This window comes from Oenanthe melanoleuca, chromosome 14, assembly GCF_029582105.1.
Source record: "Oenanthe melanoleuca isolate GR-GAL-2019-014 chromosome 14, OMel1.0, whole genome shotgun sequence".
NCBI lineage: Eukaryota > Metazoa > Chordata > Aves > Passeriformes > Muscicapidae > Oenanthe > Oenanthe melanoleuca.
This window is the reverse complement of record NC_079348.1, coordinates 1,049,843-1,291,479: the sequence shown is the minus strand read 5'-3', so window position 1 is coordinate 1,291,479 and position 241,637 is coordinate 1,049,843. Positions and strand designations below refer to the sequence as shown.

At 43.9% G+C, this 241,637-nt stretch overlaps 1 protein-coding gene across 4 annotated transcripts; it reads right to left on the bottom strand.

Moving 5' to 3' along the window:
* Positions 1-77,945: 77,945 nt before the first annotated feature.
* XYLT1 (xylosyltransferase 1) lies at positions 77,946-237,745 on the bottom strand. Of its 4 annotated transcripts, none has more exons than XM_056503405.1 (12): positions 237,327-237,730; positions 201,429-201,467; positions 164,899-165,424; positions 139,063-139,235; positions 138,229-138,431; positions 120,546-120,626; positions 108,315-108,531; positions 104,437-104,613; positions 102,309-102,565; positions 98,529-98,724; positions 93,825-94,158; positions 77,946-85,709 (listed from the first exon to the last, which is right to left on the bottom strand). In XM_056503405.1, exons 1-12 carry the CDS (start codon positions 237,546-237,548, stop codon positions 85,387-85,389), a joined length of 2,748 nt encoding a protein of 915 aa, XP_056359380.1. In that variant the 5' UTR covers positions 237,549-237,730; the 3' UTR covers positions 77,946-85,386. The 4 variants fall into 4 exon arrangements, with proteins under 4 accessions (XP_056359380.1, XP_056359379.1, XP_056359381.1 ...); XM_056503404.1 differs by having other exon boundaries at positions 102,309-102,568; positions 237,327-237,729; XM_056503406.1 differs by lacking the exon at positions 201,429-201,467 and having other exon boundaries at positions 102,309-102,568; positions 237,327-237,745.
* Between the last annotated feature and the right edge of the window lie 3,892 nt (positions 237,746-241,637).

Here is a 241,637-nt window from a genome sequence, read left to right as displayed (position 1 = left end):
TCTGTCTGTGTCTGTGTGCCTGTGTCTGTGTCTGTGTCTGTGTCTGTGCAGCTCTCCTGCTCACAGGGCTTTGCACAGCACCTCACCTGCTGGCTCAGAGAGCATTGCAGGGTCAGGGATTGCACAGACCCAGTCCCACGGGGGGTCCTTGTCCTGAGCCACCCATCCTTGCCCTTCCTTGGAAGCAGTGAGGAATCTCAGGTAAGCCAGGAAGGGCTCAGGTGCCCTGCAGGGGCTGCACCCACCAGCAGAGATGGGGAGAAGGATCCTTCCCTCACCAGGAAGTTTCCTCTTCCCAAGGGACTTGAAGCAGAAAGAAATGTTTGATGAATGCTGGAGCTCCTCCATCTCCCCAAACCTCTCTGTGGTGAGTGTTAAGGTGTTTTTTTCTCCATCCTGTGGTTTTTTTTCAGAGGTGGATGTGTCTGGTATGATCATGGGGGTGGAAGGAATATCAGCTCAGCATCCTGAGTGGAAGCAGAAGCAGAGTTCACCCAGCTCATCCCAAAGCTTGGAAGGGCTGAGGGGAAATCTTGGTCTTGGAGAGCTGCTGGATGGATTCACTGGAGCTGTTTGATGTTGGCCTGGCTCTTCTGTGCCCTGGGGAAACTCAGGGGCCACCAGCCAGACCAGTCTGCTCTTGCTTGGCATTTTGCAGAAAGGAGGGGAGATGAAGGGACAGGACCTGTGAATTTTACCCATTTTGTTTTGGAAGAAAAGAGAGCACAAACAATTAGGGCATGTGCTGAGTTTGTTGATCTTCAGAAGGCTGGGGTGGGTGTGCCAGAGCACTGGTGTTCAGCAATTAGCAATAAAGGCAGACAAATTAACCACATGTCTGCTGTGACTGGTAATGCACCTTGTTGTACTTAACCTTCATGATTCATGAGCCACTTTCATTCTGGGGACTGAAGAGAAAGGGAAGAACATCTTACAACCTAATGTCACCATGTGAAAAATGATCAGGCTTCAGTAGTCACTAATGAAAAAACTTATATGCATAAATAAAATTATATAGATATTTCTCCCATTATTGGCAAATTAAGTATAATCATTTATCATACATATATCTGCATACATACATATCTATGTACATTTTTTTTTGGTAATAATGGAGTTCTGTTTCTGAGAATTCATTTGCTTTTGGGATCTCAGCTCATATATGCTGAAACCAGTGGAAAAATCCTTATCAGTGTCAATGGCTGTTGCATTTGGACTGGTGGTATAAACACCACTACAGGAGCTATAGGCTTTAGAACTTTTTTTTTTTTTTTTTTTTTTTTTTTTTTTTTGGTGTGTTCTTTTTTTTTGTTGGTTGTTCTTTTTCCCCCCGTGCATTTCTGAAGAAATTAGACTTATTTAGGAACAGCAGCCTTTAGTATCCAAAGGAATGTGATGGGACACAGACTGTTGGAATTAAACCTGTTCTGATGCCACATCTCCTACAAGGGTTTTTGAATTGACAGAGAGCCTTCATGATTAATTGTCACAGGGACAGGTACAGAGCTGGGTCTTTATAAAAAAATATCCTGGCCACAGGGGAGGAAGAGCAGGAAAAGCAAAGGATACCTCTGCTGCTCTCTGTTAGAGAAGAAAGAGCCACTGCATCAGAGTGCAAATACTCTGAGATCACTTTTTCTTTTTCCCTGCACCAGAGTTCTGTCACAAAGCTTGTTCTTGGTGGAGTGAGGTTTAGCAATAAGTTCCTCTCATTATAGGTAAACAGATATATTTTGGACAGTTTTCCATTGAGCAGCATATAAATCTAGGCTTAAATGTAATGAACTGGCACCAAAAAAGTGTACTGAAATATTGATTTTTGTGAATTAATAAGACATTGTGTTCAGGTTTTTATGGATTAATACTTAGCTACAAGCTGTTCAGCATTGGGGTAGAGAATATCCTAGTGGTAAAATGCAATTTTGTTTTGGAGATGGAAATGCTTCAAGATGAAACAATTGGATTGGTGGACAGATTGTATTAAAGGGCAGCAAGGGAGAGACACAAAGTGCCTTTATTGCTTATTCTTTCAATGCAAGTAATAAGTATTGATGACCTGAAAGAAATCCTATGAAAGGGTTTTTCAAAAATAGAGTTTGGAGGGCTGTTAGTTTTCTCTGTGCCTAAAAGTGTCATCGTAGAAAAACCAATTAAAATAAGGTATTTTGGCAGGAAAACAATCTTTTTAGCATAAAAAGAAAGAATTTAAATTGTGTTCCTGTTTATGAAAATGTATAACTTAGCTTGGAATCAAAAGCTTATTTAACACTCCTAGCAAAATGAAATCTGCTTTCCTTCTGCTCTCCCTGTTTCCACTGGGAGCTCCAAAATTTTCCAATAAGAACTTTCTCAAATGTGAACTTCCTCAAGGGAGTTTTCTTTCAAATCCATCTAATAACCCAGGTCAGGGAGCACTTCAGATGTTCCAGAGTGAGCTGAGAAGAGCTCAGGGTATTGGAGGATGAGCAGAGTGGATTGAGCTGCAGACTGGCAGCAGTGGGCTCAGCACAGTGGAGAGGCTGGGGGCAGGAGCAGGAACAAATCCAGAATTTGTGACCAGCCTGGGGCTGAGGGGCAGGAACAAATCCAGAATCTGTGATCACCCTGGGGCTGAGGAACAGGAACAGGAACAAATCCAGTGTCTGTGACCACCCTGGGGTTCAGGGGCAGGAACAAATCCAGAATCTGTGATCACCCTGGGGTTCAGGGGCAGGAACAGGAACAAATCCAGAATCTGTGATCACCCTGGGGTTCAGGGGCAGGAACAGGAACAAATCCAGAATCTGTGATCATCCTGGGACTGAGTAACAGGAACAGGAACAAATCCAGAATCTGTGACCAGCCTGGGGCTGAGGAACAGGAACAAATCCAGAATCTGTGATCACCCTGGGACTGAGGAACAGGAACAGGAGCACATCCAGTGTCTGTGACCATCCTGGGACTGAGGAACAGGAACAGGAGCACATCCAGTGTCTGTGACCCCCTGTGCTCTGGTTACCTTTGAGCTGCCAGGCTCTGGACCAGAGCCAGGGCACTGGTGCCACTGGCATTAGTGGGAACAGTATTTGGAGTTGTACCCCTCCAGAAGGATCTACACACCTACACCTCTGGGAGAAAGCAGCAGAGCTGATGAGTTTTGCCATTCTGTGCTTGTCTGAAATTACTCAGCTCTGCTAGTGCCTGTTCAGATCTCAAATCTAATGCTGGGGTTTCACAGGAGTTAACCCTCAATTGTTCAGCTGAGAGCAACATCAAGGCCATAATCTCTGCCACAGAGCAATCACAAACAAATAGCCATGGCCTCAAGAAACATGTTCCATCAGTTGTTGCTCTCCTGCCATGAAAGGACCTGTAAGGAAGAGTTCCTGTAGGGAGCAGGTTGCACTTGAAATGTAAATGGAGTTCAATATTTTCAGAGTTGTTGGGACAGTCTTTGGTGCTGCCTGATAAACAGACAGCACATGGAGCCTTGGCCCCTGGCTGGCTGGGCATTAATAAAGCATTTTAAATAAAGCATCAGTCAGCATTTCAACCTGCAGGCAGTGGGTGATCTGTCTGTGAGTGAGTGCTTCAGGAAAAATGGAAAACCTTGAGTGTCCTTTGGCTGCAGCAGTCTCTGCTGGATCTCAAGGCAGGAGTGTGAGCATCCCTGCTGGATCTCAAGGACAGGAGTGTGAGCATCCCCTGGATCCCAAGGGCAGGAGTGTGAGCATCCCCTGGATCTCAAGGCAGGAGTGTGAGCATCCCTGGATCTCAAGGGCAGGAGTGTGAGCATCCCCTGGATCTCAAGGCAGGAGTGTGAGCATCCCCTGGATCTCAAGGACAGGAGTGTGAGCATCTCCTGGATCCCAAGGGCAGGAGTGTGAGCATCCCCTGGATCTCAAGGCAGGAGTGTGAGCATCCCTGCTGGATCTCAAGGACAGGAGTGTGAGCATCCCCTGGATCTCAAAGCAGGAGTGTGAGCATCCCCTGGATCTCAAGGACAGGAGTGTGAGCATCTCCTGGATCCCAAGGGCAGGAGTGTGAGCATCCCCTGGATCTCAAGGCAGGAGTGTGAGCATCCCTGCTGGATCTCAAGGACAGGAGTGTGAGCATCCCCTGGATCTCAAGGCAGGAGTGTGAGCATCCCCTGGATCTCAAGGACAGGAGTGTGAGCATCCCCTGGATCTCAAGGCAGGAGTGTGAGCATCCCCTGGATCTCAAGGCAGGAGTGTGAGCATCCCTGCTGGATCTCAAGGACAGGAGTGTGAGCATCCCCTGGATCTCAAGGCAGGAGTGTGAGCATCCCCTGGATCTCAAGGACAGGAGTGTGAGCATCCCCTGGATCTCAAGGACAGGAGTGTGAGCATCCCCTGGATCTCAAGGCAGGAGTGTGAGCATCCCCTGGATCCCAAGGACAGGAGTGTGAGCATCCCCTGGATCTCAAGGGCAGGAGTGTGAGCATCCCCTGGATCCCAAGGACAGGAGTGTGAGCATCCCCTGGATCCCAAGGGCAGGAGTGTGAGCATCCCCTGGATCCCAAGGACAGGAGTGTGAGCATCCCCTGGATCCCAAGGGCAGGAGTGTGAGCATCCCCTGGATCCCAAGGCAGGAGTGTGAGCATCCCCTGGATCTCAAGGGCAGGAGTGTGAGCATCCCCTGGATCCCAAGGACAGGAGTGTGAGCATCCCCTGGATCTCAAGGGCAGGAGTGTGAGCATCCCTGCTCTAAACCCCACCCCACTGTGCACTGCTGTGCCAGCAGGGCTGAGGAGCACAGCTGGGCACAGCCCAGCAGGCAGAGCTCTGGGCAGGGCTTGGGGAGCAGCCACAGCTTTGCCTCTGAGAGCTCCTTGATCAGAACAGAAATATTTAATCAGGTCTGTCTCCTGTAACTGTCATGTAGAGAAAACAAGGCTGCAAATTGGATTTGTGTGATCAATGGCCAAGAAAAACCACTTTATCCACCTCAGCAGAGCTGGCAGCACTGGGCTCTGGTGGCAGCAAGGTGCCCACACTGTGGCAGGACACACTCTCCTGTCTGGGACACAGGCTGCTCTGCAACCAGACACTGATCTTTTTAAATTTTAACTGTAATCTTGCCTTCTTGTATGTCAGCAGGAAATCAGCTGCTGAGTTTAGGAAGAGTGTGATTTTGATTTTTCTTACAGCAAAATCAAAGAAAGAATTTGCACTGATTTCTGAAAACAAACCAGACCTGATTGGTCAGATTGCACAGCAGTGTTTGGGTACATAAAGGTATGGCTTGGAATTTACTCCTGTGCAGGAGTGAATCAGGAATGTGCACACAGTTTTTTGGAGTTCAGGGCTCCAGTGCAGAGCACAGTTCAGGGGTCTGACTCGAATGGAGAGGGGCTCAGAGCCTGAGCAAATCCTCAGCAGGCAGCTCTGGCACCACAAAGCCACTTTAAATAAATCTTCCAGACCTGACCCTTCACAGTTTCCAATGTTTGCAAAGTGTGAGCATCACAGCAGGTCCTACTGAACCTAATGGCACCTAAATTTAGTAAATAAATAAATATCATACAGCAGAGATGATGGAGCCATGTCTGAACTTGGTGTCAGAACTGGCATGGTGACCTGGCAGAGCCTTTGAAAGGTTTTCAGTAAGCTTGATGAATAACAAAACCATTCTAATTTTTTTTTTCTCTTTGTATATTACAAATGGACTTGTAAAAGAGGGACTGCCAGTTGCAGTCTGTGTGTCTCCCCAGGGGTGTGGAAGAGGTTGAGGGGATGAAGAATGCAGCTGTGGAATCCCCCAGAGCATGAGGAGCTGCAGGATCTATTGGGAGAGGGGCAGAACTGAATCCAGGTATAAGAGGGAAATAGGCCATGGATACCAAATGACAGGTGCAGCAGTGTCAACCTCTGTGAAAATTAAAAAAAAATACATAAAACACCTAAACCCCAGAGATTGGGATCTGCAGTGACAACTCCTTACTTCAGGAAATGAAGCTTTTCTGAACAATACCATCTTCTGTCATGCCTAATCAAACTAATTAAAGAACACTACCACACTTTATAAATGCAATTTATCTCTTGCCTGAGGTGAATTATATTTATGCTCCAGTTACTCAAACATCACTGCTCTGTGTTTGAAGGAATGATGTTATTCAGTGATGTTTGTGTTCCACAATATCAGGCAGTAATTGAACAAGTGCCTGGGAAATTGGGTATTTCCTGCTCCAGAAAAGCTTCTTTGGGGGATGTGTTGTGCACAGGTGTGTTGGTGAGCAGGCTGGACTGCAGCCTGTCCTTATTTGAATGGCAACTGGAGACCTACACAAGCCAAACCAGCCAAAATTCATCTCTGAGCATTAAGCATGTCAATGGCCTGTTTAACTGAATGCACATCTTCCCATCATTTAATGAATTGGGGTTGGGAGGCCAAATTTATTCCAGCTGAAGGAGGAAGGAAGGAAGTTAGTTAATTCTAGAGATTAAAAACATCAAAGAAAATATCAATAGTAAAAAAAAAAAAAAAGTATTTATTTTAAAATATATTAATGGCTTCCACATTGCAGGGCTCTTAGGCACAGTACCCACCCTCCTTTTGTACCAGCTGGAAGAAGCAATTTAACATAATTTATGGAGTAGGACAGCGTGAGACAATGGAAAGCATTGCCCAAAAGTGACTGAGGGCTTTTCCTGCTGATTGCTTGCAATTTGCTGCTGTCTGCTTGATTAAAGCAGCAGATTTGAGAGCTGGGCTGGGCTGGGCTGGGCTGGGCTGGGCTGTTAGGTAAAATGGCATTTGGGGAACATTACCATGGAATTTTAATTTTTTGGTTTATGTATTTACTGTTTTCCTAAGTGGGTTCTTAAAAAAAATATCTGACAGCTAGATTCTGCCTTGTAAAAAGGCCCAAATGAATTTTAGTGAGATTTTTGTGTAAATCTTCTCTACCTGCTCTCAAGTAGATTTTGGCAGTTTAAAAAGTCTTTTAAGAACAAGGAAAAATGAGCTTTTACTCTTTGTGAGTAGATGAACTGCAAATTTCCTTGGCTAGTGGTTAAAACTGTCTTGGATTTTCCTGAAGAGAACAGTGACTCACATCCATTGATAAAGCAGAGCTTGGCTGTGTGCTAATAACAGGGGCAGTGGGCTGGATCAGATTGGAGAACAGAGGGCAGGACTGACTCCCAGCATTTTGTGTTCATGGCTCCAAAACCAAAGTGCAGATTGGAGATTTGTCCCAGGTCAGAGTCTCCTTGGCACTGGTGCATATCAAGTGCATAAAAGAGCTGGATGGCAAAAAAAAAAAAAAAAATCCTGGTGCTTTAAAGGCAAGTCCTGGAACATGCTCCCCAGAGTGACAGCTCAAAATTTAGGGTGGAAACAAAAAAAATCCCCAAAGCCACGATAGAGATGACAGGATGATGTCTAAGGTGCAAGCTGGGAGAGCCTGTAGTAAAAGAATAGAACTTATTTTGAAATGGAAAGACATGACTGGAAAGGTAACTGAATAGCATGTTGAACATGCTGACCTTTCTTCCTGATGGCTGAAACAAGAAAAATCACAGTACAGAGCTGATCATTAGTGTAACTGTGATTTTAGTGCTATGTAGGATAATTTCTTTCAGCAGTGGATAAATGAAAGAAATATGCCAAAGATAGAGGATCTATTAACAAGTAAGTCAGCTGGGGCAAGCAGAAATTCATGTAAAGTGCCACGAGCATGGTGAGATCCAGAAATGCATAAAGACTGTAGAAAATGGTAAAATATATGGCACAGAAAAAAGCTGCTGTAGGAACACAAAGCTTTGCAATCAAGCAGCAGCAATTAACTGAAACTGGAAGAGATGTTTTCCAGATATAAACCTGGCTTTATATTTCTCACTGAGCAAACAATGGCCGGTGACTTTTGGTGGCATCACCTTGGACAAAAAAATTGGCAAGGTAGATTTTCATTAAAAGGAAAACCTGAGCATCTCATATTTCTGTCCTGAAATCAGTGACCTGTGCCTCAAGAGGGTGAGACACTGGAGTTGAGAAGAGACTTAGTCTTGCTGCCTGCCTCAAGAAAAATGAGAGAAAGCAGGATTGCAGCTGAAAGGGAATTGGGTTTGGATGCTCCTCAGCAGGGCACAGGAATTAAACCCCCTCTCCTCCCTCCTGCAGGAAGGGTCTCCCTTGGGCAGGTGAACTGCAGCAGAATTTAACTGGTGCAAGAGAACTGAATGAGAGAGTTGGTAACCCTGCCAGATTTATTGCTTTATTCATTATTTCTGCAGGCAGCAGCTGCAGAGCAGATTTAGGGACTGGCTGCAGTCAGTAACTGGCTGGCATGGCCCAATAAAGGCAGAAACCTCCCTTTGAAATAAAAGATATAAATCCCCTTCCTCCAAATTATTATAATTTGGAAATTAAGGGGCTCTCAGGCAAAGATATGGGAGTTAGGAATAACAGTTCTTTACTGGGAAAATTAAAATAGAAATGCAGTATTACACTTTGCTGTGTCCCCCACATGGCTGCTCACAGGGGCACACCAGCAAAGCTGCACCCAGACAAGAGAGGGGAGCTCTATTTTTTAAATAATTTATTTATTTTTTAATGAGGCAGAGAATGCATTTTGTTCCAGTGGGTGTGATGTGTTTCATACATCTGTCTTGGCCAAAAGAGAGCTTTAATAATAGATGTGAGGAGGAAGCACTGAAGGTTGTGCTGGTTGTATTAAACTGTTCCTGAATTTCCAGTGATGATGCAGCTCTTGGCAACACTCAGGTGTGCAAATTGCTCTTCACTCCCTCTCCTAAATGTTACACAGAGGGTGGTTTAGTGCTGAAGATGGAACCTGTTTTATAAACCTAAGTCTGGGTTTAAGGATGGAGCAGAGCACAGAGCCTTCAAAGCAACACCCAGACCCAGGTGCTGAATGTGGTTTTTGCCTTCCTGCAAATTTTCCACGTTCCTTTATTAATAACAAATCTCCTAAAATCTGTTTAAGATCATTACTTGCAGCAAATAAAAAGACTTCACACAAAGAGGAAACAGATGGTCCTGAATGCTGGAGATCTGTTTGAAATGTATTTTCACCCACTGTCTGGAACTTGTCTTGAGTTTAAAGGAATCCAAGATTAATTTCAGGCTCTGCAACACTAACACTGTGTAACCAGAGGGTTCCTGCTGGCACATCATCCAGTTTGCATGGCCAGTGCTGCCAGCTGAAACAGTGGTGCTTAAAAAAATAAAATAAAATAAAATAAAATAAAATAAAATAAAATAAAATAAAATAAAATAAAATAAAATAAAATAAAATAAAATAAAAATAAAATAAAATAAAAATCACACAGCTGCTGTCGTGTAGGACATTGTGCTCTTAGATGGGCATGGCTCTTGTCAGGTTGATATGATCACCCAAAATTAATGGGGGAGGAGGAAAACCTGAAGGCAGAGCTGAGGCTGTGGGTGCTCCATTTCTTGGAATAAAAATAAAAATAAAAAACAACAACAACAACAATAATAATAATAATAATAAAAATAATGATAATAATGATGATGATAATAAAAATAAAAATAAAAATAATAAACAGCAATAACAACAACAATAATAATAATAACGATAATGATAATAATGATGATGATGATGATGATAATAATAATAATAATAATAATGAAGAAGAAGAAGAAGAAGAAGAAGAAGAAGAAGAAGAAGAAGAAGAAGAAGAAGAAGAAGAAGAAGAAGAAGAAGAAGAGTTATCACCAAATTGGTCAGGACAGAGTTCATGGCTTTGACTTTTCTCTGGCACACTGAGGTTGCTGAGCAGCTGCAGGTGAGGTGTGAGTGATGCTCTTCCCTCTGCAGCCAGGTGCTCAAGGCTTCTCCCAGGCCTTGGATCTCTGATGCTTTTCTGCCTTTGCAGCAGGACAACAACAAATGGTGAGTAAAGTGCATCTGAAATGAAGCTCTAAATGCAAAATTTCAAGAATTATGGACTGTAGAATGAATTTATATTTGAATAACATCAGTGAATACCAGTCTGCTAGTCAAGCATTTATAAATAAAAAAAAAAAGTTGTCAAGTAAAGGGAGTTATTTTAGAAATTAATGACTTGTGGGATTTTTATGTAATGTATTTCTGTTGGAATCTTGTTTTGTTGAAATCTTATTTTCTTGAAATCTTATTTTTACCTCAAATCTAGGACTTGGGTTTTCTCACTTCTACCCCTCATCTTTTCACAGGAAGATTGGAAAAGCTGTATAAAGTGAGGGTTTATGGAGGAGGCATTCTCAGCTTCTTTCTAATAAAATTATGGAGAAAGAAAAGGTCAAGCAAGGTTTCACTTATCAGATTTTCTATCAGTTTTTCTCCTTTACCTTAACTGAAAAAAAATAATGAAAAATGAAAAGTATTTTTAAAAGCAATCAAAATGAAAACTTCTGTTCCCCAGAAAATAATAATTCAGATTTTTTTTTGAAGAATGGTGAATGACAGGTCTCTAACCTGGAAATACTTGTTATCCCCCCTCTGCCTCCTTCAGCCCCAAGTTCAGCCAGTCTGGCATCATGCTCAAGTGAAGCATTGAGAAGAAGTCTCATGGTTACTTTCTTTGGCAAAAGAAGGTTTCTGAGTTTTTTTATTTGGATGATGTTTTATTATTATTATTATTATTATTATTATTATTATTATTATTATTATTATTATTATTATTATTTTATTATTATTATTATTATTATTATTATTACTATTATTACTATTATTATTATTGTTGTTGTTGTTGTTTTGTTGTTGTTGTTGTTGTTACTATTATTTTGTTTCTGCTTTTTTTGTCCTTGTTTGAGACATAAAAATCTCTATTATTGCAAAACAAGCTCCCTTGCCCTCGTTTATCCTCAAGAAAAAGACAATCCATTTTTACCACCATTTCCCAGGAGTGAATGTTTTCCTGGCTGAGCCCTTGGGTGCTCCCAGTGGGTGGCTGGAGTGGATGTGCAGCACCTTCAGCCATCCCAGCTTCCAGCATTGCTAACAGGTCCTGAATGTGCTTTGTGGTCTTCCAAAAGATGGATTTTGCAACTTCCCTCCCAAACATGTGCTCTGAAAACCCACCTGGAGCTTCCCTGATGTAGATTAACGCACTGGGAGTGGCATTTTATGGAAATAGAGGAAACTAAGACACCAATTCAAGGAGTTAGTTTTATACAAGCACCACCAGCCCCTTCTTGGAGGTGTTTGTTGTTGCATTTGGACCTGTGACCCAAGATCAGGCACTGCAGGGTTTTTCTGCCAGCCTTGTTGCAGGCAGTTTCCTCCTGAACATAAGCTCATTGTTCCCCAGATGTAATTAGACCGAGTGTTATGACAGTTGGTGGGATTACAGCACTTTGATAAATGGCTTGTTTCTCAGAAGAGGAGGTTTGTGAAAACAAGACCATTCATCTCATTTCTCACTCATTTCCTCTGCCTGACTTCCTTCCCAAAATGTGCATGTGGACTGGGATGGGAGCTGGAGGGGAGATTTTGGGATTTCCCACAGCCCTGCCCTGCCCAGGGTGTCATTCCAGAGCTGGCAGGAGGGCTCCAGCTGCTCCCTGGTGGAGATCCAAGGAGGGCAGGACTTGGGGCAGAGTCCTGCAGAGCCCTCTCTGCCCTCTGCAGCACAGCCACCCACTCCTTCCCCATCCAGTGCTCTCCTCCACCTTTGCAGTAACAACACATTAAATGGTGTCAGAGCTCGTGGCAGGTGGTGGTGTGGTGCTGTGGAAGTCAGGGTGAATGGTGACTGGGGCAGCTCCCCCTTGTTTGCAGCTCCAGATGTTCTCCCACAGCTGGCAGGCTGGGTGAGCAGCAGTTTCCATTGCTTAGCCCATTCTGACTGATCCAAGCTCCTGCTTCTCAGAACTCCAATAACAGCCTGTAAATTCTCACCACAGGGCAAAGCTGGCTGCCCCCAGACCATCCTTTGGGCCTTTTCTGCAGTGTTTGCTTTTCTCCAGTCACTGGGGACATCCCCAGCCACACCAATATCTCAAGGATGACAGGAGTCAGAACATTCTCCTGACATTGGTCCTTTCTCACACCTGCCCTGGTGCTGTGAGCCTGGGGTTGAGAGATGAGCTGGGAAACCTTCATTTTGTGATTTCAGAACCATGGGTGGCACTGTGCACTCAGAGCCACGTCCCTGAGCCTGGCAGACTGTGCTGTGCACCCAGGGGAGCTGGCCTTGCCTCTCAGCACACATTCACCTCCTTACAGGGTGATTATCCATAGCTGGTGCAGCCCTTTCTCACCTTGCTGGAGCTGTAGGGTGATTCCAAGGTCATTTGGCCATGGCTGCTTCTCCAAGGGGGTTGGAGAGAAGCATGAGGAGCTTCCCTGTGAAGTTCTGCCTGCTGCAGTTAATCATTTATCTGTTTCCTGTGTCAGGGCTCAAGACAGTAGCTTTTCAGGGGTTTGAACAATGGTGACCATCCATTCCACTTTACAGCATAGTTTTTTATCTGAAATTGGGTTTTAGGCTTTCCTCTGTTGAGCTCTGTGACTGATCTTAAAAGCTTCTTGATGTATTACCCAGCCCTATTAGATTCTACTAGACCACTCCATCACCAAGAATTGATTTCCCCCTCTTCCCCCCTTAATGCTTGAACTCAGAAGGCCCTTAGGGCTTCTGGCTTAATTAAAAATTAAATTTACAGATAATTTCTCAAATCATCCCTTAAGCAGCCAGTAATAGTGATCACCTCTGAGTGGTGTGTGTCACTGTCATTTTAATGTGCTGTGCAGTAAATAGTGATGTGTCCCCTCAGTGAACCCTGTGTGGAGCAAGCTGCCCTGTGCTGCTCTCTATTTATGTGTATAATACAGAAATCAGTGTGTTCTGAGTCCTGGGGACCTATGTCAAACTCCAGCTTCAGTCCCTTTTTCTTCTTACCACAGAAAAAGAGAGAGCCAGTTGTCCTGCATTTATGAACACTTCAGTTTGTTTTGAAAACTATTTTCATCTCCCCCAGTTGTTCTCCCTGCAATTTGAAGATTTTTTTTTTTTGTTGTTCCCTTTGCTGGGATATTCAGTTTCCAGAAGTCCTTTTTCTTTCAGCTGAAAGGAAAGGGAATAGAAACAAGCTGCCAATCTAAAGTGGTACAAAAGGTCCTTGCTGTGATGCTTCACAGTGAACACACTGCTGAGGGTCTGTGAGGTGCTTCAGTATTGCAGGTGGCAAAAAGATCTTGGTACAAATCCCTGATGGCACCAGCAGAGTGGTCTGGTCACACCCTGGGTGGGAGGGCAGGCTGCTCCAGCAGGGAGGGGAGGGGATGCTGCTGGACTGGCTTGTGCAGTCCTGAATCACAGCCTGTTTGTCTTTGATATGTGTTATTTCCTGGAGTAATGTTGTGGATCAAAATAGCCCAGAAACATCTGATTGCCTGTAAAAGAGAAAAACTGGAGATTGCAAGTGCTCTGGAGCTGTTCTAAAGTAAATCTCTGTGTAACTGCACAAGATTGTTGGACACAGCTGGAAATTGTGTCTGTGGGGTTGGTTTTAGATGTTCATGTTCCCAGGGTGTGCTGAGACCAGCTCAGTCCCAAGGGCACCTGTACATGGCTAAAACACAGCACTGCACCAAGATCTCTGCCCCTGTCTTCTGGGATCCCTGGACTGTAAGACTGCCTGGTGTGAACTGCCTGAAATCTGGCAAGGAACCCCCTGACTCACACAGTTTTCCCTGGGAGAAAGATCTGGGGTGGGTGAGAAGAGGAATTCTTGTGTGGGATCAGTCAAAACAATGATTTTAATTCTGATCTGTTATCATAAGGCATGTTCCCATGCCAGGCTAAAAAGGATTCCAAGTGAAAAGCAGCATTAGGAAAAAAAAAAAGAAAAAGATAATTTTTACAATGTTGGGTTTTTTTCCTCATTTCTTTCACTTCCTCCTCCTCCTCTGTGATGTTCTGGCAAAATCTCTGCTATCTTGCCAAGTATTTAGCAAGAAAATGGTTCAGTTTCAGTATTTTTTGACAGCTCCATCACTGATCATTCTCTGGAGTCTGCCCTGTCTGCTCAACAGCTGGTTCTGCTCAAGGAGTCTGCTGGAACTATTTGTGCACATTTGTAAAGGATGGATTTAGATAATGCCACAAGAATTGTAGAGTCCTGCTGTTTTGGCACAGTGACATTTTCCATTTGCTTTGCACAGGGGTAAAGGATGATCCCAGATACTCAGTTTGGGACATGAGCTTGTCCTCCTTCATTGACTTTGAGCTGCCATGTGAGGTCATGGTCCTGTGGAGGGAACAGCTGAGCCTTTCTGGGTTTAGGGGAGTTTGTACAGAATCTGTGAGCTCTGGGTCTTCCAGGGCTGCTTTGGGGGTGGTTTTGAGCAGCTGTAGCTCAGGCCAGTCGTGGTTCAGATGCATGTCCCAGTGATGGATGCAGCAGGTGCCATTGGCACAGGAACATAATTGTCCCCTTCTCTGAAATGCCCTCTTGGGGTGCAAGCAGAGCTGCTGGGATTCAGAGGCTCTGGTTCAGCTCTTGGGGCTGTTGGGTTTGTTTGGTCCCAGTGCTGAAATAATGGCATCAACTTCAAGCCTGGTGCCTGTTGGATGTTCTTGTGTCCTATCCCACCTTCTCAGCAGCACCTGGCTCAGCAGCTCAGGCTTTCCCTCTGTCCCCCAGGCTCAGCAACCCTGATTTGTGCCTGTCCTTCCTGCTGAAGGCATAGCTGGTGTTCTCCCTGCTCTGTGGAGCTTTGCAGTGAAGCAGCAAAGACCCTGGTATTCTCTGTATGGATAAAAATGCAAAGAAATTAATGTGTGCATGTTAACAAATGCAATTAAACCCTCCTCTGCCTTCTGCTGTTTCTCCTCTCAGTCTGTGCCACCTTGCAGACCCAGTTCCTCCAATGCTGTGCTGCCTGGTTTTTTATCCAGACTTGTGTAACTTGTTTGATGTGGCTGTTTCAGAGCAGAGCCTTGAAGCAGCCCCTGTGCTGTGCCACAGTGCTGTGTGTCCAGCACCCCTGGGCTCTGCTGCAGCAGGGTGAGCAGAGCAGCCCTCTCCAGCTGCCCCAGTCATCTCAGGGGATGCTCCTCCAGCACAAGCTCTGCTTGTCCTGCTGAGCCCTGGTCTTGCCTCTAAGCTGGTTTTTCTCTCTGCTGACTTGAAGTAAATTGGCTTCTACTCTCTCTCCTCCCTCAAAAAAAAAAACTCAGAAAAAAAGAGAGGAAAGAAAGGATAAGAGCTAGCTTGGGAGCTGTTGCATATGTGAATGCAGCTTTAGAGTTCATCTGTTTCCCTTGGAGCTGCAGCCAGGGCGTGCTGCTTTCCAGCAGCCCTGGGAGGGTCCAGCTCTGCATCCTGCCTGCACCTGAATCCCAAACAGCCACCTGGGAGAGCAGCTCCTGCTCTCAGCTGGTTCTTGCTCAGCCATGGGGTGTTGCTGCCTGGTTTATGTGGCCTCTCTCCTCCCTGCTCCTCTGCTGCTTGAGTGCAGCCACTGTAGGAGCCATCTGCAGCTTGTGCCTTTATTCCTTGGGTTTCCAGGCTGGCAGATGGCATGGACAAAAAAAGAGCCTTCCTCTGTCTAAATTAAGCAATAACACATCAACTTCCAATCACATTCTTATTATCACCTCGTGATCACACTTCCATAAAATCCCCGTTTCCAGGCTGGGCATGGTGGATGTTTCTCAGCCTTATGGCTTGTGTCTGAGGGAAGTCTCTGTGCCACAAGCCCTGAAAGGACATTTCAAGAAATTACACACCTGTCCTTGCCTCCTGCTTTGCAGCTGGAGCAGCTCAGCCATTTGTTGCTGCTGGAATAAAACCTGGAAAACCTCCCATGCTCAGAGGGGTCAGAGCCCAGCCTGGTGAGTGAGCTGCTCATTGTCTCCTGTGCCCCCATTTGGGCTGGATTTGGGCACCACTGCAATCCAGCAATCTCATTTTAGAGCGTTTATCTTGCCACTATAAAAAGCAGTAATTTGATTCTGTTCAGTTACAGATTTTTTTCCTTCATTTGACCTGCTGGTTTATTATCTTTTTCTCATTTGGCCTAATTAAAGTGCTGTGTGCAGCAGCTTGTTAGACTTAGCTGTGCTCCTGCATCACTCTGGGAAATGCATCTTCTCTCATCACTTTGCAGCAAGACTGGCCCTGGGCAAATCATTTGTGGCAAATCACTTGACTGACTCAGCATCACCTCCCTTTCTGGTTATGGATTGTCTGTGGCAGATCACTGGTCCTGTTTCTCACCATGATTTCCCACTTAACTCCTGTGACTAATTCTTGGGCCCTTGCTGCCTGTGACTGGGCATTTGTGGTTCAAGCTGCTCCAGCTGGGTCTGTAATTTGTAGACAATGCTTTGGCTTCTTGATTGAATCAGTACTTCATGTAAATTCCAAATTTTCTTAGACATTCTGAATATTTTATTCAATCATTCAGCTTTACTGAAGACTTGCTTTATTGTATGTAGAAGTTGAATACAAAATACAGAAAAAAAGAAAATTACAGAAAATGTTTGTTTTAACCCTGACTATTTTATTACACACTCTTTTTTTTTTTGTTGTTGTTGTTGTTTTTTCAGTATTCCCTTGGTTCTAGTTCCTAGTATCCCCATCACCCCACAAAACAAGCTGTTTTTTTTTACTCCTCATTGTTTTTCCTGAGTGTGAGCAGGTTTGGAGCAGATTTTGGTTCTGCAGGCTGCCAGCACTGGGGCTCAGCTCAGCTCTGCAGGTCACTGCAGGGCCTGGCTGGGGCAGGTTGTGCCCCCAGGTGAGAAGTGATTTCTCCAGGAGGAGCCTTTTACAGCAGCAGGGGATAAGTTACAGCACAAATGAAAACAAAGAGCTCAGCTCCCTCTGCACAGAGCTCTAATGGAAAAACATGCTGACTATTTTCTGCTCTCCCCTCAAAAGCTGAGGTGTTTGTAAATTCCAAGCAGGTACTGACAGGTGACTAATTTATTTTTGTCAGCTTAGCAGCAAAGCCTCCCTTTGCCACCAGTTCATTTGTTGTGGCAGTGAGTTGGCTGACATTGAGATTCATCTGGGTTTTTAATGGATCTCAGTGATGCAGCACTGTGTTCAGCTGCATTCCCCTCTTTTTCTTCTAAAACTAATTAATTTCTAATTTCTCCCCTTTATTTCCTTAAGCTCTGTGTGCATCTACAGACAGGCATTTACAGTTTTCCTGAGGTGAAAAGCCCAAAGCTGCAGTTTGGAGGCTCATGAGGTCATTGCTGACTTCCAGCTTTATTTTCACAACCCACAATGCAAGAAGAAATGGAGAGGAATAGAGGCAATTTGATTTTTTTTTTTTTTTCCTTTTGTGGAAGATGCAATATGGCATTGCTGAGAAGGATCAAGGCTGATGTGCCATCAAACCATGAGTGTGTCAGAGGGTGCTGAGTCAGTCAGAGCTGGAGCAGAGGCAGCACTGAGCTCTGAAAGGCAAAGCTAAAAAAAATAAATGAATACCTTCTGTATTTACTGTGCATCTCCACCATCACATGAGGGAGGATCATCCTCTTGCCCTCCTGCTGTCCCCTGTCAGTGGCTGTGACCCAGGGCCAGCAGTGTTGGATGAAACAGGAAAACCTTACAAATATCAATGCTCAGATTCTGGGAATATGGAAACCATGAACGAGATTGAAACGAAAGCCACGTTTGAGATACCAAGCCTTAGTTACTGAATTACCATGAAACAGTGGGATGGCCAGCTAGGGGTAATCCCCTCTTGAAAGCTGGATAGTGGGTCCAAAATCAGAGACATCCCTGCCAGGGTCCAAAGAGCAGTTTTTAGAGTTTAAATTGTGACACACTATGGTAATGTAAGGATCCTTATAGGCTGTATGTAAATGCTATAGAATTTGTATCTTGTTTTAGATTGGTTCTTGGAAATTAGAATATTCATCACAGAAGAAGATTTATTGCATTGTAAACAGGAAATCGCTCTCTTGCTTTTACTCTTTCTTACCCCTCTTGCTCTCACTCTCTCTCTTACCCTTCTCTCCCTCCTGCTCTCTTCCTCTTCCCCCATTCTCTCTCTGTCCTGCTCTGGGCTGAGGCTGGCAGCCCTTAGCACGACTCTATCCCCACGCCCTTGCAATAAACCACAGCTGTACCACAGGAGCTTTGTCCCTGCCGTCCGTCTGTCCTGGCACAGGCTCGGGCACGGCAGGGCTCTGCTGAGCCGGGCTCAGCCTGGCACTGCTGCAGAGTCCGGGCAGGGTGGCACCGAGCTGGTCCCCAGTGTCACCAGGGTGGCACCGAGCTGGTCCCCAGAGTCACCAGGGTGGCACCGAGCTGGTCCCCAGTGTCACCAGGGTGGCACCGAGCTGGTCCCCAGTGTCACCAGGGTGGCACCGAGCTGGTCCCCAGTGTCACCAGGGTGGGCTGGCTGTGCCCGGGAGCACAGCACCACCCGGGGCAAGCCCCTCGTGTGCTCCTGTCCTCGCTGATGGGAAACGAGCTCGCCTCCGGGTGTGCTTTGCTCAAATCAGCAGCTCTGAGTCCTGCCCAAAATCCCCGGGCATCCCTTGTGCTGGGGGCAGCTCGCTGCCCTCTGCAGCTCCTCATGTGGCCAGACATCCCCTGATGTCACCTTTGACAGGATTACTCTGTCACATCCCGAGGTGTCTCCTTAGACCTGAGATCACCTCTGGAGGACATGCAGGTGGTCTGGAACCAGCTCTTTCCAATGCCCATCAATGAGAGATGCAGGAGCTGTTCTTGGAGCTTTCCATGGCTGTTTGTTGTTCCTTATCTCAGGAATGCTTTGTCCAGCGAACAGCAGTCTGCTCACCAGACCTCCAGGGCAGAACCTGCCTGGCAGAGGCAGGACTTGTCTTTTATACTCTAAATTACACACTAGGTATTTACAATTATTTTCCAATCCAATACAACTCTGTTAAACTGTCCAGCTCTGTCCCCATCCAATCTGAAAGTGCCAGCGTGTCACCCAGCATGGATGGCACGGAGAAGAAGGAGGAAGAGTTATCCACACCCCAAATTCTCCATCTTGGCCATGTGTCCCTTATCACAAACATTCTAGAAATCTGCTAATTCTACATTCTAACAGTCTAATTTACACTCTATTTATTTTTGCAGCTTGCATTTCTTCTCTTAATGTTGGTAAATTGTTCCAAGGAGCTAAATCCAGCCCCTGAGACACCTGGGTCTCATTCGAGGGTCTTTGGGGACCCTACCAGGGGGGTCTTAAACCTTCCAGGGAAGCCAGAGGAACACTCTGGACTCCCACATTACTCGTTAGAGTTCCTTGTCAGTCTCCAGCAGGAGCTCGTGGAAAAAGCCAGAGGACATGGCAGGCATCACCTTGTGCTCATTTGTGTGCTGCTTTCAGCATGTTAGTGTAAATAAGCACAGCAGCACTCTTGGAAATTATTGGTTGAGGTTTTTTTTGCACATCATTCTCCACTAAAGCAAACACAGCAATGGCTTGAACAGGTCTATGTCCTATCACCTGCATGCATAAATTTAAAGCAGCTGGAACTTTTTATTTATTTTCAACAGAGTCGCTGGGAACATCTAAATGTTGTTGGTATCCACGTTGAAAGGTATTTTTCTAGCACATTTCTAGACCCTTTAACTTCAGCAAAGCACTGAGCAGCTCAGATGGTGGGGCCATCTCAATTATCTGTCCTCTGTGCATTCCTCCCAGCCTCAGCCACAGCCCCAAGCTAACCACACCTCATTATTACTCTGACTCCACAGCACTAATTGACACAGAATGAAATTCAGAGCAGGAAACTCAGAGACTTTAGCATTCAGTATGAACAGGCTGCAAATTAGTGTTGCTGCTGTAAAGGTTAACTGAGATTGAAAACTGTTCTATTCTGCTGAATGTTTGCCTTTTCTGGGAAATAGCCATGACTGGCATCTGAGGAGCAGAGGGGGTGCAGAGGGAAGGAGAAACCTGAGCCTGAGGAGATCCTACAGCAGATTGCACATTGCTGTCAGCTTTAACCAGGACTTTAACCTGGACTGCCAGGCAGGTGTGAAACTCCTGAGGTCTTCACAACACCCCAAATCCTGCATGGGTGGGAACAAATTAATTCCAGCTCAGTGAGCTGCAGCTCTGGGAATCTGGAGGGGAGAACTGAATGCCCAAAGTGTACACGGGCACAACATTTATTTCTATTTCTCACCTTTAAGTCACAGATTTGTATGACTGAAAGAAAAAGTTATGGAGCAAGTCTTGCTTTTCAGAAATTTGTCTAAAGACCTCCTCCTTTTTTTTGGCAGATTTATGTTAAGGGTTTACTGTAAACACCAGAAATATCTGGAGTTGAGTCCATAGAAAATGTTAATTCTGGTTTGGGATGAACAGACACTGAATGTTTGTTGCTGAAACAGACCACAGCAGAATCATCACCTGCATTATGCAAATTTTCTCACATGATAACAGGGCAATCTTTTCCATGATTACAATATTAAAATTCTTAAAACTATGTTTTACCTTCAGTAGCAGTCTGCATCAACTCAAAAACATCAATTAAAAGGTTAGCAACACATATAAGAGCCAATAAAACAGTTACTACTTACAAAGAAACTCATTAAAACAAGCTCATGTATATAAAATATCTTTTTTCTTCCCAGACACTGTAGTGGCAGCTGACCCAAACCAAACTCACAGCCCATGTTTCAGCTGCAAGGTGAATTTCCATGTGGCACAAGGTGTGATTTCTGATGCACACAGAGCCAGTAAAAAAAAAAAAAATGGTTGTGAGAATGCAGGGGGATGCCAGAGGTGGGGCAGCCTCCCTTTAGTGCTGCTCAGACAGGGCTGAGGGCACAGGTCACTAATGACAATGTGCTGCACAGGCTGGTGAGGGCAGGCAGGTGCTGTGGAAAGGGTTCCCCAGTTTCACTATAAATGAATGGAATGGGATGGAATGGAATGGAATGGAATGGAATGGAATGGAATGGAATGGAATGGAATGGAATGGAATGGAATGGAATGGAATGGAATGGAATAGAATAGAATAGAATAGAATAGAATAGAATAGAATAGAATAGAATAGAATAGAATAGAATAGAATAGAATAGAATAGAATAGAATAGAATAGCATAGCCTGTTCTTCAGGAAGACCTGTGTAAATGCTGTCTCACACCATGGATCTTCAATTTTTTCCCCTGCTGGCTCCTTGCTCATGCATCAGCTGATGGGATGTAGCAGGAGCCCTTCAGATATTTGACCCCACTTTGTGAAATGAACCAAATCTGCTTTTCCCATCTGCAGGTTCAGTGCCCTGGAGAGCAGGTCTGGGTCCTGGTGTGGAGAGGAGTTTTCCTCTCTCATCCTTTCTGCAGAAAGTGGCACCTAAAAGCCAGAGTAGGGTCTGAACCCCTCTCACATTAAGTTCCTGGTGCTGTCATGGTATTCAGCATCAAATTTTTAAAGGTATTGGACTCAACATGGAAGTGGCCAAACACTCTGTACCTTGCACTAGATAATAAAATTAGTCTTGTTTATAATTATTAAGTGGAAAGATAATTCTGCATTACCTGCAAAAAACATAAATGATTGCTGCTTCCAGCCCTTTGGCAGGTGCTGTGTCCAAGAATGGACTTAAGATGGGTAATTCCAGCTCAGAAATTCATACCTAATAGTGTCTAACCTCTTCTGTCAGCTAAAATAAGGAAAATAGTATTTTCACTTAGTTGTTTTCATTTTTATTTTTCTTGAAATGCATGCCAGTGCACCAATTAAGTAATTCCTATCTCAGTTTTAAGAATAATTTACAGGGAGATCCTCCTGAGTTAAATAATCTTTTGTGAAAGATTGCAGTGGAAATGTCTGTCTTCACTGTGATCAGACAGCTTGACTCTGAGCAGCTGCATTTCATCAAAGATGACTTCATGCTATGATTTGCTAACAGCAGCCTGTGTCATGTCCTGTATCTACTATTAGCTTATCAGGAGATGGGAAAATAATATAAATATTCAGTGATGAATTTAGCACTGACATATTGCAAAACACAGATGCTGAATCTCAAAACTGTGAAATGAATGGTTCACAGGGTCTGATATTACCCCCAACATCCAGAACATGTTTTGGTTTATTTCTGAATGAAAACATCTTTTTCCATTTTCAGCATTTCCCTGGTGTGGGAAGCACAGACCATGTCCATCCTGAGGTTGTGGGGGAGCCTTGTCCTAACAGGAGTGTCATGATCCTAATCTCATTCAGCTGGATACCCCTCCAAAGCTCCACAGTTCCTTTTATAATTTAATTTAATTTAATTCCTCTGGAGGTGGGCGTGGAGCTCCTGTGTTGAATTCCAGTGTTTTCCCCTTGCTTCCTCCCCAGAGCTGTGGTTTGCAGTGGAGCTGCATGCACACTCATCACTAACAGCAGATCTGGTTTCATGCCATGCACAAATCCTTTCTCTAGCATGGAGTAACATTTTCTGTCACTTTGCTTTTTGGGTGGTTGATGTGTCTGCTTCCTTGCCCTCCCCAAGAGCAGAGGGATGAGGATGAGGCACTTAAACCAGTGTGTGTGCTTTGGGCAGGAGAGGAACGTGCATCAAATGATGAGTGTGAGCCTTCCCTGGCTGGGTAAAAGGATGCTCCAAGCCCCAGGAATGACACATCACCAAGGCCAAGCTGTTTCCCCAAGGAAAGTTATTATTATTATTATTATTATTATTATTATTATTATTATTATTATTCACAATAATAATAATCATAATAGTAATAGTAATAATAATAATAAACCCACCATAGTTTGGGTGCACTTTTGCCTTGAAGAGAGATTTTTAATACAGGGTGTCCTTCAGAAGCTGGTTTTGTTTACCTCAATCAGTGCTAAAATATTCATTAAAGACAGCAGAACTGCTTTGTATTATGCAAAGAAACTTCATATTAAATGTTGTCTGTATGTGTTCAGCATATGAATACATTATGTTCTGAATGCTCAGACACTGCAAATAGTTGTTGTGGAAAAGGATCCTGATGACTTTCTAAAATATGTATTTGATTAAAAAAAAAACCAACCTCAGGGATATATCAGACCTCTGGATAATTTTTATGTGAAAGACTGATCAAAACTTCCCCCAGAGTTATTCCAGAGGAATAAATTGATGTAAAGAGAGAGATGGACAGAACCAAGCAGCTGCTGCATCTTTTCCAGCAGATGTTGTCTCTGGTTGCTTTTTCTGCCCTCCTTGTGTCTTTTGGTTTTGCTTTTTTGGATTATGGCCCTTCCTGCTGGGCTGGCTCCCCCCAGATGTGCTGCCCAGGCAACACCTCAGCTCCTGTCTTCCAGTGTGAAGGAATTTCATTCTGGTGGCATTAGTCACACTTTTCACAAAGCAAATTAAAAATGCTTTGCAAAATGTTTTCTAATCCTCGGCCTAAGAAGCTGGGGAATTCCAAATTAAACTTGGCTTTGGGCATGTGTTGGTAAGTGGCAGATTGAGCTGCTGCCCTCCCACCCTGTGTTTGTGTCCCTCTGGCTGAGTATTTCCTGGAGCCTTTGTAGGAAAATATGTCTGATCTGCAATATATCACATTATTAGGGTGGTTTTTGTTCCAGCAGATTGTCATAATATTTTAGGGAGTTTGTGTTGATTTTGCTGTCAGGAAATGAAAGTGAGATTCATGAATAAGTACAAACTAAATAAATCTGAGATAAATCTGGTTTCTCTAAGAGCAGCAGTGTTAGCTCTGGAGTGACTGGGGGTAGCTGGCTCCTCACAACCAGCCTTGGTTGTGAAACCCACACAGTGTCTGAGAATTTCTGAAAGAGGAGTAAAAAGAGGTGACCTGACAGCCACTTAATAAGGCAATTTTAGTCAAAATATTGTTTTTCCCTTGGAACTTTCCCATTCAAGTTTCCTAATTGGATATTGTTTACTATTCTAACAGACACTTAGATATTAATGCCATTATTGAGATGAAACTGTGGTGAAAATTTCCTAGCCATTTTTATTCATCCAGTGTCCTGAGCTTATTCTTCTGCCTTTTGTCATAATCTTGTATGGAGCTACTTGCAAGTGAGCACTTTGCTATCCCCCAATTGCTATAACTCAATGTGATGGCTTTCAGTAATGGAAAGCCCTAAAATATTTTAAACTAATAAAAATAATAAATAATAAACTAAATATTTTTAAATAATTAAACAAATTCCAGAGGAAATAATGTGAAAAATATTATTTGCAGCAAATGCAGACCTTAGTTTTGGTTTTACCTGTCCATTGCTGCATTAAAAAACTATTCAAAACTATACAAAAATATGGATGTCTTCAGCCAGAAAGACACTAGAGCCATGCCATGAATATTACCAAGACACCAGCTTGGAGCCTGGATTAGTTCTCACTTCAGGCAATTATTCAGCTGCAGGTTTTTCTGGGGCTGCAGTGATGGATGCTGCAAGGGGGAAAATACCCTTCAAACTTCATGTCCAGCTACTTGAATGAAAAGGGTAAAGAATATTTATATTATTTATATTTATATTTATATTTATATTTATATTTATATTTATATTTATATTTATATTTATATTTATATTTATATTTATATTTATATTTATATTTATAAATGGTCCTGGAATTCTGAGAGAGGAGAGAGGTTTGAGGGACTGTGAATAGAACCTGAGGTATAAACCCCAGTTGGATGAAGTTCTCCCCACTGGCTCCCCCTTGCCATGACAGGACTCTCCTCCCAGAGAGGTTTGCTCCTCTCCCTGCTCTCCCTTGAACTCTTTTCTCAAATAGATTTGATTTGTTATTTTCACCATCTGACTGCTCTAATCTGTCAGATTTATGATCTAATTATTTTACTTTACTATTAGACCCCGAATTAATTAACACTGCAGTGGTGCTGGCTCATTAGCAATATTCATTGGGGTCATCCCACACCCTGAAGTATATCATCAACCTGAGGACATGCATTTCCTTTTTCAATGATCACATTATTCACTTGTCCTTGCTGCCCACTCCTGTCCCACTGCATGTTCTCATCCCCAGCAGCTCCCAGGTGTGCTCCTGCTGGGCAGTGGGATCTCTTCTTTCACTTTCTTCTGTGCAAACCATCATCCCTGATGTCTCTGTGGGGATCAGCTGATTTATTGTGCATGCAAAACAGAGATAGCTCACTGAATTCTCCTACTTTGGTGTCAATCTATCAGCTGTCAGGTCTCCTAAATAACATCTGGCTGAGTGTGCTGTTTCTTTATTTGCTAATAAAGCCATTTTTCCTCCTATCATCTGGCAAGTGCTACTGCTCAGAGCTTGTGTTTCCTTTATGTTGTGGCTCTGAGGCTCATTTCAAAGCAAACCTCTCAGCCCCAGTTGTGATGGGATTGTCTGTCAGAGATGGTGTTTATCAAACACTGCAGGATATTCACCTGCAGTCTCAGAATATTCACCTCCAGTCTCAGAATATTAACCTGCAGTCTCAGATTATTGACCTGCAGTCTCAGAATATTCACCTCTGTGTCTCAGACACTTCAGGAGCCTGGTGCTCATGGTCTGAGACAGCCACAACCTCATGACTCCAGATATTGCCTCAGGCTCTGAGGAATGTCTCTGTTTGGGAGGTTTGAACACCCTGTGCTGGATCAGGTGAGGAGGAGCTCTAGGGAAGTGTTGCCATCCTGGTTGTTGTGGTGTGCTGGTTCCTGAGGTCACCCCCTCTCCAGAGCCTGCAGAAAGACAAACCTGCATGGAACTGGCACCTCTCTCCTCACCTGACTCACACTGGCAAACAAAGCCAGGAACTTCCTCAGGTTAATGCTGGTCAGCTCAGCAGTATGTCCAGAATTTCCACTTTCACTGAAGTCTAACTTAGAATTGTATTTAGGATTACAATTCTGATGAGCTATCAGAGGTCTGAAGGGAAAATAGATGTGAGCAAGTAATTCTTGATGTTAGAGATATCAGGGTTACACAAAGAAAGTTATTCTAAGGTTTTGGGTTCCTTTAAGAGGAGACAGATATATATCTGTAATAAATGGAGAAAAAAAAAAATCTTGAGCCTTTAAAACCTGGAAACAAAAGCACCCAGATCCCTAGTGCACCTCAGTGCATGTCTGTAAGCACTTCACAGCAATTGTCCTTCAAAGTTCCCAGGCTGGAATTGCAAACAATTTGGAAACAAATTATTTAGAGAGAGGAAAGAAGGTGTGTGGCATCCAAAAGTGTGATAAATCCTCTGGAGCTTGATCTGGGGTGAAGGAAACGCTTTGGAATGTCTCCAGGTCCAAACAAATGGAACAGGATTTTGATTTAGCAGGACCCAACCCCTGCTGCCCTAGTGCCAGCTCATTAATTGCAGCTGCCAGTGCCACTGCCCTGCTCTGGGTGTGCCTGGTGTGGGTGTAACTGGGGTTACCCTGTCCTGGGGAGTGGAGGGACAATGACACTCTCTGCTGTGCACTTTAATTGCACAGCTGTTGCATCTCAGAATGGGAAAAGGGGCAAAACCTCTGCTTAACTAGAATTACTTTCTTTATATGAGAGGGGGAGAGACTTCACTTGATTAATTTAAGCCTGCTTCCTGCCTTTCATCAGCCAACAAGAGCTTTTTGTGTGCTGGGGTGGGATTGCTGAGCTGGGGGACAGGGATCAAAGGCTGCTGTTCTCTCTGGGTGCTTCCCAGCCCAGGCCTGAGGAAGCACCAGGACCCTGGGGCTGCTGCAGGGACCCAGACACAGACTGGGGCTGGCAGCTTTGTGCTCCAGGCTCCACCAGAATCTCAGTCAGGAACTATTTTTGTTTCAAGCGTTTCTCTGCATTATTCAGGACCCGGGGCCCTTTGCAGATCCCTGCTGCACACAGAGGCTGCTCTGTGCCCTGGCTGGGGATGGAGAGGGAGCCCCTGTCCTTGCAGCCCTCCCAACCCACCCTGCAAACCCAAACTGCACCAGTCCTGCCCTTGGGGACAGTGCAGATGTGCCCAGATGTGCCCAGAATTTCTCACTGCCTTACAGGTTCCAAATGTCTGCAGGAGCATCAGTAGCTCTGTGCTTTAGATGGAGCTGGTTCCAAATTTATAGCAAAGTTTCATCTGGAAAATGCAATATGAGGTTAGACCAAGGCAGAGGGTTTTAAATTTATTTTTCTTCTTTTTGTTAGGAAAGTTACCTGCAAGAGGCATCATGCTTTTCCTGGAATAGTCACTCACCTTGGGGTGCTTTGCTGGTGTTAGAGGAACAAAGTGTCTGTTGCAGACTGAGTGGTTTATACAGACATGAATCTCCATTTATTGTCCCAGAAGGACATTCAAGACTATTTCCTAACTAAAAAAAGCAAGAATTTCTCTGAGATTTCTAGTGCTTTATCCCATGGGTGGTACAGAGCACAGTGAGAATTGCACCACAGCCAGTTACCAGACTGCAACATTGCTGTTCTTGACAGTGCCCTTAAGGCAAAGAGCCTTGGGTGCTGGTGTTGGTTTTAATGAGGGGGTTTCTTTAATTCTGTCATGGATGTAAAGGTCACAGAAATAATGCACTGAAAGAAATGACAAGAGCACTCTTAACCTTTCCCTCCTCTGAATCCCAAGTGTCCATCCCTGGGCACCATGGGCACAGGGGAGGCTGGGGCAGGGAAATGCTGAGCAGCTCTTGAGAGCCCCCAGAGCTTTGCTGAACCTTATTCCTGATTTTTTTGCTGCTTTCTCACTCTGCCCTTGGGTGTCTGGGGTTGCTCTGCTCTGTCCTTGCCCTGAGTATCTGTGATCTGAAACACTCTGTGGGGTGAAGAGGATCAGAAGCAGCACTGTGGAGTGGTGTTAAAAGAGATGCTTTACAGAGCACACAGGAATGATTTCCTACAGAAAGGAAAGTGGTGCCCTGAACCCTCTTGAGCTGGGGGTGAGTCAGAGCCTGCCAGGCACACTGGGCAGGAGAAGGGCAGTGCTGGCCTCACAGCACTGGCTCTCAGCTCAGGATGATCAACATCTCCTTGGAACTGCTCTGGAGATGTCACAGCTCTGCCTTTGCTCTGCAGCCTGGGAGCAAAGCTGTGATGTGGCAACAGAGGGAGTGCAGGTACTGGCCACAGAGCACCAGGCTGCACTGAGGGTGAAACTGCCAGACTCCTGAGCAGGCAGCCTGACAAACACTGTTTTGGAGAAAAGAAAAAGAATTTGGAGTGGAAACAAATCTTGTGTGATTTTACAGTTTCAAATTGATGGTACCCAATATTTTTATTTTTGATGAGAACATGAATGCAGTGGTTCCTAGAGGTGTGGAGATGAGCCTGCTGTGCTCTGCAGGACTTTCCATGACTGTGGCTGCAGGGAGGGTGTCTCTGGTGCCTCAGGTGGGGTCACTGCTGTCCTGGAGGGAGGCTGGTCACAGCAGGTGCCATGGGCACAGGTTCCTCTGAGCTGCTGCTGAGCCCTCCTGTGGTATCAGCAAGGGCAGCACTGTGTGCCCCTTGCATTAGAAACCTTACAAAGATGACCCCTCAAATACATTGGAACACTGGTAAATTTTGAGTAAGTTCATGGTGATGTAAAGAAAAAAAAAGACAGTGGTCAGAATGGGAGAGCAGAGTTGCTAAAAGCTCCAACACATCTGGAAGTCTGAAGAAGATGAAGCAGAATTTTCCTGTGTTTGTATGTGCTGAGCTCTGCCACAGAGGAGGATGGCCAGAGGGAATTTTGTTGGAGTGATAGCCCTGATGCACTTCAGATGTTTGGGTTTGCCCAGTAAAACAGACCCTGGTCTGGTTTTGGGAGTGCCATCCTAACTTGGCACATCTCAGTTTTTAACTGAAGCATGTGGAAGATGTGTGCAGCTGCAGCAGAAGTGAGGAGTGACTGAGGCTGAAGCATCTGCCTGGAAATCTTGGCAGGGCTGATGGAGTTTGTGATGAAAGTCTGGAACAGGACTGGGATATGGAACAAACCAGCCTGGGATGATCTGTTGGGAGATCTTGACTGAGCTGTGGTGTGGCTCAGCTTGCCATGGAGCACAGGCTGGCCTCAGCACACTGGTGGGTGCCAGCAAAGCCCAGGGACTGAGGAGAGGGTGAGGAGCATCCTGCAGTGCTGTCACAGCTGCAGCACCAGCATTTCAAGCTCCACTGTGGTGCTGCTCGGGTGATGACAGCCTGAGCTGCACAGGATTAATCAGATTAATGTTATCTCTGCAGCAGAAGATGAATGGGCTGGGAACCTGGAAATGAAAGGGACACATACTGAGTTTAAATGGGAATTGATACACCACCCCATGTATTGGCAGAGACAAAAATTGTAGTACTGCAAAGGGAGTCATATGGGGTGGAAGGTGAGCAGGTAAAACTCTCTGGTTTTCAGGGATCAGCTAAAGGAATGTGAGCCAGAGGAGACAAGGGTAAAAAACTGGAAAAGATTTTGCCATGATAACATGTTGTTGTGTTTGAGTAGACTGAAGCCCTTGGTGTTTGTAAATCTGGGAGTTAGTTCACTGAAAGGTCAGTGGCTGAGTCTCTGAGAGGGAATTGAAGGATGTCTCCAGGGGATGAGAAAGTCTCAAGAGAACAGCCTAGAGCTGAGAAAGCCCTGAAGCCATGTCTCAGCAGCCTTTCCCTTCTGCTGTGGCAGGAATGAAAAGATGAGCTGAATTTCTCCTGTTGGTGTCAGATACTGAAAATAAGTGTGTTCACTTTGGCTTTTATTGGTTATAGCAGGAGAGAGAAATGGAATATTTAGCTAGTGCTGGAAGAGGTAAATTAAAAGTGAAATTTCTCTACTGCTGCTGAAAAAAGCCGAGTTGCTGGCTTGGGAGGAAGCAGAGCAGAAAGGGCTGCTGTGGGCAGTGCTGCTCCATCTCCCTTGCACCAAACTGCTGCTCAGCAGAGCCAGGACCAGAGCTCTCCTCCCAGCTGTGGAACTGGAGTGCTCCCTGTGCTTCTGGGGTGCACAGCTCCCAGGGGGCTCTGGAAGGGCTGCAGGGAGCTCTGGGGGCAGCTCAGCAGGACTGGCTGTTCTGGCTCTCTCCATGGATGTGTGCAGTGCTTTAGGTGCAAGGGGAGCCCCAGCCTGTGGCAGAATGAGCATCATGTGCAGGCTGGCAGTTTGTCAGAGCAGGGGAGGCAGCCTGGGTGCTTCTCCATCCCTCAGTGGTATCAGAGCAGGGGATGCAGCCTGGGTGCTTCTCCATCCCTCTGAACTGTTAGAGCAGGGGATGCAGCCTGGGTGCTTCTCCATCCTCAGATTTGTCAGAGCAGGGGAAGCAGCCTGGGTGCTTCTCCATCCCTCTGAACTGTTAGAGCAGGGGATGCAGCCTGGGTTCTTCTCCATCCCTCTGAACTGTTAGAGCAGGGGATGCAGCCTGGGTGCTTCTCCATCCCTCAGTGGTATCAGAGCAGGGGAAGCAGCCTGGGTGCTTCTCCATCCCTCAGATTTGTCAGGGCAGGGGATGCAGCCTGGGTGCTTCTCCATCCTAGAGATTTGTTAGAGCAGGGGAGGCAGCCTGGGTGCTTCTCCATCCTAGAGATTTGTTAGAGCAGGGGAGGCAGCCTGGGTGCTTCTCCATCCTAGAGATTTGTTAGAGCAGGGGAAGCAGCCTGGGTGCTTCTCCATCCCTCAGTGGTATCAGAGCAGGGGAAGCAGCCTGGGTGCTTCTCCATCCCTCAGTGGTATCAGAGCAGGGGAAGCAGCCTGGGTGCTTCTCCATCCCTCAGTGGTATCAGAGCAGGGGAAGCAGCCTGGGTGCTTCTCCATCCCTCAGTGGTATCAGAGCAGGGGATGCAGCCTGGGTGCTTCTCCATCCCTTAGAGCTGTTAGAGCAGGGGAAGCAGCCTGGGTGCTTCTCCATCCTCAGATTTGTCAGAGCAGGGGAAGCAGCCTGGGTGCTTCTCCATCCCTCTGAACTGTTAGAGCAGGGGATGCAGCCTGGGTTCTTCTCCATCCCTCTGAACTGTTAGAGCAGGGGATGCAGCCTGGGTTCTTCTCCATCCCTCAGATTTGTCAGGGCAGGGGATGCAGCCTGGGTGCTTCTCCATCCCTCAGAGCTGTCAGAGCAGGGGAAGCAGCCTGGGTGCTTCTCCATCCCTCAGAGCTGTCAGAGCAGGGGAAGCAGCCTGGGTGCTTCTCCATCCTAGAGATTTGTCAGAGCAGGGGATGCAGCCTGGGTGCTTCTCCATCCCTCAGATTTGTCAGGGCAGGGGATGCAGCCTGGGTGCTTCTCCATCCCTCAGTGGTATCAGAGCAGGGGAAGCAGCCTGGGTGCTTCTCCATCCCTCAGAGCTGTTACAGCAGGGGAAGCAGCCTGGGTGCTTCTCCATCCCTCAGATTTGTCAGAGCAGGGGATGCAGCCTGGGTGCTTCTCCATCCCCCAGAGCTGTCAGAGCAGGGGAAGCAGCCTGGGTGCTTCTCCATCCCTCAGATTTGTCAGAGCAGGGGAAGCAGCCTGGGTGCTTCTCCATCCCTCAGAGCTGTCAGAGCAGGGCATGGCAGCACGAACCTGGGTGCTTCTCCATCCCTCAGATTTGTCAGAGCAGGGGAGGCAGCCTGGGTGCTTCTCCATCCCTCAGAGCTGTGTGTGCTCAGAGGGACACAGGGCAGAGCTGCAGCATGTCACACAGAGCAGAGGTGGGTCAGAGGGAGCAGGGACAGGGATGCTGCAGCTCTTGCTCTTTGTTTCCCTGCAGCAATGGGACCAGAGTTCAGCTGTTTATGCCCTTGCTGGTGTTGGAAGGCAGACACCACAGGGCAGGGGTTCTCAGGGATTTACCTCCCAGTGAAATGATCTGCAGGCACAGAGTGAGCTCACACATGCAGGTGAGGATGGAATTTAGTGGCAGGTGAATCAGCTAGGCTTGCTGTGGGCAGGAGCTTCTCACACAGAAAAGATGTGATTTCCTCTCACTCTGCTCATCTGAGTGCTTGGACAGGCTGTGAGAGGGAGAATTGCATTTTCTTTCTCTTTGGGTTTTAATTATTTAAACTTTTTTATCAGAAGTGAATGGGAAATGCATTTATTTCCAGAAATGTGTTTGCAGGAGCTGCTGGGAGGCATTGCAAACACTCAGGCACTCAGGCACACCCCACAAAGAATAAATGGGGAATTGATAGATGTGAACAGACTGTAGGTCTGAGTAATCGTCCTCCCAAATTCTCTCCAGGGAATGCTGTTAGAGTCTGAACATTGTGGGAGGAGAACTAGGATTTATTCTGTGAAGATTCACTTACCATAAATAAATAAAAATAAATAAGTAGGCTAAATTAGTAATGAATAGTTCAGCCAGCTCTAATGCTAAATAAACACACTGAATTGTAATGAAAATACTAAAGCCTGTTTGAACTGGAGCTAGAAATCCAAGGAGAAATAACTGTGTGGCACTTAAATTAGCACTCACCATAAAATATAAATATATGACATAAAATATAGATATTTTTTTTTCTACCTCGTGAGATTTTAAAGATTCATCTGTTCCCTGTGTTTGGGAGGTTTGAACTAGGCACTATTCAGTGCTACAGAGTGACACAAATCACTGAAGTGTTATAAAATCCCTTGATGTATGCCCTTGGACAGTAACTATATTTGTAGAGGCTCTCATGGGGGTGCATTTATACTGATAGGAGGCTGCTTTAAATTCATACACTTATCTCCATATAAAGCATTTTTATAGGATTTTCCACGCTGTGGGGGGTTGTGTGGCTTTAATTACACAACCCAGACTGTACTGGTGAAACTCACAGGCAAAGATAAGCCCTTTAGCAAGGCAGACTCCTGCACTTGAACTTAAAAAGAAATAATTTTCTTCTTGTGAGGTGCCCCAAGAAGAGGTGTACAGATGGATATCTGCTCTGCAGGCAGGAGGGGCAGTGTGTGCTCCCAGCCCTTGGAGAGGTTTGTGGCTGCTGAAGGGCCACTAATCAGCATTTTGGGACACTTTATATCATTTATTAAACTCTGCAAACTGGAGTGAGAGTCACAGACTTTAAAGCAGCTTGAATAAAAATGAACAGTGGAGGCAGAGGAAAGCAAGGTGCAAATGGAGCTCCCAAAAAGTGAGTGTTTTCTCTGGAGAAATTGAGGCAGAGCCCTGGGGTGATGGGCAGGACCTGCTGCAGGGCAGCTGAGGGGCTGGCAGGAGCAGCAGTGCTGGATTTTGGGGCTCCTTGGATTCTCAAACACCAGGAACAAAAGCACTGGAGCTCCAGGGGCAGCTGGAGACTGATTCCAGTGGTGGAAAGAAATGTCTCAATGTGCAGAATGGCACCTCTGTGGCCAGCTCTGGCAGTGATGGGGAAAAGAGCTCTCAGGAGCGAAGACTCAGGAGTTCACTTGATAAAAATAGGATTATCTCCATCCCTAAGTTCAGCAAAGCAGCTTTTAGAGGCAGGATGTATCTGCACTCTCTGGCTGCATTACACAAAAAAAGAACATAAGAACTTAGAAGAAACTAATAAGGTATGTAGCATCCCAGTGTGAACTGAAAATGAAAAAAATGAGAGAGCTTTTTGCTTTATTATAATAACATGGAGCAGAGTGCAAGAATGGCTCTGCATATGAAACAGGAGGATAATCAGCCCAAAGCTCAAATGATCCTGCAATGGAGGCACCAACACTGGAGGCAGGCAGGAGAGTTAATAAATTAAGGTGCAGCTAAAATAGATTCATGGTCATTTAACAAGGTGTCAGGAGAAAGGAGCATCATGTATTTAAGTCTAACGTGCAAACAACTTTAAACAGGAAAGAATAAGGGAAGGAGAAAATGGGGGAAGAATGCTCTAAGAAAAGGATATAAATTGTGATTTTAAGCTCTGCCCTGCAGCAAGTGGGTGAGCTCACCTGTGCAGGTGATGGGAAGGGCTGGCTGGTGCTGGGGGTGCTGTGGGAGGTTTTTAAGGACAAAATCCCTTTTTGCTGAATGAGCAGCCAGGGGCTGAGCCCTCTCTGAGCACAGAGCTCTGCCCTGCAGAGTCCAGCACAGCTGGGCACTGAGCTGTGCCTGCTGTTCATGGGGAGGAAAAAAGGGAATAATTCCATTTCTTACAGTAATATTGCTGCTCCTCTGGATGTATGTGCCTAAACATGCTCTCTAAGAGCTGTATTTTAAATTGTACAGAAGTGAATACTATCAAAGAAAACCACTCCTCTTATTTTATTTTATTATTTTATATTTTATTTTATTTTATTTTATTTTATTTTATTTTATTTTATTTTATTTTATTTTATTATTTTATTTTATTTTATTTTATTTTATTTTATTTTATTTTATTTTATGGGATTAAAATAGTGACATTAATTTCAACATGTAATGGTTTTACTGTGGTGATGTTTACAGCCCTTCCACATGCATTTTTTGTGACTTGTTTAGCATTTACTGTCAGTGCTGTTCTCTGAAACAGGCTCCTTGCTGACATGGACAATTTATAAATACTTTATACAGTCAGAATGTATTTATGCAGAACAACAATTTGGTTATTTCCAGAGGCTGAACCACTAACAGTTACATTAGAGAGACAGAAATGACTGAACTTGTGCTCAGGAAGGGCTGCTTTGGGCTGTCACCCTAATGAATCTACTGTTGCTAGATAAAAATAGATAAAAGTTTGAGCTTCAGGTTTTGACTGCTTCAAAGTTGCCTTAGAAAAATGAAAAATACCTTAGAAAAATTAAATATAAGGTCTTGCATCTTCTAAAGTTGATGTAAAACTTCACTGCTGTCAGCAGCACAGGTGTGAGGCTTGGGAAGAGTTACTGTGTGAGAAATGTTCTTTGCTTTATGAATCAAGTGTTTGATTTAAATTTATAAATGTACTTTATAAATCCCTGGTTTAAATCTCTTATTTGAGGCAGTAAGTTATCTTGTGTCACAGAGCTAAGTCTAAAAAACAAACCTAAAGGAGGAGCAGCTGTAGAAAAATGTGATCCTGATCCTGCACACTGGGATCCAGCAGGGAAATGTCTCATGGATCAGTTCTGCTGTCAGACCCAGCAGAACCTGCTCTGGATGATGGTTCAGGGGTGCTGCAAACCTGTGAGTGAGCTGGGCAGGGGGTGGTGAGTGTGAAAAACCTCTGCAGCTGAGCTGTGAGTGCAAGAGGTTTGCAGGGTGGAGTTTTGGTTTGATTTGCTGTCCTCTGTCCAGATGGAGCTGAGTGCCAAACACTGGCTGGCCCTTTGCAAATCCTGCCAAGTTTCTGTGTTGTGGAGAGCAGAGCTTGCTGCAGCAGGGCAGAATTAACTCAACTGCAAGTACAAAACCCCTTTTCCCAGTTCCTGCCATTTCAGTCCCTCTCTGGGATCCATCAGGATGCAGCTCAGCTCTGCAGAGCCCTTTTCCCTCCTGCTCCATCCTCCCTGAAACTGCTGCAGATCTTCCCAGCAGCTCTGCTGGCTTTGTTTGTTTGTTTGTTTGCCTTCCATTATCCTCCTTGTTCCCCATTCTTTGGGGTCAGCAGATGACCAGATCTGCCCAGTTTATCCCTGTGTGTGGCAGGAGAGTCCTGGCTCAGCCAGTGAGCCATGAACTTGTATTTCTGTTTGCTGTGGCTACACCCTGCACGCTGCCAGTCACCCACCATATTGATGAGATTAGCTGGTAATTAAAAACCCAGCCAAGCCAGGCAGGGGAAGATGACTCAATTAGCAGAATGTCACCGAATCTAATTTACTTTGCTTATCACAGACTTACTCTCTAATGAATTAGAAACGAAGAACAGGACACCTTCAGAGGGAGATGGAGGGGCTTAAAGGCTGCAGTGCTTCCTAACCCCTTTGTGGCCAGGGTTTGATGCTGCTGGTCCCACAAGGGCTGCTCCCAGTTCCTGTGTCCTGAGGGAGGGAGAGCAGGGAAGACCTGCTGCTGGCTACTGAGACTGAAATAGGCTCTGCTTTCTTTATAAACCTGTGAGTAAGCAGGGCTTTGGATGTCCCTGGAACTGTGCTCAGGGACGAGCTCTGTGATTGTGGAACTGACACTGAGTGTGGTGTGTGGCCAGTGAGAGGATGAGGGATTTGCTGGAAACAAAAGCATGTCAGAAATAGACATTTCCCACTGTAATGGGAATTTTAAGGCACTTCTCAATGCTTTTCTCATTTCAAATACGATGTTTGGATGATTAACAATTAGAATAACATATTTTCCTGGAGCTCTTTGGAAGTACCTTAAGAGACCATTGGACAGATGTACAGCTGAATTTGTATGTAAAGTGGAGACTATAAACCATTATCTCTGCTGCTCTCTTCATAGCAGATAACAGAGCACATTATGGCAGATTTAAGTGAGGATATTACAGGCTCTGAGCTTTTAATCTGATCTGCATGACAAGCCCACATGGCTCCATGAGCATTGCAGGGCTCGTGGGGAGCCTGTGGAGGTCTGGACCAGGACTGGAGGCTGGGGCTTTGCTCCTGTCACCTGCTGGTGTGGCACTGGCCAGCAGCCTGGGAAAAGCCTTCTGCCTTGGAAGGAAAAACCATGGGAAAAAAACATCTCATTCTCACAGCTTTGGTCAAGGAATGATAAATATAACACAAAAAAAAAGCTTTTAAAGTTTTAACTGTTTGGGAATCTCTCTCCAGAGACTTGATCCACCTTCTCTAGCAGTCCAGGGAACTGGTCTGTGAGCTTTTCTGAGAGCAGAGTGTGGTGATGGCAGGAGGCAGGGCAGGGCTGGGGATGGGATGGGATACAGGGATGGGATGGGATGGGATGGGATGGGATGGGATGGGATGGGATGGGATGGGATGGGATGGGATGGAAGTGAATGGATGGGATGGGATGGGATGGGATGGGATGGGATGGGATACAGGGATGGGATACAGGGATGGGATACAGGGATACAGGGATGGGATGGGATACAGGGATGGGATGGGATGGGATGCAGGGATGGGATGGGATGGGATGAGATGGGATGGGAAGCCTTCTCTATTTCTGTTCTGAATCTGTTACCAAGGTATGAGAAATGCTGGTTCAGTGACAGAAACTGTCCCTAAAATCCCCTACTTTGACCCAATTTATAATGCAGTTTCTGCACAGCAGAAAAAAACATTTAGATGTAGATTGCTGTGCAGAGATGGACACAAGTACTTTGCAGTTTCACATTTTGCACATCCTGCTAAATGTCCTGCCATTTTCAATCCCTGTTTCCTTGTTTCTTTCCCCAGTAGCTCTCCATTTTACAGAAACCAATTTCTTTAGCAACATGCAGTCATTAGAGAGCAGCTTGTTACAACATCTGGGTCCAACAAACCATTTCACAGGGGTTTGACCATTCCAAACATGCCTCTGTAAACTGTCCTGGAGGAAACAAAATTCAGTAAGATATTCTCATTAAGCTGATGATGGCAAGGAGATCTTCCTCTCCACTGAGTCCCTGGGTGGAAGTGCCAGCAGCTGCTCAGGTGCTGTCCACACTCAGGTGAGTGGGGATTTGGATGTGCAGTTACTGAGATCACAGCTCTGAGACTTCTGTTAAAGTGAAATATATGAATTTATGGTGAACTGTAGCACTGATATTAACAATTATTAATTCAATGCAACTCTGCTGTTAATGGGGTGATTACCCTTGCTGTCATGAGTTGTTTTGTTTGTTATTTGTGTTTGCACACATTGTTCCTCTCAGGCACACAAGCCCCAAAGCCCAAGTCCCTACAGAGCTAGATCTGATCTCCTCCCAGGGAGCTGAGATTATTCCCTAAGTTCTCCTGGTGACTTTCTTGAGGGAAAATGTGAATTCCACACTGGCATTCCAGGTGGGCTCCAAGAAGAGTAAGACAGGCAATGAAAGAGATCTGATTGTCATTCACTTTGCTTTTGGGTTCAGCAGCTGCAGGGCTGGGACCTTTCCTGCTTCCTGTCAGTGAGGGACTTTTCACAGGTTTGGAGCAGGGATTACAAAATTCAGATAAGTTTAGCACGGCTCTGCTGTTGTAACTTGGAGCTGCTGTAGTGTTAGTGGAAGTGTTAACACAGAGGGGGAGTGAGCAGAAGTGGTAGAGAAAGCTGGGGAGCTCCTCAAGGACAACTTCAGTGTGGAACAAGAGGGATGTAAATCAGCTAAAGCTGTGCCAGCAGAGGTGAGGCTGGGCTGGAAATGTGAGGAAGCTGCAGGGATGTGTGCTGGGTGACAGCTGGGTCATGGCTGGGTGCTGCAGGTGATGTGCACAGCAGAGGAAGGAGAGATATTTATTTATTTTTATTTTTATTTTTATTTTAATATATTTATTTATATTTATTTATTTATATATATTTTTCATATATTTATATTTATATTTATATTTATATTTATATTTATATTTATATTTATATTTATATTTATTATTTATATTTATTTCTATCTTTATATCTATATTTATATTTATTTATAGGCAGGTGTAAATGTCTGAACATGTATCATATATCTATATCTATATATCTATATCTATATATTTATATTTATATTTATATTTATATTTATATTTATATTTATATTTGTTTCTATCTTTATATCTATATTTATATTTATTTATAGGCAGGTGTAAATGTCTGAACACATATCATATATCATCTATATCTATATCTATCTATATCTATATCTATATCTATATCTATCTATATCTATATCTATATCTATATCTATATCTATATCTATATCTATATCTATATCTATATCTAATCTATATCTATATCTATATCTATATCTATATCTATATCTATATCTATATCTAGCTATATCTATATCTATATCTATATCTATATCTATATCTAATCTATATCATCTATATCTATATATTTATATTTATATTTATTTATAGGCAGGTGTAAATGTCTGAACACGTATCATATATCTATCTATATCTATATCTATATCTATATCTATATCTATATCTATATTTATTTATAGGCAGGTGTAAATGTCTGAACACGTATCAGTTAAGAACAAGAGAAAGGCCTGACTCAAGGCCAGGGGTCCTGGAGGCACTGGTGGTTTTAGGCAGTGTAAATCTCAGGGAAGGGACAGATCAGAGGGGAGGGGGTGCCAGGATGAGGAGTGCTGAGCAAGGGCTCTCCCCTGAGGCTCTGGGGCTGTAAATCACTGCCAGGATCTCTGTTCCACTCACCAGCACTGAAGGGAGCTGTTCAAACCCTTCCTGGGCCCAGTCTCACAGCATTTCTCATCTCTGGGATGCCCAAGTGCTTTGTAAGCCAGATACATCAGGAAAAGGTCTCTGCCCTCCAAATATTTATTTTGAGCAATATCATTGGCAAACACAATGGATAAAAGGAACTCAAACCTCTCTGGCCTGTGTGTAAAACAGTGACAATCATCTGCTCTGCTGCTCTGGAGAACCTTTTTTAGATTTCCATCCTCCATGGCCCCTCCCTGGGGGATTCCAGGGTCCCTCTGCTCTCAGCCTTGGCTCATTTAGCTGCAGAGCACCAGGGGCAGGCAGAGCCCGGGTGGGCAGGAAGGCACAGGAGAGCTTTTCCTGCTTTGGTGGGAGCTGCAGGTGAGCCCAGCAAGGGATGGCTCCATCCACACTGGCACACCTGACACCAGGTGTCACCTTGAGCTCTGCAGTGGCAGGGTGTGAAACAGGGTGTGCATGCTCTGCCCCACCCCAGCCAGGATTTACAACGAAGGTGTTTTCCTCCATCATCTGAAAAAACCCAAAATCCTTAAAAAACCCAGCCAACCCCTAGAAAACCTACAAAAAAAGCCCCCCAAACCCCCAAAAAACCCTCCCAGCAGTTTTACTCACCATGGAGAGAGATAATGTGGGTCTAGAATGCAATAGGATTATGGATCCCTTAACAATGGTCTCTGTCTGTGTTAGCCAAATAACATTTCTGCCTTGGACCCAGCCTCTCAAGGGTTCTCCAGATGAATACCAATGACCCAGGCCTTCATTATCCCATCATTACACAAATCCTGCTGTTAATTTATGTATAGGGAAGAACTAGCAGCTACATAAGGCTCCATCAGCTGCATAATTACTGCATATATTATAAACCAGCCTGTGAATACAAACCATCTCTGCTCATTAGGAACCTTGCAAGAATTCATTAATGAAGGTGTGATTCTGCCACTTGGAGCTGTGGGTGTTGTCCCAGTGTGCTCTAGATTCAGCTGGTTTGGGTTTTCCAGTGGCTTTAATGGAGACTGCAGAGAAACTATGATGATGAGCACGTGGCCTAAGCCAAAGGTGAAGGAGGAAAATTTGGGTGTGGGGCCCCCAGCAAGATGGATACATCTTCATTTTCAAGCTCTTGAGATGCAGGTCTGAATCCAACCCTTAAAACAAATGAAATGATCCTGTAATTCAAACAGAGGAATGAAAGGATTTAGGAATTTTCCACAGTGACATTTGTATTCTCAGATTAATTTGCCAGCACAGCTTATAACTTCAAAACTTTCTGTTTGCTTATGTAGGAGAAGAATGTGCTCTGCTAGACTGGCTGTAGTGATTAGTTAAATTACTCATACATCCATTATTTAAAAAAGTTTCTCTTCTGCTGTGCTATATTTGTATTTATGCAGTGCCACCTGATATTAACTTTCTGCTTGAATGATGGCCACTAATTCTGTGTGGGGCTCTTGAATGTCAATCAGCAAAAAACTGAAACCCAGCTCAGTCCTTTGGGTGAGGTGGGGCTGGATGTGTGTGTGAGCTTTCATTTTTTGTTTCCTCCCTTCTCATGGGGAGGGGAATTGGGCTTTGGTGCCTGTGTCAGTGAGAACCACCTGGAAAATTTGTGTAAAAGGGAAAAGCTTCACTGGTGGAAGTGCTGGCTGGGAATACTGGGACAGAGGGGGTGAAGCTCAAGAATTGCTTCAACTCTTGATCCTGATTTTGGGGGAGCACTGTGGCTCTGGTGGCACAGCAACACTGATCATGCATTTCACCTGATTTCTAACAGCCATGGAAATAGCAAAGCTCCTGAGCCAAATCTGCCTTGAAGGGTGGGAAAGCTGTTTCCCAGGAAAGAGAGTGCTTGCTGTTTTCAAGATAATGATTTTGAGCCTGTTGCTACTTTTTTAAGCAAAATATATGTTTTGAACAATTTAAAAAAATCCAGCTTTGACACTGAATATGCTGAATTTTGCTTGTGGACACATGTAAATAATGTTTATTCATACTTGAGCTATGAGCATATTCTTCTGGCTATTTTTCCCCAGCAAAAGGCCATTTCTGCTTTTTTATTGCTGATGGTACCATGGTACCTCTTCTTCCAGAGTGGCTTAAAATAACTCATTGTTGAAGCAGCCACAAAGGAGCAAAGGCAACCTAATCCATCAGGCAGGAACATTTTCAGTTTGACTGTTTCTTCCTCCAAAATAAATAAAACATGTCCTCATTAGAATGAGAGGGATCAAATTTGATTTGATAAAAAAGATAAAACATAGATAAAATTTATATATTACTGATCTGGAAGGCATTTACTTTTCTTGATGATCCTCATTTTCCAGGGAGTGTGTTTATTAAAGATACAGGATGTGAGTTTGTACTTATATTTACTTTTGTTTCTCTCTTATGTGCTCTGTGGCTGACAGAGACTCCTCATTTCAAACTCCTGTTGTCTTTGGGAATTGTCTTCTCATTTATTTACTTCCATTTTTCCTGCTGGAAGTTCCTATTAATAGCAAGAGAACAGCACCATGCCAGCATGTCTCTACTGGGGGCTTTACAGAAGTTGTCAGTTTGACAATATACCAATAAATTCCATTTAATGTAAAGCAGGACTTTCCCCACAGTATCTTTAAGTGGCTCATTTTGTCTTACAGATGTAAAGGTCTTGCCTTGCATTGACTTGCCATGGTGAAATATTCCAAATATCAGATATGAGGCATTTTTGTTGTGTCTTGGGCTCTGAGCTGTCAGGATTCAATTTCATTTACAATTTTCATGAATGTTTCTGAGAAGGAGAGAAGGAAAACTCCTTTACAAGTGTTGTCACTTCTCTTGCAGCTGCATTTGGGTTTTTCTGTGTATCAGAGGGTTGTGGGGGCACCCAGAATTTAATTTAAAATCTTTGACTCATTCTCTGCAATCTCACCCCATCACTTTGACAGCTCTGATGTATCCATCATTTTAAATGCTATGTAAACACAGCCAGTTTTATACTCCAATAAAACGTGTTGGTGAGCTCACTGAGAAATTCCCAGATCTTGGAGCCAATAATGTTTGAAATACAGAGTAACCTCTTTATGGCACCATTTTACACATCTACAAAATTAGGTTCCCAGTCAGTAGCTAGCTGTAAACTGCAGTGCTGCAAGATAAACCTGAAATAGTAAATATTGTATATTACACTGTATGATCTTTTTAATAGTCTAATTTTCAAGGGGGCCTTGGAGAGAAAACGCCTGCTATTTCCAGCTTATTATTGAAATACAAATGTAAAGACACATAGCTGAAATGGCTCTCTGACATGTGGCAATTATGCTGATTCTAATGATGATTAAAATCCAGCTCCAGCTAAATGCTAATAGGGGTAGCAGCCCTAATTAAATCCACATTTGGGTTGTGCTGTTGGTGCCCCCAGAGCAGAGCTCCCACTGCTGCCTGACCAAGTGAGGGCTGTTGGTTCCTCAGGGCTGCATCCATGCCCTGAAATCCCTGGTGATGGCTGGGGAGGGGGTTCTGTGTCCTGGGGCTCAGGAGCTGCCAGGACATGTTGGGGACAGCAGAGCAGTGACCTGGTGAGAGGAGCTGAGTTGGGCTGATGTGGCCAGAAATGTGAATTCTGTCCCATCTGTTACCCCAGCTGGGGCAGTGCCCCTGATCTCCTGGCACACATTATCTGCTCATGGGCCATCTTTAACCCAGCTGGGCAATCATCTTTATCTTCCCACAGCCCATCCTCCCTCCAGGAGATATCTCCTGTTCATGGCCAGTGAGTCCCAGGGCATGACTGATAAAATTCCATCATCCCATGGGAGATGCTCCAGCCAGGGGAGGAGCCAAGCCTTTCCTACCCAGATAAAAACTGATATTTTGGACACCAAGGCACCTTCTTTCCACTGGATTCCAGAGGAAAACCAGACCTTTGCACATCACCCCTGGAGCTTCAGAGGAAACTGCACCTTCTCCAGGAGCACTGCTCCAGCTGAACCACATCTGCCCCTGCAGGAGGATGCAGCCACCATTGAATGGGACTGTGCCAACACCCTGACTGACTGACGGGTGTCAGCTTGGATTCTGACTCTGGCAGGGCTGGGATTGTTCTGTGTAATACTGCATTTCTATTTTAATTTTCCTAGTAAAGAACTGTTATTCCTAATTCCCATCTCTTTGCCTGAGAGCCCCTTAATTTCAAATTTGTAATAATAATTTGGAGGAAGGAAGTTTACATTCTCCATTTAAAAAAAAACAACTTCTGCCTTTATTAGCAGACACCTTTCATCCAAACTAGGACAGGAGCATTGCCCATTGAGGGGCAGACTGGGAAATTTGAGGTGCAAGTTGATCCCAAAGATCTCCTGGCTCTGGCTGCTCTGGCTGCAGCAGAGTTTTGTGCCAGCACAAAGCACCACTATGGCTTTAACCCTTTGCATTCAATATCCCTTTTTATCCTGCAAGAATTAATTCTTCCAGAGATCTGTTTTCAAGCCCTGCAGCACTGAGATGAGGTGTTGCATTTCAAAGACAGACACTTTGACAGGTGAATTATTCTCCAAAAGAGTTTAGATACCACTATTAGTGAGAGGAGGCTGTAAAGGAATTGCATTTGCATGTTCTTAATGTTCTCAAAGAAAGTGAATTCTGAATTTTATTGGAGAGGCTGGTGAATTGGAGGTGGGCTGTGCTGTGCACTCAGTTTGGGGGGAGCTGGTGTTTAACCACTCCTCTGGCATCTCTCCCAAACTGAGGCCATCCTCTGCTCCCCTGTACCCCTGGGCTCCAGACATTCACCTCTCTCAGCTCCACTCAAATTGTTAAAATAGCTGGGGAGGATGGTTTAAGAAACTCTTCACATCACAAATTGCACAGTAATGAAGTTCTTTGCAAGATAGATAATGAAGAGCTTGCAAGTTTCTGTTGGTAGCTGAGTAAATCTGTAATTATCAACTCTGCAAGGTAGAAATTTAGGATGAGGAAGGCTGATCTGGTGCTATAAATACATTGGTTGATAGTGTAATATAGATCACATGTGCCTCTCTGGAGAACTGGAGTTAAGGTGCTCACATTGTTACTGCCTGAACTGGAGATCCTTAGCCCAGGAAATGTGGAAACATGCCCTGGCTTGCTGCTCATGGATGCCAGCTTCACACAGACTCCTCTGGCTGTTGGTCAATGGGAAGGCCAGAGGAGCTGAGAGCAGGCTCAGACCTCCCCTCCTTCCAGCACTGACCAGCAACTGGTGCCAGTCAGGGCTGCAGGAGCCCTTTGGCAGAAGACTGCTTCCTCTTTCTTTTTCTGTGTCATTGACACTGAAGCATTCATTCCTGATATTGCTGTCCAGTTAATGACTGCCTGTGACAGCCCTCTCTTCCTGAGGAAGCTCAAACCCATCGACAGGGAGGCACTGCTCCATGGCTTGGGCCAGGACACTGCATATAAATAGTGATTTCCTGATCCTAATGGGCAGAGGGAAGAAATCTAAGACCTTTCCTTGACCTTCTGCAAACTCAGCCACAAAAAGCAGATATTGCTTTTCTGTCAAAAGGGAAGCAAGGTCCAGAGATATCTAATAAAATAACTTACATTCCTTGTTGAGACTCACCTAAAAGAAAACCTCTACCCCTGAGGTACTGAAGTAATGTTAAGAAGTATTTTTTTTATTTTTTTTTTTTCAGTGATATTCACCATCTATTTTCAAAGATTAAGTAAATATATGACTTTACTTCATATCACCACATCCCTGCTCTCTGTCTGCCTTTCTCTATATGTGACTGAAGGCACATGTGCTGTCAGTGTCTAATAGGCTTTTAATCATCCCTAGCTGGAAAAGAAGCTTTGTTCTAGCCTACCTTGGGTTAGGTAGGGTCAGGTGGGGTTAGACCCTACCACACAGTGCTGAACTCACCTGTGATTGATGATGCTTTGGACAGGACTGAGACTCCACCCTGAGCTTGCAGTGCAGGGGTTGAAAGCTCCTGCAGCACCTCCTGCAGTCACTTAAGCACCAAGTTCCTTTTTGGGGTGTTTTGGCTTTTTCCTCCCAGTTTCTGCCAGGGAAGTTCCCTCTGTCTTGCAGGACTTGCCAAGCACTTGTCCCAGTTCTGGCAGTCATGCATAAAGAGAGATGAAATCACAAAATGTGCATGGCTGGGTGAGAGGTTTTTGGCTTTTAGAGAGCTCTGCTTGCCTTCCCCACAGCAAGGCACTTTGAGCTCTGTGGATGGAAAGCCCAGCACTGTGTAGAACAATGGGAGCCCTAGCATTGTCTGGGATAAATCCTGCAGGATTAGGCAGGCCTGAGATAATTATGGTGCTCCAGCAGAGGAAAGAGGCAGCAAGCTGTGCAGACTTCTGAGTTTTATCTGTTCTCTTTTTGCATCAGAAGAGGAACTTTCATGCTCAGTTAGTATGAAAAATATGTAATGAAACTCTACAGCAAGTAACTGAGAAGCTGAGTAACTCATTGGTACTTCTGTCCTCCAATTATGCCCCAATTTGTGCAGCCCACCAGGTGCTGGTTAAATCCCCCATTATTTTGTGTTTCCATCCACTTCTGCAATAATCACTGGGATGCTTTTGAGGTTTTTCTGGGTTTGAGGTTTATCCCAGCCCACAGTGCTGTGCCTGGCTGGGAGTGCAGGCTGAGCTGCCTTTGGGCACTGTCCTGCCCACAGCTCTGTGCTTTCCAGGATTGCCACTACCAAAGGCTGTCCTCTCCCTTCCCCCAGGGTTACAGTTTGCAGTGAAGCAGGGATGGAATCTCAGAGTGGCTGAGGTTGGGAGTCACCTCAGAACTGCCTGGAGCTCACAGAGCAGGTCAGGTGCAGAGGGTTTCCTGGGGCCAGGTTCAGGTTTTGAGTGTCTGCAAGGATGGAGACACCACAGCCCCCCTGGGAAACAGGTCCCAGTGTTTGCCAGAGAGATCACACATGAGATAAAAAATGCCAAACCTTTTCCTAGGTTTAAATGGATTCTCCAATATTCCAAACAGTGTCTCTTGTCCTGTCACTGAAAAGAACCTGGCTTAGTGTTTTTACAGCTCCCCATCAGATATTTACATGTATTAAAGAGACTCTGCCACCCTGAGCCTCCTCTTCCCAGCCTGAGCCAACCCATCTGTCCCAGCCTTACCTCACATGAGTGATTCCAGCCCTGAATCATTTTGGTAGCCCCTCTGGACTTGTTCCAGTCCTTGCTTGTCCAGGAGGAGATTATTCACCTCCTGTGGCTGCTGGTGCTCTTCTACCATGTTCCTCTTCAATGCATGTTGCTGGAAATATTTACCTTTACACCAAGGGCACGTGGCTTGTTCATCCTCCAGTGCCCAGCTCCTTTCTGCAGAGCTGCAGAACCTGCACATGACTGTTGTGCCAGAGAGATACAGGTAAATGAAAGAACTATCAGTAGAGTGGGTTTTGTTTGTTTGTTTGTTTGTTTGTTTGTTTGTTTGTTTGTTTGTTTTTTAACACAGGCCCTTTGATCAGAGCTGTGTTAAATGCTTACCCTTGTGTGGTTGCACTTTGAGAGGGCTGTGTCCCCCTGAGCTGTGGTGTCCCAAATGTTGTGTCCCTCTGGTCTGTGGTGTCCCAAATGTTGTGTCCCCTGAGCTGTGGTGTCCCAAATGCTGCTCCTCTCTCCCAGCACGTGTTGGATGAGTGGGTTTCTGTCATTTGTGCAAGCAGGACTTTGTGTGGCTGAGCCTGGTGTTAGCTGCCATGAGCCAGCACCAAGCTGTATTTATATATTTATATTTTATATATATATTTTTTTTTAATTTTTATATATATATATTTATACCACTGTATTTATTGCTTGTTGTGAATGTGCCTGTAGGTTGCTGAATTCCATGGAAGGTTTGGATACTTAATTCTGTGCCACCAGCATTAATTAAGCATCCAGCTCTGGATCTGGTCCTGAGGCTCTTAGGTCAGTGCTGCTCAGGAGATATTCAATATGATTCAGTGGATATCAATCACCATTGTTCTCTTTGTCTGGAAGAAGGTTGCTTTGATGTATCCCAGCTCAGGAGCTGGCATGCTGTTTGTGTAGGAGAGAGCAGCATTCCTCCCCAGGCCTGTGGCTGTGCCTCTCAGTGATCTGTATTCCACTGCAGCATAAAGTTTTTTCAAAATTTGGGAGCCATTTACAACTTCAGTGCCATGCTGTGACATGATGCATTGCTTTGTAAACAGGGCCTTAAATGACTGAGGTCTGAAATCCATAAACTGACTGAGGCTTGGCAACACTGAAAATCTCTTTGCCAAATAAATGCATTACAGTACCCTCCAAACAAGATCTGACTGAGACCTTCAGCTTCCTTCTGACACTCTACCAAGATATGATGAGACTACCTAGGGCTTACTTCCCCTAAAAATAATATGAAAAATATATTTGTGCTGTGTGTAAAGTCATGCATCTGAAATACATGACATGTTCACTTCCTTTGGTGTTTTATTTCCTCTAGGACAGCATCCTTTTTTAAAAAAAATAAATTATTGATATCAGTTGACATCCCCCAGATGTAAAATCCTCTTCTCTTCCCTCTCACCTGCCTGATGGAGCCAAGTGGGGATGGTTGCTGCAGGTACTGATGTGTCCCCTGTTATTTTTGCAGACACATTCCAATTCCTCTGCTTTCACCAGCTGGGGTTGTTTTTCCCCTCCTCACCCTGAAGATGTGGCTGTATTTTTCCTCAGCTTTACTTTTCACTGAGGCATCAATGCAACCATTCCAATTTATCATTTCCCAGCACTTTGCTGCCTTTAAGCAGGGAGTTGTCCAGAAGAACTCGTGTTTGTCCAGTGGTGTGGCTGCCCCAGAGAGGCTCTGCTGCTGTCCAGCTCTCAGTAATGAGCCCTCTCCAGGCTTGATTAGTGTCCTTACTCTGCTGCTCTGCACTCTCCTGTAAGACACTTCTGTCCTAAAAGCAGGGGAAAATGAGAAGTGTAGAAGCAGAGCTCCTTGCCACAGGTTTTGTTTGACTTTTGAAATCCTGCTTGTTTCAAAGGCACAGCAGTGAAAGCTGACCCTGCAGATGGACACAGCAGCCCCAGGTGCACTCAGCAGGTTGATTTTCCTTCTGCAGCCACTGGAAAAGCAGCAGTTCCCAAGGGGCCACAGCCAGGGATGGCTCATTGTGGCCACGTCCCAAATTGAGGTGTGTTGTCAAATCCGGAAGAAAACAGGAATTTTAGGGAGGTAAAAGCTCTGCACACTGGCACAGTGTGTTCAAAAAATAAGAAAGGACATTTTCTGGGTGTCATTCAGCATGGGAACAGTTAATAACCCAATTACTTCACAGCATCTCTTTGGCTCCAGTCTCATTCTCCTTTACAGCTGCTTCCAGAGTGCCCAGACATTCTTGGAGTGTGAACCATAAATCTGCAGACAATGTTCTCTGGCAGCCAGCAGACACAAATGGTGTAAAACGAGCTCCAGCCTCTTGCACCAACACCTTTCAACATTTGTGTTCTTCCCTAACTGACTTTGTGAGCTGGAGGAGGGAGTAGTGTATTTTGGAAATTTTGTTGTTTTGTTGTATTGCTCATGACCATTGCAAGCCTCTGATTGCTAAGCAGAGGTTTTTAGGGAGGAGGATATACTGAGTGGTGAGCAAAAAAGACTTTATGCAAACTTTTTTTTCATTTTCATGTCCCCTGGGGTGGGCTCAGCTGGGTTCATTCTCCATAAGGGTCTTCAGATTCATTCTTGAAAATGGCAACACACAAAAAATGTGTCAAGCAGGCAGATATCTGCTTCCTTCCCAGGCTCTGTTTCTCAGTGTGTACAAACCTGAATAGAATAATAAAAAAGTGGGAAAATTTACAGACAGAGCCTACAGTAACAGAATTATATTTGGAAAAAAAAATTATGGAGATTTTGTAGAAAATCTATAATTTGCCTGAACAATGTGAATGAGCAAATCACCTTCTATCTGGCTCATTATGTCTCATTGAGAACTGAACTGTAAATCTTCCTTACATGTCTCTTGTTGGCAAGATTCCCTATGGAGCAGAGCAGCAGCCAAAGAAAATGATGGTACAATTTTATGTGATTTGGACAAATCCTTAAAAATCTGGGCAATTTTCAGTAACTGTGCCAAGATAGTAACTCAAACAGAAACTTTGATGCTTATCAAAACTTCATTGTTGGATGAAACAAATGTTTCTAATTGGTTGAGTCAAACTGTGTTTATTCACATCTCTGTGTTTTCTTCAGTTTTGTTTTTTTCCTTGTAAACATCTGTTATTTTTCTGTTACTGCTTACGTAGTCTTTTTGTGCACATTTCAGAGAATGAAAACATTCTTCATTCCTCTTCATTTAGGGGGTCTTCTGCACAGTTACTTTTTTCTTGTCATTTTCTTTATTACTTTTCAAATAAATTCACAGAACAATTGGGAAACAATTAGGACAAGCTGATAGGATTCACAAAAAAAGCTTTGTGCTGCAGATCTTGTCAAACACCACGTGAGTGTTCTGTACATCCCAGGGATGAGAAGGAAAAAAACAAAACCAAGAGTGCAGATGAATCTTAAGCTATTCCTTAATTTTAACATTTGACTCAAGGAAAAGAAAATTTGGAGCACTAAAGGAAGGGAAAACAAAGCTAATTTGTAGGTTTGCTAAGGGCCTGTGAGGCATGGACAATGGGCAGCCAGTGGAAATGCAAAGGGGTTTTTGTAGCTGGCTAAGCCAGGCTCAGCACGGCCCTTGCCAGTCTCTCCTGCTCTGGGCTGAGCTTTGGGCTGGGCTCTGGCAGCCTCAGCTGCTGAGCTGTCTCTCTGTAAAAAGTCTCAATCCTGTTTATTTCCCCAGGGATGCCTGCACCTGATTTTTGCTGCTTTGCCTTGGAGCCAGCCTGGGTTTGCAAAGCCGGGCTCTGCTGCCAGCCCGGTTCGAGATCACGAGTTCCTTTCTTTCAGGTGACTTTACACGTGTTATGCATAAAAACGAGATTAAGCCGAATTAAATATGATTAAAATATCCCATATCCTGGGAGATGGTGGATTCTGATGGAGGCAAGTTCAGGTTTACAGGAGGATGGAACTGAGATGTAACTTGCAGGTTTTGGGTTACTGGAATCGGGCATTCAGATGTATTTTTCTTGATGGCTCTGATTGCCTTAATTGTGGGTGTTTATCGGGCTCTTATCGTTTGGGTGTTCCCTGGACCATCTCCACCAGCTACATCTGTTGTCTTGCTAACCCAGCTCTTCAGCTTTTCTTGGAAATTACAGTGTTGAGATTAAGCAATCCCTGTTCCTCCCTTTGCAGCTTTTGGGTTTTCAGTTTTTTATTACTTTACTCATACAGACATTGCTTATTTTACATTAATTTACAACTTTACACGAATTACATGATATTATATATATTATATATATTATATATATTATATATATTATATATATATTATATATATAAAATATATTTATAATAATTTATTATATATAAATATATTATTTTAATAAATAAATATTTTTATTTTAATTTATAGAATATATAATTTATATATTTATATAAATTAATATTTATATTATTATACTATAAATATATTATAAATATATAAAAATATAAATATTATATAAATAAATAGAATTATAAACAAAATTATAATAATTATTATAATAAAATATATTATATCTTATAATAATTAATGTAAATTAACAATAAATTACTATTTAATAAATTAATAAAAATTAATAAATATAATTTATTAGCTGCAGAAGGCCCCAGGAGGGAAGCTGGAGCTGGGGTTTGCTCAGGTGTGGCATTTCCAGGAGAGGTGGCTGCAGTGGAGGCTGTTCTCAGGTGCCCTGGGGAGGACAAGGAGCAGCAAACACAGCACAAACTGCTCCAAACTGGCTTTTCATTCTGGCTCGTTGGAAGAAGCCAAGCTGGGTTTTCTGGGTGTTTAATGTTTGCAATATCTGTTGATTTCAGCTGTTTCAGAAGTGCTGGAGCAGCTGCTGTGCCAAACCTGCTGCTCATAATTGCTGAGCACAACAATCCCAGGGTTTTTTTGGGTTCCCTGCCCTTATCCTGCTCACCATCTCTTCCTTATCCTGGCACTGTACTGCCCTTAGGACAGGACTAAATCTTGTGTTGTGTGATAAAGATCCTGGCTGTGCCTGGTGCTTCTAGGAATTACTGAAAAAAAAAAAATAAAATAAATCCCATAGTTACTTATTAATATGGAATGCATCAATGCATCAATGCAAGGCATTTCATTGGCTTTAATAGGCTTTGGATCAGATCCCTGAGCACCCCTGGCCTTTTGGGGTTCCATTATTCATGCAGGAACATGTTTAATTCAGAGCTAGGCACTGCCAGGATAACAAATGCACCTTTTATCTCTGGCTACAGGAGAAATCCCTGAGCTTGTCCTGCTGCTGTGTGGGTGAGACTGTGGCATCCCCTTCTGCTGTGAAATAAAAATGGAGTTTTCCACCCAGTGTGGATGATTTTCTCTCTTTTGCCCCATGGGCAGTGCTCACCTTGGGCCCAAACTGCCAAGTCAGCAGAGGAGTTTAGCAGGTCAAAGCAAAGGTCATGCTCTGCTCCATCCTATTTTCATTCAGGGGCAATCTTCTTGTCAACCTTCCATTATCTTTTTCCCAGCTTTTACTTGGAGATAAAAAGAAACAGCTTATAATTCATTACAGTTCATTAAAATGAAAATAAAATTTATTTTGCATCAAAATGAAAAAATATGACTTGTTCATTATTAGCATATAAATGGTATTTTTTATGTCACTCTGCCACAAAATCACTTACATTTTCAATGATCACAGCACACAAAATTAATTTTTGATAGCCTTTTGTGATTTGGTTGAAAATCCTCATTTCTTTTTGTGCATTAACAGCAAACTGTATCCACTGCTATTCATACCAAATTTTAGATAATGAAGCAATTAAAAATACATGGATTGAAGATCTTATCTCATTTTTCCTCTGGCCTATTTCTGCTTCATTATTCATGAAGGAATATGTTTAATTCAGAGTTAGTAATTGCAGATATATCTAGTATAAATTGTGCCTTATATTCTTTTACCCAATTTCAATTTATTTTAGCAAATAGATCTATGGGGAAAAAAAGAGCAGGAAAGACAAAAGGGCAAAAACTACATCTCAGTATTGCCAAACAAAACCTTACAGGTCTGTTGCCTGTAAAGGATGTCTGCAGCTCAGGGAAAAGTTGATGCAGTGAAGATTTGTACTTGGCATATGAATAACCTGGCACTGGTATCTCATGGTTGGATTAAATTATTCTGATTTGAGGCAGTTTGAGAGGCCCCATGACTCAGTGTTGTCTTTATCCACAGAGTCAAATCAGTGAAAAACAGATATAATCAGATATAAAAGTAGAAAATAACCAATCAAAATAAAATTAAGGTGTTTTAGGCAAAGCAGAGGAGCCTCCAGTTGCCAGAAGGTGGGAATGAGTTTGGATGTTGTGTTTTTTTGATAAAACAGATCCTGAGCACATCAAGTGACAGAGCCAGCTGAGCTCAGGAGTGATCACAGCAATCCCTGCTCCTGAACCTGCTGCAGAGGGTATGGGAGAGGTTCCAGCTGTTCCTCTGCCCCACAGTGCTCTGGAAAAACCTCTTCAAATTTCTGACACAGCCCCAAAACTTCATTTATACCAGTGGAACTTTTTGTACGAATGTCTCAGACTTGAAATAGAGTTTCTAGAATTAACAAATTGGGTTTATTGAACATTGTGATCAGCACTTTCTGGTGCAATTATTAATGCAAATATTTCGTCCCAGTTATTTGATTAAATGAATAACTTGCAAAGTGATGCAAAGCCTTTTCTGCACAGCCCTTGATTCATGATTTCAATAAGTTAATTAATTACAATCTTATTTTCTCTCCTAATGAATTCTGGTTAGCTTTGATGGCTTTGGAAGCCTTAAACATGTTGTGAATGGTTCTCAGTTAAAGTTCCAGAGGGGTTTTATGTTCTGTAGGAGACAGACAAACTCTCTATCACCTTTTGGTACAGAGCACTAACAGAAATTCTGGCTAACTTCTGCTCCCTGTGCCCTGTGAGGAAAATCCCTCCCTTCACAGATGAGCATCCTGCTTTTCCTGATGACACTGGTTTCTGGGTGACACAGGCACTGCTCTCAGATAAATTCCATTCAGCTGCTGTGACCAGAAGCTGTTCTCTCTGAGCAGCCCCTGGCAGGTGTGTGACTGCCCTGTCTGAGTGTCCCTGAGCCTCCTCCTGTCCCTCACTGCCCACGAGTCCCTGGCTGCTTTCTGAGCCCAAAACTCACTCTTGGTTCCCCACAGGCTGTGGAATTAAATACAATACACAATCCTTCCAAGTGCATGACATCTGCTTTCCTGGAATGCTGTCTTTCCAAAGAGCACTGAAAGCAGATTTCCTGGAAGTGGAACTGCTGCTCAGAGATGGAGTTTCCAGCTGTGGGATGGCTGGGGCTGACACCAGGGACAGGGGACACCGGGGACAGGGGACAGCAGGGACAGGGGACACCATGGACAGGGGACAGGGGACAGCAGGGACAGGGACAGCAGGGACAGGGACAGCAGGGACAGGGACACCAGGGACAGGGGACAGGGGACACCAGGGACAGGGGACACCATGGACAGGAACACCAGGGACAGGGGACAGCAGGGACAGGGGACAGGGGACAGCAGGGACAGGGGACACCAGGGACAGGGGACACCAGGGACAGGGGACACCATGGACAGGGGACAGCAGGGACAGGGACAGCAGGGACAGGGACACCAGGGACAGGGGACAGGGAGCACTATGGACAGGTGACACTGGGGACAGGGGACACCATGGACAGGGACAGCAGGGACAGGGGACACCATGGACAGGGGACACAGGGGACAGCAGGGTGCCACCAAGCCAGCAGTGGTGCCTCTGTAGGACAGAGCTCCCCGTGCTGCTCCCCACCCTGGCTCCCTTGCTCCTGCAGTTTGACCTTGATTTTTCCCCTCCTCTGTCCTGTTTGGATTTGGTCCTTTATCTCTTACTGCATCTTTCCAGGTTTAGGCTGCTTCTGGAGAAAGGTGGGTGGAGGCCAAGCTCCATTATCTCCTCAGTCTGCTCCTTTTTTGCCATCTGAGTGTTTCTGATCTCTGATCTCTGCCTTGCCCCCACAGTTTACTGCTTTTCCACTGTGGGAGGGTGGCACCAGAGGAAGCCCCATGGAGCTCAGAGCAGTCCTTGCCCCCAAAGGCTGCAGGAGGTGGCAGAGCAGCCCCACAGGAGTCCTTGAGAGAGACCTGGAGGCTGCAGATAGAGAGGCTCAGCCCCTGAGCTAATAACCATCTCCAGTTAAGAGCTGGGTAATTCACATCCCCATCAGACACACTGTCTGATCAGGGCATGAGCTTGGCACAGGCTGGATCTTCCCTCAGTGTCCTCCTCTGCAGAGAATGGGCACCAAGCAGTCCCACAAAGCAAGGCTCCATCAGCTCTGCTTCATTAGCAACTAATTAGAACCATCACCCCAAGCAGGAAAGATACCTTTGAAGTACAAATATTTCCTCAGCTTTTCTTAATCAAGGCTTTCTTTTTATGCCCCTCTATATATGCTGATTCCAGCCAGCACATGAATTAGAAATCCTGGAAGGCTGTGAGGGAAAAACTCCTCTTGCTGTATTTCCAGTTGGATGTGAACCAAAAATCCATTGGAAATCTCATGATTTCCAGCAAAATGTACTGGCCAAGAAAATCTGGAGAAATTGCAAAAAAAGCATCCAGATGTCTGGATAAATCCCTGAACTTAAAAAACAAAAAAAACCAAAAAGCAACCTTTGGAGGTTTGTTTGTTCTTAATACAGAGAATAAAACCTTATTTATCAATATTAGTAAAGTTTGCCTTCAAGGCAGAGAATTAGCTGTGCTGTTTGTGCTGATAAGCTCATGGGCCTGAGGGCTTGCATGGTGTGGACAAACAAACTTCTAATAGGAAAGCAAATTTTGAAAGGCAGCTTATTCAGGACTGTGCAGAAGAGAGAGGGATGTGTGTTTGTTTTTTCTCACCTCTCCTGCAGCCCTGCCAGTGCCAGAGCAGAGGGCAGGGACCCCTGAGCCACTGTCCCTTTTCTCTTGTCCCTGGGTCAGGACAGGGGTGACCTCCTGTCCCCTCATTCAGAGGCAGACACCACCACTGAGCCACACCTCAGGATGGAGTTTATTCCTCCCTTTTCCCAGGAATTCCCTGCAGAGTGGCTCAGATCTCTGAGCAGCCAGCTCTGTGACGTGGCCTTGCTGTTTCAGATGGTTTTATTTATCTTTATTAACAGCTCTGCCAGGGCTGTGGCATTGACCCACCTTGCCAGGTGTGCAGGTTGAAGGGCAGGTGGCAGCCCCTCCCTCCCAGATATTCAACTTGTTTAATTTATAATATTTTATAAACATTGGGCTCCCAGGAAAGACACCTGGCAAGGGGCAGTGGTGCTGAGAGGGCACAGAATAGCACAGCAGAGAGGAAAGCTGCACTCTGAATTTCACACCTGGACACCTGCCAGAGCAGCAGAAAGCTCAGCCAGCCTGGCTGCTCTCCTGTCCAGGCCCCTTCTGCTCCTTCCCCTTTGCCAGGTGGGAGCTGATTATCATTTCACAGCAGTTCTGCAGCCTGCTGACCTGTGGGGAATCACTCAAAGGGCATTTGATAGCACTTGAAGCTTCATCTGTGCCTAGTGATGAGCTCACTGCTCCAGTTTTGGAGGTGCTTCCTGCAGTGATTCTTTCATGGATTGCCACTTCATGACACAGCTTCAATTTCTAAATATTCTGGGATCCCCTTGAAATAGCCTTAAGGGAAGTGGCAGGTTGTGAAGCTCTTGATGCCCTCTTGAAAGCACTTCAGGTGCCAAAGGAAATGAGCAGGGGGCTCTGCCTGGCCTGGTGTGACTGAGGGAGAAGGGCTCTGACCTTTGGGGATGTCTGAAAGGGCAAACACTGATTTCTCTGTTTCTCTGAAGGGTGTGATGAGAGACACAGATGGGCAGGGCTTGCTTTCTTTGGCTTCTTGTTTCCAGTTTGGCTAAAGGCACTGGGAAACTTCACTGGCAGGTAAAGAAAAGATCCTCAGCAACCTGAGCCACGTAGCCCTGGCAGCTGCTGCTTTTCTGAATGTTTTCAACTTCCCACTGCAAAACTCACCCCTAAGTGCCTGCAGCACCTCCCCATGTGCTGCTGCATCCCAGTGCTCCCAGCACAGCCACTGGTTACCAGTGCCTTGGAAATTCTATAGCTTAGTGAGGACAACCCAGAGAATGAACTCTGGCAGAGGGGCTGAAACACAGGTTGGGGTTCTGTTCATCCCCAGGAGAGACTGGAAGGGTTTTATTCAGGAAAAGCCTGCAGCAAATGGCACCACAGACATGTGGGGATTGCCTGGGGGTATGAATTTGGTTGGATTTCCAGAAACAGCTGTTTATGCCATCACTGGTCCCTCTGTGAAATTTAGTGGAGAGCATTTTACTGGTCCAGCTTTTTCAGTAGGTGAAAGAGAGGGTGAGCAGGCACACAGCCCTGTGGAAGGACAAGTTTTAGGGGAGCACAGTGGGTGCAGAGGCCCCTGTGGCCTCACACCTGCAGCCCTCACTGTCCTTCAGCCCAGCTGCCCAAAGGCTGCAGCAGCCAGAGACAGGGACACTCTTTGCACAGAAATATCATAAGGTGGGAGGAAGCAAACCACACCTTCCAGAGCCTTTTCCTGCCAAGCCACAGGGCCAAGCCAGGCTGTGTCTGATCACCTGAACCTGAGCTTTGTCTTCAGGCACCAGTTTTCATTGATGAAGGTGTCTTGTCTCTCCACCTGTGCATGACTGCCAGCAGCTCAGAGGTTTTGCCCTGGGAGCCAGCAGAGATGACATCCCACACAGTACAAGTGGGATGCTTGCACCTTTCCCTGATGTGCTCACAAACATTCACAGCTAAAAGCTTTCCCTGCCTCCCTGCCCTCTCTGCAGTGCAGGCTGAGCCAGAGCCTGGGTTTGGAGCTGGGCACTGCCCATCCTGCCCCTTGTGCTGGCCCAAGGACGCCAGAACAGCTTCCAGACTCTGCCAGAAACAGAGATTCCTGCACAGCCTGAAAGGCAAAAATCCATTTGCTGGGATTCATGTAGTGTCAAGAAACACGAGAATCTGAGGAACAAAGAACAAAGACATTAACTTCCCAGTCCTGCTCTTTTTCTGTGCTATTGCACCAGGAGGAAAACCCACTGTGACAAATGGACAGCTGAAATAAGAATTGTCATTACACCAGGCTGCTCTGTTACAAAAACAAGCCTGGGCAGGTAAAACAAAGACATGTGGCTTCTTTATCTGTGGTGTTAAATAGTCCAACTTTTACCTTCAAGGTAAAGTATTTCCTGGCTTGTAATTTGTAGTGGGGTTTTGATTTTTTAAATCAGCTGGCTTTCTTCCTTTATTAGAAGCATGGATTTAAAAGCAGAGAGTAAAACCATCCAGGGCTAATTCATTCCTGGAGATTTTTTATCAGGAGCTGCAGTCTTCATTATCTGAATTTTCTATTAGCTGCTGGAAGGTGTGCATTTCTCATAGAAACTACCACATGAAAATGTGAATAACACATAATAGAAAAGTGAGGATAAAAAAAAGAGCCTCCCTTCAAATGGAGTTTCAGAGCTGAAAAAAGGCAATACAGTGACAAGCTTCTGGTCTGCTCAGCTGCATCTGGAATATTGTCATAGATTCTGAGCTTGTTTTTGTCCTTATTTTGTCAATATTTAATCCTCCTGTCACCCACAAGCAGGTTCTGGAGTGGTTTTTGGGCCATGTCCTGGGTGGTGCTGGTGCTTCAGTCCCACGTGTCCAGTGTTGGGTGACACTTTGCTGAGCTCCACGAGAAATTAGGGAATGTGGGCAGTGCTGCAAGCCAGCAGCAAAGCTACTGTCCTCAGTGTGTGACCATGAAACACAGCCTGGCATGGCAGTGAGTGGGATCTTTGGAGAACTCTGGGAATTTGAGCAGAGTGGGGCTGTGGAGAAAGTGAAATTATCAGATCCTGCCCTTGGGCACACCATGGTGGATGAATGGCTCTTCAGGTGTGGGGTTATGTGAGTCCTGAGGGTTTGGAATTGCAAATATTATGGGTATTTTTATTGCATTAATATATATATATTAATATATCATTGATATGAAATAAAATGTATTAAGTAATTATATTAATATTGAGCTGGCAGGTGAGAGCTGGATGTAGAGATTAGTTCCTCCTCATCCTGCTCTGTTATGCAAATCCATAGGAAAATTATTATCTCATTCACTTAATAATATATTGAATAATATCTCATACTCTCAGCTAATTATACCTGGGTCAGGTGTGTATAAATTAGCTGCTGTCATACCTAGAGCAACCAGGCCTGAAGAGAAACAAATGTCTGATTTAAATCTGATTAAAAGCTGATAAATCTGGCACAGCTGCAGCCTGCAGCTTTGCCTTGCACCTGGAAGGGAGAGATGTTCCCTCTGTCCCCACAGGGAGCTGTGGGGTTTAATGGATGTTAATAAGATATTTGGGAGCCACAAAGGCTGGGTACTGAAATGAGCATTGTGAGTGATGCAAAGCTGATAGATAAAGAAGAAAATGAATTGAGATTTCTGTGAGACAACTCCAACCTGACCCAGAAAGAGAGTATCCTCCAAACCTCACAGCTCTTGGGCAATTCCACTGAAACCATTGACTGCAGATGCCTCTGTGCTTTGTATCCATCCTCCAGGCAAAAGTAAGGTCACTGCTGCAGAAGAAGTGGCAGCATTTTCATTTTAAAACAAGCCTGGGGCTTATTGAATCTTGCTCTAATTAGGAGGTCTCTCTCTCTTTTTTTTTATTTATTTTTTTTTGTCTCTGCTCTACTCTCTGCTGCAAGGCTGGCTCGTTTCCTTGGCCTTGAAGCTGGGGGGGAAAGGTTTTGTTGGAGATTTTTAAACTTCCCAAAGATCTTTTGGCTGTGTCTGGTGTCTGTGCAGAGCTCACTGAGTGTTCAGAGCCCTGAGTGTGTCCTGCTCCCCAGGCAGGGGATGAGGAGGGTCCCCTCTCTCTCTGGTCACTCTGGGGTGTGCTAGGAAGATAAAAATCAGCTTACAACTTTATGGACAATTGGTTGGGAGGAAAAAAAACCAGAGTGCTGAGCATAGCTGGCCCAAACCTGTATAGAACCTCTTAAAAATTATTTACTAGATACTCGATAAAGGCTGCCAGAAAAGCCTGTTAAAATTGCAGAGGCAAGAGCCTCGGGGGAGATTTCTGCTCCTCTCTGTGCCAGCCCAGCTGGGGCTGTTGGTAGCATCAGGAGTAAGCACAGCTCCAGCAGACACACAGTTGCTTTCTGTTTGCAGCAAATTTAAGTATGATATTTATAGGCACCTCTGATCCCTTTTGATCCATTCTATCCATTTGAAGAAGCTGTGCTTTGAAAAAAAAAAACCCACCATATTCCTCTTGTCAGTGGTGGAATTAGAGAAAAATGCCAAGACACCAACTTTCAGAATGTCTCTGATGCCTTTAATGTTTATTTTGGTGCCTAAAAAATACCTGAGGGGCTGATGCAGCAGCAGACATGGGTGAGGAGAGCAGCAGCAGTTCTCATTGCCATGAGCTGATGTGTGACATGTCTCTGCAGTGCCAGGGCACACAGTGACCATGCACACACTGACCATGCACACACTGACCAGGGCACACACTGACCATGCACACACTGACCAGGCACACACTGACCATGCACACACTGACCATGCACACACTGACCAGGCACACACTGACCATGCACACACTGACCAGGGCACACAGTGACCAGGCACACACTGACCAGGCACACACTGACCAGGCACACACTGACCAGGGCACACAGTGACCAGGGCACACACTGACCATGCACACACTGACCAGGCACACAGTGACCAGGCACACACTGACCAGGGCACACACTGACCATGCACACACTGACCATGCACACACTGACCAGGGCACACAGTGACCAGGCACACACTGACCAGGGCACACACTGACCAGGCACACACTGACCAGGCACACACTGACCATGCACACACTGACCAGGCACACACTGACCATGCACACACTGACCAGGCACACACTGACCAGGCACACAGTGACCAGGGCACACACTGACCAGGCACACAGTGACCAGGGCACACACTGACCATGCACACACTGACCAGGCACACACTGACCATGCACACACTGACCAGGCACACAGTGACCATGGCACACACTGACCAGGCACACACTGACCATGCACACACTGACCAGGCACACACTGACCAGGCACACACTGACCAGGGCACACAGTGACCAGGCACACACTGACCAGGCACACAGTGACCAGGCACACACTGACCATGCACACACTGACCAGGGCACACACTGACCAGGGCACACACTGACCATGCACACACTGACCAGGCACACACTGACCAGGCACACACTGACCAGGGCACACACTGACCATGCACACACTGACCATGCACACACTGACCATGCACATACTGACCAGGGCACACACTGACCAGGCACACAGTGACCAGGGCACACACTGACCATGCACACACTGACCAGGGCACACACTGACCAGGGCACACACTGACCAGGCACACACTGACCATGCACACACTGACCAGGGCACACACTGACCATGCACACACTGACCAGCACACACTGACCATGCACACACTGACCATGCACACACTGACCATGCACATACTGACCAGGGCACACACTGACCAGGCACACACTGACCAGGGCACACACTGACCAGGCACACACTGACCAGGGCACACACTGACCATGCACACACTGACCAGGGCACACACTGACCATGCACACACTGACCATGCACACACTGACCATGCACACACTGACCAGGCACACACTGACCAGGCACACACTGACCAGGGCACACAGTGACCAGGGCACACACTGACCAGGCACACAGTGACCAGGCACACACTGACCAGGGCACACACTGACCATGCACACACTGACCAGGGCACACACTGACCGGGCACACAGTGACCAGGCACACAGTGACCATGCACACACTGACCATGCACACACTGACCAGGCACACAGTGACCAGGCACACACTGACCAGGCACACACTGACCAGGGCACACACTGACCATGCACACACTGACCAGGCACACACTCACCATGACCAACGTGACCAGGCACACAGTGACCAGGCACACACTGACCAGGGCACACACTGACCATGCACACACTGACCAGGGCACACACTGACCAGGGCACACAGTGACCAGGCACACAGTGACCATGCACACACTGACCATGCACACACTGACCAGGCACACAGTGACCAGGCACACACTGACCAGGGCACACACTGACCATGCACACACTGACCATGCACACACTGACCAGGCACACAGTGACCAGGCACACAGTGACCATGCACACACTGACCATGCACACACTGACCAGGGCACACACTGACCAGGCACACACTGACCAGGCACACACTGACCATGCACACAGTGACCATGCACACAGTGACCAGGCACACACTGACCAGGCACACACTGACCAGGCACACACTGACCAGGCACACACTGACCAGGGCACACACTGACCAGGGCACACAGTGACCAGGGCACACAGTGACCATGCACACACTGACCAGGGCACACACTGACCATGCACACACTGACCAGGGCACACACTGACCAGGCACACACTGACCAGGGCCACAGTGACCAGGCAACACTGACCAGGGCACAGTGACCAGGCACACACTGACCAGGGCACACACTGACCATGCACACACTGACCAGGCACACACTGACCAGGGCACACACTGACCATGCACACACTGACCATGCACACACTGACCAGGCTCACACTGACCAGGACACACAGTGACCATGCACACACTGACCAGGGCACACAGTGACCAGGGCACACAGTGACCAAGGCTCTCCAGCCCATCCACATTTGCACCTATTCTGTGCAGCCACTCCACACTGTAACTCCTGTGCCTGTTTTTAGAAGAAAACAAGGTCTTGAAGGCAAAGCTGCTCATAAAGGATTTGTGCTGAGAACAAAGCAGGAGATGCTCAGGGTGTGGCTCAGAGCAGCCAGACCATTCATCTGGGGCTGGATGATCAGAAACTCTCAGCTGATGAAGCTTTGCTGTGCTGCACACATTCCCATGCAGAGGTCTCTGTGCTCAGTCCTGGGGCTGAGCAGGGCCCAGCACAGCTGCTGTGATGCTTTGTGCACACAGGAGCCACCAGCAGGTGGTGGTTGCTGTGTCCTTCCCTCTGTGAGATTCCACAGTCCTGCCCAAGCAGTCACTAATAACCACAGGTAACAGAGGCTGAGGAACCCACATCATCCCTCCATCCTGCCAGTGCAGCCTGAGCAGCTGTAATAAATCATTGCTCTGTTGATGCAATCAGACCCTGGCACATCCTCTCTGCCTGCAGAGCAATCAGTGAAGTGCTAATCTTGTGCAGCACAAGAGCATGCTTGTGTTCTGAGCTGAAGAGCTGATGGCAGAAACCACACAAACAGCAACATAAAGGCAGCAAGAATAACCTGCTGCAGGTTTTCAGGACTGTGGTATCCTCTGGAGCCCAGCTCCCTCATCCAAATGAAATTCTACCACATCAAATCCATTGGAAAGCTCATGTCAGCTCTGAACTCACATAATTGTTGTGCCTCATTAATTTGGTGTGTTGATGTGAATTGGCTGGTGTGTTCTTAAAATACGTAATCTAGCATTTAAAAAAAGAAATCTGATTGCTCACAGAGCTTTGAATGGCTCCAAGTGAAAACTACTCTTGCTCATTGGAATGCAATGGATACCTCACAAATGAGAGGACTGGAAAGGTGTTTAATTTATGAACCAAGATGCAGTTCTAAATAATGCCTAATTAAATTCATTCATGACCTGGCATGTGCTGCCTAGCTTAGCCTGGGCATTGCAAACCATTGGTAAACACTTTAATTGCAATAATTGCCACTGGCAGTAATTATTTTCAGGAAGGCAGCTAATTTCAATCAGCAGAGGGGATCTGGAAGGTGAGGAGCAGGCATGCTTGTGGTTCTGATCAGCAGTGACAGCAGCAGAGGGACTGGGCAGTGCTGGGCAGGGCTTGGGGTGAGCTCACCCTGCCAGGCCATGGCCCAGCTGCTCCAGCACAGCCCCAGAGGGAGCAGGGAAGGTGCTGCCAGCCAGGGGCTGATTCTGGGAGCTGCCAGGCACTGCCAGGGGGTGCACAGGCAATATCCCCCCTGCTCCTGCCCTGCCTGACATCTGTGCTGCCTCTGGGGCATCATCAGCATCCTGCCCAGCAGGCTCTGCCAGACTGAGAGCTCTTCAGGCTGGCCTGAACCACCTCCACATTTAACTTCTGGAAGATGGAAAAAGCTGGACCCCTGTCAGAAACTGAGAATTGAGCATAGCATTGTTGTCAAGTGCTGCAATTAGACACAGAGCTGTAGACAAGGAATGAAGTACACCATTATTTCTTTGTTAGTTTAACTTTTCCACCAAAACCCTGTGATGCTCACTGTAGACAAGGAATGAAGTACACCATTATTTCTTTGTTAAATTAACTTTTCCACCAGAACCCTCTGATGCTCACTGTCACTTCTCATTTTTTTCCCCATGCACTCAGCGTGGTTCCCTCTTACAGGCACTTTAGCACTGAATTAATTACTACATTAATGGATGTCTATAGTCCATTAGTAAATTAAGACCTGATGCTAATTCTCTTGGGGGGAAAGAGAGGGGTGTCTATTTAGCACCAAATCACTCAGTTCATTGCCAATGGACTCCAAGTGTTCAAAGGCAGGAAGAGAAGAACATCAAAGACACTTTAATTTGAAGAGCACAGGGGAAGCTGATCCCCAGGCCTGTCCCTGCTACTGTACAGCAGCACAGAAATTAACTTTGGATTTATAATCAACCACATCACTAGGGAGTGGGTGGGATGAACCTCTGCCACCAGGCATTTTCTTGAACTAGCACCTGCCCATGCAGGTTTTGGAAGGGTACAGGTAGCCTGAAATTTTGTGGATTTATCAGTTTAAATGAGTGAGTTTGTTTCTGCCCACTCTCAAATCTGACAGGCTTGATCCATCATCCTTCTCTGCAAGCCACACTTCTGCATTTTACCTTTAATAGCACACAAAAAATGAAATTTGTTCTGTGAGGGGGGAAGTCAGTCCAAAAGCTGTTCATGTGGGTTTTCCCTCTCTGCCAGCAAAAATATAACAGTTAATTAGGCTGGAAAACCCAAAGGAAAGTGAATTGTGATGGCCAATCGTGAAGTGGCATGGAAAATATCTCCATGACAACAGAAATTTATAGCACTTCAATTTTAATCTATCAAAGGACAAGGGTAATTTCACAGGCACTGTGCAGGAGATATACCCCTTCTCCTTCTCCTGATAGTCCCTGGATTAAATGGGAGCTGTGCTAGTGTGGTCCCAGCTGTGACAGTGAAACAACATGATGAAACCTGAAAGTTCTGAGAGCAAATACACCACCAAGGTGAAAACTGACTCTGCTGTGTAGGACAAACATTTGGGCCTGTTTTGGGGGGATGCTGCAGTACAGACAGTGATTTATTCCCTTGTTGTAGTGCTGTGTGCCCAGTGCCCAGCTCAGGGCTCACCAGTTCCCATCCCAGAGCACAGCCCACTCCTGGCTGTCAGTAATTACCAATTTCTGATCTTACTGTTTCACACCCCATAATGAATTCCAGGGTGCAAAAGAGAAAAAAAGGAAAAGATGAGTTCAGAGATCACAGATACACATCCCAAAGTCTGACCTACCTTCTCTGCTCATGAGCAGGAGTCTTATGCTTCCATCTTAAATACTGTATTCAGTGTATTTTGTAAATTTATCCATGGGCATGAATGTCTCTTACAGGAAATGTCTTGCAATATTTAGTAGGGAATGAATCATTCAGACATCCATGGATATTTAATTGATGATTTCACTAAAATTAATCTATTTGTATTTTAATTTAAGAATCAAACTTAAGTGTTAAAGTATTGGCTTTGGGAATATTAGGAATATTTACCTTATTTTTTTTTTCTTTTAAATCCTAACAGGAAATACATCACTTTGGATCAGATTTGCTAAGATGCTCCTGCCCATAAAGGAGCATCTCATGCCTTCACCTACAAAGATCTCATGGCTCATTTTCCCACACCTGAGCATGTTTTGTGTGGCTCCTTCCAGCCAGCCATGCCTTGGACCTGGGAGAGACATTTTATCCATAAACATATGAAAATGGCAGGGTGAGGAATGCCAGCCCTCTGGTTTGTTTTCTGTAATACAGTGTGGAAAGCACTAACAGGATTTGCCTTTTGGGACCAGTGATAACAATAAATTAAAAACAAATGTTAATAGGCAGCATGAAATTGCCAACAAAGTAGAAATTTGCTAAATGAAAATTGAATGGGCCTCATTTAAACTTTGATAATGTATCTAGCCTTGAGAGCCCTTTTCCAGCAGTGGGCTGCTGAAAGAGGAGGATTTTCAGTGCAGAGCCCAAACTTCTGAGTTCTTACACTGCTTTTCCTTCTGCAGAGTGACCCTGGCACCTGGGAAGTGAGAATTTCCAGGTTTTCAAATAATCCAAGAGGGGTTGAGCAGTGTTTGAATGTGTTACCTGTGTGGAAAACAATGGCAGCAATTACCCCCAACCTGCCCTGAGACACTCTGTGGTGGCAGCAAGAATGGCTGGAAAACTTGGCTGTGGGGCACATTTTGTTTGGTTCTGTGTATTTCTTTGTATTCTGTGTATTTTCTTTCTTTGGGAAGCTCTAAAATTATCCAGGTTCCCCATGAATGTGCAGAGCTGGGAGGAGGAATCAGGGATCTGGGTGAGCTGGGTGAGGAGCTGGGTCAGAGCAGGGAGAGCAAACAGATGATTTGCCCTGCAGCACCCTGGGGTCCAACTCTGCTGGCTTTGCCCTCTGGCCATGCTATAACCATTCCAGCCTTCAGAAAAACTTTGGAAATTCCATTACTTAAAAACTAAATAGATTCAAAACCAAGCTCATGTGAGAAGGAAGTGAGAGCAAGGGCAAAAAGATGAGACAAAGCACGGAGGGAGAATTGGTAAAAGCAGACAAAAGAATCTAAAATGCAGAACAAATAAATTAATTGGATAAATAGTGGGATAAAAAGAGGCAAACCAGAATAGAGACCCATGTCCTGTAATAACTCTTTCAGAACTACTCAGATTAAAGGAGAAAGTAGAGATCAAATGAGCTAATTTAAGGAGATGCCAGGCTCAAAGGATAATGTGAACCTTAATTACTTACTCTTACTCTTCCTTCTCCTCTTAACTCAGTGAATTTCCCAGACAGTATTTTTGAGTTTTGCCAGACAGGAACCCAACAGCACATTTCAGCCAAAGGCTTTGGCAAGGTTCTCTTCCTCAGCACGTTCTTCTTTTCATTTTTCCTTAGATTGAATCATTTTCCAGCCTGGTCTTCTTTGCTCCCATACTGAAAATCACTTTAAAAGGTATTTATGAGCAGCCCAGGGAGTGGCAGCTCTGTCAGTCAGGATGTCCTTTGCTGTTCCTCTGTGTTCCTTCATCTCATCTCATCCCCGTGGCTCTGGACAAAGGTCCTGCCATGGTTCTGCTGTTAATTTCTGAAAGCTTTCAGGAGCTCTTTGTAGCATTTTCTCACTCAAACTTGAGCTGTCGTGTGCTTCCTGGATGTGAGGACACTTGTGAACTTTGGGGGATCTCAGAGGGGTTTGGATCCCCTGGGGCTGTTCTTTCCTGCACTGTGTTCAGTATTTGCAGCTGCCCACAGGACGAGGGGAGCTCAGCTCTGAGCAGTGCCCATTGCCCCAGCACACTCCAGCTGAGCTTCTTTCCACTCCATGAATTTCCACCGTGGTGAAGAGTGGCTGCATCTCCCCAGGAATAAATGGGAAATGTATGTCAAGTGAGGTACAGCAGAGAATTACACTTTTAATGGGTTTGCACTTTAAATGAATAATCAGCCCGCTGGTAAGATGTAATGACTTGGGACCACAGAGAAGATTCAGGGAAGGCAGAGTTTTCCTTTTGTCTCACAAGAGACTCTCAGCTGAGAGGAGCAGCCCCTTCCAGAGCAGCAGCTACAGCAACAGGAGGGTTTGGCTGGGTGCAGGTCAGCGAGGATAAACTGCTTTTCAGAGCTATTGTAACACTCCAGCCTCACAATTGGCCATTACTTGTGCTGTTAGCAGCCCTTTGTTGCCGTTGCATTTCATCGGCTACAGCGTGCTGAATAATTAAAGCTGTCAGCACAAAAATGGAGTATCTGTGCACCTTTGAGAGCAACTCCAAAATAATTTGATGTCCCAGTTATCACAAGAAAATTACTAACAAAAGAAGGTATCCACAGGCCAGGAAAAATATGCTTTGAGAGCATCTCTGTGTATTTTCCACATCATGTTGCCCAGAAGGTTGTCACCAGTGGCAGTTCATGAAATTCCCTGGTAACTGCAGGTGGGGGGTTTCTGTAAATGCTGGAGGTAAAATTCTTGCACCTCCCATCAGAGCAGAAGAGCACAGGGGCATGGAGGTGAGGCAAAGACCCCTTGTTAGACCCTTTGTTCAGTGCAAATCACCTGTCCCTCTCCTGGCATTTAGCTGTTTGTGGGTTTCTATACATTAATGATTATTAAGTTGCATTATTATTTTATTATATATTAGTATATTTATAATATAATATAATATAATATAATATAATATAATATAATATAATATAATATAATATAATATAATATAATATAATATAATATAATATAATATAATATAATATAATATAATATAATATAATATAATATAATATAATATAATATAATATAATATATAATGTATCATATTATATATTATATATTATATATTATATATTATATATTATATATTATATATTATATATTATATATTATATATTATATATTATATATTATATATTATATATTATATATTACATATTATTATGCATTATTATATTGCATTACTGCATTCTGCTGCATCCTTGAAAGTGCTGCCACTTGCCACAAGGACAGCAGATGGACAGAACATTATCTAAAGAAAATCAATCCCCCTGTGGTGGGGAGTTCCCCATAATGGCAGAAAATTGAAGCAATAAATTAAGTGCATTAATATTTGCATCAAAGTCTAAACCTGCAGGGCACATATTGTTGAGTCTCCCATTTTTTGTTGCTTTATGAGACATTTATTGCATTGTAAGGGATATTTACTTTGTGCCTCAGGAGGAGCAGAGAATGCACAGAGCAGTGAATCAGGTTGAATGGCTGAGCTGTACAAACCTTGATGCTCAGCCCCTGCAGGGAGCTCCAGCTCCCATGGCTGAGAAGGGGCAGCCCCTGCCCCTTTCTCTTTATTTCCAGTTCCCTAGAAGAAAATGAAGGGTTTAGAGCATTACAGGTGGTGTTGTGTAAGGAAGCAGGGCCCAGGTTTTTGGTTGTAAATAGGGAATATTTGGGAAAAGCAATGGGCAGTGCATTGTTGATCAGTGTTGGGGCCATGTCTCAGCTTTGGGAATGACCCAGGCAAAGCAGTGTGATACTGAGTGAGCAAGGAGCTGCACGACTTGGCAACAAATGAGAGCCAAAGTCAGCCCTGCTGTCTCTGATGTGAACAATCAGCAAATTTTTATTCAGCTCTTTCTGCTCCAGAAATACAGAGGGAGCCCCAGCAGTGAGCACCTCACACCCCTGTGGGGCTTTCCCCCTTCAAAGCCATGTAGGCTGGTCAAAAAGTGAGGATCTGCCTTTTGTGAGCTGACACTGTGAGAATTCCAGTGTTATTTTATTTATTTATTTATTTATGCACTGAGGGATGTTATTTCCATCTAGATCATGTTAGGATCTAGATCAGACCAAACATTCAGTCTAATGGTTAAGTGGAGAATAATAAAACATTTCTGTGAGTTAACATGGGGCTGATAAACAAAAAAAAAAAAAAGGAAAATAAACAGCCCACAGCTCCCAATTGGGATCAAACAGGATTATTTTTTTTTGTCAGATTGAAATTAAAATGATGTTTGTCTGGGCTTTTTTCTGTTGTTGCTGTCTTTTATCCTTCCTTTAAACAGACATTGAACTCAATTCCACAGGAATTTACTTTAGAAGCCAGCAGCAAGGTTAAAAGCTGAGATATTGTGGGTTTTACCTGAAGAATGGAAATGTCCCTGCAGTGCTGTGGAGGCTGAGATGTGCTGAGTGCACTGACCACAAGCCCAGCTCCTCCCCAGGTCTGGAGTGACCAGCACTGACCCAGCCATGGATCTGGGTCCCAGACTGACCCAGAGCCCAGTCCTTGCCATGGGGAAAGCAGATCCAGCTGCTTCATGTCAATAATTTACAGAAAAAAGCCTCATTTCCCCCCAAAACACAGCAGGAAAAGCCCCAGCTCCCCATGGCTCTGTGCAGGACACAGGGCTGGGTGCTGCAGGAATAGGACTGGAGGAAACAGAGCCATGGAACTGTTTTCAAACAATGAACCTTTAATATTGGTTAAATCCTTATAAACTGGTGCTGGTCCTGTTGTCTGGATGAGAAAACCTTGAGGTTCATGGAGGAAGGTAAATTGTCAATATTTCTTTATATATTTCTTTATATATTTCTTCCATCCCTTTTATTCAGGGATTGAAAGAATTAATACAAATTGGACTCATTTTTTGCTCTGCCCTCAAAAAAAATTTTTTGTGATAAGAAAAACATTAGGTGTATGAATTCAGTGATGTTCTGCTACAAACATATCTGCCTACAAAGAATGTAGTGAGGATAAAAGAGTCCAGCAGAGTTAGATGTAGTGAGATTTGATCTAAGTAGCTAAAACATCCACAGTTACCAGCTCAAGAAAAAAAAAAAAATCCTCTTTTCGTGCTCTGTGTAGCCTCCCAGAGCTTTTCTGGGAGTGTTAGGGGCACTGCTGCTCCTGGGGCTTTCTCAGCCCCTGGGATGGTGTTACACAGTGGAAATTACAATTTTGGCTCTCTGAAGGAATCCAGGGCTGATTTATTCCATCTAAAGGAGTTCTGGGGTGTGCAGAGCTCCAAGGGGAGCATTGCTTCTCCATCTCCTGTGTTCCCCACCCCTGCAGGCACCCAACCCTGAGGCAACTGGGGAAAAAAGTTTAAAAAATGCCATTCTTCTTTGGGGAACCTTATTTTGACTGTGCCCTTAAATGGAAAGATTTTGAATCAAAGCTATTTCCACAGGAACCAAGAGTTCAGGGTGTTTATTTATCTCCTTGTCACCAATAAAACCAAATTGCTTGTTAAAAATAGTCCTTGTGCCTTATGCAAACAGGCAGGGGATGATGCAGCAGGCAGGGAATGAGGCTGGAAAATGATCCCAAAATTACTCCTCTGTCTGCCACGAGGTCTGGGGAAGGTCTCAGGTCCCTGCTTGACCACAGGAAGCCTTGGGGACAGAGCATCCTCCTGGCAGGAGGTGTTTGCTGCTGCCTGGGATGTACCAGCCCTGTTTGATTCAGACATTCATCCTGGCAAACATTGGTAATGCCAAAACCTCAGACAGGACTTGGGGCCCCAGGATGGCAATCTCCTGAGGAGCTGACCAGCTGGATATAACAATTCCTGTGAAAACCAGCCATTTATCTCTCATTAGATATGATTTTTTTGTACCAGACCCTCCTGTCAGAGCCAAGACAGGGAGTGCTGGGGCCACTCCTCCTTCCAGAGCTGAAAAGAGGAGCCAGAAGAGGAGAAAGGATGGGGAAACCTGGAGAAACAGCATGGCCTGAGCCCACACATCCTCTTCCAGCCTCTCCTCAGTCACACCAGCTCTCTAAGGTTCCATTTGTGCCCAGCTGCCAGAAGAGGAGAAAGGATGGGGAAACCTGGAGAAACAGCATGGCCTGAGCCCACACATCCTCTTCCAGCCTCTCCCCAGTCACATCAGCTCTCTAAGGTTCCATTTGTGCCCAGCTGAAGTGGGGCAGCCCCTGCTGGAGCACATGGAATACCTGAGGCAGATACTACACAGGCTTGCATCTGCAAAATGTTTTTAAACCGAGTATTTGTCAGCATATAAATGCAACACTGAAAATCATTAGGAATAAAAAGCAGCAGGAAGCTGTGGACATGAGCAACATGGAACCTTTCATCTTTATCCACCGAGCTGTGTCTGATTGTCCCATGTCACAGGGACCTTCTGAAGGTTTTTCTCAGGTGACACAGGCATCACCCAAAGGACTGTCACCGTTCAGAGACACCAGAGCCTCTTCTGTGTGTGTGTGTGTCCCCAGCACTCTGCAGCTCTGTCCCCCCTGCACAGCAAAGCCCTGAGGCAGCAATGGGCACGTGCTGACATTTATCACTTTGCTGCTATTGATCACTCCCTCAGGGACCTTCAGATAATTCAGTCTGAGTAACAGCATGCAGAGAGTGCAGCTGCAGGCACTGGTGATGCATCAGACCCGAGGCAGGAGCAAAGAGCCTTCCCTGGAGATTTTGGTGCATGGACAGGTGCTCTGCTCGTGGGGGGACATGTTTCACCACCCTTGGCATGCAGAGATGGATGGGTGACAAAACACCTCCAAAAAGACAGGATAGGAAAGTTACAGCACAGAAGAGCTTTACATGAGATTTACCTTAATATGAAGCAAAATCCAGCGCAGGATGGAGTGACCAGGCTGGGATCTGGCTTTGGGAGCACAGCTTGGGGTCCCCAGGCAGCAAAGGCTTCTTTCCCTTCTGACATTCTGGTGCTGCAGCTGATTTCCCAGTTAGGTGTGAGATGACAGAGCTGTCACTCAGCTGTGCTTCTTCACAGTAGTTTAAAAGTCAGGCAGTAAGCAAATCCCCCCAGCTCCTGATGACACCTGTCTCAGGAGGGAGTTTTCTCACCAGAATATTGACTGGTGTTCTGCTTATATTAAATATATTAAATATATTAAACTCAGGTCTCCAGGTGACTCTAGCCCCAGCTTTGCTGAAATCCAGAAGAAAAGGGGATTCTGCAAATTGCATGTTGCTGAAATATTCTGTGGGGTTAAGGTAAGTGACCTTACATGTCCTAACATGATCAGAAATGTCACAGAGATAATTTAATTTCATTCATTTCATTCAGCTTAACAGCACCTGCAGGAGAGGGGTCTGAACTCTCATTCACCAAAAGTTGAGCTCATTCACTCTGTATCATCTTTTCCCACTGAGCTCCCAGAGAAAAAATATTAAGAACTAGAGAAAATCAAAGCAAACCCAAAAATACCTCAGACTTACAGACCATGCTCTTGAGGTGATTTTGTTAACCTTTAAGGAACTGTGTGTATTTCCCCCATCCCTCCTTATTTTATAAACACTCTAGAAGACCTTCAGGAGTTGGTCCAGGGCCCTCCATCAGCTCTGTGCATGGACAGGAACTTTCACAGCACTGTGGTTCTTCCAGCATGTCAGAAAAAATTCCTTTAAACATCCCCCAGTGTAACTCATCTGAATTAGTCCTGCTGCTGGCTGTGGGAGGAGAACCACTTGCAAAGCAGGGAATGAATCACTTGGAAATGAATATTAAGCCAGTTTGGAAATGAAACCCTCTTCCCTCACAGGGGATGAATCTTGCCCCCCTTCCCCTGGCTGGGACAGCATCAGGCTGCTCCAGCTCTCGTGTTCATCCCCATCCAGACACAGAGGGGCACATGCCCCGTGGTGTGGGATGCCTGTGGCTCTCACCCTGCCAGGTTTCTGGGGTCTTTGGCAGGAATTGGTGGTTTTCCATGGGAGATACCAGCAGAGCCACGCTACAAAACAGGGATGAACTTGTCAAAAGACACAAGCTATAGTGTAATGAAATATGGACGTGGAAAGGGGCCAGACTCAGCTTTTCTTTTCACAGCAATTTGAGTAATTTCAATGTATTTTAAATAATTAATGATTTTGTTGTTCGTTGAGCTCAATCCATCTAATATAATTAAAGAATTAGAGGGAGAAAAGGAAGTTAAAAGTGGTCAGAAATCCAGCCAAAACATTAGGCAAATAAGGAAACCCAGCCTGCCTGTGTGTGAGCAGCACTATTTGGGGTTAATGACACATTTTGTCCAGAGAAAAGGAAATTCTCAATACTTACAAACGTGGCTGTAATGTGAGCTGCAGCTCTCAGCCAGCTCTTGTTCTGCAGTAATTTATTTGCCGTGACCAATTTGCAGTTTCAGACACACGTGGCAGTGCTGGGGCTCTGGAGCCAGCAAAGGAGCTCTGCAGGTTCCGTGGGCAGTGCCAGCCCTGCTCTGAGCCCAGACCAAGGACCGTTCACACCCACTTTGTAAAACCCATTTCCCAGGCGCAGGGACACTCACACACAACATTAAAGTGAGGATGCAGACTCAGATCGCTGCCTCACCATTTGTCATCTTGCCCTGTTGTTTTTTTCTTTTTTTTTTTTTTTTTTTTTTTTTTTAAATTAATCAGCGCAGGGATGCAGAGAAGCCAAGTGTCCTGACAGCAGGAGCAGGGCTTGGCTCAGCTCTGCTGCTGCCCCTGGTTTTAGGGTAAATACCTTGTTAAGTTTGTTCAGCCGACCATCCCTTCCCATTCTCCGTGCCCAGAGAGCAGGATGAGGCAGGCAGCACTGCAAACACAGGCGGTTTAAGGGTTCTCACCACCCTAAAATCCTCTGTGGGGTGAAGAGAGCGTGTCCTGATGCCCCTTTCTCAGCACAGACAGTCTCTACATCTGCCTTAATTAAGGTGAGAAAGGGGGGCTTGAGGGGACTCTGGGTTCATTTCTGGCAGTGCCACTTTCAAATTCCTTTAGTTCTGTGTGATGCACATTGGGCATGAGCTGAGATGCACCAGGCAGAGAGTTGGGCTAAAAATAAACTGGAGTGTTGCTGCTGTGTTAGTCCCCTGTTGATATCTCTCGGTTTGTTTTATGAAATCTTCAAGGCCAGTCAAGTGTGGGGAAAAAAACAAAAAATAGAGAATTTTTTGCTTTTGGAGGCTGGATTTAGAGTGAGCTGGTACAATGACACTCAGTGTGATTTTACTCAGTGGATTCAGAACATTACAGTACTGTGGTGCTTGGTCACACTTGGGCTGATGCACTCTAAATAAGAATTATACAACTTGTGCTAATTCTTAATGCATTATTATATTGATACCAATTTAACTGATGTTAATTAATCAAAGGAATGGACAAATTAAATCAGCACTTACCTATCCACGTGAAAGAAAGGGGCTGTTGCAGTCTGGAGTCAGCAGGTAGCTGAGTGCTGGCTCCTCAGGGACACCTGGGGAATGGGAGGTGTTGGTCCAGCAGGGACTTACTGGATCTATGGAGAGAAGGACTAAATCTGACAAGAATGCTCCTAAACAGGGAATTCTGGAAAGAAAAGCATGTTTTTAAATGTGTTCAGACACTGCACCCATTGCCTGGGGTGTAAGGTCCCTGCAGGGCATCCCCACCTGTGATGGGTCCCTGGGCTGCCCCTCCCCAGCCCTTGGCTGCTCCTGCTCCAGGCTGCTGGCAAGTAGCTCACAGCACTTTTTCTTTTCTACTTGAGGCAAGAAGTAATTTCTTCCTCTGAAGGCCAGGGCTGGAGCTGTCCTCTGCTAATGAATGCAAACCATCAGTGAGCAGTAATGGAAAATGGGGATGATGTGGCAGGCAGTGGCTTGCTTTCAAGGCACCAGAAAAGTCCTTTTAAATTTAAATTTAGCAAAGAATTTAAAGCACATATAGGCAGACTCTATTAGAAAGTGAAATATTTGATCTTAGCTATTAATCTGTTATAAGAATATTTTCATTTCCTTGCCATGTGTATCCAGTGATAGACTTTCATAAATGAGATCACATTAAAATGTACTTTATGTTTCTAGTCAAATCTCTTTTATTATTATGCAAGTCCTAGTTAGGAAAAAAAAACAATTACAGAAGCAGACTAAGAAGAGCACATTATTTTAACTCATTTATACAATTGAAATTTATATAACTGAAATACTGCTCCTACTTAAAGGCTGAACATTGTGCACTACTAAACACCTTGGGAAAAGGTTGCTCCATTGCAGCCATGCTACCAGATCAGGGATAATTTATGGGCAGTGGAAATACAAATAGTCTAAAACAGCTCATGTGGTGTGGGGTACTGCTATGTGTCTGTACCCACAGATATACATATGTATTTTTATATGTATATTCATATCAAAGTATTATATTCATATTGAAGCATTACGTTTGGCCTCTGTCTTACTGAAATCAAATATATTTTAAGGATGGTCCATAATTAATGTGAGCTGTCACTCCTGACACTCTGCACCATGGACAGAAAGTGTTTTAGGAAGTTTCCATGTGGAGGCTCTGCTGCCTGGACAGGTCAGGGATTGTCAGCCCAGCTGGGCCAGGGGCTGAGCTCTGCAGGGCTGCACTGCTGCTCTGGTGGAGGCATCAATTCAGAGAGGAGACCACTGGCAGCCTGGAACCAGCACACAGCATCATGGTGGATGTTTCAGGGTGAGGAGGAAGAAGTGCTTTACATCTTATAAGTCCCTTTGGCTGATTAGGCACAAATGTCTGGTTTAAACCTTCAAATCTGGGCACCCAAACTGTGTCATAATCCTGCCACTTTTTGAATATCTTTGCATTTCCACTCCAGCAGCCTGACAGAGCCCAGCAGGGGCCACAGCACCTGCTGTCACACTGCTGGAGCAGAAAGTTTTGCTCCCAGATCCACCAGTGCCCTGGATCCAGGATGGGGCAGGGTGCACAGTGGATGTGGACATTCACTTCATGCTTTAGCTGGGGAGCCCAATCTGGTCTCTTCCAGAAAAGTCTGCAGTTCGAGACTTGAATCTGCAAAATGCAGGATTCTTTTGGATCATGTTAATACTATTAATAAATTAACCTGAAGCTCCTTGCCCATGAATTTAGGATCCTGGCATGACTCTGCTTTGCTTGAGAGCTGGCCAGAACAAAGTGGTGCTTGGCAATTTACTCCAGGACCTGCAGGGTCTGAGCCTTGTCCCTCTGAGTGCCCCAGCTCCAGGTCCAGCCCTTCCCCATCAGGGTGGGATTCAGTCAGGGCAGGCAGCAACCCACCCCAAAAAGCTGATGTGGCACAAGAACAGCCATGATCATCTTTCCTGGAAGAATGAAAAACACCATCAGTGTCTGGTTTTAACTTTAGTACAGCTTCTCATAGCTCCTGTGTTTTAGTCATTCATAGACAGTGAAGATTTTCAGCTGTTTGTTGAGAAGCCTCAGATTACTTAACAGCTTCTGATTTTTACAAAATAGGTTACAGGTTCTTTATCAACAGATGAGGAAATGCCAAATTTCATAATCCCCATTGTTAAGGCAATTAAATATCTCATTCCTGTTGCACTTGGGTTACTGTGCAGTTATTGGCAAACTGCTCTGCCCTAAGTCTTGTGTCATTGTGTGAAGTAACCACGTTCTAGACTATAAATAATAACTAAAATTAGACACCTGAGGCATGGCAGATGCAGGGATGTGGTGATGGTGTTAGCAGCAGAGGCACAGCCCTTCCTGCAGTGTGACACTCTCACACCACCCTCCCCACGGTGAACTGGGATTCCTGTGCCTCACAGAGCAGATTCTCACTGAAGTCTACAAAGCAAACAAAACACTTGAGCACCTGGTAGCCTGGTTTTCACCCCTCCTTTTCTTTTAAGTAGTGGCCAATGATGCATTTGGAGATAATTAAAACAAAGGTTGAGGATTTTTTGTTTTAATATGACATGATTGTTATCAGCTGGATTAGGAATAAACCAGCACAAAAGCAGCACACTTTTTATATCAGCTATAAGTATAACCAGGCTTCAAATTTGAAAGCAGGAGTTTTTTTTTCCTTTTCCCCTTCCACAGAAAATCTTTTCTTTGTGCCAAGATTAAAATATTAGTTCTGTGTTCCCTCCTCTGTTTAAACAGACCTCATTGCATCTAAGTGCCAAAAGAGTGGAATTCCTGAACAGCAGGTGAAAAGAAAACACAAGATCAAATGCAGTTTTGGCTGCCAAGAGAACAGCTTGGGGGTGCATGAAAAGTCATGCAGCTCCTGGTGCTGTCAAAGACTTCTGGAAGGTCATCAAGGAGTTTTCAAGCATCCCACATCAAAAAGCTGTGCAGGGAGACAAACCTGCAATACATCATGAGGATGGTGCTAAAGATACCAATCATCCACTTTTAGGAGAATTTAACTTTCCCCCCTTCGCATCTCTGGAAGCAGCTCTGGGAAAACTGCTCTGTGTGGAGAGCAGGGTGTGGAAATGGATGTGAGTGCTCACATTAGGCAATGGCTGGTGTGGGTCCATAACCCAGCAGGGAACCACGGAAGAAATGTGTCTGGCTGAGCTCATCCTTGCACTTAAGGCAAAGGACACGTGTTTGGCTGCTCTTGAACCAGGCAGCCCTTGCATTCATTTGTATTTCTGCACCCAGCTGGGCATCTGCAAGCCCACGGCAGAGTCCTTGCACCCTCTGGGGATGCAGGGAAGGAACTGTTCCAGCACTTCTCATGGTTAATGGTCTTCTGAACACAGACTTCACTGAGCTCCTTGCTGATCCCTTCTGACCCTTTGCCTGCCATTCCTTACTGGAAAAGGCTCTGGCCCAAAAGCAGAGATCTGGGTTTGAAAACAAGAATTTGGCAGTGCTGGGAGCCCTGCAAAGTTCACCCACCTTCTAATCCAGCCCCCAGGTGAGGCTGCAGCACTGCTGTGAGTGAGCTCTGACCAGTGACAGATTCCCAAAATGTAAATTTTGAGAATGCTTTCCCCAGAATGGCAATGTCTGAGGAATCACAGACCAGGCAACAGCACTGGGATCACAGGTTGGAAGTGCTCAGGCCCACTTCTCCTCCTAAAAATCACCAAGCAGCAAAATTCTTTCAAATAAGACACACATTATTGAAAATAATACAAAGTGCACATGCTCTTAAAGACAGCCTTTTTTTTTTTTTTATTTTAAAACTCTGCATCTGAAAACACCGTATGACAGAAAGCATTATATACACTGCAGTGTTTTTGGTATAATACAGTATTTCATACATCCATTTCTTTTTCTGCAAAAAAATTTGCTTTGTCAGACAAACAACCAAACTCCCATTGACAAAGAATACAGCTAAGGCACATTGTTTCTGCTAAATGAAAGACAAAAGGGTGCAAAAACGGGTAGTGCAATAATTGCTGAAAATCACATTCTACTACAAGAAAAGCATTCTGACTTTGATTACCGGTCAATTTAAGACATTTCAATATCTCATAAAATACTCCTTTAAATAAATAGCAAAATATCTACATCTTTCAGTGTGTTCCATTTGAATTTCCAATTTTTTTTTAAACTTTCCTGTATATACACGGTTTTCTTTTTTCTTATTCAATAGATTACAAAATATTTCTGTACAATTTTATGCATATTATGATCTATAACAAAATAGTTATTTCTTAAAACTATATTACCACCAGTCTTTGAAAATGACAGAATAGCAATAACTTATTATGACTATGTTAGGCAATAGAAAATCCAATTAAACCAAAACAGAACCAAAGGCCAAAGTCAGAAAAATAATTTCATTACATTGAATTAATTATTTTCATTTCAGAAATCTTGTTTCATATGTAAACCCTTTTCAGTTGCCTTTGGGTTGTATTCAAATCTGAATATCAACACAGGACAGGATTGGGAACTCTTAAGGGCACTGCAGCCTGCCGGGAATATTGGTGCTAGTCCTGAAACATGACAGAGGAAAGCAGTGAAGAAACCCAACACACACAAGCCTCAGCAGGTCATTTCTGCTGACTCTGACAGCCTTTGAAAGAAGCTCCAAAAGCCAGATTTGCAGAAATGCATTTATGACTCAGACAAAACAACCATGTTGTAAATGTACTGTGAGATTCCCAACCAACACCCAAAATCTGGCTCTATGTGGTGATGCTCTTCAGATTTTAGGACCATACCATTAAGAGGACATTTCTTCTCCCAGCTATCAGTACAAATCTGAGAGGAATGCTACTATGCCATGTTAAAATTAGTGAAATTACTCTACAATTTGTCTAGCACATCCGAGACCAGTCTGTCCTGTTGTAATCTGAAGATAAATCAAAAATTACTAAGTTTTTACTTTCTATGCAATTAAAACAAGTTCCTTATCTACAGTGACTTGCAAGAGACAGAGCTCATAATTTCCTAAGGTTTATATGAATGTCTGAGACTTCCTTTTGCCTGAAGGGAAGGTCATTTTTTTCCCTTAAAGACTGCATTTGTAAGCAATTTCTGTTGTATTTGTGAAGTGTAAGCTGACAGCAACACAACTGAGCTGTAACAGAAATCTCAAGGTGCCTTTTATTCATTCCACAACAGAGAAAGTGAGCAAGACACGGACAACACCAAAGTTCCTAACACAGTTTAAGGCCACATTTAGAAAGGATGGAAGTAAGGCTTTCTTGAAGGGGCAACACACTGGATGCCACAATGGGAACAGACACTGAGCAATCCAAGGCTGATGGGATTCATCCATGGAAAAGCTGAAACAACGCTCCAGTTTTGGCCAGCAGCTCTGTGCCTTTTTTTGGATCTAAGCAGGAAAATAAAATTAAATGCCATAGATATCCGCCTCTGGAATATTCCCAGCAAACTGAAGGTGCTGCCCTAGCAGGAGTGCTGTTGTCTCAGTCAAGGGTGGTAATTACAACAGAAGCAAAGACAAGCTCAGTCATTACAATATACAAATGCAGCGCCAGGAACCGCGCCTAGAATTGTCACTCTGGGATCAGAGGCACCTGTACAGTATCTTGCTGTTATTTGGCAAGGTTACAAGTAATACTTCTAGGTTTTAACAAAGTAGAAAGAGAATTTGCATAGATTGTACATTCAGTTCAAGGAGACTTCTGGTACCCTTTTTTGTTGTTCTCAGGTAAACGTGTTTGCAGACACAGTGAGGTAGCAGCTGTGGTAGCACCCATGAGCAAAAGAAGGTAACCAAGGCAGAAGCAAAGAGCAGAGTGAAAAACACACTACTGTTAGTAAGAAGGAAGGGAATCAACATGGTACCTGCAGTGCCACACCATGAGGGGAACAGCTCCCAGTGCCACACCTAACTGAGACACCCTAATGCTGCCTGGGCTAACAGAGCCTGCAAGGCCTTCTTGCCTCCATTTGAAATGCTCTCAGCCTGGTTATTCCTTCCCTCACTGTGATGATGGTGGTGAAGGTTTGAAGGTCAATCTCTTCTACAATACACCTTCGAAGGGAATTACAAATCAGTGTTTTCTTGCCTTTGAAGGTTCTGCAGGAAAATCTGCTGTCCTACAAATTCTTCCTTGCTGTCCTTAACCCTAATTCACATTTCTTTGGCTCCTCTATGCCTGGCTGCAGCAGCAGCTGCCCTCAGGGCTCAGCAGCAGGTATTCCTGCTCTCAGGAATTCCTCCTGGGCCTCTGGAAGGGCAGTGCTCTGTCCTAACACTGCATCACTCCCTACTCTCTCTGTGGGCATCATCCCTGGAGCTGCCTTGGCAGAAGCACAAGGGTTTGGTTTGGAAGGGCTTTTTTACATGATGTTTTCAGTTGTCATTTAATAGGGGCTTAAGTCCCACTAATCCTCAAGACTACACTGGAGGTCTGGAATGGTACAAATAAAGACATATATGGATCATTATCTTTTCACAACTGGACTGAAGCAAAGGCCAGTGAGAAAGGTCACCAACCCTGTCCCACCAGGTCTGTCTTACTCTGTTACTGAAATACCAAATAACCAAGTCTCCTTTTACAAATATCAGATTCCCATGCCTGAAAATCAGGACAAGGTAACTGCTGGCTTTAAGTGTGCAAGCACTGAACTGACTGAAGGCTGCTCTGAAAAGCAAACTTTCCTCGCTGCAGCTGGGTTTCTGAAGAAGCCTAGGGGATTTAGTTCACTCAAGTATAAAACTCCTGCTCTATGGAAAGTGCTGGAGTTGGCCAAGGTTTCATGTGGCCAATCCTGAAGCTTTGGGAGCTGGGAAGACAACAAGGAGGGCGTGCTGGCCAGAGGCAAGCTGGCAATTCTCTGATGGCTGTGATGAGAGAGAACCAGAGAAATCAACAGAAAGCTGGTCCTCACTGCTGGGTTACAAGAAACATCTGGATCTTGTTTATCTGGGAAATCAAAGCAGAGATCTCAGCCTTGCTGTGCAGAAGGAGCCCAGTTTGTTCAAGGTTAATTGCAACACAAGTGTGTCAAACTTTTGAGAAGTTTCAGCATCTTTACCCTTTCTCTCTCCCTTTGGTCAGGTTTACACTATCCCTGCTCTGATTCATTGACTTCACTGCTGTGCTCACTGCAATTGTGGCTAAGAGTGATGGAGGCTTCATTAGGATGGCAATTAGTGCTGCAGGAGATGGAGGGAAAGTGAATGCACATTAGTTGGTACTTCTGAAGGTGCTGCAGGATCACTGTTAATACACCATTAAACAACTGTACAGGCATTGTGCACTGGAGCCAGTACCCAGGAAAGTCAATTTGTAACACACGAATGCACATTCCTGTATCTCTAGGCTTGGCAATAATGGAGCTTAACAACAGAGATACAGAGGGACTTTCTTGTATAACACTTGCAATCATGAAGGAATTCTTAAAATTCTCTGCTTGCCAAGAGCACAAAAAATGAAGACATAATTTCAATTCTATAAAAAAACCCCTGAATATCAGAAAATGAAAATGCAAATATTACTACTCAATGTCCAAATGTCATCAAAGAAAGAATTGGACAAATCTGAAAATAAACTGTCATTTGAGCTATTTCATTTAGCCTTGGGGTTTAACATTACCATATAAACAGGTTTGCATAATGCTGAGACTGACTTTGGACATAATTTATGAAATCATGTATGTAGATGTTCTGCATTTTGCCACATTCCCTTTCTGTGTAATACAGATTGATCACACAGTGTTACATGGCTGTCATGCAGAATGGGCAGGGGATTTAGAGAAGCAAAGCATTACACACAGAGGATAAATGTGCATACAGAAATATAAACCCCTGCCATTGAAAGGAAGGTTTTGATCAAACCAGGCTTTTGCTGGGATCCTGTTCAGCAAGGACTGGCCAGTGTGACTGGAAAAGAACCTGCACATTCAGATGAAGATTCATAACTCTTGTGTTTTGTACCAACTGTGGGTCCCTGCTCTGAATTCTCCTTTTCACCAAATGTAAGATCTGTGAAGTTATTCTCTTCTGACCATTGACAATTGGCTCCCAGTGCTGCCATTTCAAACCAAAGAATCCACTAAGCAGGACTAAGTTGGGCTTAACAGCATCACCTTGGAGCCAGCTCTGATCCCTGATGCAGTCTGGCTTTGTATGTTTTTATTCACAACTACTGGACTTTGTAACTCAGACACAGTCTCATATATATCTTTGGATCTGTGTCTGCATGATAACAGCTATGGTAGAGATGGCTAAAGGTCCAAAACTTGACATTACCCCCAGATATGTTCCAAACATGGCAGCTTAGCCTTTGGTGACTTCAAGCAGACAGCATTTACCCCTAGCATGCTGTCATACCCTTTATTTATGCTGGACTTGACTCTGAAATCCTCATTTAGCACTAGCACTTTGGAAGTTTTGCCTAAGAAAAGACTGCAGGATGAACCCCTTCAGCTCTGCATCCTGTATTTTACAGCAGCACTGGGATTGAAAGCTTGCTACAAAACCTGTTGTTTAAATGCTTCTTGCCTTTCAGAAAATCATCATATAAATTTTCTTTGAGATATTTTAAACCTAGCATATAATGCAAATGGATATATCAGCAACCATCTGTTTTCTTTCCCCTTTTTGTACTAAAACAAAATAATTTGCACCTTATATTTTAAATTATAAAAGTGGCAGCTTTTTTCCTAACTGCAGAAAATGTGATTGTTGTCACCTTCTGCTTGGTCTAGTTAATGAAAACTTACCAAAAAAGCACTTAAAAACATTGCTGCTTAAGAATAAAAACAAGTATCAAATTGAAAAACTAAGTTATCTGCATGAGAGTGCGTGGGTGCACCCCTACACATGTGCTTATGTGCAAGACAGCCTGAAGATTTTGTGACTTCCTCAGGAGCCTTACTGAGAACAAGCACTGCCTGGGCTTGTTAATGAATTTTACATTGTGCCCTAAATATGACCTCCTTCATCTAACCTGCAGGGCTTGGACTGGGCAGTCACCATTATATCAGTGTGACTAAAGCCCTGGATTTCACAGTGAGGATTGCAGGTCCCCAGAAAATATGAACTTCACAAAGGAATGTTACATTAAAAACAAGCACTGTTACAAACTTATAAACCCCTACTGAATAAGTAATAACACTGTGATTCTATTACATAAACCTGTTGGCAGCCCTGGTTTCACACATGCTTGCCTCTAGAGCTGGTTGAAAAGCTGGAACATGATCTTGATTGGAATATTCCAATCAGCTCTCATTGCTACAAACTTCCCTAAAGCTACCACTCGTGACTGACAAAATCAAGACAAAAAAAGAAAGGGAGGTGTGAGGGGAAGAAGGCCTTTTCTTAATAAAGGCAGGTTCAGTTAGTAAAATAACATAATCTTCAAGCTGCAAAAGCAGCACCTACTAATTAGTCATTGACTAAAACATAAATAATAAATACCTAAATTGTTCCTTCTATGCATCCACTTTTTGTGCCTGATAAACATTTTGATGCTCTGCCTTAATGCCAGCACAGCTGACACCACAATTTCAAGTCCAAAGCAAACTGAAGTAGCTTTAAACCAATATGACAGAGTTACTCCAAGCCATGGGGATCTGTGTGTTACAGTCCTACTGCAAGTGTTGTTTAAAAGGGAATTCAACCTTCCTGGGAGATGTGATTACAGAATGATCTAAGGCTCTGTTTCCCTCCTGATGTGGACACTTAACCCTCAGCAGAAAGTTATCCATGCACACAGGAGGGTGAACAGACACCTTCCTTTACTACAGCAACAGGACTTCTTTCCCAATTAACCCAGTGGCTTTTCATGGTCTTATTTGGTTCTGTTGCTAACTAGAGATTAACACAGCAACAACAACAAAGTGCATGTTTTTGCTAATGTAAAATGCATTATTTGGAGATGAATTTGTATATAAAACCTGTATTTTAAAAAGTTCTTGGAATGTAAATTAATTTTTCCCTACTGGAGAAAATGCAGGTTGAAATGATGCAAAACATGCCCATTTAAAACAGGATGCAGCCTGCTAGGAATTCTGAAGACAGGCAAGGGTAGATTGTTGACAGAATAAAGTAAAAGCACAGAGAAACATGGCATTGTTCTCCTTCCCCTGGCTTTGGGCAGTGATCCACATCCTGCAGAGCCTTCCAGATGCCCTGGCAAAGCCTGGGAGGATCCTTCTTTAGGACAAGATGGAGATCGGAGACCAAGGGACGGAATTAGTGTTAAGACTTACTAGCCACTACTCAAATTAGGGAAGAAACCTGTTGCAGATTTAGGTCCCAGTTTTACTGTTTTACTGGTTTACAGCTCCACTGCCTGAGAAAAAACTCAGCTCAGCTCATGAGCAAAGGGTGTGAGCAGACACATCACAACCCACCCCAGCCTACACATACACACCTGCTCCACTGGCAGCCTGTGAAAATAATCAGCTACTGGTGGCTTCCAAAAATACCTGCAGATTTGAAAGGGCTGAAATTCAAAAAACTTCTTTGTTCTTTAATAAATACTTTTAGTATGCTGACCCTGAACCCGACTGCATGAGACATAAAAGACTGCTATAGCAAAACACTGATTTCATTTAGAGTTTATCATGGAATTAGTCTGAAAAAACCTCTGAAAGTTTCTGCTTCTGCTCGTTGTCTCTAACTAGGATAACAGAGGTCTATCAGCTGTGTCCAGGATTACTTTGTGACATTAAAAAGTGGAGTGAGGCTGTACCATAATTATTTCACATTCTCTGAGGTCACACAGGCTGCAGCCTGCAGGAACCAACTCCCCAGGGAGCGCCAGCAGGAGGGAATTTCGCTGGGATTTATTCCTTGGAGCAAAATAACGAAAGCCTATGAAACAGCAGAGGTACAGACAAATTTATTTGAACAAAACCCTTCAGCAGCTGCTCCTTCACTGCCCTCTCCATGGCTTGGTGCCAATGTTTCTGAGCCCTCACGACGTGGGAGCGGCGCAGCTGGAACGGCACAAGCTGATGGAGAGCGCAGCGCCAAAGGCCTTGTCAGAACTTCAGAACTCTTTTTTTTTTTTTTTTTTTTTTGTTTGCTTTTTTTAAAAACAAATTCTATTGCAATAAGTAACAAAAAAAAAAAAAAAAAGTAACTTTCCCTTAGGTTCCTGAAACCTGGTGCGAGACTCACGGAGGAGCGAGGTTGGATTCCCCTCACCCGGCGCTACCTGAGGCGGCCGTCGGGTTTGACGGGGCCCAGCTCGGCCTTGGGGTCGGGGCTGAGGGAGCTCCAGGGGGTCTGGGCACAGCCCTGCAGGGCAGGGCAGCCCGAGGGCCCCACGCTGCACACGTCCACGGCCGACCACACGGCGCCCACCAGCGAGTCCACCCAGGCGTCCAGGCGCGGCCCCACCAGCGCCGCGCTGCGCCGGGCCTGCTCGGCGCGGGCCGCGCTCACCGGCATGTTCAGCACCGGGTTCAGGCCCTGGAAGCTCTGCTCCATGTAGGCGTTCTTGGGGGGCCCGCTGTGCAGCTTGATGGCGTCCTCTGCAAACGGGACAGGACACAAAAAGAGCGAGGTTTAGGGGTGTCTGGGGTTGTGGCCGGAAATGTGAATTCTGTCCCATCTGTTAACCCAGCTGGGGCAGTGCCCCTGATCTCCTGGCACACATTATCTGCTCATGGGCCATCTTTAAACCAGCTGGGCAATCATCTTTATCTTCCCACAGCCCATCCTCCCTCCAGGAGATATCTCCTGTTCATGGCCACTGAGTCCCAGGGCATGACTGATAAAATTCCATCATCCCACTGGGAGATGCTCCAGCCAGGGCAGGAGCCAAGCCTTTCCTACCCAGATAAAAACTGAGATTTGGACACCAAGGAACCTTCTTTCCACTGGATTCCAGAGGAAAACCAGACCTTTGCACATCATCCCTGGAGCTTCAGAGGAAACTGCACCTTCTCCAGGAGCACTGCTCCAGCTGAACCACATCTGCCCCTGCAGGAGGATGCAGCCACCATTGAATGGGACTGTGCCAACACCCTGACTGACTGACGGGTGTCAGCTTGGATTCTGACTCTGGCAGGGTTGGGATTGTTCTGTGTAATACTGCATTTCTATTTTAATTTTCCTAGTAAAGAACTGTTATTCCTAATTCCCATCTCTTTGCCTGAGAGCCCCTTAATTTCAAAATCACAATAATTTTGAGGGAGGGGGTTTACATTCTCCATTTCAAAGAGAAGCTCCTGCCTTTATTGGCAGACACCTGTCCTTCACACCAGGACAAGGGGTGAGCTGTAGCCCATTTCCCACACGCTGCATCCCAGGAGTTGTGCTCAGCACCATGGATTCTGCTCACTGTGATTCTCATCCTGCAACTGCTGCCTTAGTAGGCAAAGCTCTGACCCTGAAAATAGAGCCACTCTTATTACCAACACACACAACCAGCATCCCCTGAGCTGCAGGACACCCAGGACTGGCTGCACCTCGAAATGAGGAAACACTTCAAGGACACCTGGTGAGAGAAGTCTGCCAACCCCTGTCAGACATCCAAGTGCTATCATTGATTTGTCTAGGAGAAAGAGCCAAGACATCAGCTGGTTTTGCTGTGGGCCTTTTTTCCCCTAAACAGATGAACCTTGCCCTGCTGTGCAAAAGTCACAACATTTGTTAGCTCTATCTGCCTACAAAACCCAGGTGGTGGCATTTGTGGCACTGAAAGGACAACACCATGGTCTTGGTCACACCAGACCACAATGAAACACGTGTAGCCCAAACATGATTCCTGAAGTGCTCCAGTCTCACTGGGAAAGTGTTCTCCCACGACAGTTACATTTTCAAGCTCCTGTGCTCACAGTCATTCACTTTGCATTGTGGCTGCTCTCCTTACCTTTCTATCTCAGCAAAATACAGTACAACACCCCAAATTTACAATATTGCAGTAAAAATCAGTATGAGGCTGTGACAATCCTTTCAGAGACCTAAACTGGACACTGTGGGTCAGGCTGCCCCTGTCAAAGGCCAGCTGACTTCTGAGAGTCTGAATGCACCAAGTTGCTGCTTATAAAATCAGGATGGGACCCTCCAAAAATATTCACCAAATGCCTGTTGGGAGCAAATTTCCAACCCTTTCTTTCCGCTCCCAGCTGCCTTCCCCAGCACCCTCACTCTGGCAGCACAGAGGATATCTTTAGCTCTGCCAACAGACACACTGTCTAGAAGAGAAAATGGGCCCATTCAGGCTACTCCAGGCAAGGAAAGCCACGGTGCTCCGTGAGCTCAGAGGACAGGAATTACATATTCATGGCTACAATTCCTTCCACATGTCCCTGCTGCCTGCACTGCAGCCTGACACTGAGGCCTTTCTTCCATGCACAGGACAGTGTCTCAGGTGCTGGAAATAAATCCTTGTATTTATTTAGAGGGAAAAAGGGATGTTTAATTGGAGCTTTGCTGTTACATTTGCAGAGTCTTTAATGCCAAATACTGTGCGAGTCCATTACTTCAAATCCCCAATTAAAATGGTTCAGCACATGCCCATCACCATTGTACATCATTTAACTGTTCATGCATTTATCTAAAACCCTCTTTTTATTTTAAATGGTAGATACCCACTATAACCTGTAGTCAAAATGAGTTCAATCTGTGCACATGTGTCAGGAATGTGCTCTGCCAGAGCACTGCAGTTTAAGAAGTAGAACAAGTACACATGATTAAATTTCCTCCTTTGGAAGCAATTAAATATGGAAGAGTGTTTGTCAACATATTAATTAAATAGGAACATTCTGAGTAAAAATTCCCAAATAAATAAGAGTTGGCATTACTAGCAGGATCATCTGATTGAAACAGGCAATTCAGAGAGCTTGTTGAATCAAAGCCTGTTGTGCATGTGTTTGGTGCATGGAACAAGAGAGATCTTTATTCAGACAAGAAACAGGATGAAATGGAACTTGCTGTTCTCTCTGGCTCAGCCTTGTACGTGTCCCAGGCCTCAGGACTTGGTGTGAATTTTATCCTTCACCAGGACTGGAAAGGATGAAAACTGCAAAACTGCAGGATTGTGCTGGGCACAGCAGCAGAGTGTTAAGGGTTACCACTGCTCACAGTGAAAGGTGCTGCTCCAGCCAAAACACACAGAGAGCCCTGACCTGCCCTACAGCAGGACAGCACCCCAGCCCAGGTGTCAGCACATCCTTGAAAGGAAAAGCTGGGTAACAGCAGCCTGAGTGCAGAGCCACAGGTACTCTACAGAAATGCTGGGGACTGCACTCAGAAGCCTCTCCTGCAGCCTCCAAGTCTTTGTTAACAGCTCACAGCAGAAAGCAGGCAGGAGGCTGCTCATCTGAGCAATGGCAGATGGGCTGCTCCTCTTTGCATGAAAGGAAAAATGGCAGAGAATCATAACTCCATAATTTACTGAGCTGCAGAAGAGAGACACTGAGGCTCCCAAGCCCTGATCAGCTGTAAAAAAGAAGGCTGGACCTACTGGGTGTGCTCATCAAACACTGACACTTCAGTCAAGTGTCACGAGGAAGAGCTCATAAAAAATAGTGAAGAATGTAAGGCTTGCCTCTAAATGTTTAGACATTTAAATCTCTATGGTTAGAACAAACAACTCAAAATTAGCTGAATTGCAGACATTAAGCCAGATTTTTTTTGCTGGCCCTTTGACTTCAGGAGGATGTGTATCAATGCATAATATATTCCTCTGACTTGAAAATATAACATTTAAGAACTTGGTTATTTTTGATGCCTATTTTTATTTGCTCTTCACTCATATGTGAGGACACATTCCTCAATTGACTCTTCTTGGTCTAACTTCTTTGGATTAAACACACAGCCTATAAGCAGCCACACAGGCTGGGATTTCAGCCTTTTTGTGTGGGTTTGTTCATCATTTTGCAGAAAAAGCAGATTAGTTTAGACAGAGAGTGGGCTAAGGAATGAAAAATGTGGTTAGCTTGGTACACATTAAGGTGCTAGACCTGTGGGTTTTTTAAAGCAACACAGAACATACAGCTTTATTTCTTTATTTGAATTGTGTTAAAGCCCTCTGGCAAAGAGGTAATTTTTTATTGACATTTTGTTTTGCTTTCTCTTGCAGCAAACAAGACAGTGCTGCATTTGCTCATTGTGGAGCTAATCGACTCCTTGTCAGCTGGATCTGAACTAAATTTCAAAGCAAATCCCTGTCTGCAGGGTTTTTCTCAGAATGATGATTCCAGGGCATGTCTGCTCTTCTGCAGTCATGTGCCTGCCTGCTGCTATTACTGTGTTTATCAAGAACATGTCATGTTACCTCTGCTTAATTTAAAGAAATCACAGCAGTTCTGACACAAGTTGCCACCCACTTTATAATCCTATAGATGCAATTAGAATTGATTGAGCCACTGCAAACAACCAAGGGCAAAACAAAGGTTTCCAGTATCTGCTAATTGAGATGATCTATAAATATGGATTAGGTTAAAAGGCCATGAGGTTCCTGAGTGCATCACCCAGGTCTGCTAATGCTGTCAGCTTTTCAGAGGGGTGGCTGCACTTTGGGGGCACAGGGACCAGGCACTGCTATTTCAGGCTCCATGGGAGCAGCAAAAATCAGCAGCCCCATGTCCAGGCCATGCCATCAAGCTGGGAGCAGAGTGGGAAAGGTCTCTCTAAAAGCAAAAAAGGAGGTTGCACTTTCTCACTTCTCTCCTTGCTTGAAGGAGGAAGGGCTTTTAAGGCATTCATTTATTTACAATCCAGGGTTTATTATCATCTTGAGGTTTTGGGGCTTTTTCTGCCCCAGAAGTGAACCTGCTACTGGCTCACAAGAACCTATTTGGCTTTAATGGAACAGGTACTATCCATTAAACAGATGACAAGTCATTATTGGCACTCCAGCTGGGAGAGCGCTGGGGAAACTTTGCTGTGAATATAAACTCAAATTTAAAAATGAAATTGCTTTGGCTTTTTCTCTTCCCCTGACTGTGACCCTGGGAGCTGATCACACTTGGCCTTTAAAGAGCATGGAAGGGGAGCAAGTGTGATGATGGGGATGCAGAGACAACCTCTACTGAATTTGCTGCTTTCTTGGGACTTGAAGTCTGCTGGGTAGCTTGGACTGTAGTCTGTGAGCTGCCAAGTGCTCTGAATGACACCTGTTATTCCTCTGCCTCTGCAGCCCTTCACAGGGGAGCTGGGCATCTGGCCTTGAGTCTCCAGTACTCAAATTCCAGTTGCCTGAAGCTTCCAGCAAAAGTCTCCCATTCCTGTGTGACCTGCCAGTGATCTTACACTCTCTGCTCCCTGTTTTGTCTTCTCCATATCCCATTCCCTCTTTGTTTGGCACAATCATTCCTAGAGCATCCTGCTGGTCCTTGGCAGCCCTCCTGGGTCTTTACAACAACCATGGAGTACTTGGCTTTGACACTCTCAACCCTAAACTGTTGTTCAGAAGAATGAACTGGAATCTGTCTGTGCAGGAGGTAGAGGGAAGGAGACTCTGGTGGAGAAAGTGAACCCATTTTCTCCAAATGATTTATCACAAATAAACCTAATTTTCTTTTCTTTTGTACTTTCTCCAACCAGGCAAATACTTGCAGGCACTCCTGAGGCAGAGTATCTGCTGCAGGCAGAGCAGACCACTGACACAACTCAAAGCAGAGAAAAGAGATACAGATTTGGATGACTGGAGGGGGAAAAGGAGCAGAAAGGAATAAGTAACATTAGATTATAGACTCTCCACTGAAGTAGCTTAGGGAGCCATATTTACAGTGGAAATACCCCAAACAGTATCCTCAGTAATTCCATGTAAGATGTGATCTCTCACAGATTCAGGTTTTGGAAAGGTCAATGAATCTGTGTTTTAAAAACAATTTACATTCTATCCATTACTCACATCTGGACACAGCACCAAAGAAAACACCCACCCTTGACTTCCCTTTAAGGCTTTACTTGCATGCACAGAATTTAGGCCAAAATTAATAAATAAATGGAAATAGAAAAATGAATAAATGAGTGGCATATGCTGTTTTTATAAACTGCTAAACAGAACATCTTTGCTGGCAGCTGTCCCATGATTATTTTTTATTTTGAATGCAATTATGAATTCTGAGAGTCATGATACAGGAATGAACGTGTTTTACTTTGATTATTCAAAAGAAGAGCCAGTGGCTCCCTTCATGATGCTGGAAACCAAAACAACTTTTCCTTGTTGTGCTCTGGGCTGCAGTGATGTGTAGATAAGCAATGATTCAGGAAATACAGATTGCTGTCATGACCATGTTCTCAGGATAGAAGATGTTAGTGGCTGCTGCCAGTTTTGGGCAAATGCTTTTTAGAAAATGTAAAAGCAAATTGCACACAAGATCATGGAGAGATTTTCATGTCTGTAACTTTGTGGACTCTACTTTCTAAATCTGGAATGGATGAGACAGAGGGGGCAGAACCATCACTGAGGAAATGCAAAGTGCTGTGAAATGCATCAGTCCAGGACAATCTTTCTGCTAGGAGTTGTTTTTTTATCAGGGCAGGGGAAGGCAGGGTGGGAGCTGCTGCTGGTGAGGAAGGATGGTTGGAAAAAGGAAAAAATTAAAGAAATCCCTAATAAAACATATTGCCCTCTTCTACTGACAACTCCTGGCTAAGTCTGATGTATTCTAGTTTTATTTTCAATGTTAAGGTAAGAAAATAATACTATTCCTTCATTTTAGACGATTTTTAGTGGGTTTTCTGTTGTTTACAAGAAATCATTCTTTTAAAAGTTTAATTCTTCTGTCATTCTCTCAAAATGCCTTTATTTGGCAGAGAAAAATGTATTAAAGAATAAAGTGGTGACAAACTGACAAAAAGATGGAAATCAAAGCTAAGTGATGACTGCCTGCACAGAGCACAACAGTGTCACCAAGACAGAAAGCCTTAAAAAAACAAACAGGAATTTGCATTGTAAATACAATTCTAAATACAGTGCAATGTCACTGCTTGTCCCTGTAATTAACTTTCTTCTCTACCTCCAACCCTTAGCCATCTACAGATTACACATCACATCATCAGTAGCAGATTACTCCTGAGACTTTCTTCCTAGACAATATTGTTCCCAAGCTTTATATTTCACTCCTGTAGTAGATTCTAGTTACCATATGAATGAACAGGATTTTTAAAAAAAAATATGAGCCCAGTGTATCAATGGGCAATATAGAGTAATTACACAATTTCAGTGGAATTATTCCAGATTCAGAGTTTGGACCAAAGGGAGTTTGGCCTTTACACCATGAAGTGTGGGCTTGTTTTTGAAGTCTAACACATGCTCACCTGTCCATGGGGCTCTCACACTGTAGGAAAAAGCAGCAAGGTTGCTGGCTACATGCCACCTTTTCCATTCAATTTATGCCTTAAATGTTAAATTACCAAAGAACATGGAATTCATTAATTTCCAGCAGACAAGCTGATAGCAGCTGCATTCAGAAGCAGGCTGCCTCAAACTTTGGAAATGTATTGCTGCTACACATGGTGTCTGTTCACAATTTATCATTGCCTATTAGCTACTAACAGCAGTGGGCTGGAGGTGGTTTGGTTCCTGCTTAAGAAACGATGCCACCAAATGTTAGCAGCAGAAATCAGTGAGTTCACTCTTGTGTTGGAAATGTGTGGAATCAAACTCCTGTTGAGTGAGATAAGAGCTGCATTAGCTCCCAGCAGTTGTCTGCTGGTGTTTGCATTACAGAAGCAGCACGTTGTGCTGGAAGGTAAATGCCTGACTCAGTTTATTTGCTGCCTTGTCAGGAAGAAGAACTTCTGAAAACTTAATAGGAGCATTCATGTATCTAGCAAATTTAAGATGTCTAAAGTTATGAATATTAATACTGGGCAGATGGAAGCACTTGAGCACTTTAAGAAGACTGGTAAAGATATTCAGAGCAACAAGCTTGTTTTGATCCTAGTGAATAAAAAACCAGGTGTGGCTGTAAAATGTTCTCTTCTCCCAGCACAGTGTCCTGGGCACTGGCTACAGATCCAAGGATCTGGATGATGCCTGTGCCATGCAAACAGGGGAGCCTGCAGAGCCTGGCAGCCCCAGAATGGCCTCTGTACTCAGATGGCTCAGGGCTGCTGTGGCAAGAAGAAAACAATTCCTTTCAGCAATCTGTCAGAGTGGGTCTGCTCCCAGGACTGCATTTGTAGATATTTCTGTAACAAGTACTGAGCAGGTGTCAGGCAGAAGTGAATGCCTGGACCTGACATGTCAGGTGAGTTCTGGCCTAGGGTCATTTTGTCTAATCCAGCATTTTGTATATTAATGCTTCTATTGTTAAACACACAGCTTTGTCAGGAAAACAGTTTAAACGTCTCTAAGAGGAAACAGGAATAAAAGAAAGCACAGAAAGGTCAATTTTTCTTTCAATTTCTAAATGATGGCTTTTATGATAGCTGTTAGATTATTGAGAGTCTGAAGTTCTCTGGATTCTGAACTCTGCATAATTTAGAGATACAGACAGTCTTTTGTTCAAGTGGCTGTGTTTTACTGACTGGATACAGCCACTTCCACTCAGTGCAAAAGTTTCCTCTGACTTAGCATCCATAAAATCCCTTTCTTTAATCCTTTTCCAATACAGTGCTACTTCATTTTTAACAGCAGCATTTACAGTAAATACAGGCAAAATATTTAGATTAGTAAAACTTACCTTGTTTGATAGGCTGCTGATTTGAGAAGGCAAGAGGAGTCACGAGGAATTTGGTTTCAGCCACCTGTACCCAGTGGTGCAGAATTTTTATTGTCCAGACACCAGGTCGTAGGGGCAGATTCAGGGGAGGTTTGTAGTGAGTAAACTCAGCACTGGATTCAATCAGAATATCATATGTTGCTGCAATGACATTGATGGGATCCACCCAAATGACAGTCACGGTGACATTGGGGCCTTTCCCCCATTTCTGCATCCCAACTGGCTCATCTGTCGGCCCAAGGAGCCCCCCAAAATTCCTGAACAGCCTTTCCTTGGCGTCCCACTCGGTGCCAACCTGAAAGGAAAGAACACAGTGCTGCTGCCATCATCTCTGTGACACTGATGGCTCGTGGCAAACAAGGGCTCGAGAGAGACACAGATCACATTTCTCTAATCACATGAATTATACATCCAAATAAAGGCAACATGACCCAAGATCATAATGAGCACACAAATTGTGAGGCAAGCAAGAAGCCTTGCTTTTGTGCTCCCTCTTTGACTGATAAAAATAAAAATAGCATTTATTTTATTTTAAGAGGGACACAACAGGTGACAGCAGCTCTCTCTTCCCTCCACAAAAACAGTCAACAAGGGACCAAACCCAGTGGCTGGACACAACCTATGCACAGAAAGAAAGAAGTGACCCATGATCTCCTGAGTCATGAAAATGTATCACACACTTGAGAGATGGTCCCTGCAGTGGAGACCTGCCCAGCTGCTGCAAAGACACTTCAGCTGCTGACACTGAGTCCTTTCCTACACCCCACCCATGAAATGCTGTCTCCTTGCACTCCCTTCCTGCCTCATGTGAGAATTTATTTCTTGTAAGCTCTTACTGTCCTGACAGTGACATTGTTTTTGATTTTTTCACTTTTGCCCTACTCTCCAAACAGTGCAGATGACCAAAGAGTGATTTGTTTCCTGTACAGAAAGCCTCTGTGGGTGACCTCTGGGGACCCATGCACACACAGGCAGGATCCCCACTTTCAAAATAAATGTGATATTGCAGATTTTTCCCACACAGAACTGTCCTTGTCCCTAAGCTCCATCTCACAAGGGCATGGTCAGAACTTGCTTTCCTGAAAGCATAAGAAATAACTGTAGCTCATTTGCTTCGGAGATTTTTCTTCTAGATTTCGTTTCACTTCATGAGAATAAATGATTCCAATATAATGCCTAAATCCCCCCAAATCCCCAAAACATAGTGATTACCTGACACCTATTACCTGTACTGGAAACTGTCCAGTCTCCAGTCTCTTCTAAATAAATCCCTGTGGTTGGCAGACAAATTACAGGAGGAGTGCAAGCAAAAAGCTACAAGGTCAGTAAAATAAAACCCTACCATCCTAAACCCATCTGTCATCACACAAATTCTTCCTACTGGGCTATGACACTGCAGAGTATGAGACAAAATGAGGCTTCCACTGCTCTGCAATCAAGGCAGCATTTCTGGTGTTTCAGAGGCTTTTCAGCTAATCAAAGCAGGCAGCAGAGCCCAGATATCAGAGCCAGGCACCGAGCGCCTCGAGGAGCTGTCAGTGTGTGCTCTCCTGACAGCACTGACTCCACATGCATGGAAACAAGCCAGGAAAGAAAAGCTCCTGACCAGACCTTATTACCTACTCTGCCAGCCTTCACTGAGGGGCAGCCATATCACACCCACCACAGCTCAAGGGAGCTGGAAATAATGAAGTCACAACATGTGAAACAAACCTACACCCTCCTGGGCAAGGGACAGTCTGTGAGGAAGCTCCTCCTACCACATTCAACATTACTTACTGAAGAACTCATTGCAGAAAGCTTACTTCACCCTCAAAAATTAAACATCCAACTATTTCCCCTCTCTTTAGTTTCTCATCCCTGAGAAAATAAAGCAGAAAGTTACAGTCCCCTTGCTCCACCCCCCAGGTGACACTGCTCCACTCCAGGCTGCACAGGAGATGCTGGGAGGTGTTCACATGCATAATAAAGGTTTGTCAGATGCTCTGTGGAAGAGCTGAGGCTGCTTTTGGGGAAGAATCACAACACAACTGTTGTCTGGCTGTTAAGCTTTGTGCATGGCACTGGGTTCCCTAAAGCAAAGAGAAAGTTACAGGCAAAGGGCAGGGGGAGAGGGGAGGGAAGGACAGACCCCCAGAGCCCTGAGTGCCCCAGGGCTCACACCAAGCACACTCTGTCCATGGGATCTGCCCTTTATGTCTGCCTTCCAGCTGGGGACATACTTTCCCATGATGCAGAGCCTGCAGTAGCAGCTGTTTTTAGAAGCACAGCATTTTATAGGGAATTTTACTTAAAGCACTGGTTAGAGGTTTATAACCCTTGAACTTTACACAGCTGAGTTCCCAGTACTGAGATGTCTGATTTTACAGGACAGGAGATATTACAGCCCCATGATAAGTTTCACAGCTCTTTAAAACACTGTGAGTAGGCTTTCACTTTCAAATAGAACACACAAAATATGGGACAGAATCAAGCAGTAATAAATATCTGATAAATTATGAAGGGATGTGGCACAGAAACTGACATTTTCCACATCATTATTTTAATCACCTTTATTTTGGGTTTCAAGCACTGTGCACAGGGCATGCTTGGAAAGCTGGAAATCTCTCACTGGCCCAAAACCTCTGTTTCTATCTCTGTTTGAACCCAAGATAAAATTTTCCCAAGATAAATTATCTGCTGATTATGGGTTCGTGTCTCATTGCTCACCACAAACAGACCATTAGGCTCACACAATGCACACTAATTGCCTGCCACCTAGTTTATTTTATTCTCTGTGATGAATCACAAGTCCTAACAAGACCAGAAACTTAGTGTTGAGCTGCTAGGTGGTGAGCTGAGACTTCAGAGTGTGCAGCAAAGCAATCCAATCCCCTGAGCCCAGGCTGGAGGACACAGTGTGTGCATTGTGCACAAGTTGAGGAGGTGTGGGAGTTCCACGCTTGGAAATCATCTCTCCTGGATTTCCTGTGAGTTGATTTGATTTGCCCCAGCCTGCAGCAGCCATGTGCCATCAAAATGTTGTCATGAACTCCCCCAGCTGTGGGGGACATCTGCTCAGTCTGGGGAGCAGAGGGCAGGAGCTGCAGAGATCCCATCCTCTCTGTGCAATGCCAGGGTCACAAATACCTGGGGAGCACTGCAGCATTTCTGTATTGAGCTGACAGAGGAGAAAGCTCCCAGGAAAACAGCCCCATTCAGCTTTAAATCCCTGCCAGATCATGGGGTGAAAGCTGTTAAAGAACAAGCAGCTCTGTGTATCAATAAGCATAAATCTTAATTTTACTTTCTGTGAACACTGATGCTTCCACTTTAGCTAATCTGCTAAGATTTTTTTCCACCTTGACAAAGCAGTGGCATTTTAATCAGCAGTAGCAGATCAGAGCTCTCCAGCCACACTGAAGCTGAAGAAGTTAATGCTGGATTTATAGCATGGTAACTGAGAGAATTATTTGGCTCAGGGGCAGAGATCACTGCAGGCCAAGAGAAGGCAGAAAGTAAAAAAAATACCAATTAAAAATTAAATTATTTACTTTTTACTATTCCTTGTGGTCTTTGAAAATATGAATCATCTATGAAAGAAGAGCACAATTAAAGAGGCCAGGTGAGGAAAATACAATGAAAACAAGCACCAAAACTCTTCTTGTTGAGTTTCCAATAGAAGAAAATGCTTCCTTATGCTCAAAAAGCTTGCCAGTGATTAAACTCTTCAAAGTACTAAACAAGCAGCAGAAATGCTCCTACAAATCACAGGAATTGGAGCTGGTGTGAACATTTGTCACTGCATGAAATGGCAGGCCTGCCATCACTGACAAATGAACCACACTGTCCATCCATCTCTTTAATGGTACATTAGTGTCATGGATTTGCCATGCACACCAAAACACTGAATCCCACCCAGGCATTTCTTAATTGCCCAAGAAGATGGTAATTTATGGACTTAGCCATAATGACTGGAACACATTTCTTCAATCAATTTTACACCTTAATTGAAATTTGCAGCTTAACAAGAAAAATCATGAAATTAACTGCTCAGACAATTGTATCTTCAGAACAGAACACAGATGTCAGGTCCTATTAGTAGTCAACTTTCCTGATATATTTTAGGTCGACTTTTTATACTCTGTGACAGACACTGGGACAAATTTCTAGAAAAAATAACAGGATTTGTGGGAAATCAGCCCCTGCTGTGATAATTTTCTCTTTTGTGTTACAACATCAATATTCTGCTCACATGTGATAGCAGTACCTGACTACCATTAATTTTATGAGTTTTTTTCAGTGTACTCTTGAGAGACACATTTAAACATGTCACCCTTTACATCTGGAATTGCAGAAAAATGGCATTTTCCCCAGGAGCCTTTCACAGCACTCACAACAAACAGGGTGGCAAAACTTTTAAGTTATTTTAAAATTACTGAGCCCTTTGACAACAACAAAAGCCTTCTATTTTATAAAACAGAAGGGGGTGAGGACACTCAGATTAATATGAGTGCTGACCACAAATCTGAACTGCCAGCAGTATCTCCTCCTATGATGATGTACACTATGCTAGAACACCACTCTCACCTCCAATTTCCATGGAAATACAGTTTCCAAAGGCTGCTGATTTAGTGTTCACTCTCAGGATGCCAGAGGTGGGCTTGGGTGGCTGCCAACACTCACCTCTGAGAACTGCAGCCTCCCAAAATCGCTGGGTGGACTGGCAATCTTGAAGACTTTCTTGGGCATCACCCACGTCTCCAAAGTCTCCAGTTTGCTGGCAGCCAGGTTGGTTGCATGGTGCCTGACCAGGAAGCCTTGGAAACGGTCAGCAAGGAAGTAAAGGTGGATGGAAACTGGATGGCCCATGGGGTGGTATCTGTAAAACAGCACAGCTCATCAGGTACACAAGAGAGACAGGGAATCTCCATTTACTTGGAGATAATGGCTTAAAAGCATCCATTTCAACCAGGAAGTCACCACTGTACATTAGGAGATTTCCAATGTGTTCATGACTCATTATCAAATATTCTTAGGCTGTTCTGATTGCCCCAAAATGTAAAAATATGTTACTAAGACTGTTATATGTAAAAATGTGTTGCTCATTAATTCCACATGCACAGCTTGAAGCTCTTCAGGAGCTCCTTCTATTCCCAAATCCCTTCCCAGGGACAGGGTTCTGCAGGGTGGCACTGCAGTGAAGGACACCTGGATCCAGTCCCCATTTTAGGTCTCCTTATTTTACAAAAAAAACTTCACAGTCTTTAAAGTCTTGAGATTGCTTTTGCTGTGATTGTTTTACTCATAATGAAAAAAGCAACCTTGAAAAAGGGTCAAACAACTGGGCTAAACCAGCCATTGAGAGATCTAGGAGCCTTCAGCTGCAGTGAGATTTAAAGACATTGTAGTCACAGCCTCAAATAATTAAAATGTGTGGTTGATGGTGTGCCATGGCCTCAGAAACATCTGTAACAATGTTTGGCTACATATGGATGCATAAATAATTAAACACGTGTTATTCATAGCTCAGAAATCAAATATTTTGCTACTTTACTGATATTAACTGCAAAATAAAAGAAACCAACCAGCATCACACCTTCCCAGTAAGTCAGCTAAGCCTGACCCTCAGGCTTGTTATCACAGTTAAAGGATGAGCACTAAGGATGAGCACCAAGGAGGACTTTCCATTGCAGGGGTCAGCAACACCCAGGACTCTCTAGAGCTGGAGAAATCAGCATAAGAGGACAGGGCACCAACAGAGGCTGCACTGAGGGACCAGCAAAACCACTGCAAAGCTACACAGCCCATGTGACAATCTGACTTCTGTTCTCAGCACTAAGGCCTCCTGTTTTATATGTGTGCAGCAGCAAATATTTACAATATCCTGAGTAAACTGCCTCTTGGCAGCAGAGAGTAAAAATGCCCAGAGCTGGAGAAGTGAGTTAAATCTCAGTCACACATGAGTGCTGCTCCCAGGGAAGATGCTGGCACTCCATCCCTGTGGAACAGCAGCAGTCTGTGGGGCACAGCTCCCTCAGGGCAGGGGCAGGGCAGCTGCTCTCACACACATCTGGGCTGCTGTGGAGGGCAGCAGGAGCTGGGGCTGCCTGCAGGATCAGCAAGGGAACACTGCCCAGCCCAAACCCATCCTCCCTCTGCTGCACCAGACATGCAAAGTGAAGGGGGAGAGGGAAAGTGCAAACACCAGGACAGCACACTGCCAAAAGAGATGTGAATACGAACCTGAGGCTCATCTATCTGTCTCTGCTCTAACTGCTGACTCACAGTGTCCTGAGGGGGGCTCAGGTCGGTATGAAAACAAAGCTCAGCTCTGTATCACTGTTTGCAATTCCCTGCACTCCAGCCTGCTGGGAAGGAGCTGTGCTTTATCCTGGAGACAGCTGCTCCTATCTATAATCTCAGCAAGCTTGAAAAGCACCTTGAGTTCCTGTGCAATGGAAAGTTCCTCAGAAACAAAAGTGATAATTGATATAAATCAGCATCAGAACTCTGGCAAAAGGGGTGAGAACAAAAGTAATTGTCAAATTATTTCAGTACTGGTTATACATAGTCCCCATCCTCTCTCTGGCTTCACTCTGCAGGACAAATGACCCAGGACTTCCTTAGGTCTGCCTTTATTTCATGTAAGGAAGGCATGCTATTAGTGATTATTTCTATCTAATTGTTATTGATCTTTTATTGCTCTGCACTGGTAACCTTCACTGACAAAACTCTAATAGGAATCTGGAGCACTTATTGCCACATCTTTCTAAATGGGACATTGCTCAGCACTTCCATGACTAATTCAGGAAGGTCAAGGCACATTTGGTTCCCTCTGGAGAAGACAAGAGGGGCAATGTCCATCCATCAAAGCGCATGGAGCATCTTCAGTGTTTGCTGACTTAGGCTCTATGTGTTTTCTATCTGGATAAAAAAGGGCAGGCTCCAGAAATACATCCTGAAGAAGGAATTAAGAGATGGTAAAGTAAGACTTTAAAAGATGAACCCTCTCTGCTTTGAATCTAAACAGCTGCAGATGTTTTTGCAGGCAGCAAACAAGTGCAAGTCTAACCTCAGGAATTCTTCCTTCCAATCCCTTTTAGACTTAATTCTTCTTAGCCAGGCTTATAGGTGAAAAGGAATCTAAAATATAAGGGGAATCTCCTTTTAAAGAAAAAGGACTTTTATTTGAGATAAATCTATCTATCTATATATAGATAGATAAACACCTACATATATTTCATGAATTTGATGCCAGTAGATTTTACCAGTTGCAGCACACTTGGCACAGAGAGCTGCACCAAGGAGGCAAACCAAGCCAAGCAAGCTGTCTGTACTCCATGTGTGCTCCCAGGGGAACAAACAAGCAAGGACCATTAACCTGCCTGTGCTCACATTCGTTCTGAATCCTGTCCTCTGCTTTTGGGAAGCATAATAGAGGTGAGCACGACCTCTGCTGCAATCACAGGGAGGGTTTAGGAGCTGGGGCTATAATGCACTTGCTGAAATTAATCAAGGGGAACGCAGCAGTGGGGGCAGCACTGCCCAACTGGATCCTGTCAGTCTTCATCAGGCTGGAGAGGAGCTCCTTAAAAGTGCAGCAAACAGGTCACATAATGTCAACCCAGACTAGCCAAAGCTTTGTTATGGACATAAATACTCCTGGAAATAAGTGCTGTGCACTTGCAGCTGCCTGGCCCTGCTCGTGGCCATAGGCTCTGGCCAGCAGAGACCAGCAGGAGCCTCCTCAATGCCCAGCTGTTGGGAAGGATGAATCAGGAAAACCTTATAAATATGATTGCCTAGAAAAAGATTTTAGAATATGGAAGCCATAAGAAAGATTGAAATGAAAGCCATCTTTGAGATACCAAAGCTTAGTCACTAAATAGCTAGAAGACAATAGGAGCAGCGAGCAGAGGAGCACTGACCTGCAGTGCTGTCCCCAGTGCCTGGCAGTGCCCATGTCCCCAGAGCAGTGCCCATGTCCCCAGTGCCCAGCAGTGCCCATGTCCCCAGAGCACTGACCTGCACCTGTCCCCCTCACCATGCAGGGTGCCCTGGGCGCGGCGCAGACCCAGGCAGGAGGAGTGGAAGGCGGTGAGCGCCACCCCAGTGCCCAGAGTAGTGCCCATGTCCCCAGTGCCCATGTCCCCAGAGCAGTGCCCATGTCCCCAGAGCAGTGCCCAGCAGTGCCCATGTCCCCAGAGCAGTGCCCATGTCCCCAGAGCAGCACTGACCTGCAGCTGTCCCCCTCGCCATGCACAGCACCCTGGGCGCGGCGCAGCCCCAGGCGCGAGAAGGAGTGGAACATGGTGAGCGCCACCCCAGTGCCCAGCAGTGCCCATGTCCCCAGAGCAGTGCCCATGTCCCCAGAGCAGTGCCCATGTCCCCAGTGCCCAGCAGTGCCCATGTCCCCAGCAGTGCCCATGTCCCCAGCAGTGCCCATGTCCCCAGAGCACTGACCTGCAGCTGTCCCCTGCATCCTGCAGGGTGCCCTGGGCGCGGCGCAGCCCCAGGCGCGAGAAGGAGTGGAAGATGGTGAGCGCGGCGTCGCTGAGCGCGCCCAGCCCGTCGGGCTCCTCCCAGAGGTTCTCCCAGTAGGAGCGCAGCCCCGGCGTGCCCGGCGGGTAGGTCCCGTACAGGTGATAGTCCAGCTGCCCGATGATCTCCTGGTTCACCACCGCCTCGAACTTGCGCGCGAAGAAGGTGGGCCTGGCGGTCTGCTGTGGGGCAGGGCAGCAACACACACTCAGCTCCGTTTGCACACCTGACCCTTCGTCCTGAGCAATGGGCTGGAGATGAGGACGTGAACTGCTTCTCTTCACAGGTCACCTCTGGGACCGTGCATTGTCAGGAATGTTAAGATTCAGCTAAGAGCTGCGTAACTCAGTGAAACTGCATTCACTCAGTGAGATCCCTGCAGAGCCAGAGCCAGCCCCCCCTGCCCTGCTCAGGCAGCTCTCCCAGGGCAGCAGCGCTGGGATGCTCCCCAAAGCCCCATGGCAGCCTGGAGACAGCCAGCACTGACACCTGTCATGCAGGCAGCAGTGCACTGTGGGCTCAGAAGAGGCAGAACAGCATTTTTTGTGCATGGATTTGGTGCTAGGAGGTGGTAAGAGGTCTCTGGGAGAGGTGCCATTCGTGGCTCAGGTTTCTCCACCTCTGACTGGTCCTGCCCACATTTTTATTCTGTGATTGACACGATCTTGGGCATAGAACTGCTTTATATGCTACTCAACTGCCATTAGCTTTCAAAAAGTCTTTGTTTCGCCTTGCTCTTATTTGAGCATAGGTCCTGAGCTGCCAAGGAGTTCAAGAGTGCCCCAGATGGCTGGAAAATTCTTCTGAGGATGCTCAGTTTTGCTCTGAGATGGTGCATGCTGCAGGCTTTGAGATCTGGGCTTGCTTCGTGCCTCTGTGGGAACAGCAAGCCCCAGCCTTCTGGTGCTGTGTGCTCATGTGAGGGGCTCTCTCACAGAATGTGTCAGAAGCTGCCTTTACATCTACTCTAATTTTGAACTTTCCTTTCCAGCTCAGTTTACCTGATTGTTTTCTGAAATATCATTGTGGGTTCACAGCCTGGAGCAGGCAAGGCTCTGCAGTCTGGCAGGAGTTTTTTAAGACTTGCCATTTATTGTGTGCTGGAGAATTCCCTGGATTGGTGCTTAGGGCAGCAGAGCCTCTTCTAGATAACATCTCATTTGCTCTTTTTGTGAGTGCCTGTGTCACTGACTTCAAGCATGCCAGGCAGGCAGCACATTACAGCAAAGAAAAGATCTCTGTTTCAGAGCAGGCATCATTCCTGTGCTGCAGGGTAACACATTCCCCATCCCACACAAACATGCTTTATGCAGGGAGCCCTGAGGAGCTGGAGGGGTGGAATTGCAAATCTGGTGACCTTGAAACAAGAGGCTGTTCATTCTCAACAGAAGATACACAGGTCAGACACAGCCTGGAGACTGAGTGCACCCTGCAGCACAGGACTGCTCTCACGTCTGCCTGGGGGAAACTTTCACAGAGGAACTGATTAAACCTTCTTAGACAGTCCTGCCAAACCTGGGTGATCAAAACCTCATGACTAAGGCTCCCAAAACCACGAGATAAACTTTAATATGATCATGCTGATGAATATAATAATGAAAATGGATTTTGTCTTGTGCTGTGTAAGTCTCTAGCACGCACACTAATCAACTTCTAAGCTTTTTAAAAGATGATAAAGATTGCTTAACACTGAAAGCCAGGAGTTTTGGGAAATGATGAAAGGACCTGAGCTGGAACATTGGAAAAAACCTTTTGCAATAAACTCACAAGAGTTACCAAGCAATAGTGGTACAGTCAGAGATGTGTTAAGCTTCCCAGATCACCAATGCCAAGGAGTCCCAAGAGTTGCTTTGTGACCTTACCATGCAGTGGTATGTCTCCAGGGCCAAAATATAGAAGACCTTATCTTTCATTCTCCTGAAATTAAGATCAGAGCTTCCTCACATCTCTTTCTCCACCTGCCTGATGGGGTCAAAGCCTCCCTCCCACACTCAGCCAGCTCCCCAAGCCCAGCACGGGGAAGAGCCCCTCTGCAGGTGTGTGCAGTTACCTGGAAGCGGTGGAAATCTGCTGGTTTGAAGTCGTTGGGGGAGCAGCCACACCAGTCCACAATGTGCTTGTACTGGCACTTGCAGCCCAGCTTCCTGTTCCAGTTGGTGATGCGCAGGTTGTTGTCCACCATGGAGTCGCAGAAGGGGCTGTTCTCCAGCACCGTGTGGAAGAAGGACTGCAACAAACACAGAGCACATCCCCACATTCAGCTCCTCAAACTTCCTTTTTCTCCTTGTGCTGGTTGATGTGGCCAGAAATGTGAATTCTGTCCCATCTGTTACCCCAGCTGGGGCAGTGCCCCTGATCTCCTGGCACACATTATCTGCTCATGGGCCATCTTTAAACCAGCTGGGCAATCATCTTTATCTTCCCACAGCCCATCCTCCCTCCAGGAGATATCTCCTGTTCATGGCCACTGAGTCCCAGGGCATGACTGATAAAATTCCATCATCCCATGGGAGATGCTCCAGCCAGGGGAGCAGCCAAGCCTTTCCTACCCAGATAAAAACTGAGATTTGGGACACCAAGGAACCTTCTTCCCACTGGATTCCAGAGGAAAGCCAGACCTTTCCACATCATCCCTGGAGCTTCAGAGGAAACTGCACCTTCTCCAGGAGCACTGCTCCAGCTGAACCACATCTGCCCCTGCAGGAGGATGCAGCCACCATTGAATGGGACTGTGCCAACACCCTGACTGACTGACGGGTGTCAGCTTGGATTCTGACTCTGGCAGGGCTGGGATTGTTCTGTGTAATACTGCATTGCTATTTTAATTTTCCTAGTAAAGAACTGTTATTCCTAATTCCCATATCTTTGCCTGAGAGCCCCTTAATTTCAAAATTATTATAATTTTGAGGGAGAGGGTTTACATTCTCGATTTCAAAGAGAAGCTCCTGCCTTTATTGGCAGACACCTGTCCTTCACACCAGGACACTCCTTCACTTCAGCTCATGGGCCCAAACCTAATGCAGGTGACCCATTTTCATTTGAAATGACAGAATTAACAAGCTCTATTGTTCTGCCACACATGAAACACACTCTATGAGCCTGTATTCCATAGAGCATGGAAAAATCTCAACACTCTACAGACACAACCAAACTGTAAGAACACACAGCTGAGGTCCTGCTCCAAAAATCTGGCACAGAATAATACAAAAACCAGTTTTGGGCACTGGCAGCCTAAAGGACCTCAGGAAAGACACCAGTGCTTGCAATAATTTCATTTTTTTTCAGCTGTATGAGCAATTCTAAGAAATGCCCTTTATTTCCCTTCTGTAAGTTACTCCCTGGTCTAACAGATTTAGGATTATTTTTCTGAACAATGTGCTAATGGCATATTTTGTATCCCAAAACAATTGTCAAAACCACACCATCAGTGGTTACTCTGATAAAAACAGACTCTCAGACAGCTCTTCTGTGGGTGTCTATCTCCAGTTCCTCTGAAAGACACTGCTAGTTGAATGGCTTTGTTCTGAAACACACCATTCACCCTAGGCACCAAAAGGACATTCTGCCTCCTGCATTTACATCTGAAATTGTAATTCTGTATTTGCTGACTCATGGCAGCATGGAATTCCTATTGGGCAATCCTAATTATACCATCATAATATCAGCAATTACATAACCCATGTGTAATGAGGACTGATACAGCAGGTTAAGAGCCAGTGAAGGCAGGGCCATTTTACAAAACCAGCTATGTATCTTACAAAGGAAACCTTGTAGAAAAAAGCTAAGGAATGTCATCAGTTTTAGCCCTGCAAGAGACCATTTCTGGAGCAGTGACTTCTCTTTAAAATCAGCAATAGTAAGATCTATAAATAACCAGCATAACATTAGCATGGCTGGCCCCCAAATAATCCCCCTACCCTTTTTAATGTTAAATGACAGCCCAGTGAATATGGATTTTATGCTTGAACTGTTTGGTTAAACCTATAAAGGCATCCATTGCCATTCAAGCGAGAGGGGAAAAAAACCCTACCCAATTACCCATTGCCCTGTGTCCTTTGACAGCAACACAGGAATTTCTCTAGATAATGGATGAAAAGGTTACCAGAGTAGAGAGACAAGGTGATTTTCAACAGAAACGGGATCAAAATAAGATTATGCAACATGTGTGTGGAATAATAAAGCTCTACCAAAAGATAACAATTGCTGTGCTCCACCACAGCCTAGATTTTCAAGGTTGGTGTCATCCATCCCTCCAAAGGTGCAGGAGGCAAGGCAGTTCTGGTTTAAAGCAGCCATCAGCTGTTCCCTGGGCTGGCTGGGTGCTGCAGGTGGGGAGCAGAGCCTGGCAGGCAGGGCAGCAGTGAACCTGCTGGGGCAGGGGCAGCACAGGCTGCCAGAATCCCTGCAGGCTCTGCCAGAATCCCTGCAGGCTCTGCCAGAATCCCTGCAGGCTCTGCTCTCCTTCTCCTGCAGGCTCTGCCAGGCTCCCTGCAGGCTCTGCCAGAATCCCTGCAGGCTCTGCTCTCCTTCTCCTGCAGGCTCTGCCCTCCTTCTCCTGCAGGCCCTGCCAGGCTCCCTGCAGGCTCTGCCCTCCTTCTCCTGCAGGCTCTGCTCTCCCTGCAGGCTCTGCTCTCCTTCTCCTGCAGGCTCTGCTCTCCTTCTCCTGCAGGCTCTGCTCTCCTGCAGGCTCTGCTCTCCTTCTCCTGCAGGCTCTGCTCTCCTGCAGGCTCTGCTCTCCTTCTCCTGCAGGCTCTGCCAGAATCCCTGCAGGCTCTGCTCTCCTTCTCCTGCAGGCTCTGCTCTCCTGCAGGCTCTGCTCTCCTGCAGGCAGCACACATTCCTGGCACAGGCAACACCCCACACTGCTGTGCATTCCCCTTCTGCACCACTTGCAGCCACAGCGACTCCTGAGTGATCTAAATGATTTGTGACTGTGCCTCCTAGCTGAGTTTTGAACAGAACAATAAACCTTTGTTTGCAGGGTTTATATTTTTAAAGAACAGCACTGGATAATAGCAAGGAAAGCTACTTATGAAGACAATTCGCCATCTCTAATATCCTTCAAAAGCTTTGTGCAGGAACAATTTGCAAGCAAAGGGCAGCTGGATTTTTGGTTGTTCAGTAACAGATTAATAGGCTTAGAAATATAAAGCAAGCCACTCTTTGCAAAAAAGTCCCACAAACAAACAAAGCAATAAACAACTGCAAAAGATGTTCTAACCTAAAGGGCTTACTCAGCACAGAAGTCAAATTTTCATTTCCCACTGTGGGATGCTCCAAAGCTCACTGACATCAGGTGAAAGCCCCCCTGACTCCAGTCAGATCTCTGGGACCAGCAGAGACATTACAGGTTTGAACACAGGTGATCCCAGTCAGATCTCTGGGACCAGCACAGAATTACAGGTTTGAACACAGGTGATTCCAGTCAGACCTTTGGGACCAGCACAGACATTACAGGTTTGAACACAGGTGATTCCAGTCAGATCTCTGGGACCAGCACAGACATTACAGGTTTGAACACAGAGAGGTGACTCCAGCCAGATCTTTGGGACCAGCACAGACATTACAGGTTTGAACACAGGTGATTCCAGTCAGATCTCTGGGACCAGCACAGACATTACAGGTTTGAACACAGGTGACTCCAGTCAGATCTCTGGGACCAGCACAGACATTACAGGTTTGAACACAGAGAGGGGATTCCAGTCAGACCTTTGGGACCAGCACAGACATTACAGGTTTGAACACAGGTGATTCCAGTCAGATCTCTGGGACCAGCACAGACATTACAGGTTTGAACACAGGTGATTCCAGTCAGATCTCTGGGACCAGCACAGACATTACAGGTTTGAACACAGGTGATTCCAGTCAGACCTCTGGGACCAGCACAGACATTACAGGTTTGAACAGGGACTCTTTGCACCCACATACCTCAGCAGGCAGCAGCGTGTAGGAGTAAAACCTCTTCATCTTTGTGACCAGATCATCATTGGAAAAGGTGACATATTCCACAAACTTCCTGTTGAGCAGGAACCAGTCTGAGCCCCCGTCCACCGTGATGCCCTCGGGGATCTTGCGGTCCCCCAGGCGCCACATGTGCGTGTCACACTCCAGGAACAGCCTGTCCAGCCCCTGCTTCCTGATAAACCTGGGGGAACACAGAGCAGCCACCAAACCTTAGCTTGTAGCGTGCTATCAGCAGGAGCTTTGTAAATAAAAAGTTACTTTCTCAAGCAAAAAAGGATCAAAAGGTCACTTGTTTGTATTTCTGTTCTACTCGTAATAATACAGATACATTTGATAAATGATTGATTGGTTATATGTTCAGTTAGAGGCAAAGGTCAACAGATTGCTTTTAAACATCATTTACACCTTCTGCTGTCCTAAGGCAGCACAGGTGACAGAGATCTAGGGCAGGAAAGTCCATAATGTTCATTAACTCTGAACAAACCACTGTGAAAGAACTGCAGCATGAACAGGAACTAAACACAATCTTCTCTCTAAATAAATTCAGTTTTTAAAAACAGGAGAATGTACATAAAGGTAAAATAACCCATTTTCTCCTATGCTATTATTTCATTAATTTTTCTATAGGGATATAGCCAATTAGGAAGAAATATCATTGTATTGGACTTTGTTGTAGAATGAACAAGTTTGCTCCATTTTCAAGTCTCTGAGGAACAATGTTTTGTTATTGCTGAACCATGAATAAGAGGAACAACTGCAGAACTGCAAAGTTATGGAAATGAATTATTTGAGACCAATATAAGAGAAGAAAAGCTGGGAAATCAATCTGTGCTTGAAAGCACTTTGGACTGGATGCCCACTCATGTTTGAGACTGCCTAATCCAGGTTTCTGTTTGTTATGAATGATTTCCCTGGAGGAGAAGCAGGGCAGCAGTGGGGGCTGAGAGCATCCACCCCTTGGATGAGCACTGGGCACATGCACATGTGCTGAGCAGTGCCAGTGTCACCCTGCAGAGCTGTCTGGGGACAGGACTGCAGCACCTGCAGGGACAGGGGCACAGCCTTCCCCTCCTGAGCCTCAGCTGTGCCAGGCTGCTTCAGCAGCAGCTCAAGGTGACATTTTCCTGGTGCTCAAACACAGGCTGCTGAAGGAAAGGGGAAGAATGAAAGTGAAGGAACAAACACCAGAGCTTTCTGCAGTCCTGCATCTGGAAACATCAGCATTAACCCCCGAGGCCACCTCCCTGCTTCCAGTTCTGTTCTCTACCAATCCAAGGGCTGAGCTGCAATTATGAAATGGTGCACATTAATTTTCTAAAGGACCATAAATGACTTCAGGCTCTATGTCCTACTGATAGCTGTGTCTCTTCACAGCATGAGGAGAGCTCCTCTGTTAACACAACAGGCTTGAAAATGTGTAAATGAGAGTCAAGAAATTTTTATTTCCATGAACAAGTTTCTAATTTCATGTTCCATTATGAAGGATAATAGAAAAGTCTTGCAATTTTAATGCAGTGCTCTGGAATGTAATCTTCAAATTCAATATTTATGCAGTTATCTCCAAATCAAATATTAATGTGCCTGAAAGTTTGGTCATTTATTTATTTCTCTTCAAAACTAAATGCTCATTAGAGTTAATTATTTTAAGAAAATAACAGAACTTTATTGACTATATTTAAATAGGGACATAAAGTTCTTTTCCATGAATTAATTTCTTTCAGCTGCTATCTCTACCAATTTATCACCTTTTACTCTCCTTTTCAAATAGAAGGTTCTTTGACTTCAATAGAAATCCTCAAAAAAAACAACAAACCAAAACAAAACAACCCACCTGGCTATTTCAAGGCTGCTCTACACAGAAAGTGCCTCAGCCTGTGTGACATGACACAGCTCCCAGCTCTGGAACAGCTTCAGCCTCATTGTCTGAGCTTGGCAGCAGAGGAACATGACCCCACTCCAGAGGAGAAGGTCCCAGCAAATCCTGACTCACAGCTTCATGTTTTCCAAAATAGTTGGCAGGCTCCTTTTTTTTTTTTTTTTTTCTATATGTGCACAGTGCTATGGGGTTTTTTTGAGCTAATGGCTTGGAAAAGCAAATCTCAGGATATGGAGTGAAATAAGCCAATTCCTGGAAGTACAACTGTTTTCACATTAAACCTCAGCCCCAAATCTTATACAACTGGGTTAGTAGAAGGAACTAAATGTGTTTCCAATGACTCCCCCTCCAGCAAAGCAGCACAGCCCAACTGAAGAGCTGCCATGCCTTTAGAGCTCTCCAAAGAAATGACCCTTTTGCTTGTGCTCCTTTGAACCCTCCCAGAAACATCACACCAGGTTTCAGAGATGTGACAGCTCAGCAGAGAGCAGGTGCTTGTCAGAAGGATCACCCTTGCTGAGCCTCTTCACACAGTCACTACACCTCATGGAATGAGGCACTAGCAAAGCAAACCATTTCTGTGGCCTAGGAAGCAATAATTTATACAAGAGTGTGGAGGCACAGCTCTCCACTGGGCACTGCCTGCTGCTCATTTATGTTCCTTGGGAGCCAAGGGGACCAAGAGCATTTCAGATCTGCTGGAAGCTGAGTAGGAGGGGCTGCTGGCACAGGGAGCTGAGCTGCAACCAAAGTGGAAAAGGTGGATGAAACTCCCTTTTCTCCCTCCAGGCTCTCTGCTAGCAGGACTGATGCTACTCCAGCAATAGAGGTTTGGGCACTCAGGCAGGCAAGAACTTACTCTAAGCACTCTGAATACTGCCTGAGGGAAAGGGAAAGGGGTATTTGTATGCCACATAGGCCTTTTCAAGAAGTGAAAAACTCTTCAACACCACAAAAAGTTCATAAAGATTCTGGACTAGCCATCCAAGAATGATTGCAGTCACCTCTGAAAAGAAAGATAGGAGGATGGAGGGCAGGAGCATGACCCTCCTGATTTGTTTCTATTCTTATGCTGTATTTCATTAGTTTCTGGTTACGCTCAAGAGAACACCAAAACAGTAAATTTTAAAAAGCCAGGCCAAGCTTCAGAAAGAGCAATGAAATGCAACAAAGGGGTGGTTTTCCCCCTTGCCTTTCTCTCTTGGGTCTCACAAAATAACTTGCAGGTAACTCCCAAATTAAAAGTAGGAAAAAAACGAAAGGCTTACTAACAGCATTTCCTTAATCTTAGACAATGTGGAAAAATTCAGGTGCTCCCTGTCACCCTGAACATCAGGTGAGACTGGCACACCTCTGCCAGCTGCAAATGCACTGGCCAGGACAGTGACATCCCAGGGAACCAAGGTGTGGCTGGCCAAATACAAGAGAGATTACCATCAGCTGAAGACAACCGGCCTTTCTCCTAATCTAAAATAACAACAGGAGTAAAATAACAATGATAGGAAAAGAGTCAACCAGGAGAAAACAGAATTCAAATAAGGGTTAAGAAAAACATGCCATTTTGCCTTATTCCATGGAACACTCCATCTAAGGCACCTTCTGCTTCCCCTTAACAATTCTGATTCTCCCCAGAGAGGCTCCAGCTTTAGGACCTGGGTTGCACTCAGAATTAAGCAGGGAACAGAGGAGACTGAGAAGCATGGACCTGAGCTCAGCCATCAGCCACTGACACTCATGAAAGGTGCCCCTGCCCTGCCCTGTGTGTGGTGCAGCCTCACAGCTCACACAGCTCCACAGTTATTTTTACACTTTGCTAAAACCCACTGCCTGCAGCACGTGGTCTGTCACTGAGTGTAATGTCAGTCCAGACAGCTGCAATCCAGCTCAGGGAATTCCTTTCACTTTGTGGCTTATTTAAAGACTTATAACTGCATTTCAGACAAGATTCTAGGACTGTATAACACATAAAGCATTTGTAACTTGTGTAGCACATGCTCTACAGCATGAGTACAAACACAGCCCAGCTCTCATGATGTTCTAACTGCTAATAAATATTGTCCCACAGTTACTTAATGCAGAAGCATCACAATCAAATATTCTTCTTTTGGATGTTTTCTCCAATGGCCAGTGCAAACCACAGCAGCTTGCAGAGACCTCTGTCCCTGAATGCTCTACTTACATACAAGGCAGAGAGTTTGCTATTTTCTGTTTCCTGAAGTTTATGAATGAACAAAACTTCCTAAAGCATGGGAGGCTATCAGATTGCTAAATGCCATTTACCAGTAACTCCAAAACTAAAATGTTTTTTCTGGAAAGAATGTATCTGTTAAGGTGAAAAGGTTTCTTCCTAAATGTTTCCTGTTTCTGGCCTATTGCCTAGAAAACTTTCCATTAGCATTTCCCTGTTAACCAGGTGCACCTGCCCAGGACCTCATCATCATTACTCAGGACTTAAGAATAAAAGCTAGGAATAAAAGTTTATTTTGGGTTGCAAAGCAGGATATAACTAGAGGTATGTCTCCTATCACCATCTGTTAACCCAGCTGGGCAATCATCTTTATCTTCCCACAGCCCATCCTCCCTCCAGGAGATATCTCCTGTTCATGGCCAGTGAGTCCCAGGGCATGACTGATAAAATTCCATCATCCCACTGGGAGATGCTCCAGCCAGGGGAGCAGCCAAGCCTTTCCTACCCAGATAAAAACTGACATTTGGGACACCAAGGCACCTTCTTCCCACTGGATTCCAGAGGAAAACCAGAGCTTTCCACATCATCCCTGGAGCTTCAGAGGAAACTGCACCTTCTCCAGGAGCACTGCTCCAGCTGAACCACATCTGCCCCTGCAGGAGGATGCAGCCACCATTGAATGGGACTGTGCCAACACCCTGACTGACTGACGGGTGTCAGCTTGGATTCTGACTCTGGCAGGGTTTTCTTTTATTTTAATTTTCCTATTAAGTTGTAGTTTGTTTGTTTGTTTGTTTTTATATTTACACATACCAGTAAAGAGCTGTTATTCCTATTCCCATCTCTTTACTTAAAAGCCCCTTAATTTCAAAATTACAATCATTTGGAAGGAGAGGGTTTGCATCTGCCATTTCAAAGGAGGCTCCTGCCTTCCTTAGCAGACATCTGTTTTTCAAACCAAGACAAAGTTACAGAACTCTAGCAAAATAATTCCTCACAAGTCCAAATCCAAAGTCAAAGCAATAATCTGTGGAGCTGGAGCTCCACTAGCATCATGTCCACATTTCTGTGAGTGTATGTGAACAAGCTCTGCATGCTTTGGCTTTATCTGCTCCTCTTAATTGTCTTTAGATGAAAATTTGAGGAAGAAAGTCCATTTCAGTACAAAAAGCCAAGTAAATATTTTTACAGATGAGAAATGTGGGAGTCACTTGCCAGCAGTGTTTGCACAGCCACCCTGGAAACCAGAGTCAATCAGCTGGGAAGCACAAAACAGTAATTTGCAGTTCAGGTGACCAACTAGAAAGCACTGAACAATAATTTGACAATCATGAGTGCAGCAGTTGCAAGAAGTAATTTGTGAGCAATCTCTAGGCTACCACACATCTCCATAAACCAGGCACTGAAAAATTCTTTATAATCAGCAGATTAATGAATCCCAAACCTGTGCAGGGCAGAATCACTCCCTGCCTGCTCAGGGGGGAGTTCCTGGCCTCCACTGAGCTGCTGAGTCCAGCTGCCCCTGCTCTCACTCCATTTCCATCAGTAACTCTGTTCTACCAAGGTTAAACAATATTTACCACACCTGAAATGATTAACAATTGGCTGTTTATGAGAGGATGTTTGCTGAGAGCTCCTCCTGTCATGCTGAAAGCCTCCAGGGCTGACCCCCCCTCCCAAAAAGGAGCTGGTGCTTGGAAAGGGGAACAGTGGCAAACAGAAATAGCACCTACTCAGTCTGTCAAGATGAGGAAGATTTCTCTTCTCACTGTGACAGCATCGTGTGCAAAGCACAGAACAAACAACTCCTGCTGTTCCAAAAGGCCTTGAAAACAACTCTCAGTGCAGACAGAAATGATGGAAGAAGAGAAAGAATAATTGTAACCTGCTTTTCAATGTGCTTGAAGAATGGCATCCTAAATGGAATTGCTATTAGGTCAAAAATGTTATGAGAGCAGAATTCTTATCTTTTGTTAATTCCCTTACTCAGAAGAAGATATTTAAACACATTAGTATCTCAACAATCCCCCAAAGCTTTAATGCCAGTGCAGAAACAAACATCAAAAATATCACAAATAATTTCTCTCTTGACTGAATTTGCTCTGGGAAGATTGGATTTCCTGATTGTGCTTATTTCAGGAGCAAAAGCCAAAGCCATAGATAAGCACACAAACTGAAATGCTTTTAGCAGTCTTGGCCACTGTGCTAAACACTCAGGAGTTACCAAGGAACACAGGAAAATCTTACTTTGAAATGAGATTTGTGTTTGCCCCCTGTGGGAGTGCAGGGAGGGATGGCCACACCCTGGGAGGACAGGGGTGAAAATCCAGGTGACACAGCCACCAAAAGTAAGAGCTGAGAGATGCAGTTTGTGATGTTTGTTCCTGGAGCTCCTGTGGCAGGAGCTGAACTGCAAGTCATGGAACAGGATTTTCTGACAGTCCATGTTACCACAGTTGTTTTCAAAGTATTAATTCTATTAATTCAAAGTGTTAATTCTGTCTTCAGTTAAACCTGGGGCAGACTGCTGCCACAACACTGGGCAACAGAAATTCAGATCATTTACAGTGCAGCAAAAATGGTACAGTAATTTGAATTTCTCTTTCAAGATACAAATTCACCCTGAAATATCATGTTCAACGTGTCCCTTCTCAATCCAGGGTATTTTTATGGAAGCCAAGCAGCCATGGCACTGAGGGTATTCCACATGAGATGCTGGTGACAGCTGATGAACACACACATTTTATCTGGTCATTATTCTGTCCTATATGGACAGGATGAGACTTTTCAAGCTCACAAGAGGTACCTCATATGCTATATAATTAGTTTCTGCTTCTTGCATTTGCAATCTTCCCATAATACCCATTTAATGCTCTAGTCCTAGCACATCTTTGCATTCTATTCAGAAGAAATTTCTCAGGATTCTTTCTTCTTTTTCACCTTTTCCTACATATTAACTTTCACTGGTTTTGAAAAACTTTTCTTTCCACCTTCTCTCTTTCAAAGGAGAAGTTTATTTTTCAGAGAAAGTTTTAAAAAGCCTCGATGTTTCTCAATATTTTAATGCTGCAGGTCAGGGAACAAAATGAAAAAAACTTCTAAAATTCTTTGGTTGAAGGAAACATGCAAAGTCTATTTTTTGCAGTAATGACTCCACTAGGAATTGCCTTGCTCTAGCAGCAATTCCATGCATTTCCTTGTGAGCATAAAGCTCAAGAGAGACTTTCAAAGACTTTCCTGTGGGTTTCTTTCCCCCACTCTTCACTTACACAGTATCTTTTAAGCAATACTGAAACAGCTTTTAGAAGGTCAAAAATGAAATGGCTTCTTCTCACCATCAGGGAGAGCAGAACTCAAGTGATTCTGTTTCTTTTTATATTAAACAGGAAGAATTGCAGAGGATCATATGCAGAGATGTAGCATGAACTCACCACAGACACTCAGTGATATGAAAACTGACATTTTACCATCTGTTTGTCTCCAATAAATGTCTTCTCTAGAAGGTTTCTTGTCTCCTCACAAGGGCAAGTGTGAGTCCCTTCTTTCAGGGTTTTCAAGTCACCAAATCAGGCCACTGACCTGTGGTTACACCAGGGCCAACAACACTGATGAAGCTTAAAATGATGTTTCCTGTCACAAGCATTTTATAAAATGCCTCAGGACCTCAGATGACAGGGCTGTTCACATGGCTGCAGCTCAATGTTCTTAGATAGCAAAAAGATTCCTGATTCTTTTACCACTTTGTCAGTTTTCAGCTCCTCCCTAATTCTGTCCTTGCCCCATGAAGAATGGTACTCCAAACCTTCACTTAAAGCACCTTCCTGAACCAGATGGTCCTGCTGCCCACCCCAAGGACAAAGAACACCCTGCTCTGTCCCATGTCAACATGGTTGGTTTTGTTTCTCTTTGCACTGACAGCTTGGAGCACTGTTTTCCAACACTGAGCAGAAATAAAAGCCCTGCAAGGAGGTGAATTGTCAAGCTGAAGCTGTAGAGGCTTTATGGCTCCCCTAATGCTTAGCATAAAGCACTAGGAACATTTGAATGCCTAAATTTTTAAAGTGCAGTCTCCTTGCAGAGAAGATGCATGTTGCTATTTCAGTCACTACACTTCTCATGCAACTGTTGGGCTGAACTACTTCCAGGCAAAAAATAGATCTCAGTCCATGTGCTCCAGAATACTCAAGTGCTCTAAAAAATTTAGCAAAAAAAGTATGAGGCTGAGGGCAGTTTGTGCCAAAGGAACAAATATGTTACATTAGCAGCAGGGTAAGTGCTGTTAGGACATCAGCAACAGCAAGGTCCAACAGCAGTGATAATTGATCAATTTTCCCCTGGTATTTGGGCACTTACTGGGCAATTCATCAGTGCAACAAACAGCAGTGGTTACTGTGGGATCCATGCTCCTAACTGGCCACCAAACCCATGGGCAGCACAGCAACAAGCAGTGTGTGTGACTGAGGAAAAAAGGCATCTCTGGATGGGGTGACACAGATGTGTGCCACAGGGGAGGTTTTGGGAACATGCTCCAGCCCTAAGGTTTCTCCAGCCCCTGAGAACTGGGATGGGGCTGTGATGCTCCTTGGTACAGTCACCAACAGCTCTAAAATTATCTGGAGCCCAGAAACCAGAAAGGGAACAACACAACTGTGAGCAGCAATGAGGAGAAAAAATCAGCAGAAGAACAGAATATGGACACATACCAACATTGTAAGTGCCTTTTCTTTAGCTGTTTGTGTTTTGCCTCTGAGCTCAAGGTTCCTAGAAGATGTAGCAGCTCCAGCCTTCTCAGCATGTTCCCACTGTTTCCCAAATGGCTGCTGTGGAGAGGTTTCTGTACAAACCCCCTTTTCCTGCCTGCCACTGAGGATGCCACATTTGACTGTCTTTATATTTTATAATACATCTGACAGGTGCTGCTCTTGTCAAAAAGAAATAGTCTTCTGTGTATTCCAAACTGCAATAGCTTATACAACTACCAGGTATTCACTTGCTTTTAATTGTCTGAACACTGAAAAGAGGAGGAGATGTGCTGCCCACTGAGCACTGTGCAACAACTCCAGCCCCTGTGTGCAGTTCCACTTCATACATCCACCTCTGTCAGGAAATGATCCTTCTCCAGCTGAGTGGAGGAGCCATTTTCACATCCATTCTCCCTGCTGAAGCCACTAAAGGCAAATCAGAGCAATGCACTTTTTCATGACTGGCAGAACTAAAAGAAAACTTAACTCTAAGAGGAAACCTGGTTTCTCTCAATATTTGGCAGATGTACTGATTGTGAACATGGCTTGAATACAAAGTGCACTGGAATTGAGCTGTACAAGCATTTCAGGTTTAAGATGGCACTTCTAATCTTTCTCTGTTGTATGATCCAAAGACTATGATTACTTAAAATTAAGAGTTTTCAGTTGTTTACAAGGCAGACTAAGACAGTTGAAAAGCTTATTGATTAGGTGCCATTATTCATCCACAAATTAAAATTAAAAGTATCAGCAAGGGTTATACATTGCTTTCAATTATGCTTTGGGTGCTGTGCTCTGCATTATTAGTTCATATGTTTTGAGAAAAACACCTTGGACCAGCTAAATCATTACTGTACATGGGGCAGCAGCCAGTATAGTCCAGCACCCTCTGCCTTATTATGGCTTCAATTAGTTGTTTTAAACAAAAAAATCTGTTTCAGTGTGTTTTGAGATAGAATATCCAAAGGGAGTTTTCTTCCATTGCCCAATAACATGGACACTGGCCTGTGTTCTAAAAACTGTCCTTTTTTTTTTTTTTTTTTTTTTTTTCTTATCTTTTTGCTGCCAATCCTTGAGGCTGCTGCTTCTCTTCCAGACCTTACTAAGCTCTTGGCCATATCATTCTCTTCATGGGGTATTTCTTTTCCCTTGGGCTGTGACAGGATAAAGCAAAGAGCAAAATTTAAAAACTGGAAAAATTAATGGGAAAAAAACAAAAACACTGAGTTTAGCTGTGGAAATTCCCCATGCAAAGGTCACAAGAGGTTGGGAGAATATTGTAAAGCAGCACCACTGCAAACCCTTCTGCTCCCTGGGGACACTGGCTGTAGGACAGGCCACAGGGACAGCCTGGCTGAGCCTTTGCTCTTGGCTCACCTGAGCTTGTAGGAGATATTTCATTCCAGAGGATTTCACCATTCTGACCACAGGGAGAAACCTCACTGGTGTGAGCACAGCTTACACACCTGGGGACTCAGTGAGATCAGCTGGGAATTGTGTCAGATGGGTACAGAATATGAAATATCAGGCTAGAAAACTTCACTTTTTTAGATATTTCTCTCTCAACAGGTGGCTGTGGAGCTGGAAATTCACCCACAATACAAACAATACAATAGAAATTACCTTTTGATCAGCTTTTGGAAACAAGGGAATGCATTTTTACCCAGCAGCAGCTTTACTCAGAGGCATCTGCAGCTGCTGGCTTGAGTGTGTCTACAGCTGCCTGGGCTGCAGAGGGGGGAAGCCACTCTGCCTCCCTGACAGAAATCTGGGGACATGCCAAGGCAAATGTGAAAGGATCCATTCATCCAGTGGTCAGCAGAGGCAGCACTTATGGGACTCAGGGATTAGGCAGCCATGGCAGACAGGGATGGCAGATCTGCACTCCTGTCCCAGATCATGTCCCTGATGCACGGGGAATTTATGGTGCAAATCCAGGGGAAAAAACAAAACAAAGCATGGTGGCATGTTGAAAAAAGTTAAAAGGTTTTTAGTTGTTTATACAAAGAGAACCATTGAACTACTAAATGAGTTTGCTATTCCTGTGACAGAAGGACAAGAGGCATATCAGTTCAGTTAATTATTAAATTAATATCAGTTTAATTGATCTAAATTGTTCTGATGCAGCTGAAGTTGTCGTGTTTGAGCCAGCCTGATGTTGGTGCATCATAATCCATTAGTTATTTCCTTAGCCAGCTCAGGGAATTTGAGAAGACTCAGGGCACCAGAGGAGGCAAGAGACTGACTGCTTTCCCTCTCTCATTTCTGACACTAACTCTGCTGCCCATCACTACTGCAGCTGAGCTGAGTCTGCCAATCACTCTGACACTCTGCATTTCCCAAACCAGGGACTCTCCTGTGAAAACTGTTGACTTGGCTTTAAATATTACTCCTCACAGGATTATTTTTTACTACCTGCTATAGAATTTCTGCACACACAAGACGAATGCCCGTGAGGACTTAATTTAAACAGGAACATGACAGAATTGATAAATCTGGTGACAAGAGTAAGAGAGAGAGAGGAGAGGGACTTGTGAGTTATTCTGCCTGCCTGCTGTGCTGAACACACAACTCAGTGTGTCACATTCTCTGGGTACACTTGACATTTTACAGAATAAAGGGAAGACCTGGTGACCCAAGCAGAACAAAACAGCACTTCTAGATGCAAAGCCACTGGGACTCAGCAGATGGAGTTGCTGGAAGTGCAGCAGAACTGCTGTTATGGTACAAAACCAGAAAAAAAAAAAAAAAAAGAGGAACAGCAAAACTATGAATAAATAGGAAAACAGGAGCACTGCAGTCAGATGGGAAACTTCTTTCATCTGCAGAGGTTGTTAAAGCCTTTGGAAGATGCTGCTCCCTCAAATCACAATGGCAAGTTTAGTATTACTCATGACTGGGAGGAAACACAGCATATTCTCTTCTCCCTGAGACCTGTGCAGGGTGGGTTGAAGAAGATGGACCTTCAAGGACCTCCAAGGACCTCCAAGGACCTCCAAGGACTCCAAACTTGAGTAACTGTGCAAGCTCCAGCCACCATCCTCACTCTTGCTGGCACTGCAGCTGCTCCAGGCTCTGCCCGTGCCAGGCTGAGCTGCAGAGCTCAGCTAAGCCAGGTCTTGCTCACCTGGGAGCAGCTGGGCAGTGCTGCTGGGTGAGGCAATTGCCACCTGCTCACAAAGATCCATCTGTGCCAGTCCATGGGGATGCAGCATCAGCCTGCTCCGTGCCTGTCCCAGTCTGGGCCAGGAAACCACCACGCTCACACAGCGTTTCCTCCTGGCTCACTCTCCTTCCTGGACTGGGGATTTCTGCAGACAGGTGGTGCTGGAAAACCACCACCATGCAATAATTCTCAGCTGTGATAAGGAGAGGAAAGGGCAGCTCACCTTGCATTGTCCCTCCCGTGAGATTTCAAGAAGTTCATGTCGCGATATCGGGACAGGAACGCCACCAGCTGATCGTTGGTCCTGTGAGAGAAAGAACAGAGGGTGCACAAATGACACTGTGAAAACCACAATTTATGTATTCATTGTTCTCATTTAGGGACCATGCTCAGACTCTGAGGGAGGTGGCTCCACGACCCCCTCTGCTCAGGAAGGGTTACTTGGAAGCAAGCACAGCTTTATCACACCTGAACAAATTCCTTATCAACCCTTGGCAGGAATTTTAAGCACTGTAAGAGAGTCTGTGTGAAGTAACTCACTCAACACTTTTAAAGTATGAAAATGCAGCTGCAAGATGCACTGATAGTTCCATTTTACATGCTTTGCTAGATATTTCCTAGGGAGTTTGGTTCAGTATCTGTTGGCATTTTATTTGTTTTCATTGTGTAATAGAGAACAGGCCAAGGTTGGAATGCATAACGCAAGAGAATTTTGATGTCAAAAAGGCAACATAATCAACAGGAACAAAAGAATTTAGAAGGTTAATTCCAATTAGTATGACAGGCAATCTGACACCAGCATTTTCAAAATTTCAGCTGATATGTCCAAGAATGTATTTACACTTGACAGCTTTTGTGGTCTATTATTTCTTTAACAATGGAGCAAAAATGTTCTCTATTTATCTAGGTAAGCATATTTAGGAAAACTGAATAAATCACATTAAAAAGATCTTAATCTCCTGAATTGCATTCAAACCCACAACCTTATGGATACAATACCATTTAAGCAATGGTCTGTGATGAAGCTGGTGGCAGAAAGACTCAAGATAAAAGAGCTGTCAATAGTACAGTATTGTGAGAACATTTCATTATTGTAAGAACACCAAGTTAAACCTGAATGTGTTTAACTGTACAAAATGTGTTTAACTTCTGGGGTCAGGCTGCAACAACCTGGAAATATTAACAGCCAAGTAAACTATTTCCATAATCTCATTAATTTTATCTAGACCAAATGAGTATCTGTCAATCCCCTACCCTGACAGGGCCCTGGGACTCCTCCTGCCCCCTCTGGGCTGCAACACCTCCCAGGGTCAGACTCTGCATCTCAATTTGGCAAACTCAGAAACTGCTTTCTGTGCAGTAAGCTGTGCAGATTTTCACATTTGCTGCTCCAGTGACTCTCCATCTTCCTGGGATGAATAGGCATTTAGTGAATTTACTTAGCAATGCTTCCACATGAAGTGGTTTCAATGGCTGACATCTTGGGGTGAGTTCCCAGGCAAGAGCTGGCTTGCAAAGATGATCTTTAGAAATATAATCAGGTTTGGAAGTGCTTGAGCTTTAATTTCCTTACAGGATAAAAATCAAATCAACCAAAGTAACAATCCACCCCACTCAATAAAACATCATCCCTTCTAGATTGCTCACCAACCTGTATTTTGTTATTCTGCAGTGCTCTACCAAACTTGGGGCTGCCATACAAACTTCTCATTGCTTCTCAGTTTTTAGGTAATTCTTATAAATGTCCAAATGATGCTTAGCTCTCAAAGCAATCAATAATTGACATTTTCCCTCTTCTTGAAAACATTGGTGTTATCTTGGTCTTACTTTGAATATTTTTACTTTTTTGTTTTAAAGAGCTCATACAGAGTTTTACTCTCTCTGAATTAATATGCTTCTTTTCATGTGCTGACAACATGGAACTACAACACCATAGTTCCATTTGGTAAAACTTTCCAGTTAATTGACATTTAGATTGATGCAGTCAACCAATTCCATGCTCAGCATGGCAGCACACTGAATTTCTATCAAGCTTTCATTCAAAGTTCTCCTTCTGGCCCCAAATCATGAGGATGCTGCACATCACCTCTGACTTATTCCACCAGAAGACACGAAGAAGAAAATCAAAGATATTGAACATGCCATAGATGTTAATGCATTTGTTAAAATCCTCCTCACCTTTCAGAAAACTTTGCCTTCAGGGGCAGATTTCCTAAATGCCTCTGGCACAGAGGCTGCCACACTTCTTCAGCACAGCAGCAGCAGGGTCTCTGCCCCAGCAGTGCCTCTGCACACAGACTGGAGACATGGGCTCACTTTTAAGGCAATCAAAAGCTGAGATTTTCAGCTGAAGACATCACTGGGAGCAACAGCAACTCCACACTGCCAAATGAAGTCCTGCTGTAGCTCCACAAATTTCAGGGATTCACTGAGCATAAATTTGGCACAAAATCTTTAACTAACTATCATGGTAAAACAGAAAGTAACAAGTGCAATACAGCCTTCCTAAGAAGGAAATAAAGTCATGGGGAGAAGGAGGGCAGTTCATGCTACTGATTAAAAATACACTAATATTATATATCACATTCCTATCAGTTTCCTCAGTGTGCAACACAGCATGAATACAGATTGAGGAAAAAGTCCTTCTGCAGTTGGTGCCTGAGGCTGGACCTGATGGATGCATCCACACAGCTCCCACTTCTATTTCCTTTTGCTGTTAAAGTCACTTGGAGGGCAAGGCAGCAGGGAGAGGGATTAGTCAGCTGGTGACCTGTATCACTGGCAGGGAGGAGGATGGTGTGAGGGGAGAGAGACTGAGAGAAAATGGGCATTTTCAGGTGTGCAGCACACAGGGAGAAATGCAAATCTCAAATCTAAAAAAAATCTCAAATCTCAAACCTAACCCTGCAGTGAACTGCAGGAGTGGAGAAAGGTGTGTGGGGGAATGCCACCAGAAGATGACAAGTGAAGAAGAGTGATGGGAAACAAGGCATGTTTGAGTTCCCTGATGCACACCTGGTGCTCTGCCAGCTGCCCCAGAGCCTTGCTGGGTCACTCAGTGGGGTCCTGCAGCAGGGACAGGGGCACTGTGAGCTGGCATCAGCAAAGCTCAGCCTAGCCAGGCTGGGCTCAAGGATGGCAGCACCCAGCTGAGCAGGCTCTGGGCTGAGCACTCTGAGCTGGGATGTGGCTGAGCCATGGGCTGGGATCTGCTTGGTTAGCTCAGGATTAGAGCTACAGGTCTAAGGGAGAGGAAAAGGTGAGCCCTACATCCAGAAGGAAATTCAGAAGATATTGCCAAAGCAAAGCAAAGTCTGAAACCTGTGTTTCCTCATGAGGTGTCCCAGGTGTGAGCAGGCAAAGCAGCACTCAGTGAGCACATGCTGAGCAGGGAATAAAGCAGCACAGGCTGTACACTGGGACTGAAATGAGACACTGGGAGAGAAGCACTGAGTGTGTTTGTGCTGTCTGAACACACTGGAGATCCTGCACACAGCCACAGGCAGGGCTCCTGCTGGCTCCAGGCAAACCCTCCAACCCCAGTGACTAATCCAACCAAGAGCAGAGATGCCCTCAGCCTGCATCTGGGAAAACAGATTAGGAAAGCCTCTGGAGAATATGAGAAAAGGAAAACATGAGATTGTTACTTCTGGGATATAGTGATGACATAAAAATGTTCTGATTCAGCAAGGTACACATGGGAAACTTGAAGGATGTAGGGAATAGCAGCCCCTTCAATGGGATTATTAATATGTCAGAACCTATACAAGTTCAAAAATATTTGGCTAAGTTAGATCAAAAGTTCAGAAGCTTTTGGCAGCACAAGGTATGGAAACAAGGTGGTTTGATTCTGTGCAGGAATCAGATGAAGGAATGAGATCTGCTCTGAGTTTATTAATTATTCATCTTGATTAAATATCTATCTAATGACAAGCAGCTGAACAGGCAAAAAATGAAACACAAAGGCAAAAATGTTTGGGAGAACAGGGCAAGGAGGATAATGTGGTTTGAAACAGCAGAGAAGGGCCTCTGGAGCAGGGATGATGAAGGCAAACATAAGTCAGAAATAAGTCCAGACTGTTATAAATTCTCCCAGAACCCAAAGCTTTGGTATTTCCAGCTGCAGCCCCTGACTCATGGCCACAGTTTCCTTTCCCAGGACTCCTGTGACTGTGTGAAGGCACAGCCCTACAGAGCCCAGCCCTACAGAGCCCAGCTCTTTGCCAAGAAACTCTTTCCACAAGCTTGCCAGAGAAGGAAAAGACTGCAGAGACAAAACCTGGAATTATGGGGCAAACTCACCTGTTCAGAGTTAAGCATGATATTAATGGTTAATATGGCTAAACATGGTTAGACATGTGCACATAAGAGCCTGAAAGTGGAAGAACTGAATGCCTTAAATTCTGCTTTCCTTTCAAGAAAGTCTGACAATGATACTCAAGCTCACTGATTTCTGTAAGTTATTAATTTATTAACCCAGATTGCAGAGTGTTAGGGCATTGCCATCCCTGTGGCAGGAGACAGACAGAGAAGGGTTTTTTGCCAATTGCTGCACACACCTGCACAGCACCCAGAGCATCTTCCCACTCCAGAAAGGGATCCTGACCTGCTCTGGTCCCTCACCAGGGCATCAAAAGGATGCAACAGACAATGATTCAACAGGAAAAAGCAAAAACCTACAAAACCTCCTCCTGGAACACTTACAGCAGGATGATCAACCACACAAATACAGCATGAGATGAATCCAGGGCTCAGCTTTCAGAGCCTGGAGGGGCAGCCTGACCCTCTCACTGGTGCTCCTGCCTCTCCAAAGGCAGCTGGGTGCAAGGGGAGGCTCAGCAGAGCCTGACCCAGGCTGAAGCAAGAAAAAAACCCCAACAAGTCTGCCATCTAAAAATGCAAAGACAGGGGAAGGCTGTACTGAGCCTTTGCTGTCCATCACAGAACAAAGATTGGCATGGCAGGCCTTTCCCAGCAAAGCAGTTCCTGTAACAGCAGCCATTCACAAAACAAACCAAACTGAGAGCAGCAGATTCCATTTCAGAGGCCAACTGCACAGGGAGGCTCTGGGTGACAGCTAATACCTCTGTTTTACAACTCTGCTGCTTTAAATGGCTTGTTTTGTCTTTCAAGTCAGCTTTGAGGGAGGAACAAGATAATGGAAGCAAACTATTGCCTCAGCTCAGCTGCTGGAGCAGCAGGGCTGGGAATTCACACCTGTGCATTTCAGGGTCAGCTCTCTGCACTGGGTGCTGCAGGCACTGAGCACACCCAGGGATGCAGCCTGGCAGAGCCATGGGATGCTCAGCACATTCTGTCAGCAATGCAGTCATCCTGGCTGTGCTTCCAGTCACTGCTTCCCTTTCAACCATTGCCTGACTCCTGTGGAAAAGAAGAGAACTCACATAGTCAGAAAAGAGGGGAAGTCTTTTTTGGATGTCACTGCTGAATAAAGCTCTTCCCAGTGAGAGTGCATAAATGCCTGGGTACAAAGGAGATGTGCTGAGAGAAATAGAATATATAGAATATCCTGCACTGTCTGCTTCCTGAGCCACTCCACAACTTATTTTCTAGAAATTCAGATGGCATTTATAAAATAAATAAATAAGCCCACTGCTGAGAAGCAGCAGCACATGCTTAAATGAAAATCCTAAAGAGACCATATAAGAGAATTCCACCAAGGATTAATGAACAAATGTGATTAAAACTATCTACAGCTCTGGACTGCTGCCAAAACGCTGCCAGCAGTGTTTGATATGTAAATGCTTAAAACATTTGCTGTGTGTACTGCTGCTGATGCAAAGCCTCTATAGAGAGTTTCTCCATCTAATTAGAGATATTGGTTTAGCAAACTTTGAAGTCTATAAAACCCTCAATGTCTCATTATTCTTTTAAAATAGAATATTCATTTGTTTGGAATGTTTTCCAGCTATATCCCATGAAACCCTGAAAGGCCCTTGGCTAATGAAGAACTCCAGCCCCATATCAGCTGATAAACCCTACAGCTTTTATGATAATAAAATTCTCACCACGTGCACTCATTAAAACTTTGTAATGTCGCTTTTAACTTTCTTAAAATATTCACTGGGAAAAAAAGTCAATGACTCAATTTCCAATTATTTCATAGCACAATTTCAACACGAGCATTTGAAATCTCCAGGACCTTATCAAACACACCACAGAATGTGTCCCTGATCTGCCCTGAGCAGTGAGTGCTGAGCTGCAGCACACTTGGAGCTCTCCCAAAATGATGCAACTTTCACACTTTAGGACTTTTTACTGTCATAAACTACTTTATGGTCAGGGCCCAGAAGCAGAATGAGCAAGGATTACACACTGTCCTTAAACTCATCTTCCATCTCTTAGGTGCACAAGTACATTTACTAAGGAGACTTTTCCAGGTATAACTCAGATTGTCCACCTCCACCACAGACATGCCACCAACTCACCAGTGCTTTGAGATCTAACTCACTGCTCTTTATTTTTACCTTTGAATGGATCCTAGGAATTAATCTCTCTGTGACAATGACATTTTCTCAGCATCCCTGCTGCTGCAGTAAAAACTAAATAAGAAAAACACAACCCTGTAATGCCACACTACATGCAGCTCTTTTTCTCTGACTTTAAAGCCACTATAAATTGCAAGTTACTATATTTTAGAATAAAAATAATGTATGAAATACATTCCTTTCATAAATCTAATTGTATGCAATTGCTAAGTCTAGATTATTTATATGCTTAACAACAACAAATGCACTGAAAAATACTTCAATAACAAAAGCTTCTGAAGCACCTTCCAAATGTGCAGCTGTGTAAGACCTGAAAATAATCAGAGAAAATCAGCTACAAGCAGGATGACTTATCCTTAAATAACCTGATTTTGATGCAGGCAGCTCAGCCTTTCCTACCCAGATAAAAACTGAGATTTTGGACACCAAGGGACCTTCTTCCCACTGGATTCCAGAGGAAAGCCAGACCTTTCCACATCATCCCTGGAGCTTCAGAGGAAACTGCACCTTCTCCAGGAGCACTGCTGCAGCTGAACCACATCTGCCCCTGCAGGAGGATGCAGCCACCATTGAATGGGACTGTGCCAACACCCTGACTGACTGACGGGTGTCAGCTTGGATTCTGACTCTGGCAGGGCTGGGATTGTTCTGTGTAATACTGCATTTCTATTTTAATTTTCCTAGTAAAGAACTGTTATTCCTAATTCCCATATCTTTGCCTGAGAGCCCCTTAATTTCAAAATTACAATAATAATTTGGAGGAAGGAAGTTTCCATTCTCCATTTCAAAGAGAAGCTCCTGCCTTTACTGGCAGACACCTGTCCTTCACACCAGGACAGAAGATGTCTCACTCTGGCCCATGGAGGGTCTGTGTAGGGACTCAGGTGCTGCTGGAAGCCAGACCAGGATCCCTGCAGTGATTGTCCTGGTCCAGATTTCCTCTCCACACCACGGGGCAGAACTCAAGCCAGCAGCAGTCACTGCTCTGGGTCAAGCTGAATTCTTCCCCAGTTAATGGCACACAGCAGTTCAGGTGAGCTGCCCACACTGGGAAGAACTTCTGGAACTTGTTCCATGCAGGCAGATGGGCTCACACCAAGCACAGTGAGGCTGATCTTCCCCTTGGTCACTTCAGCTGACCTTCCCCTGAGAGCTGCCACTGACCCTTCAGTGGGAGGATGCAGCTCCACAAAGGGTTAAGGCAGGCAGGATTTTCTTATCTCTCAAAAACATCTGAGTCCACTTAATATCTGCTGGAAAGTATCTGAAGAAAGGGAGTGCTGAGATACTTGACAAACCAGCTGCTAATACCCAAGGATATTTAATTATTAAAACTAAACATGATATAATTTTAGCTTTATAAAAGCACTGGGATTTTATTTAGTACAGAATGATGCTCCCTGCTTTGTATTTTTCCAGTGTTTGTCTGCTGCTGCATATTCATGTAGAACCTCATCTGCCTACACGATACATCCCATTTTGATGAAAACAATAATCACTGATTAAATAAGCAAGTGGAGTGAGCTTCAGAAATGATCAAGTTCATTACTCAAATTAGTGAGACTTTTTGTATAAAAAGAAAAAAAATCTAGATATTGGGCTGAATAGGAGCTTTTTGTTTGTTTATACAGTGTATATTTTACATGGCATAGTTTATATCCAGCAGCTTTTTTCACCATCTCTAAAATTAAATTATCAAGAGTTTTGTGCAGAAAGAGAAGAAATTAAAATTAAATATGAGCACAGATTTAAAGCAACCATTCCCTTCATTCAATTCATACATTCCTGCATCAATCTGAAATTTTATTTGTACAAGTCAATAAGAAAAATGACTTGCTAATTGTTGAAAAGTGGTTTGATAGCTGTTGAGCAATTATAATTAAAAATGCTCACTTTCTTCCAAGAAAGTGGAAAGAAAGAAACTCTCTTCACCCTGCTTCCCATCCCAGAGCTCTGCCTGGTGGGGTGTGCCAGTCTGGGGGTGCAGAGACCCTGCAGCATCCCCAGTGCCAGCCTGGGCCTGCTCACCCAGGGATGGATCTGTTCAGCAGCTCCAGCTTGATTCCAGGTCCCTCACTGTGAGCTGTGTGCTCCTCCCTCAGACCCAGGAGAAACCTCTGCTCCTCTGCATGCAGCTGTTAGGTGCCACTTTCCCAGTTTTAACGTTAAATTTTGGTAATTTCTCAGTTCTGAAACGTAACTTGCTGCCTCTGACTGTGCTGATGGTGACTCGCCCTGACACCCTCACCCCAGGAACCAGAGCCATTCCCACCCTGCCCAGGACATCCCAAAGCCAGCAGAGCCCAAGGACAGCTCAGGCAGGGCTCAGAACACCCTCCCTGCTCTGTCCCTGCTGAAGGACTCTGCCACAGCCCCTCTGCACAGCCACCCTGCCAAACCCAGCCCAGGACATCCCAAATCCAGCCCAGCCACACTGCCAAACCCAGCCCAGGACATCCCAAACCCAGCCCAGCCACACACCCAAATCCAGCTCAGCATCCTCTCCAAAAATCTCAGACACTCTCCCTCTGCCACAGCCCCTCTGCACAGCCACACTCCCAAACCCAGCCCAGCCACACTCCCAAACCCAGCCCAGCCACACTCCCAAACCCAGCCCAGCATCCTCCCAAACCCAGCCCAGCATCCTCCCAAACCCAGCCCAGCATCCTCCCAAACCCAGCCCAGCATCCTCCCAAATCCAGCCCAGAATTCTCCCAAATCCAGCCCAGCCACACTCCCAAACCCAGCCCAGCCACACTCCCAAACCCAGCCCAGCATCCTCCCAAACCCAGCCCAGCATCCTCCCAAATCGATCCCAGCCACACTCCCAAACCCAGCCCAGCCACACTCCCAAACCCAGCTCAGCATCCTCCCAAACCCAGCCCAGCCACACTCCCAAACCCAGCTCAGCATCCTCCCAAACCCAGCCCAGCATCCTCCCAAACCCAGCCCAGCATCCTCCCAAACCCAGCCCAGCCACACTCCCAAACCCAGCCCAGCATCCTCCCAAATCCAGCCCATCCCAAATCCAGCCCAGAATTCTCCCAAATCCAGCCACATCCTCCCCAAAGCTCCCAGGCACTCTCCCTCTGCCACAGCAGCCACCCAGTGTCAATATTGGAGCAGAAAGTTCCCATCCAGGCTGGGGAGCAGAAGGAGCTGAGCCCACCCTCCTCCTGCTGGGACAGGGAGCAGGGAAGCTCTAAAAGGGCACAAGGTACAAAGCTCAGCACTTCTGGGTCTGGTTAATTTGCAGTGGAATCTTGGACAAAAGCTCTGTGTGACATTGCCCTGAGAGCAGCTGGCTCTGATGCAGTGGGAAGGATGGGTCAAGGAACATCTTCCCTCATCTCTCACTTTCTAGGGAAAAGACCTGATGGGACACAGACTCTCCAGTGAGCAGCTCCATCTCTAACTGATGGATGGCCAGGGGACAGTGCTGGGGCTCTCTGTGCCAGGGCTCTTCACCCCCCAGCTGCTGAGGCACTTCCACAACTCCTTTAAAAATAAAGTGAATTCTTACCAACCAGGCCCTTCCTGAAGCTCCTCCTGGGCCTGCCACTCCCTTTGATTCCTGAATCAACCTGTCCCAGTGCATCAGTGCAAAGGCAAAACAGGGAAAACGGGGTCAGGCTAATGGGATTTAACATTAATTCTGCACCAAGCCTGAAAAGATGGAAGAACAGAGCCTGGGGGGTGAAAGGGATAATGAACTGAGAGCTGATGGAAAGGAACTTAATTGGTTTTAAAAACAAAAGGTCACATTTTGTTACCTTTATTGGGGTTGAGCAATGACCTTACTTTGACAATTTGTGCCACCTGATGACTCTTGGTTGGGACTGTTCTGGAGTAAGTCAGTGAGGAATTCAGAGCTGGGATATTCAGAGCAGAGGATGTTTGCAATGGGAATGCACAGATCACTAACTGGTGTAACTAAAATCCACTAACTGGTGTAACTGGGGCTGCTGAGAAAACACCTGGCAGGGTGGGGGGCTGATTCCTGCTCACTGCTGTGCCCAGTGAGCTGCAAGCAATAGTCTTATTCCACCAGAAGAGAACCAGGGGGTCACTTCAGCTGGAGAAAGGACTCTGGAAAAGGCATGTAAGTTCAGCTAGGATCTGTCCCCAGTGAACTCCTGGCACTGGCTGGGACATGGAGCCTTTTCCTGGCTGCCTCTCCCCTCCTGCAGTGGCTCACAGATGAGTCTCCAGGCCCTTTGTGATGACACCCAGCACTGGTACCTCATGACACCCCACATGCACCAGTTTCCCACAGAGAAGAAAGGTCAGGGTGTTTTAGCCTTCAGCTGTAGCTCTGCAGCTGCACCTGCAACATGACCTGAGCCCCATGGAACAGCTTCAGAGCACTGTGCAAAGCTCCTCATATTTAATTATTTAAGTTAAAGAAGTGCCCAGCTGCACAAAGCTTTAGCAATGACACTGACCCTCAAGAGAGCAAGCAGAGCCACAGTCCCTGCAAGCTTTGGATGGAAATCATCACCTTGCACCTGTCTGGCACAGTGCATCCCATCATGTGAACACAATAATCTGAGCCCCTGCCAAAACACCTGAGGCTGCCTCAGTCAAAGCCTTAAGGTGACACAAACAGCCAGCTTGGATTTATAGACCTTTTAGTCTTCAGCTGTCCCAAGAATGCACTGGTGCTGCTAGAAGCAAACTTTTAAACCAAGATAAACTCTGCATTTGGAAAAGACTTGGCCCCAGACCAGCTCCTAGCATGGCAAAGTGCAATTATCCTGATGGAAGCTTAGGGCTGCCTGTGCCCACAGCTGGTCCATCAAGTAATGCTGAATGATGGATAGAATTAAACTGCTGCAGCAGGGTGGATGTGCTGCAATGAACATTTAGGGCCTCATCCCCTCCCATCAGCCTGCAGCTACAGATGGGAAATCACACACAGCCAGAGGCATCCAGCACTGCTGCTCACACAGAGAGATGAGAGGTGTCATGCAAATCTCTGTGCAGGGTGAGCAGAAAATGAGTATTCCACTGTGATAAGGTGCAGCTGTAAAAGTCAGCTAGTCCCTAATTCCACCTGGATTGCACAGCAAAATGTAGGTCTGGGATTTCTGCACTACCAGGTCAAAGCTTCCACAGAATCTCAACATACAAAGTTTTGACCAGTTAGCAATATCAGGGCTATCAAGAAAAAAAAAAAAAAAAAGATTTATGCGAAGAGACACATTCTGCATTCACCCCTGAAGATGAAAACCACACATAGAGAAGCCCTGCTCTCCTGTGAGCCAGCCAAGCTCTGCAGCACTGCACAGGCTCACAGACCTGGGAGAGCTCAAAGATCTTCTACATCAAATAACATTCAACTCCTATTTTTTAGCCCTATTTTTAAGGGAAAAAATTTATTCATCTCTTCTCCTTCCTATTTCTATATCCCCACTAAAAGACTGAATCAGAACAACATTTTGGCTCACCCTTTAATGGCCTTTCAGAGTGACTTGGGAAAGGTGTAACAGCACATGTTGTGTTATCTTCACTTTGAACTGCCACCAGATATTATTTTGCAGCTGTTTTATTGTAAGTAGCATCCTGAAATCTAAATAAAAGAGTGTCTTAATGGCAATTTCAGCAGATTTTTAATTTCCTGAGAGGATTCAGCAGGACCACGAAGGGAGAGCACGTTTAGAATGCAATGCCATAATAGGAATGTTTCCCTCGTTCAAGCACTTCTAGCTTTTGGAATTTGATAATGATTTCACTGAACTTTCTAAAAAAAACCTGACAAAACTGAGTTGAAGAGACATTAAAGTTTCTGCTCACAAACCCCAGGTAAAAACCACAAGCACCTGTTTCTCTGCAGCTTCTGTTATCCACACCAGACTTAAAACAAAAGTCACTTGGAGCAAAGTTGTGGGAGAAAGTCACACCTGGATTTCCCTGACAATGAATGTCCCACTCCAGCTCAAACTCCACTGAGGCTTCTTGCCCAGGAATGCAGTGAGCAGCTAAATAAATGCCTGGGAAAGGCTTGCCAGCATGGGGCAGCTGGTGGGGGGTTCTTCTAACCATGGTTTAAAGTACAAAAACCATTCTGCACAAAGGACTCTCCCCTTGGCTTGGTCACCCCACACTCTTTGTCCACAAAGACAAGTTGTCAGTAAAAACAGGTTTTGTGAATATCCCTGGAGTTGTGGAGGAGAAACAGAGAGCTGGGCAGATCCCCCATGCTGCTCATGCTTCCCTCTGCCCCAACACACTGGTTACCCTCACAGAAATGCTATTCCAGGCACTTCTGCAGCATCCTGCTGGCAAAGGATGGAAATGTAGCCTAGGAAATATTTGTGCTGTTATTGTTTATAGATCAGGCTGAATGGTGGATGAATCCAGTGCAGACTCACATTTAACTCTTTTTTAGGAGACAGACTTTTTTCTCAGTCATAAATAAGTAAAAAATAAATTACATCCAGAAAGCAAATGGCAAACAGATGAAAACCCTTTGGCTCTTGCTCGAGGACCTCCCTGTGAGCAGCCCCTACAAGCTGCAGATGCCAATTCCCCAAAGCAAAAGCTGCTTTATATCCTAAAACCCAGGAGGGGAGGGCAGAAGGAATAACCTCAGCTGCTGTGGCTGCACAGAGAAAGGGTGGGCCTCCCATCACTAATGTTTGCCAGCTTGAAGAAAACATTATGTTAACATTAGATAAATAAAAATTTTGAGCCACAATCATTTCCACATTTTATCCCACCCATTTGTGCATGACCATGCACAAAACCACTGCTTTGCCAACCACTGAAAACTTAACAGTAAAACAGAGAAGTGGAACAGAAAATCAAAAAGATAACTTTCAAAATATATATCAATCTCAAGCAAATGTGCTGGCAAAGTGAGGAAAGAAGAGGAGAAAAGGTTATTTGAGGGATTAAAGAAAGAAGCAAAGCTGAAATTCTCAGAGAATGCAGATTTAACAAAAACACTGATAAAGTTCCTTTTGGACAGGAGAAAAGATTCCCTGTGAAGCATTAAGAGTGGATTGACATCTGGCTTGCCAGATAAAGATATTCTGAGCAAACAAAACCACAGACAATGTCAGTGACAATCCTGAGATAAAAACCTCAGGGCTGGCATCTTAACAGATGTTGCAGTGCAGAAGTTCCCTGTGCTGCACTCCCCTCTGGATCAGGGAGCCTGAGCAGGAATTCAGCCCAGGATAACATTCCACAGGGCACTGGAAAGAACTCTGCACTATCTGCCCAGTGCCTGCTACGTTACTCTGGTGGCAAATCCTGCTTTTCAGATCAGCACTGCAAGACTTCCTGTGGGGTGTGTTCAAACCCAGCCCAAAGTCAGCATCCTTTATCCAGGCTGTCATGCTGGCCACCAGTTTATGTAGTGCCAGGAAGGAGATCTCTAGAGGACAGCTCTGAAGTCTGGATCTCAGTGAGACAGAGAATTGATAAATTAAGACAAATTGATGAGAAGTGATACAGAGAGGAAGTGGAACTGCCTTTTGAGCCACTGGCTTTGCCTCATTTCCATTACACAGCTCTCACCAGGCTTTGGGGTTTCTTTGTTCACAGCCATCAGGAGGGCACAACAGGCTCTCAGGCATTTCTCCCAAAGCTGCAGTGCTGTATGTGAAAGCCAAGTGCTTTGTTTCACTTCTAGAGGAGATTTTCCTCTATTCCAATATTGCATTTCAAGCCTGCACATTGCAAAAGCTGAGATGTTGTGCAAGAGCAGCTGGGGAGCTCCAGTCTGGTGCAAACTGTATTCTCTCTTTTTTTTTCTCCCTGTCACCTGCTCCAAAGGTTGTGCCATTCAGGACATGGTACAGAAATCATCCCTGAGGTAGTTTCTCTAGAATTGTAGTCACCCATGCTTTGCAGGGGATGAAACTCAGCCACTGGCAGAAACAATCTCCCAGGTAGTTCAAGCACCTGAAAAATAACTTGAAAAAGTGCTGAAGTTTTTTTTTTTTTTTTCCCCAAAGGTTGAACTTCTTTCTAAAACCTGTTGGTTGTAATTATTTTCACCTAACAGAATGAAAACCTGAAGACCTCTTCCCTGCACTGCCACTCTTGGCAAATATTTAGAAGTCATCATTTAGAAGTCATCACTTTAGTTTTTTATCAACCAATGTTACCTTGACCAACACAGGGAAACACAATGAAGCAAGTGCAGGTCAGTCAATAGTTGCTGGCTCAGTTTTGTTAATTTCTGAGTGTTATTCTGTTTGGTAGAGACAATGTCCATACTGGCACCTGTTTGAAGTCAGATCACCCCATTCCCTCCCTGCAGTGTGTGTTGCTATTTGTATTAGGATACACCTTCCTTCCAAGTGCCAGACCAAAGCTTCTGCTGAGTGTGTCTCATTTAACACACTTGTCTTCACAACACAGGCTTTTATGGAAAGTAGAGCTGCACAACTTTATCCTAAAGTAATGTCAAACAGCAAAACACAAGTAGTTTCACTGGGTTTCATTTAAGTTCCTTTGTTATACTGATTGCCCATAACTGAAAATGTAGTTGTATATGAATTTCTGGTTCCATCAATAAGACTCTTTATTTTTCTTACTATTCTGAAGCACTCCCCAAGTTCTGCTAATAATTTTGCTTGACCTTTATTAAAGACCAGCCATTAGCTGGCAATTAGATTTGGTGATCCCTTTGGTGATTGAGGCTCAGTGATTTACTGTAAATTATAAACAGTTCAAATGTTTCATTATGTTTATTCTTTATACATGCTCTGTGGCCAGGTAAGCACTGACATGACATTCACTGTTAAATGATCTCATTAAACTTCTTAATTTAAGTGGTGCAACACTTCACCTGCCACATTATCCAATGCCACATGACTCCTGCCATGCACATTAAACATTCAGCATGAATAGATGCTCTGCCATAGTTCACCTTGTTGGGAGTGAAATTTCAATCCCTGAACATAAGGGTGACTACTTCCCACTGTTTGTCAGAGACAATAAATAATGCAAGTAGAAACCCATATAAAGGAACAGGCTGAAGACATCAATAGTTTTCCCATAAGGTTTTGAAAGAGTCTCTCAAAAGAAAAGACTTTAAATTATGAAAAAAATACCATTACAACTAAAACAGATAAGGAAAAGGAAGGAAGGTGTTGTTTCTCTTTCATTTCTTTATGAATGCAAAGACTGTGAGAAATGATTTCATGCCAACCCTGCAGGCATGTGGTGTTTTTTATTCACAAGCCCAGAGCAGAAGGAGGGACAGTCACACAACCTCCCAGCTCTGAGCTGCTCGTGCAGGTTTGTCTTCAGCCATTTCATCCCTCCTTTTCCTGCTGAGGATCTCTAACAGAGCTGAATGAATTCAAGTTTGGATAATGCATAATTTTCACTTAGCCAATAAATAACATATTGCCTCGTGGTTAAAGGGAAACACTTTTGCTGGAGGCACCTTTATGCCCAGACTGTTTGCCAGTGGTGTGTGCTGCAGGAAGAAGGAGAAGCACTTGGATTAGAACCTCTGGGCTGGTGCTGGACCCACAGACTCCACACACAAAACATTCAGGCATGAGGAAGAATAATCTGGATTTTTTCTGGCTTGCATATGTTTTATTCTACACATTTTTAATTGTTTTCTTTACAAAATGAATAGTTCTAATATTTTTCTCCCATGCCTTTTTATTTTATGATGGCTAACATCTGCTTCTGGACATCTCTTCTGAAGGATGAAAGGCTCCTGGCAATTCTGCTGTAGTCTGTGAGCAAACCAGACTGCTCCCTGGACAGATTTAGGCTTCATCATATTGTATTAACCCCACATACTGAGCATGGCTTTTATGACTTAGAAGGCTGGATTAGCTTTTATTATCAGAAGAGAAGCAGTAAAGGTTTCAGTATTACAGATGGAATGGCAGATGGAAAGTGAAAGCTTAATATGAAGCAGCTCTGGATAAAAACTATTAATCCACAAAATTCATATGTTCTTATGCAGGGAAACCTAGCAAAACCCACTGCAATATGACTAACCAGAGAGAAGTGTAAAGTGCCCCCAGCCCTTTATCTGACAAATCATGGCATGGGGTCTGAAAGAAAGAAAAGAATCCCTCAAACACCCTATTTATGCTTCCTGGAAAAACAACCAGCTCTCTCTGGATTATGCAGGGAGGCAATGCTTTTCTAAAGATTATAAATAATAATAATTTATAGCATCTCCACCATGAAAATGAAATGGACTCACATATACATATTTGATTGAGAGTGTTTAAATACTGTGATTTCTTAATTCAAATCGCCAATATCAAGGCAGTCTCAGCAATTCTTGTGCTCTAATCTTTCTCCCCAAAATGTGTTGCATTTCACTGAGAGTGCTTAGACAGGGGCACCAGCAATAAAACCTTTGGTCAATCCTCACAAAATCCTTCCTAAGGCATAGCTCAGGGCTTTTGTCACTGTTCATTTCAGTGGCAATTTCTGTCCAAGGAGCAGCTTCAGGAAGGGATTCAAACCTTGAGAGAGATCTTGGAGAAGCCTAACCAGTGGAAGCACATTTCTCTTCCAGGAGAATTAAAACCATGTTGTATCATCCCCCACCAGGAAATCACCCAAGAAAGTCACTTCCCCTTTCATTGATTCATTTTAGCAGAGAGGGAAACAGAAACCACAAGAAGAATTTCATGTTTCCTTCTCCTTAGTAACTCCTACAACTTAAACCTAAAAACAGTTTCAGGACACTTGGGCATTTTTTGGGTGGCATTTTTTGTTGTTGCTGTTGTTGGGTTTTTCTGGTTGTTTTCTTTTTGTTTGGGTTGGGGTTTTTTACAGACTATCTACTTTTGCACAATGTGAGACCTGGGTGATGTAAATCCAGAAAGAATATAATTTCATTTATAATCACAAGCCTCAGCATGTGATGCTGTGTGGAATTCTTAGCCTGGTGCCATCTGAATAAAGATATAATTGACTCCTAGCAATTTATTTGTCACTTCTATAACTATTATCCTCCACGGAAAAAGTACTAAAAAAAAGGAGAGGAGAACCTGAATTCATGCCTTCAACACTTGCTAAGACATCAAATCACAGTGTTAACAGAGCCCTGGGAGGGAGGAATCTCTCCATGCCTGGGATCTGCTTGCTGAGCTCCAGCACTTCTGGCTACTTTCCTCATCCTCTCCTTCAGGTACCCCTTTTTTTGGAAATAAAGACTAACTGGAGCAGCCTCCCAGTGAAAGTCCCCCAGGAAGACACACAGGGCACAGGCAGTGACTGAATCCTTGGCTAAAGTGTGGCTGTCAGACACCAGCTCACCACCAGGAGTTCTCTGCTGTAAACAAAATAAACTGCTCCTTGCAGCACAGCACAGGCACATCACTGCTTATCCCCAAACTTATCCCTTCAGGAACACAACATGTTAACAAAACATTGTCAAAATCCTCACTGTACCTGATTGGGTAGTCAGCAGCACTGAGGTTAATGAAGAAATCCCAGGGCCAGTCGCTCATCTCCATGAGGTCCCTCATGGTCTGCAGGTAGGTGCTGAGCAGGCTGGCTCCTCCCCAGATGGTGGCCATCCTCCAGGAGGTGACTCTCACGTTCGGGTACTGGCTGGCAAACTGCAGCACTTGCCTGTGCAAGTAGTTGGATCGCTTTACAGGAGAGAAGAGTGACACGTTCAAGTTATTCTGTCCAAAATGGTCTCTCCCTGCATTCACTAGAGCCCTACCCTGCTTTTTGACTCACTGGATGCTGCCACTGCTTTGCCCTCACTTACTGTGGCACACAGCCTTCTTCTGCTAAATCTACAGAGAGCCCTGGCTGATATTTTTATTACAACTACAATAATCACTAACCAGTGTGATTAGCTTTATTCACCATTTGTCACCACACATCCCAAAGGGCTTTGTAAAGGAGATGGCTGCCACCACCTCCCTTTTACAGTGTGTCACTTGCCCAAGGCACCTCAGGTCAGCTCCCAATCCACCTCACTCTGCATCAACTTATCAATTACTGCTAACTAAATGTGCAACAGACAGACAAGCAGAGATACTCATTGACATAGAAGGAGAAATGAAGGCTGTTACATAAAGAAGATAACAAGAAAGAAAATTTAAAGGGAAAAAAAAAAAAAAAAAAAAAGAGGCTCCAAACATGTAACAGATGGAGAGACAAAAAGTGACATGCACTTTATGCAGCAGAGGTAAAGGGAAGATGAAGATGACAAGGATGGCTAGACTGACAGATGGTGAGACAGGCAATTTATAACCAGTGATATATTACCTTGTCAACATGAATGTAATAGAAATGGTCTTTATGGTAAATAGCCTTAAACATGCGCTGCAGCTGCCGGGAAGCGCGGCCATGAACTACCAAGACAAAAGCGATCCTGACTGGCTGGGCTGGCAGGAACTCTACGGAGTCCTCATCCCACTGAACATTGGTGTTGGCTTTTCCTGTGCAAAAACAAAACACAGCAGGTCTGAGGGTGTGCAGGGCAGGGCTGCAGAGAGCAGAGCACACCAGGGCCCGGGGGAGCTCGGGGGAGCCAGCCCCATTGTCCCCCCTCTGTGCCCACACTGCCATGCACTGCCATGGACAGGCACCCAGATGTTTGAGTTCTGTCCAGCTCCACCTGAGTACAGACATCTGAACCTTCAGAGGAATCACCTTTGAGCTTGTAACTAGTGCCCAAAGCTGAGGTTCCCCCAGAAGGAAACCCCCTGTTTAGCCAAAGCTGCTCATTCCCATGATCAGCATGGAAGCTGCTGAGGATTACTGACTGATAGCACTGATTTGTAACAGCAGATGTGCTCTGGAACATTTAAATGCAGCTTGCACATCTTCACTTCTACATGGAGGAGTGGGGCTCTTCCAATAACATTTAAAATTCCTGTTCATTTATATTTTAACAGAGTAATTTCAGGTCTGCCTTTTCTAAAGCAAACACCACAGTGTGAGGTTCAGACAGGGTACACTGATAAACTGAAGAGCTGGAGGGACATTTCTAATAAGAATTTTAAAGTACTTTGGTTTTGGTTTGTGTACCCACTCTGCAATTCAAAAGCCAGAACATAATGTAAGAAAAACATCATTTTATCCAAACCCTGACATTCATTCTTCAATGAAACAACACCATTCTTCTGTGCTCCGACCTTGTAAGGACCTTTCTCAACAAAAATGATTTAGAAAGAACCTGAAATTTTAAATATTAGCAAAGAAGAAAAGTACCTCCAAGCCAAAAAAACCTCCTCCTGCCCAAATTTTCCTCTTGCAAATTGTAGCTTTACTCTTTTTAAAATTAAAGGAACAGTGTTGTCTTAAAAGCTCTTGATGTGTGTCCCCGCTGCCAGAGGCACAATTTCCAAATTCCTAAGATCTCAGCTGTTACCTGTTCCTGCACTTAGTGTGGGTTTTATTATTATTATTTATTATTATTTTGTGATGCCCCTTTCTCCTCCCACCAGCTCAGGAGCCCTGCAGACAGTGGAGACACCTGCTCTGGGTTGTAGGACAAACTGGAGGCTGTTCCTGGGCTCAGTGTTCAGACAGCCTGAGTGCAGCTACAAAGCACCTTCCAAAACATCTCCCACAGAGATTATTTATTTATTATTTATTAATAAAACATGTCATGTCTGTCTGATTTGATACAAGGAGCATGAAAGAAGACATTTGCCAAGTGTGAAGTGAGAGTAAGAGAGAGGACAAGACACTTTTCCCCAGGTTTTTGAAACTGGAAACATATGCTGGTAAAAGTAAACAATACTAAAAGCTTTCTTTTTTTTCCAAATGTAATAATTACAAAATAAAGGCTGGATACAGAACAAAGACCTTTGCCTAATCCCTTCTGGGCATCTCCTCCTTGTTCAAGGCAGTAGTATAAACTTGGGAAAAACAGACCAACTGCATGTTTGCAGAGCACTGTTTAGGTGATCAAACAATTCAATCCCCTTAATTGCACTGAAATTCCCTTGAGTAACTGAAACACTCTTTTTAGAGATCCTGTGCAATGGGAGCAGCACATCCCAGACTAAGAGGAATATTAAAATATTAGAAAAAAAGCCTGAATTGAATTTCTTCCATATTTTCCAGTTTGTTTATATGGCCATTAGCCTATGCCCAGTTCTGCTTCTCCTGTGCAGCTGATGAGCTTCACCATGCACGTGCTTAGGGTTTCTGCAGAGTGACAGGGACAAAAAGGGACTGTGAGAGAAAGAAAATGTGCTTGCAAAGAGAACTGACAGGGGAATGAAGGGCAATTGCAATTGCAAAAACAAGCCATTTTTCTTTTAAACTGCTTTTATTTCAAGCTGATGATGTCCCATCAAGGGACTCAAATATTGTTAGTGGTTTTCATTACATTTTTGGATACCTCTCTTCTGAAATCACTGGCTTTCTGCAATGATATGCAGAAGGTGAGAGGAATTCAAAATAGTCATATTGTGGGTCTTTTATTTTAACCTAACTTGCTTTCAATACCTACACTATCATTTATCTAGTAATTACTGAGAACAAAATCCTCTCAAATTTTCACCTGAAATGCCACCTCACTGCATCAGTTCTCTAATAAATTCCTGCAGTGACATATTTTGTTCTCTGCTGTTTTCCTTCTCTAACCTTTTTTTCTTCCTGTGCTTGTTCCTCCCTTCTCTTTTAGGTTTAGAGTTTTATACTGGCATTTACCACCTGCATCCTATTATGGCTTTTTTAATACAATCCTATTCTTGGCTGCCTGCAGTTTCACAAAGGAAGAATGTTGCACTTTTTCCATCTGTCAGACTATGTGCTACTTTGCTCCATCCTGCAACTTCTCTGGTTTTAGCTTAGCACCCTCTCTTTTGCAGACTGCTTCACTGATAAAGAACCAGCCTGGTTTGCAAAGAAGATGAAATTGGCAGGAAACATTTAGGTGAGGATCTGCTCAGTGGAAATTGCAGTAGGACTTGAGATCTGTATGAGCAATGTCAAGCCCTGAATAGCTCCAGCCACTTCATTTCTCTAAAACTCGAGCAGACCAAAGCCCAGCACATCATATTGATGATCATATTGATGAAGTGCCCCAGGCAGGAGCACATCCCCTTCAGGCTGCTGGGACAGGATACACTGAAAATGCATCAGATGGTTTCACTCAACATCCTACCATTCCCTAGAGATAAAAATCTGAAAGTGTTTTAAGGAGGCACTTGGCTTTGACAGCTGCTTCAGCACATCACTCACTGCATTCTGCCCAGGCACTGAACTCCATCCAGATGCTGATTCCAGCTGCTCCCTCATCACCTCAGCCCTGCACAAAGCACTGCCAGTATCACCTTCCCAGAGGATCCATGGGCAGCTCCTCTGCCCTGTCCCAGCCTTCACCACAGCTGTCCCCTCCCAACATTCCACTGTGCCTTTCCACCAAAACTGACACACAGGAGAATTCCCATCTCCTGCACAGCTCACCTGTGGCAGTCTCAGCACTCCATCTCACCTAGAAATCTGCTCTCACTGTGGGTATTGCCTGTTGAATGAAGTTTCCCACATGCTTAGGGAATTCCCTTTTTCTGGGATGATTACACAAATCAGTGCTTTACAAACCTTTATAAAAACCCAACCGTGTTAATACAAAGTAAAACAAAAACCATCAGTGCTTTATAAACCATAATCAAAACCCCACAATGTTAATATAAAGTTGTGAAAGTCAAGTAGAAGTTTACTTTACAAAGGTAAAACAAAATGAAGATTGTTCCAGTTCCATCTTGGGAGCACAGCTCTACCCTCAAACTTGCTTTGCACACGTGAGTGACTGGAACATCCCCTCCAGGGTGGAACAGCCCTGCCCTGGAAGCAGGACTGCCTCAGGCTGCTGTTCCATTGCACAATGGGAACAGGGGATAGAAGAGCAGCTTCTCACAATGCCTTGATCCAAAGAAACTGGAACCTCAGCAGAAGGGGAAATGCACACCCAGCTCATAAACAAAGAGCATTTATTGTGCTATCCCCCACTGAAAACAAGCCACAGCACTTTCCTCTCTCACCAAATGTCTTTCACAAAAACTTACTGAGAAAAGTAAAAGGTCCCCTTTGCTTGCTGCTCAAAGCCTGACAGGCCTGACACCAATGTGTTAGCAGGAAAACCTGTCCCTGTTTTTGAAGATAACAGGAGAATCCCAGCTCTAGTGCAATTCTAACTTGCATTTTCTGTGCCCAGAAGAATCAATACTCATAATTAAGAGCTTAATCTTCAACTGCTGCAGTATCACTGAATTCCAGAATAATGAAGACAGTGCAATCACTTTCACATTTGTTGTGATGCCACATTATGTTCAATCATCCCCCAGCATAACCCAGAGCCAGCCTGCTGATCTCTTACCTCCTCTGTAAATTAATGGGATCACACTTCCCCAGCAGCACAAAGCAATCTTTCAATCTATTCTGTGAACCACCTGATGCTTTGTAAATCAGTCCATCACCTCCTGCTCTCAGTCTGGTATTGTCCTGGCTGCCCAACAGATCTCTGCTCAGAGAGCCCTGGGTGCTGCTGCCTCCATCTGAGCCCAGCTGTGTGCACACTGTGACCCCTGATCCATGGGCAGACATCAGCAGTCATTGCTGGGGTTCAGCAGGTGCTGCTGTTACCCCCAGAAATGCAGCCACTGTCACTCCAGCAGGGTGGGAGCACAATCTCTGCAGAGAGCCAGAGCTCTGCAGTCCTGTTAAACTCCTAGAGCAGCCCCATGCCCTTCAGTGGGACCATTGCTGCAGCACTCAGCTGAACTCACATTTCCACTATAAACTCCTTTTTGATGGCTCACAACTCAACAACACAGCAGGATGAAAATTCCCAGGCTTGGCTTTCATCTGAAAATGTTTTACCATTTTGATTAGAGCAGAAACAGGTTTGCCTTGTTCAAATGGTGGCAAGAACAAAAATAAATAGATAGATAGATAGATAGATAGATAGATAGATAGATAGATAGATAGATAAATAAATACACACACATACATACATATAATGTTTTCATTTAGGACACAAAAATTTTATATCAGACCCAGTAATAAAAGCAGTTGGAGGGTTATATGTCACTGAGCAATTTACTAGAGAGTCATCAGGACCCAATGAGAAGTTCTTGTCTGAGGGTTTGATAACAGCAACACTGAGCTCAGCCCATGGCCCACCACAGCAAGTGCTCCAGAGGGGATGCAGATCCCTCCACCAAGGAGGTAAATTCTGAAGCACAGTGTGTATCAACTGTACTTACATGAAAAGACAATTTTTCCTATGCCAGAACCTAGAAGAATTTCTTTAGCAACGTTAGTCCCAACTTTGGGATGCCAATTTTCATTTCCAGCATAAGAAATTATTCATTTGTTTCCATGGTGGTCCTTGTAGAGATCTTCAGTGAAAAAAAATGATTTCAGGTGAGCACTGATTACATATACATACATATATATATATATAAAATTATTTTTAATTATTACAATTATGTACATGCAACATGCCCACTGATCTCTGGTCTGTTCACTGTGCAGAAGACTCCTCTGGTAAATAAAATATTGACCATAAAGTGGAACCAGCACCTGGTGTGCCCATTGAGCCCAGCACATCCCCAGGTCAGTGAGGGGCCCTAAAAAAGCAAATTAAGCTCCTGAAGAACAGAATCATCATGACTGGTCATAGGTGTGGCTTTTCCTAGTGGGTTTTAACTTGTTTAGCAAAGTAGGAGAGGAAATCAGTTGAGATGATCTTCTGCACAACTGTCCCCAGGCATGGGGATTAGAGAGGGATGGTTGTGATTTAAAGAATTAAGTATTGCTAGTTATGTGCTGTAGATTTCCTTAAAAGTGCTGTTAGCTGTACTTTTTATCTCTGAGTTACCACTGAGCACTTTGGGAACAATTTCAGAAATCATGCTGCTATCCAAGAGTGGATATTCAATTTTTTTGCAGTAATGTTTTATCTCAACAACCCTGTTCTACAACTTTTCAGTCTCAGCCTCTATCAGAAATTACAGGAACTGTAAATTTATGATCCTCTGTAACTTCATATGATCAAGTAACCCATAAGCAAAAATTCAATGCAAGGCAGGAGGGAAGCAGTGAGACAGAATTTAGAAGCACTCAGTGGCTACTGCATTTAACTTTTAAGAGACAGATTTCAGAAATGTTCTTTCCATGCTGAGAAGAAGCCCTGGCTTGGAACAAAGGAGCTGCTGATGTGGCATTTTGAGTCTTCTTTAATCATTTCAGAGGGTGACAGCACAAACTTAGGCAGGCAGAGGAGGATCTCTGCCTTAGAGATGGAAATTCCCTTCATGAGATCACTAGAAGTTTCTCTACAGAGAGTCTGTGAGCTGACAGCAGCTCTGCATCCCTGCAGATGTAAAAAGGGAAAAACTCACTGTAATTACACATGGACATTCAGCTCTGCTGTTCATGAACAGAGAAGTAATGGGATGAAAGAATAAAGGTAGAAAGACAGAGGAAAGAAATAAAAGTATTTCATATTTACAGCTGGATTATGAGAATATGATTTTTTTTCTATTTTTTCACAAGGGAAAAAACCCCAAAAAGTATTTCTTTGTTTTGGAATTTAAAAGAAAAGACTTCCATGCCAGTTTTGTCACCCTCCTGTCAGAGCTGTGTAACATTTGTGCTGCATGCAGCACTTCCAGGACTCACTCCAGAACCCACTGGGGCAGACATCATCCACTACAAATGCAGAACAACACCATGCACCAGAAAATTTGGTGAATTTGTCTTTTTCACATGATTTACAGAATTCATTGTAAATGAAGAAACACAAAAACCTTGAGAACAAGGACAGCAATTTTTTTTTTTTAATCACAAAACCCGCAAAAGCAGTTGGGATAACACAGAACTACTCAAAATCAACCTCCAGGGCCCATGGACGTGTGTGTGCAGCACACTCACAGTCACTAAATTTCTAGCAGCCTATTATATTTCAAACAAAAAAAATTGTTTTATCTTGCAGTCAGTATCAAGTCATTACTGAAACCATTTTTATGATTTGCAAATGACCAACTAATTATCAGATTCCACTATACTGCACTTTCAATACACACTAAACTTAATTTACTGCAATACTTATCTAGGCAGGCCAATCATCCCTCTAACAAGCTGACTATTCTAATTATGAAAATGGTAGCATTCCTGGGAAACAAATCTCAATTATTTGTAGTTTTGCTGGAGTGGGTTAGTCAAGCATTCTTTCCCTATTCCTACTGACTGCTATGAATAAATAACACTCAAAAGCAACAGTAAATTAATTAATGATGAATTAGAATGAATCTCATAATAATAGTATTTATCATATCAATTAACAGCCAATTAGCACATGGTGATTAGTGTTATTAGGTGAATACAAAATGCCTTTTAAATGAGCATCAGCTATTTTTACTATATTCAGTGACATCACTGGACTTCAGAGATGTAACCCAAGAACAGACACAGACATTCCCTGCAAAGACCACTGATTGCTCTTGCACCTTTCACCGTGGTTTGTCTTCAGTCCAAAACCCAGGCAGACCCTGGGCTGAGCCCCTGGAACAAGTCTGGGAGGTTGTGGGTGCCCTGGAAGTGTTCAAGGGCAGGCTGGATAAGGGCTGGTCTGTGGAGGGCATCCCTGCACATGGCAGGATGATCTTCAAGGTCTCTTCCAACCTAAATCTTTGACTCTATGACTTAACATTTGAGAGGTAACACACTTGGAAACCACAAAAAAAAGAAGAAAATCACTATTTACAGGTGCCTGTGTCACACAGTCTTAAGAAACTCAAATAAAAGATATTTTCCAGCTTGGCTCTAAGGACAAATCCACAGCCCAGAGTCAAAACCTCTGGAGCCCAACCAGCTCATGAGTGCAGGAGGAGCAGCTCCTGAGTGCTCCAGCTCCATGGCAGTACAGATAAAAGCAGGAGCACAGTCCTGTCCTTTATGGCTAACACATAAGGTGGGAGAGTTTTGTCACTGAGAGGAGCCACAGAAAGCTCACTGCAGGAGGAGACTCCTCCAGCTCCTGTGCTCCAAGGGCTGAGCTGTGCTCCTCAGAGGGGAGAGGTTACAGAAGGCAAGAAGTGAAAGGATTGAAATGAAACATGTGTTTAGTTCTCTCATCCAGCACTGGCTGTTGCTAAGGATGCTCCTCTCAACAGGGATTTGTCATACAACAGGAGTCATCCCACCACTCCCAAGAAAACAGATGACACAAGCCCAGACTGAAACATTTACAAAACCCCATTCACAGTTTGCATTTCCTGAGCAATCACTACTGGTTTAGGTGGCCTGAATTCCACTTCTGGCTGTGGGTGGATTACATCCCAGCTGGGACACCAGTGACAGCCCAAAACCAACAATGGCCTTTGGAGCCAGCTCTGCTCTGAAGAGCCTCACTCCCTTCCCTCCTGAAAAGCCTTTTAGATTTCTTGTGCAGGACAAGAAGAAAACAGAAAATGTCCTTATTTCAGCTCAGACTGCCTCAAATCATCAGGAAGTTGAAGCCTTCAAGGAACAGAAACTTGAAAGCCAATCAGTTACTATGGAGCAACCAAGGCAGATATCAAACAAACCAACAATATCAACAAATACTAAGAAAATAGCAACAGAAGCATATCAAGGTTTACAGTTCAAATTAGCATTTGAAACAGCCTGTACTGATTGGAGTGCCTGCTGCAGTGTGTTTGGAGACTGGCACTCTGTAACCTTTGCACCATCTCTTCCTCTCATGCTCACAGCAAGAGTAATCAATAAGGAGTGAAAACACAAGCAATTACACACATCTCTACTTCACATAACCTCCCAGGAGATTTTATGTACTGCTGAGACTCCCAAGAAATGAACAGGTAGATAAAAGCAGGTTTGTCACCTTGCCTGATCAATGTTTTCCCTTCCTGTTTTACTGTGCTGTCATCTCTCAAGTCCCATGTAAAGTGTCTCTTCCTCCAAATAATCTTAAGGAATTAACAGTTAATCATTACAATCAGCTGGTGCAAGTTCATTTATACCATATGAGTATCTGGTCTGTTAACTCAAAGTTAATCTTCCCTTTGAGATTTCATTACATCTGTCTCCCATTTTTTGAATGTAGGACTGGAAGGACAGAGTCTGCCTTTATTCTCTGTTCAAGATAATTATGAACATAGTGTTGGGAATAGACCCAAAAAAGTAAAGACTTTCACATGTATTTTACACAGCTACTTTGAAAAGGTCAGGTTTAGGCACTGAGAATAAAGGCTGCACTAGCAAAAGCAAAAATCAACCCTCACACCTGTTCCCTGTGCCAGCATGGTGCAAAATGGGAACATTCAGCCTCAGGTTTTAGTGGCACTTGCACTGTGGGTGAAATTAATGGAGATTTCCCAACACAGTCAAAAGACAGAAAGGATGAAGAGCACAGGGCTGTGCAGATTCACTCCAGAGCTGTCAGGATCTGCTTCTCTGCACCACCTTGAGTTAATTCACTGCTTTCAGAGGCTGCAGGGCTGGGACTGAGTGCTGCTGAGAGTCTCACCCTGGGCAATAAAATGTGTCAGACATCAGATTCACATCTGTGCTATGTGTGGGTACCATAAATACATGTATGCCTCGAGTTTGTACACACTGGTAGATTACTAGGAAACTGGGAATGGAAGCATTTAAAGTAAAAAAGCACAGCTCAAAACAAGCTTCCCCAGAAACAAATGCAGTTTCTGCACTCAGGGTACACATTTTTCAGCATAGCTAATTTTTTGACACATAACTGTTGCCAAATGTCCTTCATGTCAAATGACCCAAAGTACTTCTCATTTGCCCATGATCAGCTTTTGTGCTTCCAGAAAGCACCTGTGGACTCCTTGCTGCCATGTGTGCTACATAAAGGATCATTATGGAATGCCAATAATTTTATTTAACAGAGAAGAAAAAAAGGACCAATCTTCTCTGAGTATATTGTCAACATAATTATATTGTGACATTTCCACCAGCAAACAGATTCTACTGCAAGCAATTAACACTGGTTCCTTCAGCAGATTTCAGAAATGTATTTGTATGCTCAGTTCCAATAATATCTGAATAAAAAATGACACTGCACTACTTGAGAAAGATTTTAGCACATATGGACAGGTTAAAACACAGGGAATAAATAGATGGATGCTTTATGTAGATATAGATGTTAATTCTTGCACAGGCTACCCTTACACCCCAAAATTGTTCATTAATGTGGAAAATGTCAAGGGCATGAATATTCACAATTTCAGAAAAAAACCAAGGACCAGTGACAGTGAGTACTGTGGATCTAAGTAAAATGGAGAATTTTGGCCTGTGCAGTGCCTGTGTCTCTCCTCCTGGAGATGGCAGAGGTAGGGCTGGTAGAATGCTTTCCAGAAGTGCTTCTGATCAAGAGGGATTAGCAAAGATGGTTTAAGAAGGAAAAAAAATAAATCATTGGGCATTAATCCTCTAAACATTTCATAGCCAACATATCTTTAATACAATCCCTCTAATCCAATTAGGGTGCCTTGAAAATCACATCCTGAATTCCAGGCTGTGCTGGGCTGTGTGTGAGTGAAAGATGCACTGAGCACAGAGGTGCTGAGCATCTGCTCTGCTCCAGAGCCCCTCCCCACCCTCTGAACCCCACACTGCCAGGGGCAGCACCTCCAGCACCCACCCCTCCAAAACAACAGGGAAAACTATTCTAAATACAAAGGTTTTGCCAGCAAGGAACAAATTACAAATTAACTGAGCTTGATTTTTTTAAATGTTCTCATGAAAATTGTTTGGACTGGTATTCACAGGGATATATATTCACACTTCAAGTGATGGGAAAAGGATAGAACAAAGTCTTGTTGCTGAAATAAAGGACTTGCACTCCATCACAAAATAAAAGGATCCCATTAATAAAGCACTAGAGGAAAACAAAGGGAAAATCAAACTGCCAGCATCAGAAAACGTTCAACAAAAGCAACATAAAGTGATTCTTCTGTATTTCAATAGACATTACAGTTTTGTTAAAAAAATCCAATGTGCAGAAAACATCACTTCATTGACTAGATAAGTTACTGGCTGCTGTTAAAAGTATCTGGGGAGAATCTGTATGCAAAATGCATTCTCACAATAATACCATAATTTATAAATGACTTATCAATTTCTCCCAGATTTTAACAAGTCTGTGACACCCTTGGATGCCAAGGAGCTGCTTAAACAGTAACTTGTTCAGATTAGTTCTAAAATTATCTTAACTCTGCCCCTCAGAGCCTCCCTTCCCATTCTGCAATCTTCATTTCATGTCAGCAGTCAGGGGTTCTGAATTTGGCAGTTCTCATTTCCTGCAGCTGTGTGCCAGCAGCTTGGGGCAGGGCCTGGCTCTGCCACTGGATTTGGGGAGCTTTATTTTTTTTTTTTTGAGCATTAGTGGGGATCTCCAGGAACAGCCCCATGGTGCAGCACACTGTGAGACAGGGCACACATCCAGCTGCTCTGCATTTTAATTAGCTAAAGCAAGTGCTAAAAACTGCTTTGAAGGTCTAGATGGAATCCAGCAGTATTGGTTTCCCATATTTGGGTTTTATTCCTGCCATCTCTCATTCATACACAAACTATTTGATCATCCCTATCACAAGGGGAGGCTTAAAAGAGAAAAATAAAAAAAAAACCCAAACTCAAGCAAATTGTGTTGAGATGTAATTCAGTTCCTCCTCCTCTAAAATGACACAGCCCCAAACAAACTCATTCACAACTTGGCTTTTATGGTACAGTAGGGCATGAAAATCATCAACTGGCTGCAAAACTGCTAAGTAAACCTAATTTAGGAGATGAAAACGTGTGAAACACAAGAAGCATCTCACAGATTGTAAAATGACATGTTTATTTTTAAAAAAAAAAGAGACCAGAAAAATCAAGAACTGTTGGCAGGGGATTGCAAAGAGCCCAAAGGGTCCCTGGCTGCACACCCAGGTGCTCACAGCCCTCCCACACCAGGCAGGAAAAACCTTTATTTTGCAGGTTTGGTGCAGAAATGGTTCTGTCCTTGACTGGAGGGACAAACCACAGCCCCATCCAGGCTCCTCTCCCTGCCCTGCAGACACCAAAACACCCCCAGAGAATTTGTCACTGAGCCAGGAAGAAGAATTCCTTGTTAAGGCAAGGGGTAGTTAATGAGTAGCAGCAACATAACTTCATTCAGTTCATCTGCTGATTAATTCCAGTCCATCTCCTGCTCTGCAGCCCCTCTGAAATCAATGCAGAATGGGCAGTGTAAAATCAGTATCAAAAGAGAATTAGCATGTCTGAGCCAAACCCTGCTCATGTTCCAGCTCTGAACAATCCCTGATCTATAAAATGCAGATTGAGCTCCTTAGCAAGCCCCCACGATGGCTCAAAGAATTTAGAAAACCTGAGCTGCAATTCCTTTCAAATATAATTTAATTTCATCTATCTTTATTTTGACATGAAAAGAATGATGAAAAATCTCTTCACATTATTTCTCAAGCCATGACTAGAAGATGAACTGTTTATCCACACCATTCATTCTCACCCTTTCTTCTGTGACACTGGACCACCCTGACATTATTGCCACAGTAAGTGGTATCTTTATGAAAAAACACTTAATTTCTGCAATGACTTTTTATATAAACTAATCCAATGTCTCCTGACACTGTTCAACAGCACAACTTTCTTAAGGACAACATCTAAAGTAGAATGCCTGTGCTGGCAGCCTTTTTATAGAACAAAATCACTTTATAAATCCAAAAGTGAACCAGGATGGAAAAGTTTAATATTACTGTAAATGAAGAAGTATTTAAAAGTAAAAATTGTACTTGACACTGTAATTCCATTGCCCTGGAGTGTAATCCCAAAAGAACACAGAGACCTCTTGCCAAAGGTGATTGGAGTGTTAATATGAAACTCAACGTGGGCTCATTTTAATTACATATGTGCCTGCTGAGAACATATGATAGAGTCCAAAAAGCTAATTCATTGTCAGCATGACAGCAGGACCTAATATTGAATCTTGCACACCAAGTAAATTTTCCACATTACCAATTACCACACAGAAATAGGAACACATTGCAAAAGTGGTAATCAGCATGAAAGCAAAAATGCAAAAAATAATATTGCCAAACAGAGCTGAGCTCTGGGCCAGCAGTGGATATTAGGAAATCTCCCAGCAGTTTATCTCTTTTTTTTTTTTCAAAAGCAGCAACATTCTGCTGCTTCATTCAGACACCCACTGACACCAGGTCTGCACTGACTCTCACAGCATTGACCCTCACTGGCACTGCTGTCTATAAATCTCTTTTGCAATATATAACAGCACTTCAAAGTAGATTTTAGTGTGCTTTTTTCTTTTTTTATACTTAGCCCTAAATTTTCTTCATTTAAAAGGAATTGCTGAGTGATTTTGTGTTCTCTTCTCACGAGTCCCTGACAAGTTTCTGGCACTGAACAAAAGTCAGGAGTCAGTTCATACCTCTTAATGCTAACAGGCATTTTGGTTTACTTTGAATTGTGGATTAATTCAGTCAGTATTTTCTACAGAAAGTGCCTGGAGTATGAAGAGGAGAGCCCAGGGATGAGCTAACCCCAGGGAAATGAGACACAACCACAATTCTGAGGCAGCAGAGACCCAACCAATACTTCCAACTGCATCTTCCCTGCCCTTTTGTTGCTCTACTGATGTATTATTAATTAATAACTACTGAGAGCTCCCAACAGAGCATTTGAAATAACAGCTGAATTTCTTTATGGATGATTATGAATCATAAAAGTAAATCTGCAACGTTCAAAGCAATAACCAAGCCCAGGTGGGGAGCCTGAACTGCTACAAAAACTGCCCTTTGAAGCTGGAGTTTTTGGGGATGCTAAATGCCTCCTGTATATTACACAATTTCCAGTCTGGCTTAATCCAGTTAGGCTGAAGAAATGTAGATTTCCTCTGTTTGCCTCAGCAGAGGCAGATGCTGCTCAGAAGGGAGGGGAGGCATTTCAGAGAAGCTGCAGGGCTGGTTTGGTTCACTTCATCCAAATGAAGCTGCACCACTTTAGGCCAGCTAATAATCATAGTTTTCAGTTCTCAACTCAGATAGGGAAAGAAAATTGTCAAATCACAATTATTTCTACACAAGATTTATGCAAGTGGTGAAAAATATTCCAGCAGCTCTGAAATGTTTTATTCAGGGATCATGCAAGGTTTTCACATTCTACCTGAATTCTGGACAAAAGTACTGCAGGTGCACTTAGGGCACCTCTGTGGTATTGCAGCTGGATAGTTTCAGGTATAGTTGAAATAAATTTGTAATTATATAAGATGAAAACCCATTTGGAGATTCTATTCATCCATAGGATAATTATTTCTATTTCCACCTCAAAAAATGAAAAGCCTCCTACTGTTTCAGTAAAATTCCAGCATTAGTTTTCAACAATATTGCTGCCTTTAAGGCAGAAGGGAACTCACATTCCTATTCACTCTTCACTAGATTTAGTTACTAACTGAATAAAGATTTCTTTTTCTTTTTTTTTTTTTTATTTTTTGCCTATAGACTATGCTTATTTCTTTCTGGTGTTTAAATTGGTACATGCACAAGAAAAAGGGATTTTCAGCTGTGCTTGCTGATCCTTTTCTCTGCCTTCTGACAAATAATCCAGGCCCTTGCCACATAAAACCTGGGAGATGGGGTAGAAAAGTTGCCCACACCAAACAAACACAAACTACTACTATGCTTTTTCTTTCTGCCTTCTAATCTTAATTCTCCCAGTTTATTGTTTAGTTCTTCTACAGGGATTTGTAGAAAATAGGAAGAATAACACCTTTCTTACTTTCAGATATTAAGGTGGGTCATTATTCCTCCTGATGTGTTAGAAGATATTTATCAGTTTGAGTTATGAGACCTCTCTGACTGTGAAGACTTAAACATTGATTTAATGCCAACTTAAAGACCACTAAAAGTGTAGGAGATTGCATTAGATAAATAATTTAACAATAACAGGTACATCAAGGCAGACATTATTGCAACCTTCAACAATCAATCACCATTTTCCATGTTTATCCAATTTTCATCTCAAGGCTCTGTAGATCAAATTGCCCAGACCTACACTTCCCAACTGAAATAACTTCAGCATTGAATAAAATTGCACAGCCATTAAAATTCTCTAATATCAAGATAGCTGGCATTATGTTAAATACTGGCTTCAGTTCCACAGGGTAATAAATTTTGACCTAAATCCAATCTTTCATGGATAGCTGATTCATAATGAAAAATTACTGGTTTGTCACTTTACCTTGAAAAATTTATTGTGGAAACTAATATGGCACCAGGCTTTGAAATATATGATAAGTAAAACCACAGTTCCTTCCTAAACACCCTGAAACAAAGGGAACAGATTTGGTCTGGTACAAAAACATCAGACATACTGACAGCTACCAGAAAGAGAGAAAAGAGAGAAAAGAGAGAAAAGAGAGAAAAATTCCTCCTAAAAGATACTTTTGTTCAGCAAGCTCCTTAGGCAGCTCAGAGAAAAAACAAACCTGTTATTTTTAAACAAAATTATTTCAAATTCTCTTGATAAACAGGAGTTAAAATCCACATAAATACCAAACCAATGGTAACATCACCACCCCCATTTTTCCGCTGCATGTATCTGCAATGGAGTTAAACACCTGACATGAGCTGAGATATCCCAATGAGCCCAAGAATGAAACCCAAGTTTCCCCAGTACTAGTGCAGGACTTAACTCCTATTAGTGCTCACATGGCTGGCCCATGATATGGTGAAATGGAGCAAATTCTTGCTGTCCCTCCTTGTTTGAAATCACATTGCATCTTTCCTTTTTCTTCTTCTTGAAGTGATCCTTCTGCTGGGAGGGATTTCAGGAGAATTTTCTGAGTGGTTTCAAGTTTGCAAGTGAGGGGACCCCTAACATCACTGATTTATTTCCTGAAATTTTGCAGGCTGCAGCAATATAAAACAAATAACACAAATGTTTGCATGTTTGGCAGATTATGTCTACAAATGGCCAGAAATGATTGAGAGAAATGAAAATGAGTGAACTTGTGTGTTAACTGCAGCCTTTTCAACTGTAAATGATGGAGCTGAATCTGGTGGGATTTCTCATCAAGATTTCCTTTTTGATGACCAGGCTAAGAATGCCAGAGATGTCTGAAGCTTCCTTATAATACTCCTCATGACCCTGGCAGAAGTGATTTTCTCATCTGTTGTTCAGGGATCTGCAAAGCAAAACATTTTCAGAACCAGAATTCCACACAACTGTTCTTATTCCCAAATGCTGGATGGATGGGCTTTGCTTTGGGCTACAAACTTCCACAGGCTGGTGAGACAAGAATTCCTGCCTCTTTATCTTTGCTTGCTCCTGTAAGAACAAAATTATTTTGTTTATTTCTAAGTGAACTTAAAATTTTGGTGGTAGAAGTGCACAGACATTGTATGGTTCACTGACTAAGCTTACAGAATAAATTTACTGAAGTAGGACATCACTTAAGAGGGATCAGCAAAGTTATTTTATTGTATCAGTTAAACCTCTAGTCCACTTTGCTTTCAGCACTTGACAGGAAACTTGGGTTTGTGATCACCTCCAGAAAGTGACAGGTTTGTTTGCAAAAGCACTCAGCTCCATGCAGCCTCCCTGGCTGTGGCTTGGCACATCCAGTGTGTGTCATGCAGAACTTTTTTCCACAATCTCTCTTGTTAGCTCTCACACTGATCCCAGCCACACCTCTCCTCAGCCATTTGTTTCTCTGGCAAGAGAAATGAGCCAGGCTGGGCTCTCCTGACCAGCTCTCCCTTCTGTAAGAGGGTGTGTTCCTCAAATGCTTCTGAATAAAAGAGCCAAGAAAGTGACTGTGAGTGGGGGACAGATCCTCAAACCTGCTCAGTGTCACAGGGAAATTCTTCCAGAGCCCCTAACCCTCAGTGCCAGGCAAAAGAGAAAGTACAAATGGAGAAAACATATATTGCAGTCAATTTCTCTTTTGAACTTTCCTCTTCCTCTACTATTCAGTAAATGGCCAGAATGAATCACAGCCCAGAAACAGATGAAGAACATGAGGATGTGTGTTCTGTTTATCCCACTGGTGTGGAGCTCACACCCCTGTGCAGCACAGGAACACACAGAGAGGTCTCAGCTGGGAGCAGCAGGGTTTGCAAAGCCCCACAGGAATATCCACTGGCTGCCTGGAAACCTTCATTTGCAATTAAAACCAGAGGTGAGGCAGCAGCCAGACTGCTGAAGCTGCTGTTTGCAGCCAGTCACCAACAGAGGTTCTTACAACTTTTAATGAGTTACAGCAATTAATCAAGACTCCCCAAAACACTTCCATTGGTACAGGCAATGAGCCTCACAAGAGACACAATCACCTGGCAGCAAAGAGAATTATACAAACCATTCTATTCCTCTTACACCAAGGGCTGCCCTGAGCCTCAGTGAGTGGTGAGGTGTCCAAAGAGATTTGTAGAATAAAGATCCTTTTGACTGACAGCTCTTTTTTGTGGTGCTCTCTGACAGGACCCACAGGAGGTGGTCAGGGCTCCAAGGCTGACAGAGCTCAGGGAGTTTTTGGATAATGCTCCCAGGCACAGGGTGCTGTTCTAAAAGGCAACAAGCAATTCAGACCTTGAGAAGAAATCCTATTAATTTCACAATTTGAAAGCACATACAATTGCTAATCAAATTATTTTCCAGAAACCATAGAGTTTGAGTTATTAGACATGATTTTCCTTTGGTGTAATTTTGCTTTTTTGCTTAAATCTTAAACCATTTTTACAGCAACATCTGTGGATGAGGACTGATCACAAGAAATGGTAGAGATCATTCAGCTTGCAGCAAGCCCTGGAAAAAAGGACTGAAAAATTCTTTGGCCTCCCTGGGGGCTGGTGAGAAAGCTAGAGAGGAAAAATGATGGACTTTTGCCTTTCAGCAGGGCCAGGACTTTAAAGCAAGATCTTGTTTTACAGTAAAGCTGTAAAGCTTCAGCCTTGGCTGTGCACTCAGTGCTGGTGACAGCAGGACTGGGAGATGGGAGTGCTCTGCTCCTCTCACAAAGGTGCCAATCAGGAGGAACTTGTGTGACACACTAAGTGATAAATCAGTCAGGTACTGTGGGCATTAAAACAGCCTGAGCAGTAAATCAGGGCTATTCACTTCTAGCACGTTCTCAAACTAGCAAAGACAAGCATTTACTTGGAAGACTAAATACACAATGAGCAATTTCAAAATCTTTATCAAGGTTGCTCAGCTACAGATTCTTGTCATTCAGTTTTCTATGGAAGTCGTGATTACCCACGGAGATAAAAGATGGATGTTTTAAAACTCCCTTCTGCATAAGAAATATTTGCAGCAGAAACAAATTATGGTTTGGAATCTTAAAATGGCAATAATGCCCTGTAAGATTGGCTTCCTGCCTAGATTGCTGGCATTTTAATTCAGAGTTAGATCTCTTAAACAACTCTTCCTCATTTCCAGGGGAAGCCATTACAAACCAGTGATCTCATAAAACTCAGTGACTCCCAAAATATATCACAGAAATGTAGCCTTTCAAAAACCTTCCTGAAACAGGGTACATTCCCTTTAATTACATTTTTAATACTTTAAAAAAAACCCTGTATATATTTAAGGCATTGTTTCAAGAAGCCACAAAAGAGGAAAACTCTTAACCTCAGCTTGGGAGGGAGAAATTAAATGTCAATACTCTCCCCCTCCAATTATTTTAAAAGTAATACACTTGGTGCCACTGGCTTCAAACTAAACTGTGCAGCTTGGAGCTGCAGCTAGCATGGCATTTCTGAGCACAGCACTTCCCCATCCTCAAAATAATAGTTCATCAGCTGCAGGTTCCTGTGAAAACTGAGTATTTGCTAAGTAATGGTACTTGCAGAAGTGCAGTGGTTAGAAAGACATAGTGAACCTGTGCTGCTTTGTCCCTGGTGGCATTTTAGGCTTGAAACAAAAAGCAAATCTAAAAGCTGTCTGCTTACAATCAGTATGTTACACTGACACCCTAACACAGTTTTGATATGGTTGGAATTTTAAATTAGGAAAGAATAACATTGAAGCTGAACTCAAGCTCAGTCCAGTACTAATGCACACAGCTGCTTGCTTAGTACTGAATAAAATTAAGATAATTAGACACCATGTTTCCTCTTCAGGGTCTGTTTACTAAAATCATCATAATGGGCCCACTCCAGAGATCCAACAACCATTTTATATGAAAAACATTACATATAAAAAGAGCAGAGCTCAAGTTTTCCCTGTGCAGGGGGAGGTTGGGTTTGGTGCTTTTGTTTTGGGTTGGGTTTCTTGGTCCTTCTGATTCCTCTCCCCAGCTCATACCTTTGTACCAACAATTTCTTTATTTGTATTTGACTCTCCCCACCAACACTCTGTCCACACATCTCAGGATCACTGGGAGGCATTAATGATCACTCAAGTACTTTTCTTTCATCTCTGCACATACACAGCAATCTTTATCAAAACATCCACTGAGTTTCTGCTCCCCCCACACTCCCTTCCCAGGGGGTTTGCAGCAGGGAAGACTCAGCCATTCCCTCTCCCTTTAATGCTCCATAAAATGACAACATTTTCCAAAACAGAGGCTTGGTGAGAACTAGGGCTGCTGACCATCCGTTTTCCATCCCTTCTGCTCCCAGCATTTCCTTGAGATGTGCCAGTGATCCCTGCCAGGCTGCTCCTGGGGACCATCCTGCAGCCCCCAGAGCCACAGGTGACCAGACAGACCTGACGTGGAGAAACGTGAGCAGACTGCAGCACCAGGGAGAAAACAACAGCAACACCAGCTGCTCTCATCCTCCCACTTCTAGACTTGCAGAGATCTAGACAGCAGCTATCTGTATTTAAGTGGAAGGATTAATTTGTACAGACACCCAGCAGTTTTCCCCTCACTGAATTTCTTCTAGAACCAAAGCTGTGTATGCAAGGCAGTGCTGACAGAGCAGGCTGTGCTCATCACAGCCTCAGTTTTGGAGGAAGAATCCCTCAGCTCTGCAATGCCACAATTTCACACAGCCCTGAGAAACAGCAGTCCCCTGTCTCCTACAGGCCACCTGTCCCCAGAGGTACAAGGAGATGGCACAACAGTGTCACCCTAGTCTGGGATGCCACAAGGACATTTCTAGCAATTCCAGATCCTTTACAAGATGTTCACACTTCTTCCTGCTGTACAGAAACCTGTGCAGTTTCTCACCCACTGGCCAGATCTAGTTTTTAAGGATAATTCATTCATTTGTCCCTCTCACCAGGGACCAAAGCAGCTGTGAGCAGGGGGAGTGCTTTGTCAGCTCTGGCACCAGGGTGTCTGCACATCCAGGCTGTGCCAGGCACTCCTGTGCCCTTGGTCAGGCACTGACATCCATTTCCATCCCTGAAATGAGAGACTGCACTCCTCACCCATGCAAGGAGGCAGGGCCCATCTGCAGCCAGAACAGCAAAGCATCCTTTCATTCCTTGCATCCCAGTTTTAACTATGCAAACTTGTACCTGTGGCCATGATAAAAGTTAATCTGAGAATCACTGGCAGTGCACACCCTTCCTGAGATCTCATTTTTCTCCTCATTTTTCTCCTCATTTTCTCCTGACAGTGCCACAGTTTCATTGATTTTATTAGAGCTGGTTCTGCTTCATACACATAAGGAGAGAAACACATCACTTATTTCATAAATTCATTTTGCCTAAAATGCAAGTACTGAATCTTGAAAGGGCCCTTTATAATGAAAGCAGTGCTGGAAACATGGTTTGCAGAACAGAACACAATCTCTGTGCACGGTGTAATTACATCTCAGTGTTCTGCAGAATACCAGTGCATGGCTTAAATGCTATTAATTGTAAGCAGTTTTGTTCCACAGGATGTTGTTTGCTGATAACTACTCAATTAGGGTTATTTTGTAATTAGTCTACTCACAGTAAATTTACTGCAACCAGAGTCATCTGTGGTGCAGCAAATTAAAATGCTGTCTGGGCTGCATGTGCAGTGGCTCTTACAAGCTCCTTAAACTGTGGATAGCTCACCACAGTGATTCTGTCACACTAACAGATTAACACAGGGAAGCAGCAGCAGCCAATGTCATTTGGAATCCTGAAACCAGCAGAAAAAGACTAATCTGGGGTTCAATGATCTGTAGATCAAACCCAGTGAGTCCAAAAATACACTGCCAAAACCTTAAAAGCTAAACAAACCACACATTTATATGTCACTGTGTGCATGCACATGCATATTGAGCAGATGAAATCCTCTATTTGCTTCATTACAGCTCCCATTCTTTCAGAATTCTGTAGAGGATGCTCTCATTTCCATGCCTTGAAGAACAGCTCTGCTCCCCCCACAAGCATTTGGCACCTTGTGGCTTCTCCTGTCCCTTCCTGTAAATCACACCCCTTTCTGCTGAGTGCTTTCAAGTCACCAGATAAAAACATTGTGGACATTCAGATTGCTACTACCTGTGTGCTGTTCAGTAAGCAGAGCTCCACAGCCCTTTTCTCTCAGTGTGAAAACCAAAGGTTGTGTTTTCTAAAATAAAATGGAAAAATTTCTTCCCAGCAGCCTCTAAGAAGCTGGAAGCAGTTACTTGAGTGTGTCAGAGCAGCATTATCAATAAGCAACCAGGGAGAAGGAAGTCTGATCTGCAAAAAACTCTTTCAGTGCTGATAAATTATCTGGAATGAGGGAAGCTTGATTATTTTCCTATTTTATTGTAAGCTGGCTTTACCCCACAGGGATGAAGGTAGAGAAAAGCTGTTTGATTTAAATACTAAGAAAAGACAGCAGAAATGCCCACGGGAAATAAATCAGGATCACTTGAGGCTCCCTGCTTTCCAAGGAATTTTTCATTTGCTAGAACTCCACCTTAGAAAACACCTCTCAAAAAACTCTGCTGTGCACTTTGGTCTATCCAAGGCCACATATGTGGGTCAAGAATGAAGCCAGTTGGGTAATTAATGGCAAGGATCAGGCAGAGTGTCCCTGGGATATGGCAGCTGAGGGAGCTGCCTGGTGCAGACACACCTGGGATGTGCCTGGGTGACTCCTGGCCCAGCAGGAACTGAGCTCTGAGTCCATCCAGCAAGGCAAGGAGCACAAACCACCCTGATCCACATGGAGGTGACAAACAGGGAACTCAGGGACTGGACCCAGCCACTGGCTCAGCAGCTGGGCTTTTGTTCATCCCAGGGGGACAGGAAGCAGAAATCACCAGTTTAGCATCATGTTGAAACGTGGAGTTGTGTAACTGCAGCTCCAGTGTGCTGGGCAGGGTCACAGTGGCCATCCCAGGACTGTGCTGCACAGCAATAATGGATTCTGCAGGGAGTGACATGGCACAGACCAGGTCACCTGGGCTTTGTTCACGGGGGTTTTATCCAGGTGCAGAGTGATGGGAATTTCAGAGACAAGAATTCACATTTAAACTTCTGCTCCTTCTCAGCACCTCTGCACGAGAGGAGGACCTTGCCTGATGATGGACAGAGAAAAAAGGAAACTGGTCCAACATCCACTGACAGCTTTGGGGAGCAGAAGAGAGCCTGGCACTCCAGGAGAACCAGTGTCTGTATTCTGGCCTGTACAGGACTGGACAGAGATGGCCCAGCAAGGAAACGTCTGCCACATTGTCCTCAGTGCTTATCTCTGCTCCATGTCCCCTGGAGAAGGAAGGAACTCCCCAGAGGATGTCTCCCTGTATCTCCTCAGCCTGTACAGGACTGGATTTGCTATTTCCTCATTAACTGCTGCTGAACCTACACTTCCCCTCTTACATTTGCTGAATGCATTTTTCCCAAAACACACTTCTATGAAGCCCAGACATCCCCTTCTGAGTGAAGGGAGCCTTGCAAGCCTCCCCTTGCCCTGCTCTCAGCTGGGACTGGGTAAGGCTGCACCTAAAGCCTGACACCAATCTCCTGTTCAGGGCACCTGTGCTGTGTTTTCAGGAGCAGCTTGCAGGGAAATGCCAGCTCACCTGCTCTGCAGGCCAGGCCAGGGTGAAGGTGCCATGTCAACAGCAATGCCCTCAGAGGGATTCTGCCCTCCTGGAAACAACACCTGCACATCAGATAGGGGACATCACACTCTTGATTATAACAACCCTTCCTTTTATCACTGAACATCCTTATAACCAACTTCCTTTGCCTGTTGTCTTTGCAAACAGTAAAACACATAAACAGAAACAGCTTGTGTGATCCTGCTCTGTTGATAAGCACTGAAGTGAATGAATCCCTTCACATCCTGACAATCCAGCTGGATGGAGTCCTGGCCATGATTGATAGCCACACTTAGCAGAGTCATGGTTTTGATCAGCTGAGACAAGATCCAAGGGATTAAATGCTGGATGACATCTCAATGGGAAGCACAGCACAGGGAACACGTTTGTGTGTGGGGATAATGGATGAATGTGCTGCTCCAATGCATAAATATTTATACTTCACAGTTTTGCTGAAAACAGACAGGAAACCTTTGTTCAAACCAAACTGATGGGAACACTCACATGCTGAACACACAGACTCAGCCCCCAGATGTCTGACTGCTGCTGACAAACACCACATTGCTTCTCCAGCACATGAAGTGCCAAGGCCTCTCCCACATCTCCCCCTACCAGCAATCCTACCACTGGGTGTCCAACATACCCAAAAGCTGATGTCCAGTACTTCACAAACATCTAAAACCAAGCCCAACTCCTCTCAAGGACCAACAGGGCTGAGGAAGTCACCCTTCCTGGGGGATGGAGTCACTCTGTGAGTGAAGAGCAGCAGAATTTATGTTCTGCACTGGGAGGAGAGAGATGGGACCACAACACACTGAAACTCAGATTTATCCTGAACAGGGTTATACAATTCAAGGGATCTACCAAATAACTTACAGACAAGGTCCTCCAGCAGGCACAGGTTTGGGGTTCCCTACATCTGTCATGACAGTTCTGTATTCAAACACTGGGGAAATGACTCCAAGGTCTGCATCTCCTCTGTGGGTTTGGTGACCCAATCCTCTCATGCATTGCTGTTTCCTCCATCAGTAACTTGTGTCCCATTCCATTTGCTGCTGCATTGCCCCCTCCCCACAGCAAAGCTCCCAAATCTGCTCTAGAGCAACCTCCTGTGCAACACAGGATGTCCAGACTTTCTGCCAAGGAAACCTGGCAGCTGAAGTGGCTAACTTCAGTGGAGGAAATAACCTTGAGGCAAAGAAAAGTCAACATTTTCCACATGTATCCATCTGGCTAGGCTAACATGTCTCTCAATTATTCTTTTTAAACAAGTGTCACCACTTAAAATAAAAAAACTAAACTAAACTCTACCTCAGAAAAACTAAAAATTTTAGACACACTCTTTTTGCACCTAATTTTTTAATGTTGTATATATCCATATCACATGAGGTTTTGTTAAATTAATTAAATTTGGATATTTTCATCATTTTTCTAGTCATATTTGTAGCTCCCGAGAATTTTGCTGTGACATTACATTTATACAAAGTGCTATGCACATATATGCTGAAAGGCTTCAAGTATAAAATGTGACACTGCTCTTGGTTCTAAGACCACACTATTATCCTAACTGCAGGGCATGAGAGATAAATCCTGTATTTAGAAAAGAAGCAGAAAATATTTCTTGTGAAACCTGTTTTTAAGGATGGTAGTTGCTTAAAACTTCTGGAAAGTCACCTGCATCCCTGGGAGGCAGATTACCAAGCAGGGCATGGAACCACAGGTGTGACCAAAACTGCACAGCTGCAGTGGCTGCCCACACTAATGACAGCTCACCTTCCAGGATATCACTTGCATATTTGTATATGGGATACATTTACCTACACAAGATTTATAGCATTGATCCCACTACTAAGACATCTTCTTAATCCCAAAAAGTGAGAGTCTGCAAGGTGCTGACCTCCCTCAGCCTTTCACAGAGCACAGACTGCCCTGCCCTTAGGGAAGAAGGAAGAAGAGGGAAGGAATAGCAAGGACAAGTTTATCCCACCAGTGGCACCTCAGTGGTGCCTGGGGCACTCACTGATGTTACTGATGTCTGCTTTTGCTCAGTTTTTAACTCTCTACTGTTCTCTTGTCCTCCAAAATTCACAATGGCTGTTCTCTGGTTACCAAAAAACAAACAACTCCTGAACAGCACTGCAAGATTTTGACTGTGCTTCTCTGTGTCTGTAGATTAATAACCAAAAGAAACAGGAGTAGCAGATGAATACCTAGATCACACTGAGCAATAAAAATCTGGTGAAGTGAATTCTACAGGAATCCACCAAGGATCTTGTGACACCCATAGAATTCCCTGTTCAAATCAACAAGCCTCCTTTGTTTTCACAAGTCCACTATGCATCCCTGCAATAAAGCCACTTTTGGCATCAGAAGGTGTGTTGTGCTGATGTGGCCAGAAATGTGAATTCTGTCCCATCTGTTACCCCAGCTGGGGCAGTGCCCCTGATCTCCTGGCACACATTATCTGCTCATGGGCCATCTTTAACCCAGCTGGGCAATCATCTTTATCTTCCCACAGCCCATCCTCCCTCCAGGAGATATCTCCTGTTCATGGCCAGTGAGTCCCAGGGCATGACTGATAAAATTCCATCATCCCATGGGAGATGCTCCAGCCAGGGGAGGAGCCAAGCCTTTCCTACCCAGATCAAAACTGACATTTGGAACACCAGAGCAGCCTTTGCCACTGGATTCCAGAGGAAAACCAGACCTTTGCACATCATCCCTGGAGCTTCAGAGGAAACTGCACCTTCTCCAGGAGGACTGCTCCAGCTGAACCACATCTGCCCCTGCAGGAGGATGCAGCCACCATTGAATGGGACTGTGCCAACACCCTGACTGACTGACGGGTGTCAGCTTGGATTCTGACTCTGGCAGGGTTTGGGATTGTTCTGTATAATACTGCATTTCTATTTTAATTTTCCTAGTAAAGAACTGTTATTCCTAATTCCCATATCTTTGCCTGAGAGCCCCTTAATTTCAAAATTACAATAATAATTTGGATGGAGGGGGTTTACATTCTCCATTTCAAAGAGAAGCTCCTGCCTTTATTGGCAGACACCTGTCCTTCACACCAGAAGGCCATTCCAGCTGCACAGAGTGCTTCCCCCAGGGCAGTGTGCTCCTCCTCCACCTCCCAACTTACCCTCCAGGGCACAGAAGCGTGTCACCTGCTCTGGCATCAGTGTCCCCAGCTTGTGCTGGCAGTAGACGTCGGCGATCTGCTGGCGGCACTGCGGGGACTTGGCGCGGGACATGGCCGAGATCGCCTCCTTGCCCGTCACCTCGCACTTGGGGGGCTGCTCGTATTTCACCTCAGGGGGGCTGATCTCCAGCTTTTGTAAAAGATGCTCCGTGGGAAACCTGTCAATGTCCTTCAGGGTGTTGCTGTGGCTGCTGTTTTTTCCCAGGGGTTCGCTGAACTGCACCACCTCGTTGGAGTTCTTCCCCAGCAGCAGGTTCTCCTTCATCCTCTCCTCCTCCAGCTTCTTTCTCAAGTGCTCCTTTTGTTTGCTAAGGGGTTTTTTCACCAGCTCAGACTGGGGTTTTTGCCTCTGAGTCCTGGGAGCAAAGTTACTGTTATCAATAGTTTCAAAGTCCTTGGGGACTGAATTTTCATTATTGCTGTCTGTTCTCATTTTCTCTTTCGGCCGGTGGGAAAAATAGCCATCCTACAAATGGGGAGAAAAATTACACTCATCTTACTGAAACAGCCACATCCCACGCATGACATGAAAACACAGATAATTACAGTCCAACACTCTGCAGAACATCCCTGTGCTGGACTCTGCAGCAGAAGAACCTGAGAGGCCTCTGGGGTGCCCAGGTCACCTGCACTGGCATCTCTTCTTCACTGGGCCAGAGTCCAAGCCCTATCTCAGATGGAGCAGGGAGGTTTTACACAGCTTTGTGAGCAGTGATTAACCAGACACTTCACCCTGACACCATTAAATATCCATGAGAAAACAGACACAGGTTTCAGGGGAGCAAAAGCAGGTCCTTCAGTGCTTCCCTTTACTCCTCATGATTAACAATCACACTTTGGTATCCCAGAATCACCTCACTGCTCTGCAGAAACACCACCTGACTGCAGCCTGAGAGCCTGAGCTTTCAGGGAAGTAACTGCTACAAAACAAATCTCTCCCAATTTTGGCTTTTTTTTTTTTTTTTTTTTTTTTTTTTTGAGTTCCTACATGTTTGAAGCCCCCCAGAGAAAGTCAGAGTCAGGCTCAAGTGTCAGCTCTTAATTATCATGTTCCTCTCAATGCTCTTATATAAATACACTGCCCACAATTTTGCCGCATTCAAAACGTATCATATAAAGGAAAATGAACAGACCATGTCAAATATTTGTCTGCATCAGAAATGGGTGAGGTTGAGCTGCCTTTGCTCCAGCTGTGGAAACTTGTGGGGGACACAATTTTTAGACCCATGGAAATATCTCTGCTTGTAAAAGTGAACAGTAGCAGATAAAATCAATGATGAATGGTTATTAAAATATCTGAAGACAAGAGTAAAAATACTGATGGACTTTTTGAGTCTGTCCTGTTTCCTTTCCACTTGTGGAACACCTAATCAAAGATCAGAGACTGGGAAAAGACAGGGTCACTATTGATGACTGATGGGAGCATCTTTTAGCACCCACCAAACACATTTTGTATTCAAAACATTTTGTCAGCATGAGCTCATTGTTTCTCACACCTCTTCTGGGAGGAACTATTACACAGTCAGGGTTTGCAGAGAAGGAGAGGGAGATAATGACTTATCCCAGGCCATGTAGGGATCAGTCTCAGTTTGACCTCTGAAGCTGGCAATAGGAAGAGTTTGAATAGTTTATTCATTAGAAGTTTTTTAGTGAGTCAATAAAGTGATTCTCTCTCCATGAAAATGTCTAATTTGCAACTAGCTCGAGCTGTCAGACACATATGAATGCAAAGGAGTTTTAAAAAAACACAAACCAGCACCAGACAACAACAGGGTCAGTACAACAAGTGTAAAAGCAAGAGCTGTAGATATACACTGGAGCACAAGGACATGTAACAAATACCCAGCTGGAAAGTCAAATCCAGCCTCACACAATCTCACACCTGCTGGTGCAAGTGTTAAATGCCACAAACCCCAAAATCTCCACCCACCTTTGATCTGCATTTCCCTCTTGACTGCTTTCACCAAAGCCAAGTGTGATTTTTACAGTACAATGATTTCCACACGTGAGAGCAGAATGTTCACATTTGCAGAGCAGGGGAAATGAAACTCAGCACTCTGAGCTCAGAACAGCAGCAGCTGCTGGCAGCAAGGTGTGCTCATTTGTGAACTTCAGGTACAAGCAAAAAGCAGCACATCAGGTTTTCAGCTGGCCACAGGAAGATGGGTTTTACTTGCTCTGCAATACTTTACTTTTACAGTGCTGGATTAATTGCAGATTTTGCCATGGATGTCTAAGACAGAGTCATGTCACAGAAAGATGATCTTGAAGCCAGGCAATCCCAGTTCTGACAGTACCATGGGACATACATCAGCAGGTTCACTGCCCCAATCATCATTTTTTTCGACTTTTATCAAGCTATTTGTTAGCAGCATCTCCTTATCTCTGTGCTTGCAAATCACAGAAAAAATGGAAGGCCAGCCCAGGACCAAATGAGAAGTGTGAGCCTGTTAATACAGCCTGTATGTCTCCACAGCCAAAGATGAAAACAGTATTTTCAAACCAACACCTACCATTGCTATTGAAAGCATGTTTTGCAATGGAGCAATTCTCTCTAGGCATTGACCAGAAGAGGATCTATCTAAAATCAACTCATCTGAGGGGTTGCCTTATTAAATTACTCACAATTCCAGGTGTCACACACAGCACCCAAGACCACGTATTTCACTTGTGCCTTTCCTACAGTCCTGTTCCCTGCCAGTTTACAGCCAGCCCCTCTCACCCAACCACTCCATGCCCTCAAAAGTCCCTCTCCAGCTCTCTTGAGCTGCTTCAGGTACTGGGAGATGCTACAGAGGAACGTCTGGAGACTGCAGCACCATATTTCCAAGAGGAAGTGTGACACTGTGGGTGTCTATCAGAACACAGGCCTAGGAGAAGGATTGCCACCAGCAGAAATGTTCTGTCCTAACTTTATCTGGCCCTCAGAAGATACAGCAGAGGTTAAGTGCTGAGCACTCAATGGCAAGAGCCCTGGCAGGAGGAGTTTTAATGACTGTGGGGCCTCTTCTAAGCATATGCACACTGCAGTTCAGGAATAACAAGCAAATATCCAGAACTGGGAAAGAACAGTCTGTACCCAAGAGTTTGCATGAGATCACTGCCAATGATTGCCATTGATGCTAAAAATAGTATTAGAATATTAATGCAAAAATAACATTTTAAGCTTAGAGCCATTTTATGTAATGTGAGAATTTGAATCCTCCCCAAATTCTGCTCCCTGTTGAACACATAGATTTAAATTCTCCAACCTCCACCTCTGGTGTGTTTTATTAAAGTTTGTCAGACACAATGTGTGCTCCTTGGTGTATTTGCCACTTTATCTGCAGTGATTGAGGGTCTGGGCTTAGGTACTGTGAATTTGATTGAATTCAAAGGCCCATCTATCTCTGAGGGAAAGCCTGGGTTTCTGCAGAGACTTTGCAATCTGCTGAGGAAACCATGGAATAAATTGCTGCTGTCACCTGCTGCAGACCCAACAACAGCTGCTGCTGCTTGCTGCACCTAGCACAAATACAGAGCATTTGGAAGAACCTCACAGCTGTCTGTAATGACAAATGGATTTTAATGACAGCCTGTTAACATCCTCAGAGGCTTCTGCAAGTACAGCCCACAGCAGTTCAGCCAGACCCCAGTGAGTTCACACACCTGCAGACTGCCTCTCTCCATGTTCTGCTCACCCATATTTGCAAAACACATCTGTCAGCTGTATCTGCATCCAAGCTAAGCATGTTCAAGCATAAACATGCATTTGGGGTTGCCCAGGTGACAGACTCTCCTGTACTCTCAGGTACAGCTCTGTATCCTGAGTGCTAAAGGCAGGAGGTTAAAGATAAGACTACACTCCAATGCTGGGCACCCTTTCCCAGGGGGTCATGCCCTGCAGGATCAGAACACCCTGCAAAGCCATCAGCTACAGCTGGCAGTGTCCCATGCCCCTGGAAGGAGCTCCTCTGTCCCATTAGGCAACAGCACTGGTGATTTCTGCAATGCACAAGAAGCCAGCACTGCTTTCAGAGAGAGAACCCAACGTGCATTTAAATCAGCAGAGACCCAGGCCTGAGCACAGACTAGAGACCTGACTGTGGCTGAGGGATGCAGCCAAGGGCAGAGCCCACAGTGCTGCTGGAGGCTCCTTCTGCAGAGGGAATGGGAAAGAAAACCCCCATCAGCTCACAGAGGCACACAGCATTCATCTGCCAGAGGTGCTCACTGCACTGTGCAGAGCACCTCCTCCTGACAACAGAAATGCTCCTTTCTTAGGAAAAGTTACTCACAGTACCATGTCTTTATCAATGAAGCCCTATATATACTATAGTACATAATACTATATACTATAGTATTATAAATACTAAATACTATACATCCATATAATACTGTATGGATGGACCATGTGCAGCCAAGCCCTGAATGGCAAATGTTCACAGTTACAGTTTATCTGACAACTCATCTTCTCCCCAGCATGGAAGGATTTGCTGTCTTTCTGTACTGAGAACATATTCTCACATTCTTCCTCTGGTAAAGCTTGGTACCTCAAAGACACAGCAAAACCAACCAGAAACAGGCACAGAGCAACAACAAAACACACAGATCTTCCTTTACATACAAAATTGGACCTGCTGGCCTTGAGAACCAGCTATAAATCAAACACCTGTACTATAAAAAAAACTACATATTTTTGCTCCTTTCACATAGCAAAGCAGCCAATATTGACCTCCTGTCAAATATGCAATGCTTGGGCAGTCAGGGTCACCATCTCAGTCCTGTGACCAAGAATTTAAACAGAACTATGAGAAGATTATTAAAATGAGTTTCTGTTCAATATTAATCACAGATGTGACACATTATTTTGCAGTGCTTGGTAATTATTTCAATTAAGACACCTTCCAGTTGTCAGGAGTCAGAGGGTGGCATCTCTACAATTAAATCTATTTTTTCTGCTCTTATCTTTGTGCATTTGTGGGCTGCTTCTTGGTTGAAATCAAAACCTTTTGCATCCAGAACTACAAACTCCACACTGGGGCCACCCCATTGTCTCCTGTCCTACTTCACCCACATCTTTCAAACCAAAACCAGTTCTCTGCTTGAAGCCCTCATGCAGCCACATGGGTGCAGAGCAGACATCCCACTGGCCATCAAAACAAACAAGAAATTGGGAACTTTAATTGAAGATGTGGTTGATGTGCCATGAGACCCTTGGAAAATGAGTACTTTTGGCAGGTATGAGCAAAAACAAGGCCAAAGACAGCAGATGGAGCAAAGGCAGCAGATGTTAATGTAGTTATATTTTTCCATATGTTTTTCTGTTTTGCTGTAATAAGTACATTGTACCTTAATTGCCAGTGGCTGAAGACTTGGGAGAAATATTTTGTGAGAAATATATTATGTTGTCTTATGCCTCTCATTAGAAAGGAAGATGCAAAAGGTGAAAATAGGTTTATTGACTTGCAAGCTGGCAAAGATGAAAGATGTAATTGCTTCAAACACAGTTATGTAAAAGGAAAATGAGACAAAGCAATAATCTGGGTTAAAAGGGGGATTCTGATACCTGAAAAAGCATGAGCCCTTCAGGTTCAGATACAGGCACAGCCAGCCCAAAACTATTGCAACACTTGGCAATTCAAAATGCAGAGAAACAGATGGACCACCACAAAGTGCACAGGGGACCCCCCAGTGGAACATCTGCATTGCTGAGTGATTGTTTGGAGGATTATTCTTCCCTTCCTTTCCAAAACTGTTGCCATCCACTTTTATTTTTCCTTAAGGGCAATTACAGCAGTGTGATCCAAAACACTAGAAACAACATCATAAAAACATCATGAATACAAGTTCCTTTTGTCCCTTTTTACATACATACACTAAGGGAAGATGTTCTGGTTTCAAATCGAATTAAAACGACTTCAAAACTTTGGCTGCTACCCTCAAAAGAGTTTTTCTGGTTTTTGCTAACATGTGACTAACTTTCACAGTGATTTAGACTAGGAAAAAAAAGAATATTGCATCCCTCATGAGACCAAACAGATTTGTTCCAGCTTAGCACAGTTACTGTACCAAAAGCCACACTGGATCAACAGGAATTTCAGATCTGGCTATTAAAAACTTGGAATGCTGCTAGAGGGAGCTGTGAAAGCACACATCCCTAGTGCTTCCAAAAGTGACCACTTTGTCTTCTGCTAGTTTAAACAACCCAGGAAAGTTTGGACTTTGATAGCACAGACCAGTCAAATGTGTTCAATCTGTAACAGGACTTGATTTATAACCAGTAACTGTCCCCACTTTACACATTTGCTCTTTCAAATGACCCTGAACTTTTCAAGACTCCATATTCAGGCACAAGCCCTGCTTTTGCCAAAGGTCCCTCCCAGTCTGATTCAGCTCTCACAGGACCATTCATTCATCTGAGCATCTGTCCTGCAGCATTAATATAATAATATTTTAATAAAATAAATATAAATATAAATATAAATTAATATATTAATTATATATTAATAATAGGGGTGACTGAGCCTCCTGCATCCACTTCAGCACAACCACATCTTTAAACAGAATCCACCACAAATCCAGGAAAGAGATGAAGGACAGTGCAAACCCTGGAGGTTTATTTTCCTACAGCTTCTCCCCTAGAGAAGGTGGATCTTAAAATAAAGAGTTCAGACATGAAGAAGTCAGTCTTCTTTCAAGGGAATGCATTTAAGTGAGTATTTACAATAATGTCTGTGCTTTGTGACCCCTGAACAGAACCCTCAGTTGAAAAGACATGGCAGAGCAGGAGCAGACATTAATTAATGCCACACAACTTCTTAATGGGAGCTCAGCAGGTGGGGCCAAGATCTGATAAATCTACATGGTTGTTTTTCCTGATGGCTACTCTGATACTGCAAGGAAAATGTGAGATGTTCTGTGTTTTTATTTCTCACCAAATTGTACTGCTTCATTATTTGACAAAGGTGCCCAAAGAGATGGTGTGTAAATAAATAACACCAAGTAAGAACAGGGGTACAGCTCAATCATTTCCATGTTTCCATGGACACAATAACCACACTGAATATCTATTACCAGCCAAACTTTCATTTTTTTTTTTACCTGCCCCTCTCAGTGACCTAACCCATAAAAAAAATAACATGGTTCATCTGAACCGAATTCCTCAGCTTTCATCTCAATCTCTTTCATCCAGAATTGAGCCACTATAGATTTTATATCTTTCAGAGCAGTAGTAAACATGGGAAATTGCTTCCTGGTGACTTGTTATTAACTAGATTCCAACTAAATTCACCAGGAGGCCCATTCCAACTCCAATCTAAACAATCTTGAGCAGCCCAGGGTGAATTGCTGAGACACACAATATATCTCTGGCAGCTGTAGAAATTAAACATAATCAGAATATGGATGGTGGAAAGCAAAGACACCCTCACACACAAATGAAAACATCCTTGTAAAATACAGACAGTTTAGCACAAATGTATTCAGCCTTAATTAGGTAGAAAATCTATTTAGATGAATACAATACAAAGAATAATAATGAACTTCAGGATTACATTTTGTTACTTGGAGGGAAAAAACAACACAAATAAATGGGAAGTAATTGGCCCTTATTTAATAGTCTCAGACTATCAGCTCAAACAACTATAATCATTAAAGGCCCTGCAGTGATCTTCTACTGATAAATGTTGTTAAATCAGAATTACAATACAACAAGCACGAAGAGCAAAGCCTATTAATATGAGCAACACTAAAAGAAATAGATTAATTCAAATCTTTTTTTCACCAGCATCACAAGGAGTCTTTGAAGCAAGCACACAGAAATGAAAGGGCTCCATGTTTCCCCTTGTTCTGGGTGAGATAAATATTAACACTTGCACACAGGTGGTTCCTGCAGGGGCACTGCAGAAGAGCAGCACTTACCCACTGCTGGATTTGTGCTAGATCCTGATTTCAATCTTCACAGAAAGTTCTGCAGCAAGAACAGTAGTTAAGTACATAAAATAAAAACTGCAAAAGCCAGAGGATTATTATGGGCTGTGCCACCTACCTCCTCAGCTACCCTGCCAAAGTTCAGCCTTCCTGGGACCAGCCTCAGCAAGGCTGGTCTGTGGGACTGCAGATTCATTCACAGCTGTACAAATGAGCAGCTTTAACAACATGATGAAAAATGAGCTCTGGGGTTAAAAGATAGAGCAAAATAAAAATTTCTGACACCAAAAACTATGTACCTTAAGTTCAAAAACTTGTCATTTCATTGGCTCCAGCAAAGATCATAAAGAATATATGCATTAGGGAAAGACATCTAGTCACTGCTCATAGACTACAAACCACAATATACTCCATTGTTTTAATGAACATCATTATGTTAGAGCATAGAAATAATGGAAGGCAGAGAAACAGTGATGAAAAATGGGTCCTGCCTCTCTAGAAATTCTAGAAATTGTCTGTATCTTCCTAATACCTTATTATTCTAAACCAGAAAAATAATGTAAGGTGAGCTGGAAACTTTAAATTTGCATCTACAAATAGATATTGTGTGAATTTTATCAGATTTATCACAGATTTTGGTCAGTTGTCTTCTCTAACATCAGCACTAGTCCCAAACATGCTGGGAGGAAATGTAACAGTGCCAATACTCAACAGTGGCATTGTTGGAATTAAATGGACAGTGGAAGGATGACTGCAGGATAAGATTACTACTTTGGGCTTTTTAAACAGTTGCTCTTTGGATTTTTTCTTGATTTTGCAGCACTCATCAACTCCCAGCAAGCACTGTGGTAGGGTGGAAGGCAAAGGCATGCTTCAGTTCCAGGGACAAGGTGTCAGTGAGGTCACACATTCAGGGGTGCTCTCTCTCATGGAACCAATGGGAAAATTCAACCTCTGGTTTTGTATCTCAAACTTGGTGTGCAGGACAGGGTTTAGTCTTTTATACACTGAGAGTCTCTTCCACAAGGATATTTAATAACCTACAGCAAGCCTGCTGCACATACCACCACTGCAGTGCACTGCAATTTAGAAAGAAACTGTTTTGAGAATTTTCTGATTGCTGGAACACAGTTTCATTTGCAGAGACAGCACAATGATAGCTCACACATCATGCTATATATACCTTTCAAAACATGTATTTCTCATTAGTGATTTTACTATGCCAACCATTCCAAATATCAAAGTGACACCTGACAATTATAATGCTACATGTTCACCAACATAATAATAATGCTTCAGCAGAGTGATGTTTGCAAGGGTTTTGAAAGGAAAAAAATCTCTACCTAAAATCTCATGTAGGATTCATAAACTGCAGAGATGAGGGCACTGCCAGAAATCAGCCTGAGGGAACTGTTGGTGTTACAGATTTGAAGTGAACAGCTTCTGATCCATGGTTTGTAAGGATGGATAAATCCACAGGAAGCAATTCCAAGGAGAGACACACACACACACACACACACTGTGTGCCCTTAGTGCAGGGATGGGGCAGATGAAGCACTGTCCTTCTCCATCTCTGGCCCTTTGGCTGGTGTTTTCTGTACATCCAAGAGGAAAGACTTTCACCAAGCCATTCTGTGTGCTGAGCTGCTCTCAGTGACACCATGCTGCCATGAAAGGTGCAAACCCAGCAAGTGCCAAGCTCCTGGTCCTTGTGAAACCTGCCTGAACCCAAGGCTTTCCTGGAAAAGCCCCTGGTGACGATGGGTCACACATAATTCCCTTTCTGAATGCTGGGATGTTTTGGGAGCAGCAGCAGGGAAAGGTTCTGAAGCACAGCCTTTAGCCAGCTCCCCTGCCATGGCACAGAAATGTGTGCTCAAGCCTGAGCTGGCCAGAATACCAATGCACCCAGCAAAGCCCTGAACAGCAAACAGGAAAGAGGAAAAACCCCAGTGACACAAAGGAAACAGAGAGCTGGAGATGAGCTCTCCCAGCAGGTTCCACACGGGGATTCTGAGCGTGGACAGTGCCCAGGGCAGGAGCAGGGCTCACTGCAGCACAGCTCCAATGCTGCCCTTTCCTACTCTCCATCAGCATGAAATCATGCTAGTGAGCAGCTCTGAAGGAAGCTTATCTGAGGCCTTTGAGGAGGCCTGACACTATTTTAAAGTTATTAGTAAAGAGAGCAAAGCAAGGTACCAAACACAGGGCACCGAATGTGGAGGTTCTCAGACCTCTGGGGCTCTAAGGCACCAACTCTGGAGCTCTTAGGCTCTTACTTCATTGGGTTATCTTAAACAAGCAAGCAGCTAATAGTTAAAAAGGTTATTTATTACAAAGCACTTCAGTCTCAAAGGCAATAGCAAAAAGCAATGGCAAAGCAATGGCAATAAGCAAGTGGCTAAAAGCACCAACTTTCCCCAACACAAACTCTTATGTAGGATTTTTCCAACAAGCTCAGACACAAGCTCAGACCACCACTCCTTAACCTGTTAGAATTCCAGTTTCTTAGCACACCAGGTTATGTATAGAACTACACATACAATTTATCTTGTTCTATCTAAGAAATGTAAGCAATATTTTTTCTATAGCTCTATTATGTCCAAGCACTGTCTATAACTGTGGGCCTGGAGCCTCTACTGAAGATACCAGTGTGTTTCAACCTTCACTAGAACACTCACTGCTACTGTGGCATTTGAAACCTTTCACTTACTAAAAGCATTAGAACTCACCCTAAAACTACTGACTTACTTCTACTTAAATATCTACTTTATGTGTGAGTGGCTTAATACACTTCAATCCATCCAAAGGCTTTAATTCAATCCCTGCACTCTGATTTCTCTGAAGGATTCAGAGACCCCTGACTCCCTGACTCCAGCAGAAGCTAAGGTGAGCCCCATGTGGAAGGATGCACTTTGCAGGCAATGAAAGCCAAGAATGAGCTGTGATCTTCACTCAGTCCAATTCCTGCCTGTCCTTTAGAGCAGCAAAAACCTTCATCAAAAAGGAACAATGAGCATCTCTGTCTATGGCCCAGATTCCCTATTTATGCCCAATAAATTTTATATTCTTCTGAAAGTAGACCCTTTGAATGACTGTTAGGATGGGCTATTATTGGCTCCTTGAATTGCTCAAGGAACTTAAAAAAGAGACTTGGGAATTTATTAGGAAACATTTTCTCTTTGTGTTGAAATCTCCAAGATAAAGAATGTCTTGGAAAGAGCAACAAGATTATTATCATCCTTAACTCTTTGACCAAAGGCATGAGCTGGGCTGCTTCCAGTAAACAAGTGGTGTGTGCTAATTTTATAGACGTGATTGAAATAAGTATAATTCACTTGAATTGATTTTTTTGTTTTGCAGTTAGTGAATAGATGTAGGCTAGTTGGCCAAAAGCCCCCACTGACACAGCATATTGCATAGTGGTTGGAAAACCTGTTTATCTTATCAATTGTTCACAGAGAGAGTGAATGACAATTGCAATGTTACACATCTATAAATACAAATTCCTCTGTTCTCCACAGCCAACAAGACAGTTCCCACACAGAAGGGTGTTACCTCGGTGCTGGTTGTACAAATAAGGTGAAATTCTGGTGGTGCCCACCAGAAGCCAGTGGGCAGGAGAAAGTGTTCCAGTCCTGGTGAGCACGTCAGGGAACCTGCACAGTCCTGCTCACAAAACACACCACAGTGTCTGAACTCAGAGCAAAGCCACATGTGAGCTCCAACTGCCTGCAATGCTAATTATTCTGTGCAGTGCCCATATTCTAATGCAATCTCCTATAAAGAACCTCTTTTACAATGTAATTCCATTTATGAACTGGCTGGCAATGAAACTTCTGAAGCTCTAAACACATTTACATTGAAAACTTTCTACAAGTTCAATGCAACAGGTGCTGAGCAAGGAACAAAAACCAGGATGATATTGCATGGGGCAGGAAAGTAAATTGACTTTCATTGCTCTTCCAAGCATTTGGAGGGACAGAGCAGGGGAGAATGGTGAAATAAAAAATATCCAACACCAGAAAAAAACTCTGATAAAAATAGTCTGAGCAGGGAAATTGCCTCCCCACTGCACTTAGGGGTAGAACTGCAGACACTCAGCTCAGTGCACAGGAAAAGGGCAGAGCCCAGAGTGCAAACTGAAAGGCTGATATCATCTGATATGAAAAATATAATTGACAAGTATTTGTAGGAAATGGTGCAACACCAGCCCTCCTGACTGTCAGCCTGACATTCATTAAGTGCAAAGAAAAAGTCTTTAAGAAGCAGCATTTAATTACCCACTGAATATTTTAATTGCTATTACAAAGCAGTTGTTTTTAATTACAGATCACGTTCCTACAAATATGGTCTGATCCTGATCATTAGGATGAACTGGAGTGATCTTGCTCAAAAACAATAGCATCTTTGTATTTAAAGTAAAATGTCATTAAAAAGCCATGGGAAGTTCCTCATTAATGTGCAAACAGTGTAATCTTAATTTCCTCCTGCAGATACCGAACTGAGACCAATCATGCAAGATTTTCCAGTATGTAAAATAACTGTCACTTTTCATTACAAGGAATATGAAGCGAAAGGAACACTGAAATAACGAGGCTGAAACAATTTTCCAGATTTAGAAAAACCCATGCCACACTTTTTCTAAGAAGTAAAGGGATTTTTCAAGGGCTGTATTTTCCCAGGAATCCTGAAAACAAGAAGGAATGTTCCTGTGTTCAGGGTTGGTAAGTAAGCCTGCAGCTGGCCAACTACTCAACCCACCTCTCATGGAGATGCTGGTACAGCCTCAAGTGTACAGCAGATATTATTTATTTAACAAAAACTGACTGAAGATCAGTGGAATTGCCAGCAGTTAAAGATTTTAGCTCTTGATAGTACAAAAATGATCAAGCAGACTGAATGATAAAATGTTCAAAGGCAAGAGTAAGGCATGGCTCAGAAAGAGGAATTACAGGGGAAGAAATCCAGCCCTCAATAGTAACTTGTGTCAAGCAAGTGCAGACTTTGACACCAGCACACATGGATGTGAAGGAACACAGCTCCCAGGAATGTGGAACAAAGACCCTCCAAAACCCTGAGCAATTCACAAAAATTGGCCAAGAAGCAAGGAAAACAAAGCAGCTTTCTACAATGTAAGTGTAAATGTCCAGGTAGCAAAAGTTTTATGTATTACTCAGGACATACATGGTATAAACAATGAGAAATAATGAGTTTGATGAATATTTAGATTATTCTCTAGAAATTCTGGACAGTTTGAATACATGAACTCTGGATTAAATGTATTTGACACTTATTTAGCCTCAGCCTCCTTCAGACCACAGCTTATGACCCCATCCTGAACCTTGCTGGGCACTCATCCTGCCAGGTGCCATCCAGGGCAAACACAATGTGCTTTATGTTTGCCTTTTAACCTTATCTTTCTGCTTTGGTGCTCAATAGTTCACCTTTTGTCTGACTGCTGCCCTTGCTGGGGTTCCAGCTGCAAACCTGTCAGACAAGGAACAAAAAACTGGTTTCTAATGAGATAAGGGAACACACAAACAGCCACAGGTCAGGTTCCTCCTGAAGGCAGGACAGCAGGTTTTGTGAAGAGCTGCCAAGATGAGTCAGGCTTCCTCCTCTACTGCCTTGCTGCTGAAAGCACATGAAATGTCCCAAAACTTTCCAGCCTTGGAGCTCTAACACAGCTTCAGGCACGGACCAAGGGCTGCACTGCTCTCACCCCATCCATCCCCACCCTGCCCCTTGCTCTGTATCAGGGAAACCTCAATTCCTCAACTTGGCCTGGCTCAGGAGCCCTGGCTGGGGTCAGCAAAGCCACCAGTATTTTCCAGTGGAAGTCATCAAATAAAACTTCAAAGCCTCTCCCTAAAAACCACTGAGGTCAACACCTTACCTCTTCTTTCTCAGAGTGACACAACAAATTGGGAACAACAGTTTCCTTTCTTCTTCTCTTGCTATTCTTTCTCAAGTTCCAGACAAAATGACATTTTCACAATGAGTTTAGTAGTTTAGAGCTAAAGGGTTATTAGTCAAAGTGGAAAAGATCTGGGTGTAACTGAAAGCAGGGCTTTGACATTTTTAGCAGTAACTCCCCAGGACATTCTGCATTTCCATTGTTGTCAAAGTGCTGGAACAGCTTCAGGACTGAAACAAGGATGGGCTGAGGCTCCCAGGATTTCCAAACACATGAGCCTCATGCTGCATCTTTCAGATGGTTTCATTACCCAGACTCCCCCCTACAGATAAGATTGGAAAGACAAGAAAGAGACATTCAAAAATGCATGCAGACTGCATATATGGTTTAACAGGAATATTTTCATGTGTGTAAAATGAATAGCAACTCACAGTCAGGATAAATACAATACAAAAAACTTTCTGTCCACCCAAAATCTGGTTTATGTTATCACAGAAAACAAATAAAAATGGATTCCCTGTTCCTTTTTCAGACATGTCAATCAATTTTTTGACTCCCTGCAACTCAGTGCCTGTCCTGCTGGTAATGACCTTCATCCAGGACACAGGCCATGGATGAGCACTGAGGGTTTTCACAACTTTCTGCCTTCCTTTAATTTGCCATCTCTAACATCAACAGTCCCAAGTCCCTCTTGAATTATCACTCCTCAAACAGGATCCTATTGACACTGGAGATCCTCCTCCTACTTTTCAAGTACCATTAAAGTCCTTATGAAGATGCACACAAAATGGAAATATTTATAAAACTGTGAAAATAAAATATGCTACATATGCTGAAGTCTAAAGTAAAAACAGCAGATGTCATTATTATGCATGCTTATTATATATTTACATCTTATATATCATTTGCATATTCCACACTTCCTGATATTTTTTTTTTCAAATATCAACACACATAACAAATAGCTCTTTAAATAAAAGCTGGAAAAACCCTGTTTGTCTTCTCTGCAGCCTCATAAATTTGCAACTTCTCTAATGAAGATCTGTTTTGCAACAAAGCAAGCAAAGGAGTGGGTGGAAGGAAAAAACCTTTTTTGACAGGCATCCTCTTTGCTGATCCAGTTAAAGGAAGCTGGATATTCAGACCAGTGGTTAAAAATGTAAAAAAAAATTCCATGTTTTGCAATGGCAACAGATAAAGCTGCTGATGTGGCACCTTCCCAGTGCTAAGAATTGCCAGGTTTGTGATTGGAAGCTTTTCCTGCCCAGTGAAACTTTAGGTGCTAAGGCACAGGGAAGCAGCTCCTGCTGTTTGCTCAGAAAAGGTTAAGGGAACAAAGGAAAAATCAGCGTTTGCTTCATCTGACACTCACTCCATCCAGGGTGACTCACAGCTGCTGACAAAGCCTGGGCTCTGGAGGAAGCCTAAGGCTTTCTGGTCTCATTTTTTTTTAATTTCTAAGTGAGAATAGCTGTAATTATCATGTAGTTGACACTCATCCCACTAAAACTAGTATGTGCATAAAGCAGCTAACAAAACAAATAAATCAGAGCTGGATGGAGCTGGTTGTGGACCAGCCCAGCAGCAGCTCTGGGAGAAAAGCAGCTCCCAGTGGATTCCAGCAGCTCAAGCACAGGGAACTGCTCTGCACACAGACACTGCTCACTCTGGGGTCCAAAAAGTGGGAGCACAGCATTGTGTAAGCAGAACAGTCATGAAGTACAAATAGAACTAAGCAGGACTCAGCCAGAGTAGTGTGAGAATTCAAAAATCAATGGTAAGAGTCAGGTGAGGGAGCTGTCCAGACCTGTAAGTGAAACAGGCATTTTCCATGGGAAACCACAGCTCACCTAAAGCAAAACAGGAGGCAGCAAATTCAATTGGCAGATTCAGCAAATTCAGAGGGAGAAAACAAGGATGATTTATCTCTGTGTTCTTGCTGCAATCTGTGGCCAGCTCTCACTGAAATGCAGTGTGCTGAATGCTTACACAGCATCTTCCACCCCAAACACTCCACTGAAATATTGGACATTTCAATATCAGCACAAGCAAGAAGTAATTTCCTCTGAAAAATTAAAGTATCTTCCTGCATTGCTTAGAAGGCTGTGGACAAATATCCTACATAAGCATCAAAACAGGACTCCTTTAACCAGCACCTCCTTTCTAAAAAATTTAAACAAAATCTTATTTGGGCTGACAGTTATTTTACATAAGGGAGGCTTCAGAACCAACTCACAAAGTCAATATAAGAGAATGTGTGCCAATATTAAATTTAGACAAGTCATGAAGTCTTTCTGACAGAGTTCTGGCAGCTGCCAGTTGGTGTTTCACTGGTTTTATAGGTCAAATAATAGACATTCTGATGTCAGACATTTGAGTACATGATCATTAAGCAATACTTTAGCAAATCCAGAAGAGCTTAGAACTGACCCATATGGTCCACAGCTGATTTTAGCCACCAGTAAAGCAACTGTATGTTGTTAAAACAAGAGATGCAACTGCTGCACTCAGATGACACCATTAATTTAGAAACTACTGATGATTTTTGCCTTTTCTTTTATATACCTTTTATATATTCTCAGTGCCCTTAGCATGCATACTTATAATTCCTTAAGTCTGATAACTTAACCTAGTCTTGGTATTCTGCTGGACCAAAAACATCCTAAAGGCCTTGCAGCTGCAGGCTGGAAAACTCTGTGCTATCTTAAGAAACCAAGGTCCCCTCTAGAATACATCCTGTAAACTAAGATTGAGCCCATCTAGAGAAGAATACTTTGAAATAGAAAAATATCCTGCAGTTCATTCAAGCCTCTCATTGAGACATCTTTGTTAGATATTCCAATTTGCAAGGTCTATAAAATTGTAACCCTACGTGGGTAGGATGGGTTAAATAGAAAATAGTATCAAAATTTGGTATTTTCCAGGACTGATTTATATGCCTCATTAACATTATTATCTTCACCTGATAACCTCCTAGTAGCTATTACAAAAACCACAAGGACAGGAACACATTAACTTCTCAATTCCTATCTCCCACCATGACCCTGGCCCAGTTGTCTTTGTTCAGATTTTCTTTTGGAAATGACAGAAATGTGAATCATTTAAGGTGTGCAATCTGCTGAGCAAGAAGAATGCCACCAGCTGGGAGATAACTGAGACAAGCCACACAACTGTATTTACACATGGCTCTGAACTTCTGTGGCCATTTGAAGGAGCACAAGGGCTCATTCAGAGCTAACAAATGACAATATTTCCTTTTGCATCCCCTGGGTTTTTAACAAATCAGCTGTTGCAAGAATGCTTTGTAACTCCACACAGGGAATTGTTTCAAGTTTCCTAATACAGAAAAAGAATTAACCAAATCAAGGACCCAATTAGGTCCTAATACACTGAATTTTGTACCCCTAAACACTCTCTACCTCACTTACATGAATATATACACAAAGGATGGTGGTCAAGGCTATGAAATTACCTCCAAATCCATGGAGGAGATATATGGAGCACATAACTGCTAATTATCTCTGAAGTAGGAGGGATGTGGGGAAACCTGGAGGAGAGCAGATTGCTCATGCTATGTCTCCTGGGTAATATCTCTGCCTAAATGGAACTACATGCTACTGTGACCCTAAACAGAGCAGCAGCCAAAAATGAACCTTCCTGTGGTGCCAGCAGGAGCCTGACACAACCTGTGGCTCAGCACCAGCACATTTCCACAGGCTCTGCCTTTTCTAGATCCTCAGCAAACCTACAGCTCCCACACAAGCTACAAAGACTCCTACAAGATTTCCCTGAAACTAATTTAATGCCTTTTTCAAACAATAAGATAAATGAGAAACAGACTTATTTTTTTTTTTTTTAAATCCTGCTATGATTAGCAGGAAGGCATCAATAAAATTATAATTAAAAGAATATTTTCTTCCAGCCTTACTTTATGCAAAATAAAGACCACCAGGAAAATGAAGATCACTTTTTTTTTTTTTTCCCTTCATTCTAAAGCTCTGGGATTGACTGTATTTGCCTTTCACCCTTAGTAGAAGGCCAGAACAGACATCATGAAGTGATACATCCAATGGATAATATGCCAAGTAATGACAGGTTTATAACTCCAGTTACAGAACTTAACTTTGTTACTGAGGCCATGCAGGCTATAAAATATGAATTAATTGCTGTATCCTCCAGTTAACCATTCTGCAAATTTTACCTCACCCTTTCTTTCTCACTTGTTTCAAAATACTTTGTAGTTGATCTTTTGAGCAGAGAAAGATCTGAAACTGTGACCCAAGACAAAACTGTGACCAGCACTGTGTGACAGCAAAGGAGGCAAGGGGGCAATCTGGATTTTGAGATTTTAAATCTGGGATGTCATTGTGGCTGAAGTACAAACAGAGCAGATCAAGGCAAACATGGTCAGAATTAAAAGAAACATCTTTTGGTGTTGGTGGCAATCCAAAGACCAGAAAGATTTCCTTTGGTACAGTCGACTTTTTCAACTCAACTGACAAATTACGTTCACTGCTAATTTTTAAATTTATTTTTAGCAGAGAAGAGGAAATCTTTCACAGATGCACCTTGGAGGTTCTGTTGAGGATGCTGGTTTTTTCCTGCAGGAACAAGATGATTGTCATGCAGCTCTGGAAGAGTGGCTCACAAAAAGGGCTGTGCAGGGGCACAGAGCTGCTTTCAGTGCCAGCCCCAAACTCAGCCCAGCTCCAAGAACCACCAGTTCTGTTACCATCCCCTGGAGCTGCAAGAAAACAATCCCACCATGAGCCCCTTCAGGGGAATTCTCAGTGTACTTCTCTAAAAAGTAGCTTGGTTCAAGAGATGGATTCAGCATCCCTTGATTGCTCCTGCAAGAATTCAGGAAGTCAAATAACAATTCAGTGGTTATGCTTAGAAAATAAAATAAAGTATGGAAATACACCACACACAAACAAACAGAAGTCAAAAAACCCACCCAAATGAGACCTTCCTTATCATGTTCAGTCAGTAAATCAAAGAATTTCTACTGCTCAGGAAAGAATTGAGTTAAAACCAGAAAAATGCTTGGATGGAGTCAACTGATTTCCTTTTCTTCCATCTTTTATAGGCAGCAATGAAGAAGAAAGAAAATAAAGTAAAAATTTTCCTGGCCCTGCCAGCTGGGAGCCTCAGGGCCCTCGGTCCCTTCAGAACCTTTTGGGGTATCTTGTGGAACAAAACCACTGCAGATCACTCTGGCAGCTCGAGTCCCACAGATGTAAGGCCAAGTGATATTTGTTAGGGGAGACTCCTGAGCATCCTGTGGCTGCAGGAGCTCTCTGTGCTGGAAGGGTGGGGTGTGCCCTGGCTCAGACAGGACCTGGCTCTGGGGCTGATGAAATCATCTCTTCCACACCCTCAGCTCATGGCAGCCCACGACTAAACAATAAGAAAAGTGATGACTGTTTAAGTGAAAAACAGAATATTGCCTTTTTACCCAGCTCCAAAGAGCTCCACAGCAAGACATGCATTTGTGAGATTCAGAGCAAATCTACTCCAATTCTAATGCAGGTTTATCTCTAAAGAGAAGTTCTGTGGTTGGCATAGTTGGTACAGCCTGAACTTCTCAGTCCAAGGGAAGCAGCTCTCTGGAGTCCCTAAGGATTAGTGGAGACAAATTATAATGAGCTCATCAGTGGCATAACTGCACAGGAACTCGAGAAGCAAAGAACAGAAAGTTTAGTGTTCTTCATTGCTAACTAAAAATCTTAAATAATAATAACAGTTGTAAAACATTTGGCAGCACTTGGCTTGTTTCCAGATGCAAGATGAGACAATGAGAATTTCCAGGAGCTGCTGCAAGGATGGTGCATCCTCCCCTTGGCCCAAACATGGACTGGCCACTGGACATCTGCAGGAGAACCTCTACAGCAGCATTTATGCAATCAGTGCTTGCCTGGTAGTTACTTATTTAAATTCAGACAGGATTACACAAGTGCAATGACACTGGGGGTGGTTTTTCCTATTTTCCAACCCTTAAGCAGGTTTTCCAATCCTGCTGTTTATATGCACTGCTGGTGAGACAGACTAGAATTAATTATTCACGTGTGTATTTAAAATCTACAGGTAGTATCTGTCTCCCACTGCAAGGTAATTTCCAAGTTGCCTCAGGGGGACAGATAAATGCTGGAGAGCACTTATTGTCACAGAAGGGACCTGTGGCAGGATTTGCCTCCTGCTCCCCCAAAGCTGGGCAATTCCTCAAAGCCACTTGAGCACAGGCCAGTGCTGCCAGCAGCAGAGCTGCCAGCTGGCCCTTCCCTTCCTTTTGGGCAACTCTGGCTTCAGTTTCTGGAGGCACTCTGCAGAATGTGAATGTACAGAATCAATGTGCATTTATAACAACCAGATCATTTATGCTACCACAGAATGTATCTGTGTTAAGTATTTGTAAAGCTAATGATCCCTTAACTGCACAATGGTTCTCTGGTGCTCTCCACTCATTCCCATCAGACATTTCAGGGCTTGGATTCATGTAAAACTCTGGTGCTGCTGTGTTCTCTGTACCCACCTTCACATTCTCTACCCATTTTCAACTCATCCCAGAGGTGTCAGTGGTATTTGAGCTCACTAAACTCTCCCAACTTTGTTTTGGTGTTTTCATGACATTTCCTGAAATATGAAGTTAAGGAAATGCTGCAACCATTTTTACTTCTAGAGAAATCAGAGATTGACAGTGGAGGAAGGCAACTTAATAATTAACAAAGCTCCACACATCTTTTGTGCAGAGAACTTCATACATTTGGCATGTAGTTTGCTAAGCCTGTATTTTCTCTTATGGGAATGCAGAACAGCATGGACATGCTGTCAGAAGCAGTAAAATGACAAAGGAGGTTCCATTCCCTGTGATTACAGACATCCTGATTCCACAAGGCTGTCACTGGCTCCAGCACACTGCCAGAAACCCAAGGGGTGCAGCAGGTCCCACACTCACTGCAACCTCAACACCCTGTTCTGAAACCCTCTGCTTTATGTGTGGCAGCACTAGCACTAGCCCAGCTTTCTGTGCTGATTTAAAGAAATCTTTATGGGATTACACATCAATATAAATGGTCACCTAATTAATAGCTAGTTCAGCATCCTCCTGTGACTGATGGAAAGCAGCTGCTGCCTCTTGCAGAGAAACCAGACTTAATTCCCCAGCCTCTTCCATCTTTTATTGATTCAATTCTTCTGATTTCAATACTTTAACCAGCCTAGAGTGTTCAGTATCTCTTACAGTGTAAGGAAGTGTCCCAGTGCTGCCTACATTGTGTAAGACCTAGCTGTGTTCTGGCTCATTACCAGGTTTAATTCTCCCCATGAAATGAAACAACAGCAGAATTCAGCTGGTAGATTGTGCTGGTAGTGGAGTTCAGCTGGACAGATTGGCTGTGTGGGGGAGAAATGGTCCTGTGCAAACAGCAGTGCTCACACATGGTGGAGTTTATCACATTCACTGAAAACCAGCAGCACCATGGAAGACAATCACACACTTGTCCTAAATAGCCTGAGCTTTTGTACCAGCCTGAAAAGAAAATACAAAAATCTATGAAAAAGATGGGAAAATTGTGTCACCACTCTGTAGTATTTAGCTTGAAATTATCACTAAATTAAATTTATCAAGTACTGCTTTTGACAGAACACATGTGGTTATGTGTCTTTGAGGTCACTGGGATCACATATGGTTATTCTTTCTAAATTAATCAGGTCTATAAACTGGACAATTATAGATAAACTGATGAGAAAAAAAAATAGTATCTTTCTTCTCTCCTTCCATATGTATATTGCAGGCAGAAAGACTAAGAGTTGTAGAGAGCCAAGTTTGTTTAGTCAGTGTTTGGCTGTGGGCAGTTTCACATTTCAGTAATATCCAGCTTCACAACATTGAGCACTTGCACAGTGGCTTCCCCAAAAAGACTCAGCTGAGTGCACAGGTAGGTTTTGTTCTTCAAATAATTTATCTCCAAATGAATAATCTAATAAATGCACTTAGATTTTAGTTGTTTTCCCACTGGACAAATACCTGATGTTTTAGTGGTTTAACAGAACTGGGTTTCTGCTATAAACCAGGATGAAATCTTTTGCACTGCACTTCAAACAAAGCATCAGCACAATTAATCTGACCCTTCTAAAATTATGGAGAACACTTCAGATAACCTCAAAGCACTGAATAAAAGAATTGCAGTTTTTTTCAGTTTCATTGACAAGAAAATGATAATTTTTTACACTTGCAAACTAGATTAATTTTGGTACACACCAAGTAATCCAATGCAGACATAAACTCATTTCTGTTCTTTCATTAGCTCACCCATAATTTACACTTGTTTTTCTGCAAATTTAGTTGGACTGATTTTTTTTTTTTCCCAAGCACTGGGTTTAGACTCAGGAAATATGGGTTTAAGTGCAACAAAACCTTATTTCTCTACTCTCCTAATGAGGGTGACATCACTTTACTTCATGGGACTTAAGCAGAGCAAACTGTGCAAGCCCTGGAGCACTGCTGGGTGTGTGCCACACCTGAACTCTGACCCAAAGCTGAGCCCATGCTCCAGCTCTGCTGCTGACACTGGAGCTCAGTGGCTCTGAAATGTCAGCACCAGACATAAAAGGCTGTATCAATTACTTTACAAAAACACAGCACCAGCCACAATATTCACATTTCCACAGTCTGTGACTACAGCCATTACCACAGCAATTACATTCCTCTGGAAGTGCTCGTTTCACACTCACAAATGTTCACTTTAGACTGCATGACCTAACTTAAATCTGCATTTTCCAAGAGCATTATTCCTACTTTTCCCACATGCATTGATACTTAAAGCCAAATTTACAAAGGTATTTAGGGACTTAGAAGTAATAACTGGTACTTTAGCAGGTAGTTCAACACCATCAAAGCAGGCATGGGAATCATGAAGCACTTTTCCTGTATTTTTACATGTCTGTGTATCATCATCCATTCTCAAACAGATCTAACACATATTCTGCTTGTACAGAAATGTTCTTTGCAAAGTAAAATTCCCCTCTACAGAGGCACCACTGCAGAGGAGCTTTGAACCTCAGAATAAAAATCACTGTGAAAGACATTATAAAAATGTCTCTTTGGGGAATATTCTGCAATTTTCCATCTCCATCAATGCAACTGTTTCACACAGGGGTAAAAAGGATCCTTAAAACTGGATGGGCACTGAACTCAGTGGCAGCAGAGATTATTGTCAGGCTTGTATCAGAGCTTCACACAGGACTGAGCCTCTGCAAGACCTCCAAAGGCTTCTCTGCAGCAGAGATGGGTTTTCTGGTGTTTCCCCCAAAACTGGGCAGCAAAGCCATCCCAGAAGAATGGCTATGAACCAACTTCACAAAGCAATCTGCACTTCATGGTAACTGCTCTTTATCATTTTCCAATCAACAGTAGTTGGCTTCTAATTGATTTTATATTATGTCCCTTACCAGAAGTAAGAATATTGTGTTTACTAGGGCAGCACAAAGAGGGCAGGCCTATTCTTACTGCTGTATTTAATGCTGCTGCTAATCATGGAGATAAGACTGAAACAATTACAACAGCTAATTAAAGAACAATGTGGTTTTTGGCATCTTTTCTCAGACAGCACTACTGGGAATTCCTAACTCAGGCAAAGCAGGGATAATTAAAAATCGAGCTCTGGTTTCCCCTGCACTGGCAGCTGGATCACGCTGATTAAACTGCAAATAAAACACATGAAACCAACACTTTGTAGTGTATCCAATTTCACTTTAAAGGGTCTTTAAAACTGAATCATAAACAGAGAAACAGTGCACAACAAATGATCTAGCTGAAGCTGGATATAGCCTTCACTGCAGTTGCTTCACAGTTGGCTGTGTCTGGCACAGAGCACGGGACCCTCATTCCTGCAGAGCCTGGAGAGCCACTTGAGTCATCCATGGCCCTTCCAAAGGCAGCACTGTCCAAACATCACACCAGGAGCCACTCAGCTCAGAATTTGGAAGAGCCCAGTGGAAAATGCAGAGTTGCACCCAGTGACACCTCAGGTGGTTAGTGAAGAGTAGGACAGGGCTAAAACTCTTCCAGTGAGACTCTGGAGGAGCTGCTGAAGAGCAGCTGCTTTATCACAGCTGCAAGTTCAAGACAAACTTCCAGAAATGTAAGAATGAAGCTTTGTCCAAGGTTATCTGGTGTTCTCTGTGAGACAGCACCCACAGAAGAGCAGTCAGAGCATCCCTCTGTCCTGCTCAGACTCAGCATCACCTGGGGTCAACATGCTGCTACCCAGAGACTCACACAGCTGAACTCTGTAATGATGATAATAAAAATAATCATGTTTATTCTTGGCTAGCATTTGCTTTTGAGTCACTCAAGAGCAGTAAGAACACAAACCCTATGAATAAGACATGAAAGGTGATACAAAAACACCAAATTACTTGCCTTAAGCTTGTTTAGGTGTTTAAAAATCTGCCTGAAGGTTCTCACTGCGCTCTCTGGACAAGTATTTAATGCTTTGTTAAATAACAAGGGGATCCTGTTAAAATTTTTAACTAATGCCAAGAAATTTTGCATTCATGCAGCAGTGGCAAAACATCAGTATTAACTTATTTTCAGTGATGCCACTAACTGGGCATACCTTATGTAAATTTGATACTGGTACAGCCCAGCTACACTAAGTCTATAAACCAGCAAGAGCTGCACATTCCTTCAGAAGCACAACTATTTTTAGCTTTACATATTAAGTAAATATATTTAACAGCAACAAATAATAATAAAAAGCAGGGAGGCTGCACTTGGCACCTGAAATACTTGCACTAAAGCAAAGTGCTTAAGGGACAGGTGCTGATGCCAGCAGATGCAGATGAAGGCACATAACTCAGGGGAAGCTATCTAAAACAAGGCCTTTTCAATTTTTGGTAAGTATTTGAGAGTTTGGGCAACAGGACAGAAAATCTGCCACAGAAAAGAATTAGAGATCAAAAGGAGAAATACACATTTTCTACCTCCCTACACATGGTGCCCAGATTATGCAGCAGTCCTGCTTCAGCCACATGCCATGGGAACAGTTTGGAAGGCTGGCTCAGAGTTAATTAAGAATAAAATTATGCTAAAGGTCCTTGTGGAGAAAGCCCAGTTAGCACAGCAGCACTTCAGAGGAAATGCTCAGCTGCTCAAGAAACAGCCAGGCTGGGCACAGAGTGTCACAGGCACTGGGCTGGCTTGGTCAGGAACAGCAGTGAGGAGCATCTCCCTTTGCTCTGAGCCAGGATAGCCCTGGGCACACAGAACAGTCACAGCCCTGGGCACAGCTGGACACTGCCCTGGGCACACAGAACAGTCACAGCTCTGGGCACACAGCTGGACACAGCCCTGGGCACACAGCTGGACACAGGGACATCAGGAACAGTCACAGCCCTGGGCACAGCTGGACACACAGCTGGACACTGCCCTGGGCACACAGCTGGACACTGCCCTGCCCCATGCCAGCCCTGGCTGCAGGGACACAGGGACACATAGAACAGTCACAGCCCTGCTGTGCTCAGTGTATGAATCTGGTGACATCTGCAAAGCTCACAGAGGATTTTCCAAACCTAAACTCTGGAGACCTCAGATTCCACTGAGGCTTCACATCTGTTTCACCCACAGTCAGCCTGAACTGCCACCTTTTATTCTTGTATTCATGCATTTCCCTCCACTTCATTAAACTTATTTACCTAAGACAAACCTCAGCAGCCTGGATTGCCTAGAAATCAATGGCAGCAAGCAGTAAAAGGTGACACCACCCTGACAAAGGGCTGCTGAACACCAGTAACACCAGTAACAGGAGAGAAGAACTAAAAATCCAAATAAAGAAACTCAGTGGCCTGGCTGGAGACTTGCAGTGTGGTCATGAGGTTTCTCCTCCACTTGATCAAAGAGTGACTGATAACAACAGTGCTGATTCCTTTTGGTTCAGCTTCTTGCTCAGATGCACATTTTCTTTGTTACAGGGACACAAGATACTCTTTATTTTCAGCTATTTGTTATTTCCCATTACTTTTGTTAATCTCTGCTAACACATAACAGAAGTTTGTATGGAGAAGCAGCTTTCATATTTTTCTCTGAAATTACAAGTTTGTTCTCAATCCCTGAGATGATACCTCATGGTTAAATGAAATTTTGGCAAAGAGAAACAAAGCACTTCACAGCCATCCTTCTCCATCTAGTACCATTATGTCTTTATATACCTGTGTAAAATCAAGCTATGCAAATTTTCCTAAAAATAATGATGGGTAGTGTAATTGTTCTTTCTAGGCTATGTTCCAAAACCAATTTTAAACTTGAAAAAAACATGAAAGTGGGATAGCTGGAAAAAAAATTCTTGGTTTTTTACTTAATAATAAATGTTTGAAGGGATCACAGCATTTTATAAGGTCATATGTAACACCAGTTATGACACCACAGTAATGCATTATTAAGTGCCAGCAAAGAATATAAATCCTTGTAATGTACATGGGTAAAATGTGGTTTAATTTTTATTATCCTTTGGCTTTGACTCAAAGTTCCTGCTGAGCCTTAAAATGTTTAGAGGATGCAAATTCCCTGAGATGCTTTAATTAAACCTGCAGTGTAAGACTTTGCCTCTGGCTACTGGTCCCAGTGCCTGGCACTTCCATTTCCAGAGCTCCCACTCACCAGGCTCCACTGGGACCCCCAGTGAATTTCTGGTTATTTCTGGTACTGCTCAGGCTGGCCAGAATGCTGCTTTGGGCACACATTCCATCCTTGCCACTGCATGGCTGAGCTTTATCAGAAAGCAACTGAGAAAATAAAATTCCTGCTCTAACATCTCCTTTTTTAACAAGGAATTTCTCTGGGGGAACCACATGGATGTTTAAGACCAGGAGTTTGCAGCACACATTTCCACTATGCTCCAAAGACTGGTAAAGAAAAGACTTCTGGAATTTGTGTTACCTGGTGACTGCCAAAATTCTCAGGAGGGAGAACCCCTGAACCTCCAGGACTCCTCTGGTATGTACATGCACAACACAGCCCTGGGCTTAAGGAGAATCTTCTGCTCACCTTTTATGAAAGTACCAAAAGACATGGTTTTGTTTTGAAGTGAAAAACCACCTCAAATCTCTAAACCCAACAACTGCCAAGAAAAGCTTTTCCTACCCAGCTCTGTGGGACTCCCATTCACAGCAAGGACAGCTGGGTGCCTTCAAGCAGTCTGGCAAACAGCCTTCAGCATTTTCAGGAATTTCACTGTGTCTGTGCACAGCATTTGCATGCCTGTGCTTGTGACCAGCCTAATGGATCCTTGCTCCCTGCTGAAAGCTGAACAGGCATTTTAAATGCAGCTGCTCACACGTGTTGACTCAAACTGCACACGTCCTGGAAACTCACTGCCTTTCAGCATTGCTGCCAATAAATTATTTAAAAGACTATTAAGCCAGCAAAAGCCAATCCACTGAAATTAGAAGCAAATATTTTTGCATCAGGGCCCAGACTTGGGGAAACACTTAAACAGCACCTTGAACCCAAAGCAAGTGAGCATTCACACTGATGCAACTGCCTGACTTGCAAGTCTTGTGTTTCACTGAGCAAGGGCTATTACTCAGCTCTGCAAATTACTTTCTCTTGTGGAAACATACACTTATTCAAGATTTCAAAATATCTAGCAAAACCAACAGTTTCATAAGTAGAAAAACAAGTCTGATTTCAGCCTAAGTCCTATAATTTTGAATCTGGATAGAAAAAGCAAATAGCACTGACAGAATTCAGCCTCCACTGTATTTTTTCAGACATCAAAACACTTAAGTTATTCAGATACACACAATATCACAAAGGCAGAGAATAATGGAAATAAGGGCATCCAGAAAGTGTTCTACTTCAGGCAGCATATTTACACATATTACTGGAACAAAATTAACTGCCACAGAGGGAACAGAGACATTAGGCACAAGGCATCCCAGCTTGAGAAACATCCAGAAAATGGGACACATCAAACTAGAAGTTAAATTCTAATTAAGAACATGAAACCTAGGAGGAAAAGCATGTGCTTGCATCATGAGGTGATAAGGGAGAGAAGGAAAATCTGAAGAGGAACAGGGATAAACACAGAGAGAAACAATAAACCTTCTTTTGGGCACTGAGCATCTCTGGCAGACAGCACAGGTGTCTGGCACACACCTTGCCAGGCAGGCAAGCCCTGCTGACCCTCTAGAGTCTGAATTTCCCAGGATGACCTTCCCCAGCTTTCTAATTCTGCATTTTCATGACCAGCTGAGATGGTGGGAGCGAGGGGCAGGAGAGAGAAAATGGAAATTGCCTCTGGTCCTTGACTGACTGCAATGCCCACTCTCCCCTCAACAAATGGATGAATGGCATTTTTTGAATTATGCCAATATTTGGATTGGAGTTGGATGGAGCACACAGGCTCAGACAGCTGTTTCAGGAGTTTTAAGGAAATCATGCTTTTGAAAATACACAACCTAATCCTGGAGTTGGATGGATTAGCTCAAGATGTAGGACTGTCTACTGTGGAAAGCCATTTAAGCTAGAACAGAGCAAGAATTCACCTTGGACCAACAATTCTTGATTAACTTCCTTTGCTGGCAAGCTCAGTGTAAACTAGGCACTATGCCAGAGCCTCCCAATGCACTCTGGAGCAAATGCAGTCTGAAATGATGCTCTCATTTCAACAGCATGGGCTCCAGGGTGAATTGTCAGGCAATGGTCAGAAGGGGCACAGACCACTGTGGCCACAGGACCAGGAGAGACAGAAAGGGATTCCTGCACAGGGTGTAGGAATCTGGAGCAGGGACCTGTGCATCTTTAAACTTAGAATCCACATCAGAATTTAAAGACAAGATTAAAAAAAATCAACAGTTTTATGTGTGTCAGTTTTGAAAGGTTGGGCTATAAAGAACACAAAACTACTCAACAAGAGAAAAAAGGGAATGTGAAGAATATGCCTAAAATAAAAAGGCAGTGATCCTCATTTACACAACACTTCTGTGTTTTCACAGGCACAGGAACAGCCAGCACACCTTGAGGAAAGGTTACCAATTGGTGCCTCACTGTTATTTAAACTGCATTTTGCTTTCTTGCCCTTAAAAGAATCAACAAAGCAGCTGTTAATCAAGACTAACTTTCTGACCTCTGTAAGACCCTGTGCTCAGCTAGCAAGAACTGATAACAGTGCCAACACAAGTTCAAAGCTGAGCTGCCAGAAAGGTGCTCTGCAGAGATCAAACACTGCTTGTTTCCTGCTCACTGAAAAACCAAACACTGTTGAAGACCACAACCAAATTAGCATCTAGATAATTTGTAAATGATTAACTTAGTGTCATTTTATAGGCCCTAAGTGCTTGCTCTTCTAATATCATGATTTAATTATCAGCATTTATTAAAAATATTTTGTTTGCAGTACGCAAACACAAGCAGTAGAAGAGAGTTGAGCAATTAGAAATGGAACATTTACTACATAGGATAACGCACAATTAAATGCTAAAAGATACAGGAACAAAGAAATAACAATAATTCTTTCTGGTTCCTGAGGAGTCATGGAATAACACATGTAATAAATTGCATTATGCATAAGCAGCAAGATTAAAACTATTTCAGGTTTACAACTGTTTTGCAACTGAATAGAGCAAGGAGCTCATCAAACCTGCTAGTGGAAAACCTTTCTTGGAAGCTCCACTTCCATCTTGGCCTTACAAATTATTAACCCATTGCCAATGGCAGACCTGGCACTTGATACCCAACAGAAGCCAGCACCACGGGCTGCCAGCCATGATTTCAATATTAAAACTGATTTTTTTCTCCAGTTTAGCAGCACAAGTGAAGCAGAGAAACAGTCCTGAAGGGACAGCTTGGCTTGCAGTCCCAAGAGCCTCAGTGCCCCTGGGATGTGGCCACTGAAAGGCTGAGCCATCCCAGGCTAAGGAGGCAACCCCAGCCTGTGACAGAGAGCAGCCCTGTGCCAGACAGAGAGCAGCCCTGTGCCAGACAGAGAGCAGCCCTGTGCTGTGCTGGTTTGCTTTGTTTTGAGGATGGAAGCAGCACTTGGGGTGATGGGCTGGGGGCTCTCTGGCCCTGCCCAGGCTGTGCTGCTCTGGCAGGCTCAGCTCTCACAGCCTGGCTGATTTGGCTAATCCTGCTGTGAGGCTGACAGCTCTCTGCACACACAGTGCACTGAGCTCAGGCAGAAATGCAGCTCTGGCAGCAGCTCTGAAAGCCTCACACTGAGATGCTCTGTTGATCCCTGGGCACAGCTCCCAGTGCTCACTGCTCCTGCAGCCCTACCCAGGGCTGGGGATGGAAATGCAACGGGCACAGGGGCTGGGAGGGATGGCTCACAGCCAGGGCTGTCCCTGCCACCACACCTGCAGTGCCACAAAAAGCTGCTGAAGGGGAGGGGGGCAGCTGGTGCATGTGGGAAATGCCATTTCCATGGTAAAATCACCTGTTTGGGCCAGAACAGGATTTTTCAGTCAGGGAAATACTGAACCACACATTCACCAGTACTAACAAGGGGCCAAACCTGCAAGTCAAAATTTTGGTTTCTTTTTCCTGAAGAGGAAATACAGGGAATATTTCAAGTAACCCAAGATTATGAGCTTCCTTCCCTAATTTCCCACGGAAACATGTTTTCAGACAAATTTTATCACTTCCACAAATGTCCAGCTAGCAGCTTTGGGATTGAGAGACTGCCCACTGCCTCAGCAGGGACATCAAGTGTGGCAATAAACACTGCTGTAAGGCAAGACAACCAAACATTTGTGTCTTTTTCTTTTCAGTCTTGCTTTGTGTGATCTGTGCAGCAGCCCAGGCAGGTGAGGAAAAGAATCTTCTGCATAACTCATCCCACCTCTGTTGGAACAACAGCTCCAGGAGTTGGTTCTCCTTGTGCTGGGGGCTCCAGGAGCAGGGAGAGGCAATTCCAGGAGCAGACACAGCTCTCAGTGTGTTACAGGCAAGTGGGCACAGCCACTTCAAAGCTGCCCTGGCTACAAAATTATTGTAACTAGATCTGGGAAGTGCTGCATGTAAAACACAGCTGGGCACATCTATATTTATCCAATTATTATCTGATTGTTTGTAAGAAATTCTTGGTGCATTTTTGTTTTCTGTGCTGTGCCTCTCCATCCCAGTAATGGAATTACCATTCTAAATCACTTGGCTATATAATAATATATAATCACTTTGCCACTGAGGTTTACTCCCAGCATAACCTGAGGAAAATTGCAGGAGTGTGTGTGGAAAAAAAAAGCAGCATCACAAAAGCCTTTTCAGTTGTGTTCAGCTGCAGCTATTACAGAAAATGAAACAAAACACAAACAGACCCCACGTGTCAGCAGAATTTCAAACCAGCCCCAAGGTTTTCAAGAGATGCTGTGCAGAGAACACCCTCAGAGGGTGAAGTGGACAAGGCCACCTGCACTCAGCTTTGTGTGCTGCCTGCTGCACAGGTCAGCTCCCATCTTCCTCCCTGTGTGTAACTCAGCCAGCTCTGCAGTGTCACCCAGGAGGTGACAAAGGGACCACCCAGCACACACAGTAACAGGTGAGCTCCAGTGCTCTGGTGTTCTGACAGCAAGTGACACCCAGGGAAAAGGAAGCAGCACTGAAATCCTTTACAGCCCTCACTTCCCCATGGCAGCTGTCACAAACACATTCTGTATTTGCACCTGGTGAGAAATGCAGTACTTCTGTACACCTAGATACATTTATCAGAACAGCTTCTACATTTATTTCACTCCAAGAAATGAAACAGGTACCCAAGCATTCAATTAGTCTCCAAATATTTTTGTTAGCACAATTGTCTGTTTGTTATGAGAAAAGATGTGCCTTAGAGCTCTGTTTAAGCAATCTGCCAGACCTCATGCTATCAAATATTAATATTTTGTGCTTTATCTCCACTACCATTACTCCGAAAAAAATCAAGATTTTTCCTTTTCTGTGATGCCATTTGAAGTACAGAGTGTAACAGCATAAAACAGTTTTACAGCACAGAAACAGAATCAGAATGGCACTTTTGGTTCTGAGAGGAATTGATTAATATAATTTAGATACCTTATAATTTGTGTATCTTCCCTTTTGCCAGTTTGAGTTCTGTGCTTGCCTGTTTTTATTGTATAGGGCAATCTACTTTCCTTCACCAAACTTAACTATTGCTGCTAAGCACCTTGAATGCAGCATAAATTAAAAGGGTACTGCTGGGAAATATCACAATTTCCTTAAGTTTTTAAATCACAGCTTGTAAGTTTAAGGCTTTGGGTAGGTGCACTGCTAAAAATATTCATAATTAAAGACAACTGCATAAGAACACCCCATGTTCCTGAAGCTTCATCATGCTTGAATGGACTTAGGGACAATTAGAAACTTGCCCAGTTATAGAAAAGACAGGAATGGTTTATCAAATAAGCATAGAGAAGGGACAGGCAAGGCACTGGACAGCTCAGGAATACTTCTGGGAACAAAAAGACAACCCAGAGCTGACATCCAGAGAAAACAAGCTGCAGTTCTTAATTACATGAGAGCAGGGCTGCTCAGCAAGCTGTGGCTGCAGAGCTCAGGTGAGAAATGAAAATCCCCTGCATGTGCTGGCTCTGGGAAGTTTGCCCAGGGGCAGCTCCCACAGAGGAGATTCCACTCTCAGTGCTGTCCATGGGACAGCTTCTACAGGCACCAAGCAGACTGAAAACATGCTGGAAATATCAAACACCCTGCAAGGAACAAGGAAAAGGAATTCCATGATTACACAGCACCTGGGGCACTGTGAGCTGGCAGTGCTACTTCTTCTTACATAAATTAGAAAGCTTCATGTAAGCTTTTTGTTTTAAATTGATTTTTAAAAGAGATCTAATATAAAATTCAAGCTTCCCAGCATTGGAAGAATATTTCCAACACAGTGTGTAGCATTCTCATGCAACAGAACTCCACTGGCCTCCCATGCCAGAGTTCCCAGTTTGTCCAGAGCCATTCAGTGCTTCCTTCCTGGGCAATGGCTGAATCCCACACAAGGACTGCAGGTAACAGAGGTTACACAGGGTGTGTAAGAGAAGTCAAACCTTCCCAAAACACTGCATGAGATTGTACCTCAGCATCTCCAATGCCAGTAACAGCCTGCTGGACTGACTGGGTATTTTCCACCCATACCCAAAAGGGACCCACTCAGCAGATGCATTTGAAGATTCATTCTCCTAATAATACCCCAACTCTCTCCTGTGTGATTTAACAATGGGGACATTTCTAGCCACTGTGTTTCTGGACTTATCTTTGCCAAAATCAGTGTATCTGATTATCAGACAACAGCAGCTCAGCAATGCAATTGCAGTGGATGCTTCTATGGGGACTGCTTTATGAAGACTTCAGAGGGAAGCTCAGGAATCCTACTTGTACATTCATGCTCCTCAGCAGGAAGGAAAACATGCTGTTTCCTCTTCCCTTTGACAGCTGAGTGCAAAATCCTCAATTTCCATGTGCACAGCCACAGGGAATGGCAGCATTTTCCCCAGTGGCCATGTCCCCCAGGTCAGCTCTTTACTCTCCTTGGCACATCATGGACTGGCATGGATCCCTCCCCACCCTCCAAACTAATGCTTTGGAAGAAAAATATTTATCTGAATTCTGAAAAGCAACCACCCTGGAAGTTTCCTTTATCTTCACAACAGGATTTTATGAAAGACTCCATGTTTATGGTGTTACCAATCACAATTATCTTGTCACAAAAACTGCAAGACATTCTTTTCCTACAAGCTCCAAGCTTCCTGGATTCATGGGGTTTTTTCACTAATATTTACTTAAACTGAAAAAATCCCTTCATCTTAGAGTTTGCTCAGCTCCTCTTTGTGTGATGGTGCAGGCAAACATGCCTGAACCCTCCCAAAGAATCCTGGTGTGACTTGACTGTTTGATAAAGGATGAACACCTCAAGGATGCTCAGGGGTATCTGGTTTTGGCATTAACCCACAGTGAGATTAGAGATAGGAAATGGGAGGCTTGGTTTTAAAATGGTTTTTTTTCCAATTAAGACCAAGTTTCTGGGTTTTACCCCAGATGAGAATCATCTGCAACACACTGCAAATTAAGTTGCCACTCCCTTGAACATAAATGATTAGGTAGTTGTTAATCTGCTGCACCAAATTTATAAATTACATTATTCAGGCCTTTCACACAACACTTAACATGAGAAAAGCTGAAGAACAGTTGTTTGTGAGTTATATAATCACACTTGTGGGAAAGAAAATCAAACCAGGAAGAACAGGAACTTATCTGAGTGTATCAAGTTGTGACACAGAGTCCAGCACAGGTATGAGTGAACCACACTGATCCCCTCTATTCTGCCATTGGACTAGCACAAGCAGTGTGCTTTGGCAGGTCCAATTCCAGCTTCTATACACCTCTAAAAGAGAGAGCATGAGGGAATTGTGCATCTTTTCCTTGGAAAAACATCAGGGAGAACACTTGCTTAGCTCACAAGTCTCTACTTCCCCTGTTCATTTGCACACAAACCAGAATATATCTTTCTGTGGGAGTTCAGAGAGATCTGCTGAAGTGAGCACATTGGAAGAGTACCCACTTCTCATCAGAAGGTCACTTGCAGCCAAACCTGTGAAATTTCCAACAGCTTGTATGGCTGATTGAAAGATCAGGGAAAGGAGGGGAAATTGTACCAAAAACTCATGAGAAGGGCTCCAGAGCACAGCATGGCTTTGAAATGTCAACGTTCAAAATTGAAAATACCAACCAAACCAAGGCAAGACAGGAAACCAGAAGGCAGTGGAGAAAAACTCTCAAATGAGGTGATTCATGCCAGGAAACCACCCAGCAGAGAAGATGCTCACACTCAAGTGAAGGCTCTGCTCCCATCTGGCCCCAAAGAAAAAGGAGCAGAATAAAGCATGCAGGAAACTTCTGCAAATGTGAAGATTCTTTACTAACCACAGGAGCTAACCTTCTGTTCAAGTCTGTAAAATGTTAACACTGCTGATATTATTCTTCTCAAAGTGCTTTTTCACAGCAGAGAAAACAGAGACACTTGCAGCTAAGACTGCTAATTTCTTAGTCAGGATGTAAACCATAAACTTCCACTGTTAATCTGAATGCTTTTGAACACTTCAGGTAAAGAGAAATACATCCCTAGAAAGCAAAGCTGCACCCTGACCTTCAGCTGAGAAGTTTTCTACCTCTCACAGAACAGACAGCCTGCTCCCTCCCCACTCAGGACACCTTCTGGTCTGGTCCTGCAAGAGAGCAGCCCCCAGTTTGCAACACTCTGGGATACAAGTGCATTGCCTGTAAGAAGTTTTGACTCTCCTCATCTATTTCAACATCTGAAGAAATCAGCTTTCTACAGAAAATAGATTCAGAAGCAGATGTGCCTTTCAGTAACACTGAAAGAAATACCAATACATAGGAGGATACACTTAATTTCTGCCTTTATTATTCATTAAACAGGGCATCTGTGCCTTCCCTGACCACAACAATATTAAGGTCCCTTGAAAATACAGAAACTTTGGGTCTGACAGTCTTGGTGAGAGTCTTAGCAAGGAGGAGATGGGCCAGAAGAGGGGATGGCATGCAGGTCAGAGGATGCAGGCTGGCAGGGAAGGATAAGGAGGTGTTGGGGCTGAAGGCACCTCCTCAGCCATCATCAACAGCAGCTGGAGATGATGATCTTGTCACTTCCTTCTCCAAATGAAAAGTTCTCTTGCTCGTACTCACATGTGCATTCTCCCCTAGCACCTTCACTAACACAAACTCATGTTCTTACACTGTTTTAAGTCAGTAATAAAGTAAGTGTTGATCATTACTGTGTATTTCTGGTTCTACACCTTGCACAGATCAGTACTTTATTACATACACTGTGTTTTGATAGCACTGGATAATGCCACTGTGTTTAACAAACTCTGTGTGATCCTTCCTTGCCAGTTTTGACTCACAAGGACTTGGCTCTGAAGTGAGGTCCATAAAATAGATGTACTATGCTTGTTGAAACAAATAACAAAACAGTCAAAAGCTTTCCCCAGAGAAAGGCAGCAGAAGACAAAGGTAGAAATATTTATGCAGTCACTCAGGGGCATTGGAAATGTGTTCTGAATAAACACTCATCCTCAGTATGCAAGCTCCATAGCCCGTGCTGTCTCCCAGAGATCAGCAAGAATGGAAATCAATGATGCTGCCTTGTTAGAAAACACAAATCAAAGCATCAGTGACTTTGTAAAATCTTTTCTGTCACTTTGACCTTCTGGTGCCAGGCAGCTCCACAGATTCATTACTGCTCATTGTAATGTCTGAAGGAAAAATCAGCAGCACAAGTGTTTGAGAATAACATCAGCAGCAGGAGCAGGGAAAAGGCTGGGGAGCAGAATGCACAAAAGGGATGAGAACACCATGAAAGGATGCTCACCCTGCCTGAGGACTGTGTCCTCTCTCCCAGCACACACAGGTCAGTTCTGCTCTGTGCCAGGCCCTTCCTCACCATCCTGCCAGGAACCTGCAGCTCTCCCTGCCCAGCCAGGCACAGCAGGAGCTGCAACACCTGCACCTCTGCAGGGACACTGACAGGGCAAACACCACCCACCAGGTGGGCAGCACCAGCCCAGCCCTCTCTTCCAGAGAATCTCTTTGCAGAAAGAAGTGGGATGGGGTGGTACTAACCTGAGTCTCCAAGCTGGTGTAGGGACTAGGAGGTTCAATCTACAAAGAGAGCAGACAGAAACAGCCATTACTCTGGAATAGTGGAAAAGGTGTTCTGAGCTGTTATTGGTCTGAAGTAGTGATTCAGGGACAAACACACCTACTTGAACAAGGATGGCAGGATTATCTTCTTATTTTCTTTTAAGATTTACCACTTTTCCTGACATTTGGAAATCACACAGCACTTTCAGAATCTCCACAATATTTGGATGAGCAAAAAAAGTTGCAGTAACAGGAGTACACCATGTGCAGGCCCTCTCATCTTTGATTTGATGCTCTTTTATAGTTCTTAGATTACAGCTGACTGGTTTTAGATCACACTAATACTTGACTGGTGCTCCTGTAACTCCAAGGCATTAAGACCTTATAAGAAAGTTGATCAAGACTTGATGGTGAAAGGGTTGGCCACATCCCTGGTGGTTATTTTGTTTTTCATTAAGTTTCTTCCTAATGAATGCTACTCTCCAGTTCTGCAATGCAAGTGCACTGCACATTTTCTGCATCCTGGCATCTTCCTTGGTGTCAAAATCTGAACTCTTAGCTTAGCTTGGCCACAGGATTCAAAGCTCATTAAAGAACTTCTAAACACAAAAGCACAAAATCATCTATTTAGCCTGTTAATTAAAAGGTTAGCAAGAGATAACATCCCTGTAGGAAACTTCATCATTAGTGTTATGGGATTAGCACTCAAGCAAAATCTTTAAAAGTATAAGGAAGATTTAAAACCTCAGTCCTGCTGGTCCAAGCATTACTCTGCAAGGTCTTCCTTCCCACATCCTGTTTAATTGGAAAGCCTAATAGAGCAAAACCAGGTCAATGGTGCTCTCTCCTCAATCCATCACATTTGTCTCAATTAGACACTTTCAGTTTAGGAAATTCTTGTCTATCAGATTATCAGGCTCCTGAGACTAATTTTGAGTTTTGAGCCATTGTGATTCTCCCTTAGGCAAAATCACAGAAAAGAATGAAAAAAAAAAAAAAAAAAAGTGGGCTTCTCCAAGTTTCTTCAAGAAACTATATATTCCTTTAATTATGCCTATAAAGCAGCTTTTGTTTTAACAATCACCACAAATATACTAATGAAAAAACAAGCCATCAACCCAGGAAAAAAAAAAAGGTTAAGGAGGAAATTGGCCTTGAAAGCCTTGACACACCTTTCCTCCACTCAGCAAGTGATGGGTCAGGCAGCACAGTGTGCACAGGTGAAAAACCCATGGTTACCTGGCACACTGCTAAAACACAACAGGCTAAAGGTTACCTTTAACACCAGAGCACCATCATGACACATGCAGCAGATATCCTCTGACAACTGGCCAAATGACACCAAGACTGGAAGGAAACTGAGAAACCTCAAAGAAATCCAAATATCATGTCATCAGCTAAGCTAGGGGAGAAAAAAAATCTTGTGAAGGTGAGAGATGATGTGAGAGGACTCCTGTCCTTGGACTGCCTTACTCCAAAACAAACACTCACAGCTCTCCTTGTACAGACTCAGCTGGGATCAACTCATCCATTCTGCAGCTGGACTCTTAAGCAAGGCTAGTTTGGTCCCAGCATTGTGCTCCATTGTCCCACTCACATTTATATCATAGCAGGAGGATCACAACACTAGCAGGTGTGTGGGGCAGATAGAATACAAAGTGTGTTTATAAAAAGCTGAACACTAACAAACAGCAGCTCAGCTGCACAGGCTCCCCTTTGGGAGATCATCTGGATTTTCTCAGTCAGTGCCAATTTGACTACAGACAAAAGCTTTTTCAACATGCACTGTTCACTTCCAAATGACAATATTTCCATAAGAGGAAGTAGCTACTGTATGTATAAAACATCCTGGAAAGATCTGGGGATTCTGTAACAGATAAGGCTTCAGACTGCTTAAAAACCAGACAAACTCAGTCCAAGATTTCCTGAATAGAAGGGATTTCTTATGTTAATTCCTGATTTCCAAAGCTTCCTGCACCAATGAAAGCTGTAAATACAAACCAAGTTTTGAATGGCTTTATTTCACCACACATCAGTGTGGGCCTGTGCTCTGCAGCTTTTCCTGTTTATTTCCCCCTCATTTGGCTGTGGTAATTGTATTCACTTGTGCAGCACTGCAAGGGGGGTTGTTTTGCCCCATCATCAGAACAGACAACACCTCAAATGTCACATTCACTTACAATTATCTGAGAAACAAATGAAGCTTGGCTTTTATGGGCAAAAGTATGAAGAATGCAGGTTAACTCCTTTCCCAGCTCACACTTTTTGCACAATTGCTAGAGATGGTGATAGGTTTGGGTTTTTCCCTTTCTTTGACTTTCACTGCTATTGCAAGAAGAGGCATGTTCTTAAAACCATCTGCCTATCAGTAGTGCCAAAGAAATGTCATATTTTGGTAAATCCCAGAGCTCTCCTCCAGCTCCTGTGCATGGCCTGGTGCATGGTTATGGATGACAATGTGCACAGGAATAACCCACATGTGAGGGATGAGGGTACACACATTTCTTTTAAAGGTACAACCTCTGTACTTTGTCCAGCCTGCCTGTCCTCACTGATTATTAGTTGCTAATGAAAGGTAAGAGAGCAAATAATCACACAGAAACACTCAGGAAAAACAGCAGAATAACTGGCACCATTCCAAGCAAAGTTTTGGTTGGTCTGTGGATGTTCCATTTTAATTCTAGCAGGTTTCAGCAGCCTGACAGAACCACAAGAGTTGTGATACCTAAACCCCAGGGATGTCAGCAATCATCCCATCTGAAATTTCAGACTGCCATTTTTCAAGTGCTATGAATCATTAATCTCCAGTGCTTGTTACAAATGAAATCTGTAGTGGGACTGGAGTGTAAACACTGTGACAGTGCTGTATAAACAGCCTGACACATTGATCCCCTTTAAAGACTGATCAGGGGAAGACTTTACTATTGCAAGGTGACACTGAGAACAGCAGCTCTGCCCTGGGGTTTGGCCCCTGTGTTTTTCATAATGGGTTCATGTCTCACCCCATAAAGGAAACAGACATGTTTTTAATACTTTGCAACCTTCCCAAAACAAAACTAAAGGACAGGAAGGATTGGAGGAATTGAGGTACAGAAGAATAAACCAAGTATTCCAAAGTCACACGGGAAATATGAGAGAAACCTGCAAAGTCTAGGACCTTGACCACAAGACATGACTCTCCCCATGCCACAAAAGATGTTTTCCCAGCATTTAAGACACACCAGGTTTTACTATGGTAACTGCATCTTTGCCTCAATCCAATCACACAGCCTGGCTGCAGGAAAGCCCAGGGCTAGGACTCCAAGTGCTGCTGGCTGCCCTGGATTTGTCCTGCAGACAAACCTTCTGCCATCCCATCCTTCTGGACTGCACACCTTCAGTCCCCACACAGCTCTGTGCAGCTTTGCTGAGTGGGGCAGGAACTCCAAAAGATTTTTTTCCACTTGATGAGCAATTTTCCCTCCTTTCTGGTCACTTCTCCCCATCCCTGCAGGCAGCGTGGATCTGTGAGTGGCTTGGCACAAGGCAATGGCCCTGGCAGCAGTGCCAGCCACAGGTGCCCTCACCCCAGAACCCCAGCACTTGCACTGCAGCAGGTTTTCCAGGTTTTGTAGACACAGTGGATCTGCCTTGCAAAGTTCTTCTTTAGTTTTATTGATTTGTTCTATGCCACTTTACAGCTGAATCAGTTCTTTCAGCCAGCTCATGGCACCAGGCAAAGAGAGGTGGCCAGCAAGGCCAGGAGCAGGAGGGAGAACCAGCAGCACCACCACCAATTCCTTCTTCCCATGAAACCACAGGTTCAAAGACACACAATATTCACTTAGAAGTGACATTTCACATGTCCTCTCCAATTGCTGTGCTGCCTGTGAGGCAGGAGCAGGCAGAGCAGCTCCCTGTGTGGGCACAGCTCTTTGGACAATTTGCAGCTGAGGGTTTCAGCTGTCCCAGGGCACTGTCACTTGTCTCTTCTGCTGACTCATTTTATGACCCAGAGGTTTGCCAGCCTGTGGTTTTTATCCTACATTTGAATGTGGCTCACAATCTTTGTATATTCATAGAAACAAAAAATAAAACACCAGGGTTTGGAGTGGCCTGCACTGCCATTTCCCAGGTTTCTGCCCCTGCCCACTAGTGAGGGGCAGCACAAGGCAGGAACCTCTCACACTGCCCTGAGGATGGTGGTGGCACAGTGCCCTGCAGACACGTCCCTGCAATGAAACCCAGCCTCTAATGACAGCAAGTGTTCAGTAACCTGAATTGTAACCCTCAGCTACAAGTCACATCAGCAGCTGCCTCTGCAGCACCAGCTGTCTCACATGCTGGCTGATCTGGGGAAGAGAGACTTGCCAGCAGTGCCAGCCCTGCCAGAACTGCTGGGCAAGGTACAGGAAACTCCAAAGGCACCAGAGAATGAAGAGAGAGCATTTCCAGGGTGGTCTGGGGCAGAGCAGTGACAAGAAGTGGAGATGGAATCAGAGGTGCTGGGTGGTGCTGCAGCTGGGGCTGCTCCAAAGCACAGACTGCCACCAGTGCCCTCACTGCCAAATCCTCACTGGGGCACAGCTTAACCAAGCTGCACACGTGCCTTCTGCCAGCCCTTCATTTTGACAAATGTTCTGTTTGTGTGGCCAAATTGCAGAACTGATCCTAACTAAACAAACTGCTGGGTAATGGATTTACTGAAGATCATTTTCTCAACTAGTCTGGTGACAAGCTGCAAAGAATGGGAAGGCATCTAAGCCAGGACACCCACCAAAATTTAAGATGCAGAGTTTCATGATCGATTCCATAAAAGTGCTGTCTTGGGCAATACCCCTAAGTACACAATACTCTAGACAATCTCTAGACAATCTAGGCTCTAGACAATCGAAACACTTCCTCACACACAGGGCTACCCACCACCTCTCCTCTCCTGTCTATCCCAACTCTGGATATTTCACCACCAGAAACAACTACAGTCTTAAAAAAAAAAAAAAGCTAATGTCTTTGGTACAAACTGCTCTAATTCTTGGCTAGTAAAATAAATCAGCATAGCTTCTTCAAAGTCAAAAATCTGAGGGTCTTCTCCCAAATGAACATGCAATGGAAGAGCAGCTCAGTTAAATCTAAGACCTTCTAGTTCCTTGCTTTTCAGTAAAGGTAAAACTGTGCTCTTGTCTGCAGAAGTTGTACAGAAGACTGTAGTCATTTCCAGAACCTAAACTGCAGCAACACCTACTATTCCTTAGCTTGCACTAACAGCCAGTGCCCAGAAATAGCCCAGAACTCCTTCATACCTCCATAAAAACAGTACCCAAAATAAATCCATACCATCTCACTGAACATTTAAGCCACACACTGAATCTTCTGTCTATTACTGTTCCAGTTACAAATGAAGCTGGAATTATTCCTATCTTCAGTGTCTTTTACCACTTGAGAAGTATCTGCTGCAGCACAGAGCTGTGAACAGAGCCTGGGCCAGCGACTGCAGCACACTGATAGCAGCAGGGAGCTCTCCCAGATGTCTGTAAAATATGTCTGGCCACTGAGATGATGCTGTCCAAGTGCTGCTTTGACATTTTGAATATGTCAGCTCCCCAGCCAGACATGCTGTCTCACAGGTATGAGCAGCAGACAGTTAATGTTTTAACTTATTAACTCCAGCACACTTATCTTTCAGCCCTGACACCTCAATACAGCACAGCTGCTCCAACATCACTTTCCAAACCTGTGCTTCAGAATGATACATCAGCCCAACTCACAGCAAGGGTCAACTGTCCTGCTTTCCTTAATAATTTATGAAGAGCTGGCAGGAGCCACGCTGCACTGTTCAGTTGTTCTAACCAACTGCACAGCTGCTTCCAGGCAGCAAATTTCAGCATAAAATGCAAATGTGCCAAGAGAAGGAGCACTGATCTAATGGATCAGTAGAACTGGGTGCTCAGAGATGGCAGAGTGCACCGGATGCTGCTGACACAGATCTTCCCCCTGCCCCAGCTCAGCTCTGCCAGCCCCACACACCCTTGATGCCAACCACAGCCCATGCCCACTTCCCCAGCGGATGCTGGGCACCCCTGGTACAGCCTGGCTAGGATTTTAACTCTAATTACACTCCTAGATGTGAGTTATTTGTCGTTTTACTGATGGAAAGGGAAAAAAAAATGACACATGCTTATACAACATTTTAATAGAGCTGGAGGAGTCTGTATTTATAGAGTAACCAAGTGTCTTAAACAGCTCCATAAAAAAAGCACATGGAAGGAGACACTGATTCACTTGAGAGTATAAGCATTGCATTTATAGGGAAAAAAATGTCCTGTCTGGCAACCACTGCAGTCATCATCTGTTATGAGAACAATCTGCCTATTATTATATCTGACTATTATCTGACATAGGACATGGTGTAAAAAAACCAGCAGGAAGACTCAGACCCAATTCAAAGTTTCCAGTCAAGTAAGTTACCAGAAGAAAATTGAAGTCTGGAACATGTTCCCAAGATAAAGGAGCAGCTGAAGAGGACAGAGCAGGGCCAGTTCCAAAGCTGAGGTGGGCACTCCTATGCTGAGAGCAGAAATCAGCCAGTCAGCACAAGGGCTGCACTTGGAACTATTGCAGGTAAAGGAGCTGGAAATCCACACCAAAGCACTTGGAAAAGAGACACGGTGGGGGGCCAGCTTAAGAGGTGTTGGCATCACACCAATAACAAGAAGAAGAAGAAGAAAGCACATTTTCACCAGCTGTGGCACTGCACAGACAGGGACACTGTGCATGTTCCAGATGCCCAGTGAAACCACTGGGGAGTCACCAAATGCTGCTGGAGAGCAGCTCAGCTCTGAGCCCTCCTGAACCCTCCTGCAACCACCCAGGGAGGGGCACAGCCTGCACAGAGCAGGGCCATGCCCTGAGCCTTTCCATCCTGCTCTTCTCATCAGAAGCATCTTTCAAAAGAATAAACAGCCCTGGGTCTTTCCAGAGGGAAAGGGAAAAGACAAGGGAAAATCAGCTTTGAGAAAATCCAGCTAAAAATCTTGAGCATAACAGAATGAGAAGCAGCCTGTACAGCTTCATCCAGAGTAAAGCCTGCCAGACAAATTTAATTGCTTTATTTGTTCTTTGATAGAGTTACAGAGAGAGTGGACAAAAGGAACACAGAGGAGGTCATATTTTCTGGATTTTAGGACAGCATCTGTGTCTCACGAAATCCTAATTGAAAAATTAATTCAAAAAGACTTGGGAAGGGGCAAGCACAGCACTGGCATGGAGAACTGGCTGCAGGACTGTAAACAAATGCTAATGATAATGATAAATGGCACTGTATTGGGCTGAGGGGAGGTCATATTGAACAAATTCATTAATGACCTGGAAGGAGGAGCAAAGAGCACGCCAACAAAATCTGAGCATTGCATTCAAGCTCAGTTGTGTCTGACGGATGCAAGGCAAGGCTAAAATTGTGGGGTTATAGATTAAAGTCCATGATAAATCCATTCAGGACCATGCACTTCCTCTGCATGAACTTACTACATTCCAGTCTCTGTGGGGGAAAAAAGAAACAAACAAACCAGAATTCTGAACCCAAAAGAAAAGACGTGACAAAAAAATCCCAACCAAACAACCAAATTTTTTGAATGTAAATCCCACCCAAAAACTTTTAGAAAAATTTTGAATGAAATTTTTAACAACAGAATTTGGTAACACTGATCTTTAATGGATGAAATAGATAATTTATTTTTTCAAAGTATAGCTCCTGACTTTCAGCTTTGGAATTACTGAGGGTTTTTTAGCACTAGACTTTGAGTTTTATCAGTGAGCTACAGGAAAAGATAAAGAATATGCAGGTAGAATAGGAGTTTTGGCTCCCTTCTGCAGTTTTCATGCCAGAACTAAAACATATTTTTCCCAAATAACAGAACCTATCCATCATTTTTATTATCAGCCTGGATGCAGATCCAAGTTTCATCACTTGGTAAGTTAGAAAAACTCTCATTAGCATCTGTGTGTGTAGGGAGCCCATAAGAACACCTCATTAACTCATTAAAGAGGATTCTCACAGAGATTAGCTTTGTCAATCCTTCATTTAGCTACCAATCCATTCATGTGATGCTATTAAGCCCCTCATAAACAGCCAAGTGCTCAGTAATACCCTGGAGGAGCTCAGGTCTGAGCCCTGCACTGGTGCACACTGGTGCAGTACTGGTGCTGTATTGGTGCACACTGGTGCTGTACTGGTGCAGTACTGGTGCACACTGGTGCAGTACTGGTGCACACTGGTGCACACTGGTGCTGTACTGGTGCAGTACTGGTGCACACTGGTGCTGTACTGGTGCACACTGGTGCTGTACTGGTGCACTACTGGTGCACACTGGTGCAGTACTGGTGCACACTGGTGCTGCACCACAATGAAACCACTGCAGCCCCAAAGATAATTTCTTTCCAGCTGAAGCCAGCATGCTGTACTAGGGTGGGACACAGTGACAGTACCCAGTCCCCATCATTTCAAACCATTCTTAAACCTTGCTGCACATCACACATTTGATGGCACAAGAAACAGGCGCAGACAAAAGAAAGGGTTCCAGAAATACAGAGCAAAGCATTGCTGCTCATTGCCTGAGCAGGGGGAGCAGTCAGTGAGGAACCTCTCATCTCCATCCTTGATTTCCACATTTTTCTTCTTCTCCTTCCCTCTGACCCCTCCTCTGTGCACACTGCTGTCACATCACTGCAGTCTATTTTCAATAGGCCACCTCTGCACAAACAGCACACCTGCTCTGCCAGGAGAGGTTCCCTCTCTCCTGGAACTGCTCCCAGCACTGCTGGGCTCACCACAGTCGTGGTGACAGAGGCAAATTCTGCCACTCCCACAGACCAGACAGGTACTGGGTGTTGGTAAACAGCAATTGCCATCCTGATTCCCTAGAGCAGCTTCACTTTGCACTGACCTGCAGATGCCAGGTGACAATTGCCCCTGCAAGAGCATGAAGAGTCCTTTGATTCCCACCAAAGCATCTCCATTCCCTCAGCTGCAGCCAGTGCTGCCCCCACACAGGGAGGTGTCAGAGGATTCCAGCCCTTCTAAATCCATCTTTAATACAGATGCACCATTTTATTTTCAAGCTGAATAATTCAAAGAACAATTATCCACTCCCATCTGCTTAAATGAAGCAGATGTGTAAGACCCTAATTAGCTTGTGTGTCCACAGCACCTTTTTTTTTTAACCAGGAGCACTGGGTTGGTTTTGGCTGTGGCTGTGAATAAAAGGCTCCACAATTCTTTAGTGTAACTCACTCAGTATCATCTCACAGCTCAGACCTAGCAACTGCTCTGTCACATCCAATGCACTTCAGAAAACACAAAATAATCTCTGTTACTGGAGGATGAACGTGGCAGCTTGCAGGATGTGCAGGCTGAGCTGCCTGCAACTGAAGCTGTGCAGTAAATGGCTTTCCCTGTCTCAGGAACTCAGACAAAAGATGTTATTAATGGCACTTGGGGCTGGAGGGGGGAAATCCTTGAATGTAAACTTTCAAGTCACTGCACATTGACGAAGAGGAGTAAGCAACAAGAAAAACTTGCCCACAGTAAAGGATTTTGTGAAAGGCAACTCCACAGCTTGAGAGCATCACAAGCACCCTAGGAATCTGGAGAAATAGATGGGAGAAGCTGTGGGGAGACTCAAGTTAGAAACTGCACACTGCATGGTTCATTTTCCTGTAATTCCTTTTATTCATTGCTATAATCAACTTGACATGCAAAGCTGTTCCCAATTTACTGACAGCTTTTCAGCTGACATTTAGTTCTCAAGGTATTTTTTTTTTAAACTTAAATAGCTAATTATTCATTGCCTTAAACCAGGATATATAACAATGTCAGGAAATCATCTGTTCAAGTTATATCAAAAAGCCTTTGGGGATTAGTTCATCTCTTTTGTATGCAGCAGCAAACACTCACTTGTAAACAATTAAATCATCATTTGAAATCTGTCTACACTTTTAGCATCTCTGAATATAGCCCAAAAAACCATATAAACAAGTATCTTATTGCTGCAGTTAGAGCCCAGGCTGAAAGGTTTTCCTCCATAGTATCTGATTTACTTGGGCAAATATATATTTCACCAATACACTGGTCACTCCAGGTTTTTGTTAGAGTTATCCCTATGCTCAAGAATTCAACTCTCTATTCTACTTCTCTGAATCAAAAACCTGTAAAAGGACTGAGATGAAAGGCAAACTTGCTGTTAATGCTACATCACTAATTGTGTGATTCTGTGGCTTTAGCACCTTGATAAATGTTTTGGCCAATTCATCTGAATCACTGCAGCCATATCCTTTTTATGACATAATTGCTGACCCAGTCAAGAGAACAAAACAAATCTTCCTTAGGGAATGAAAGCCAAGTAGGTCCTTGTGAAACTACAACTTCCTTTGGGAGAGTGGCAGGAAGCACAGAGCATTCAGAGGCAGAGGGGATGCAGACAGCCCATCATTGTTCCAGGGAGGAACTGCCATGGCCAAGGATCTGCTGGGATGGAGGGCTGGCACTGAGCCCTCCTGGCACTGCAGCCACACAGACAGGCCAGGGACAGGGAGCTGCTAGGGGGGAATTAAAAATATGACAAGGCAGGAATGAATTTTAGGGATTTCAAGGGTGTTTCCCAACATCTTGAGTCCTCACCTACAACTAAAGGCAGAATGGTTGAAGCCAGTTCATCCCAAATGCCCAGGAGAGGTTTGGGTTTATTGTTTGTTTCTTTATGATTTGTGGGTTCTGTTTGTTTGCTTATTTGATTTTTTTAACTAAAACTCAGGAGTGCTTACTTCAGTTTCTGACATGGCACCTTCAATTAAATCAACATGGAAACTGGAAACTGGTGGGGAGCTAGAGGCAGATTCTCACCCAAGCATAAGGAAAAGTTTTGTACTTGCTAGAACAAACCAGAACTTCTGAGAAGAGTGCAGACTGATCACCCAGGCTTAGTAAAAAAAAAAAAATATATAATTACAAGAAATTGCTACATGTACAACATCTCTTTTCTTGAAGATACCATCACTGATCTAAAGCATAAATAAACACTGCTGCTCTGTCAGAGGCAGATAATTTACTGAACATTACATTGCTAATGGCAATATTATACAAGACACAAGTGTTTCAGACAAAAAAAAAAAACCTGAAGAAGGTATTTCTCATTCTAACAATTCTGCAACTGACAGGTGAGTGCTGGGCTGCAGATAGGAAATTCAGTTTTATCTAGGAGGAAACACACCTCTCATTCTTTTGGTAGTTTCCGAGAGCAACAGTTCCTTAAAGTCAATGCATTTCAAACACTTCTCAAACTATAAATAACCAGATTCCTGTATTTGAAAAATAATGCAGATTTTCAACATTGTCTCCCTCCTAGAGTAATTCTATTTTTAGAGAGGCAACCAGTTTTAAAATACAAAATGTCCACAGCAAAATCTGTCAATATAATTAACAGTGTTCAGTTCTAAGGAAATAGCTTTATTTTTTTTAAACAGTCTACTAGTTAACCTTTAAAAGAAAGCATTTATTTGTATTATTTCAACTGAAAATAAACTGAAAATTTCAGGGGAAATAAACCATAAGGCTACTTGAACATGAGCTGACACTGCTCCTGCCCTATCTTGCATGTTTGAGCTGACACTGCTCATGCCTATCACACACCACATCTGTATCATACCAGAATTTGACTTTGGGGATGTTTCTAACTTCAATTAAAATAGAGAAGTCTCCACATCTGACTTTGGAAAGGGAATAAGGAATAGGTTTGTAAAGAAAGGACCATCAAAATTGCAATAATTGGCTTTTTAAACAGATGTCTTTGAAAGCAACCAAACACATTTTCTCCATCCATTAATTAATTCATTATTTCATTAATTAATTCTTTAATGGCAGCAGAAAGCCTGTCCCCCTCAAGCAGAGCTCTTACTACCTGGAGACAGAACTTTCTCAGTAAGGAAGAAATACCATTGTAAGCTAAGCAGAAACTTAATTAATGCACAGCCCTTCTGATCTGTTTTAATGGACTGAAGGTTAAGAAACTTCATGACCTTCTTCAACATGTGATAATCAGGATCTTTAAATAGTAATGGATGGGCTTTATCCTCAAGTTCTGCTAAAAAAGACAGCTCATTCCTGAGAAAGGAAGCAAGGAAATGAGCCTCTGAATTTTTGATTGCTAGCTTGAGGAAGAGTAATACACAAAGTCCAAAAAAAGAGTTACAATGCTGAAGTGAGATGACTCAGAGCAATTAAGAGCTAAAACCTGCAGCCAGCCCTCAGGAGGACAGGACAGAGGCCAGGGTGGTCTGGCTCACATCAATCCTGGCCATGATTTCCTGGAAGTAGGAAAAGAGCCAGATGAGAAGAGATAAAGCACTGATGGAGAGATAAAAATACCATAAAGTATTGAAACATGTAATTAATAAGTACTTCACTGCAGCAGAAAGGAAGTCTAACTCTCCATGAGCACTGAGCTCATTCATTCAGACACTGATGTGCTCAGCACAACCAAAATGCCTCTGGACCATTAAGGTTTTAATCCTTTACTCTGTTTATATTCACAGATATGGAGATCTCTATTTCAGAGCATTGCTCTGCAGTAAGTGACCATTACAGATATCCACACCCATCCCACCTGGAGACACACTGCAAAGCTTTCTTCATCAATGCTCTCCCAAAACTTCAGATGGACTGAATTATTCTTCTTCCTATTCTGCATCATAACCACTGTGAAAACCTCTCTCTGAATTTACCAGGGCAAGCCCTTTATGCCTTCAATAACTTAAGGCTGTAAGAAAGACTTAAGCCTAAATTTCTTATGAAAAATTAAAAAATGAAATTTTAGAGAGACCTCTAAATTCAGTAACTTGAGTTAGTCACCTACTCAGGAGCCAAAAGAGTGCACTTTTAAAAATGCTTAATGCTTTATAAATCCTTTTAGCTACTCAGTAACTTTGCTTTTTGTATTAGCTTATCCAAAATTCACTTTCTTACTGCATGTTATGTAAGAGCAATTAGAATGCTCTTTCCTTTCACATGTACATCCAGGGAGGAAAACAATGCCATATAAATCAGACTGTTACTGAACAGGGAGATTGCTGTAAAGTGATACAATAATCTACTACCAACTCATTCCTTCCAGTTTAAAGCCAAGTATGCCAGCTGAGGGTGTCTAAGGAAAAGGAAAAGCATCAGGCAATGCATAAACTCTAATGGCAATTCAAGTAGAGGTTTTGAAGGCAAATGCTTTTGTCCTGCACAATCAGTCCTTGTTCATGGCAAGGCAGAGAGCTCTGAGAACACAGCACTGGCTGTGCTGGCATCCCATAACTTGGGCACCAGGGCTCTAACTCTGGTATTTCCCCAGGAGCAGAGGGCAGTGTGCCTTTCCACGGGTGCCTGGAAGCAGTTTCACACCTTGGTGAAAGCAGGGCAGAGAGTGGCTGCCAGGGGCAGCTGGAGCTCCAGCAGTGCCCAGGGCACAGGCAGGGCTCCCTGCCAGGCTGTGACACCAGGGGACACTTGACACCTGGGGTTATGGCACAGGGAGGCAGCCAAATTAAACTAATCATGATTACAAGGTTGTAAAAGCAGCTATGAATGTCACAGGGCCTTGCTTTGCTTTACCTTGGACAAAAAGTTACTTGACTGAACCCCAAGAAAGCCAAGGCTGGCTCCTGAAATTAGAAATTACCCAAGAGAACCAACCCTCAAAGTGCAGCTGAGACACAGCTGAACATCTGCCACATTCTCTCCATTTACACACCATTCTGTCTGTAGTTCTTGCAAAACACTATAATATACAAAACAGACAAATGTTTTCTCTCCTCACTACATGAAACAATGGAGGTATTTGCTTTTCAATTTTTAGGAGGTCACCAACAGTTTCAGTGTAACCACAACATTTTGAGTAGTATTTCCCAATTCTTTGTAATGGACACACAGACAGCCCAGTGAAACTCACAATATGAAGCAGACACACACAAGGCACACCAGGTCTAACATTTTGCACCACAGTGTATTTAAGTATTTCTGAGCTGACATCAGACACTGCTTAAATTCCACCTAGATAATGGATAGTAGCACCTACAGCTCAAAGGTCTGGGCAACTTCTGCATCAAGAACAAGTTGCAAAGAGCAGTGGAAGGTGACTGGGCATGTTCATGGCAGGAGTGGAAGCAATCTGCACTCGTGCAGGAGTGTGGGGAAGGAGAGGCACCCTGCACTGCTCTGCTCCAGAGGAACCAAAGCAAGGCCAGCCTAGTCAGCAATTACCCCATCCTGCTTGGTCTAGTGCTTAAAAATATAAACAAGTGCTGAACACAAGTGGTGCTAGGCAATCAACCTAATTTACAAGTCTTTTTTACTGTCAGGTGTGAGTATCAGTATGAGCAGAAGTCTGCAGTGTACTCTGTGATGGCATTCTGATAAAAAGATCTCCAGCTAAAAAGAAGCAAAGCCCTCCTACACCTTAATATGTAATGCAAAATTCTTAACTTTGCTCCATACAAAAATAACAGAGCAGAGCTGATCACTCAGACTATCAATTACCATGCTCTTACTCATATCTTCCAACAGCAGCCAACAGCTGGCAGCCAGTGGTGCCACTTGGCACAGATGACTGGGCACACTCTAACCATGAAGCCAGCTCAGGGTCATACAGATGGTCCTTAAAATATTCTATACACTGTCATTGAAAATTGTGTCCAAGAGCAATTTGAATTGTGTAGCTTACAAAATCTCAACAGCAGCCTGCCCACATATCAGTAAGAAGGATAAGCAACTCATTAATAACTTCAACCAACCTACACAGTGTTTAGCAGGAGAGGACTTGTTTGGGATTTCTGCAGGGCATATTTAAGTATTTCTGCCTGACGTAGATTTTATGTCAGGGAGGTAACACAGCAGAGCTCACTGAACTTCATTTATGCTCACTATGCAAAGCACAGCCAGCTGTGAATTTAGTAAAGCCCTTATTGCAGTAACTGTATCACTTCAAGCATGAAAGTCATAGTTCCACTTTCAGGCACAGGCAGCTGATTCTAAAAAAAGGAGGGGAGAGTTAAGATAGAGTTAATAATGTTTAGGTGATCAAGTTGAAAACATGAGGAGCTGAGAAGATCCTACAAAGCAGGTCTGCTCCTCTTTGCCCTGTCCCCAGAATCTGCTGTGGAAGAGCCCAAGCCATGGGCTGAGCACACCCTTCATTTGCTCACCAGATGTGGAGTACATTCATATACACATTTACAAGGCACTACACTTCTACTGAGGTCAAGGAAAATCAGGAATCTTTTTACCAGATCATCTTGCAGATTTCCAGTATTACTATCGAGTGAATTACTCTAACTTAATCCAATCTAAAATAATTTGATGGGAAAAAAGCTCTCAGATTTTCAAATTCATACTACAGCCCAACCTCAGGAAAATACTATGGGGGTCCCTCCTTTGCCTGAGGGCTCTCACCCTTTCAGATTCAAACCCTTACCACAAAAACAGGTGTGACAGCATTTCAGAAAAGGCTGCAACCCCATTTTCTTGTCAAGTTGCAATCTGCAGTTTGCCACAGAGCAACTGAAATGACAAAAATTACTTTTGTGATAATCTCTGCATTTATCTTTTTTCAAAATCACATATTATGACTTTACCCTCAAGGGATGACACCTGAAATGAATATAATCATAACTCCTCATTGGCCTATTAAATCAAAACTGTAGGATGATAAAAGTTAGCAATACAACACTGACACCCATCCCAAACCAAACTACATCAATCAGGCATCCAGATCCCGTGCACAGCAGCATTTCCTGAGTAAACATGCAGCATGTTAGACTTTGTTGTTGCTGTTTAAATGCTGTGTTTGTAGAATGGAGCAATAAAGCTTCTTGAAAATTGTATGTGAGAAACAACATGATGTAAGCAGGAAGCAATGGTGATCCCAAGGAAGGAACTGTCCCACTGAAGGACACACAGCTGAGGTTTTCAAAAGGAGCCAACTTCATTCAAAACTAATGGATCTGCATCCTAAGTGTCAAAGTGTTAACAAATATTCACCTGGGATTAACTAAAAAGCTCCAAATGCCCTCTGGATGGTGCCAGAGATCTGCACTCTATTGGAGTTCTGGGAAATTGTGGGTAGCTGCATCCATAAGGAAGTGGGTTTCACTTGTGTACCCCAAAAATCCCAAAGCTCAGCTTGGGAGCAGTCTTCACTTTAATGATGTATCTTGACTGCCTAGCATCACATTTCAACAGAAAATCAATTGGAGACTCTCTCACTCTCAATCAGATGAGTGAGAGAAGAAAATAAAATAAAATACACTATTTGCTTCTCACATATGATCTTGGTTCATCTCTGTCAATAAGAACAGCCAAGATGCTCCTAATTGTTTCTATGAACCACTGACCTTTGAAACAAAAAGTCAGTTCATTTCACAACACCCAAAACTCCTGAAAAGTAAAATAAATCGGTTCTGTCAACAGAGGACACATCCTCACAACAAGCAGATATACAATGCCATAGGCAGCAGCAGCAGCAAATTGTTTTCAGCACCACACAGATTATCTGAGCAATTATTTATGCAAAGCTGTGAGGTGCTGAATGCACACCACGGATGATGCTCTGAGCTGGCCAACTCCAGCCACTACAGGGATGTAAAGCAGCCCTCAGCAAACCCAGCACACAGAGCAGCCCTGCCCATGTCTACAGACACTTCTACAGCACCCAGGCTGTTCTGCCCTGGCCTCACTGCAGCACACATCTGTACAACAACAACTTTCTTAAAAGTATGTACCCAGTACAATGACATATGGTAAATACAGCCAGGAGAGAGCTGGGAGCAGAAATCCATTAATAACTATTGATTGCAGTAAAGAAAACCTGGACATATTTGGAGTGGAGACATTTCCTGATTAAATTCTTTCCATTTGGTAAAAACAGTCATTGTCTTACACCTTTCCACACACTACAACAGTAAAACAGAACTCCAGGCTCTACTGTTAAGAGTTCAAGTATCTGCACAACTATTGTGGCACACAGGGTCAGAAAATGGATCTTCCAGCACCAAGAAAATCTGATGCTGTGAAATTAACCATAATTCTTAATTTCAAACAGAAGCTGGAACATTTGAATTTACTTCTATGAAAATTCTAGATACAATTTTTTTTAATGTTTTCTACGCTTTCACTTTAGGAAATAAAGAATTTACTCTAATGCCCACATTAACCCTCTTGTGAAGTCCTTACCAGGTACTGGATATCCAGATTCTATTGTAAGTGATGGGAGAGAACAAGAACAATGCTAGGAGGGTGTCAGAGCAGTAGTGTCTCTTCTGACCTCTAGTTCTTTAAAACCTTACACTGAGATTTCACACAAAGTGCATTTCCCAGTGTTAACTGCTCTGTTAATAAATAAATAAAAAGCCAGATATTCTACACTGACTGTCCAATCTATATGTGAAATTCCTCAAGACTCTGGCTGAGGCACAGCCTAAGGTTGACTTTACTACTCCCCAAAATTCAGCAGTTGCTTGCTGCAAGAATTCTCTCTATTGCCAACCAACATTGGGAAACTTCCCCAGAGACAGCTCTGCCCCTCTGCAAGGCAGAAAAGCCCTTCAGAGAGCCCCCCTCGGGGTCAGTGGTTGTCCCTCTGCACTCCTGCTCTGTGTGCTGCTGGTCCCAGTCCCCTCCCAGAGCATGGCAGCAGCCAGTGCTGCTCCACAGCTGGGCCATTGTGCCATTTTGTGGCCAGCACACAGCACTGAGAGCAAACAGGAGCTGTCTCAGCCTGGCCTGGGCTCCTCACAGCAACCCCAGGAGGAAGCAGCGAGCAGTGAGAGCACAGCACATGCAGCTGGATTCATGGGGAAAGAATGGTGCAAGAGTAAAACCGAGGGTGGGGAGAGGGTGAGGAACAGTGGTAACAGCCAGGGAAAGGGAAGAAGAGATAATAAGTGTAAAAGTGGGAAGCTGAGAAGGATTTTTACAGGAAGCACAGATGGGAGCTCCTCTTCCTGAGCATCTACCTGTCTGCAGGGCTGGCAGAACAGAGTGCAGCAGCCAGGCTGGCATCATCTCTGTGACAGGCACTTCAGCAAAAATACAATCTTTCTTTCCTGAAAGCTTAAGCTCTGCTCTGAAACATAATCCTCTGCTGTTTGCTTTTCTGCTTGTCTCCTTCCATCAATAATTTCAAGCACTAGGAAACCCAATCCTTGTACCCAACAGTTTTTATTACCAACACCTCTGCTACCTTATCCAAAACATCAGAATTTCAAAATCTGCATTGTAGGACACATCAAAATTCCCTTTAAAAAAACAAAAAGATCTCCCAGCACATGATGAACATGCAATAACCTATACTGCTGCTGTGTTTATCAAACTTCCTCAGGGAACCCTCTGTATAACATTTAGAATCCCTTTGCACAAGACTTTCAGCCATGCATGGATTAGATTTGCAGTGAAAAGCTGTATGAGAGGCCCATCCTTTTCTCAACAGGCAGGTGAAACAGCAATGTTCTAGCACAGAACAGCTCCCCTATACCCAATAAAGCTCTTGCCTTGTCATTTACTCACATTTAAGTGTTCATCTTTGTTACCTAAGCAGCAGCATGGAAGGCTTGTCACACTAACCAGTTCTGTGTGAAACAGATTTTAAGCAAGTAAGGAATGTTGAAAGTATTTCCAACCTAAAAAGTCAGGAGCAAGAGTAGAGCATCCTAATTTGGGGGCCAAGGCAGGTGCACACAGGTGGAATTCTGATGCCAACATTCCTAACTCTGATTGTACAAGATGCCTGAAGTGCCACATCTCAAGCAGTGCCTGCAATAAACTGTCCAAGTGCAGCTCAGGCCAGATCCAGGGATCCCAGAGAGGGAAAAGCTGAGCAGCTCCATCACACAAACCCACCTGACAGCATCCTGAAATAAAGCCCAATACAAGTTTTTCCCTGACAGAGTCCACAGCAGGCCTCCTGCTCTCCAGAGACACAAAGCAGGCATTTTGTATGGAAACACTCTGCTCCTTGGGCTCCTGAAGGCCTGGAGATCACACACACTGTTAGTTATTCCATGCAGGCCTGTGAACCTTTGCACTTGGATGCTGAAGGAAAAATTTATCCTTGACATAAAAATCAATCACATTAACAGTGCAACTTTCCAAACTCCTGCAGTTCACTCCAAAGAGAGCACTAATTCTTTTTTTAACTCTGAATGAGTCAGATAAAGTGTCTACTCAGGGCTTTGTTTGTAGGAATTAAACATTTATGTCAGATGCCTGAGAATTTTATGTAACAGCATTTAGCAGAAAATTAATGTTCCCAGTCAATTTTTATTTGAATTTGTATTCAATACCACAGCATTTTCTTAGGGTATTGTATTGTAGCAACTGTTTCAGAGCTCTCAAACTCTCTTCCAAACAAGAAAAATCTGGCAAATTGATCAGAACTTGTGAGGTATTTAAAACAAAAGAAAAAATGGCAACAGGAAGAGTTTGATAAGCTGATGAATAATCAGAAAGTTAAAGAAAGAACATCTTAGCAGAAAATGTTACAAAGAAGTCATTTATTCCTCACAGAGTAGTAAGCCTCTATGATAAAAAATTCAGTTTTTAAAAGGTTTACCATCCCTGCAGTTCATGGATTGGTTTAATTACCAGAGATAGGAAACTGGGGCTTTTAGTTGCCAATATGACATTTTTGAAAGCAGCAAACAACATGTACCAAACCATGTCTGTAAATCAATCTGCTGGGAGACAAGAGGTGCTACATGAATCAAACTCCAGTAAATACTTTGCTGTAGAACAGCTCTGCAAAGATGGGTGCAAACAGAGTAAGAGAGCTCTGAAGAAAAACTGGCAATGTAAAGGTAAAGCCCACAAAGCACAATTTCAGGAGGTAATAATAAAGCTCTAAGAGTCTTGCCATCAAATCCAAGAGGTTTGAATAGAAAACAAGCAGCCTAATTCTGATGTCAGCTCCACAAAAATCTAAGGACCAATTACTTTTGTTAAAATAGCAAAATATTCATTTGGAAAAGGCAGTTTCCTGACCCATTTAAATGCAGAGAGGAAGAAAAGAAAAATCTGAAAATCTGGAAGTGTGTGGAAAGCTGCAGCTAAACATTTCTTTTGTACCAAACTGCAGTTTCCTGAAGTCACACAGATATTTGTGCACAAGAGCTGCCTTCAAACCAGAAGCACATTCTCCTCTCTGGGTTTGTTTGCTTTGCCTTTACATGTCACACAAAAGCCCCTCAATAACCCCACTGGGAGTGGGGCCCTCTCTGTGCTCAACACAGAGTAAAATAACCTGCCTGCTTCAAAGAAAACCTACAAGATCCAAAGGGACAAAAGACTCAGTCCAGAAAAAAAATTAGGCACAGAGGCCACCAAAGGCCACAAAAAAAGGTCAGCAAGAATGAAACTTCTGAGTTCTGTCCCCTGTATGCAGAATTACCCCTGCAGAGTCAGGGGGCTCCTGTAACACCCTCTGAAGTCAGGAGGAGAAGCAGGACAGTGAGGGAAGCTGCAGAACAAAAATCATCCCCACAGGCTCTGCCTCACAAGGCTGGAGTGGAGAGTTCACTTCTCTAAGGAACCAAGACAAAGATCACTCTGTATTTAATTCAACTGAGGGGAAGTTACTGCAGAGGTGCTGAACAACTTCTCTGAGACCTGAACTGCAACTTGGAACATTAATTTGCAATTCTTGCTAGAACTCAAAAATTCAAGGTATATTAAATTATCAATGCTTTAGTAATCAAAAAATAATTCAGGCCATGAACTAATTTGAAATTATACAACTAGAGACTCTTCACATAGTATTAATGTATCTGTCTTTGGATGCTTTATCATGAATAGTGATTGGTTCATTATATATTCTTACCCTAAGATACATTTTAAATATGGTTTAAAATTCTAAAGACAGCATTACCAATTGAAATGTGGCAGCAAGAACTGGTTTAAATAGAGCAAAAATAATGAATACAGTGATAGTTTCTGAAAAACTACCATATGACAAAGAAAAACTAACATGGTCAGCACCTCACTTGCTATATCACCTTGTATTTCTCCAAGTTTACTACAGGGCTTAATCTGGAACATAAAACATTATGCTTTCCTAACTGCAAACATGTTTTACTTTCTGAGAGAAGGCTCAGAGGTCACACATCAATTACATTTTGCTGTCCTTTCAATTTTTTCAAGCTAGGAAGATGCCAACAGGAAAGACAGGAGTTCCTTTGTGCATCAGCTCCTGGAGGGTTTGAAGGGGCAGCACCTCCATCCAAGGCCCTTCTGTAGGTTGTTACCTCAGCTGAGGTTACAAAGCCTGGCAGGAATCACTCAAGCAGGAGATGCTCCAACCACTCCTGACCAGCAGGACACTCAATCCTTTCTTCATGGTGACATCTCCTCTCTGCTACTGGGAAGCAACTCCTACATGCAGGGAAAACACTTCTGCAGATCTCTTAAAAGCAGAGGAAGAAAAGCAAGCCAAGAAAGGAGGATCAGCTATTTATTTGAGATTTTTAACACAGCTTTTAAAACAAAGCTCTCATCTTGGTGATACAAAGAAGCACTACCAGTCTTATCCCAGGTTTTGGAACCTCAGAGGAAATCCTCAACAAATGCATTGTAACAATAAAAATGGGTAATTTATTTTGAATATTTATTTATAATCTTTCAGGCAATGCCAAATCATGGCACTACTCATCCCTTTCTGACAACTTTCTCTGGCAGCATCCTGTCAGCAGCTCCAGAATGGAATTGCTCATTACTACCCTGCAGACTCAATTCCTCACCTCTTTATCATCTCTTCTGCTGATAACTTCTAGCACAGCAGCAAGAGCTCCTTTTCCTTTGCAGAAACTGAACTGCTTAAGCTCCAAACTTCTGATGACACTGGGGGGAAAATGCAGAAATTGGCAAAAGATGGGCAGGATCCCACCACAACCTCTACAACCAAGGAGACTGCAAATAAATACAAGGTATTTGTATTTCACTTTTATGCTGTTAGAAAGGTCACCAGATTATCAACATTTGTTTTAGATAAAGACAGACTACTTCCCTTTCCAAATCTTTACTTTATTGTGCTTTCACTTCCAGCTGTAAAAGAAAAATTTGTGCCAATTATGTACTTTGTCATGGAGTCAACATAAAACTTAGTTGACAATTTTTGTTATAAACACCAAAGAGAAAAGTTTAAAAAAGGAAAAAAATAAAGCAGCAGGAAGACACCACTTCTCAACTAACAGAGTAGGAAAATTTAAAGTTCCTTTAAAAAAACCTGAAGGCTTTACACAGCTTTAACCTAAAATCAAATGTGACAAGAGCTTTTGGATGTGCTGAAAGAGACTAATGGCAACAATTTTGTTAAGAATAAAAAGCTGGTTTGTCACAACAGCACAACTCTGTGCACAGCCTGTATCTCCAAACACCTGAGGTGTGCATGAATACAAATTTCATCTTGTTATTTGCTGAAGTTCTTTTTCTGCAAGATTCTCTCTCCACAGATTTAGACTCCTCATCTTCCTCTATGCAACAAAACAATGTTCACTGGGGATCTAAAGCTGCTTCATGCAGCATCAAAGTCCTACATCAATCTTTTCCTACAGCAGCTGGGATGGGCTGACACCCACTGCCTTTCAGGGAGAGCACTCACCTTTGATCTCTGGCTCCACAGATCAAGAAACCTTCTCCACCACACAGATCTGCATATATATGCACATAAACACATCTATGCAATACATGCATATAGGTACATATACATATTTAAGTAAGGGGGGATGATTTGTCAACAAATGGGGCACAGGGGAGTATTTATCCTAAGTGCATTTGTTTATACCATATTTGAGCCAAGTGCATTTCACAAGCAGGGACAAAAATCCATAAACACTTTGCACTGGTGCATCTGCCACGGTGCAAATGCCACAGCACAGCACTCTGCAGTGGCCCAGCTTAGGGCAGAGCTGCACTGCCTCCCTGCTGGTGGGAGCCAAAACTGAACTTCATTTCCAGTAAGAAATGTTAAAGGAAACATCAACCTGAGCTTAGAGAACTAAATGCCAACTTGGTGAAAAGCTCCAGGTGACTTTGACTGCAGTCAGTCACTACCAATCACTACTAAATATTTCAGGTCTTACAGCTGTGCCAGGACTTCATCACTCAAAGGACAAATGCTGGAGCAAACAAGCCTTAAGACTTGCAACTAGGTCTGTTCAGAAGATACCCTTATTTATGCTGATAGGTGCAAACCAAATGACTTCATAAATATCTGTGTTAAATCCTCAAAAATAAAATGCACAGAATTGAAGCAGCATAAGCTGCTTCTGCTGCTGGCAAGGGGGCACTGAGCTGAGGAAATGTCACCTTTCCCTGACTTCCTCCAGGCTGAGCACAGGTTTTGGGCCACAGATGTGTGCAGCTCACAGAAAATGATCCCGATTACTGATGTAGCAGAAAGAAGATAAAATGAGTTCCATTCACCAACTGCTCCCAAACAGAACCAGCTGCTGCAAAGTGAGCCAGGCACAACCCCAGCCTGCAGCACTGGTAACAGAGCCCAGCCATCAGTGTCCAGCCTGGAGCACCCATCCCACCAAGCCAGGTCTGGCAGCCAGCTGCAGCAGGAGCTCTCTTCTCCTGGGGCAGGAAAGGAGCCTCACAACCCACCTGGCACCTCCAGGGCTGCCAGCTGTTCTGGTAACCAACAGCTCCAGCTGTGGCTCAAACTCAAGAACTGAAACAGAGAGAAGAGCTCACCTGTTTCTGGGAATCCTGCACAGGGGGTGCCACGCACAGCACTCACACTCAGAAGGACAACAGGGACTTTTTGCACTGGCACTGGAATAGCAGCAAATGCCATCTCCTTAGTCACAGCAATCCCCAACAGATATTGCAGCAAATAAACCATCTCAAGCTTTTCTTCAAATGTACCTTCTCTTCTGCACTCCTCAGTGAGTCACTCACCGAGTTATGAATGCCCTTTAAACCTTCAAACTCCTTTGGGTGACTGTTCTACCCAGCATAGCCACCATCACTAAAACCCCAAACAACAAACAGACATGGATGTGTGGCAAACACCCTCCTCAGGCAGCTTGTCCCTGTGTCTGCTGTCTGTCTGTCAGGCCGTGGGGCACAGTCTGGTCCCTGCCCAGTGACTCAGTGCTCCTGTTTGACTGGGAGGCAGAGACAGGCAGCCTGTGTTCTCCTCCAGGAGAGGCCACACAAGCAGCACTCTGTAAAGGGAGTTGAACCCACATCCAGCTGCAGTCACACAGAGCACCTTTCTTCTTTCTTTCTTTCTTCTAGACCCTGAGGCTTTGTTTTATTTTTCATCAAAGTGAGGTTCATACAATCACAGCATCATTTAGGTTGGAAATGACAGTAAGATCATTGAGCCCAACTGTTCAAAACACCATAAACCAGCCATTGAACTGACACACTGTACAGGCACATCTGAATACAAGTCACCAACATAAATATTTCCATAAACAAACCTCAACATAAATGGTTGCAGTTTAATCTCACAGTGGCAGATGCCTGGGCTGATCATCACTCATGGGTAATTTGGATATTTCTTTAGGTGGGGATCAATACATTTAAATTAAATTCTAACACAGGTAATCCACCTGAATACAAAGCAGGCATTTTAACCCCATTCAGAAATGCCACCCACTCCCTTCAGATCTGGCCCAAGGAAGTCCACCAGTCACACACTGAAGCACAGGACCTCTAAAAAGCTGACTGAGATCATCAGAGCTAAAGCATAATGCAGCAGGGAGGGATTCAACACACCTGCCATCAACACATCATTTCCATAAGGCAAAACTCAGGGCACAGTCTTCCTGCAGGAGCATCCTTAGTAATTCAGCATGGGATTAATTATTAACATTCCACAACTTTCACTGAGACCAAACAAGGCCAGCAGAATATGAAGAACCCTTAAAAAAAGAAATCCTGATTTTTAAGTTTTTGCACTCATAAAACACTATGAAGAGCAATTGTTAAATAATTCCACCACTGCCAAGAGAAATATGCAAGAACTCAAGCTGCAACTGCCCAGCACCACCAATCTCACCTATCACAGGTAACTCCATTCAGAACACAGAACAGAAAAGAACATTATATATTAGTTTTATAGAACCAGTATTTATAAAAACCCACTAAAAGAAGTATTGCTTCAAATGCATATTTTTTTTCTAGTATCCTGGAACACTTTAGGACAACAGAAGAACCTTTCAATGAAAATACAAAGGCTGCATTAAAAACCCACCCTAACACAATCATATTCACAAGACTGTTCTTCACTGATTTTACATCCACATCTGCTCTGAAGAGCCACAGGTTATTCTTGGTGTGATATTTTACTTGAGCTCTCACCCATCTGCATCTTCATCCTACAGCAAACAACTGAGAACACTAAAAAAGGTGAGATTTAGGTGACAAAGGTCCAGTCCTGTATAAAAATCTCTCACATATCATGCTTACACCAAAGGTGGAACCAACCCTAAACAAGAAGATTTTCTGAAGGAATCTGCTACTAAAAGAGCAGGAACTTGATGAAATGATGACTTCCCACATCCTAGACTTGTTTAAACTGCATGCTGAAAAGCAAAAGATTTCTAAGCAACATTCAGTCTCCAAAATTCTAGCCTGAACAACTCTTGCTTATATTTGACCACAAATATTTGGCCACTATGGAATACAGGTATGCATGCATGCCTCTGTTTGCATGAGAGCTGCAAAACTGAGTCTTGAGCACATTTTTCATTTTACTCCATAAACAGGAAGGGGAGAAACACAGAAACCACCAAACCACCAACTCTCTGCTGAAGAGATGATTTGAACACCTGTGGTATCTCTGTGTTGCTATGAAACTACCATCCTAACCTTAGCAACAGATTTAAACCTTTGAGGATACATTTTGCTCTCTGTGGGCCACATAAAACAGGCAAATGCTGCAGAAGGGTTTATTTTAAGCCAACAGGAAACAGTATTTCAAACTGGACAAGGAAATTAAGAAAAATAGCAATTTACCAATGATAACAAGGAAATTAATCCACACCAATTTATTCAAGAGTGAAACAGTATTTCATAATGGAGTTACTATTTCCCAAGTGTGGAATACAGACCTGAAGTACTTTCCCCACCAGTTACCTTAACCCAGTTCCTGACCAGCACAGTCCCAGCAGAGCCACCACAGTCCCTGCCAGAGCTCCCAGTGACTCCCAGCTGGAGCCACTGAGCAGCCCCAGGAACAGGAGGCAATTGTTCAAGGACGAGCAGGAAGTGAGTACACAAGGCTGTGTGAGAACTCAGAATAACACACAAACATTTACAAGCAAACAAAACACACAGCACCTCCTTCATTGCCTACCCAAGGCTTGAAAGCACTGAGGGTGGCAGAATTTGGAGCAAAGCCTGGCTGGCTCTGGTAACTAAACTGGAAACACACCCCAGAGGCTGAAAGCAGCAGAGTGTGAGATTCAAGGGTTTCCTTTCACTTACCCCTTCCAGGTGCCACCACCCCACAAACAGCATCAGGAGCACAGTGCATGACTGCTGAACACCCTCTGCAAAATTACACTGACACTTCAAAAGCAACAAAATGTTCCTGTAGTTGCTGAGCTGTCCCCATTGTCCAAAAATAGAGACCTTGAAGAAGCATTTGATGTGCAAGACCCCTTTTTTCCTTCCACAGTTATTCATTCATAAGCCCTCAATAGGAGAATTTCTGCAAATTTACATCATGCAGCTAGACAGTGAAAATCCCCTGAAGAACCAGAACTACAGAATAACCTACTGGTAACATTCTGGGAGAAGAGTCTGACAGGGTTGTGATGGTACTAAAGTGCACAAACCCCAAACCACTTTAAGTAACCATATCCTCATCTGTGTGCACAGAGCTGGAGGAGCAGGACCCAGATGGCTCCACAAGAATATTCCATAAACCTCCTCCCCCTGTCCTCTATTCAGCTAGCAGCTCAGTCAGAGCCAACCACAGCTATAATTATTGTCATAATTATTATTTTAATAAGGATCAATGACTTATCAAAATATTGCTGAAGACTTGCACGTCTTTTGTTGTAAGGCTGCCAAAAAGGCAGCTCACTGCTGAGGTACTGCTCCATGTACTCTGCTAGCAGGCAGCACCTCCAAGTTTCTATTTCTGCCACTGAGTGACTAAACTCAATTCCAGTGAATGCCAAAACATAAGCAATTTGAGGCACAGGAGCTGTGCAAAGTATTATTATTCTCATAGTGCATACACACTAACAGCTTTGTTTACTACATCCACTCCTCTTCTTGTTTCCTTGGTTTTACACACTCTGGGCCAAGTTGTTGAACTTAGATGCCATAAGGTAGCCACCTGAATTCTTATTTACATATTTAAGCAGCTGTCAGGCACCCACAGCAAGTTTTAAGGGCACAAGCAAGCTGTAAACACCTAAGTGAATCTAGTTAGGTGCCTAGATTTATCCCCAACTGGCCAAATGTGGATCTCTGCAGACAAGTTGCTGGTTTTTGTGAGAGTATTTTTTTCCTACGAGGCAGGATTAGCTTGATAACAGATTATTTTTTATTTACATGTCTGTCCAAGATGACTCCAGTGCAGATCTCTGGTAATGCTCCATTTCTACAGAGCAGTCCAGTTTACATTTTCATAATTAGCAGATGGCCAATGATTTAGTTACAGCTCCAGGTACAGTGCCAGACTGAGGAAAAGGTTCCTGAAATAAGTAATGACACTGGCAACCTGGCCAGTTGTCATCCCCTGAGGTCACACAGGGCTCTGCTTGCCTCTGTGCCATGCAGTGGTGCAATTCTAAAGAACAAAAACTTCCCTTGGAAATGCCATTTTTCAGGTTTGTTGTGCCTCTCCAAGTGAGGGTCAACAGGCTGGATGCAGTTTCAGAGAGATTGCTTCACTTGAATCAATACAGCCACGACCTCAAACCCTTTTTCTTTGGAAGAAGGCATTTTAACTGAACCGTGTGTGCTCCTGAATCAGAAAGAATGCAATTATAAAGAACAAAGATAACCAGAAACAGGTTGAGCTTTAAGAACAAAATGAGAGATGTTTCAGAAATTCAGACAGCATGAATTCCAAACCTGATCACGACAGAAAGTCAGTGAATGGCATCAACCTGAAGAAAAATACTCAGATTTCACCAGTATAACAGAACCAAAAAGTACATCTGAAGGGCAGGCAAAGGCTGCAGCATGAAGCAGAAATGAGTGTCCATGACTCATTCAACCAAATCCAAGTTAAACTGAAGTTTGCAGTGTCATTCAGCTTTGTAGAATTGTTTTAAATAAGCATCCCACTTACTCTCTAATAATAGAACAGCAACAGAACAGTAGCTTGAAAACAAAATATATGTGGGAGGCATTCACGATCTGACCTCAGAGTCAACCACACACCAGTGTGAAATCTTTTTCAGCTAACTTTTTTAATTAGCTGGTATTCATTTATTGGCTTAATTTCATCATTAAAAAAAAAAAAAAAAAAAAAAAAAAAAAGAAAGAAAAAAGAAAAGCAGCAAATTATAGACGTGTTATAAATAGTTTGTCCCTTGGAGAAATTCTCTAATCATCTCTAAAAATAAGAAGTCAGATGATTTCATTGTCCTGTACTGACCCTTTCAGTTACACATGTATATATGTTTAGGTAATGCTACATGTTGCTCATTTCTATTTCCACACAGTTATAAGAGCCTGCTTGTGCATACTCAGACTCAGGAAAGCTTTCACTCCTGTATTTGCTGTAAAGTTTGGGAATTGCACTGTAGGAAGCACAGATCCACAAGGCATCAAAACCATTCTGTGCTTCCAAGTGAAACCTGGAAATGTCCTTTAGTTGCCCAAAAGCAGCTGGGCAGCCAGTTTATAATACTAGCCTCTTTCTTGATCCATCCACACTAATCAACCCTTGAACTCATGCCACCCCTAGGCTGTATAGTGCCACTCAGAGAAATTCTGAGGGGTGAGTGGGAACCACAGGGTTTGTGGAGTCCTGTGCTGAACATGGTAATACTGCAAAGTTCCTTTGTGACTCTGGTTAACTGCTGGCAGCTCTAACTTGCTATTCAGCCTGTAAACTCCTCAAGACACAGAACCTCTCCTCACATGTGCCTGTGAAGCTTCTAGTACCCAGATGGTGCCACACAAATGAATAATAATTATATTTTCATGTACACCATTATTGTGCATAATTTAAATTACTTTCACTGATCCAAGAGGAAATAATTTTCTCATTTTGAAATGAAAAGAGAGAGTAAAAATAATGATTACTTGTTTGATGCTATCATTATAACAATAATTACATTAGTGGTCCAGAATCCCCAGCTGGTCTGTGCTGACTTTAGTGGAGTTACACCAGTGCATGACAAGCTGCTGGTCCTTGCTGAAGATCTCAGCTGCTTCACAAGAACAGATTACCTCAAACCCACACCACTCCCATGAAGGTTAATTAAGCACATTGGCAGAATGAGGAAGACAAACACCATCTGGAGAAATGGATTCCTGCATGCATGGCAGGTAGCTGAGCATCACTGCCCCAGCCCCTGGCTGGCACAGGGCTGGCACTGCAGTGAGCTGAGCTGCCTTCTGGAGACACTCAGCTGCTCGTGAGAAGGCCTCAGAGCCCACAAGTCTGTGAGATTCAGCCCAGGCTCAGGCAGCCAGAGGAAACAGCTGTGATCAGCAGTACCAAGTGTGGAAGGGAAGAATAAAGGTGGGACCGGCCAGGGCTTGGTTCCTCTGGAGGAAAGAGATAAAAACCACAATTATCAGACCAAAGAGGACTAGTCTGGAGTACCAATAACTGACAAACCCCAAACTACCTGTCACCCTCAGCTCTGTGGCCCTAAACACTTCTCTAAAGATGCCAAGAGGTTACTGATGAGAGTAGGAAACCATGACTTCAACTTTCCCTTGCTCCACAGAGCTGCCTCCCACTCAACATGTGCTTTGTGGAACATCAAAGGCCTACCATTACTTAAAACAAAATAAAAATGAAGGACTGAGGTTCCAAGTCTAAAAATCAGACTCAAACACTTGAAACTGCTAGTCCTCAAACTCAGTCATACACACCAGAACCCCTGTGCCCTCTGAGCATCCACACAGGGATGCTGCTGCCTCTGCCCAAATCAGACATCCCATCAGCCCACACCAAAAGAAAAATACAGGACACTGTATCCCAATTAAAGAGTCACAGTGAAGTGCCAGATCTAATTTTAACACTATAAAGAAAACACAGGAAGCATTTGATTAAAATTAATCCTTGAGGTTATATAATTTGACTGTTGCTACAAATTAAGATCACCACATGCTTTCATTGTACTCCTGGCCCTTCAGCAAGCACCAATAAGACACCATATCATGGACTTCCATGGAAGGAAGGAAAAAATATTTTGAAAAACGTTTCTGAATAGAGCCAAAACATGTGGCAGGTAATGAGGGCCTTTTACACCAAAAGTACCCATTCTGCAATAGCTGACAGGAAGTAAATGAGATTTGTACATCCCCTGAACAACAGCTGGTCTACTCTTGCTAAAAAATTAAACTGCTTCTATTTCAAAGGGAACATCTGCAAAATCCCATCACGCTAAGGAATAAAAACCAACACAACAAAAAATACACTGGTGGTTGGAAAAGGCTTCAGATCCATTTCATGTAACACATTCCCACGTTCCTGCAGAGAAGATGCTTAACAAGGTAACTGCTGCAGGAGACCAGCAGTCTCATCTGGTCCTAATGCTCCCCTTAAATGATGCATGCATTAGTTCTGCTGCAAAGGTTTGTTTGTTTTATTAACCTGTGCCTTGTTAAGTGCTAAGACTTTGGAAAAATGATTCTGCACCTTCCAGCTGCAGATGTATTGTCTCCCCCCTCTGCCATTGCTAAATGATGAATTGTCTCCATCCTCCTTCTGGATTGTTATTAAAGCCATATTGCAGCATGATTAAGCTCCTGATAATAATTACAACTGCACTTAACAGTCAAGTCAGTACTATGGACCCATTTTCTGAGAAATACATCATTTTTGGCCACATAATAGCTCGATGCTATTAATTTTATTCACAACACAGGATACCTTAACTAAGCTGTTACACTGAGCCTGGTGTACTAAAGTGAGACTCAAGTTTCCAGAGATTGATTCATTCTGGGCTGAAGTTTACCATACAAATGATCAGCTCACATTAAGCTTCTTTGCACTTTTCATGTCTGGAAATTTTTTCTGAAAAACATTTCATTTCATGTGTTCAGATTAAATTACTGAGGCCACAGGTCTACATTAATGACAGAGAGGAATATATTTAAATAGATACCATTTGATTGTGTCTACATATATGGAGCCTATACATTCACTGATTTAAGCAAAAAGAACAAATCAGTGGTGAAACAGTTCCTTTTTTCTTGAGAACTCCTTTGTTTTCTGGAGCTTACCAGCTTATTTTACACCACCAATGCAAAGCTGTGCTTTAATGCTTCTGCTGCTGCACTGAGAGCTGTGCTCCATCCAGAAACTCACTTCTGCTGTACCTCCCACACGGATGCTTTTTAAGAGGGCTGGTCCAGGCTGTGTGTTTGTTTTTGGCAAAACAGTGCTGGGAATCCACCTGCACAATCTAAACATTCCAGGGGCACAGACACTTCAAAAGAAAACCCTCATTTCCAAACCAAAGAATCACAAGCTTTTCTATGATACACAAGGTGAATTCTGCACTGGTCTTAGCTTGGGGAAGCATTTGGAAAAGGCTGGGGAAAATAATTCATGAATGAACCTTAGAGAAAGTGGAGTAAAGCCTACTGAGTTTTCTTTCCTCTATGATTCCCATGGTGTTTCCCAGCATTAGTTGTTGCTGCTTTGCTTTTAGTTACAACTGATGGCAGTTTTTAAAGCCCTTAGCATGGAGCAGAGCAGCCCCTGGATGTGGTTCCTAGCTTCAGTAACCAACAGGGATTATGGAGTTTAGGCACACAGTGTAATTACTTTTTCTCCTTGCACCTTTAACCTGGTGGAGCTCAGCATGCATCCCCAGGAGGTGACAAGGAAGAAAAAAGCAGGAAAAAACAGGTTTGAGCACATTCAGCTGATCAGCCTATGGAGGGCCCAGCCTCGCTCTCCACATTGCCAGGAAAACAAAAAACACATTTCCCACTACAGCTGTGAAATTAAGGAGAGGCATTGGTGATCCCAGAACTGTCCTCCCCAGCTTAACTTTTGCTTAGAATTAAAGCTGCTCACTGACCCCAAACACGCTTCCTTTTCATTCTACAGTTCTCCACATTTTGAGCCATCGATATGTTTGGTGCCTTTGACAGCTTTATGCTGAAAGAAGCACATCACAAAACACACAGAACTCCAGGCTGAAGAAATGCTTTGATCCCTCAGCAGCAGGCAAGGGCAGTATTTCACTGAGCTGACACTAAGAGCGCACTGGCATTTCTGCCTCATGGCAAGAGGCAGCAGTGAAAAGCCAAGGCTACCAAGGCACAAAGGAGCAGCACCAGCCACAGACAGTGCCCCAAGGCAGGGGCAGCACAAGTGCACCCCTGAGATGCACAACAGCCTGTCAGTGCAGCACCACAGCAGCAGATGCTCTGCTGGCACATCCCTCCCATCCCCAGCATTCCCAAAGCACGGATTTGCATCCCATTTTCTCCCCTTCCACCATCCCTAGCAGGCTGCATGAAGGAAACCCAAGACTGAGCAGCATGTATTTTCAAAACAAGCTGTTGCACACTTCTCAAAGATAAAGACTCTTCTATAAAAATCAACCCATTCTCAGAAGGGGGCTTAATTCTTCTGTGCTTTTACACTTGAGTTATGCTGCATGAATAGAGCTTGTGCAAAGGGTGCAGCTGCCAGAATGGTTGCAAGTACACACTGAAATCACTGCTAAAGATACAGTTGATACCTCTTTAGAAGTATCTATAAGCTGGTTTAATTAAACATGGAACAACTGCAGGAAACTGCTTATGACTAATGAAAGCTCCAGATGTAGCTGGTCAGGGGATACAGCACAGTAAGTGTTCTCAGTTGCAAAATTGCTCAATTCAAATTTGTTTCTTCCTGCCAAATTGGCAATTCCCATTCACTTACATACAGGTAGCAAACCTTTTACTACAGTACAATGTTATTTTATCTACCAAATGATAGTGCTTATTATCTGACAGCATTTAATAAAAATCTAAATATCTTTTAAATACCTGGTTCAAAGGATTATGTTTCTTTTCCCACAGACACAAATTACCAAATCTTCACACTACTTATGCCTAATTCTGTAAAGTAAAATAGGCACCCCCCATTTCAGTCTTTTACACAGAACTGAGACAAATTAAAAACAAGATAAACAAATAAAAGCACTGTAGCCTCATCTGGCAACTTTCAGACATAAGTTTAAAAAGCACTATCTTCTGCCAAGTGTCCAAAATCTGGTTTGCATAACTATTTAGTATAAAGACTCATTTAAGGGTAGTTAGCAGGGCAAGTGAAAAAAAGTACAAAAACCACAATTGAGTAATACATCACAGACTAACATTTAGCAGTCGTTCAAAAACCTACTCCTCAAGATGTATTAAAACTCACCACTGCACTCACAGACCAAAGACACTATTTTTGGTCAAAATGCAAGACTGAGAAACCTTTGAAAAGTCCTTGAGGGCCCCTCAGATGCGCTTAACCCAAGACATGTGGATATAATGGAACCACTGTATTCACACCATCAGCTGCTCCAACTGCAGCAGGACAATTTGACATACACAAACTATGGGAAACCAGGACTGGGAGGGATACTAACTTTGCTTGGATATTACATAAATTGCATTGTAATGCACAAACTAAGCAATAGGAAAAAAATCTTCCTTTATATAGATGACATACAATTGCATTTCACAGATTTGCCTCGTGAACCGAGTCTAAAATCAATTGGTATCTTTACCTACCAATTTAAACGGGTGGCAAGTTTTTAAGGCAGAAGAATGCACAAAGCAAATTTCTCTATCGCTTTTCCACCAAGCACACATTGCAGTCGATAGACGGATACTTAAGTGTGAGGTTTTCTATTCTGACAAAGTAATTTTAAGGACGGCGGCCACTTCCCAGGCTAAGCAAAGCCACAAGTACCATAAAGTCATCGTGAAGCAGCCTTGCCAAATCACCTCTTGACACAGTCGTTAAGAGCACTGCCACTTGCTCTGAGCACTGCTGCCTTTTCTTTTAACATCAATGTCACACATCGTGGCACAGCCCAGTGTGACCTGCACCAGTCATTTAGATAACGAGGGGAAAATAGGTGCACTCGGAATGGGTTTTAAAACGTGTTTCCTATTCAGAACCCCAGTGCTCCATCTTTAGGTCTTTGATCAAAACTGTATGCAAAAGGCGTGATTCATAACTGCCAGCATCAAAATACTCCTATTCAGTGTCTGCATGTGGCCAGCGTGGAAACAATGAGCTCCCGACCCCAAACCCTCGTTCCAGAACTCCGGGTGCAAACTGGACGCTGTGCCAGGACATTTGTAGGACGACTGCTAAAAGTCCGTGTTCCAGCATAGCCCAGAACCCACAGAAGAGGATCATTTCCTAGAAAGTCTGGGGAGCTGGGAAGCAGGGCTGGAGCTCCAGGTGCAGCCTGCCCAGGTACCAGCATCCACCAACCTGGGTAACCCAGAGTGCAGAGACCAGGGAGGGAAAAGGCTGGAGAAGACAGAGATGAAAGCATAAAAGATTTGAAGGACAAGAAAAGAGGCAGAAGGCAAGGTGCTGGAGGAAAAACAGTGGAGCCAAAATAGCTACATTTATGATCACAGCAAATAACAAGATAAGCTTATGTGTAGAACCGAATTCAGTAAACTGGAGTTTTAATTTTCACATCCTGCAGAGCAGGATCTGCACACAGTGGATGGGTACGTACAAGTTGTCCCAAACGTTAGTGATGGGACTCGGCTCTTTGCAGCCTCTCCGGGCCAAACCACTTGTAATTATCCTTGCAAATTTCAAGAAGTCACCACTGAGCCCCAGGTTCTTGTCTTCTCTCTCAAGGGTGTAAACAAAAATACAGAAACTGACAAAACTGAGCATTCACTTTCAGAGGCATCGCTTACTTAATGCGAGTCTACTGCTAAAAGGATAAAATGAAAACCAAAGGAAGCTTCTCTTGAGCTGGAGAATACTAGTACTGGTGCTACATAGCTGAGGTTTGCAAGAACACTGTTAATTTGCTTTTTCACATGCCTAATAGAAAATCCAAAAATAGAAAATTCAAAAATAGAAAACGCAACTGGCACTAGAGCCAGATTTGCAACCCCTTGTGGTTTCAGGCCCGAGCCGTTTGAATGAAAACCGGGGAGTTTGCAATAGAATGAGGTAAGAGACAAGGTCCTCATCCTGTGTGGGCACAGTTTCAGTGTCCCTGAGCTGTCAGCGGTTAATAAACCGATTGCATTACATTTCACTGCCCATCACCTCCTGGGCCTGTCAGAGCTGTGCAATAAAGAACAGCGCCTCTTTTCTGGGTGGAAAAAGCAAAGTAGCGCTAAAACAAACCCCGAGGACGGAGCGGGGCAGGCGGCTCTCCCACGAAGTTCGGGGATGCTGCGATGCCCGCGGGAATGGGACGAGGGAGGTCCTGTCTCGGGGAAGGGAGAGGATCCCACGGGGGCGTTTTCTGGCTCTGCACCGCGGCCCCCCGAGCGCTCCCGCCGGAGCGGGGCAGGACGGGGACAGGATCCGGGCAGGAGCGGGGCAGGAGCGGCTCCGGAGCGGCCCCGCACCGCGGCACCTGCGGGAGGAGCCCGGGCGGGCTGCAGGGAACACGAGCCCCGGCGCCGCCAGCCGCGAGCGAGACCCGCCGCGCCCGCTCCCCGCCTACCAGCGCCTTGCCGTGCGGGGCGCCGGCTCCGCGCCGCTGCGGCTGCCCCCGCTGCTCCCCGCCGCGCTCTCGCTTCTCGCGGCCGCCGCGCTGCTCCTCGCCGGCGTCGAGGGAGGTGAAATTCCAGACGAGGAGGGTCTGCAGGAGCAGCACGGTGAGCGCCGCCACCAGCGCCGAGCGGGAGCGCCGCGCCAGCCGCCGGGCGCACGGAGCCGCCACCATCTTCGTGCTGCTGCCGCCGCCGCGCTGCCCAGAGCCGCCGCATCCGCCGCGGCAGCGAGTTTTCAGCCGGGCAGAGCCAGACGTCAGCAGGAGGAGGGCGGAGGTGGGGAAGGAGGGAGGGGGAAGGAGGAGGTGTGGGGATGGGGGAAGCCGGCGGGGAGCCCTGGCGGCGCGGCAGCCCGCGGCCGGGCCAGCCCGGGGCCAGGGGTGGGGTTGGCGGAGGAAGAGGAAGGAGGAGGAGGATGGGCTGGGGGCGGAGGAGGAGCGGTCGGTGGTGGGGGCTGCGTGAGGGGAAGGGGCCGGGCGGGGCGGAGGGAGGGGGCGGCCGGCGCGGGAGGCTGCTGCCATCTTCTGAGGGAGCGCGGCCTGACGGGCCGGGCCGCGACCCCCGAGGACCGATCACCGGCAGAAACGGCCCCAATTCCCCAGTGATGCTCTTGCTGCCTTTGTTTTTATTTTGGGTTTTTTTTTTTCCTGAAGGAAAAGGGTCCCTGGCAGCGTTTGGCGCCAGCGGATGGAGGGTGAGAGCGAGGTGCGGCGTCCCGGTGAGGCTGGAGGGACCCGGCGCGGGGCGATGGAGATGGAGGCACAGCGGCTCCAGAACTGAGCGCAACGAGTTCACTCGCCTTGCCCTCCCGTACTGATATTGGCTTTCTAATCTCAGAGATCTCATTATCTGATGGTAGCACAGAAGTAGGGAGGTTTTTGTAATCTGCCTGCCAAGTGCCTCTTTTTCTAAGCCTAATTCCACTATCCTAAACAAATCCCAAGGTAAAAAGTATTATCTCCGGGTAAGAATGACAGCCAGGTAGGATTTGCACAGACCGCAGGGATTTTGTTTCCATTGGAAGTGCTTCAGTTCCTGATCTGAAGAAAATGAAACAAGCAGTAAGATTCACAAGCATCCTTTATTAGGAGAATTTTCCCAATGATCCAGTGAGACCACAAATGAAGTTTCACAGCAGGTATCCTTCATTGCAGCGTTTCACAAGCATTTGGAGTATGTGTCAGTTTCCAAGAGTGCCACACGCTGAGTGTTGCTGGCTGCAAGGTGTCTCTAGAACAGAGAGGTCAAAGTACATCATTATATATCCAGGACAGGCAGCCCAGAAAGGCTCCTCTCAGTGTGACAGCAGAGCATGGTCTGCCTGACCTTCCATTCATGCAGTGGAACATATCCCATTTCTGGGGTGATGGCAGAGAGCCCGTGATAACAAATTTCAGGCCCCCACACCAGTTGCACATGCATCAGATTTGCTGGTCCCACAGTACAGTGAAGTCAGTGAGCTGTTGGAACAAAGGAATGAAAAAGACTCAGAGTGTTCCTCAATATTCTGACAGATTCTGCACTGCTCAGGAAGATGATGGATTTTTCTTATTTCAAACTACCAAATAATTGGGCATTATAAACACACTCAAGCAAATTTGCTGACAAATACAAGATAAAAGTGTCTTCCATTTGGGATTTTCTCTTCCAAAGGAAGCTGTGGTCCTAGTAAGTGGTTGCTCCCTGCAGCCTTCCCTTGGGCTTGTAGATGGCAGGAGGTGCCAGAAAAGAAACAGACTCTGAACAGGCCAAATGACCAAGAGCTCTCAAGAGCCTCAGGACCTGATTGCAATCCTGCATACCTCACTGGGAATGGGAGACTCATTCCCATGCTACCCTAAATGGCTAAAAGCCCTAACAGCAGCATCCAAGGCAGGCAGTTCTTCAGCACTGCTTCCTATCAAAGGAGCACAGCAGCAATTGTGATGAACTTGTGATCCATGGTTCTTAAAATTTCCTCCAGAAAAATTTCCTCCAGATTTTATGGGCTAATTTTTATGCTGGAAAATGTCTCTGGGTGTTCCTAATCTCTGTACATAATTACTGTGACTGATAGGGCAGTGAGGAACAGCAGTGCATGCTCAGTCTCACACATGCCCTACTGAAAGCCCTTCTGGAGACAAGATTTGTATCCAAACCACAATAATTTATAGGCCATAAAGATCTGAGTCTTCAGGGTAAAGTCAGCCCTGTGTCTGGGTGGGAGCCTCAGCATGAGACACTTCTACATTGACAGAAAAAGCAGAGCACAGAGAGGAGCAGACTTCTCCTTCAACATCCTCCTTTCCCCATATTTTGAGCCATGTAAAATCTAGAAAGCACAGTGCACTAGGTGTGGCATTCATTTTTAAAACTGTGGTATAACCAACGACCACTAACTGTTCAAAACATCCTTCTGTGCTAAAGGAAACAGCTAAACAGAAGGAAGAGAATTTAACTAATTGTTTTTTTCTTGTGCTGATTCAAACTAAAAAGTAAAAAAGGGCAAGGCTGAGCATCTTGAGAATATAAAGATGAAAAAAAAAACCCCACAAAAACTGAAGAAATTAACTGTACCAATCCAAAGAACAAACTAAAATCAGAAATTGCATAAAACTGTTAAATTAATTTTCTTCCTATAAGGTTCATGAATAATGGCAGCTTTATTGAGCTGTGTTGCATCAGAAAATATTTAATCAGGTTACACAGAAGACACTTGAGAGAGTTACCACTCTGAAAATTCCCCATGTTGCCCATATTAGGTGAGAATTAGTATCTAGCACAAAGTATGTAAGAGAAAAAAACAGATTTGATTCTTATATAAGTATTGTGTTGGTTGCACAAACTGTCAAAGAGGCAGTGTTTTAAGCAAGGGTAACAACTGTGACTTGGCTAATTTGCTCTCAAATCCCAAGACACCATTGATTTAAATATATTTTTTGCCACAGCACAGGTATGTAAATTCAGTGTGGGTGTGTTTGAGAGATGGAGGGCATCAATCTTGCCTACTTAAAATGATGTAAAAAAAGAGCCATCCTCAATTCCATTTTAGTTTGATCTACTTTGCTAGGTTTACCTATCCTGTTATAAAAAATGGTTTCCTCCTCCTAACAGTATAAATAGTCTAAAATTGCACCAAGTAACCAGACTTTGTACAAAGAACTAAGTGAAGTTGAGAGCAGTGCTAATAAGCAATATCCTTTGCTCTGCTTTGCAGAGCTTATGGTCCATCTGGTGAGCAAACACTGCAGGCTTATCTGAACTCCAACTCACTGCCTGACTCATAGGCACTTCAGAAGCACATTCTGTAATCAGTGGAAGACTAAGTTATTTCAGAGTGAAGATTTGCATTTTTCTTAAAAACAACCATGTCCTTACCACATCAGAATTTAGGTTCAGGATATGTGTTATGAGATGAAGTAGAAAAAGGTGAATGAACTGATTTGTTTAAGAATGGGTATCTCTAATATACTCTTAAAATCTGTGAAGAATACAGAACAAATAGCATATTTGTGTATATTCCCATGATATCAAAAAAGTCACAGCACCTAAGGAATGAGCCTTAGGAATGGAAAAGGTGGAAATAAGCCATGGGCAGTGTTTAATGAGTAATCTGCAGCAGCAATAGCACTGTTTGGCTTCTTCCCTGAAGTGGCCAAATCTTTCTTTTCATTTCCTTCCATCATACCAGAACAGCACACAATTCCTAATCCCTTTAGTGCATATGAAGGACATAGAGCTTTCCCTGGGAGTCTGCCAGTCTGACTGGTCCAAGCATCAAATCTGAAAGAGAAAAACAGGGCAGGGAATTACTCCTTGAGAATTTCACCATCTCAGACTACAGGTCACTGTTTGCTCTGCAACAAGTTCCCAAAACATGGCTTTTTGTTTTAAATGCTGGTACATTGCTACACTGAAAAGGTCAAGGAAGTGTATTTTGACTTTTTTGGAACCACAGAACCATCATTAACTTCATGTTCTGCAATTCAGTAATTTTATGGTTAACTTGTGTGTTCTTCACCACTCAGGTATATTGTACCATGGATATTCACTTCTCCATATTTTCTTTTCATGAACATAACCAAGATTCTTTGCCAGATTCATTTTACATCAGGCTGCAGGTTATAAAATTCAGGTTCTCTCTTGTGTGCAGAACTAAAGCAAATGGAGATGTGACTGCATACAAGAAGTGCCTTCCATTCTGGTGGCTTGAGATTCCAGCAAACCTTTCTTAATCCACTCTGGTTTCATTTTGCCACATCACAAATGCAAACTATGGAGTC

What these genes read in the sequence shown, in the direction of transcription:
- XYLT1 (XM_056503404.1), bottom strand. Translation starts at nt 237,548, where the DNA reads ATGGTGGCGGCTCCGTGCGCCCGGCGGCTGGCGCGGCGCTCCCGCTCG. An exon ending in ACGCTTCTGTGCCCTGGAGG is followed by an intron (nt 139,236 to 164,898) that starts GTAAGTTGGGAG and finishes GTTTTTGCACAG; the next exon opens with GAAAAGCCAACACCAATGTT. An exon ending in TCAGCAGCCTATCAAACAAG is followed by an intron (nt 85,710 to 93,824) that starts GTAAGTTTTACT and finishes TCCCGTTTGCAG; the next exon opens with AGGACGCCATCAAGCTGCAC.